At 41.5% G+C, this 255,417-nt stretch overlaps 5 protein-coding genes across 18 annotated transcripts; 1 reads left to right on the plus strand and 4 right to left on the minus strand.

The window, feature by feature from the left end:
* The first annotated feature begins 9,208 nt into the window (after positions 1 to 9,208).
* On the plus strand, positions 9,209 to 49,451 carry EVA1C (eva-1 homolog C). Of its 2 annotated transcripts, none has more exons than XM_049835134.1 (8): positions 9,209 to 9,632; positions 24,855 to 25,051; positions 28,470 to 28,593; positions 31,634 to 31,786; positions 42,268 to 42,411; positions 46,726 to 46,797; positions 47,574 to 47,663; positions 48,986 to 49,451. In XM_049835134.1, exons 1-8 carry the CDS (start codon positions 9,506 to 9,508, stop codon positions 49,372 to 49,374), a joined length of 1,296 nt encoding a protein of 431 aa, XP_049691091.1. In that variant the 5' UTR covers positions 9,209 to 9,505; the 3' UTR covers positions 49,375 to 49,451. The 2 variants fall into 2 exon arrangements, with proteins under 2 accessions (XP_049691091.1, XP_049691092.1); XM_049835135.1 differs by lacking the exon at positions 9,209 to 9,632 and adding an exon at positions 10,249 to 10,678.
* Positions 49,452 to 61,002: 11,551 nt separating this feature from the next.
* On the minus strand, positions 61,003 to 71,150 carry CFAP298 (cilia and flagella associated protein 298). Its single transcript, XM_049835143.1, has 7 exons — positions 70,747 to 71,150; positions 68,223 to 68,390; positions 66,328 to 66,395; positions 64,023 to 64,181; positions 63,426 to 63,557; positions 61,638 to 61,733; positions 61,003 to 61,537 (listed from the first exon to the last, which is right to left on the minus strand). Exons 1-7 carry the CDS (start codon positions 70,883 to 70,885, stop codon positions 61,427 to 61,429), a joined length of 873 nt encoding a protein of 290 aa, XP_049691100.1. The 5' UTR covers positions 70,886 to 71,150; the 3' UTR covers positions 61,003 to 61,426.
* Positions 71,151 to 71,331: 181 nt separating this feature from the next.
* SYNJ1 (synaptojanin 1) lies at positions 71,332 to 140,052 on the minus strand. Of its 11 annotated transcripts, none has more exons than XM_049835096.1 (33): positions 139,952 to 140,052; positions 138,472 to 138,617; positions 126,186 to 126,272; positions 125,516 to 125,783; positions 123,062 to 123,287; positions 121,740 to 121,823; positions 120,873 to 120,934; positions 120,247 to 120,343; positions 118,784 to 118,953; positions 116,628 to 116,709; positions 113,723 to 113,875; positions 110,443 to 110,599; positions 108,689 to 108,712; positions 104,174 to 104,365; positions 103,953 to 104,037; positions 102,526 to 102,666; positions 101,948 to 102,140; positions 100,481 to 100,639; positions 98,070 to 98,226; positions 97,604 to 97,721; positions 97,276 to 97,491; positions 96,407 to 96,485; positions 95,184 to 95,346; positions 92,949 to 93,155; positions 91,829 to 91,957; positions 91,173 to 91,211; positions 85,989 to 86,036; positions 84,288 to 84,326; positions 84,123 to 84,193; positions 79,856 to 79,964; positions 78,953 to 79,173; positions 76,592 to 76,615; positions 74,414 to 74,526 (listed from the first exon to the last, which is right to left on the minus strand). In XM_049835096.1, the coding sequence occupies exons 2-32, from the start codon at positions 138,593 to 138,595 to the stop codon at positions 76,595 to 76,597; spliced, it is 3,921 nt and encodes a 1,306-aa protein (XP_049691053.1). In that variant the 5' UTR covers positions 138,596 to 138,617; positions 139,952 to 140,052; the 3' UTR covers positions 74,414 to 74,526; positions 76,592 to 76,594. The 11 variants fall into 11 exon arrangements, with proteins under 11 accessions (XP_049691045.1, XP_049691044.1, XP_049691051.1 ...); XM_049835092.1 differs by having other exon boundaries at positions 76,592 to 76,612; positions 110,443 to 110,608; XM_049835091.1 differs by having other exon boundaries at positions 110,443 to 110,608.
* Positions 140,053 to 147,918: 7,866 nt separating this feature from the next.
* Positions 147,919 to 177,074, minus strand: PAXBP1 (PAX3 and PAX7 binding protein 1). 2 transcript variants are annotated; one of them, XM_049834770.1, is made up of 18 exons: positions 176,528 to 177,074; positions 174,660 to 174,788; positions 172,868 to 173,044; positions 171,428 to 171,523; positions 170,581 to 170,684; positions 169,514 to 169,734; positions 168,371 to 168,560; positions 163,451 to 163,574; positions 161,099 to 161,198; positions 160,507 to 160,622; positions 157,915 to 158,114; positions 155,941 to 156,085; positions 155,069 to 155,190; positions 154,246 to 154,322; positions 153,916 to 153,982; positions 152,181 to 152,327; positions 151,582 to 151,736; positions 147,919 to 149,439 (listed from the first exon to the last, which is right to left on the minus strand). In XM_049834770.1, exons 1-18 carry the CDS (start codon positions 176,991 to 176,993, stop codon positions 149,322 to 149,324), a joined length of 2,754 nt encoding a protein of 917 aa, XP_049690727.1. In that variant the 5' UTR covers positions 176,994 to 177,074; the 3' UTR covers positions 147,919 to 149,321. The 2 variants fall into 2 exon arrangements, with proteins under 2 accessions (XP_049690727.1, XP_049690726.1); XM_049834769.1 differs by having other exon boundaries at positions 171,302 to 171,523.
* A 2,371-nt stretch (positions 177,075 to 179,445) lies between these two features.
* C32H21orf62 (chromosome 32 C21orf62 homolog) lies at positions 179,446 to 194,050 on the minus strand. 2 transcript variants are annotated; one of them, XM_049835299.1, is made up of 2 exons: positions 193,960 to 194,050; positions 179,446 to 182,053 (listed from the first exon to the last, which is right to left on the minus strand). In XM_049835299.1, exon 2 carries the CDS (start codon positions 181,981 to 181,983, stop codon positions 181,309 to 181,311), a length of 675 nt encoding a protein of 224 aa, XP_049691256.1. In that variant the 5' UTR covers positions 181,984 to 182,053; positions 193,960 to 194,050; the 3' UTR covers positions 179,446 to 181,308. The 2 variants fall into 2 exon arrangements, with proteins under 2 accessions (XP_049691256.1, XP_049691255.1); XM_049835298.1 differs by having other exon boundaries at positions 179,446 to 182,050; positions 193,960 to 194,033.
* Positions 194,051 to 255,417: the final 61,367 nt, after the last annotated feature.

Below are 255,417 nucleotides of genomic sequence, written 5' to 3' on the forward strand. Positions count from 1 at the left end.
TTTTCTTTCCTCCCACCTCGCTCTCAGGATGCTTCAGTCGCCTCCTTTGACGTGCAGCCACACAGTCGGGACTGGCACCACCGAGGGGTCAAAGCTCCTGGAAGTAGCGGGACTGCAAAAGCAGATCTCCAGCACCCTGCAACAGGCTCTCATCCGTTGCTGCTTGCAAGGCCAAGCAGGTTTTTGTCTCCCCTGGCATCACAGTTTCACAGGACTGCAGTCCCTTGCAGTCCTGAACCAAGGAGACACAAACTTCGGAGTGGAAGGGGAAAGCAGAGGGTGCCAGGAAGCAGGGAGAGGAGAGAACTTCAGATATTAGAGAAAAGGTAAAATGATTGTCATTTGCAAAAGCAATAGACATAGACTGCTTTCCAGTTAACAGGCCGTGTTTCCATTACATTTTTAAATCTGCCTGGTTAAAATGTCTTTTATAAACACTAACCATTACAAACAAATAGTGAGATGCTATACAAGGGTACTGGTTGCCTGTCAGCCTATTAAGCACACTACTCAAGGTGACCAAATATATATTGTTCTTCAGACTTAAATTGAAACCAGAGATTTTGCTTTCAGCAAGAGTTATTCCAGGAGAAGCATGGTGATAAGGAGGAATGGAAAAAGTCTAATTCCGATAAACTTAGATATGAAATGCCAACAGTTGAAACAGTAGTGGAAGATACAGAAGATTGTTATATTATATCAGTAAGAGAAAATTAAAATCAAGTTAGAGAAGTATGCAAAGTGAATTATTTCTCCTACTTACAAGTAATAATTAAAAGCAATATTAATATTTTCCTGGTTTTCCTGACATGAGGTTTTGTTAAAACTGTTTTTTTAACAAAATACTGTTAAAAAAAAGTGATCCAGAAGAGGGCAACATTAGCAGCCATTCTAAGATTTAGGATGGACACATTTTTTTAAAGTTCGTGGGATATGCTGCGGTATTTTGAGAACAGATGGTGGAGTAAAATAAAATAAGGTGAAGTTAGAAGGCACAAAAGGGTGAAAAAAAAAGGAGTACATGAGACTGGGGGGGTGGAGAAATGTGAAAATACAAATTGCTAGATACTAGGTACAAGGGCTTTTTAAAAGTAACTAAGAAGGAGGCTAAAAAGCATCTTAATGCTGCTAGTTACATCACACTCCAAACTCTGCTAATTATTCATATTTCCAGAAATACTTAAATTTTAACTCAGTACATTTCAACTATGTTTTCTGCTTGTTTTCATAGCAGTTTCATTTGGAATTTACCGTAGTATAGCAAATTCTATGCAAAGGCACACACTGTTCAATTCTTCCATAAAGACAGTATTGATTGGTTGTTCTGGATGATGGGAATCCTTTGTTTCAACCTTACAGTTTTCTTGACAGTTAATTGAAGCTATGCATATATACAACAAATACAGTTGCAATTCCAGAAATTGGGGGGCACATAATATGGAAAGTAAATAACATTCTCAAGAGGGAGTTGTTTTGTTTCTAAGGGCATGAAAAGGAAGGCTAGAGCTAGCAGAACTGGAAAAAAAGAAAATTAACACAGCTTTTAAAAGGCTCAAAGCACCCATACTGGTATCTTCCAGGTAAAAGTCATAGTTGTCAGACTTACAAGCCTGATCACTATCATCACACCATATTTCATAGAATATCTAGTATAAAAATATTACTGCAAAATGCTAGTGAAAATTATTTTAATTTCAACTTTAAATTCAATTACTCTCTCTCCTTGCTGCTTGAGTAGGTGTCATAGGCTTTAATGAGGATGGTGAGGAAGACTGTTAGTTTCACTTCAAGCCAGATTACTTCCACGTTCTTGCCATAGTGTATGTTGAAGCCTGTGTCCTTTTCTTTCTCTATTATACCTATGACAGTTTTCCTCCCCCAAGTCTGTTTTTTGGCAAGCTCCATTCATGGAGGCCCAATCAAAGAATGAGACACCAAGCTCAGACAAAGTTCATCTGCTCTGTTGTGCCTACATGTTTAACAGATGTAAGCAGTGAATGAGTCAAGTATTAATTTCTGAGCTGCCCAGTTTTTGGTAAACTGAAATATACTTCTGTGATTCTTGCCAGAAGAACATACAATCATATCCAAGATACACATTGCCCCTTTGGCATTTGCAAGTCTGAAGAATAATTCCCAGTCCCTCACATGAACCTTAGCTCTTGCCCTTGTTCAACAAACAGTTCCAGATACAAAACTAATCCAGCCAAGTGACCCTTTCCTGCATCAGCCATAATCTGACCTCTGAAGCCTTTACTGGCTTGAACAGTATCTAAAGTAACAAGCCCCTGCCCTGCAGTCCTGCCTAATTTGCTTTTGCCTCCCAAACTTGAACGTTATTCCTCACTCTAGGATCCTCACTCATGCAATCCTGAAGACAAAATCTGTTTTGGCAGATTAGGCCACTTCTTACCCAATAGCTTCATCAAGGTCTATCTTCTGATTTCAGCCATAAACACTCCTGTCCTGCTTACCCGGCCCATATCTCTAGCCTTTAGCTATAGCTCAGCAATACTTGCTATGCCAGCTCTCAAGCTTAAGTCTGTTGATAGAAATTTACATCATTCCCGAACCCCGCCCTGGTGACCCTTACCAAACTCAGCCTGGTCTCCTGGCCTGCAACATCACACTACAGATGAGCAACTATGCCTATGAGTAGGGCTGCTGATAGACCCGTACCTAAACGGATCCATACAGCCCATGCTAATCCCAGACTAGACTTGACCTTTAAAACCACTGATGTTTGGTTTAGTGGAGCCCCTGCCAGTTACAGTACCACTGCACCACTACTGCTCTCAGTGCTGGTAATCGCTTAATGGCTGTAGGTGATCTCTGATCCCCTACTCCACACTAACTGTGGTCTGGAGCATGTAGGGAATGCATTACTTTCTTATCATAATTGTTTCCTTTGATGTATAAATTAATTATAGAAAGCATTCAGAAGGACTGAATTTCATGAAAAATCACATCTTTAAATCACTGTTCTCAATGTTCTTTCATGGTTTACAGAATTATTTCACAGAAAAGCGTCCTTCAGTTTTTCCCCAAAGTTGAAGTTTCTGTGTAAGATACACCTGTTTATCAGATCTTTCCACTTTCCAGCCTTTGACACCTGAGGTATGGGATCACAGAGGGAGAGAGGATAGATGCTGCCAAGAGATGGGCTAAGTGTCAGGACTGCTTCCTCAACACAGCCTCGCAAGAAGGTAGTATTCCCAACACAGCCCGACACTATCATTTATTCGGCATCACATGTCCAAATGCTCTCTGCCCCATATTCCCACCATCCTCGCTCCAATCCGCCCAGAGCCAGCTCAGACACTTGGAGATACGGACATGCAGAGCTTGAATTCCAGAAGTTTAGAAACAAGGGGTCTGGGTGATGCACAAGAATGGTGTATGGACTCAGGAACTGAGTGGGTAGGCTGGGCTGAGGCAATAACCCTAGTGAAACTGCCCTGCAATGCCAATGCCGCTCTGGCATGAGGAGTTACAGCAATTTAGTAAAACCACAACTTTTTTTTGCTCTTGATGCTGAAAAACAAAATCATCCCTCCTCCTCCTCCAGTCTCGAGTTATTTCAGCTGGAGCAGCACTTCTCTGAATAGCTAAAGGAGTGCATTTTAAAACCTGACTAATGACAGTTTATCTTCCCCACCATTACACCAGAGCCCTATCGATATCGAAGGACCTAACTCGCCTGCGGCGTCAGCAGTACGAACGTGCATTAGCACCAGGGTTTTGAGCCAGAGCATGGTATGAGTTGGGAATCAGGCTGCTTGCCCAGATGCTGAAGATGGATGGAAAGATAGAAAAGAAGGGAAGAGGACAGAAGAACAGGAAGGTCAGTGAGCAGACTGGCAAGAGCTAGAGGATGTACGAGCTGAAAGCAGCTATGGTACCTACTTGAGATAAACTGAATAAACCCTTTAGCTCAATGTACAGAACAGGACCTTTGGCACTATGGGATAGTTACATCCAGAGGGGGAAAACGGGTATATTTCATGTGTACTGAAATCCTTCCCACTTTCTATTCATGGAATAATCTTCAACCACCATCAAGCCTCAGTTAGTTTAACATAGTCACTGAGCATCTCTTCAGAATTTGTCATGGAACCCTTATGGTCCTGAAAGGAAAAGCAAGCACTTAGAAACAATACAATATTATTTTCAAATTTTGTTACTTGCTTCTAATTTTGGGGTGCTCGGGTTGAATTAATATGAGGTCTGGATATCAAAACTATTAACTCTCACTGATTAGATATTGATACAGTCTACTCTTTTCTGAAACACTACCAGTTTTGCATGCCTTTGCATACCTAACTTGAGAGATCTTGAGGCCCGATTTTCCAAGGCTTTTGGAAAAGCCACTGCTTTTTCAGTGTTTTGACATTGATTCTGTGGCTTTAAAAAGCTGCTGTCTTGAATTTCAAGTGCACAAAATCATTAGTCATTTTGGAAAATCTTAGCCTAAATACATATTAAAGGAGAAACGGTGACAACAACCAGCCACAAGGCAGGCTCATAGACCCATAATAATGCACTTTCACAAGTAAACAGGCTGATTTCCAAGACTGTGGTCCACCCAGCAGCTCTGTCCTAATGTCCTTCGTAAACTGAGAGGCAAGACACATAATCTTTTCCAGTCCGTCTTTGAAGAGTCATGTCAGGAAGAGACCAGGGATGACTTAAGTGCTTTAAGAAAGCAAGAACAACGAAGCCAGGACCTTTCTCTTAGTGCGTTTGTTCTTCCGCCACCTTAGGTCTTTTTTCCTTTTGTTTCCAGGAGTAAGCTCTGTGAGACAGGGCATGCCTCTTACTGCATGTCTATACAAGTGCCCAGGTGTACTGCTAGAAAAAATAATCTGTATACAGGAGAGGTGCCAGTAAGACTGGCAGCATTCAGGAGAATGAGGAGCGGTGACCTTTCTGCTGCATGTGGTGAGGAAGCTGGAATGACATTTCATTCAGATGGAATGAAACAGGAGGAGATTGGTTTTACAAACTTCATGTGTTACACCTTACTTCTTTTTCTGAAGTGGTCAGGGTCTTTATGAAGTTATGATTACTTCGGCCAAGAGCTGACTGTGCAGGAAGCAGTTTATGACCACAAAACTTGTTACCTAACTTTGCTCTCTCTGAAGTGAGTAAAAAAATGGCAGAAAATGGCAAATATTGCTCGTCCTTCTAAACCTACTGGGTGAAGTACTGTACTCTGTATTCATTCAAACTTCTGCTTACATGCACGGGAATATTTCCTAACTATGGCTTTCAGAATTGGTCCTCTCAAGTTCAAATTACTGCACACTTGAAGATCTTGTTAGAACTGAAAAACTGTAGCACTCCATGAGAACTTATACCATCCAAAACACATTTAGAATTGAAAAAAATACAAGAGAGGCTTCTCTACCACTATTTTCAGTTGTGTATCCATAGAAATAGAGGTTGAATCGGTAAAAATGTGCTATGTTATTTTAAATAATTGCCATATAGTGATTACTGTAAAGCATGTGCTTTGTTTTAACTGGTCTGACACTCATTTCCATAGAAACAGAGAGAGGATAGCAGCCCACTTGTTTGAACTGTCTTGTAGATTTCATCTGTGTCAGAATGCAGGAATATAAAGCATTTAAAAATGTGGGAAAAGCCTGGCGTTTTGTACTTAGATTTTTTTTTTTTTTACCCCCAAAAGCCAAAGAGAGTGTTACTGAACTTCTTGTAAACTTTATTCTGGGAGAAGAAAATGATAATGACATATATCAGCTCCCAATAAATTTATTGGGGAGAAAAGAGGAAGAAAAAGCAGTAGGAGGGATAGTGGGGAGATGTGTGTATATATATGTGAAAAAGTATTTCTGAGATTATATATTTATGATAATTTTTGTTACTGTACTATAGATCTTGTGATTTTTTTACTAATAGAAAATTTTAGGCCATCTAACTCAACTGTCTTCTATTTTTTCACATTATTTGTTTATTTCCTGAGAGCACTAATTTTATTTGAATTTCCATACACTAAGCCACTATATGAGTTTCAAATTGGCAGTTTGGCTGAAGTTCACAGAAAAATTAATAATACGGACAAAAAAAGAAATTAAGAGCTCAGATTTTGGCTTTGCTCTTGCAAAGCTTCCATGCAACAACACAGTTTCTGCATTTTTGATGCTGTGAAATGATTTCTTTTCTCCCCAAGCTCAAAATAGAGAAACTGTTTGAAGCAGACATGATACCTAGCCTGGATTCTATCTTACAGGCTTTATTTTTCTTTGGGGAAAAAATGAATCTCACTCCTGTCGCTCATAAGAAAAGGCCAAGGCTGAGGGATTCTGTAATTCTACATGCTGAACATGTCTGGATTAGTTATATTGTTTCCCAACTACTGAACTTTGCCAGCTTGTAGAAGCTGCTTTCAAGGCTATGGCAAAGAAACACATTCTGCACATCAGGATAAATAATACTTTCTCCCTTCCTACCTTTGTGTTTTACACTGCTGTCTCTAAGATTACTATTTAAGCACTACCCATAGCAGGGATTACCAAAAATATTACAAATTTTAGGTTAGGAAAGTAGCCCTCATTCGGGGGGGGGGGGAGGAGAAAAAATAGCCAATGCTGTTTTACTGAAAGCATGTCTTCAGTTCCTGTTAGCTGCAATGTCCATAAGTTGTTCTCCTCCATAGGAAGGCTTCCCTAAAAGTCAGATATCTACACATAGGAGCACCCAGCTGTCTCTTGTGTTGTTATTCAACCATTGCTGCTTCACCTCCCTGGGGGTTACCCACAACATTTTGAACCTCTCCCAGTTCAGTCATTCTACCTGAAAACTGCCTTTGCCTTTGGGTTATACCTGCACAGTGCCAAAAGCATACCAGGCTCCTTCCTGCATCACTGGATGGTCTTTTTCTTACAGCACCACAGGGCTAGAAAAAGCAATGTTGTCTTGTTGGAAAGAGAAGATTCGCAAGTTCTCATGAGGTGAACAGCCGTGCAGGATCTTCTGATTCAAAGTCTTTCAAGCATGAGTACAGGATATTTCTCAGTGGTTTTTGACATTTTATGTATACTTCTGCGTTGATTGTGTACTTGTCACAGATCCATTGTCTATTCAGTCACACACAGCAGACTGAGTTGCCATCATTGACATCTATGTTCCAGGGATTAATGAGCAATTCAGGGTGGAGGAGGTGAAACACTTCCTGTTAGAGCTATAGCAGGTGGCCTGAATATGAGATATCTCTTAATTGACTGTGGATTGGCCATGACTGCACTCATTTGAAGTTACAGTAGCTATGCAGTTATGGTAGACACACAAGTTCACCATAGTCATCTAAGCACCTTTCCAGAAGTCCAAGTATGGCCCCCAAAATGCTTTCTTTTATGGAGAGGTGAAACTCTGTGCTACTTATAACATTCTCCTGGCATTCATTTCTGCCTTCAGTGGAACTGACCTGTGACGGCAAGTGCAGGAAGTGTCAGATTAAATGACCAGGTAATGGCAAGATGAAGGGAAAAAATAAGGAGTAAGCAGGAGACTCCTACAAGTCTCCTTCCAGTACCACAGTTGGAAGGCACAGGGTAGCTGGTTCAGTTCAGTGGTAAACAGTGTCCTTATCTGAAGCAGCCAGAAGGAAGAGCTTCACACACCTGGCAGAGCTACTGTTCTTTCTTCCCACCCGTGTTTGCAGCTGCAGATGCTTCAGAGCTACTCCATTTTATCCTGTTATTTCGGCATCTTTGATCCCATTTATCTGAGTTCAGTAAAACTTGATTGAATGTCCCTGACCTTAGGCAGGGTCGTTTGAAACCCAGTTCTTATCTGCCCAAGACTAAAGCAGCATGACTATAATGTATGTGTTACCCAGTTGTTGTTCTGTGTGTAAAGAGGGAGAGGGTGAGGAAAGAAAGTGGATTCAGATTCAAACATTTAAGTTCAAGCTGGTCAAAGTTCAGTGTAACCTCCAGAAAGAGCTGCCAAAGTTTGGAAGTTCAAATCTGGACGTGATCCAACTTCAGTTGGAGCAGGAGGAGAGGAACGGATTTAACAGAATGAGTTTAGCTCCATCTTCTCTCACCTACTCACTCATGTTTTTTCAGGAGAAAGGACATCAGTGTGAACATGCATGCCAGGATGTAAACAGCTAGATGTTCTTGCCTACCCACTTTATACCCAAGCACAACCCCAGGGCAGAAAGAAGATGCTTTCGTGCCCCATTTCGTGCCCCAGTGTTGCTTCTGGGCTCTCTTTCTCAAGGGCAGCTCTTACAGGAACTAGGAAATGAGTGTCCCGATTTCTTCTCTTTAGTCCCTCATACCTTAAAAGGACCTCCAAATTATATCTGAAGGTGGCATAGCAGGTTGTAACGACAATTTGTTTGAACTTCCCACTGGTTTACTTTTCAGTCTTACAAAAGATTTCAGGGAACAACCTGAACTCAAAGTAACTTCAAGATGTTTTCTCACTTTGCAGTGAACCTTTAAGCAAGCCTACACACTTCAAACTCAGCTATGCTGAACTACCTGAGCCTTAAAGCTAAGGGCTGCGATAAGGTGTTGTCAGGCAACAACATGAGGAGAGGAAACACAGAAAGGGAAAGTATATTTTGCAACATGGAAGAGTCAGGGCCATTTCTTAACACAGCTCTTTGCCCACTGAAATCCCTCATCCAGAGATCCTGCTGGACACAGCTGTCTGCTGGGTTTCCCCCAGAGACCTGTGAGCCAATGTATAAGGACAGGAGCCGGGCTGGAGGGGCAGACTTGTCAAGGTCTGGCATGCGTGGCAAGGAGGTCTGAAGGAGGGAAAGCAGGCAAGTTGCGCTGCGGGGGACAGGGAGTGATGGGGAGCATCTCGCATCTGTCTCGGGAAAAACACAAGCAGGGAAATGTTGTCACATGAGTCAGGGCGTGCGTGGAAGCCCGTGACGGTCCTCCGACCATTGCCAAGCAGGAATGAGGGGGAAAGTGAGTTAAAAATAAAGCCCTTCGCACGGGGTGCGAAGGCGAAATCGTGCCTCTTGGCTAGGAGGGAGGTGCCGGGACCTCGAACTGCCCGGAGAGGGGTGGAGAGACCCGGGGAGGGCGGGCGAGGTGCAGCCGGGTCTGAGTCAGCCCGGCCCGCACGATGTGCGTTGAGGGCAGTGCCAGGCACGGCGCCGCCGAGAAGCCTCTTCCCTTCCCCACCGCCCTCGCGGGCTCCCCCGCGGCGGCGGCGGCAGCAGCGACGCGCCTCCCGGGGCCCCGCGCCGGCCGGGACCCCCCCCCTCCCGCCGCGGCGGGGGGGCGGCTGCGCTGCGGCCTCGGCCTCGGGCAGGGCTGCTCCGCCCTTGCCCTCCTCCTCCTCCTCCTCCTCCTCCTCCTCCTCCTCCCGCGGTCCCGGGGCAGCCGGCGCTGCCCCGCGGCGGAGGGCGCCCGGCGGGCTGGGGGTGGCCGTGCCGCCGGCCGGGGCCCGCTCCATCATGTGAGGCGGCGGGTCTGCCCCCCCGCCCCGAGCTGCCCTCTCCCGCACCATGAGGGAAGGGGATGCGGGGCAGCACCCACGCCGGAGACAGGTAGAGCCCGGGCGGCTCCTCCGCCTCCTCTCCTGCGTGATCCTCGTGTGCAGCGCGGAGGTCGCGGCGCTCGCCGACTTCTCAGGTACGGGGCGGGCCCGCCGGCGGCGGCGGCGAGGGCCGGGGCCGACTAACGGTCACCCGGGACGCGGTGCCCGGCGCGGGGGGCTGAAGGGCGCGGCGGCTGGCGGGGAGGCTCGGCGGCGGCCGCCGCCGGGGCAGGAGGAGGGCACCTGCGGCCCGCCCGCCGGGCAGGGGTCTGGCGGCGCTGCCGGCTGCCAGCCCTCCGTAACGCCTCAGGCGGGGAGCCGCCGTACCCCGGCACCCCCGGGCGGGCGCGGGCGCGGGCGCGGGCGCGGGCGCGGGCGTGAGGTGCCGGCGCTCTCCGCCGCGGGAGGGAGGGCCGGGGCTGCCTGCCTCCTGCGCTCCCCGGCCCGGTGGCGGACCCCGCCCGAAACCGCTCGGAAGGCTGCGTACTGACCGGCGAGCTGCAGGCACGTCGCGTCCCGGGGCCGGGACGCGGGCCTGTACCCAGGGGAGCACGGGCGCGTGATTCAGATGTGCCGTAGCTGCGGCGCCGTGCGAAGGAGGGGAGGAAGGAAGAGAGGGTTAAGGGCTTCAGAGGGGTCAGGTGGGAAGGGACGTGAGGGCTCGAACTGTCGGTTTCTTGTCAGCTGCGCGGTGGGAAAGCTATGCGTGAATCGGCCAGGGCCTGACCAAAAGTGCGTGGAAGTCCTTGGAAAGATTCCCACTTTCTCCTGGAGACTTGGAGTCGGGCCCTGGGTGAGCCGTCCTTAACTCCGGTAGCGAGCGAATGCTGCACTTCTCCCTGCTGGGAGAGCGTTTCGCCTCGTAGCGCCGGGATGCTGAGAGTCACTTCAAAGTGAGCAGGGGCACTAGTTGGCATTCGAAAATCACATACGTGACCACTGCGAGCGTGCTGTGTCAGTGCAAAATGAAATGACTGCAGAGACCGGAAAGATGTCCTTGTTTCCAGCAGAACGAAGAAGTAATCTTTCTTTTCTGTTTGAGAAAACTGCACTCTTGTAATGTTTCTTGTGCTCCAGGACACCTCACTGCTGTTAGAAAGTTTATTTGGAAGAGCGGTTTCTCTCCTTGCTGTATTTCACAGTAAGCACTGCATATTCCTGGCAGTTGCAAGCTTACGGAACTGCCTCTAGGGCAGAAAGCAAACCTTACCCTTAATGAACAGAGCAGAACTTTCCAAAAGCTAGTCGAGTGCACTGGAACAAAGTTAGTATATAATTAATAGTCCAAATGTGGTGTTATGTATATTAATATAGTTTGTGTTAATACAGTTCAAAATGCTGGTGATGGTTCTGCAGAAATTGTTTTCTCAGCAATAGGAAAATATGGTTTGTGATTTTATTATTGTGTCCAACTGTGTAAGCCTGAGCATTTCTAAGCAAGCAGCCACCAAATATAAAGACCAGAATTATATACTTGGATAAACTATGTTTCTCCTATTAGATTCCTTTTACATGTAAAAGGCTTTTAAATGCTTGCTGTCTCATTCTTTGGTGGTTTTTTGGCTTAACCGCTGGCTTGTAGATGTTAGTTTGGGGATCACATGGTAGTTCTCCACAAGAAAATAAAATAAGTGTTCAAATTTTCCCTTTCAAATAGCCGCTGAGTTAAAAAATATGCCTCTAGTTTATCTAGGAAAGTTTCTCTCACAAAAGTCCATTCACTTTTCAAATGATGTTATTTAGATAAGGTTATCCAAGATACATTTCAGAAGTACAGCTGTATTCAGTATTCATTGTGCATTGAACTTTTTGAATAGGTAGAATGACCAATGAAGAATCTCTGTGTCACTCCAGAGATCGGTATTAAAAATGTTCAGTAAATAAGACATAGGATTCCAAAATTCTTGCCAGGCTGGGAAGTTTCCAGGCCTGAACAAATCCTGCTCACATTTTCTTTTTTACTTTTAACATGGAGATCTAATCCAGAATGACAGAAAAGACCAAAATGTTACTGAGCCTTTAAAAAAAAGGTATCCACAGCACATGGAGAAGTTTTTAGATACTCCAAAAGTAGGTGCGGTGGGCAAGGAAATGTCAGACGTGAGGTGACACCCTGCAGTGCCATCCCCAGTCTGTTTAATACCTGTTAAAGAATTACAAGCTTTGTAACAGCAGCTTCAAGCTGAGCTTCTAGAGTTGCTGAATTGCCTTATTTGCTCCCTCCCTCAGCAGGAATAGCGACTTGATTTTCAGAAGGTCTGTTGAATTTACATGAAAACGTACCTTCCCTGTTTAAAGGGGCAGCACCCTGCAGCTGCCAAGGTGCAGGCAGCTCCTGCGGGATTATCCTGAGGGATGAGGAGTGGGGAGCTGGCTCCCCCTGCTTTACCCACCACCTGCACTTTCAGTCTTCTGGAAAGGGTCAGGTCTAACCCTGCCCTTCTGAGGGTAAAACTTCCAGGCAGCAGGTCACAGGTTTCCATGTGCAGCCCATGTCATAGCAAAAGGAACAGAGATCTGCACCTTGAATGTGTTCTGCATGATTTGATCTGGTACTGACAATTTAGGAGTGCACAGAGAATTGGAAGGCCAGTTGCTTAAACTTGTCCTCCTTTTCACAGATTTCAGGCTTTTATACTCAGATTATCAGGTGCATACTTTTCCGCTCTGTGGGTTTCCAGCATCGCATCTCTGCCTCAGTGCTCTGTTCATCAGAGACAAACTGTTTGTCTCTCCTCACCCTTATTCTGGCAACATTCCGTAATCACTTCCCAGACTGCTGTGAGATTGCAACAACTGCACATGTAACCTTTGTTGTTCTCTTTATGTATGTATTAAATTGTCTAGCAATTCTAACCTGCCCAGAGTCCCTTTGTTAATAACAAGACCTAGCTGCTTACTTGTAACAACACAAAGATGACCCCTCTTGGGATCCATTTGATATTTTGGAAGGGGGCACAGGGAACAGCATATGTGGATAGTGAAGGGTGGGGGTTTTGTGGGGTCTGGGGGGGTGTGGGGTGTTTATGTTTGACTTGTATTTATTTCCCCATTTAGAAAACTGTGGTCATTTTTTATGGATCACTTCACAGAATAGGAGCAGTGAAACTAGTATGGTATTTATCCCTCCCCTTTCGTAAGAGAGAGGTTGGCAGCTCTGGCTGTGAGTAGAATCTCTTGGTTTGGTTATTGCAAGTCAGTTACTATTGTGGTCTTGTTACTACTCTTGCCTTTACACGATGTAGAGCTGCAGGTTCTTGTTCTCCTATGTTTCTCAGTCCAGCTTTTAACTATGAAAAAAATTTTCTGTTGGTGTTTTTTGGTTCTTTTTTGGAGGCATTTTTTTCACTGTGCAATGACATTTTATGAATTGGTATGTGAATTGGTATTTTCTAGGGACAAAAATGTTCTGAAACAAAACTCCAGCAGCAGTTCTAAATCAAACTCTGTGAGGAGGACTCAGTGTCAGTAAGCGAAATCAGTTTCTCCTTTTAATAACAGGAGATATTGGAGGTAAAGCAATGTTCTTACACACAATACTTAAAGATCTGCATAATCTATTCTTCTGTAGCAGCTTGGTGGCAACAAAGAACATATTTATTAACTGCATTGGTTGAAAGTGGAGGTCTGCAGTACTCTGTGTGATTAATTTTTAAAAGTGGGATCTTGCATTTATGCCCAAGTTTGAAACAGAAAGCTGAACGTTTGGAAGAAGAGAGAGATTTAATCCACATTTCTTTCCTTAGATCTTCATGCATACTGGTTTAATCCTACAGCTAGACAATTTTTCTCCCCTCACACTTACTCTTCAAAACAGATCTGAAATACCTTTTCATCAAAATATTTATTCATGTCTGCAGTTTCATTCCTACTTGACAAAGCTCTGTCCTCACGTCATTTTTCTCAGTGATCACTTGCAGCTTTCACATTTCAGATCAGGTCCCAGTCCAGGAGGCTGAAGACTGCTGTGAATTTTGCTAATTGTCCAGTCTCTGGGAGCCAAAATCCTAAATACTCTGGGCTCCCAGGAGACTTGTCAGAAGTGGAGGGACCCATTTTTCAAGAAATCAAGGCCACATGACAGCCGTTTCCTCACAGCTCCTCTATGTTCAAGGTCTGGTTCCCAAAGCAGGCAAAATAAGGAGCTGGCAAAACCAGCAAACTTATATACTATACTTAACTTACATACCTATGCTGGTGCTGTACAAAGCCCAACTGTCTGCTACCACTGTGGCATTTGCTCAGGAGCATGTACCTTCCCAACAGCAGGAGTCACTGCTCCCTCGTCTCAACCCCCTGCCCTCCTTGCTGGCCATGGGAAAAGCGCTCGGCTCTCCCCTTGGCTCTATCCTAGCCTGCTGCTTCTCCCACCTTTTCCCTGTCTGCCGCAGAAGTGAACTGACCTCTTATCCATCTGGGAACGAATTCCTTCTCTCTGGCAACACCGAGGAACACCCATTCTCCTTTTTTATACCCCTTTCTTTCTCTTCTTTTCACCATGCTACTTTGAGCTTAGACTTTCTGCTTGAACTGGCCTCCTTTTGCTCACTTTATCAGTCAGTCTCCCTTTCTTTACCTTAGTCCCAGCCAGGTTTTTTGGGCAGCTTTCAAGAAATGTGGCTGTAACCGAAGATCAAAAATGAAGTAACTGTGTGATTGCATAACTGGGCTGAAGAATGACTTTCTGGATGTGAACAGAAAAAGCAGTCACTGCTTAGGTAGAACCTTTTAATCTTTGTCTGCTGGTGTCAACTTTTCTTTCTTTTTCCAGAACAGTTCAGACAGAACTAGCCATTGCTTTAACTCCATACACTTGATCTTCTGACCCAACAATAGAAAACAAATGGATCTAATGAAAAAGCAAACCAGTTCACCCAAGAAATATAATCTGATCCTGTGGCCTTTCTGCATTAAAAGTTTCCATTAAGTTCTGTGGCATTCACCCATCCCAGATTCCCCCAGGCAAAAGGAAAGCAAACAAACGCTTTGAGCAAATGCTTTGTTTGTAATAACGTGGCAGGATCAATCATGACCAACCACAATGATGCAGAGGTTTTTTTTTTGGTTTTGTGTTGGTCAGATAAAATCCTGTATAAATTTTCTTAAGTCAGTTCTGTTGACTCACCCTGACAAGTGGAGCTTGTCCTTCGACCAGGATATTTAAAGAGGTGCTAAAAGGAGTGATGTCAATGATGCATCTTCTTGATGCTGTCTTGTGAAAGTCAAATGAAGGTTTTGGTTGCTTTGTTTAAAGAGAAGTATTTCATTTTAGAAACATGTTCCAGTAATATGGGAGTTAATCCTCAAAGTCTGGTTTAAAGTTTTGTACAGTGGAGTGGGTTTGGATCTGGGATTTGTTCTGTGGAACAGAGTTGTGTGTCAGAAGTGAGATTTTAGCTTAGATCATGGTGCTGAGATGCAAGGTTTTGTTTCAGGCCTGTCTCTGCAGCTCTCGCTGCTTTCCTGAGGAAGTGTAGCTTATGAAATCCCATTTTAGGTGTGGATTTTGCCTAATATTTTTTGTTAAATACACTGATCAGATTGAATCATCCTTGTTAGAGAAGTAAAAGTCCTTTTAGGTTCCTACACATTTTGTGAGCAAAAGCAGCTAGGCCCTACTAGCATCCCCAAGAAAGGATGCTGCTCCAAAAGCTCTCCTCAAGTGAGTTAAAGTGTAGTGTGATGCTCCCACCCCTACAACAGATGTTGGGAAATTCAGGCACGAGACATAAACCTATAGGAAGCCTGACTTCCTGAGCTCCGCTGCTCAGAGACCAACATGTTTGAGGCTGTCTTTCAGATTCTTACATCTTTGTGGCAGGAACTCTCTCTGTTCTCACTGTGCAGATTGTTGACATCTGACACATCATATGTTATTTTTATTCAAAATAAATAGCAGGGATTAGCTCCCCCCTGCCTTCCTATTCCATCTGCTGATGATACCTTTCTTAGTAAGACAGAGCTTCCAGACAGTCTTACCTTTATTAAAGGGGTTACAGACCTGTTCCAAATAAGTACTCAGATTTTGATGGAAGTGTCCCCAGACAGAGAAAGCACTGTCTGACCAGTTACCAGTTATGAGAATTCTGTCATCTGCCAACCATAATCTACAATTAAAATGGAAATACTTTGATATATTACCAAACACAGAGAAAATACTGTCTTAAAGGGAGCTGAAGAGCAGAAGGAGGCGTGGTTGTGCCTTATTTGTTCAGCATTGGTGAGTCATTTCATCTGAATTTCTATGCATTTTAAGAGTTTTGTTTCAAAGGTCTATTGTGTGGCTTCTGGCAACAAATTAAATACCAGTGATGTTTGGCTCTTAATTTAGAATTAATTTTAAAACATCACTCATAATATAGGACCTGATTGAAAGCCTGTGGTCACTGGAAGGATTCCCAAGGATTTCGCTGGGCTTTGTATGAGGGTCTCAACCACAAATACTTGTTTATTTTTCTTCATTGTATTTATTCGTGGATGGGAACTCAAGCACTGATTTTTCAGAATTATTTTGCGATTTTGGACTTTTAATTTCCTCAGGCTAAAACTGAGTTGGGGATGATGAAATGTTGTAAAGAAAATAATCAGGCTATGAGCGTAAGGGTTTTCTGGTTTTTGGTTTTTGTTTGTTTGTGGGTTTTTTTTTTTCTGTTCTCACTTGGACTTGTGGTACTATAAGCCATCACACCACTGCAGATCTATGAGCTGCCAGAGGATGGACTTCGTGATTCAATAGGCAAATTTCCTGATGCCTAATTTATCTGATTTTTTGAGTGTCAAATATAAATGGGAATACAAAACCAGCAGAGTTTGAATCAGAGTTCTATTTGCAAAATGAAACCTGTATGTTGTTTTCTGAGGACCTGGTAATGAACAGCCCCCCCCCCCGCCCCGCCTCAAGTTTGCATGGAAGTTCAAGTTCATAAATCCAAGTGTTCAAACATATTTTCCTCTAATCCCTGAGGTTCTCCTGCTTGCAGTCTTTGGGAAGATTATAACTTTGCTGTCTCTTGAGCATAATGATTCACTCATTCTGTCTCCAGAAGCAGTTGCTGCCTGCTGAGCCTTTCTCTTGTTACTTCTTGTTAATGGCACTGGAAGAGGCTGCTCTGTCTCCAGTCAAAAGGAGGATTTTTTGGCAAGAGCAGAAAAGACCCTCACAGTCTCCCTTAACAGTGTCATACCTCTTGTCAGCATCTTAGGATAGGACAGAGAAAATCTTCCTTTTCTGCAGTAATAGTTCCATATTAAGTCCTAGGACAAGTGTTTGCCCCTATGGCTTCACGGAATAGCTGAGAGAAGTGTAACCGACCATAGCATGGAGTTTACTATAGACCAGAATCTTTGGAGATCAGTAATAATTTGCCTCTTCCTAACACAAGAAGGGAAGAAGGAAATAAAAAGAGAAAATGAGTGAGAAAAAGGAAGTGCATAGGGGTATCTCTGATTTCCTCAGAAAGCCATTGGGACACAACGACATAAGCACCACTCCAAGGAAACAGCACAAGGGAATATGAAACCGTAGGTCTGAAGGAAACAGAGAACAGCTGTGGGAGGATATGAGAGAAAGAATAGGCATCTGGTCTGAGAGTGCAGGATTCATGGATTTTCCCACTCTGCAAAAATTTAATTCACATAACTGCAAGTCTGAGCTGAGTGGCATGGATATGAAAAGGTTATGTGGTTCCTGGAGAAATAAAGCCCATTTGGCATAACCAAAAAGTTACAGGAGGTCTATACTTTCTTCATGATGTCTTGGTTTTGTTTTTCCAAAAAGATCTCATGGCTTGGCTTCTTGCATGTGCTGCTATTCACTGAATAAACTGCTCACATACCAGAGTTTTGAATGTGTTTTTATGCTGAATTATCTGCTGCTTACCTGGGTCCTTTCTCTGGTTTAAGTGGAATGAAGCTCTTGCTTAATTTGACCCTCAGATTTAGCAGACAGTGATCAGTAGGTTCAATAAGATGGTTATGATCCATGAGGTATGACTATGAGGGAAATAATTAAAGAGAATTTCCTTAGGAAAGCACCCGTGTTGATAAAGCAGTTCGTGGAAAACCTGACTGATGTCTTCATCACTGATGCCTCCTTTGATTGCCATGCTATGCCGAAAGCATTTTCACTTTTAACTTAAGCATTTTCATATTGAAGGCTTAATCCTTCATCTGTCATTAAGGCCAGTGAAAACAAATTAGCAGCAGGCTGATTAGCTCTCCAGTGTAAATATGTAGTCTCTTCAGCAGCCAGTTGACTTTTAGTCAATTAGATTGAGTTGGAAGTGACAGTTCTTACTTTGACCTGTCAGCTCAGGCTTCAATTTTCATGAAATTTGTAGGAACTTTATTTCTTTAAGCCATGTACCCCTCAGGTTTGAAACTGGCCATTGAGCTTAAATGTTGTTGAGTAAGCGAATGGCAGATGGACAGAGATCATGATCTCATAAACTTCATCTCCTTTAGAAATGGTCAACTGAAAACTCTTCATGGACTGGTTCTGAGAAAACCAGTAGCTTTGGATGCTCTGAAACCAAACCAGACATTTGGAAATGGAAAGTTTTTTTATGGTCACTAGCTTATCAGTGAAGCTAGGTTACCACTAGTTTTGCCAAGTGAACATCTATCCCCATATCAAGAAGGTTTAGATAATATAAAAAATACAGTGACTATACAAAAATTATTATTCTTGCATGGCAAACCAGCTTTTCATGCCATCTCCCACAGTACAAGCAAAAGGATGAAGTTAGTAGGATAGTGCTCACTTGTAAAAGTATGTGTGTTGAGAGGAATAGTGGAAAAAGACATGCTGAAAAAATAAGCAATGGAGGGAAATTAACTGAAATTAGCGACTATGCAAGAAAGCATATATTAAGCAAGTATGGATATTTATGTGTATCTGCTGAGTGGAGCTGTTATGTTCATTTCTGAACAGTGAGTAGAATAAGCAATGCTTCTTCTTAAGGGTATTTCTTACAATACAAGATACAAGACTGTAAGACCAAGTCTGGCTAGAATGACAGTATGCTTACAAGGCACTTGGATGAAAAAGAATAAAATGATGGGGCAAGAAACAGTGTGTTGTGAATTTTAGAAACAGTGTCTTTCCTGGATAACATTTTGCCCTCTGTCACGATTACCAATTCTAAAAAAGAGCTACCACAGAAAGAACTTGCAGACAACTGAGGTAAGAGACTAAAGAGAATTACAAGAGGCAGATCCTTGCTTCTGTGAATGGAGCCAAATAGGCATTGTCATACCCACACACACAGCACACACAGCCTGCTCTGAAAGTGGTGATTATGCAGTAACCCTGAACAGCATGGTCTGTGGCGTAGCTGCCTCTAAAGACCAGTGGAGGGTATGGCAGAGGGGATGGGGCAGGAAACTTAGGGGTTAATTTCTCTTCAGTGCTTCCTTCACAAACGAATGGAGAAAACATTGCTGGAGAAATACTGCAGCTGGATCCCAAATACCAATAAATATCAGATTGATGCTTTTAATGGTGTTTGTAGTGGAGTTTATCAACAATTCTGCTATCACCGCATGAGATCTCTTCCTTTAAACTTGCCAATCTTGCTAGTGTATTTTTAATGACTGTTGGCACAATTCTTACAACTGCGGGAGCTGATGTAGGTTTACGGAATGGATTAGCCTTCTGGGACTCCCACAACAATATGTGTGCTATTTCAATCTATTTTGATCTAAAATGGATTTGTATGTCTTTAAAACAAGCTAGCAAACTGCTGTGCTAATTAAGCTAGATTGAACGATGCACAGGAACTAATACTACTAAATCTGTATATGAAGGCCCGATTCTGAGAATCCTCACAGACTGTGTGTTACTCAGCTTCAGGCTCTAAAAATATTAAATTGTAAAGCTGCTCTCTTGCCAAAAAGACATTACATCAGTCAACGCTGAGATTGCATCTAATTTGTGCTAGGCATTAGACACACAGCTTGAAATGCTGTTCTCCTTGATGCTTCTATATGGTGAGGTTCATGCCAGTGCAGTGAAGCTGGACAGAATATACACATTTCTTCTTTTTTGCTCTAATGCTGAAACTGAAAAAGGGCCTTAACACCTTGTGTTAGAGTCTTCCACCATGAGGAATGAATCCAGCAAATCTGAGTAACCTGTACTTTCCTGTGCCATACGCAGGAGACGTAACCCATCTCTTAGCTGATCGCTTCCAGGCTTTTTGGTACTCATGTTTTTTTAAACTGAAACTTTCTAAGTTCCCAGCTTTTCAGTGTTTTTAAGAGAAAAAAAAAATTCTTTCTGGATTTTCATACCTTTGGGTTCATTACTACCATTATTGTTGCTATTCAGAGCAATAATGCCAGGAGCAAATGTTGAGTATAAAAACTATAACTTTTTAAGAGCTCTATTTCATAGAAAGAGGTTATCTATTTACAGTGTTTACTCTCTTAGGCCAGTTATTTTTGTCTGTCATTGTTAATGCAGTTTATCAGTCCTCCTTTGCAACAAGAAGTGATCAGTAAGGCTTAAAGCTTTTTTTCAGCTGCTCAGCCTCAGTGTTTTGTGTGTTTTTCTGGTGCTATGTTTTTTTAGTTGAAGTTCTTTGTCAACACAGTGGATGCTGTGACTAATTTGGCTAATTCTGGAAGAAAGGATTACGCTTGGATTCTGCATTGGTGTTTTGAGTCACAGTAAAAAGTTACAATGAGTGAGTAGTCTGGGTTATGCAGGCAGCTGGGTGGGATGATACCTTCTGGCCTTCATATCAATGGGACCTGTTTATTGCAATATGATTCAGGCTTAACTTCTGAGCCAGTCTGTAATGTCTTGTACATGATTTTGTATGCAGAGCACCCCATACATTGTTTATGAATGTGTGTCTTGGGTAAATGGGAAAGCTCCTAGTGGGGCTTTCACACAGAGGCATAGAGATGTTATTGGGACACTGCAGTATTGCCAAGTTTTTATAATTTCGACAATTCTCACAGTAGTTGACTTTTTTTTTTAAATAAAGTTTCATATTATTTTAAAGAAGAGTGACATTTATTAATTTTGAAAAAAGAAAGAGGACATCTATAGTCCTCCTCATTGCAGAATAATGCTTGAAAAAGTGACTGCTGTAGCTGAACACCACTTCCCCCTCCGACACCCAACAACCCAGAAAACAAAGAGAAGAAAAACAACATTAGGTTTAAAACATTAAGTCATGTAAGGTTTTTTGTAGGGTCTGCTTAAGATTCTGTTTGCTCATGGTAAGAAACCTGGTAACTCACAGGTTTTGTAGCTTCCCAGCCCAGGCACACACGCAGCCATGACCTCACTCCATCCATGCGGGGATGAGCCGTAGTTGTGCTCCAGCCCTTCCTGTGCCCTGCTTCCCAGTGGAAGGGAACCTCCTCGTGTGCTGGCCGGAGAGGAGCTAGCGAGTACTTCCCTAACATGCAGGGGACCAGGACTTAGAGGTGTGTTGTAGTCCAAGCACAGCCTCTAGCTCCCATATTAGATATTTTTTTAAAAAAGTTCTCTCAGAATTCACAACTAGCAGATATTGATTAATTAAACAAATACAAAATGAGAGATTCTGAACAACAAATAGTGCCCTGAAGTGCCTGTAGCCCAGGCAATGTGCTGGGCTGGTGCCTGAAAGTGACACAATCCTGCTGTCTGATTTGGACGGTGACACAACCCTGCTGTCTTATTTTGGATGACCTGATTTAATTGTGCCAGTTGAGAGAAATGCAGAAAAGGAAGCATGCCTCAGAAAGAGTGACAGACCCATTCAACTGTTACAATGCCCTCTCTCCTGATAATCACGGCTGTTATTAATTGTAGAGATAAGAACATATTTTTCCCCTAACTTTACATTGTTGTTTGGCTAAATTTGCTGCCTCGGGGGAAATGTGTTTCTGTACAGAATTAGATAAACAATATAGGGATACTCATGGTCTCCAGAAGATGAAGCTTTCTACCAGGGTGACTACAAGGCCACGCTGCCTGGGAAAGGAGGGAAAGCAACTGGAAACTGTTCCCTCCTGCACAAGACCACTTCGGGACTGGGCTGAGAGGCGGCAGCTGCTGAGAAAATTTTATTCCCTTGCCGAGCGCAGAGCAGGTGTTATGTGAAGAGGGCCAGCATAAGGAGTGCAAAGAAGCTGGAGTTTTTCAGGGTAGAGCAAGAGGAAGTTGTGACTTTTCGAGTGGGAGCTCTTTCTCAGCGTGGGCTGTGAGCTGCCCAGTTGGCACCGCTCTTCGCAAAGGGCTGACCGCTCCACCTGTGTCTACATGGTCTGTGTGTATAGTAATAAAAAATGCAGGTTTACGTGGTCTGCCATCTGAGACGAGCAATTAGATACTAGTACGTCATGACTTCTCTTATCAGAGAACATTAGGTTTCAGCCGATTTCCATTACTATTTTTATCCTTTATTGTGTGCAAATACACAAGGATTTTAATAACAGCAGAGTCACTTTAAATGCCACTTGGAAGGCCAGAGAGCATGATGTCTTATTTTCACCAGCCCATCTAATGCTATTTTTACAAGTGAACCATATTGCTTATACAGAATCAGAGCAAGTTTTTTTAAAAAACATTTTTTTAAAGGATTGAATAGTTGCAATTGTTGGAGAAAGGTGCTTAGATACTGGATTAGGAATTTGCAGGATCAAAGTAGCAGTTAAGATGCCAGGGAACTCATCCAAATCACAACATAGCTGATATTCTTTAGGGAATACTGGGCTGTTTTGTATACAGCACTCTTGGCTCCAAGTAACTTAAAACCTGAAGAATTGAAATGATTACAAATGTCAGGCTAAATCTGTCAAGGTGTTGAGTGCCCACAGCTCGCATTGGGCTCAATACTCTTTTACACTGTGGCCCTTTATGCTATGATGGCAATGTCAAAGGCATTCAGCAGCAGTAAATGCCACTGGAGGCCCCTTTACAGTATCGGACCGTAGCAAAGTCGCTTGGGTGCAATTGGGCATTCGGCCCATTTTCCTGGCAATACTCAGCACCTTTCAGGAGCAGGTTGACAGAGGAGTGGCTCTGGCAGGAAAGCTCAATTATTTGTGATCTCAATTACACAGAAAATGTAGGGGATGGATTTGTTGTTGTTTTTTTGGTTTGTTGGGTTTGGGGTTTTTTTAGCCTGTGAGAAGCCATGGGGATTTCTGCTGGGCTGGTCTCCCTGAGATCTAAACTTCAAATACAGGGCATGAAATTCTCTTCATCCTGATGTTAGTGCCAGTGCTCAGAGTGAGTTCAATGAGGCAAGGAACTCACCTACAGCTTTGCTGCAGTGGAAGGTGCATCTAGCTGACTCCTGTCCTCTCGTGGGCTCTAGATGAGGAACAGCAAAGACATCAGCAGAGCAGGCTTCTCCTTTCTCCAGACTTAGTAACTGATAGAGGAGCTGAATTTTCCTATCCAGTTGCACAACTGGAGCTGGAAAAGATGCCAGAGAACTGAAATATTTTACTTGCATATCATTTACTTGAAATACTTAAATTTCTGTTTAAAAACCCTTTTTTAAATTGCTCATCCTTGGTGAAAGGTTTAAAAAGGGCAAAAAGTGTGAAAATTAAATGGCATGAGCAAACTCTTTTTCAATATTTTCTTTGAGAAAATTAATTTTTCTTTTAATGATACAAAAATCTTGCCATTATAGTTCTAATTCAGGCACCAAAACAAGAAAATATGGTTTGGTTTTTTTTCTCTGTTATACTTAACAGTAATAACTTTGCTGTCACCACAATGTGGTAAGCAAGGCTTCTGGGGAGAAGATGCTAGCTTTTTTCTTTAATTAGACCAGTTACATGTTTGGAAAAGAGGCAAAGATAGGAAAATTATAAATTTTGAAATTTAAAACATACATATGTAATCATCATCTCAGTTTTAGAACTTATACAAATCTTTTCTCAGATAAATTGGTGGAAGCTCTTAAGTGCTCTCTCATTACTTAATATGTTGGATTTGGAGAATTTTGTCAGGCTTTTTGATGTGAATGTGGATGAACTTGGTGTTCTGGAAGTTGGGAATTGACTTTAGAGAGAATTATGCAGAATTTAATGCATGCATAAGAATAAGGAAACTATTCAAATATAGTTATTGTATGCACATTAATAAAAAGTTTGGCTAATAGTGGAAGAATTAGAAAACAGATTTGCTTTGACTGTAGTATATTAGGTTGTCACAGAACTTACGGGGAAGAAAGTGGTTTGGGGTCTAACTTCCATGTGTTTTTGGATGAGGGATGAGGAAGGATATTGCTTCATTTGTAGACTGGTATTTTGTATCCTTTCTCTCTCCTGTCTGTCACACCTTTTCTTCCCCTTCACCCACAACCCTTTTCCACTTAAAGATAGATTTCAATCAAGTGTGACAGAGTGTTACAGGTATCAAAGCTTCATAAATATAGGTGATGAAAGTCTTTGAATTAAATTACCCCTAATAGTTTCCCATCACAATAGCTAATTTGTAATGGTTAAAGGTAGCCTGCGTGTTTCCCGTAAAGTATTCTGCAGAGCAGAGAGAAGGGCAGTAGGAGGTTAAATCTATAAATATTTGTGGTGATAACAGAAATCTTGGCTAAAGACAATACATGGTGAAATACAAATCAGAAAAACAGCTGTCATTAGCTCTGCTGCTCATGAGCTTACTTATTAGAAGATGAAAATGAATGGTACAGGTGGACAGCTGCATACAGATCCTATCTCTCCCTCCCCTGGTAACACTGACAAACTCTCTAGCAAATACAAAATTCTGTGTATCTTACTTCTGGGTTTCTGTCCAGCACCTAGGGTGTCCAGGACTTACGCACCACCTTTCCTCTGTTACCCTGGCATCTGACTCAGTGATACAGGGGGAATCACTTTTATTATCACTTGCGTGAAACACAACCCCCTAGGAGCCCAAAAGTGCAAAGCATCATTTAAGATGAGGTGTAAGGAATACCTTAGCCAGCTGGAATGCAGGAGTCTAGCCTGCAAAACCAGGTAATAGCCCTTCCGACTTCTGTGAACACACCCTGGCATTGTTAGCAGCCATGACTGGCAAGAGCCTGAGCCCATTTATTGTCTGAAAGGACATCTCCGACCTAGTGCCGCTGCTGGAGTGCTGGGAGGGCTCTGACTCACTGCCACGCGACCTCTTGTTTTCCAGACTTGAGCATTACTAGCATGTAAAGGTTGACCCATTCACAGAACCATGTGGTGTGGCAGCGGGCCATACGTATAACCTTGACTACAATGCCCTTTCCAGAGACTGATTGTGGTTTTCTTATTATCTAATGAGCTTGTCATTTCCTGTACTAGTTGTAACAGAGCTGAATATTTTCTAGGTTACCTAACCAAACTTCTGCAAAATCATACTGCCTATGCCTGCGATGGGGAACATTTGAGTCTACGGTGTCCTCGGCATTCAACAATAAGTGTTCAGTCAGCATTTTACGGGCAAGACTACCACATGTGTAGTACTCAGGAGCCTGAAACCAGGATGACAGAACCCGTGAACTGTGTGGCACCCACCTCCTTGCAGGTATCGCATGTTGTAAAGGTTCTTGATGCACAGAATGTTTTTGATGGTTTCCATGAGGTGAGTGATGCTGTGTGAAAACAGCAAGTGTTCACAACATTGAATGAAATGACATCATGTCTATGTCAGTTTACCGTCAAAAGTATTACAACTGAAAGGATTTGTCTGGCCAGCAGGATATTACTATAGGATTGTGAAAGCTTTGTAGATTGCTTTCTGTTTTGATAAGCCTTGCTTTGGAAACCCCATTCTCAAAGTTCCCTAAAATAATCAATTTCCTTCTAATCAAGGGCTGGTCATGACTGAGCAGACCAGTCTTAATCCATCACACAGGTGCTTCTTGTCCCCAGGAGAGGATACAAACATTGGACAGAGCTGGGTTACAAATCCACTGAATAAGATGGCATTCTGGTTGGCATTTGGCTTGCTCCATGCCTATCTTCACTCACTGAAAAGGCATCATGACAGCTAAACAGCAGATCCTAAGCACTGCTGCAGATAACTTCATTTCTATGAATAAATTATTTGTATCAGTAATATCCTATGGTTTGTTTGCTGGGCCCGCTTAAGTATAGCTTAAAATGATTTATACTTCATAAATTACTACTTTCTGCTGTGGAGGCTTTTCTAACAAGGCTCAGAAGGTCTGACTTACACTGCTGTCAAAGGCTTGTTTCATCATGGTGAAAAAGCCCACTAAATCATTGCAAAAATGAGTAGTCAGTGGAATCTGAACATGTTCTGTTGGTAAGGCTGTTGTAAATGCTCTACAGAAGCTTTGGTGAAGTTTGCAACATTTGTGCTTGCAGCTGACACATTGCTTCTTGACAACAGGGAATGTCTGTTCCCACCAGTAGTGAGCTGAAGAGTTTTATAGAGTGGTTTGGCAGTAATACCCTCTCTCCAGAAACAGTATTAGGGCAGTTTTATAAGTGTGGCTTGCCTGTGCCGTACTGCAACTTCTAAAGACATTCCAGACATGACCTATGGGCCATGTGAAAGTACGTCTCTCCACCAAAAACAGTAGGCCAGATGCATCCTTGATATCATTTTACTGACTACAGCAAAGTAACACCAATGATTATTTTGGGCTTGTGTGTGCCTTTGTGAGGTCTCCACGGGCATTTTTTTCCCTGAATGTAGTAAGCACAGCATGGGATAACTGTTGTATAAACTACCATCATCATTCAGGCACTGTCACTGATCAAAGGCATGAAAGCATTTTGAGGAGGCCACGAATGTGAGAGATAGGAATGCTCTGCATCTCAGGGAGTTCCTGTTCTGTCAAGGAGAAGAGACACATCCTGTAAACTGATTTCTTAGAAAAGAACACCAGTGATCTCATCCCTCCTCCCCTTCACTTTGGAACCGCATCTGCAGTCTGCATAATCGGGCATGATGCTACCCTGCAGCCGGGAGGAAGCATAACAGGCATTTTTTACAGGTACCTCCTATTAAAAGGATCGCTGCAAAGTTAGATCTGTCTCGAGATATTAACAGCCCAGTGCTATCTCATTTTGAGTATCATTGTTTGCTTTTGTGGTTGTGTGTTTTTGCACAGCAATATGACAGAAAATGCGACTGCTGTTTGCATTAAGAAGGAGGAAATACAAACATGCACAGGAGGTGATTCAGCTTAGGTGCAAATAGGTGACTTAGTAGGGGACAGCTATCTGCACTTACTAAAGATGTAACTCTCTTTCACTGGCCTGTTCCAGAACCATCCCAATTAAGGAGGAATTATTTGTTTGACTTGCAACTCTGTAAAAGAAGAATTGACTGATAAAATTAAGTCTGCTGTGCTTTTCCTCCCCTTTTAAACTCTTTAGAGTGCACTTAATGTTCAAAAAGTGTTGGATGCAAGTCCTCTTCTACCAACGGGAACAAAAAGGCAAGAGGGTTATAGGTTCACTGCAATGTGCTGCCAATGTGTATCATTTCTGCTTGGGAGGGATGGCTTCCAGGGATGACAGGAGAGATTCAGCCACTGCCAACTCTCTCAGCCTGGAAACAAGAGTGCAGCTTGTGCTATCATAGTGGTAAATTTGTGATTTGGCCTCTTGGTATGACTGAGACCCCTTCTATTGAGAAACAAGGCAAAATTTCCCATAGATTTTACAGGAGTACCTAAAACTATCAGAGAATGGTATCTTACAGTTACTTGTGTTAAGAGTGGGTGACCTGGAAACAACGTCTTCCTTATTGCAGCCTGCTGTGATTTTAAACATCAAGAATCATGGGCACAACAACAGAGACTATCCAAAACTAGTGTATAAAAAGCCCTCTCTAAACTGGGCTTTGAAGGTGAATAAGAATTTCATAAGTACACTGCTGCATTTAAACTGGGGTTTTTTAGGTACTTTGGCTTGTGATAAAAACTGGACTCAGACTCATCTTGCACAATGTCTTCATATTTTCTATAGCTCACCTCCGAAACCACTGGTGAAGTGGGAACACTAATGTGAGCACTAGGAGTACGTAGTCGTTTTGCTGGACTCGGAGAGGACCCACATGACCCTTTGCATATGACACTGCTGACCTTTTTATTGTCCTCCTCAGTTGCTACTCCCAGTGAAGCAGCACAGTATGAACCATGGTATACTGATGGGCCAAAAAATCTGGGGTACATACGGCCTTAGAACAGCATTTAAAAAAAAAAAAAAAGACAAGCAGGCTTAGGATAGACAGGCACATCTGTGGTGTCCAATCCAACCAGTTCTGAAATTTGTTCAAGTGGCAAGTCAAGTAAATATCTGATAATGTGTGTAACTGCAAGCAAGAAGTAAGTGCCCCTTAAGCAGGAGGTCCTACATATGGCTTAAGGCTAGGTTGGTGCTTCAGTGTCACTGAGCACACCAAGTCATTATTTAGAACTCTTTCAAGTGAAGATATTACAGAGCATGATCAGGTAAACTTAAGTAGACCGAGATGAAGTGGTTAAAAAGACATCTTTTTGAGTTACCATGCTTCACCTGGACATTGCACTCCCATAAATGCTGTCAGGAGTGTGTGAGTACCTCAGGCACATCAGTGAAGAGGCTGGGGGCTGAGCGTGTTCCCACTTGCTCTGGGCTCTGCATGGTGTCCCAAGCACCACTGAGGCTGTGGTGGCACACGGCGACATCTGGCCGACTGGCTCAGGGCAGAGGGAAAGGTGACAAACAGCAGCAAACTGGTAGCATCCTAAGTTGCCACGGGCATTGCTGTGATGAATGTGTTCCCATAAACTTGGCCATGACTCAAAGTCCAGTAGAGATGTGGCCTAAATCCAATGATACAGATGTTTCTTACATGTTTATAGCCAAAAAGTTGTGAAAGAATGATTTCTGTCCTGTATAGAACAAAGTACAACTAAGTGTTCTTATTGCTGTATAGCTTCATACCTTGTTTTCAAGCCTATCCTTTTTGCCCGTTGTTCTAGAAAGTACTGGATGAATGCCAAAACCTGAGATCCTGCCAACTCCTTGTCAATAGTCGGGTTTTTGGACCTGATCTGTGTCCAGGGACCACTAAATTCCTCCTTGTCTCCTTTAAATGCAAACCTAGTAAGTAATCCACATCAGGCAAATGTGTTTTTGTGTGTGTTTTGTTGTTTGTTTTGGTTAAAATGCCACTGCACAAGGCTTTGCATAAATCCATGTGAAGTTTCGAGGCTCTTAGATTAATAGCAAATTGTTTTTTTCTAATTTACCTTGGCTCTCCATTGTGTTTGCAACTTCAGTGTGCTTGCTGCCAACTGAATGACCAGTGTGGTTTGATAGTCAGATGCCAGACATCAGACTAGAAAGGAAAAATGTTTTGGAAATTATTTTTAAAGAGATGGCAATGATAATGTCATATTAGAAAGATAGAGCTGAAGAGCAAAACCAGATGCTTGGGCTGAGGATCCAAATGATGAAGAAGATATCATAATAAGGAATATGCAAAAACGCTTAAGGAGGTAGGAACAAAGCTTTCAAAGATTCTCTGTTACTATGTCCCATTTATAGAACAATAGCTGGAGGATACACATGCATGGCTAGCTTTATTACAGAATTTCATTGTATAATCACCTGTATTCTATGCAGGTAATTGATGTTGATAGGTGAAGGGGCAAATCCTGCCTCAAAGAGAATGCCTTCTGTAAACATGAGAAAAGTGTAAGAAAGATTAAGACAATCATCATGAGGTTTCATCTATGGGTGTTTTTTAATTTTTTTTCTTGTTGCTATTGTATATGAGAACAAGCCCCAGTAGCCTGGGGACTCAGCTTTTTTTGGCAGCTAATCCCCAGTGTGGCTGAAATGGGTCCCAAAGACAATAGTTGAATGATGATTTATGGATAGGTTCACCAGCCAACTCAGAAATACCATCCCACAACTAAAGGAGAAAGCACAAAAGGGATTTTCTTTAATCAGAGCATTAAGATAGACATCATTGGTGGAATAGGAACAGGGGTGGCAAGCAAACTGAAGGGTCAATTTATGCAGAGTATTGAAGTCAGAGCAGAGATACAGGAATGGCGTAGGAAGATGTTACCTTTGGCAAAGCACTGACACAAGAATTCCCAGAAAGATTTACTGGGCTAGTCATCAGGGGAAAATTATGTCTGAAATTAAAATTTTAATATCTGTTTTATTATCTTAATAGTTTAACTTTTATTTTTTACATATTACAATTACCACATTATTAATAGTAGATGGATTTGAATATCATAGCTGTGTCTGTGTCATTAGAGATCTCTTTTTACTATCAAAAGTGGATTAGGATCCTGTTTGTTACTTTTATAAGCTGCTTAATATTTTTCCCACTGGAAATGAGCTACCTTGAATATATAATATTCTCTGTGATCTGAATTTTACAAAAGCTGGTTTAAAGTGTATTTAACAGCAAATGCTGCCTTCAAAATTGAGGAATAGTCCAGTTCCAGTGCAAATTACATGATTTCACATGACAGGGAATTTATATCTGTAGGTAAGATACCAATATTGTTAGGCTTGGCTGTGGAAAACATCCTCACTCAGGAAATCACTTGAGTATAACTTTAAGTATATTTTATAGTCTCCTTGCCTTCAAGTGGGCACTTAAGCAATTGCCTGAATCCCTTAGTTTTTCATCTGTTTAGAAATATTGTTGCTGTATCTCTGCAGAGGTCTCTGTTGGATTGTTACCCTTGTCTTGCACCACTTGCAGGTTTGTTTCTGTTGTCTGTATTTCCATAGCCTCTCCGGCAACCACGAGCACATCTGTACAGATACAAAGCCCAGCTTTAGGCTATCAGCCCTTGGGTCAGAGCCTCTGTTTTCTTGGCATGATCCTCATGGGTGTATAGTATGGCAGGTGCTTCTGCAGAAGTAACAATCTGCAGCAGGTCAAGTATTTTTTAAAATTCTTTTTTAGACTTAAACTTGTGACTGCTGATGAGCTCGAATGGAAGAAAACTGGACTATTACCAAGAACATTAACCCATTTTTTTAATCTGTTCTATTCTAAATGAAACAATAATGTTTTCTTTATTGAATAGACAGGAGGGTTTTCTCTCTCCAGGTCCCCTAGCACCACCACCCACACTCCACTCGCAGGGATACCACTCAGTAACAATAAGGTTTCCCTTTTCTCCTGCTCAGCTCAGGAACCTCCTTTTCCTGTTTTCACATTTTTGAAGGACAAAAAAATGGAGCAGAACAAACTTCTCCCTGGCCTTATCTGCAGTAAAAAGGTTTGCTACCATACCTAGACTGGGAAGACTTGAGCAGTAAAATGCTGCAAGCAGACCAGCTGCTTAGGCCAGCAAGAGACCTCCTTGGCCAGATGGCAGATTTTAACCAGTTCCCTAGGAGGGATAAACCATGCTGTCTGGAAGATGATCTCACTGGCTTCCCCACCTCTGTGCTGAGAGCGCTGCCAGTGTGCCTGTGCCAGCTGAGAAAGGGAGGGGGTGTATTTTTCTCAGGCTCCTGATTCACATTGCTTTGTCAGCAAAACTTTCAAATGAGCCCATGCTGGATAGTCTCACCCAGGGAAACCCACTGACCTTGGGGGAGCCGTGCAAATATAGCTGAGAGCACTGTCTGGCTCAGGATACATGGCGTGTCCCTATGCCTTTGTGCCTCCCATTCTTCGGCGCTTGCTCAGTGCTGTATGCAGTGGCACTGGGTGATGCCAGCCATCCCCATGATTGATGAACGGTTGGAGGCTCTCAGCACTCAGGCAGGCATCTGAAGTAGGCGTAGAATGCAACATTGTCCCAGAGAGAGACAAAAGGAAGGGACGAGGCTTTTCCTACTGAGCAGTGGTGGAAAGCAAGCCAGGAAATCAGGCAGGAAGAGGGGAGGCTGTTCCACTGGGGGAGGAGATTGGCACAAGTTAACTTTTTAATTCCTTTCAAAAAGGGGCCGGAGGCTTTAGATAGTCATACGGGAGCAATTCAGTTGGAGGAAACACTCCGCTTTGCTATTGGCTTTGTCTCTGATTGTAGTAGTGCCACATATCACTCGCAACAGAACTTGCAGAAATGCTGTTTTCTGTCATGCTGCTATTTGCTATTAACAGTCCAGCCGAGTAAATTGCCTCATGCTACCATATTGTTATTTGCTTCTATTTTAGCTGAATACAAAACCAAATCAGCATGTGAAAACCAGGAACTGAAACTCCACTGTCAGGAATCCAAGTTCCTTATCATCTACTCTGCCACCTATGGCAGATGGGCACATGAGGAGAACGTCTGCTCGACAGAAATGGAGCGCATCCCCCCCTTTGGTATGTTCTTACAGTTGATAGACCTTCTGCAAGCAGGTGGACAGAGGAGCAGGGGAACAGACGGAGAGAAAACTTCAGGTGCAAGAGCAATGGCATTTTGAAAGCACCAGTGATTGAAATATGAGAAAGATTATTTCTGAAACTTAAGTGAATTGCCCAGTATAAGGGAAAAATGTAGAGTAAGAAATGCAGCAAAGTAATAAACTTCCATATAGTTAATCAGTCCTTAGTATGGTTAACATCAAAAACTCTAGTTCTGTTGGCTGTCTTGAACTTAGGTGATGTATACTAAATATCAGCTGTTTGCCTCTCTTCTTCCAACTTCTGACAATGATTAGGCAATCTGAGTGTCATGACACCTTGTCTTACTGTTATCTTCTCTGATCTCTGTTTCTTTCTTGCTTTAAATGCAGACTGTAAGGATAGGGCCCATAGGTCGGGTCCATTGCTTTAGATGCTGTTGTATGACCAGACTCCAAGACTGTGGTAGTATACTAGAAAATTAAATGTGCCTGGGACTTCTCTCTGGCACCAACTCCAGCAGGCAGGAATGTCCTATGTATGTAGTACTAAACTCTCACCCTCCAAAGCAGGATGACTGCATGCAGACAGCTTCTTGGGGCTACTCCCTGGCCTGTGCTAGCTCCTCAGCTGTGATGGGGAGTTGTTGAGAGGATGCTGTTGGTCTGGGCCAAATGGGTGCAGGGACCGTACTTACCAGAGTAGAGCACTGCATTGCAGTGTCAAGAACATGCCCTCTCACTGCTGATTTACTAGTACAGGTGCATCCCAGTAGGTATATTAATGTATAATATTAATGTCACTATATTAGTAGTTAATATATAAATAATATATTAATGTTGCTATAATATTAATATTACTTTGGTCGGATTGTGAACACTTTCAGGCACAGACCATTCCCTTTTGAATAGGTAAAAGAATCCAAACTATCATAAGTGGTTGTATGGTCTACATTGAAAACCAATCATTGGCTTCACTGTATGGTCTTGGCTCGTGTATGATTAATGACTTTTGACTCGGTTTTTATCACTAAATATCTAAATTTATAGTAGCATGTGGTTTTGAGGGTGCTTGATGCTTGTATGAATAATACGTTCAGTGGTTAACACTGAAGGTATGAAGGTAAATTTTCATGCCATGGAGAAGGCCAACGCAAGATATGTGAACTCTTCAAATCCCTTAATATCACACTGGGAAGGACTTACATATGAGTGATGCCAGCCGTGTGCAAAAGCTGAAGTTTACTCCTAAGAAACATGCTACAAGTGAAATCTATAAGAAGCATCTCTGAACATCAAGAAGAGATCAATAATTAGTCTTAAAAGCCATTTGTCTGCAAGCCAATATTTCTATTTAGTTACATAGATATTATTAAAAATGTATTGGCTGAAAATTGTAATCTGTTCTTAGACAAGAATCTATTTAAATTGCCAGGTCCATGTTTCACACTGGCCATCTTGTGTGGTCCTTCATGCAGACTTTAGGTCTGACTATCTTTTCTGTGGAGGAAACATTTTAGCAGGCTTGTAACAGACCCATACATCCTTCGTGATGGTGGCATTAGTGTATGACTCAAGGCAGAGCAGAGGTAGCTCAGTTGATAGAGAAAGGCTGCCATCATACTTACTTGTTGCACTTCATTCATCTCTGGAAATCACTCACTTGCCTCTAATGTCAGCATTTACAGTTCACAGATCAGAATACTGCAAACCCTTCTTACTGGATAAAGTTTCCCAGTATAAATGAGAAAGAATTTGCAATAGTAACAAACTCTCTGCTGTGGCCCCCTGCATACAAGCAGCTCTTGAGTAACACCCTAGCTGTTGCTGGGTTTGTGTTCTATAAAGCAACCTAAAACTGTGGTAATAGGAGAGACCGTAAAACCGGAGACAGACACAAGGTAGATCTATAGATGGAAGATCCTTGTATAGCTTTCCCATTACTTAATGAAAGTGCTTTGCCTCTTCCTGCATGGTGCCAGTAACCCTCTGCAGGGAGTATAATTTCCAAAAGCACCTATGTGACTTGGGAGTACACACATTCAGTTATCACAGAAGATGTAGCACTTAGGAGCCAAATCCAACTGACTCCAGATCTATCCATCTCGGGCTTAAATCTTATTTATGTGGTTATTTAAGCACATGCAGATGTGAGTGGGTACATGAATAGACTTTTTAAATATCTGTGTACCTTTCTGTCAGGGAAAGCAATGGCAATTTGAATGTCAACGTGATTTTAACAATTTGAGACAATTTAGAAAACTTACTTCAGCTGCTCTTCATTCCTAAATCAGAGCCCAGATACTTGTATATGTTTGTGCCAAAAGCTAAATCTGCTCTAACACACATCCTGTTGTTGTTTCTACCCACGTTTATGCATCTCAGCCTAAAGGCAGTGCTTGCGCCTTTCTGTTTCTTTCACTGCATCACAGGAAAACCGTGAGGTATTTTTTTAGTACTATGCAGAAGAGAAGTTGTCGGTGGGTCCTAGTGACAAGTATAGGAGGTCTCTGTTGAGCTCAAGAGTTTTGCATCTATTCATACTTGATGTGGTCCTCCTAGGAGTACTGGGTATTGAATTAATTAGATACTTCTCTAGATTTTAGTGACCTCATGTTACATGTAATATAGCTGATAAGCAATTAATGACAAACAGCAGCTTTGGACTGAGACAGATATATTCTGAACTATCACTTTTCTATGAACAGTCTGTCAAATCAGCTGAGAGATTTTTGGAGCTTTGCTTCAAAGGGAACACAGGAAAACATAAAATTTCTTTAACATAAAGGCTGTTCTCCATATAGGAAATAGAGTATATAAATCCATCTCTGGTATTGGTGATATCCGTGTGGCCTTGGAGCACTTGGAAGATCTTGAGCCTCAGCTCAACATTTAGCATGAGTGCCTCCTCTTGGAACTAGTTTTCTGAGCCACTTTTAATAATGTAAATTAGGTGCCATTTTCAATACAGAGGAGAAAGAAGAGCAGTGGCATCATGGTGTTATCCCTGCTGAACAAAGCCTTACAGTAGAGTTGTTCTCTGATCTGGTTAAGTCTTCCTTACCCCAGGCAATGGAACACCTTTAGCATGAGATAAAGCCAACTGAAAAGGCCACACAGGATGGGTTATTGGAAACATATAAACAAGTCCCTGTTCTGATTCAGATAAAGAGAAGATTTTAATCTGGGTAAAGATTTGAACTACTGAGTACAAGAAACTCTCCAACATGTACCATAGCTGATAAGACAGCACTACTTCAGTCCCAAGACTTGATACTTAATTATATGTGTAACTTGCACCTTTCATTTCAAAACATCACTTGGTTTTGTTAAAAATTAGCAGAAACAAAAAGCTGCACTTAGAACAACTCATCTTGCTCGATGCAGTTTGGGGGAGAGGGAGGATTTGTCAAAGAACGTGAAATTTCCATATAAGATCACTATAAAACATTTTTCCTGTTTTTTATCACTTTCACCACCAAACTGAAATATGGTATTTTTGCATGTCTCTGGTCTTGCTCTCTGACTTGTCATCAGGGCCATGCATTCCAATGAGTAGTCACCATTGCCCACTTCAAAGAACAGTGCGTAAAATCTTGTCTCCAGGCATTTTAGGATATTTTAGCTTCAGGAAAAGTTTCTTCTGCAAAGTAAGCTCCTACCATGAGTAATAGAGTTCACTGAAGCACAGGGAAATACTTCCATTATAAGATCTCTGGATCGCTGCAGGAAAAGTACAAAACTCCAAGCAGTGTCCTGCTTCTGCAGCTGTTCAAATGACTGGCACTGTTAAGACTGTACAGAATTTACAGAAAGTAACTTCCCTGTTTTACTAAGATTATCAAAAACTTCACAAGAAAACTGACATTCTTTTGGGTGCAGTTTTGTAGCAGATGGTTCTGCTTAGAGGAATCTGTTGTGCCCAGCACCAAAGCAGGAACCCATAGCAGTTTGTTCCTGTGTAAGCTGCTACCTTTTCTGACGCATTATCTCTTTTATGTTTGTACTAACATGTGCGTGAGGAAAGAGAAAATTTATTGGCCAAAAGAAGTTAAAGAGTTGTGCCAGAACAGGTTAGCATAGAGAGTATGAGGAAGATTCAGGTCAACAAACACTTCTCACATCATAAACTACTCTTGTTAATACATGAAAGTACTTGAAAGAAGGATTGGTAGTGGGTTGCCTCTAGCTGCAGCTTGCAAGCTAGAACACTAAAATGTCCTTCCCAGAAATTTCACCTGGATGTGCATTGGCTGATCGGATGTGCATTCCCTCAAGCACTAATGACCAGTAGAGCCCTGAATTACCTATCTTCATTGCTGGGAGGTAGGGTCCTTTCCAGCACAGCACTCTCTTTTACCTGTTCCCACTTTTGGCAGGTTGAGAGGGGAGGTGGAGAATTCAGGCACTCTCCATCATGGCTTGCACCATGGCAAGCACCTAGGGCTGGGTTTTGTCCTTATTCCCTCTTCCCAGTGAAATGGCACTCAGCTAAGAAGGGGTGTTAGCAGAGCAAGAGAGAGAGATTTCCAAAATCCTGTAGGTTCCTTCCAGCCCAACAATGCCTCATGATTTTGTTAGATAACCGTATTTTGTGATACTGTGATTCCTTTTTTTTCTCTTTTTTATTTTTAATCAGTATTGTGGACAATTCAAAGGGCCTACATCTCTTATTCACTAACAGTGATTGAAAAGCTTTTGCTTTCTTTCTCTTACTAAGACATGTATACTCCTCCTAGTGTGAGCCAGTCCCTTGTATAAGTCTCTTGAGAGCAGATGTAAGTGAAGTAAAGGTACAGATGGCTATAGGCAGACCTGGAAGTGCTTACCCACTGAAGTTACTGGGTTCATGCTAGCTATAGACTTCTAGGTGCCATAAAACACAAACGATGTAAGTAAGTTGGCCAAAATTTGAGAAATGCTGGGTATTGAAGTACAGACACTTCAAGGAGCACTTAGTCAATTGACAGAAACAGTGAGCCCAGTCCTCTGCTGGAGGAAGAAGCAAGAGCTTGTAGCTGAGAGCTGCTACAGAGAAGGAGACTAAGTCCTTTCTAGACTGCAAGTATCACCGGTTCAAGGCCTGGGTATGCCCTTCCATTCCTGAGCATCATCTGCTTAGCATATATTTACTAGCTAACTATGGGGCTGATTTCAAACACAAGCCCTGTGGGCAGTCATGCAGGTTGCAGTCTCCTGAATGGAAGAAACCTGAGGCTGTAGAGCAGTTATTTTAGTAACACAGCATAGGACCTCTTACAGGGACACTGTGAAAGAGCAAATATGCTCCAGCTGTGAAGGCAGAGGGATGATGTGAGTGGGGTAGATGCAGAGGCACTGTTCTGTAGCAGGACTAGGGCTCAGGGATGTGCGGTAGGTTCACATCTCCCTTTGCAGCTTCTGCCACTAGTGCCTTGCCACTTTGGGTGTGGGACACAACAGTCAACTGAATTTTACGGGTGCAAAAGTACAGATGAAATTGGTCAATTTTACTTCCACCACAAAAATCCTTAACTCCCTCTGTGTGCAGATATCAGAGATGGAAAGTACCTTGTCCATGTCAGCCTGAGCAAACTGTGAAGCTCAGTAGGTGTTTTGGGCCCCAGAAGGTGCCAATAGGAGCCATTGCACCCCTTAGCCCCAAGAGATCTTGTCAAGACAAAGCTCACCAAAAAGAAAAGATGTTCAAAGCAGTGGCAGGATGAGAAGCGATTTTTTGAAGGAAAGAAGAGAGCAGCCACCATTTTTGGAGTCCAGTTAACTTTCTGCTGAGATAAACAGGGGAGGTCACATTTGGCTGAGCAGCTGTTTGAAGTTGCTTGAAACATGCTCAGACGCACATCACTTTGTCTGTTAATGTTTTCTTTACTAGCAATTCAGGGGTTTTCTTGTGTATAGATTTTTCTAGCTTAGATTTTTTGAACTGTTTGGAAAAGTACACTTGGCACCTGAGTCTAAAATAAGCCAAGGAACTCCTGCCTGTGTGCGTACAGACCCAAATAGTGCAAAACAAAGCAACGAGCATTTGGGCAGAGGGAGTCTGGTTCCTGCTGCCACCAGTGAGTGTGGAGTTCCACTTGCCTCTTGCCCTTGGCGTTTGTGCTGGCAGATGGATCCCCCACTCTGTGCATACGCACATGCAAGAAGGAGAGAAAGACCAGGGGAAGGTTGCGTGGAAAATACTTACAGACTGAATTCTGAACTCAGAGCAGCTTGTAAGTAAAACCAAGCAATGGGCTAATCTCATGCAGGCTTACAAGGGCCTCACAACAGGCACTGCAGTGAGAGGGAGAGAGACGGTGCAGCTTTTCAGAAAGCCTTGGTGCTGTATTCACTTCTAAGGAATGGTCCGTGCTGGCACTAAGTAGTATTTTTAGCGTATCATTCTGCCTCATTTACTGACAACACTTGGACCTGGAATATAAAGGTATCAGCAACACTTTTCCTAAGTGCTGCTGATCATATTGTGTGTTTTCGCTAGAATCAGCTGACCAAATGGCACTTTTCTGATGCATAGGCAGGACCTGGTATGCCATGCTCTCGCATAAATTACCATATTACTATGGTAACTTTCTTTAGGAGTCTGCAGTCTTTGCTTGCTCCGAACTCCATAGTTTCCCCTTGTCAATTCTTATCCCCAGAGCTGATATTCGGGCTCCACAAAGCACAAGCCATCCTGATTTGGTAGTGTGAAATCTTTGCTTTCAGTTGATTTTAAAAGCAAGCTCCTTATTCTTTTGTGGGTAGGCACAGCCCAGAAAGCATAAAGCAGCACAAGGCAGCAGTTTGGGATGAAAGCAAGAAGCAGCTGGGCTCCAGTATTGGAGTGACACATAGTGGAGAGGGTTCTTTTTTGGGTGTCCTGGTCCTTCACCAGCATGTTACTTTTTATGTCATGTGGATGTACATTTGAGACACATCCTCTACCCACCATGTCTTGAGGCTCACCCTGTGCATAGTGATGTGGGAGAAGACGGCAATTAGTAACATTTGTAGAGGGTGTGATAGGGTGCTGTTGCCAGAGCTTGGCACAAGATGCTCAGGCCAGCTCTGGCTGCTCCATCACCTGCAGGTCTTGTGTGGCAGGGTGGAAAGAAAAGGAGGGAAAGCTCCTTCTGTCTGAATTGAGAGCAGCTTTAAGAAAGCAGAAGACAAATTGCTCCTCATTAAAGCCTGCATGATTTATGGCATGTCATTTGCATGCCAAAACTTCCCTAAACAAAGCTAATTAGGGAGCTGAAAGAGCCTTTCCTCCAGGAACAAGGCTTTTTGCTCTAACTGTTAAATAGCTGCAGTCAGATTTGATGGTTTATTACTGCATTAAGAACCTCTTCTTGACACCCGTATCTCCATGCCATCCATATAATTGTCTCTTTCAAAAGATCCACCAACAGTCTTGGTGTGTAGCAGGCAACTTTGGGAGAAAAGCGTGAAGAATGGTGTGTTTTCCCAGCCATGCATCGCTGCCTTTTCCGCCGCTGTTGGTGGATGCCACCAGCTTTCTAGCACGCCAGGAACATGGCTTTCAAGAGGCAGTTTATTTTAAGCGTATGGTACCAATTTAGCAAGCCCCATAAACGTATGTGTAGCTCAAACATTACTTAGATATTCAGAAAGAAGACACACTGCATATTTTTGTTCATCTCCTGATTGGTGATTTCTTCAGGACCATTCAGTAGGACTGTTCACTGATTACTCAAAATGCAGCACTGACTGAATCCTCTCCTCATTCAGACACTGCAATAAGGTGTTTGACCAGAAGAAGTGTAAGTTATTCTTAGCGCGACCTCTCCTTTGCTGCATCTGGATTGCTGTTAGACCCTGAGCAAGTTTGGTTGAAACTAGTTTGAACATCCCTTCAGCACATACTGATTTCTCTGACTTTGGTGCAGATACACTCCTGTAACGTCCGCTTGTGGGAGATTGTACAGATGAAGCTGCAGACGTTGAAAAAGTGGCCTGTGGTACCAAATACACAGAATTCCTCTGAGCTGAAATCATTGCTCAGCTGGCATCATAGCTGCTGGGAGAGCTAGTGGGGAGATATAGCAAGGACGCACATAAACCAGAGAGAAAAAAATTGAAATTTTTTGACTTAATCACTAAAAGCCAAAATCTTGTCAGACCACAGCAAGCTGTTAAATAGAGGGGTTTTGTTATAGGTCTTTCCAGTTAACATCTGTGGTGTCCTGCAAAAGCAAGCCAGCCTTAGTTTGCATTTGCTCACTTGTGACACTAGGCAAGCCTTGGGAAGTTCTCCAAAAACTGGCCTGCCAAGAGCCTGCAGGCATATGATGACTGGCTCCTCAGGTAGAGGAGCCAAATCCAACATGAATAGAGACGATAAGGAGCTATCAACTCCCACAGAAACATGAGCAAACATCTACCAAAGGCAAAATGAAACACGTACTCACTATGTCACTGAATTTGTAAAAAACCATCAGCACAACAGCCTCCTGTTTTTTAAGACACTGTGAGTAGCTCCCAGGGCATGAAATTTTGTAGAAAACATAATTCAGTTTGCCAGGTTGGTGTTGTGTTCCAAATTCATTCATGAATCATCTGATAATTCCTCCTGATATTCTTCAGTTGTTTTTGTACTTGCCAAAATAAGCTACTTGGCTGCCTAAAATGTCCACCCAAATATACCCTTACTCATCTAAAATCGCCAGGGAGGGAAACTAAAACAGCTGAGTTAATCAGAACTACCCAATGTTTTAGGTCAGCCTTCCCTGCCTGCCCAGCAGCCTCCCGGAACACATGGGCATTAGAATTTTAGGTCTCTGAGAAGACAAAGGAAGAGTTAGTCTCCCAAAAATCCATGTCCAAAGGTAACCCACGAGCCCTTTGCCAAACAAACAGATCAGCCCAGTATCTCCCAATTGCTCCGTTCCAAGTATATGACTTATTTACTGCTGATGTTAGGGGATTAACTCTAAAAATCACAATCATTTTCACATATTAAATGTCAGTCATCTTTGTCAAGAACTCCAGTCTCAAACCTCCTCCTCCTGTTCAAAACAAAATTGATTTGGGGAACCTTTGGAGTGTGTCTCCAAGCACTGTTTCTCCTTCCTCTAAAGAGGCACAAATGAGCCTCAGCAGTTGGAAGGTGACAAGATGCTGTCCTTGTCTGAGTTTTATTATAGGAAGAAGGGCTGTTTTAATGCCCAGAGAAATATGCTTTCAGACCTCTAGAGTGTCCCTGCCTGAGAAGACTAGAGTGGGAAATATCTATCAGTCATCCACAGAAGGAAAATGCGTGAGGTTACGCTGACTGGAGGCAGACAGCTTCAGAAAAGTATTACTTACTCCAGACTTCTCATTTCTGCATACTTTCTGTTTAGAAACCAAAACTAGGGGGTGTTTTTGCTTTGTGGCTTGGAGTTTAGCACATGTGGATACCGGGAATTTAATCACACCAGACTTTCTTTTTTTTAAAAGCAGAATGTTTAAAGTTTGTCTGACACACACACTTTCCTACTCAAATAATTTATGCTTCAGTGCAAAATCCTGCTAGTCAAGTTTTATTCTTTTATAAATTGTGGTAGAAGGCATAAGTCTTGAATAAAGAAAACTCAACTCCAAGTGTGGATGTTAGCAAGGCAGGTTTTCACACACGGCACATGCTTCTTGCTCAGTCCACAGGGAGAGGTTCAGCAATCCGGACTCTTTGTCTGCACAAAGTCAGGGGTAGTTTAGGCTGTTTTGAAAATGATGTGGGTTACCTCATGTAATTAGGGCATGAAGGCAGTGCAGTGTAGATGCCGTTGAAGTTGCTTTAGGCATGCAAACTTGGCTTGTGGTGGCAGCCTTACTAGGACAGCCTGGAATTTGGTATAGGAGGAAGATGCCAAATGTTTCCCTGGTTAAATATTGAGCCCATTTTGACCTCTCTGCCACGGCAGAATGGCTCCTACCAGCGGCAGGTATAATAAATCAAAATCTACCTTTAATACACCAGACTTCACTGTAGCCCTAGCTGTTGCAACACACAAAAACTGACCTCACCTGACTTGAACTGAAATTAGGCATCCAGTCAAATCATCTCAATAACCCAGGGACCAAGAGAAAGACCTGCAAACAGCATTGCCTCTCCCTTTATTTTCAGATGGAATAGATGGAGAGCTATTTGGATATGCTTATTTTTTTCCAAGTCATCATGAAGTGAACATAGAGGTCTTATACTGGGCACCTCGTTTGGAGTTTGACATGAATCTTACTGCAACCTTAGTATGCACTTGGAAGTCAGCATGAGGTAGTTAACTTGCTCCAAGTTCATATTTTCTTTGCAGCTGACTTCCTTGCATTGACAGATCTTAATATTTAGTTCTGAAATCCTGCTGAGGCAAACATATGCCTGAAATCAATACCAGATTTGTATCTCTAGTCATGCATGTAGCAGCTGTCATTTCTAATAACACCAGTGTTGTATATTTATTGTATGTATTTTTCTTTCAGACTGTTTGTCTTACACGGCACTAGAAGTTTTATCAAAAAGGTGTTACGGGAAACAGAGATGCAAAATCATTGTCACTAGCCAGGATTTTGGAAGTCCGTGCCTACCTGGAGTGACAAAATACCTTAACGTCAGCTACGCATGTGGTAAGAGCAAATGCACGATCATTTTAAAGCCGTCATTCTGCTTGCAAAGGAAGACGATGCCAAATGGTGCACACGTATGGAGACACACACACACATGCACACAGAGGCTTCCTGAATGTCCTCTTCCTTCTAACATAGGAAGTTTGTGACATAGCCATACAAGAACAACCAAAATACATGAACAGTCCCATAGGCAGAGCTGCACCTATTGTAAATTCAGGCATTAAGGGTTTTTTTTACTATTAAAAATGCAGTTGACAATAAAATATAAAGTATGTGTTCTAATATTTTGAAAAATACTATCAAAATAAGAGTATGTTTTACAGAATTCAGCTGCAAGAGAGCTAGGAAAAATAACCTGGCATTGCCTGCCATCAGTGCAGGTAAAGCAGTCCAGCATAAATGAAGCACTGTGTACATGCCCAGTTCTGAAATCTGATTCACATGAGCACACCTACAGCCTTCAGCCTTGCAGAGGGATTTCCTTTCTCATGGGCAAAGTCTCACTAAAAGTAAAGGTTTGAGATTATACATCCCTTGCAGGACTGAAGCTTGAAGAGGGAACAGTTATCCATATTCTTTACCGTAGACTAATATATTTACATTGGTGGAAAGCAGAATTCCCTACAGTTCTTTTCCTCAAAAGCAAAGGCCACAGGACAGCAAAGTGTAATATCAATAAAAGCGAGAGAAAAGTGGTAGCAGAACTTCAATGTACTGCCTTATTTTGGTATTGCACATTTTTAGGAATGGCTGCGCATTTCTTAAGCCTCAGATCTGCTCAGGGTCTGCTTTCTGCTGCTGGCTAGCTGTGGGCTGGAAGTGTGAGGGTCAGGGGTGATTGTCTCTCGCACGCCTCTGCTTCAACCAGAGAACACGTAAAAGCTTTTTCACCAAGTTACCGCTCTGCTCACTGTGCACTGCTTGGAAAGCTGCCAGCCCTGCTCCTTTCTGGCTCTTTGCTGCATCTCTAGTGAGTAGTGGTCAAAGGGCACAGGTTATCTGAGACGTGCTTTTGGGAACAGCAATGTAGGATTGATTACCAGATCACCGTGTACCTGAAGATCAGAGGAGAATGAGCCCCGACTGCTTCCTTGCTGGCATGAGAGATTTTCAGTCTCCCCCTGAGTTAGTTGTCAGGTGAGAGGCATTGCAATAATTCAGCTTTATATTGTTGAAGAGAGCTGGAAATCTGCCTTTGCACTAATATGTTATATTACTGTACAGTTGCCTTCATGTGGTAGTAACATTATGAATGAGTTAATGGAATTCTCTTCAATTAGAGTAAGGATAATTATAACAGATCATTCTTTCTTGCACATCTGTGTACTAGAAAACCAGCATAAGTTTGTTTGCAGTGAGATTATGCATTCTGTTATTTAGTGAAGTGGTTTTGCAAAAACACATGGGTAATAAGTAGTGTTCTTGTGTGTTGCTGGCACATCTTGAAGACTTTTTCTTCTGCCAAATCCTACTGAGCTGTGCAATCTAAAGCATTAGCCAATGATTTGCAGGTCTAATTATTTTACAGATCATCTAGTGAACATGGGAAGAGTTTGGGTGTATTCCAGAATGACATTTTACATTCCTGCCCCTCACTAGAAGATCCCTGCTAACCTGGTGCTTCCCAAGATTAGGTAAATAGGCCTCTCTCTGAAGTGACAGAAGCACAACAGAGCAGACCACGTTCTCTGAGGGCTATGCCACACTTGAAAGTATTTCCATCATGGTCAGGAATGTGAAAAAAATCATACTCCCCACCTCAGTTGGTCAGCAACCATTTAGGGCTAGTGTGTCTGGCTGCATTTTTATTTTTGCAGTTAATTCCTGTTAGTAAAAACTTAGCAGGAACCAGGAGGTGCTGGTTTCTCGCAGTCTCAGTGCCCCCACTGACCTGCTCAGCATCATCTTGTGTCTGCACGCGGTGACATCTCCTGGCTCTTGCTGAGGCTGGACTTAGGAGCCTCTCTCAGGAAACACAGCTCCTGACGCCCTGCATTGTATCTGCCCTCCCTGGATGCCATTCAAAGTCCATCTGTGGGTTGCCTTTGGCAGCTTGTGGTAAGTGAATGACTCCTACCCTACTTGACAAAGTAGTGCTGGCACAAGTTGTAGTATAAATGTGATTATCTTGATAAAAATTCCTCATGCTAGTACCAGTTATTCTGTTCAGCGACCTGGTGCAGCCTATCCTGGCTAAAGTCCTCGTGTCTGAAATAAAGCCATAACAAAAATTAACAATGCAAGCAGTCAGGAGCTTTTTTTGTGCATGCCATTTTGAATTAAGCATCCCCCTACAACTAATATTTGAATGGCATATTAAATAGCTGTTCAAACCTGATGGGAAGACATGGGGAAAGGATTTAGTCCTGCAGCAAGCAAAGCCCTGGGAAGTTCCCCCCGGGGAGGGGAGCAGGAGGAACATTAGCACAGGTGAAGGAGCCCCCACCTGGGCATCAGGCCATGCAACAGGAGCTTCAGATCACACAAGGGCCCTGGGGATGGTGCATCCTCCCAGGATGTTGTTCATAACACATGCACTTTGTTCATAACAGCCAGGCCTGCAAATTCAGAGTGCAGTCTGAAAACAAACCAACCTGCTCACTGTCTGCCTCATGCACCAACAAAACCACTTTGCCACTGGAAAAGAGTTCAGAATTATGATGAGGTACTAGCCAAAATAGAAATGAGCTCATTCTCCCCTATCTCTGTTGGCCTTTTATTGCAAACGGGAGCTAAGAGTCCCCAAAAAATTCTTTCATCAGGAAAGGAAACAACTATGACTTTGAGCCCACACACAAGGAAAAGTTCTGCTCAGAAAGAAGTGCTATTTTAAGTTGTTTTTCAAACGAAAACTATGCTAAGCCCCAAACTGCTGTTCCATTTAACTTTCCTTAACATTATTTGTTGGCAAGCATTTCTGTGTGGGATAGAGATGAGCTTCATACCTGAAATTTCTTTCTCCCCCCCCCCCCCCCCATCAGTCTGAATATCAATCAATCTGCCTTCACATAGTACAGGGAACAGGTGCCAAGATCTGGGTATCTGAAGGGCCCATTCATCTAACACATAATATATGAACTCTCAATGTCTGCATGATGCACCTACTTTTAGCTGTTTTAATTATTTTAAGAAGGGTGTGAAAACTTATCAAGGGAAAAAATTAATGAAATGAGAAGGCTGCAGCTCACTCCCACCCAGCACATCCTGCACACCTTCCTCCTCTGTGACCATTCGTCTCAGAGGCTTTGCAGAGGACGTCACACAAGACTTAAGACATTTCTCTGAGAATTACAGTGAATTATTCTCATCCAAAAACAATATCTAGATGCACTTTAGCATCTGACTGTAGCCCAGTTTATCCTGAATTTATAGGCCAGTTTTGTCTCCTGTCCACTGGTTGGCACTCCCCTTGTGGGGTGGAAAACCAGGGGGCAGAAAACAAGGGGTCAGGTCCTCGTGCTGTATGCATCTGCGCTGATGTTCCGGAGCTCCACGCGGGCTGGTGTGTGAACCCGGTTGCTGGTCCAGAGCTGCCCTTACTAGTCTCTAGTAAGAAATTGCAGCACTGTCTGTCTTCTTTGGTGTTTCACCAATCTTCAGGTGAAAATTATTGGCTCTCTACCTGCGTGTCCCATCCCTCAGGCTCACTCTGCCTGCCACATTTGCCCTTGTTTCCCTTCCCTGCCCACCACACCTTCCTTTCAGTCTTCTTCCCAGTTGCTTTATTCCCTTCCCTGCCTCCTTTTCCTCCCTGCCAGTGCTAATCCTGTAAGCAGCGTGCTCTTCGCTGCCGTACCATGCCACAGCATCCCGGTGCCGTGCCTCCTGGTGCGCCAGGTCTGTGGGTGGTGGTGGAGAGAGGAGGACGTGTCCCTGGGCACAGCCTCTCTCCCGGGGCATTTGCCAGCCGTCAGGGTTGGAGCGTAACTAGATGAGTACAAGTCAAGGCAATGCAGCAGGCAGTGGCAGCAGCCCTGGCTGGGGCTGGTAGGCTGGGGATAAGCAGCACAGCTCTGCCTGGGACTGCACCACGCACCACCTCTGGAAACGCTCCCAGCATTCGGGATTGAGGCAGCATCTCTGGGCCACCAAGGAAGCTCAGGCTGGCTGCAGCACCGGAGCCAGGCTTGCACACTGGCAGGGCTGGCACGTGCCCACACTGGCTCCAGACGCAGCCGCCTACTCTGATCCTTTCGATAACTGCCATCAGAAACCCAGTTAATAAACCCAGGGTTAGCAGTGGGATTGGTAATTAACTGGGGATCTGGTTCCTAAAACTAACAGTACACAATTTGTCTTTCGTCTTTTCAGTTCCTAAGTTTATCCTCACAGCTGTCAACCCCCTGGTCACTGATAGCAAGTCTTCCGTCAAACAGAATGATGGTACGTACTATCAAAAAAATATGGTTTGCTGCTCTCCTTTGTCTTTGAAATAGGATGTTTTCCCACTGCACAGCTTGGTCTGAGGGAGGTGGGACGAGGTAATGGAAACCCGGCTGAAACAGCTACTCTTCCCCTCGGAGGGCAGCGTGACAGGCTGGGAGCAGGATGGGATCCACATGAGCATGGTCCTGCTGTCACAGCAACGCTGTGAAATGAGTGACCCATCCAGACCTACCCATAGCCAGTGCGCTGTCTTGTAACTTTGATTGAACCATGGAAAAAGTAAAAGTGAAACTGCAGTTGTTTCAGGGTGAAGAGTCTTTTAAGAGTTATGGCATCACCTGCTCTTCTTAAAGGCAACAAAATTAATGATGTGCCTAATGCGTATTCATTGTCATCAGTAACAGGAGTGTACTGCAGTGATGGGGCTGGGAAGTCCATTTGAGTGCTGTGAAGTTTAATGAAGTGAAGTTATATCAGAAACCTTAATGGGAATTGGCAAGGGATTTCATGTGGTAATAGATTCTTTTAAATAAATTTGCCATTTTCTAGATACTCAATATTTTAAATACTTCATTATTTATACTTTATTTCAATATTTATTTTATTTATCAACCATTGTTTGGTCTAATGTTCTGCAAGGTTCCTACAGCACAGCGCTGGCCTGCCTGTGTTTTAGGTGGACTTGTTAGCTTAGAAGTTATTGGGTGAATATCGGTTTAGTAGCTTCATCATCTATGGTGTGATTGAATTTGCTTTACCTCTTTGTGTTACAGGTGTTGACCTTGATCCAAAGGAATCGAGACTTCCAAAGAAAGATGCAATTAGTGTTAGCAACATCTTGGCTACATTTGCATACATTAGAGGTAGGAAAATGAGGCTGAGATTGTTTGGTTCATTAGATCATGGCATTTCGGGAAAAGGGAGGATCACCTTAGAAGGTCACAACTGGTAATCCCATGTTTATAGTAACGATATTATTCCAATATAATCACAGCCTTAATGGATGGGACAATCACAGCACAATTGATATTTATAGAACGTTTTCCATCTCGAAGAATCCAAACTTTTTTAGAGACCACAGCCAAGATGTTTTTTAATGAATATTTTCAATGGGGACTGTTGGTTGTTCAGTATTTTTGAAAACCTGGTCCTGATCTGGGAGCAGTGCTGGAGACATCCATTTTTGGAAATGCTTGTTTGCATACATATAAGGATCATCGAGGAGCAGTTAAAAAAAAAACAACAACCCAAACCCAGCCATCTCTGGTATGGGATATGGCAGGTTTTGTAACTTAGCAACACTAAGGCAAATTTTGTTTAGACAAATAAATTTGTGATCACCAGATCTCTTAACACCACAGGAGAAGTCATGAACTTTGGAAGTGAGCAAAGGCTAATGTTAAGAAGCGATTCTGGTGCCAAGATTGCTGCTCTTCTAGAAAATGCCAAGAACCATGCAGCTGTCGAGCATCATCCCACAGCCTTTGCAAGGGCTTGCCCTGCCAGCACAACGGGTGGCTGCAGCCTGCTGGCACGGCAGGGCAGACTGTCCCTGCTGGTGGCACCTGGCTGCCCACAGCAGCTCTCCCCAAACTCCACCACCCTTGAGACTGCCTAGGACACCCCAAGCAGCCAGGGTTGGATTTTACAACCCATCGGGAAAGGCCGTTTCCACATCTGTCTCACTTGTTGCTCTACTGGGAAGTGATCTCGGACTATGGCAAGGAAGGAACATGCTCCCTTCCCAGCCTGGCCTGGAGGTGCTGCCGGGGCTCCGCAGAGCCCAGAGTTGCTCTTCCCATGCCCCCTCTTCATGAGGGTAAGGCCCCTTTTGGCAAGGTGGCTGGAAAAAAAAAAAGGTATGCTTCTGGTAGCTGGTCGAGAATGCTAGTAAGCTGCTAATAAAAGGATGGGGTAATGTTGTTGTTTTATACTGTTATTAAGAGGCTGGGATTTTTGCACAGTAATTTGAAGAGGCAGAAATGGCAGCATTCAGACTGCAAGTGCAGGATGGTTTCCTTCTGTGCATGACAGAAGAAGCCTCACTCCACACCCCGTCCCCCCCAAGCACCCCCCATTGTTATAGCTATGTAATGCAGGGACGCTTCACAAATGGCAGCTGACTTTTGTAGCTAGACTTTGGCAGAGTTTGTAAAGTGTTTAAGCACTGGTTTTCTGATTTCAGATCACTCTGAAAGAGCCGCTCTCCTGTTTGTGTCCAGCATTTGCGTGGGATTAATCTTCACACTGTGTGCTTTGGTGATCCGTGGGTCGTGCTCGAATGACTTCCAGAAATTGCACAGAAAGAAGGATCACTTGGTGCCAGAAACTGATGGAGCATACGAGAACAGTGAAAATGAGGAGGAAGAGGAGGATTCCTCCGATTCGGATATACAGGATGAGATAGCAGGACTGTACAGACCTTCTTACTCAGGTTATAATTCAACAGAGGCAGCGGAACTGGCCGAAAGGATAGAGCGCAGGGAGCAGATCATACAAGAAATTTGGATGAACAGTGGTTTGGATATGACACCTCCTAGAAATATGAATACATTTTATATTAATGAACAATAAATGGCTTATTTTGGATGATGCCCTAGCCCTTTTTTTTTAAAAAAAGAAATGTACCTTCTGTGAAGGAACATTTGTATCAGCGCATATAATTATTTGTAAAGTAAGAAGAAATATATACAATAAAAGGAGAGTTTCAAACCCTTGACTGTCTAAATCATTCTGTGAAAAACACCTTTACAAGCTTTCCTGCTTTTAAGTTACATTATGTTATGGATTCCTTTTCACTGTAATTTGGGATCAACTGCTATATGCAGGTTAAGAAATATTAAAGAAGGAGAAAAATATTTAAGCAGCTTGACATGGAGAAACACCTTCTGCATTAGGATATGGCACTTGCAAACAGTGTATTGCAACTCATAAATTACATGAGAACATGTTCTGTTGATGAGAAGTATGAGTATTAATAGCATGAGTAGGACAAAGCAAAATTAAACACAGGTTCTTGAAGCTTTTCTGCTGTTTCCTTAACTCAACCTTTCCCTAATAAATCCTGTTTCTCTGGTAACAGTGATCCTGATTACAAGGTGGTTTAAGTTCTGCTTGCTGGAGTCCAGTTGATGGAGTTACTTTGAAGAGAGACGTGAAAGAAGGGTCTCTCTCTGGGCTAGGAGGTCTGGAAACTAATCTGCAACGTGCCCGGTATTTCAGTGAAAATTTCCATGGTTTGAGAATTAGTTTCCTTAGTAGCAGTCCTCTTGGTTGTAATGCAACAGCACCTGAAGTCAGGCATGCTTCGGTGTGGAGAGATTTTGCAGTACCTCTCCAAGTCTGCCCCTTCTTTTTTTAAAGCACATAGCTGCCAGATAAGGCTAGTCCTCAGAAGAAAAGCACTGCCGAAGCATGGACATAAGGGCAAAAATCAATTTGCATTCAAGACTTTCAATGCCCTGTTAAGGAAAAGGTCACCAGTCAACCCTCAGAAGATACCTGCCTGAGATATAATTCTGCTGCTACCCATGCTGGCAAATGTGTGAAGCACAAGCTCAAAAATGGCTGCTTTCATAAAAGACTCTTAAAAGTTGACATATCCTAAGAACACTTATTCCTAAGTGAAATGCTGTATTAATTTTTCTGATATTAAAGCATGGTTTAGAGCCAGCCCTTGCTTGAAGGTTATATTCTCAGGATTTTTTTATAAGTTCGCAATCTTTGCTTGAAAATTGTTCAGACTAGTCAGATTTCTTTTCAGTCAGACAGAAAATTAAATCAGAAATGTAGCTAAGTTGAAAACACAACCTTCCTGTCTTTAACTAAAATGTCTCCAATATTTTAACTGCAGTCCATGGGGAATTTACTGAACAAAAGGAGGAAAAATGTCACTTCCTATTGGTAATACTTAGAGTTCATTGTGCTTTCCCACTCAGAATCTGTGCGTCTAGGCAGCGTGAAGTAGTATGAAACACTTGGAAAGAAAAAAAATGACATGACTTGTCATTTCCTACTGCTACAAAGTCGAATTAAGCATGGGAAAACTTTAAAGGGAGGAAGGGGGCTTGCTCAGATGACTGAGGCGCAATCCCGTGCTCAACTGGAAAAAGCTCAGCAGCAATTAGCATCCTATCGGCGGAAGGAAGAGAGGCTGAGGAGATGGACGGAGAGCTGAGGTCACCGTGGCATTGGGAAACTGCATGAAACGCTCGGCGCAGCCCAGGAGCCTGGCTGAACGCCCGCTGGGACTGGACTCTCTCCCTTTCCAATAGAAAGTAAGTCATCATAGCTTGTGCCACTGCACAGTATTGATGAATAGGGTTTGGTCCGGAAAACCCCATGCCTTTGTCCTGAGGGTGGAAGAAGGCAGGTTTTCCTTTGACCGGCCCTGTTGGGTAGGTGTGGGACAGCTCTGGTCAGGAGCTGCCTCCTTCCTCCTGACTCATGGGGGCAAGTGCCACCCATTTCCCAGACAGAAAGAAAGAGGACCGAGCTACATCCCAGCAATTCCCCCTGCTGACAGACCATACTAGTAAAAAAAAATGGATCCTCTTCTTGCTGACCCTCAGAAGAGGCCATCGTTTGATCTCGGAGAGCGGGCTGGGCTCCAACGTGCGGCGAGCAGGGCTGAGGGCAAGGGCTCCTCGGGGCTGCCCCTTTCCCAGTGCAGGGCACTGCTCCAGCTGTCTCCCCAAAATGCTGGGTCCCAGTGAAACTCCCTCCTGAAAAGCCTGGGGCCAGCTGATCTCCCGCTGATTTATTTTTGGAAGTTATTTGTCAGCAGTTGATGTTTTTGCTCACTAAAATTTGCATATTTTCTTTCCTCATTCTTTATCTGTAAGCCTCTGTGGGGTTTTAGTCCTGAAGCTGATATCATAACAAAACCTGGGAGTTAGTTTTTCCACCAGACTTTCACTTTGCTCAAGCCTAGGTAAAATTAGCGTGTCCTGGGGCAGCCACAGTACCACAGCACGGCTGAGGTTGGAAGGCACCGCTGGAGGGCATCTGGTCCAACCCCCTTGCTCAAGCAGGGCCACCCAGAGCCAGTTGCCCAGCACTGCGTCCAGACAGTTTTTGAATTATCTCCAAGGATGGAGACTCCGACAACCTCCCTGGGCAGCTTGTGCCAGTGCTCGGTCACCGTCACAGTGAAAAAGTGTTTCCTGATGTTCGGAGGGAACCTCCTGTGCTTCAGTGCGTGCCCATTGCCTCTGGTCCTGTCACTGGGCACCACAGGTCCTTTCCCTATTGTTTTGTTGACTTCATCCATGCACATCTTCCGTCTGATAGCCCTGCTTTGGGATTCCCTGCTGAAAACAGGGGGGTTCATTCCTGGTGATGAAGCAACCAAAGTGGCAGCAGATCAACAGAAGCCAGTCTGTAATTTAGAGGTTAGTCCCTTCCTTGGAGCAAAACTGCAAAATACTTCACTTTTCTCAACTCCCAGTTCTCGCATCTACTTTTACAGCCCTGGAGGAAAGAAATATTTGGTATTAAAGTGAAGATTAGCAATTTATTTTTCTGTTACCTTTGCATAGTTACCTGTAAAGAACTTACCAGACCTGACTCCCTCCTGATTTTCCTCCCTGCCTGCTGCCACAGTCAGCAGGCAGGCAGTAAAAGATTTCCACAGGTGCCGGAGAAGAGCCTGCTTCCCAATATGGAACATTTCACAGCCTCTGGGAATGTGTTTTGAGAAAAAAAAATGTGCTTAATAATGCATGCCTTTTTAAATGTATCCTCAAACACGGTGATAAAGCCCTATCATGAACCCCAGCACCAGGAGTAACCCGGCAGGACAGGGAAAGCAGCTTTTGCTCCAGACTGGGAGGTTGAGCTTCACTCAGGAGCTGTTCCCTTGACTGAATTAATAATAGTCTGAGTTTGGGTGGCTATTTTATTCTTTTTTGCATAAATTTTCCAAGTCTTATTGGGGAAAGCTATCAATTTGTGGTTCACCTCATTCCTAAATATTCACTGTTCACAGCAGTGTGAAAGTTAGAGTGACAGCAAACAAGGAAAAACCCAAGAAACAGACATTGAATTATTTTGATCTTTCTGAAACAACACCCTCTGCAGAAAAAGCATCCAGTATAGAAACTAGAAAATTAATGGAGAACATACTTACCTGACCCAAGCCCACACAATTCATGATTTTATGGGAAAACACAACGTATGCCCATTAAGAAGAAACAGTGTGTACAGTGAGCCAGGCCCAGTTCAATGGCAGTTCTGCTTTACTGGGACAGGAACAATGGTGAGAAGCAGTTGGATTTGGCTGGTTATTAGTGGGATGTGTAAACTGGAAAAGGACAAGAAGCAGAAATGCTGTAGCCGGTATCTACTTCATTTCCAGGCTAAGGGCAGAAATATCATTGAGAAGGGTGCCATAGGGCAGCAGCAACACTACGGGGGCTAGCAGCAGGATGAAGTTTCAGCAGTAAAATCCCTGCAACTACCCAGAAGAGCAGCATAAGAAGACAATATGACAAAGGAGAGCTTGCAAGTTGTTTGGCTGTAACTATTAGGTTCATGCTACGTGCGTGGCTGGGGGAATGACGTGCATTTGAAAATTAGATGACCCAGCATTAATACCTAAACTTGCTGGGAGGCAGTGGGCAGTGCTGGTGTGGCTAACTCCCCACTCCTGCCGTTAAAATAACCCGGAGCTTACCACCGGGAATCCCTAGGTGAGGTTCCAGGAAGCAGTAAATAAATCCTTCCAAAACTCACACCTTTTATCGGCAGCCACTCAGGTGTGGCCCCCAATGCTTGTGTGACACTGCAGCCAAAAAAAACCCCTGGTGTCACACCGGTGATTTTGCAGGAGGTGCCTGTGATCGGTGGGGCAGCGCGCTGGTGCCTGGGGTGGCAGGGAAGGAAGAAGGTGCGGGCAGGGAAGGAAGAAGATGTGGGCAGGGAAAGAAGATGTGGGCAGGGCTGGGGGCGAGCTGGGGTGAGGGCAGAGCCTGGAGCAACCTGGGAAAGCAAAACCGTACCGTGTGCCAGCAAGGAGCAAAGGAGCAAAACTAGGTGTGGGAACCGCCCAGTTGGCTTCAACTGCACGCTGGGAAACTGAGGGATAAATACCCACAAATGGCCTTTTTTGCAAGGTGTGTGGCTGAGCGATGCAGCATTCAAGCATGGGCCAAGGCAGAGGGTTTCATGTCACCCGTGACGTCATCTGCGGTGGGTTTTCCTGGGCTCCCGCAGCCCACCCAGACCCTGTGAAGCAAATGGCGGTCACTCTCCAGTGAGCTTTGGAGCGAGCCCTGCAAAGCACCACCGAGGCGCCAGCGCTCTTGTCCTCAGAGGAGACGCGGGCTTGGGTGCCAGAGAGCCGAATTCCAGCTCGGGAGCATGAAAGCAACACAGCGACCCCACCGAGGAGCACGGCTCGGCCCCGCTGTGTTTGCAGCGTGCAAAGCCCTACGCCAGCACGCCGTGCTGCCCAGGCCTGGGCCCAAAATACCCCATCTGCTGGCGCCTCACCCCACGGTTTCAGCAGTGCTGAGGGTGCTCCCCGTTCTGCTGCCAAGTGTCACTTTCAGAGGTGAAGAGAAAGTGGGGCTCCTGCCAGCCCCCGAGCACAGCCGCCCCAACAGACCCCCATGGCTGGCTGCCCCACAGTGGTCACCCTTGGTCCAGGTGCTCTGAGATGCCCCTGGCAAACCAAGTCCTCCAGGGATCTCCTTCAGCATTAGGGGACTGATATGTTTTCTCATGTTCTTATTTCTGGAAGAAAAAAAACCAAAACAGCCCCAACATGTAGTTGGCCCACTCGCTGTAGTAAAAAAACTCCTTTTCCAGCACTGTAGAAAATGGCAGGACTTGTGGCTTCTCATGGAGAAAGATACAAATCCCAGCTTGATGTTACAAAGAGCTCTGGTGACATCCTGGTTACATTTTGGGCAGGAATTGGACACCAGGAATGTGCCTTCAGACGCACAGGGCACCTGAGAAAGATGGACTGTGGGGGGGTGTGTGTGTGTGTGTGTGTGCGCAATAGGGACTATGCATTAACAATCCAGTTAATGCAGAGTAATTACAGCTGTAGAGGATCACCAGCGTGCCGGGCATGGGGTGAGCACTGCTCCAGCCCTATAAAACTACCCAGACTATTTTTTAAGGCCGTTGAATTTTTAAGACCATGTATTTTGGGGACTCAAAGACATGATGGTAATGCTCAGTCGCTCTTCTCCTGGGGTCGTGAGAGCTTGAAAGCATCAGCCAGAGCTCGCATCTTCTTCACGCAGTAGAGTCAACCAGCTGGGAGATAAAAATCTGTAGGAAACCTTGGTAGGTCCAGTGCTGCCTGTTACTTGTTTTTCTTGTGAAAAATCAAGACCCTGAGCAACATGATCTAGTTTTGAAGATGGATCTAGTTCAGAACCAGACTGTGATCCAAGTGTGTGGTAGGACCGGCAGCCCTCAAGAGGTCCTCCCAACCTAAATTGTTTTACAAGCCTGTGACCAGCTCTAACCACACCTGGAAGCCAGCCTTCAGAGCTGCAACAATGCCATTCTCCAGCCTTTTGGTTCCATTGCAATTCCACCACCCTGCCAATGTATCCGCAGCAAAAATTTAAAATGGTGTTTCCAAAAAAGTCCCTCATCAGGAAAGAGGTGAAACGTCCTTTTCCGAATGAGGCCGCGAGGCATTGCTGAGGGAGGGAGAGGCAGGAAGAAACAGGGCTGCAAACTCGCAACTGACCACTGCGCTGGGGACAATCAGGGGCTGAATCCTTAAACTGCAGGAGCTGTCGCTTGGGTGAGAGGCAAAGCAGAGGTGGTATGCCATACCACACCGCTTATACAGCCGTGCCCCCAGACCCTTAGAGGGTAACATGCGCGGCAGCTGTGCGCAGATTATCAGGGCAAAAAAATCCCCACACAACAATTTTTAACTGCGACATCGTAAGTACTTGGCGGTATTACGCAGCCTTTGCTGAGATCTGCTCTCACAAACACAACCCTTGGCGTGAAACGGTAATTACCTTTTCTTTTTCCTTGAGGAAGAGCCAGAGTTCCTATTTTTGCTATAAACTTCCTCATTCTCGACACAACCCCACTGTAGCTGCTGTACGGCCCGTACTCACTGCGGCACGGGACGGGGACACGCACAGCCCTCCACACAGGCGGGTGGGTGGGTTCGGGTGAGGCACGGCCGTGCCCCCAGCACACACCAGCAGCTGGGGCTGGGTGGCAAGGAGGGGGCAGCCCGCGGGTGCCCTGGGCCACTGCCGCCCCATCACCCAGCGCCCTGAGATGGGAAGAGCTGGAGGAAAGGCCGGAGCTCGTGCTCTTGGTGACTCCTGACTCGCACACCGACAACAGCCAGGCGGGGGGGATGCAATTTGTTTCATCTTCCTCCAACGCTGGCGTGCCAGACCGCAGGGGCTCGGGAGGTCCCGGGCAGCTGGGAAATCCTCCCGTCTGCTGGCGGGGAGACTTTGCCAAAGGCGGTGGCGGGTGTCCTCCGCTTTCTGGCCTCATCGTGCCAGACCTTTGCGGGCTCCCGTGGTCGTCGGTGCTGAGCAGGAGCAAGAGCTGCACCCCGGTGGGATGTGGGTGCTGCCGAAAGTGGCGGCTCCAGCTCCCTGCCCCCACTGGGCCCCCACCTCGGGCATGGAGTCGGGGACCGGGTGTTCACCGTCCCACCGGGGTCACCTCTGTGGCAATGGCAGCCCACCACAGACGCCCCATCCCGCAGCCCCATGCAGGCAGCGGTCCCTTCCCGTCATCCGGAAAACCCGCAACAGAGCACAAGGGTTTGTGGGCAGAGGACGGGGGACAGAGAGGGAAAATAATCAGGAAATGTCACCAGAGTTTTTTAAAACACGTTGTGTATATTAGGCTCACCCTGCTGTAAAACCTTCCAGTACGACGGCCAGATTCCAGTTCCCCAGTGGCTTTTGCCCATGACCTTCACGTGGTAAAACGATACAGGACAACACATTTGCGGATTCAGAAGAACCCACCGGTGGGCGGGAGGCAGCGTCCCAGGGCAGAGCAGCACCCTGCAGAGCAGCACCCTCCCCGCACCCCGGGGAGCACGGCCGACCTCCTGGGGCGGGGGGAAAGCGGCGCAGGAGCCACATCCACACCAAGCGCTCGTGCCTTGCTTCCCCTCGCGCTCCTGTCCAAGGAAACCTCAATAGCACGTTAAGGGCTGTAACGGCATTAGCAGCTCTCACAACACGTAATATACATTTCCATTAATCGGGATGGTGATATGGCCACAAAACAAACATTCTAGCAACGTTCTGCTGTGCGTGTCCTTTGACAAGAGAACGGATTTTCCCTCCGGAAGGGCACAGCTGCTATCAAACTTCCAGAAATAAACAGTTTAGAAGAAAGATAAAACACTTTTGCAAGTGTGCAAACCTGTGTGCGGTGTTCCTATCTCATAACTCTCAAATTCTTTAGATATTTAAATATCTAGAGGCTTTACTTTGTTCCTGTATTCTTTCATCTTTTTCCAGTAAGTTCATTCAATTTCAGCCATGATAAATGAATCCAGCAGATCCACAGATGCTGTTATGAGAACTCAAAAAGCATTTATCCTATGGACAGTTTTCTCAGCTAAAAAAGAAAACAGGGCCAATTACAGCAGAGAACAGGAGTCAGAGAATGCAGAATAAAATGGAGTGTCTTCTGTGGTAATTATTTCCTACGCCTGCTTTTCCCTCACTTTTAGAGAGGAAATGACAATATTAGAAGCATCATAATCAAAGGCCCTGTTCAAAAAATCCCCTCAGAATCCTCTGTATAACGGTAATTTAAAAGCCTCTTTTTCACTGAAACAATGACTCTCAACAAATCTTGGAAAGATAATAAAACTTCCTGTCCTCCTTTGACATGTACACCAGTTGCAGAGAACTCTGCTGGGAGGAAGGTGCTAGCAACATATTAGGGTTTTGTCATGCAAAACCAGTTAATTGTGGTCATGGATGTGCAGCGGGGTTTGATGAGCAAGATCTGGGGAGTATAGATACTTTATCGCTTATGTTATTTCAATTTTGCCTTCTCTGCTATTGAATACTTTCCTCGTATCAAGGACATTAAATCAAATGGCCAAAAGCCAATGATGACTTCAGTTATTTACAGGACTGGGAGCCCACAGAACAAACTCCTCGCAATAATACTAATCTAAGATGAAAGCTCTATTTGTAAGAAGGATTCAGTTGCATTATTTTCAAGCATTCATTATAACTGATCCAAAACATCTGGGGAGCTTCCTGCCAAGGCCACTAAGCTCAGTGCAGTTATGACGAAGTAACTAAAAAAAAGCTACTTTCAAATGAGGAGGAGCAGGCAAATAAGTTGTCCTACTAAGAAATTGTTCCAGGATGCATAAATGCCAATAAACAAGTGCCACTAGGTGAGGACACGATGCAACCCCTGACCCTGGAGTGGACCTCCACCTCGGGTAGCTTATGGGAAGTCCGTCCTTCAGGAGTCTCCCTCCCAGGTCGGCAGGACAAAAACCAGATGGCAGGGCTGACCGTCCTCAGCTGGCTTGTTAAACAGAAAAGAAGAGATTTGGGGCGGGGGGGAGCGTTGTCACAAGCAGCAGAGGAAACAGCGATCCCTGGGGGAACTAAGTTTGGAACTGCCAGGTTTTAACCCCCTGGACAGAAAATGTGCCAGGCTGCCGCAGAACTTGCATCAAAAGCTTATAAACAGGGCTACATTTTCGCTGGCTGCCAAAAGGACGCATATAATTTAGAACATTGCTGGAAAAGAGGAAAACAAATGTGCAACAACCCCAAGTCATTAATCTATAAATAGTAATTTGATTTCCTTGGAAGCATACATACGTTATTGCCCAAACAAAATCATTACTTTCAAGGCAGAACCTGTTTTGAAATTTGGGCCCTTACACAGCATTCATATACATCCCTGTGAAAGCACTCAGGAGAGCAATCATTGCAGGGGAGAGGGGAGAGGTTCTGTATCTGTAGAAGCCGCCTTAAAAGCAGCAGCAATATCTCCAGCAACCCGGGCCTCTTACAACCGTTAGGGCTGATCAGGAGCTGGAGTTAGGTGACTAACAACCTTTATAATAAATCAATGACTTTTATGATTGTAGAATGATTTCACTGAGTGCTCCCAATCCCAGTTACGGATCAAGAACATTAACCACTGTTGGTTCCAATGCCAGTGATATTAAGAAATTAAGTACTTCCATATTATCTTTGCTCCACCTTTTGATGATGGCAAAGGAGCACATTAGGAAAAAAGCCTTCAGTGATGGGAATGGTTAAAAATCTCCAGAGTTGTACAGGACACCGACTTTCATCTGACGAAGCGGCAGACCAAAGTGTTCTGTTAAACACACTCAATTTTCTTGCCACATAGAAATAATTCCAAGTAGTTTTAAAACGTAAAATATTTCAAGTTTTGCAACTTGGAAAAATCCCATGTACTGATTCTTTTTTTGTAAAAAAAAAAAGTTACTGTAAAGTTGTCAAGAAACACTACCAGACACCAAACTTTCCTAAAAGAAACAGTGATTGAAGTAAAACCACCATTAATAGTTCACTGAATGGCATTAATTTTCTTTTCTGTATCCTACCTTCCAGCTGTGCATTCAGCAAACACTTCACTTTGACTCGATCAGTGTCTCTTCAACCATACTAACACAGAAAATGATGATTTTTTTCATCATCAAAAAATGACTAGCAAAACATTTTCTCTTTGTTACTTTAAAATGACTCAAACAAGCAGAGAGATTTAAGCCAGAAGTATTGACCTTTGTGAATCTGGAAAGCCACAGCCAGGTATTTTTAGGGGAAAGGCAACAACCACAAAATTTACTTCTATCTTGCTGCACTGGCAGGTTTGTCGAGGCAGGAAGCTTCTGGTTGATAATATCTCAGATGTTCGTGTTTTCAAGTGTCTCTGCCCCTAAGCCCTCCTGACATAAGGGTTAGCGCATGAATAAGACAAAAAACTATCGGTGAAAAATGACAAATGTGGGTGTAAGTTCAGACAGCAAACGTAACCCATATGACTTCCAGAGTTGCTGAGCAGCCCTAGCACCACCACACCATAAAGTGGCACCTGCAAAAAATATTTCACATTAAAATTTGTCTTAAATTATGTGCTGATGAGCAATGGCCTGTTCTCAAGACTGATGTAGTTTGTGAACATGATCTAGTTAGGCTCAAGTTGAAAGGAAGCAGTTGTGTGCAGGGGCAACCTGGTATCCTGAAGTCTATTGCATACTACAAAACTGCCATCCTTAGCTGACTTGCCTTTCCGTGCTGTAGAACTGAAAAGGTGGGCGTTCTCAGCTCCCTGCTGCCCTAGGGACAACTGCTTTGCAGTGTGAATGAAGACACCATTTTACTTGTTGGCTGCAAGCACTCACATTGGTTCACCTCTTTAAAACGCTCAGTTGGTCCTCACACAGAATTTTCAGGGCACCCTGGCTTTCCACTGCTCAGTGACCTGACAAGGATGCACTTCTGCCTCCACAGAAAAGCATCTCCTTTAAGGACACAGAAGTCTAACATGTAAAACTTGAGCAACTTGTTTATAAACCTTAAATTATCTACATAGATAATTCTAGATATTTAATTATGTCATACATTTTAATTAAGTCATACATTATCCCAAATCAGAATCCTCCTTTCAAAAAGAGACACCGCATTTGCTTCAAGTCTGCTAGCATTTCCTTTGTTAGTCTGGAACCCAGAACTCACTGATCATGTATTTTAGAAACAGTAACAGGATCCTAAATGTCAACATATAGTGGAAACACTGTCTGATAAATGTCATGATTTCTGATTTTAAAATGCTGATTTGTTAGAAACTAAACACTTCTAATCCAGCAGAAATACTTCCATGTTGGAGATCTTGCCCTATTAAACTTGGTTTTATTGTATGCAATCTATTTGCAAATGATACTTACTTTTGTAAACAGATTTCTGCCAATTTAATATAAAAGCATCATGGCTAACAGCTTGTTAAACTGAATGAGATCAATAGGTTGGCTTTCAATGCCAATGAAAACTAAACCAAAATAATGAAAATTAAGCATTCCACAAGGATTTTCATGTTATTTGTGTTTATATAAAAATACTTCCTTTAAACAATTGTTAAGAGGTCAACTCATTTACAGTGATAGTTTGGAATTAGCTGTGTTGAAATGCAAACAAGCACAAAAAAAATCATTAACGTTCACTGAAATAGCATGGGAAAACTGATTTCTTATAAAACAAATTACCTTCTACAGATCATACCATCTAAAAGAAATGCAAGAATCAGGATGAAAGTATAAAGACCACTCAAAACAATACCAAACATTCTAGTACATATTTACTAGATATATTATCTATTAAATAGTTTAATATTTCAATATTCAAATTACAAGTTTCTAATAAAATAACAAACTTCAACAGGATTGATTCCATTCTTTGCAGAGACAAGTGCTGCTACAGTTACACAGAAATGTGAGCATTAATTGAAAACCTAAGGCTGAAACAGGCATCTGCTACGGAAGTGACAATTTCAGCTTTTGTCAGAAGAATCTACCACACACAACACAACTCCTTGTTGCAAACAACTGTATCAACCAAACAGCTTAAAGAGGCAAAAAGGTGTTTGCAGAGCTTCATCTTGGCCTCCATTTGATATCTTTTACACCATGAAATTGCCTTTTCAAAGCATGGTTGTCTGCCCACTCAGCATTTAGAAATGAGTCATCGTCATCCTCTTCTAGTTTCTGTGAATAGAACAGACAGGTTAAGAAGGCAGTAACGAATGTAAACTGCGGTTAGTGTCTACAACAGCACAGCTCACATATAGTAAAAAGACACTGTTACCTTAAGTTCCTCCTGCTTTCTGTAGTAATACAGCATCATCTGTTTTTGCTCTTCATGACTAATCAGAGGTTCGCGCCCTGGAGCTCCTTGTCCTTTCTGAAAGGGAAATCATAAATTTTATTTATGATGGCACTCACGATACAAAAGAGAAGCTGCTATGCAAAGATAGCAAAATCTTTCTTCAGACAATAGGATTTCTCAAATTTAATAAGGTCCCTTAGGATAGGAGAATAATTGTTGAGAAACTTCTGCTGCATTCAAGTGAGAATTCTTTTTTCATCTCAGCATCTGAATCTTGCTGTCAATTTTGTGGACGTCAATGGAAGCTGCAAACAGGACTGAGTTTATTTTGCTTAAACTTCCACTCTAAAAGACATAATAAATATCTCTCTTTTAAGATCGTTCTAGGTGTCTCAGAATGGGCCCATCCATCTTTAGCTCCTCTGCTAATACAGACTCAAGATGGCATATGACTTAGTAAAGCAGGGAAGGAAGGCAGTTACAAAACACTACATATAAAAGAAATTTGATTTGTTACTACAAATAGAAGAAAAATTTTTTTTTCAGGCAACTGTCCTCATGGAAGAAATGATGCACACAGCAGAAAATAGCTGATGACAGCTATTGTCAACAATAGCAAACAAAACAGTTTAAATGGAGATGGTGAATCCTCTCTAGAACAAAAAGGGTCTGAGGAGGTTTAATTTAGCTCTCCAACCCAAGAATGCAGGCGTGTCTTGTCAGAAAGCCACCGTACTACTTTGCATTCTCTGAAGAGGTCCATCAACTAATTAAACAGTAAGAAAACTTTCCTGGGAGCCTACACTTCCATGGCTGTTGAGATGTCACAGAATTTTTCTTATAAGAAAGAGAAAGCAATTCTGGTCTTCTGAATGACAAACACATAAATCACTTGACTTATCTTTGAGGAATTCTATTACAGACACCTGCAGATAGTAAGATCTGCCATAAACATTAATGCTTTCTGTGGCAGAGAAGCTCTCACTGACATGGAAATGAAATGCAGCTCCAGAATAATTCTGAGCTACGGGTAAGTATTCCGAGACACCTGACATTCACAAAAGCACCCTCTGAATGTGATTTTATATAGAGAGATACATACACACACAAATAGGGTGAGCACCTTCTGACAAAGCTCTGAAAATGAATTGAAACACCATTCTTCCCTTGAGTATGGCATTCTCACCAGAGAAGAACACAACTGCACAGTTAGTACAAAATCATTTTGTCCAAAAAATAATGAACAGCCCCATTAGCTTGGCACTAATTTTGATATTGCAACACGACCACTGCGTCACGTACCAGTATACACTTAATGACTGGCCTTTGCTGAAGCATCAGGTCTACAAACTGAGGAGCAGCAGGAGATCTTTGCCTCAGTTTAGCTCACTACTCCAGCTGGGAAGACTGAATGACTGGGTCTGTTCAGTGATCTGCACTGAGATGGAACTGAGAGCCAGTTGAGGTTTTTTAAACCTCCCAGTTTGTATTTCATCTATTTTTAAATACCTCTTTGTTGTGCTTCAGAAAAGCGCTGTTGAGCCAGTAATAGCAACTACAGTATTTAACTGACAGGCAAAGGAATTACTAAAGAAAAACTTAGAATAATATAATAAATTAAGACCTTTAAAATAGATGTACAGTTTTAAGACACTCAAGCTGGAACTAATCTAATCCATTTTATACACCTACCGACAATTCTGTTCCACAGATAATTAGACAGCCAAAGGTGAATAACTTGTAAAGAAATCTCCCAGTGATACTTACTTTCTGTATCTTGACAATGATGGTTGTTTTCTCATTTTTGCCTATATAGTCAGAGAGCAACTTTGTTTCTTTCAACTCCTTTCCTGCCCACCATAATTGCGCTTCTGATTCTTCTATAACTTCAAGTCCAGCCTGTGACAAACAAACAAGGTGAAGTGTTGGGAGGTGTTGGTTTTTGCTTTTTTTCAAAACCAGAAAAATTTTCTGGGAAAACCTACCAGAAAGGCCAGTTTAATTTTACACTATACTTCTGCTACATCTTCCTCCTCATACTAATCTACAGCATTTTCGTTCATATTCCATTCAATCTTGATCTAACATAAACACTTTGGGCAATAAATTCTCAATACTGGCATTAGAAAGAAATGACAACCTATTTAAAATGAGTCCCGGACTTACCTGAACTTTGTATATAACATTTGAAATAAACTTCATTCATCTTATTTCTAGTTAAGCTATTGGTGTGCTTTTACATAAACTAAATATTAAACAAAATCTGTCACGCAAATGAAAACAACCTTGACTGATAAAATGAAGAACAGCATTGCACATATTTAACCCAGGCACTACATATAATCCAAATACATTACTGCATACATGAGTTCCTGACAAGTCTTCTTTATCTTCAAACTCCATCCTAACTGGATCATGTGGAGGCAATCCCATCGGATACACAATCATCACAGCCCCTCGGAGCTGGTCCAATGCATCTTTCACCATCTCCATGTTAACACACACACCAGCCTGAACTTGTTTCTGAAATACAGGCAGGGATCATTGGTAATTTAAAAAAATATGCAGAAAGACTTTGCTTTGTAGTCAGTTCAAAGGTTCAACAGTGGGATATATGAGCAAAACTAACTGGCTGCACAAGGATATTAGGACCACAAATTTTCTTATTTGAATATTGACTTCTGAATACATTGCTACACTTTTGACCCCTCCATTCAGCTTGCTTACACTGGGGGGGAGGGAGCGGTGGGGAAGGTAAAAAAAAAAAAAAGAAAAAAGAAAAAAGAAGTAAAAGAGATCTTTACTAAATTGCGCAGGAGGCATTTAGTAACAAATGTCTGTGTGATACAGGCATTCAAACAAGTACGTATATGAACACAGAAACTGGATGGACAGTCTTTTGTTCCAAGCACTTGTGATTCAGGAACAAGACTCAAAAAGGTAGAATTCAAGTGAGGGCTAGAGAAGGTGCCTAAACCTTGAGGAAAAAAACAGAGCACATGTGAGCAGAAGGGTAAAGCTTGGCATATTGCATGGCTTATGCAGAGATCTGTAAGATCAAATACTTGAGATCATTCCAAACCCTACTGCAACGGATAGAGGAAAACCAAGATACATCTGGAAGAGAAGAAATAAAGTTTTTGCTTATGGATTTAACAGTTCCAATATTTTCAGTAACAAAGTTTATAAAAAAGCAAGTAAGAGAATGTTGCCTCCTTGTGGACATTCTTAAAATAGTTAACCGGCAAGTACAATTAGTTTCTAAACCTCAGATGATCAACTTTTTTTTTTTTTTTTCAAATACACAGGCGTATTTCTTCATTTTCATCATTATAAAGTGATGAACCTAACAAACCACTTCCCAAACTATCCTCAACTTCATTCACCGATGAATGGCAGTGATTTTGGAAATAAGTCAGCATGCGGTGCGGCAATTTTGCAACTTTTTATTGTAACTGACATGGTATATAGTTTGACATTTTACCCAGGAAGACTGCAAAGTGGAGAACAGATCTGCAGATATTTTTGACTCAAGAAGTAAAACTACATGTTATTAATTTCCTCCCTGTTAAGAAATAGAGCTGATGAGATGCAATCCAACGGAAAAAAAAGTCCATCTGGAGAAAATCTTTATAGTCCAGAAGCTTCAATCTGAAACATCTCTCATTTTGCATAGATGTTGCTACGACTCAGAACAGTTTGGCTTAAATCTTGCCTCAGTTCAGGAAAGGTTTGCTGCAACTCAGCGCACTGGAAGTGCTGCCAGGAAACAGGGCAGCTCCTCTGCTTGCCTCCATGAGGCCTTTGGAAACACTAAGCTGCTCACTCTAAATGACTGATATGACACTGTTATCAGCAACAAAACAGCCAAGAAGGCCAATTTAAGTGCACAGGCAACACTAAAATTTCAGTAACATTATCTATTTGCATAACTGGTTTAAAGCTGTTTTAAAGTTCCACACATACCAATTCCCAGAACTGTAAGGGTGGGGAGAAGAAAATTACTTGCAGATGTTTACAAAAGAGAAATCGGATAATAAATATTACTTAATTTGTGTTTCAAAGTCATACAAAAGCTGAGACACAGAGTATCTACAGATTTGGTGAAGTGAAGCTGAATAATTGAGACCATCAGGGCATACCCTCATGCTTATTTTAAAACACACAAACTTATTGGGACTGAGCATGAGTTCAAGTGCTTCTAAAACCAAGGCCTAATCTAAGAGATTAGAACACATTTTTCTATTAATTATACATAAAACTCAAAAGACTATGTGAACGAGCAAAAGGCATTTTATTCCAGGAACATCACAGAACGCAGTTAATTTTTCACCAGAAAACACGACAAGCATTTGCCTAAAGAATGCATCAACAGCAAATTAAGACCGTGTGGATAAAATTAAATGCGATTTAATCATTCAATGTGGTCTCGGCTGCCAGCATTCACTTGGAGTTTAATATCTGATTCCTTAACTTGTTGAACCAGCTTGCCAAAAACCATTAAGAAAATCATTAACAGAAATGTCAGTTTTTATTAGACTATTCACATCACTTCATGATATTACTCAAAAATTATACTGAAAAAAGTCTCTTTTTTTCTTAAGCTGCTCAACTACATAGCACCTATTAAGAAAGTCCCACATAACACATGCCACTTCAGGAAACTTACCCTAGAGATTAACGCCTTGGCCTCCTCTATTGTCTTCTTTATAACTTGCTGCATTTTTTCATTTGGAGCTAAAAATGAGAGGTACATGTTTAATAGTCTACACTTACTATAAAGAAACCAAGCAAATGACCTGCCCAGGTTATTCTCTATTGTAAGCAAACGAAACATTGTTAAATCACAAAGCAAGAGCGACACTACTAAGTTGCAGTCCATTTACCAGTTTGGTAGTTCATTGCCATATTTCTTACTAACTTAAGAAACAAAACAATATTTCTCATGGGAGAGCCAAACTTACTCTTCCACGAAGACATGTGACTGGTATTTGGAACTTCAGGTGGGACAAAAGTATGGAGTAGAAAGCAACAGCCATAATCTCATACTCCCCACAACCGAAAACAAGACTCTCTTTCCCATGCCATACATAAGACTATTGTGGGCTGTACTGGCAGATGTGCATTAATCAGGGACAACAGCTTGGAGTTTCCTGACTTTTTTCTTATTAAAATCTCAACATAACACCAAATGCAGTTTTGCAAAGACAACGTGCATTTCATGTCATAGTTATCTATTTTAATTGTTATAAAAAGCCTCTCCTCAAATACAAAAATCCAATTAAATCATACTCATTCACAGCTGAACATTTAAACACATCATTTGATGGTATTTAGTTTGGCCTATGTTTACACACTGTTCAATATTATAACTTTGTTAATATTACAAAGCTGTCCTCCCACTAACAAATAAATGCCAGAGTACAGCTACAAGTAAAAATGGTATTGTCCTTACGTTAAAGTTGCTTGCAAACTTTTACTGTAAGGCCCGACACTGCTAACAACCATGCCAAACAAGACAGCCTTTGTCTGCATGCCTACATACGAGACACTCAGCTATTTCTGAGGACACAGTTAGGAGGGAAAACATTTAGCTGTAATATAAGCTCTTAAACAAGTTCAACAAAGGCTTAAATTTGATTTGGTAATATGTTGTGTTAGAAGAATTATTTTCCCCAAAATAAGACACTTAAGCTGGAGTAAGGTGTTTGCGTATGACAGATTAAGGCTAAGTTATTCAAAGATTCCTCCTTAAGTGAGCTGCCCTGCAATCAACATCTAAAGGGCTGCTGACCCAGACAAGGGCTGTTGTGGTGTCGGGAGTACAGGGACAGACAGCAAGAAGACAATCACGGTCTCTTCTGTGCAATCAGTCCTCATGCTCTCGACTGTGAAGTGGTGCTCGATACACATACCAAGTGCTAAGGCAAAACCACTTGGCAGGAGTTGCAGAAAGAAAAAGTGACAGGAGTGAGTTCAGTAGGTCTCAGTTACCATAAATGAGAAAAAAGGAGAAATATTAGAAAAACAACCTGTTAATGTATCTTGGAACCTCTGGAGAAAAACAGTACTCAACTATACATTTACAAATAGGGAGAATAAATTAAAGAGTCAAACTTGTTTCTGATAATTGTTATCTTTGGAGTTTACTTCCAAGTGCTACAGTTGCAAAGTTAAACAGCATATGTGCTGAAGAGATATACTACTATTTAGGCTTTTAAATCAACGTTACACCTGGTCCTAATTCAAGACAGAAGACTTATGTAACTCATAGTTTAGCTAATCTACTGTGAAAACAGGCTCCTGAAATAGCTACTACTTAACAAATCTATGACTGCCTTTAATATAATTTATTTATAGGATGATTTTTATAATTAGCAAATAAATATGAGCCGGCTAACATGCTGGCCTGAAATCAAATATATACTTAGTATCTATTCTTTTTTTTTCTTCTTCCAGGACAGCGAGGTAAAAGCGAAAGAATGATGGGGTTTATGTTCCTCATTGTATTATAGATTATCTGTGTCTGCAGGGAAATAAACAAAACATTTACATCTGATTTACCGTGCCCATTTCTTCGCCCAATTTCATCCTTTTTGAAGACACTTCCACCGCTTGGTACACACTTTTCTGCCCACTCATCTTTCAACTTCAGTTCTTCGATTTGCTCATCTGTCAGTCCTTGCATATTATAAGGCAAGAAAACACCATGCTCTGCCAGCTCCTGCATCTCTTTAAAGTGTTTAGAGAACAAGATTAAAAATCTGTGTTATTGAGAACATACCATTTACAAAAGTCTTTCACATTATGTACAAGCAGGCAAACCTTACTCCTAGCCTTCAGTTTTTAAAGAGCTACGTATATGAAATAAATAATAAGGTATATGTCCTGGTTTCTGCTGGGATAGAGTTAATTTTCTTTCTAGTAGCTGGTACTGTGTTATGTCTTGGGTTCAGTATGAGAAGAATGTTGATGACACACTGATGTTTTCAGTTGTTGTTGAGCAGTGTTTAGACTAAGTCAAGGATTTTTCAGCTTCTCATGCCCAGCCAGCAAGAAGGCTGGAGGGGCACAAGAAGATGGGAGGGGACACAGCCAGCACAGCTGACCCAAACTGGCCAAAGGAATATTCCATACTATGTGACATCATGCCTAGTATAGAAACTGGGGGGAGTGGGGCTGGGAGGGATCGCTGCTCAGGAACTAACTGGGCATCAGTCAGCGAGTGGTGAGCAATTGCATTGTGCATCACTTGTTTGGTATATTCCAATCCTTTTTATTATTACTGTAATTTTTATTATTTTTATTATCATTATTGTTTTCTTCCTTTCTGTTCTGTTAAACTGTTATCTCAACCCATGAGTTTTACTTTTTTTTCCCCGATTCTCTCCCCCATCCCACTGGGTGGGCGGGGAGTGAGTGAGCAAGCAGCTGTGTGGTGCTTAGTTACCAGCTGGGGTTAAACCATGACAGTATGTAAATACATATATATAGATATATATGCTGTAATTACATTACAATTCATACGTTTCACATATATATGAAACAATGTAACAAATGACACAGTACAGGTGTGCAAACCTAGGCGATACTTACGGGCCCTAAACTTTTTCTTTTTGGTATTTCCTTAGTCAGCTTTAGCTGACTGCATATTCCTTTTGGGAAAGCAACTTTTTTTCAAAATGGGAAAACATTTTATTGTTATACAGTAATTAATTTCTTCGCAGTTAAGAAAATGTTTAACTGGGCTACCTATCACTTTGTCCATACTATATCCAATCCAAAGAGTCAGATTCACACCCAGCATGACATAAAAAATAAACAAAAGTCTTTATAGTAATCTATGTCTAGTCAAGAAGCAACGGTCCAGGATAATTCTAGCTAAGACAACAAATGCTGGTTACAAATGCACAGTCTCGTGCCGTGAGAACAGACAGTGTTTGGATGCAGTTTCCTAACAGTGTTATCTAGCCTACAGCATCTGACCCAGAGCCTGCAAGCTACACTCACTACTTTCCCCCAGAACAACTTATCCAGCTGTCAGCCCACTTCCTTGAAGGTCCTCCAGCCTCTTTACCGCCATCATATTAATTAAAGCATATCCATGTCACAACAGACACATCAGATGCACCCCAAGACACGGCAATTCTGTTCCCGTGGCGGGGAATATAGGCACCCACCTGAAAACATAAAGGCTAAGACTAAATTAGCAAGTACTGCGGAGCAACAGCAGATCTGTTGAAAGAGTAAGTGCTGAAAGCATGGTAACCACTGTGTCTGCGTTTTGGAATTTTTAAATTTTAGATGAGCCTCAGTACGGCCTCCTACGCTATGTATGTATTTGCGGCTGGAGCACATCAGGTGTAGAGGGGCCGCACCCTTCAGGTCAGTCTCATCTGAAGGGAATCTCAGCTCACGCGTTCCCAGGCGGACCCGCAAGGCAAACCAAAGTGGGACAAAGAGCAGAAGTTTTTCAAAAGCCGCCTCCCGATTTGAACTAAAGCACTGATTTAGATACATCCGGCGACTCTCCATCACACGGCCAGCGGACGCCTTGCACCAAGCATGCGCTAGGCAACAGGAGAGAACGTCGTTCGCCTGTCGGGTACGCGGCCGGTCACAAAGGATTTATGCAGCCACGGCGGGACAGGACACGCTGAATTTCGAGCCACGTACAGCGGGAAGCCGAGAGCCGCGCGGTCCCCCCAAAATAAGGACTACTAAAATACCCGAAGGTGGGAATTTGCACGTGGACTGGCGTTTTCGGTGGGTATTCACAGTTCTCTTAAATTTAGGGGAGGACGGCTCGTCTGCGGCTGCTAAGCCGGGGTTTGAGAGGCGTTTCTTCGCTCCTGCCAGCAAGAGAGCTCCTGCGAGGCCTCAGCCGAGCCGCCTCCCGGTGCCGCCACGCAGCTCCCGGCCTGCGCGCCGGCGGGGCGCGAATGCGCCGGAGACCGAGCAGCCGCTCCGGCCCGAGGCAGCCCGTCCCCCCGCCTCGGAGCCCCGCACCCGCCGCAGCTGCGGCCAGCCGCGGGCAGGCGGCCGGCCCGCTCCGGCTGCCGGGGGGAGGAGGGCGGCGGGCCGGTACCTGAGCAGAGGCGCTGCACCTTCAGCCTCCCGTTGTAGATGCGGGCGACGAGGGGCGCCAGGTCGGCGAGGCGGGCGCTGCCGGCCGCCTCCAGCAGGAACTGGCTCTCGTCGCCCCGCTTCACGTGCAGCCGCACCATGGCGAGGCCGGGACCGGGGCCGGGGCCGCTCTGCGCCTGCTCGGGGCGAGGAGGCAGCCGTTAGCGCCGCTGCCCGCCTCCCCTCCCCCCACAGCAACCGACCCGCGTCCCTGGATACCGGCGGCGGGAAGGGAGCGCGGGGGGGAAGGCCGCGCCCGGCGCTTCCTGGCCACCCTGAGGGCGCGGCGCCACCCGCCCGCCCCCTCTTCCTCTTCCTCTTCCTCTTCCTCTTCCTCCCGCCCCCGCCCGGGCGCCCGCCGGAGCCCCGAGCAACCGCAACTCCCACCCGGCGGCGGCCCTGCCCCTCCGGCCCGCGGGCGCTTCCGCTTCCGGCCCTCCCGCTGTCGTCATCAGGGGCGCTTAAAGGGCCCGCGCCCTGCCCCCTGTGGTAAAAGAGGGTGCCGGGGAAGCGCCTGAGACACAAAGAGAGAAAAAGCTAACGTTGCTCAAGGGCAGGTATGTTTATTTCATGAATACACCACCGCCTTCCACAGGGTAGAGAGGGAATGTTGTACGCCACTGAGTTTCAATACTGCAGCTCCGGAAAGGGTACAGCCATAAATAGTTGTGTGCCACAAGCAAGAAAATCGTTACATTTAACAGAGCAATTTACCACAGGGAACACAGAATTCATGAAAATGTGTTGAGCGCTTCTAATTTTAATTCTTAGTATTTTCAGAACTCCCGCTAGTAATTATTCTCGTTAATACACGTTACGGCAGTTAGCTATATATATATATACACACACACTCTTATTTTTGGAGCATTTCTTGTGATCCTTGCAGTGCTTTGCTGTCAGTCTCCGTAATCCTGTAAAGTGTGGAGGTGCTGTATACCAGGTACAGTTTAGACAGTAGTTTTTAATCACTGTAATTAAATATTCAACAAAGAACATATTTATCACATAACTCCCACTGGCAAAAAGTTTCCCCCCAAAATTGTTTTGCTAATGTAAGAATATACCAAAACACCAATCACACGGATGTTTATAGCAACAGTTTAAAACAAGGTAATCCACATACCAAAGCACAAAGAGTATAGTACCACTGCTGTTAAAAATGTACAAGGTCTGTTTAATGACCTGAACGGAAAAAAGCACAAGATAAAACTCACTATCGTCACTCCTCTATCCAACTGCAGCTCATGGCTAACCATATACTCTTTAAAGGAAGAGTGGATTGATTATTTTAGAAATAATGTTTGGATAGCATTTGAGAATTAAAAAAAAGTACTGTCACTGTGTATTTTGCTACTATAAATATAATGCTAGTATGTTGTGTTTCAGTCCCTGGTTTTGCAGAACCAGTACAGTTTGTTCGCAAGTAAGCCAATGCGTGTAGGCGTGTATTTGCAGTCCCCCAAGAGATGACAACATTGTGACACATTCAGCTTTGGATGAAAGTACGCAGCTGCGTATACAAGTTACGTCCTAAGACGCTGCAGACTGTAAGGAGAACTGCAGGGTTTTACAGCATACCTAAATGGAATTAAGGAAATCAGTTATTTTAAATTGCCTCAAGATAACAACATGTCGTATTTTGTATATTCTCATGTGAGCTTTAGAAAATCATAAAAGCACAAAGGGTTGCATTTTTATAGCATAATATGTAGAAACGTGACTTGGCCTTCACTAGCCTCAAAGCAGCAGCCCCGCACAGAGGCTGGTCCCTGCCTCTGGGCAAGGAAGAGTCACTCATTTAGTTTTAACTGCAAAAGTGACAGAATGATATCGTTCAGCTCAGAGAATTACTGTTCTCCTGTTGTCTTTGAAAGTAAGATTTAAAAAATACAGCAGTAAGTCTAGGAGATGGGGAGGATGCTGAGCCCAATCACATAAGATGACTTTCTCCTTCTCTGACGTTGTAACATGGCTGCCGACTCCCTCACTCTGGTCTTTCTATAAAACAAGAAAGCCCTTCTAATGTGCAAAAGAGGGAAGTGCGACAAGCCGACTCCAATGTGTTGTCTGCAACTGGTAAAGACTGCTTTGTATCTCAAAACCCAAGGGGAATTTTTTTCCAGAGGTTGAGGGAAAACTTCTTGTAGTGGTTCCCAATTTGTGGAAAAAAGTATCTTTTAAATAGTGATGAATAAATGGATGATACTGAACAATTATTCTGAAGTAATGCTAATGAGTATATGTCACAATAAGATTTAATAGCTGAAATGTACTGACACAGAAAATTAAAGTCAAATATTGAATATATTAATAGGCAAAGTTTTGTTTGTATTTTGAAATTAAACTATTTTTGTTGTGCCTCAAATTCAAATAAAAGCCTGACAAATATCCATAGCCTCTCTTATAAATTAAACAACTTCTAAACAATACCTGTCAACATTCAAATCTCAATAAACTTTGGCAGATCTTTGGTAAATACTTATAAATATCAATTAACAAAACAGTACAAAGCGAGAGGGGAGGCTACCAGCAGGGACCCTCTTTTTTTGAAATTCCACAAAGGAGAACAGGAACGAGAGAGCTCCCTAAACAAAATCTATTTCCAAGATTGGTATATTTTAATGAGATTAAGTAGCTCATCCTTCTTTTCTCTGTCTATTCAAATACTATTACATTGGGATTTTAATAAATTTCAGACAATTTTTTGTGCTCTACCATATATACATATTCAAAATTTATACACAAACAATAGTGGCTGTTTATGAGTAGAGTTAAGTTTCAGTGCATTTAATAATTAATTATTGCACACAGAATAATCTCAAATGCCCAATTATTCTACGGGATAAATGTAGCAAGAAATATAACCTCTTATATTTTTGAACATCTATCTTTCTGTAAAATCTTGTGTTGGTGACACCTTAGGTGCCAAAGAAGTGAAAGGATCTGCGGGGGATCTGTTGCTGGTTATTCTTGATGGTATAGGAGGTGCAGGTGGTCTTCTTGCTGGCATTGTGTAGAAGCAATCAGTAGAACTTTTATTCCAGTCATTATCAAAGTTAAAGTCTGAACCAAGAAAAGTATTTTGTCCAGTGCCTGGCAAATCTGGAGATCCAGCTGACTTCCTGGAACCGATTCGCTTAAAATCTGGAACACTTTTAGATGGCTTTAGCTTTATGCTGAAATTCTCATCATCATCATCATCAAATGTTACCCATCCTTTCGGCTGTACATTTTTTACCATGAGAGATTTACTTCGCAAGCAAAAAGTGTTTTCAGATGCATCAACAGAAAATACAGGCTTGCTTGTATTAGAACTGGGGGGATTCAGAGAAGGAAAAGGATTGCGAGCGGCACGTCCTTCTAGTAAATGTGAAGTTATTTCAGACTCTTGCATTTCTGTTCTAAATGGGTTTCCAGCATTAGGAGTTCTTTCAGTGAATGGATTTGTGCAGTTCAGTCCAGTGATAAATGGATTTGGAGAGCTGCGCTTATGTTCCTGGGATGTGTTAAAGGTTGGAATAGGAGGCATTGCTGGCATGCAATTTACAGTGTTCAAAATATCAGCATTTCTTTGTGTTGCTGAAGGCAACTGTATCAACTCCTTTTGGTTTAAAGTCGGAACAGGTGATGTTCGAACAGACGTCTGCATCTTTGACACAAGCAGCTTAAATGACAAATCTTCAAAAGGGTCACTGTTTAACTGTGTTTCAAGTTTAGTGCCATATGTTCCATTTGTTTTAATCTGGAAAGAAAACAAGGTGCTTAATAACCACATGGCTGGCTGTTTTAAGATTACTATTAACTACCCATTTCTCACTCTGCTATGACAAGAAAAGAAGCTCTTGGGCTTAAACTGAAAATTCAACACAATTTGGTTGTAACTTGAACAACGCACTTGTTGTAGAATGATTGCTTCTTTTCTGGAAAACAATAACCCTTAACCCCTTCTCTGAAGAAAAGCCTACTAGTCGTTAAACACAATTTTCCCCCTTGTTGGTTGATGCAGCTTGAATCTACATGCAGGTCAGAATCCTAGCCAAAAGCACTAGTGGACATTGCGTAAGAAAATCTTTAAGAAACTTGGCAAATGATGCTGTATTCTAAACAAGTGATAACCCAGCACAGATATGAAATAAAAAGCTCTAGGTTTCATTGTTTGAGAGTTTATAACACTGATGTTACAGGCAATATTTAAGCATCACAATGAAAGGAAAAATTAGTGTTATTAGTATATGCACTTCAGACACTTCTATGTAGACATATGCATCTGTAGGCATCTCCAGTGCTTCTTGACATGTGAAGGTACAATCATCAGTTTGTAGTATTTTAAAATGGCAAGTTATCATTGTTTAGAATAATACCAAATGGAGAAGACAGAGTTTTCTCCACAGAACTACTCATCTTTTAAGAACAAAATATTTCTGTTTTTATAAATTTCTTCAAACAACAATGCAACTTTTATACCTTGTAACAACTGTACAAAAAGGTAGAATATCTACCTTTGTTCAAGTCATCACACTGACAGAACAGAGTTTGGAGCTTCCCCTTAGTAAACGAATGCAAAGAATTAAGCTTCAGTTAAAACAGCTTCTGAGAATTCAAATTTCACAAACAAATTTGTCATATTTACACATCACCTTAATATACCGAAATACTTTGGATATTTAGCATGAAAATTCTGCTAACTAATGTTTTGTTGAACTAGGATGCTAGCTAAAACTATCAACTAAAATACAGTATTATTGTAGCCTAACCTCCATCTTTAAACATCTTGTTTTTACTGCATTTATTGTGAATAGTTTGAAGCATGTCTCCACATATCCACTGCCTGAGCAGCTATGCAAAATTAGTCTACAGGCTCTAGAGACTCTCAGGAATAATAAGAATAATGTACGTTTTTCCCAATGTATCCAGCATAACAATTTCTTTTAAAAAAACTGCAGCTGTAGCTTGAATTGGTTGGCAGGAGAAACAAAGTATGCTGGCAACAATGCATGTGCTTGTGGTGTTTCTTTTGAAACAACTATGTCAGTTACATGCATCCCTGGTACTACTACATCAGAGAGTTTCTAAAATAGGTCAGGCCTAATGTTACCAAACCATAAATACAGTAGTTCAATATTGGTATTTTTATATGTATGTAATAAGTGTTTTGGAAAAAAATATTAAAACAAAGGCATCAAGTAACTGAGGGGGAAAATGTGAAAAATGGAACTGTAAGAAAGAATATAAAGCAAATGCAGCTTGGCACCAGCTGGTTAAGTCCTCTGCTCATTAACCAGGTAATCAAAAAGTACAAGAGCTCAAAGAAACTATGAATCCCAATTGCTCTTTATTGTAAGTAAAAATTTCCTCTGAATAATTCTGGAACCAAATACTTTTAAAATTGTAACTAACAGTATATTTTACTTTGGATAATAGTTAAGTTCTCTGTTCTTTGAGAAATGTGAAATATGGGTTTTATTTAGAAAAAACTTTAGCAGTGCAATTGCATCAGAATTTATTTCCAAACAGACTGAGAACAGGAGATTCAGCAGTGACTAAGCAACATATGTGAGGTTTCAATTCTTTCATAAAAGATGATGAAGCAAAGTATTTGCTATGGCTCTAATAAATACAGTTAACAGTATCAATTTTAATTGCATTATGAAAGGAATAAGCAAACTATGGTATGACGTCAAGTCATTAATGCGGACAGGTGATTTTTAATGTGGATGAGACTGCAGATGTATGAAAACAAGATTCATACATCTTTTCTGCTTAAATAGATGGGAGACCACATACAAGATTGGTAAATAGTCAGATACCTGTTACCCTGATGGTTGCTCCTGCTTGTGAAAGAGAAACAGACATCAAAGGAAAGAAAATTAGGAAGAAAATCCAAGTAAAAAAGCAACCTCATGTTAGAAATACTTTCTTCATAAAGCCGTTTTTGGAGATACAAATACAATCCAAAAATATTATGCAGTATACTAGATTTTAAATTTCTGTTGTATTCTATTGTAAGACTTACAAGCTCTACCATTGAGTCAAAAACCCCAGCTTAAGCCAATTCTAATATTATTTCCATACAGACATTCATTGTGTAGCTGATTGCACTATTTTTTGAAGACTGATTATAAGCATTGGACTATTGATGGTCTAATTCTAACCATCTATTAACATGAAAAGTACTGTAGCCCTCATTCTGGGAACTCTGTTGATATACTCACTCACCTATAGCAATTGTTTTTCAAGATGAAAAAAACCATAAGACTTCTCATTCAATCAAAAACCAAAATCTCCTTCATTTACAATAAATAAAATCTATTTACAATAACTACTTCTTTTTTTTAATGTATTTCTTGGTAATCTGTAGAGTCCAGAATATTAACACTATATACAAGCAATTATTTTTGTAAGGAGAGATTTGGGTTCTTAAATAGCACAATCAAGCTTTGCATCAAAGGATGGGCTTGGAATCCACTACCTCTCAAAAGACTGTATTTATGTAAAGACCTTTTCTCAGAAAACTTCATATTTACAAATGATAATCAAGAAATGAAATTAAAAAAAAACAGAAATAAAAAAAAACTAAGCTGAAGACAATAAATAAAGCTCAAAGTCGGCCTTCCTTGTGATTGCACCACCTGCATTAATCAAAGGAATCTGACTGCAGAGAAAATTATAGCTCCCTGAACTAGTCTTAAACTATCTAGTCTGGATATTGTTAACAATACAGCCACAGCATTACACAGCTCAAAAACCTGTTTACAGCATTCTTAAACATGTTTTTGATTGCTGTGTATATACATAGATAAATGTAATTTTCATAATAATTTTGAAAGAACTGCTTGCACCTCTTTCACAAAATGATCGGTGGTAAAACTACATTTAGAAGGTGTGAGGCTTTCAAAAGTGACACAATGCAATCTGTTTATTCACAAAATTTGTATGTTCTCAAGTACCTTATGCCGCCATGTATATTCCCTGCTGGCGTACTTTCTAACAAACTACAAAAAGTCCTGATATTCTACCAGTATGTTCAAAAATATCCTTTGTTTTTAGGCCTAAGTTCCAAAAATTAAAAAAAAGTTAACAGAGAGAGAGAGATGTTCAGCAGAAAGAAAGGAAGAGCATTTAAAGATTTTTCAATTAGAATTCAAAATCAGCTCACTGAGGACTGAATTTGGCTTCCTCATTGTGGTACAAAATAGGTATTAACTAACTGCTTTAGTGAAAATGGCCTTCAGATGTAGAGATAAGGTAAAATCTAAATACTGATGAAAACTTAGATAGTCATAAATGTCCACAGCTGCGTTTATGTTTTTAAAAAAATGAACACCAGAAAACAAACCCACAAATTTACTCTTGGTAAGAAGTGGGCAGAAATCCATCATCTTCAATAAATTTGTGCTTTTATTCAAGTACTGTATTATCTGGCCTAGCACCTGATACTGTAAAAACTAACAGCACTGGCCTTTAGTGAAGAAATTTAGCCTTATGTATATACATAAACAACACTGAAAACCTGTTTCTGCATTTTCTAAACAGTAGTAGGAAACTGGCTTTTCCTAGGAAAAGGTTGGGGTTTTTTAAATAACACTCTAAATGGTCCCACAGAACAGAATACTGATGTTACTGTATTAAATTTTCAGATTATTTTGGTATGTTGCTATATTTTAATTGACACTGGGGAATAGGGAGAAATGTATTTCTGTTAAGTATCTATCAGCATTATCTTCCTGTAATGAATTATCATCAACATAAAGCACCACATCATGCAATCTATAAAGCTTACTTTATAATCAACGCTTGTGTTAGCTAGCTACTATACAGTTTGTCATGCATGTGTCATTATAAAATTATATTTGTTAGACTAAGTATTTTTCCATATAAAGTTGTCAAATGAAAACATAAGTTTACGAACAAGCTGTCCATAAGTTATAAGTCTGTCATAAGAGGTGTTAAGTTAAATGTTTAGTATTTAAGATATTAATTATTCATAGACAATACATAAGCAATTAAGTATTATCCTACTAAAGCCTGATGATCTTTGAATCCAATCTTTTGACATTTCTGTTTGTTTGTTTGCTTGCTTTTGGAGTTCCTCACAAATCTACAGCATTCAGTACAAGCTGTGTTAATTTACATAAGGAAAAAAACATATACAAGTTTTTTTAACTTACTTGCTGCTGTGAAGGAGCAGATTCAGAAGGCAAACTGTGAGATGATCGGCTACGAGGAGGTGGTTGTGGGGGTTCCAGACTTTGTGGAGCACTTGTCTGAGATGGATGTGATGCCACAGGTATCAGAGGCTCCTGCATCCTCAGCACAGGTGGTGGCTGAGTGGTGGACTGAGCAGGTCCAGCAGCCTGAGGCTTTAGTGGTTCAGGAAGCAACGGTGAGCCTGCAAGTATATTTGCAGTGTTTTTCATTGTAAAGAATTGTAATAGAAATCTTAAGAATGGCATGAATGAGAACATGTGGCTGTGGAAGCACCAGACAGAACTGCAGAAGAAGGGGCTGTAGTAACAGCAGGTGTTGATGGCAACTAGATTAGAGGTCATCAAAAGCTCAGCATTACTATAGATACAAAATAGAGAACCAGAAACCATGTCATTCTTAAACGTACTTCAGTTGTATTTAAAATTATTTTGAAAGTCACTATTATAAAATGCGTATTTTTATATTAATAAAATTTTAAAAATGCTTTAAGTTTAGGAAGTGGCTTTGGGAGTCAAACATAAACACTATTTCAAATGTTATGATTACAGAGCAACCAGTGCAGAGAATGGTCCAGTGATCAATACATGATAGGACACACCAATGTGTGCAGACCAGAACACAGCAATCTGATCAAAGTTTCTCTTGACAGCATGAAATCTATGGGTCATCTGACTGTTGCCTATTATCTGATGAGGGTTTACAATACTTGTGGATGATTAACAGAAACTGCCAAATGTTACTATGTTTGAGAATCTTAATTTCTGGTGAAAAATGAAGACATCTGCTGAAAACAAAGCATTCAAACCAGAGACAGTACCTCTTGACTGAATAGTGGCACCTACATTTAACTTCTAAAGACTTACCTCTTGGTGGTTCAGCTGGTTTGGTCTGAGTTTCAGGTGCTGGTCTTCCCCCAGAGGGACGGACATGGCTTTGTGGTGCACTAATAACTCCAGCTCGAGGTGGAACAGTCTGACATAATAATTGGTAAGAAGAGAGTATTTTAGTTCTACTTTGGATCTGTAGTCATCTTCTGCTAAATGATTCAGGATAATTAGGACTCTGTGAAGAATAAATTCTTTGGTAACAGTTGCTGAACTAATTTTTTATGGACATATAAAAGCAAAGAATATACTCTCAAAACATTATGAGGGTTCAATTCATAGTGAAGGATTTTTACAACAGTCTTCAACTTTATATAAATATTTACCTGTGCAACAACGTTGGAAACACCTACTGTTTTGTTAGTATTAATAAGTTAATTCTACCGAAGTCCGTGAATTGTTGTACGCAACAAAAACAACAACAGCAACTACTTTATTTAGAGCTCTCGTAAGGATTCATTGATAACCCACCATCAACGCAGACTGTAGACACCATCTGCCTTTTAGGCTATAAAAACAGCCTGCCATTTGCAAACAACAGTGTCCTGGTTTTGGCTGGGATAGAGTTAGTTTTCTTTCTAGTAGCTGGTATAGTGTTATGTTTTGGATTCAGTATGAGAAGAATATTGATAACACACTGATGTTTTCAGTTGTTGCTAAGTAGTACTTATAACAAGTCAAGTATTTTTCAGCTTCTCATGCCCAGCCAGCAAGAAGGCTGGGGGGGCACAAGAAGGGAGGGGACACAGCCAGGACAGCTGACCCAAACTGGCCAAAGGAATATTCCATACCATGTGACATCATGCCTAGTATAGAAACTGGGGGGAGTGGGGCTGGGAGGGATCACTGCTCAGGAACTAACTGGGCATCGGTCAGCGAGTGGTGAGCAATTGCATTGTGCATCACTTGTTTTGCATATTCCAATCCTTTTATAGTTATTGTCATTTAATTATTGTTGTTATTATTATCATTATTCCTTTCTTCCTTTCTGTTCTATTAAACTGTTCTTATCTCAACCCACAAGTTTAACCTTTTTCCTTCCGATTCTCTCCCCCATCCCACTGGGTGGGAGGGAAGTGAGTGAGCAGCTGCGTGGTGCTTAGTTACCAGCTGGGGTTAAACCACGACAAGCAGCTACAACCAATTTTATATAGTGAAAGTCCAAGCTACGCATAAAAGACCATGGTTAGTTCTTTTCTCTGAAACTTATGTTTACTAACTGTAAGGCAGTTACTCCTGTTCCTCAGCAAACAGTATTAATGAAACATATATTCTGCCTCATCTGAAGGCCGGAGTCTTCCCAAACTTGTTGGAATAGAAGTTAATAGGCTGGAAACAGAATTGCTCTCATAAAATAAAATTTAAAAGTCTACATCAGTATTTAAAAGAAATGGGAAACTATTCCAGATTACAACTGAAGCAGAGTGAATTACAAACACCACTCTTGAAAGCTGAATGTAAAGCATTATAATAAAAATGCCAGATTTCAGGGGGAAAAAAAAAAAAAAGATCACAAGGCAAGATAGTTTGTAAGATTTGTTTCTTCTAAAACTTTGTGTACTTGGTATATTCTGACAAAATCTTAGTAACAGTGGATGTTCTAGAAATGGTTTTCAGAGCAAACCCTATTACACAACTCTCTACATAAACAAGCAAAGAAACTTCACCACTACAACAAAAGTATCATCCTTGATCTTTCTTTTACTAGGTGTATGTACTCTACTTCAAAGACTTCGTGTAACATCTGATTCATTATGCTTGGCTGAGTCCATTTAACATCTTTCTAAATGCTTTAAACCACCTAACCTCTGAAATATCTGTCTTCCCTTTAATTGCCAAGATGCGTTTTGTCATTTCTTTGAATAGTCTGAAAGTAGCCAGAAGGATGATTGGATTGAATGCCAAAATGTATTACCGGGGGTGGGGGGGTGGGGGGGGTGGTTGGAAGACAAAAGATACAGAAAGGACCACTCAGTGAGAAGCAGCGCCCACTGTGGCTACTGTCCCTGGTCCTGAAATCCATGAAATGAAATGCTGCCCCAAAAAACAACCTGAGAAAAAGGAAAGAAACAATGTCGGTTAGGAAATCCAAATAAGGGTTGAGCTAAGGCTTGAAAATCCAAGCACATCTTAGGAGATGTTTTTCCAAACCTTCTATTACATTTTTTGTTTGTTTTGTTGGCAGGGGGTGGAGGTAGGGGGGTAGGGGGTGTTTGTTTTGGTTTGCTTGGGGTTTTTTAAAAGAAAATCTCAATGTCTGCAAAGGAAGAGATGCAGTCAGCTTTGCCTTATCAAATTATGGTGGCAATTGCAGCACTGTGGCTCTTTCTGGACGCTGGCAAGCAGCTCTAACTAGTCCAGCCTGGGTTTTGAAAAGCACAGCACAAGAGAACAGTACTACATTTTTTTCTGTCTTAATAATATGAACAAAAATTCTTGCACTTATGCCTATTCCAAGATACTGGTGGAGTTTCTTCTGTACACCAGATTTTTTAATTGAACTATTTTGATTTAGAAATGACAAATCCTGTGCTAGCTCCAGATTACAAAAAACAAAAAACAAAACCAGTGAGGCACATGGTGATAAATGAATACATTCTTTCCAGTGTACACCAGGTTTTCTTTATCCAAATTTCAGAAGAGAGCATTTTATATTTCTAGGAAAATAATAAAAAAGTGCAAAGATCAAGAACTCTTCACTGTGAGAATGAATCTCTTTGAGAAAAGTGAATCTGCAAAAAAGTGATTTCAATGGTGGCCTTCAACAGTAGTTTTCCATGGTTTCAATACTGTACAAGAGTACAACAGAAATGGCAATACCAGTAAGGTACAACTCCTTTAAGCTCTACAAGAACTCTTATATCTCTGCACAGCTGGCAGCGTTCTTGTTTCTTTCTCATTTAAAAGCTGGAAAGGACTCTACAACCTTTTATAAAACAAATGTATATTAAGTTAACTTAAACTCTTGTGGTTAGCTGCATCTTTATTTTAATGGCTTCTTCACACTCACTGTCTCCCTCATTCGCAACAACTGGTCTATCACTTTACTTGAAAGAAAGATAAGGAATTAAAGAAGAGGTGCTGTATTTGTAGATAGGTCAAAAACCTCATCAGTATCTATCCCACTGACATTTATGCAAGCGGAATGCTTTTTAGCCTTACTAAAGACTCATATGCGTAATCTCCATCCTGTCAGTGTCGTTGTGAACATTATCCCAATGAGAAGAGCAAAATGCCTTAGAGAGGGAAAACAAAGTTCTCTAATGACCAAGAAACTGGTAAGAAAGAGTCAGCTTTTGCTGCTTTTTAGTCTATAAAACATCCAGGTATAAAGAGGTGTGATCTAAGTCAAAGAGCCTGGAACAGCCACAACAGAGGGAACAAAGTAAGCACAAATACTGTGGTTGATGTAGACATAGAAGGAAAAGCCCTTCATGCTGCTGCAATAATTCTCTCTGAAATATGCTGCAAAGTCTAAAGAATTATCAACAAACAATACCGTTTCTTAGTAATTCTTTAAGAAGACCTATAGCTATTAAAACACCTTCTCCTTCCCTAATGCAAGGCTCCTACTTGGTGCTGTTAAGAGAAATAAGGCAGATGTCTTCCATCTCTTGATTTCTTGTTTGTAGTGAAGCATTGAAATGCCCACATCCTTCATTAACTTCCTTCAGTTCAGTTCCACAAATAAAAAAATGAAATGCAGAACTAACGTTTGTTGAATGTTTTGTAAATGTAGTTGAATGTTTCATTTTTACATGAAGATTTTTATCAAAATTAAGTTTTAAAACAAGGTACAAAATTCCATTACACATCAAGTAATCAGCAATATAATACATCAACTGCCTATATAATACATTAACTCCCTGCAAACAATTAACTGCCACCAGGATACATGTCAGCACAGAAGAGAATGCATTTTATCATACCAAATCAGCAACGTAGTCAACAGGAACATACAATACAAAGAATAACTTTGTACTTTGCAGTTATTTGAAAGTGGATGTAAAATGTGGTATTATTTGGGAGCCTATGAAGTGAATGCATAGAGTGCAAAACAATATATATTCTGGAGTATTTTTAGTCAACAGAAAAGAATTGCTGAGGGAATTAACTCATATAAGCTGTAAAATGACTAGTCAATTTTGCAGTTTTCTTACATCTGTTATGATTTACAAAACCCCACCACCAGCATAATAAACTGTAGAAACTTAGGAAGAAAATTATTTTAAGACAGAATACCTACTGGTCTGGTTGTACCATATCCAGCAGTTCCTGTGCTTGGAATTCCAGTTGCAGGTGGAGGCTGATTACGAACTGGAACAGATATTAGAGATCGCTGACTTAGAACATATTTCAAACCCAACTTCTTTCTGTATTATAATTAGTACAATGCATGTATCTGTATTACCTAAGTTATCTTTTCTTTGTGTTCCAGGACTTTTTTGTGCTTTGAAGCATGGAAAAAAAATCAGATTATCTTTGTTAGATAAGCTACAAATGAGTATCATATGGCAACGGTACATTACCACTAATGGAAATGGGAGCAAAAAAACATTAGTGATTTTTTTAAAAAAGTTGTTACATACTAAAGTCAGCTAAGCTGTTACTCTAGCACACTTTTATCCCATGTCACGTGTGAAGTAATTTGACCCTTCTAATTACAAATTAAGTCAAATCACCTCCTATTTGTTGCGAGCTAAAGATGCCCACTTGTACAGGTACCCTGTGTTCTCAATTGTGCTAGAAGAAGTTGTTTTCTTTAGTTGTTTTCTTTCTTAGCACATTCTGCAAATGTTCTAACAGCAGTCTTTAAAAAAAAAAGAACTTACGTAACATGCTGATTCAAAAAATCATGCGATCAGAAGAGGACATCTGTAATTATACAGGATTCAGCAATCTACAGGGTCTACACCAAAGTTCCTGAACCTACTCTCTTTGTTTATGGGATAAATATATTACAGCACCAACCTCAACATTTACATGCTGATGCTAATGACAACCTTGTATGCAACATTCAAGTTGTGAAGTGCAAGATATGAAAAAATTACCTTTACCTCAGACAAGTGCACAATTTCTAACAGGCAAAGAGGTTTAGGATTCTGGCTTGTGTTTCTGTTGCCTATTTCCCAGGAAGGTAAAATCACCATGTCAGTTACAGTAACTGGAAGGAATACTCTGTGGTACACAAGACAGTTTATCAAATCGGCTTCCAGTTGTCAGACAATCCTGCTTTCTTAGAACTGGTTAGAATGGGTTTCTGGGTACAGTTCTCAGTAATGCAACTCATACCCTGAGCAACCTGGCACCAGTTTGCCCTACTTTGAGCAAGAGGTTGGACTAGATAACCACCAGAGGTGCCTTCTAACCTGAACTATTCTATGCATATAGTGATTTTGCCAATTTAGAAAAATGAACCAGCAATATAGACAAAATTAATTGTAGGATACAGGAGGACATCTTGACTGTGACTATATTAGGACTTTTATTGCCATACCTATATTTGCTACAAAAGGACACATTCCTGAGGGGATAGGAAGAAACCCAAAAACATGTCTCTGCTCTCATGGCTAAACCAGGACCCATGCAGCACTATACACACATACTCCAACTAGAATAATGCAAAAGAAATGCTTCTTGTAAATGTGTATCACATACATTTAGGTATCAGAATCAAAATACCTACACTGTGCTCTTTAGAAAGAGAAAAATATTACATTATAGGCTAAATTATTTAAATGGAAGTTTCTCTCCCTGAGATATATGAACATACGCAGTTCTTTAAGAAAAATTAGGCTTCCTAGATTCCTGATTTAGTTACACGTTCAGTCAGCTTCCTCTGAGAGTCAGGCTTGAAAGCATTCTTCTTGATTAGTGCACTCTAAATTTTCACTTTATTTTTCATAAATGAAGATTGCCTTCTATAACAATTCATACCATCACTGAAAAACAGGAAGCAACTTGGCTGTCTGGAAATGATGTTAAATAAAAGAAGAAAGATCCCACACAATAAACACCTTCATGAAACCACCTTTAGTGTCACAAGGGCAATAATATTACTCTGGTATTAAATTAGAAATCCATTTCTAGAATACAAAAATTGTTATGTTACCTTCTACTTCTCTCCTAGCTACCCCAGGACTGGGAGGAGCTCCAAGACCTTTTCAGAGAAAGAAGAGAAGCTGTACATTGCATAAGAAAAGCAGTAGATTGAGAAAGTAAAACCAGAAAGAACACTGCCACAAGACAGCTTTACATAATTTAAAAATGGCCTAGCTAGATTATAGTTACTTGTAGGAGATAACTGTTTGTAGCAGCACGGGGAAACCAGACTGATATGAATTAGAGATCAGCAAGTACGATCATGTTTAGAAACATGTATGATTTCAATTTTACATTACAGCTGGAAATGAATTTCATTTCTTCAGTATTCATTCTCCACAAACTTTTGTAAATTCAGAATGATATTAAATGTCAGTCTTGAAACTCTTCTAAAGCAGAGCACATACCTATACTCAAAAACTTGAAAATAAACAGGTACATCAGTTATACCCTGCAACATTAAGTCTGCTTCCTGTCATGTAGGAGAATACTATGTAGTATGTTTCTGCCAAGACTACAATTGAATAAGCAATTTTATGGAAGAAATAAGTTTCCCACTTTATATAATGTACTGTATCCTACAGAATTGTATTATTAAGTTATCTCCGAGCAGCACTCTGTACTTGGGAAAGCTGTATCAACTGGTGCACAGCAGATGTTACAGTTCAGATTGAGAGAAAGAAGATTTTCAATCATGCATAACCATGCTGAATTATTTCTGCAATATGATCAAGCATATACTGGGTCCATAAAATTGTATGCTAAAAACATGGCAGGACATAAATAACACTAGACGGTATGCAAGGAGAAATCCTTAAGGCATGCGCATAGGAAAAAGTAACAGCGATATCTGGCAACTCTGGAGTGGCTCAAGTATAGAGGAAGGAAAGGGAGCCAGTGTTCAAGAAGCCTACCTTAAAAGCAACTTTTGCCTTAGCGATGACACAGCCTCATGCTTTCTCATCATGTGCCAATGTGTGGTATCTGCTCAGGAGCTCTCTATGATCTGGAAAGAGTGCTGTGAATTTTGTCAGATATGGGTGGAGGTGTCACTCAAGAGTAGGAAGAGTGAAGGTTGCAGATGAGGCTGGTACGTGATTATCTCTAGAGATGTCAGATCTCTGGTTTTGCTGAACATCTGGTTCAAAGATGTTAAATACTAGCATATGTTATATATTCTGGGTGAGTTCCAGGCTCTGCCAATTAACATTAGATTTCCATTGCAAAAGTTTCTGACAGCGAACTTCTCTGTGAGAGAAGCAGTACTGAGGAGAGGTGAACAGAGCGCGTTTGTAAGGAAGGTGCACACGAGGAGTGCACTGCCTGAGAACATTTCATTGCTTTCAGGTACTAGCTTTGCCCTTCTCCTGTGCAACCCAGAGGAACCCTGGGGGAGAAAAGAAAGTGGTAACCCATAGGCTATGAGAAGCCTACCTGCTAACCGGAGGAAAATAAATGGAGGTGGAGAGCAGCCCAGAAGAGTACAGGACACTCCTCTGAACTCTCTGTGGTTACAGAGACACAAAGCTAACTGTTCATCTCAGAGTATTAATGGAAATGGACACAACAAAACTTCTCCAAGAGCAAGGAACTAGCCTATTCATTTCACAGATCTTCTGCACCTTCCCCTCCCAAAGCTCAACTCAGCCCATACTTTGAATAGGTATTTTCAGGATGCTCTTGTTAAGCAAATCTTATTTTATGCAATATGATTAATAAAGTCAACTCCTTTCAGGAGAAGGAAGGTGGAGAGCCTCTTTGACCACAGCACATAGACATGTTCCTATGTTGGGGCACCATACAGAGGAAGACTTCTGTGCACAAGGATTTAAAAAAGTTTTGCAAATTTAAAAATATTCATTATATGGGAGAGAAAGGGCATAAAGGTCAAATACCCTGAATTTCACTTAATAATCTTCAACAGTGATAAAGCAAAATTATGGTGCTGAGGTAATGCTATCACAATTGGCATTATAGGAAGATTTTAATCTTAAGGACATGAAAAATGTACATCTGAACCTGAAACATATTTTGGGGTATAATTTTAAACTTTTACTGTAGTCTGTATATAGCTTGAAATCTCTATTGCAGTTTGAAACAGTATTTTGCAAGTAAAGATATCACATACTTGTTTTAAATAGTATTTTAAGGAAAGGGATTGGATTTACACAGAAACAACCTGTAACTTATGCCCTGACATCTTTTAGACAGAACTGCATGTTTTGCAGAGATTACATTTGCACATTAGCTTAATTGAAAATAAAGCAACCTCAACTTCTCATAATGTAAAATGTGCGTATATGCGCACATGTGTGCACGTGTGTATATATATACACGAAATCTAGGCCGTCTGCCTACATTTGAACAATGCATTTACTGCCTTAGCATTCAGGCTTCTTGTTTCCTCCACTACTGAACATTCCTTCTTCAGCAAGAAAAGAAGAAAGGTGCTCTTCCCCATATTTAAAAAAAACCAAACAACCAAGACAAAAAAAAAGCTTTTTCAAAATGACAGCCATATCCTAATGCACCCAAACAACCTGAACTCTGCTCTGAAGAAGAAAAACAAAACAAACAAACAAACAAAAAAAAGGGGTAAAAAAAAAAAAAAAAAAAGCTACAGGGGAAAAATAAAGATGTTGAATGGTTCTCACAAGGCTAAGTTTAATGTGTGACTGTAAGTATCAGTGTACACTAATAAGCACTTGCTGCTTGGGTGCATGTATTTTCATAGTTTAACATACTAGCATTTCTTTTAATGTCAACTTTACTACTGTATTTTCTAGGTTTATTTTATTTATTTGGAGGATAATCACAGTGGAAGTGTAATGCATTTTACCCAAGTTATTGCATACACTGAAAATACTGTGCATTCTCTCAATCTTAACCCCATTTTAAAAGTCTAAAACAATGGTAAAAGATAACTATAAGCCTTTCCTGCATTAGTCTGGAAAAGTCTGACTAATATTATTAAAGGGAAAAAAAACCCAACTCAAATGTTATTTTTTAACTTCAAGTAATTGACAATTAGCAGCCTTTATAATTTTTAATCTTCTATAAGAATTTACTCTGTAACGTATTAAAAAAAAATCTTGGGTGAACAAGTGCAATATGTTAATTTTTAGCTGTAAACAACTGAGAGCTTATAAAATCCTCAGTGGAAATCTTTCATATTAGCAAGTGAAAAGTCTACACTTTGTAAACCCCTGCAATGAGTACATAGGCTTGTATCCTTGAATTCTGAGTTACTACTGATGTAAAATACGACCAAACTCTAAAAAAGCTTAGATGCCCAAATCCTGCTGCCATCTTCAAAGCATACTGAACCATTAGAAGAAATGTTATGGGCACTGAAGGGAGTGAAGCACTCAAAAAAAAAAAAAGGTTAAAAAACATGAGGAAAAAAAAAAGAAGTAACATTTAAAATGCACAATTTAAAGACATGATCAATGTCACTTTGCATATGCTACAGAAGTCTAAAAACAAAGTTTGATGCACTTATACAGTACACAGGGATATCTTCACAGTGCTTTAGGAGCCATCACTCTAGGCAAGAGAAACAGATGCCATTTCCCCGAGCACAGTAACACACTATGACATTTATACTGTTTCCAGTCCTGTGCTAGCTTGCTCAGAGGTGAGCTTAGGTACCACTGAAAAGCAAAGCATTATGCCTTACAAATGTATGCCATGAACAGAAAATGAAGAGGATAGAAAAAATGGGATGAGTTTTAGGTCAGAATAATACATGAAAAAAATATACTACAATCTCTTTTAAAAGATTGCATAAAAAGCAAGTTTTATCTAAGTTACAATTCTTTATGGAAAGCTATGTTGGGAAAGAGGGTCAAAAAAGAAGGCTTGTCTTTGCACAATTGAGACAAACTAGGCAAACGGGATTGTGTCAGTGCACATAAAGCTATATAGGACTGAAGTAGTACAATGAATTCAATCTCATGTATGTTGCACCTTATGTATAAACTGGCTATTTTCTAAAACTTCAGCATTTTAACTAATTCGAAATACTATGCCTTTGGCATAATAACCTCCTCCCCTCAGCTGTATCTAAGAGCCATGCACATCTCCACCTGACATCAGAATAAGTTAGCCGATATTTATATACTATGTAAAACAGTTTACTTATTTTCTCAGATTGCTCAAAACTTTTGACTTGTTTTCTCAAAAACCCCTCTTTCCTACCAACTGAGTGGCAGTGTCTGAAAAGCCATTAAGAAAGTATTTCAGAGCCACTAACTATTCTCACTCTATCCCACATATTAATGAGCTGATTTAAGTCCAAGCAGGACAGCTCAACTATGAAGCCTGTGACAAAGGACAAAGATTAGTTTCTAGAAGAAGCACTTCTGAGAACGTGTGAGTCATTATTACGTGCAAAACCAGATCAGGCTGGAAAAAAACAAAACTAGCCTGAAGGGTTGATAAAGCCTTCAGCATTATCAAAAGGGAAGGAATTAGGGCAGAATTATTTCAGGATTTTGTTACTTTGTAAAGACCTGTAGCTCTCCAGTGCCTTCAAAGTAGCTGAATAAACTCCTTTGCTAAGTTTGTGTTTCTGAAGTACATGCTAGTTCCAAGAACTACGGAGGATGTTTCATGTCTCTAGGAAAGGCTTAGGAGCACATGTCAGACTTGGAAACAGAAAATAAACTACCCATATGTCAGTGTTCAGCTTAGAAACAAATATGGCTCAGTGATTTGGAGCGCTCTGTTAACTGGTGATCATCCAAGGGAAACTGGGCCAGATTAGCAGTAGTTTCAACTTGAACAATTAATTAATGGATAATCGCTGCAAGTAGCTACAATCACAATCCATTTTACAATGCTCCTTGTCACGGACTGTGAGGAAAAAAGCTAGCCTTTTCACAACTAAAGACAAGTTTCTGCTTTCACAGAAAAGTTAGCTGGGTATATTTTTACCAAGACAAAGTAGTAAAAACCCAGAACAACTTCAATCTCTCCGACTCGAATGTACCAACTTCTGAAGAAATATTTTTTCACTAAAAAGTCAAATGTAATTCAGAGGGGGATACAAACCCTGAGAAAGAAATTACATTGACATTCAAGAATTACCCATTTTTATACCTTTGGACATCATCATATTAAGTATTGTCACAACAGACCACCATAGTAGTTTTGCTACGTAGTCATATTTGAAAACAATTAAAATCATTACCTCCAAATTCTTTTCTAGCAGGTGCAGGACTCCTACCGCCTTAAAGTATTTAAGAAATGAATGCAGCAATAATGAAAAATATCAGTACAGTAAGAGGGAAGAAAAAGAATGAGAAAGTTAAAAATGACAGGGGTCAGTTTGTTATTAACTATGTTGCCCATATGCTTCTGAACATCCAGTTTCTCTTAGTGCTCAATTGTTTACATTTTCAGATGATCCAGATGAACTCAACATTAAAAACTTGGACATGAAAAAATGCATATATACTGATGCCAAAATTAAAGGAATATAAATCAATGAATGCATAAGATTATTTATCTTTTATTTTAAAAATGAAGATACTATAAAAATGGAATGTTGAGCAAACACTGCTGTAGGAGGCCCACATTTTTAAACTGTGAAAATAAAGTTATAAAAATTTTAAAACTTATTCACTAAGAAAAGACAATAATATTTAAATGGTACTGAATAATGCTGTTATTTCCCATGCTGTTATTGCTATTAAATGTACCAACTAAAAATTTTAGTGAAAAAATGATATGTTCCATTGAGCCTCAAACCAACAATGTAACACAGTTTGGCTGTGGACTTCAAAGTTCATCTCACAGACTTGAAACAGAATAATCCTGACTACCTGATATACATCACTGCATTACCTGATGGTGGAGGTGGCCTCTGTGGTGGAGCAGGGCGTGCAGGAGGAGCAACGGGGCGAGGTGGTGGAGGACGCTTAGGCTCCAAGCTCTGAGAAGACTCTTTCTGCTGGGTACCAAGCTGAAATTCAGCTGAAGAACATGACAGAAAACAACGCAAAAATTATCACTTGCACATTTCAATCACAGTAAAGCTTTTCTAATAGCAAGTTATTTTCATAGAGAGGACAGTCAGTTCCCAGCCCTGGAAACAATGATACATAAGTTTTTGATAGAGGGAAAACATGAGGAATAAACCAATTGTGAAAAGAAGCAGATTTCCTAAGCACAGATTTTTGTCTTATATGCTTTAATCAGTATATGCTTTTCATGGAATCCTGAACACTCTTACACATTGCAGAGTTCCAAATTTTTATTTTGGCCCTTATCTGTGAACTAAGTGCTCTGGAAAAAAAGTTACAGGGGGAATTCCGAAGGCATTCTAGCAGTCTTTGTAAAGTTACTCCAAATTACATTGAAATAAACTGTTCTAGAAGCCATTCCAAACACTGTATTTCTAAATGTCCACTCTGTCACTAAAATAAAGTTGTGTTTAAACAGAAGCTTTCATATTATACACCCATTTACAAATCTGCTGATTACAATTTACATACTACAGCTGACAGGAGCATTAATTGAAATGGGCTGTATTTGAACAGTATGAGTAAAGTGAACTAGGATTATACCGACACACTGCAACAGAATTTTTGAACAGAGGTTACAAACTAATCAACTTAGCCTATTAATCACATAACTTTTTGAGATGTCTCTTTCATCATGAAATGCTAAAGAACTACAGCAAGTTAGGTAGTTTGCAGCAGCGTAGATCAGTGGACACTGTTCCAAATAAGACTCGGGAAACAAAGCTCTTCTGCTGCCCATTAGGAAAACCAAGATGCAAAGAATGAGGTGATTCGCCCAAGGCCACTTATGCATAAAAAGCTAGATAATGACAAGAACAGCCTTTTATACTAATCTAAAAGCTCTATCAAACATCATCTATAAACTAGTACTCTACCACTGAGCCATAGAGCTGCCAGATTGTATAGTAGTAACAGAGGCAGTTGAGCAATGTAATACACACTGTGTGTGGAAACAGGTGGTCCAGGAGTTTTTGTTGGTGCTCGGCTTGGTCTCACTGGGAGCATAGGTCCATCTGACAGCGTAGGTGATTGACAGGGACTGGAACGCGGTGAAGAGCTTGGGGAGGTTCCAAGACCAGAGCCTGAAGCTGGCTGTAGATGCTGAGGAAGGATTTCTTCTACTTCAGCACTATAGTCATCAATGTCTCCTAAATAACAAACCCCACCCCAAAAAAGAAAAAGCATGTAAAATAAAGGGAACAATAGTTACTTATTTTAAAAAGTGGGGGAATTATAAACTGATTCTGGGCATGGAATTTTCTGCAAAAAGCCCTCAAGTTCCAAGGAATTAGCTCAACAACCAAAATATGATTCTTGCATCATGAAATTACACATGAAGAACGCATATGTATTCAACCCAGTTGAAAATACTCCAAATGCACAATATGTATTATAGATATATACTATAGGTAATTATAGTGTGGCAACTGCAATGTTGCTTAGTCTAAGAAACAATTAGCTTTACAAAGAAGACGTCTGCAAAAATTATTTCCTTGGTTTGCAAGCTTCACTTATTCTTCTGAAGGCTGGGCACGGGATTTCAAGATATCTGCTATTTTTAATACCTTCTGTTTGAAAAGGTGGAATGATGTTTAAAAAAAAAGGTTCAATGTGGACGTGCCTTTGAAAATTAAACTGTCAATTTAGAATATTTTTATGTTGATATTCAAAATGCCTAAAATAGACAATTATCCCATCACACTCCAATAAGACCATAGTAATCCTTTCTTCCATAACTTCTAGGCTTCCCTCTCCTCAGGTACATGAACGACACACAATCTACAGAAGTTCCAGTTTCAACTGTGCACTGCTCAGCAGTAACAGAGTAAACAGGCTGCAAATTAGATTTTAGCTCTTGATTTAAGAGTCTTGTGGGATTTGAGATGTCACATTTTAAGGGGATCATACTATTTCATGTAAGACTATTAATAATATCAACCAATCATACAGGCGTCTAAACTACTGAAGTCCTGTTTCCTACGTGCATTGGAAAACAAACGAAGTATCTTATGACACTAAGACTAATGCAAATTCCAACTTTTCGTACAGGTTTCCTGTATCTGTACCCTTACCAATACATAATTTCCTTTATGAAATACCTGTACAAAAATCCCTTAGTCTACTCTTTCCAGTATATATAGCTGCCATCTCTTTTCTTGAAACTTTCGCAATATAATGTTTGCCACTAAGGAGCTTGGATAGAAATTCAAAGCAAATGAGCTACTCAGAATAAATCAACACAGACACAATGACTACACCTAGAAAGTACATCTGTTCAAGAACTGACAAAAAACCAACCATGTAAAATACATCTGGAAATGCAATACACACAGAAAATGTCAGCGGGTAAGGTGTGCATGTTTTTTTTGCTGCTGTTTGAAAAACAGCTGTTTTACTTGCCAATGATATAAGAAGAATATATTTTATTGTAGAGAAGAGATTGAAGCAGACCTTTCATAAAAATTAATTAATAGATTAAAAAATAAGCTGTGACAGAGGACATAGATTAGAAACATGCAAGTAAAGACAAACAAAAAAGCAGAGGCACAATTGCTGCAACAGTGATATTCAGCAACTTAAGGATTCTGCTATAAAAGTATGACATGAAAAGATGCAAAAACCCTTCAGGGAAAAACCAAAACTGATAAAAACCAGGGAACCTGAAAACAGCAACTTATCAATGGCAAAGATTAGAGGTTGAAGGTTTCCTTGCCCAACACATATTTGCCTGCCTGTCAAAGGCTCACCAGGTGTCTTCTTGGGAGTGGTAAGCATATCAGTGGTCAGCATGGAGGCTCATTAGTCCTATTAATCTATTATGTGTATTGGCAAAAAAATAATTGCTCTGCACTCTGAAGTTGAGTATATCCTGCTTATAGGGTGTCTTCATGAACATTAAAAGTTGCCTGAATTAAGTGACCTTCAGAGGGTAGGTCACAGGATAAAGTGAGAAGAATAAAGAGAATGTCAGCAAATTAGCGAAACCTAGAGATACAATGGAAACTGACACTGTTCAACAAGTTGTCAAGACACTGTTGGAAATAATGGGATTTCTAATTTATCTGTTCTAGATGGGCATAACTTGTTAAATTAAAGTCCTGATATGTGCATTAAATTAACCACATTATTTAGGACTGTAAGCATTTCAAAATGAGGAATACTTTATTTCAACAAACCTTCCATATCATAGTCTGCAGTAACCTCAGCATCTTCACAAAGCAAAGTGGAGCTTGTCGATGAAGGCAGCCCAATATTAATCTTCTCTAGATTCATTTCATCTTCCAAACTTCTGATCCAATCTGGATTTTTCAAGCTTATATTTATAATCCTTCCTAGTAGCTGAATTGCCAAAAAGATATGCACAAACCAGAAATTGTTAAAAGTAGGTACATTAAAATTCAGCATTCTAGATTTAAAAAGAAAAAAGAAAAAAAAATTACTGAAAATATCACAAATAAAGTTATCAGAATTTCTGGGACTAAACAATGACAGTGACACATCACAAAAATAAATATGCTTTTCACTTCATTTTGGTAATTAAGTACATTTATGTAGTTTAAGCTGTTAATTACAACTACTTAATATTTTTCTAAAGAAAAACTAACAACTTGTCTCGTAAGATTTTTCCTTTTCAGTTAATAGGAATGCTTCTGGTTTCTTTATTCTGACAGAAACACTGATCTGAAAAAAACAGACTTGCTTATAAACTGCATGAATAAAGTAATTTTTAGAGACTGACAAAACAGCAGGCCTTCATTCTGCAAACTGACACATGACACTGAGCCCCTATCCTGCACCGACTGTTAGTGAAGCTCGCAGCAGATGAAAGGATCCACCAGCAAACATCACATTACAGGATCTAAGTCTTAACAGGAACATAGATCAGTAAAAATTTGAACACGAAAATTAAAATTTTTACAAAGATTAAATACTGACCCTACAGAAATCAATGAGAGCTGGAATTCTGACACTTTAAAGTGACTGCAGTACAGGAGTGCTGAATTTTGAATAATTGCAGGCTGTAAATATGATACCTTGAGTTTGTATTATGAACCAGTTTAAAACCTCTGCTTTTTAACTCATTAAAAAAAAATATTAAAAATCACTCATTTGATGAAGATGCCCCTCAATATGGGATCTTCATTTCTCTAACAGTCCTCCTCCTAAAAATAAATTAAGTTTGGTAGTTCTCTCTGCTGGCTTTTGAAACTCAGCATAATGCTACACGGCTATCAAAAGTAAAAATAAAAAAGATTAGATGCAACAGTCTAGTATGGAATATGAAAAACTTTTACGAATTAAAAACATACAAACAAACAAAACACCCAACCCACCCAAGTATTCTTTAAAAATTTGGATTTTATCTTGCTATACAAAAGTTCAGTAATTTTTACATTACCTCAGTACCATTCAAATTCATAACATTCAAAGCAGAGCTTCCTTCCAAAAATGTTACCCACATCTTGTCTTCCACAAACCTGCAAAGTCCATTGGAAACAATAATTAAATTACCTACTAACTTTTGAAGGCTCTTATCTTAAAGGTTTTTCCATGTTTTACTTGGTGGAGAAGAATTGGGGTTTTAGGTTCCTTAAAATATATCTAATTGGCTAATAAGTTTTAACTGAATGTATACTTCCAACAGAAAAACAAAGCAAAAGAGAACTAGGTAAGTATCACGCAGTGAAAGCACTGTCCTCTTAAAAATCATGTGACTACAGTTACATGTACAATAGTAATTGTGTGTTAGATATTTGTATTAGGTGTTCCACATTACATCACACTATGAATTTGGGACTACGCTCTCAGTCTTCTGAAAAGAAAGCCAAACAAAACAAAACAAACCCCCAAAGCCCCCAAGCAAAATACCACAACACTTATAGTTCAATAAATAGCTTAGTGAAAATGCAACATCCACAGGGATCCTCTCATCTTCAGTTCATTTAAAACTACTAACCTAATTTTAGAATACAAAATTTGTATAAAATTACATAAATGACAAATTTTAACTCTGATGAATTTCTGACAAAGTCAGTATGATACTCTATCTCAAAAATAAAGAGTATCTGGGAAAATGAAGTCTGAAAACTGAAACTCATACAGGTATGCAAAATTGATTTTCAACTGTAAAGACATGAAAAGTGAAATCTAAATGTTAAAAATGAAGCAGATCATAACTGAAATGCCCACTAAGAAAGTAACTTTATTCAGGAAATAGGTGGGAACAATGAAGAGGAATAGAGATTAAAAGTAAAAAGTCTTTTTAACCTTATAAGTATAACTTCACCATAGCTTGCAAATTTTTGAAGAAGTTCATCAATCAAGTTATCATCAAAATAGTTTTCTTCTGCTGAAGAACTTCTGATGGAGACCATTACAGTACCATCAGGTGGTCCTTGCATCGCGATCACCTCCTTATAAACTTTTTGTCTCTCTTCTGCTTCAATTTCAAATATGTCAATGTCAATCAATGCAACCACAGGCCTTAGAAAAAAATACAAAAGAAAAACCTGTAAGCAGAGTATCTGAGCAACAAAATATGTAACAATAACAAACTTCAGTGATTAGGAAGTAATGTATAAAATAAAACTGAAACCTATGATCAGATGTTTTCAGCTCTGCTCTTCCGTAGTGCAACAAAGTACCAGGATTCCATGTATAAGTGACATTACTGTCATCGTGAAAACTAGCATTCAGAAGATCCAGGTCTTCAGCTACATTCAGTATTAGTAAAAGAAAAAAAGGAAAAACACCATGATTGCAAGAATATGCTTAAAAAAATAAGCTATTTGTAAAAAGAGAAAAAAGAAAGTAAACCAAACCCAAGTGTTTTACAGAAAAAACCAGAAGTTACTTTTGAACTACCAAAATGTCACTAACTGATATCTGATTCTTGATCCTATTCAGTGTTACTGTATTTATTGCAGATGCTATTATAAGCTTTGTGTCTCATACAAAGTCAGGGACAGATGCTCAAAATCACTGGCACTGTGAATGTCACTAAATGGATTCTATAAGCCAGTTAAAACAATATTTTAAACAATTCAAGGAAGCACCCAAACCTGATCGGTCAAAAGGCCATTTTCTTCTTCTCCAAAGAATACGATCTGTCCATGCCGGTGTGCGACATTTTTCACTGGTGTCATAGTCATCAGAAAACAGATCATATTTGTATGTAGGAGCAAAATTTATTTTCCCTTCCAAAAATCCCCTAAAAATCTGTAAGATACAAAGCAGTTATGTGTCATGCTAGCAGACACAAACAGATGGGAAACAGCTTGAAACTAATCAGAATTCTCTTTTTTAACAGTTAAAACCTGTATACACATCTCAAAAAAAAAAAAAAGCAAAAAAAAGCAAAAAAAAAGTAATTTGGTAATATGAATCCTTCTCCAAATTTTATCTGCTGAAAACATTCTACATTTGCCACTAAGACTAAATAGTGACCCAGACAGATCATCATTAAACAGAACTATGCCAACATTTGCATCTTTAAACCCAGGCTCATGAGCAACCTACTGTTCCTCCAATGTCGTTCAGAACTTGAGGTCATCAAGAACACAGATGCTGTCCACAGTACTGCAATTAGTTGATTAGATACTCATGTGTCAGCAGCAGAAGTTGGGAATTAAGGTTTATATTTTATGTACTGATCTGAACATGCAAAGCATTCTCCCAAATCGACACAAGATGCCTCATCAATAAATAGGAGTTATGGAGGGAGGGTGAAGGGGGGGGGGGGGGGAGGGAAAGAGTCCTCGATACATTCAATATGAACTGAAAGATTAGAGAGATAATATCATCATTTCTTCTCAAGCAAATAGAAAACAGAATAAAAAGAGATAGATATTATGTGAAATTATCCGCCAAGACTATGTACAGTATTTAGATATACAGAGCCAATTGAAAGGAATCAAAAAATCCCTTGGGTACTTTGCAACATAAACACATACAGCCAGAAGACCCTAGAAGGCCAGGAGATTTGCTAACTCCTTAAGTGTTTAAACTAGTCATAAGCTAAAACCCTTTATTAACTTAACCAGCTCTAGTCCTGAGTTTAATCTTATATGGGCAGTTTTACCTTCACATCAGAAATCTGTAAAATATAACTCTAACTTAGGTCTAATAGTCAAGTCTGCATCAAATGACAGGCTAGCCTGCTTTTCTTGGAAATATAAATTGAAATCCAGTCAATTTTAAAATCAGTGTCAGATGATCAATGTCAGAATGTCAGAAGATCTGCAACTTCTGAGACAATTTATTAATTTCTTTGTCTTTTGTAATTATTTATTAACCTGCTTTTACGAAGAAAGTTGCTATGTAAACACCTTTACTGGACAGCAGATACACCTGTTAACAGCTACAACCAACTACCACAACAGCTACAACGCAACAACCATGGAGGTACCCTCGCTAGCCAGCTGATAGCCCCTGCTGCCCAGCCAGCCACTTCCAAATAATGGAGTATTACCCCAACAGTGCAATACTACACCTTCTTCTTCCCAGTCAGGAGACTATTTTGAGTCTTTTTCATATTCCAGTAGTTTCCATAGATCTTTCCAGCTTTATAACTGCTGTAAGTGTCCCCAAGACCTCTACACCTCTCTTGTTTTGGTCAAATTAACAGACAATCATGCTGTCTGCCCATTTGAACGTACATCTCTGTCTCTCTCTAGGAACTGGGCTATATAAAAAACCAAAAATTATCAAGTGTTTTTCCTCCTGTTCTGGTGCACAAGACACCAGTACAAATGGAAGAGAACTCTAATTCAGAAAAAACACTGCTTATGATCAAAGTGCTGGCAAGCAGACAAAACTAACAACAGAGGATTGTCTCTCATTGTACCATCTACAGCATTCCCACATAAAGCTGGAAAGGAAGAATACACACTTTCACACAAAATTTGATTCATTACCAATATTCCTTTATTTGCTACATGCTGCCTCCCAAGAAACCCTAAAAATCTAAAATCTGAAGCTTTGTCAGACTTTGTTATTCCATGCTCTTTTTCTTTGTAAGTAAAAAAGCTACTGTTTGGACTATTCCATTTTCCAACAGAACGACAGTAACAGTGTTAGACCTGCAGGAATTTAAAGTAAACAGTAACGTTACCAAAAGAACTTCTATAAATATTTTTTAAGTAGTTGCACTGATAAAAAGAAAAATATTAGAATTGGTAAACTCCAACACAAAGTTCTAAAAAGATGATAGAGTTACCTTTTTTTTTCAGAAGAGAAAGAAAAAACCTCACTCCTGCAGCTAGTCACTGTATTTGTATCACTGCCTCTTCAGGTCAGTTACTACGAATACGTTACTAAAGGTTGCTATGTCCCACCCTTCCATACCACTACCTGGACAAAAGTGGCAAGTAAAACATGCTGAGGATACAGATTTACAGAAGCACCAAAGAAAACTGCTAAAGCCAAAAAGAAAAATAAAGTATTCTTAAGTGTGGTAATATTTTTAAGATACCTGTCCAGAATTTTTCTGATTGATAAGTTGGTCTCCTGCTATAAGGGGATCCCAGTTCTGTTGTCGTATTAGGTCCTTAACCTCCTCATTTGGAATATCTATTCGATAATTAAAGTCACCACACCAAAAGATATAGTCATGGGAAAAGAGCATCCTTCCCTGTGAAACAGAAGCACACAATGAAGTTACAAACAACCAAGTGACAAATTTACTACTTCCAGATGCAGAAGTTCAGTTTTTATCTCTAAAATATGCACCATTTCTAGCTGATGACCACAACTGAAATACATGCTAGTATTTAGTGTTCATATGGTTAGAACAACATAGCCAACTGTATGGTTTTCACACATATAGAATATGAAAGAAGAAGTAACATTTCTTATGTAGTTTGCATTTCTAAAGAAACATGAATCATCTGAATTGGATTCTAAAATTCTTCATCTTTCTACTCCCGTTTTAGAAGTCTGCTCTAAGATGATGACTGTTAGCTGTGTCACAAAGAGGTTACAAAGGAGAAGAAAACACTACCCTGGGATCTTGTGGCACAATATCCTGACAAACTGCAAATCGAGGGCTTTCTTATTCAGATTTAATTGAAGACTTTTCAGTTACAAACAATTTTCATGGTTAGGGAGAGCCAACTAACTATGTTAGTTTAAACAAAACCTAGGGTTTAAAGCGAGAACTTTTATTTCCCTCTTTGTTTTGATTTTTCCATTGCCCTTAAGTAAATCAAAGCAGATGCACTGACATATTAAAAAAGCATTTAGGAGACTGTTTCTGGGGACCATAAGAATACAGTACTTTCAAGAAAAATTGAAACATGACCATGGGGACAAATTTAGAAATCAAAAAACCCTGTAAAATAAGATGTCAGACTCCTGCACAATGCCATAGAAACTAACAAAGGACAGTTTGACTACAAAATTTAAAACAGCTCTAAGTCTCGAGGAAGCATTTTGTAGCACTGATAAAATTATTAAGTATTTACTTGGTGTTTGATAATCCTTTATGAGACTATGCTACAGAACTGTAAAATCCAACTAGACAAAAATGAGTAAAAAAGAAGTTAAAATGAGTTAGCAAAAATCATTCTTGTGTACTGAAAATTGTGCTGTTTCCCATTAATTTTTTTCTCATAATTGATTAACTCCGGTGCCTACAAAAGTTCTACTACATGTCAGGAATCTATAAAGTCTCTTTCCTAGGCTAAATCTTTGATGCCTAATGCAAGTGAATTCATGCTTCATCATCTCTTATCAGTCATTGCACTGAAAAGGTCTATTCTTTCTGCAGTCATCTATTCTAATAAAAATTGTGGGAACTGAGACCTCTAACCCAAGGAAATTTTATTTCCACAGGAATCCGGGGAACGGAAAAAAAATAAACAGAGCTTTTGGATGACACTGCTGGAGCTCAAAGGGTTTAACTTCTCATTCGTTATGGAATTTGAACACTGTTGCTTACCATTGGAAAACTGAGCTTGCGAGCTATTTCTACGAAGTCTTCATTTCTCTCTTTAACTTGTGATTGCCCTGCAGCAAAATGACTGCAGACAAAGCAAAGACTGGATGTATGAAACAACATCCGAATTGCTACTGCACCTTTATTTCCAGTGGCTCCTCCCATGCCAGTCTTTACAGTATCAACAGCAACATCCCTAAAAGAGTTAAACATCTATTAAACCTTCAAATAAAATGGCACAGAAGTTAATAGCTTTAAGTACATCTGAGTATGACATTATGTTGATAAGAGAACATTTTCACATTGTTCTTTCAGCAGTAAGGCCACTGGGCTATTTTTAAAAAGTGCCAACAGCTATTGAACAGGTAACAATATAACCCTTCAGCTTTTCAAGCTTTCTTGGCAACAGATGAGGCATTTAAAAACTAAGATAAAAGAATTTAAGCAACTAGTACCCCAGAAGATGCAACAGCTCTTTTAGAGCCCCGTATGCTTCTTAGCATACTTGTACATTAGCTTGCAATACAAAGCAAAGTGAAGGTGACCCAACCCAACTTGGGCACAGCTGTGTTTTCACTGACCTGATAAAAGGAGCATGCTGCGGCCTGATGAACACAAAAAGGCAGACACCCACCAATTGCTCAGAAGCCAGCAGCACATACTTGTAATCTCTCGATATAGTCTTCTGCAGTTCAGCAGCCCAGAGCTTCTGATTGGTTGTGCTAGCAGTGAGATTAAAAATGCCAGTTTTAAAATAAATCAAATTCAGCAGGTATCTAAACTGTTGATCTAGGCGAATAAACTTCATACAATAATGTTAACTAAACCTTGGGGTAGTAAGCCAAAGCCAAGTTACGAATGGTGCTCAAATGCCTCCTAGCAGAGACACAGGCTATACACTGTCATGACATCACCATTTCAAATTCAGCCTCATAAAATGCTGCCTCACTTTTCTCAACACCACAGACAGTGTTAGGAGCCAGGGCTATCTTTCCTGTATTTCCGAGGCTAGACTAGAGGAGCAAAACCTAAGAATTTTTCTAGCGACTTACTTCTTTGCCTAGAGCTCAGTCTATATTGGAAAACAAAGATGTCCATGGTCTTACATCAAGAAGAAACTTACTTGGAGACCTAACAGACTATGGTTTTCAGAGCTAGCATTGGATATAAATGAAAAATATCAGACCTGGAAACAGCATTAACTAGACATAGTGTGAAATTAGGGGATGACAAACTGCCACTTTGTCCTCAGGACAAAAGCCTGTGCAAAGGCTAAACAGTGTTATAAGGCTTTAGACACTTCTACCAATGAGTTAGAGCTTGCTAGCACCAGAAAACAAGCAAAACAGGCAGACAAAACAATGGACAAAAATGAATATGATCTTAGGACTACAGATAAAGACTTCATCTCTATATCACCCTCCACTGGTAAAAATATATCATCATAACCTACTCAGCTAGGGGTGAAAAATCCAAACTCCATGGTAATATATACATGTAATACATGGAATGACAGTGAAAACTAACAGTATGGAAGGAAGCCTTTCTTTATACAGATCAAAACCTGATGCAAGACACTATATAAAGGCATACCAACAATACATGCTTTTGGAAGGAATTTCACAGGACTTGCTGTTCCCAGCAGTAGGAAGGCACAGAGACTGCAAAACACTATGAGCATTGGAGGTAAATTCCTTCAAAGTGTTAAATGAAGGGAAAAGTTGAGGGGCTGCTGAAGGCGCGATCCAAAATATGGTCAAGTACTGACTGTTTGGATCCTTGAGATTACATTATACATGATCTAAATGATCACAGCTTTGCTAGGGAAAGCTGAGATGACGTCTGCAAACCTGGCACAGAAACTGGCAGAGAACTGGGATACAGTCAAAAATTAATCCAGGCTAATCCCAACCATTACAAAACAGAAAAAAAAAAAAGTTAAATAACATTTTACTCAAAAAAACGTGATTATCAACTAAACCAGTGCTGTATAGATTGTACCACCTACCTGGCATTCACAATGTTTCCTGCATTTAACTCCACCATTTCTTCAAATCCAATGGCAAATATGTCTACAGGCTTGCTTTTGCGATCTGCATTTAAATATTAAAAAAGCTGTTTGTTGTTTATAATTAAGAACCAAGACCCCATATATCTATTTTAATGATTATGATCTGATTATGAAACTCAAGAGTTTTCAAGAAAAAATTGACAGAATACAAATCCTACCTTGGAATTCATGAATACCAGCTAACTTTGGTGCATCTAGAAGCCAGTCAGTGAGGGTCTGATTTCTAAAGGCAATACTTCGAAACTGCTTCCCCCCGTTGACGTTCCACGTCCCAACACAGACTCTAATTTTTTTCGGTTTTGCATACTTATAAAAGTTTTCACACATACTCTTTAGCACTTTTACAGATGCTGCAAAAACATTTGAAAAGACATTATTTTTATACAGAATGTTTCTTCAGAAAACTTGGCAATGAGATATTTCCCTTAAAAAAATGGCAACAAATCCATGCACAGACATATAGAAAGTTAAACTGTGAAAGCAAAATGAATGCAGCTTTTCACAAGGGAAAATACATTTGCAGACATATTATTTATCTGGGTAGGATACAGACTGAATGAAAGACAGTAGTAATTTGTTCAAAGTAATATATATAAAAATAATATATAAAAGAAACATAATTTCAATGTTTTATAAATATCTCTCATTCTTTCACTCTATCAGTGATTCTCTATGGAAACCATTATTTTTCATACATGTCAACAGATATCTACCTTGTTTTCATGGATTACATTTATGAAATTCAGACTCCATTACAAAAACAACTTAGATATGTTAATTTCTAGAAATGTAAAAACGACTGATATACTACCTTTACTCAAATAGATAAGGTACATTATTTTATCATATTAGAGTACGTCTATTTAAGCCACAAATTTGAATTATTTTTTAGGTCAATTGAATTCCTAGAATTCTACTTTAGTGAGGAAAGTAGGCTAGGATTCAAAACAATTAAACTAATTTCTCTGTCACACCAGCCTTTCTCTGCGCCTTGTTTCTATCTGCCAGATGGGACAGAGAGTAATGACCCGTCTGTAAAGGGCATTGTGAGAAGCAAAAAAAACCAAAAAAGATTATTCAATGGTCAGACACTAGAGTTACAGAGATTTTAAAAGTCCCTTTACAAATCGGCTGCATAATATACTCATACAGATATATTTCCTAACACAAAAAAAAGACCTGAATATTTTTTAAAATTACGCTCCTTTTTTTCTTTAATCTCAGTGGAATGAAAATTGCATCACATGTAAACAGTATTGATTGCATTGTACTTTACCTAAATGATATTAATTTACCTATTTTGAATACTCTCATGTTTATAAGACTCGGTGAGAATCATATAAACATTACTAGATGGAATGCTTCCCTTCACTGTGTGCTGTCTTGCAAACTGGTCATCTACGGGGCACAATATTTTCATTCAAATCCCCAAAATAGGGTGATTAGTGAGCTGTTGTTGCCTTTTTAGTTATTCTTTTTAAGTTTACCACCTTTACATTTGCTACAGAATCTTAGCTACCCAATTAAAACAAAAACCAGGGATTCTCTAGCCCTCATGGTTTTGAAACAAACTAGAAACAATAGAAGAAAATAATATATTGCATTCGTTGTTTGTGAACTCTTTCACTGCTGAACCAATCATATATCCATATATGAGCCAATCACATATAAAAGACAATGAACTGACCGGTGTCTCCTTGGGGTACTACAAGCAGATCATGCTTGGGATCATGCTTTCCTTATCATAATCCAGGTGAATGAAGTCAAGAAAACAGCAAGGAGCCAACAGAATACTTTATGCCTTCAGGTGAGGGCGAAATACTGAGTCTACTTCTGAATGTATCTACACACTAGGTAACAGTCAAGTCAAGAAGTCCACCAAATGCCCAAAAAGCCTTTAAGGGTCAAGGACAGAAGCTACCCAAGCACCTGACCACTGAACAGAAACCAATCCAAAAAATGTTGTAGCCATGATATGTACAAGTACCCCAATCATCCAAAGGATTAGCTGAACCCGAGGAACCCAAAATAGCATTACAGACAGCTTTGAAGATATGCACAGATTAGTCTTCATAGTACTCTGAGCAAGTTTAAGAGCACGGTTTGGACTTTTATTCTCTCCACTTCAGTTCCTTCTTTTCCTTTTGCAAATCTAGCAATTTTCAGCTTAATTTTAAATAGTTACTCCAAATAGTTCATATTTGCTACCAAGCAGCCTTTAAGAAAAGCTGCAAAATTGAATTATTGCCTATTTAACTCCTGACGTTGTCATGAATGCCTAATGTGAAAAATCTTACCAGGATAGATTCTAACTTTAGAAGTAAACTGACAACATGCTTATTACAAGCATGAAATTCATACCTTTAAACTAACAAGCTTTCTAAATTGTAGAATCACTCTTTTTCTAAATTAGAATAAAGAACAAAGAAATGTTCGTGTTTTCCAAAATACTGAGTCAATTGTTTTTCAGAGCTCCTGAGCCTCCTGCATACTTTATTTTCCTACACATTTCTAGCTATTTATCTTTTCAACAAAATCATGTCTCACTCTACAATGTTAAAGAACCCATCAGTTACATTTTCTGTTATTTTGCAGCAAAAATACTTTAACTGCTGTTCATACTAGGCAGGCACACATTTGGAAATCAGTTCTACAAAGGGAGTATCAATTTAGAATTCTTGGTGGGATATTCTGTGTAACTGAACTTGATTGAACTATTTTACTACAACATCCAAATTACTGTAGATACATTTCAATATATGCAATTTGTATTTAGATGAAACCCACAGTGAAATGCTACATCAAGAAGTTAAAAAATAGTTGACATGTATGACTCTTCATGAGTTATAAACTAGGCTGATATAGTCTAGACAGTTACGCCATAAATGACAATGTGACTGTTTATTCCAATAAACAGTTTTTAACACTGACAAAATGCCAGTGAATCAGTTAATTTCAGGTGTATATTACCTGTGACTCAGATTCCATTATTTAAGAACTCAGTAAGGGTTAAGTAGATACACTAAAACACTAATAGAAAAAGCAAAGCTGAGATGAACGTAAAGGGAAAAAACATTTAAAGTTCAAAAATACAGATTATGGTTGAAGTGGTTTTCCAAGGATGGGGCGGAGGGGGGGAAGGCTTTAAACACTTCAGATGTATTTGAAAAACAATCTAGCCAACAACAAATCCTCATGCTTTCTTCTGAGGATCCTCCCCTGTCAATCTTCAATACCTGGGCCTAGTAGCTACTACGCAAGTGCACAGGTTGAGGGGATACTGTGCACAGCTTTGCTATTCTTTTAAAAAAGTAGGCTTGTCTGAACAATTATTAAGAGCTTCCTTGTTTCTTTCCCTCCTCCTCTCCCTTCAACTTCCCAGGTATTAAGAACATACTTTTTTCCTCTCACCCAGAAACTAAGCACCTGATCTGGTTTCACTGAACCTACTTCCAAGAGGTAGTACAACGAACCCTATTAAGTCAATAGGTCAGAAACGGCCATTTAAATTTTCTCAACACATGGTAAAATCTGAACATAACAGCATTAGAAATGTTTTATTTTAAATACTGGTTTCTGTGAACAAGGAGATGATGAAGTGTTGCACGGCTGACGAGTACTCGCAGCTCTCCCTTAAAAATATGCAATTTGTGTATATCACATCTCCCCAAATGGAGCAGCTTCATGTAAACAGCTTAAGTTACCACAAAAAAGGAGGATTTCCACTAAGAATCAGAAAATTTTGAAAACAAACTTCAAAGACATTATGTTGCTTATGTTGCTAACTTACAACCATAATAACTAAGAGTTTTCAGAAGCTTCTTAAATTGAAGAGATCTTTCAGGTAATTTTCCTCTATCTGGCTCATCCTTACACATTCTTATTATTATGTATCACTTCTTCATGTTCACAGTATTGCTGAATCCTCCAAAGCCAACTTCTCATATTTTAAGCCCAATATCACAGACATTGGTGAAGATATTACTGCCATGTCTTGAAGTAGAAGATTAGGAGCTAACTATAAAGTTCCTTCTTCAGGCCTCTTCAACAAGAGTTTTACCTAAATAGATGCTCTAATACTTTCATTTTGTGTCATATGCAGAGGTAAACATATCTCAGTGGTTTTGACTGTACTTTTGCTCTACAAAACACAAGTGTCAGCATGTTATTTCAGATCATTCCAGTACAACATTAACCTTTGCTCGGAGATATTACAAAATCAGTCCGTCTCATGCAAGAACACAGGCAGGTAGAGCCTTCTAACAGCAGACAAGATGAAGTTACAAATTGTACTGAAGAATTTTACCTCTTATCCTAAACAAAACATTTAGACAAAACAAAAATACAAAAGCTCCCAAACCAGATAAAAAAGCAAAATCCTCTACAGCTAGAATACAGCATTTGCAAAACTAAAACCCCAAGAATTGGTTGCCTTTTTTCATAACTCACACCCAAGAAAAACTGCAACATTTTTCACCCCTTACATTTTCACTTTTCTTGTATTAAAGAGCTTTTCTTGGATTAAGGGATTTGGGGGCACAGGAATGCCAGATCCAAACACTACTAGGAAAATGTGAGCCCGCAACCAAATATTATGCAAACAGGCACAAGCAAAAAGCCAGAGAAGAACAATAGCTGCTCAGATATTTACAGCTTAATTTACTATACTATACCTGATTGTAATGATTGCTCTGAAACTACGGATGCAGTAAGAAGGAAACAAGAAAAAAAATTAGTCAAATAAGTAATTATTTTTTTAAAATTTTCCAGCAATATGTGAGAGAACATGCTGTAATACACAACTTATTACACGTAACCATTTGCATCAGTTAAAGCACATCTTTTATGCTGCAAAATCTAAAAAGTTCCACAACAGTATTAACAAATTCTCTTTTCTTGCTTTATTAATAATGGATTTATGTATGATGAAGTACCTCTCTAGTTAATTCACCACCTAGCAGACAATGCAAAGACATTATGTTCAGTGAAGAGGGATTAATGTTCCTCAGCTGACAGGAGCTGCAAATATGGAAAGGACAGCTTGTATTCACAGAGAAAGTGAGAAGAAAAGAAAACAACTTTCAAATAATTTTGAGGTGAGGCTGGTTTAGCAGGTTTCAGATACAGGAAAAGTTACAGTAACATGAAACCTTGTGGTAGAGAAATTAGAGGAAAACAGTCTTTCAGGCTCCACATAGGAAATATATAAATACCCACAAGATGAAGACTACAATTGGGCAATAATTTTTTCTTGTGCCACAGACTGCACTGAAGCTTTGAAACATTTTTCTCATTCTAGGCTGAGAAGTGTCCAGGAGAAAGGGGACAAAAAAAGAAAAGGGAAAATTTAAGAATGTTATTAATCCCTAAAATGGCAACAACCCACCATTTAGGACACTCTTACTTGGGATTTTGGCAAGACGACTCAAATTTAAGTTCCTTCTTGGTCCAAGAATTAGGTCCTCTATTTTTTATATCCCAGCCAAGTACTTTAAACACAGCCCTACACCTGGCCCACTTACTATTTCCCTGCCCATCGGACCTGCAGAAGGATGGGACATGACTGTAGTCCTGGCGACCATGTAGGCTACACCTCTGGGGATGCAGAATGCTGTGGTTCAGCTCCCTATTTTGATTCGGTGAATCATCTTCCTGTAACCAGACCACCCAAGTCCCACATTGCTACTCTGCCTAAGCAGAGTTTCTTATTGAAATCTCTCCGATTTTGATGTAGAATTTCACCCACAGCCTGACAAGCTTTTGCGGTGCACACGTTCCTGGGAAAGACTTCTTCTCATAAGAAAACATTTTGTGATGGAAAATCATTCATCAGGAATTTTCTGATAGCTCTTGTTATCTTAAATTTTATTCCACTACCAAACCCCCCTTTGTTCCTCAGTACCTTAGAAACCAAAATGAAGATAAATACCAGCATTCCTAAGCTTGAGAAAAGAATAAATGCTTTCTATCTAGTTTAACACCATGGTGAGAATTTCTTCACTGACATGACAGATCAAATTAAGGAAGACATTTAGCAAACAATAAAAAACCCTAATATTTTAATAAATCAGGATTTTTTTCCCAATTTCAGCATGTAATGGTCATGATTAACACTTGCTATAAATGGATTTGAAGAACTGAACAGAATATAACTAACACGCATCTACAGTAAAGTTCTGACAAATTTGCTCCACAGATATTTACCTATTACAGCACCAGACATCAAAAAATTATAAACAGTAAAGAAATTACTGCAGCATGTTAGTTTGGTAATATTAGTAAAGCAGAAGAAACTTTCATCTTTTAATAAGCCAACAGAACATAAAATAGCATTTATACTTTCCAATACTGCCTTGCAAACAGACTCCATACAGCTTTCTTACACCAAATAGTTATCAGAGATATTAAAATCCTGAAAGACACATACCGCGTAAACTGCTGGTGGTTAAGAGAGCCCGTGCTTTATCTGCTAAATCACTATTTAGGGTATTTCCCAATAACAAAACATCAATGGCCTCCTGCTTGGAGCTATCAAAAAAGTTATTTTGAATCGTTCTGGTCACAGAACGAGCACCATCCTTCAGCTTTCCAGCCTGTTAGGGAGGAACATGTATAAAATATTTTATGTAGGACACTGCTCACAATAACATTGGCAATATTCAGTAACATATTTGTAAACTGCATTAATGATTTTAAAACCTAAGGCAATTTCCTTCTTTAAGTGTTAAATAAAGTCTTCTGAGTCTACTGTACTATGCGTGCTTCCCAACTCCCAAATGCTAAACAACACAGTATTACCATCAAGGCGTATCTAACAATCAGATTATTCCAGTTTAAATTATGTAAATTGAACAAAATATTGCAGGGAAGGGAATAGGGTTTTTTTTTCCCCTAAACCCTTTATCTTCAAAAATTAAATTGATATAGTGCCTTGTTTAGACCATGATATGGGATTTTTGGCTTTTCCCCAAATAGTGAGAGATGAGCAAGCACTTGAGTCCAAATGTCATGATACATGAATATGTATGTATATGCACATATGAGCATATTAGTTCAGAATTCACATTCTGAAATATCCATGTTAAAAAAAGAGATAGCTTCAACTTACTAAGACCCCTTAACTTTTTAAAACAACATGCAAATCTCATGCAGTATCCCAGAAGGAACATATACACTAATACATATATATGAAGACACTGTCATTGCACACACTGCACACAAGTGGCACGACTGAACAGTGCTCCAAAAGAACCGTGCCCGACTACCTGAACTAAACAAGAATCTCCAAGAGATGTACTGCTACTACAGATATTCCCTGTGGGTCAGACACCTAGAGGATAATGTAATCAACATATCATGCAGTCTCATACTTGATTCAAAAACCAGCAGTGTTAATCTGTGTACACAGCACTGACAATGACAGGCAGGAAGACATTTTCTTGATTACATGGTTTATTATGTCTTATGCACGTAAGTGTATTTTGCCTGTGAGGTGTACATAAACACATGCTATTGCATGTATATGAAATATAGACCATAATCCATCAGGGATGCTGCATGGTAATGTATTATTATAAAAAAATATTCCAAGTTTACAGCTTGCATTGTTCATGAAAGTCTCTTAAATGCATAAGAAAAAAAGACAAAAGCTTAAGAAAACTACAAAACATCATTTAGTTCTACGAACTGTACTAGTCAACAAGAAAGAAACTACTCTTTTGTCAAGGATAAGTAGCAATAAATTGGCACCATGATTTTTGGACGACAATGTGGATGAGGTGTTGGGGAGCGTACTATTGCAATAGGATTTTAATAGGATACTGCTCCCTTCCTGTCAGACAATGTATATATAACTTATGACATGATCCAAAAAACACACTCACCATTCACATATCAGGCAATTAATTGAAACGAACCCAGAGAAAGCAAAAGAAAGAGTAGGTAAGGAGTTAGATGTAATGAGTATTATAATACTTTAAAAAGGACTGTTTTTCAGTATAGAAATGTACATTAATGCATTTAAGGTTAAAATCTTTTTTCTCCTATCCTAGATTTCCATATTTTTACTGCTAAGTACTCTTGGACTTTGAAGAATCAAACTGACAAGCAAGAAATGGAAGAATTTCAACCATCAAACTTTTCATTTGAGAAATGAGAATACAACCAACAACTTAAAAACTACATTTTAAAGTATGTTATCAGAGTACTCAGGAAGATACTGAGTAGTGACCTGGTCAGGTTTCATTGAAACAATGGCAAGTATTGTATGGCTTTGCAAGTATTAAAGATCTGCTTCGAATAGATGGACTTTTGTCAGGGACGCTGTGTTTGATTTATGAGATGTGGTACTCATTAACAGTTGTACCAGGGCAGGGATCCTGTGTTATTACAAAGACAGCAGAGTAAATGCACTCTGTGTTTTAAACATTAAAAATTAAAGTGTAAATACAGTAAATGCATTTTACAAAGTAAAAAATTTAAGCAGCCAAATGAATGGCAGAAAACTATTAATTTAGGAAAAGAAACAAGAAAGGTTGAATGAGAAAGTCAGGAGAAGGGGAGACACCCCATAAAATACTTACTGTAGTTTTCCTGACGATCTGGGTGACATTTTTGTAAGAAAATAAAACTAAACATCTTTAACCAAATTCCACTCTACACTAAAACACAAGCAATTCCCAAAAGATAAAGTCTTGTATGCACCAATTAAGGGTAGAATAAGCAACAAGTCTATTTTTCTTTTTATGTAGCTTACTGCAATGCCTTGTACATGTGCAGAGAAGGACCCTTATATGGTTTGAATGAACAAGTGATGGAAAAACAAAACAGTCAACTATGAGTACATAGTATATAATACATAATGAGAAGCAGCACATTCTTGAATAAAAAGAACAGTATGAAAAGAAATTCTTGAGGGAATGAAGGGCAAAAATTGCTATGATTCAACATTTGTTTGTCTTGACAGGTATCACCTGATAAGAGAGAGAATTATGGAAACAAAAAAAGCAACATTGTTAGAAGAAAAATAAAAGACAGCATTAGAATATCTGAATAGCTCAGCCATCAACAAAGACAAAACAAGTTGACGAGAAACAGAGCATTACACTGTCATGTAGTACGGAATTGTTATCACAACATTAGAGAGCAAGGTAGAAACAATATTTGGGTTTTTTTCAGTAATTGCAAAACTAAAAACAAATAGCTGGAGGAACATGCAAATAAAAAACACCCAGCTGCAACCTGTTTAATTTTAACACTGTTAAAAAACACTAAAAGCATGAACAACAACGACCAGTGAAACACATTTTAAAAGAAAGGAGATATAGTGAATAAAATTGAAACAATAGGAGGCAGAGGTACAAAGAGAAAAATGAAAATATTCAAAGAAACTAAAGCTGATTTGAATATACATTTTTCTGAACTATGATCTAAAGAAATAAAAGTTTTGAGCCTCATCCTTTCCTACACAATGATGTTATCTGGGAAGCATGGGCATGGCTGAGAAAGGATGTACTGAAACAAGATCTGGTTATCAACATAACCAAGCTTTTTATGTTAATTTTTTTTACTTTGTTTGGTTGGGTTTTTTTAGGATTACAACAAAAGCACATTTTAAAAAAGAAAATCTCATAGTAGTTATATTAACGGCAGAATTTTTTAACACCCATACTGAATACTGCTAAAGTTTTTATTAAAATGTACTTTACCTTAGCTTTTCCTTCAAGGGCTCCAGTTCCAGCATAAATTTTACTGACAGAATCACCATTCACAGACCACATGGATCGGAAAACTTCCTGAAAGCGAGTAACCAGCTGAGGCTTCTCAGCTAATCCTAATACCTCCAGTTGTTTTGTTAGCATCTGCAACAGTTGAAGACAACATTTACAAAAGAAAAATCTTTAAATTTATTTACTAACAGGTATATCATATTTTTTAAACATATGTGCACAAAAAAAATATATTTGGTTTATATGTATTATTCTGAACAAACTGACACCATGCCACGTTTGATAGACTGCATCATACCTGTAACTTTAGCACCAGCATTTAATTTTCTTTTAAAGATAGGCAGTAATATAGGAAAAGAATTATGTAGTTGATTTGTAAATATTTTCAACTAAAAATTCACTAGTTACAAGGTAAGCTATTTTTGGTTCTCAAGTCTTTCTACTTACATAATTTAGAATTAGAGTAATTAATGTTCTTCCCCAAAAAGTGCAACACCAAAGACACTGACCTCTATTATCAAATGCAGCAGCAACAGAGCTCTGTGACCAGTGAAATACCAATGCCTTCTGTCATTCACTGTTTTCATGTGTAACACACTGCAAACTTTACCCTTACAATCAATATACCTGAATTAATTTTCCATGATGCACAGTCTACATTAAATGCTTTTAAATTGTGTACATATAATACATATAAATGTATTATTTTACGATTAAATACATTACTTAAATGTAGCATTATGCTTATGGATGTAGAATGGGACATGGTACCTTGGTTTGAAATCCTGGTTTGTGGAATCATGATTATTTAAAAAAAGTCAAGTAAGTTTCCAGTGTTTGTGGCTATCAATATAATACTGAAAATAGATGTAAAAAAAATTAAAACTAAATAAAAAAACTATTTTCAAGAGCTTTTAAAAATCTTTAAAACCTTGAGGTGTCCAACAGCAAGAAGGAGGAGTCTAAAATGATGAACATAAAATGACACAAAGGCAAAATTCTGAAGGTTGGGCAGGAATTAACAAAAGTTATAAAAGGAAACTTGCAGACAAAATTAAGTAGAAATAAACAAGAAAAGAAGCTTCAGAAATTGGGTGCTTCATCTTGTAATTTTAGGTGGCCATACAGAGCTCAGTTGTTGTTACATGAAGTATCTATCATGTTAAAAAAAGTAAGAATTCAAGTATCTCATTTAAATAGAATTCTAAAATTAAGTAAGCATCTCATGAGGGTTTACCATTTTCCTTCTTATTTATTAGTTTTATACCTTTAGCTCTCATATTTTAGCTGAAATCATAATTTAGCTCTCACGGAGGAAAAATTTGGCACACCTGGTCTAAAAAAAATAATTACAATACTTAATCCATTTCTTAAAAGTTTAAGAAAAGAAAAAATAGAGCTGCAAAACTAAGTTTGCCATATAAGTACTATACACATTAAGAATGTATAAAGATTTGTTTTTCTGCCATAGAAAACCACATTTTACTACCAGCAAAATACAAGAGGCAGTGTTTCTCATGGCTCATTTAAGGTAACCTAACTGCTTACTTCAAGCTTGCATTTCTATCTACAGTGAACTGTTAAACTCCAGGAAACAGATTTAGGATGAGAAAAACTTCAAGGTAATCATTTGTCTCGCCCATGGCAAAGTCAAAACAGGATGGACAGATATAAAAACTACATAATGCAATACAGTGCTGTGAGATTTTCAAAGCGTGCCACTACTCTTTTCAACACAGTGAAGTAAAGAAAAGAATAAGAATTATTTTTCTTAATTTTAGTAATTAAAAGGTGTGACCCCCTATGGTATATCCAGAGCTGAAACAACAGAGAAAAAAGGCATTGACATTGACTGTTAAGAGAAAAATTTTCAGAGTATTTGCATGAGGGTAAACAGTTCAGTATTCCATTTGACTAAAACACCAATGAACTGGCAACAGTGTTCACTTGGTAAACACAGCAGCAGAGCACTACATATTCCACAATCAGAAATGTTTGTTCTACAGCCAATAGATTTTGCAGTTCTCACAGAAATTCCTCCTACAGACACTAAACCAAGAGCATTTCAATTAAATAAAATTTAGAAAACAAAAGAATAATCCTTTTACTTAGTTTGATGTTACACAGCACCCATAATTTTTCATTATTAAACATGCTAAGTATTTTATCTTTAGGAGTCAAACTTAGTTTACTGAGATGAGTGGAGCTGTCAGAAGTTTTTCAGAGGTACTCTTTTAGCCCAATCAGCACTATTTTACTCCATCAATTCCTGTCAGGTTCATGTGTTCAAGCTCTACTGTATAAGCCTGGGCTAGAACCTTTGTTTCAATAGCAAGCCAATATGCTGAAGCACTACCCTGCAGGAGGACTGAATCCCACGGTTAATATCCAACTACTCAATTTGAGTGTGGTCAAAGCCTCAACCATGGTATTGTCCCATGAAGAATTCAAAGCACAGTGATGTGAAAATATGAACACACAGCACTGGCAGATGCTAAGAACAGTAATCCTATATGCTGAAGAAGTTCATCTAATAGAGTAACTGTGAATGCAAGTGGTTTTGTGAAGGACTACAACACTACTACTTCTCCTAGAATTGCAAGCCTGAACTTTAACAGACATAATAAACTGACACCTAAAAAAGAATGAACATTTTTCATAATGCTGCATAACTACTGTTCACTTACATTACTACACAACCACTGCTTCTGTAACTACTAAGATCTGGTTGCCCCAGTACAAGAAAAGTATCATGCTATAAATCAAACTACCATCTACAAAACGTTTTCATTCATCATTCATAGGGAAGGTAATGCTACTTTTGCAGCCTAGTTGCTACAGAAGCATCAGGAGCAGTTGTGTATCTGGACACCATTTTTCCTACCTCTAAGCCAAAGAAAGCCTGCACGCTGTTTGTTCTATCCAGACAGTCCAAGCAGTTTGTTCTGACAGTACCGCTTTGAGATCTGTGCCAAGGACAACGAGAGACAGAGAGAGAAAACAACTGAAATAACTCATTTAACACACATATCATCAACAAAGACAGGGACATCAAGATCTGAACCAGAATAGTAAATCAGGGTATTGTCAGGGCAATGCTACTGTCATTGCAAGTACATTTATAAATGCGTCAGCAATAGAGGGTTAGCTCCAGTAACAGCAGTGAATTTTGCAGCAGTGTTCACTATACAAAACTAATTAATTTTCTGCAAAAAACATGCGTCTTTCTTCTTCAGTTTTTCTCAATTCTCCTCACTTGCTTGGTTAAAGTGTTATGCAGGATTAAGTCTTCTTTTCAAACAATCCAAGTAACACATTTCCCAAAAATCTCAGAGGGAAATAATAACTCTTAGTTAAAACAAAAATTGGAAAAAAAATTACTAGAAAATAGTAGTTCTTGGATTTGCTTAACTAAACTAAAAGTAACAAGAATTTGTGATAAAAGTAAAGCCAATTTCAACCCCTCATTACCTTTTCTTTCCTCCCCAAATAAAAATGAAAAATAAGCGTCTCCCCCTTAGCTCAACAGATGCTTAAGGCCCTCAGGCACTGTGAATTGCTCCCCTTCCTTTGAGAGAAGACCATTAACTCATGCTATAAAGCTCTCAGAAGGATCATATTAGGCAACATCCATGTTGTTCTTGCCTGGCTATGAGTACAAAATTCTGATGGCTCTCCCAAAGATACACACTTATTCCTTACTTTCATCATTCCCACTACACACTTTGTCCAATTAAGTCAGTAAGGCTTCATCACATTTACTTGGAGATCTAACCATAAATTGTAGAAAGTTTTGAAGAACTTTCTCCAAGGTTATTTTTTTCATTACTATCTCTGTATTTGATTTGAAATACAAAGCAACTTGCTATCTGTGTTAGAAAAAAGCCTGACATTCTCCAAAGAAGATGGTCCATGAACTTATAAAAATCATCACTATCTTTTATTAATGCAATTCTTCAAGTTATCACAAGCCATAGCCTGTTTTGCTTTTGTTCTGTTGTCAGTCTTTTTGATTGGTGATAATTTTGTTTGAATCTCCACCAAGACCAAACAATGCTCTCCCAACACAAAGTGTCACACCACTTTTAAAGCTGTTTGGAGAATGGTCAGTGACATTTTGAGGTGAAGATGGGACCTAAGCATCCTCCCACGAAATCTAGTTTTATTAAGGCCTACTAAAACCTGCCCCTGGGGGATTTAATCCCACAGCCAGGTTAGAGCACAGAGTGGCACTGGAACCCTCTTCCCCTCTCCTACTGCACTAGAAGATGAAACCCCCACTGCATGTGGCACAATCCCCTCACTCAACAATTCTCCTTCTCATGGAGAACCTCACTCAGCAGTTTGCTCTGGTATTAATTAAAAGGAGGAATGGTGCGGAAGGCAGAAGAGCAGAAATGTTGCCTATTTCTAGCCCGGATTCTCTTTTCCTGCTGAGATAAGCACAGCCTTTGCTCTAGGAAGAGGGGTGGCAAAATAGGGGCAGAAGTACAAATGCAGCAGGACTGGGAAATACAGAGCAGGGCAGAAAATATGCACTCCATCCATACTTTGTGGAGAACTGCATCTCTTAAATGGGGGATCCAGGTGCAAACAGATTTAGAAAAAGACTGCACTGAACATCAGCATTTACAACAAACAGAAAATGGTATGCTCCATTGCTGAGGAAAATATGAATAACATTATACAGGAAGATGGAAAAACAGTCATTCTTTAATCCCATGTGGGTGGACCCAAGAAAAAGGACAACTGCCCATTTTCACCAAAATCATGAGATCAAAGGCCTGAAATTAAGTCATGCCCCATCGAAGTCTCAAAGATATTTTCCATTAAGATTTTTAGAGCATATTCAGAATGAGACAAAATTTTAATAGAGTAAAATAAGTGATTCATATTTCAGTTGTTGAGCATCATCTTGGATACAATAAAAACACAATAACAGAACTAACACTTTTTCTCTTATCTTCTCACTAAGGGGTGGAAAGCATCCCAGAACCATAATTTAATTTGAAGAAATTTACAGGAGTTATACACACAAACCTTTTCACTTCCTTTCCATCAAAATAAAAAAATCCACACTCTAAGAATTTCTGGACTTGAGGTTTAAGCACACTGTGTAGTTTTTCTGCCTTTCCACCTTTAACCATTTGATGATAGTCGAAGTTCACCATTTTGATATCAGCTGAATGTTCAGATGCTTTCAAATGGCTCTGACATTGTGAAAAGAGAAGAAAAAAGTATATCTGAACATATAGTAGTATAAGCTAAACGAGAACCTACAAATATTTTTAAAGCTGTTTTATTACATGCTTTCTCTTAAGTAAAATGAAAACATTTTTATCACTATTGTTCAACAAATCACTCAGAACAGATTAATATTTTACCTGTGTTTTTTTCTTTTTCTTGTCACAATCAAAGTCAGTTTTTTCCTTACTATACTAGGGGTCACCAAGACAGTCCACAGCCTCTTCTACTGTTAAAATGCTTTGATTTGCAAAGAGCTGTTTCAGTGGAAACCCTTTTTACCAACAGTCACCATTTTAGACATACCTGCCAGCAATGGAGACTAAGTAAACACTCCATAAGCTACTACTGAAAAAAACAGGCAAATTATTTAGGTTGCTGTGGAGGGTAGCTTGAGCAAAACTTTCTCTATTATTCCCTGAAAAATCCTGAAGTGCTCAATCTTTGTTGGCAAAGCTATGATCTGCAGTGGGCATTGATATGCATCTGGGAGCACTAATGTCTCCTACCAGGATAGCTGGATACAGAAAAGATACTAGTAAATGGCCTAAGATACTCAATCATTATAATACAAAGGGAAAAGGAAAAAGGGAATGGGAAATAACAGATGGCTATTGACATGTTCTCTGGCTTCAGACAGAACTTCTCAAATTGTCTGTATTTATGGACTACAATATGACAGTTATTTTTAACCTAACTAGTGGGAATTCATGAAAATGGCCACTTATAGTTACCATTTTCTGAACAAACATTTCTATTTAATCATGAAGCTGCTTTTATGTTTAAATTGATAAATTAATTTGTGATTTTTTTCTTTAAATATTAAGGAATAGATCCAGGAATTCCAAGGGAAAGATTTTTAAAAGAAACATCACAGTATTAAATACCACAAAGTATAATTTATTTATTCACCAATTTTATAGTGCAAAAAAAGATTTATTTTTTAAATAAGCCACTACTAAGCATGAAATACAAAAATAACTGAAAATCCATAAACATTGTCTATGTTGCTGTTATAATTTTTCAGTAAAGTAACCAATCTGAACATAATCAAACACTAACTGTATGTAAAGCTTTTAAAAATTCACTTCACATTATGTATCTTAAGCAGTGCTTTTATGATAAAAATACAATTTTAACCACAAATGGTAGTTGCTCCAGAGCATAGCATACCTGTTTCATTTTTCGAAAGCTATATAAAAGCTTCATCCCAAACAGGCAAATTCCAAGACACACAGTGAGAGAATTGTCCTACTCACCTGAAAAGCTTTGCTGAGCATGTGTTCCCCTTCTTTTGCCCCAAGTAAATTTACAATAATTTGCTTGCCATATAAATTTTTAAGAGTTTGGAAATGCCTGTTAACAGAAGAAAAATTCCACGCTCATCTTCTGGCATGCAGAAAATTAACACGAACACCTGCAACATTGAGTTGCTGCAGAAATGTACTGGATACTCGAATAACTGCCACAAGCCTTTTATTATGTCATGTCCAAACAAATCAATATAACAACATACATTTAGTTAAAACAATAAGGCTGTGAAGCTCAAGTGTCATGACAGGAATAAAATCAAAATATAAATTTTATTTTTATACAGCAGCTGACAAATATAGATTATTCAATGTAAACATGCTATAATTTTTGGTTTCAATTTAACAAAGTATTTCACTATTTCAAATTTTCTTCAAACCTTTCAACAAAGCACTCAAAGGCACTAGCAAGGCTGTAGAAGTTTGAAAAAGCTGCCCAGGCAGTTCACTGCTTTGCTGAATCACACATTTGTATAGACAAAGCCTCCCGTTTGGAATAACATATCCCACCCCTCTGATGCATGACTTATCAGAGGTTTGTAGTTCATTACCAAAAATTTAAGACATTCTTTCACCTGTCAAAAGCTGGTGCATTCGCCTCAAAACCTCTTGACATTCTGACACGATGGGATCCCACCTATGACATGAAGATTACATTAAATTATTTGTCTTTACACATTTGATTAATTGTTCTTCAAAGACCTCGTTTGATCCTAAATATGGCCTAAAAATTCATTTCTATTTCTAAATGAGATCTCCCAAATTTATTCTGCTTGCTATGGTGTGCATTCTTTTTATAGGCTTTTCCTAAATTCCTCTTTTTTTTCTAAAACCCACTTTTTTATTTAATATACTTAGTCATAGAATCTAATTACTTCTTGTTTTCAGTAAAAGGCATGTAAATGTTTCAGCAGTTCTACTGCAAAATGCTTATATGTCTAGTTTAAAGAGCCTAGAGTCACCATGAGGCATGAACTTTTTTTAACCTTCCCTGTAAAAATTGTAACCCAGTAGTAGTTGTTGATACAATCCCTCTTTCAAGAAAACTGGGATGAAATTATATTACAGTAACTCTTGATCCATACTGACTTCTTGAAAAAACTTATCCTCAAGAACAAATCAGAAGAAAACAGTCTCTTTGGGTGCCCGTACATAACCTGCTTTAAAATAGCAATTTAAATTAAAACAGAAAAACTCAGAACTTCAAAGAGAAAGGATCTAAAAAGCAATGGACATTCAAATCTTGTGCAAAACAGCATTCAGAAACTCGACAGTGGCAGGCTTGGTGAATTAAACAATAGCAGCAACTTGCTCCCAAAGAATAACCTCATCTTGACAGGATTCATCCTGTAACTGTGCAGAAGAGCCTAAACACTACTGTAAGATGTTTTAAAAAACATGAATAAAAATTATCTGTATAATTAAATCTATCTCCTGCTTACCTGCAGGCCTGGCTGTTCCCAAAATAATGGAACAGATCCTCGAATCTGTATGAAAGATGACACAGAGTCATCTAAAAATATCACCTGTTAAGAAAAAAAAAAGCATAGTATTAATAGGTGTAACAGAGTGTAAGGTTTTAGGTTTTGCTAAACATAGAGGAAATAAAATATATTTACATATTACATATTCCACAATACAAGCTAAAATATTAATTGTGTTCCCTAGGCTTTTCTCTCTATCCCCTATGAACAATTCATAAAAGAAGTTCTGGCATGCTCATGCTTCCTTGCAGAATCATGATTCACAATGTTTAAGAAAATACAGCAAGCTTTTATTATTTGGGCCTGAATTACTTCTGTGCTAACAGTAACTTGTAAGACCTTCCTGTAGGAACAGTTAAAATGTACACGAATGCGCAGAAAATAACAATGCAGCCTACTCAGAACACTTGCACAGATTTTGTGTATCAGAATCCAAAATACAATGGTCTATTAAGTATACAGGGAAGGAAACTTTAAGTGGAATGATATGCCACAGTCATCTAGTGACATTAGCTTGCCAGGAAACTTGGACCGAGAAACTGTAACGACAGGGTTCTGACTAAACTCCTGAAATTGGATCTGTACAAGCAGAGCCCTTTCTGGATAAAATCCTACTGAAGTCACCTAGGCTTTGCAAAGTGTCAGTGAGTCAACCAAAGATACCTACTCCCATGAATACAGTTGCAGGAACAACATCTTGATAACTAGGTTATCATAAGAAGTGAGCAAAGAAGGGCCAGCAAAGAATGATTTAATAGCTTCTTGCATTTCTGTATAATAAGGGCAAAGATATGCAATCAAATGCAGTGGAATTACAGTGGCTTTAAAAACTACCTTTCAGATGAGCTGTGCTAAGTAACCATAGGAATGCTTTAATCTTTCCTGAACCACAAGGTACTATGTATTTGCCAAAAATCTCTTTTGCTTGTTTCTAAGGTCTTTTACTTTACTATTAGCTCAGGCCAAAAGAAGTACACACTCACCTACAGCTCAGGAGGCTAAAAGGAAGTACAGCCACCTACAAGAGTTCAGCTGACGGATAACAGCTTCTTAAGCTATTGAAACTCAGACCCATGCAAGTCCTTACCCTAAGCTACACTAAAAACCAAGATCATCAAATTATGTAACCTACTTAGATTCCTTATTTAGCAGCAAAGGAACTATTCCAATATCTGTTGGTTACAGACTTGACTTGTGATCTGTTGATTTAGGGCAAAAAACTATCCACACGTTTATCTTGAGTTCATTAGCCAAGCAATGTGCACTGTAGCGTAACATACCTGCTCTGTTTCAACAAAATTAGCAACATGACCATCATCGTTTGTTCCCCGGACGTTAAATCTGGTGCCAGCCCGTTCACAGCTTAGTCGTGAAATGAGACAAGCCTTTGCTTGCTTGTGAGCTGCATAAATTGTCCTTATCTCCACTCCTCCACACATGAGACGTAACAACCAGTCATCACAGTTCACACCATAGTGCTTCAGATGTAAATGCAGTGACTGGTTCCTATCGAGAAAAAAAATAAATAACTGGCAGGAAGTAAAATACAGCTCAAATTGTTAAGCCAGCTACTGTCTTCTTATATTTTATGCCCACTACTACAAATAAGAAAAGGAAAATATGCATGTTATAGTTTTATGATATAACTCTTATTTAAACACTTGAAATAGCAAAGTTTACAAGAGAATAGCTTAAACATTTGCACAGTAAGAATATGGGGTGAAGCCATGAATTTTAATGACCTTAAAAAAATAACCCTTATAGCCTTTGCTCTTCACCCAGCAAAAAACAACACGCCAAGCTTGCTTATATTTCTCCACTCAGACTTGCTTTGAAAAGCCAAAGATTACAGACTCTGGGAACAGCAAGCCAGAATTCCAATTATGGGGTTACTTTTTGTGATGGGTAAAGCACCATTCAATTTCAGCTAGAAAAAAATTCTTGTCAACGTACCTTGATTATTTCTATTATATGTCACCATAACGCATCACTTGCCCAGACAAGCTTCCAGGAATACATTCTTAGTCAACTGACTTTCAAATTTTTGTAAATGTCAATTTCAGGGTTAAGTGTTGGTACATGATATACTGCAAATACAGTTCTCTAATACCAATTACTGCTCAAAGGAAAGAAAGATCCACAGTTTGGATATACTCGTGCATCAACACTGTAGTAAGTAAATAAGACTAAAGTTTGGGGTTTGTGAGGTTTTTTGTTTTACCTCACTCTAGTGGGGCTTAGCTTTTGATCTTCTTTGGAAACACTCACTTGTATAAAAAGGAAGTAAAGTTTTCTGCATAGCAAAGAAAAGTAAACTCCAGTAAGATGACTGGTTTTGTCACCACCCAGAAAATTCTACCATAATTGCATATAACATATTTGGTATAAAGGTTGAAGCTATTCACTTTAATTTTAGCCTTTTCATTCTAAACTTCCAATTTAAAAAAAAAATAAAAATCTGCAACTTATCAAACACCTCAGTTCAATCATTAATGAAGATTCAAATCCCATGAATCAAGTATGCATTCACTTTACAGAAAAGTATACAGATGCATTACGATAGAAGACTGAGAAAGCAAATAATCTTTCCCTGGGCAATCTGAGACTGGGACTTCTGAATAGAAAAAGCCCAAGAAAGCTTACTGAAGTGCATAAGCAGAATACTTTCTGTTATTGACTTTTACTTTTTATATTTCTAGATCTTGGAATCTGGGACATTCCATCTACTTCCTGCAAGGACTGATTCTTACTGAAAAAGAGCCAGGTAACTTAAGAAGTTTTACGAAAGGGGTCAAAATCAGCCAAGTTGTTTTGGACAGGGTCAACAGGCATCATCATTTCTCAAGCCTTGAAATACTGACTTTTCAAGAGAGAGCCCAGTCTTTTTCAAGCTGCAGAGAGAGACAAACAGCCAGGTTCCTATAACTCCTGTAAACCTACATCAAGGTAGATGTGTTTCTGAAGACTAGAGCTTATTTTCTGTCTTAATACACATATTTTGTCTTAAATAGCAATCTGATCATATTCCTCTATCCGACAAAAACAGTGGCAGAGTAGAGTAGCGCTAGCACATAAGCCAGAGCTGGTTTGTTGTCTTGTATGTTAGACAGAATCGGGGGGAAGATGTAGATTTTCACCTGTTCTAACAGAGTACTGCCAAGTCTTTGGGCCCCTTCCAAGGTTCATGGACACATACACCATTTTTTAACAAAGGCTGAAAATATGGGAGCTGAATTTCTTACATGCCAGTATGCATCACTGGCATTAAGCTGCTTATTGGCAGAAACAGCAGTATTCCTTTTACCACGAATTCTCTCCGTGAAAACCTATACTTTATTCAAAAATATTCTGTAAAAAGATAGTGAGTTAAGCAGTCAAGCAATGTGCACTGTAGACACTCATTTTAAAAAACTGACACACTTGATAAAGAATTAAGAGACACCAAAGCTGAAACACAACATCACAACAACTGTTCAGATCAAAGTATAACATCATAAGCAGTGAAAATCTGTGTCTTCCTATTAAGAAACTCCAAGTGGCCATGGAAACGTATCATTAATAACATACTTATGTCCTTAGAGTTAAAATAATGCTATTCTATCTCATCAACATTTGTGGGACAAAGGTGTACATTAAAGATCTGATAAAGACAAGGATAAAGACTTGCCACAGAGTAGTTTGTACAGGCATGCATTATTCTATATAATGTCTGACAAAACGCATTATGAACTCACCAGAAAAACCTATTGTCAGTAGTGTGCTCCTGCATGCTGCGGTGAGCATTAAGGCTAAGATCTAAACTGACACCAGTTGCAGACCATGCAAAATAAAAATTTCCCGAGTTCAAAACTTTGCGCACTTCTGCAATACGATCCTCATCTGTTGAATCAATTCGTAATGATACAAATTCAGTGGAAGTAACTCGAAAAACTTCAGAGTCTTGAATCTTTCCCACAGACATGCATCCTGTTACTAGAACCAGATAATGTAACAATGTGTCTCCTGTAAAACAAGAAAAGGCACAGGTAACAATGAATCTTAGTGGAGTGTGAGGTTGATGTATTTATATGCTTAAATGCCGACAATCTGAAAGTTTGCCTGAAAAAAGTATAGAAAGAACCACCATCAAGAACTCATTCTCAAGTTCTACAGAAGAAAAGGAAATGCAAACAGGAGAAACTATGCTGCAAATAACAGGGATTGTGAAAACGGAAGTTATTTTTGTCCACTCCCTTATTTCTGGGAGTGCTCCAAATTTTCAAGTTACTCTACAAATGTAGACCAAAAATAAAAAGAAAAAAAGAGCCCAGTTCCTGATGCGAAGATCCTGTGCTGTACAGCTTTACAGAAGCAGCACAATTTTCTTCCCAAATGAAAAATTAAGGTTTTACATATTTTACTCACCAAGGTTTAATCTTAATACACCCAAGAGCCCATATGCATCCATTACTTTGGAGTAGGTATTCTTGATTGTGTCTTTCTCTGCAGAAGCTATGGAGAGAAAATATATGATTTTATGATGAAAAAGACCATACACTATGGCAGGCAGAATGAGTCCACTCTAAACTGAAAAGCCAAGAGATTACAAAAGTAGCATTTACGTGAAACTTCTGTAAAGAAATCAGTATGTATGAGCATATGGCATTTTATAATGGAAAATGAGTATTTGATTTTATGACAAAGTATGATCATGCTATGTTTTTAGGCAACAAAAAAAGGACTTGCAAAAACTCCAAGTGATATTAAAGGAGAACGTTGGCATTTTTAACATCATCTCCTAATATGAAAAGCATCTAAAACCCAGGCAAATGAGTTCCATGAGAATGCTCTCCTGTGATTAGTTAAAATTAGAGTAGTGCTAAATGCTGCTTTTTTTTATGAAAAAAAAAAATCTTTTTTCTCCAAGAATAAAACCATGATGCGGCAATATTATTTCCAGATAAGTAAACAAGATTATCACAAGTGGATTTTAACTAGTTTTAGATATATTCAAAGCAAAACTCTGGTAGGTCCACAAGATAATGGTATTTAAATGCAATGTCTTAGATTCGGAAAACACAATTTTCATAGACATTTTGGAAAAAAATTTGTAATGTTTTAGAAGAAATTAAAGTATATCTACCAATATTCACCTGGGAGTTAATGTTAGTGTACATTTTAGAACTTCAATCAGCACTCGAAAAACCAGGCCCACAAGCTTGACTGTAGAGCCAGGTGACAGAGATGCTGCAGAGCAGAAACTGGATCCCACCTATCCTGAGCTTTTGCTCATGACTGAGACTGCACCTGAAGCACAAAGACCAACAATTCCAGCTGTGCCACTGGACCCACAGGGATCAAAATTTCTGGGTCACCAAGGATCAGCACCTTCTCCCGCCTCAGAAATGATCTGCTAATTAATTTTCACTTTGACACTAAAAAAAAAGTATCAGAATTTGACATAAAGCAAAGCGTAAATGGAAATGCTTATTGCCCTGGCATTCTGCTATGCTCCCTCTTACACTAGCTATATTTTCTTTAGAATTGCAGTTGTGAATATTTTTAATGAGTATTCCCTAAGCTTAGCATAGCCCTTCTGTTCAAATGTCCGCCTGCTCTATTATTATAGTGGATCAGAAACTCCAATACAGATGAAACAATTATTTAACCTCAGCCTGAAATCTAAGCTCATTCAATGTTTTATTAAGTGCATTTCAAAAAAGCTTCTTTAACTGTTTGCACTGATACGCTGTATTCCTGTAATCCAGATTCTAAAGATAAGAGAGTTATAGCAGCATGATTATTTCCAAAATCCTCACCCATAATAAGTGTTAAGACTTGCAGCCAATCTAAACACATTGTTTAGGGACACTGATTTTGTCAGCATCACCAAACCATGTTTTTCTCAACCATATCACCATCAGGCTGGAAAGAACAACTTCTAAACTTCAAAACCTAGTTCTTTCAATCTATTTTTCCAGCAAATATTTAATGATGTCAGCTTACTCTTCTAAACTCAACTTTTGTTAACCAGAGAACTGCCACGTTCTTATTTCACATTTCAAATTACTAATGATATATGAGGTTTAGTTTCAGACTTTTTGCAGGATTTTTCTTAAAGGTGCCTGCCAGCATTTAATGACATTTCAGAACAATGGCTTTTCTGTCTTCTATGGATTTATTCTCTTTTTCCATTGCATAGAATGCCCGTTATCCTTGCTAAGCTTTAATAAGTAAATGCCCGAAGTAAATTAAGTAACATGGGCTTTGCAAATTCAGATCAACAAAAAATAAAGCTAATAGAGCAGCAAAGAGTTGCAAAAACAAACAAAAAAATGGAAATAGAAAAACCTCCTGTGGCTAGTCAATTATTATTTTCCTAACAAAGCACCCAAGCACCAACCAAAAGCATTTCATGCCACATTTTTCAGTTACATTAGATCTAATACAGCATGAACTCTGAGTAAAGCTTTTCCACAGTGAGCTTATAAGTATTTCTCTTGCACTGCCTGCACTTTTCCCAGCTTTTTTTGTTGTTAAGGCCAAAATTCACATGGGAAAATGGCAAACATCACACACCTCAGAAGGTTCACTTCATCCATGCTGCCCTGGCCCATCCTCACCTACCACCAGGTTTCAGCTACTGCCTCCGCAGAACCCGACAGCGCAAGGTACATTTAACAGGCGCCACAGCAGGCAGCTGGGATGCGGAAGAGGTTACCTGCAACATGCTCCTACCACTCTCCCATAAGGCACATCATGCCTACTATGAGTTACAACTTTATGACATAAATTCTTAAGGCAGATTCCCCTTCATTGAGGGCACCCATTTGAACCTCTAGCCATCAGTGTTCATGAAACCTGAAAAAATTATGAGATTTGGTGATGACTGATATCAGCCAATACAGAGGGATAAAAAATTGTTTTCACATTATCCTCCTTTTTCTTAAGAAACCAAGCTAAAAAGAAAGCAGTCACAAAAGTAGCACTGACAGCAGAAAAGGGAGCAACTCCACAGCACCACACTGCTGCCTCTTCCCTACTGCAGCACCACCAACGCAGGCAGCGCAGGTAGATTTAGGTTGGTTTAGGTTGGAAGGGATGTTGAAGATCATCTAGTTCCAGCCCCCCTGCCATAGGCAGGGACACCTTCCACTAGACCAGGTGGTTCAAAGCTCCATCCAACCTGGCCATCAACACTTCCAGGAATGGACCCTGTTCCAGTGCCTCACCACCCTCACAGTGAAGAACTTCTTCCTCACCTTTAATCTAAATCTACCCTCTTTCAGTTTAAAGCCATTACCCCCTGTCCAATCACTAAACGCCCTTGTAAATAATCCCTCTCCAGCTTTCTTGTAGGCTCCCTTTAGGTACTGGAAGGCTGCTGTAAGGAGTCCCTGGAGCCTTCCCTTCTCCAGGCAGAACAACTCCAACTCTCTCAGCCTGTGCTCCAGCCCTCTGACCTTCTTTGTGGCCCTCCTCTGGACTCGCTCCAACAGGTCCATGTCCTTCTTATGTTGGGGGCCCCAGAGCTGAATGCAGTACTCCAGGTGGGGTCTCATGAGAGCAGAGTGGAGGGGGAGAATCACCTCCCTCAACCTGCTGGTCACGCTTCTTTTGATGCAGCCCAGGATATGCTTGGTTTTCTGGGCTGCAAGAGCACATTGACGGGTCATGTTGAGCTTCTCACCAACCAACACCCCCAAGTCCTTCTCCACAGGGCTGCTCTCAATCCACTCATCACCCAGCCTGTATTTGTGCTTGGGATTGGCCTGGCCCACATGCAGGACCTTGTACTTGGCCTTTTAGAACTTATTGAGGTTCGCATGGGCCCACCTCTCAAGCCTGTCAAGGTCCCTTTGGACAGCATCCCTTCCCTCCAGCGTTTTGGATGGTTGACTACAGCAGTGCTCAGGCTGCTTTTGGGGTAATGCACAATAAGGGACTTCCCATGATCAGGAATGCTACAATATTAAGGAAAGACACTTGAGGTTTCTGAAAACTAAGACGAAATCGGGAACAAGACACAGCTACATCACACTGCCTTCCATTTTCTTCCGTTGGGACACCATGGGGACCAGCATCTCCCTGGGGGCCAGGGCACTGGTAGCCATGGGGGCTCCCCCATGAAGGCAGGACAGGCTCAGGGCAGACCCAGCCCAAGACATCAGGCACCTCCGTGGGATGGGCTTGAGGGCAGGCCAGGATGTCAGTCTGTGAGCAAGGACCAGGCCTGGTGAGGGTAACTGGGACCAGATACAGTCCCAGGATGGCCAGGCAGGCCATGGGGACAGGGACAGACCAAGGCTGGACTGGGACATCAGCCCAGCTCAGCAGGCCCCATGTGCAGGTTGGGCAGGGCTGCGGAGAGCTAGAGACCAGCACTTCGCTGCAGCGTTGCTGGGGCAGGGACTGACAGCTCTGAGGGGACTGAATTGGGGTCCTGGGCTGTGGGCAGGGTGGGGGAAGCCCCAGGGGGGCTGGGCAGGGACAGTCAGGGCTGGTGGTATCCTCAGGGTCCCAGTAGGAACAAGCAGTAATGCTATGAAAACATGCAAATGGTTTTACAGCTGGTTTAGACCAAAAGTCCTTGTAGCCTCCAAACACGTACAAGAATTTCCTGAACCAGTGCCTCCAACAGTGCTAGCCACTAAGATGCCTTTCATTTATGGATGCTAAAAGAAAAAAAAACCAAATGCCCAGGCCAGAATGTAATCTATTACTGACTGCCACTGCACATGGCATTTCCCATTTCTGAAGATACCAAAATTAAATTTGCAGGTTTTCCTATCACTCCATACCAAAGAGTGTGAATAGCAATGTAAGTGCTCTGAAACCATTCAGATTCTCCCCATAAGTATCATATTTAACTCCTCCTTCTTTACCAAAGCAGTAAGCTTCATGAATATTTATGCTCTCACTTCATTCAGCATGCAAAGTCATCAGGTACACCTGGATATGCAAGAGTCACTGAAGTTACAAAAATGGCTAAGACCCCATCACTATAATATGCAGTGTATGCAAAGCCAACTTTCAGTTTCCTCTATGAATAGCTGAAATTACTAACTGGGTGAACTGCAGCTTAGAAGTTAAACCACAGGAAGGCTAAAGTAATCCTGACAGAAGGAGAGAGCATTTCCAAGAGCATTTCCTCATTTCCTCTGTAACATTCTTAATGAATGAGAACATCTCTTCCCAGAATGGTAGGTTGGCCTGCAGCCACAAGAACCCTTTTGACTTTGATTTATGAGCTCCCTATCTTGAAAAAAAAGTGCAGCTAATATAAATATGCACTTGGAAAAACATAAAGTCCTACAAACTAATGAACCTACTTCTCCCTGAGAAATTGACTTTTCTATTTATTCATCTTTAAATAGCTGGAAGTAAGCAAAAACACAGTTAAGGCTGTCTGAAAAAAATATAAAACACTATCACTCACAAAGAAGAATCAATTAAGACATGCAACTTGTAAAGCCAGAAATTACCAGCTGGAATGACAACTTTCATCCATAACACTGGACTTAACAGATTTCAAATTATACTGTAAAGGAGCACTAAACAGTAGACAATGCAAGCATACATGTCCGCATATGAAGATGGACACAAACATTACGAGGCAGTATTTATTTTATTACTTTGTGTCAGTTCAGATTTAAGCAGAAAGGAAATTAAAAGCAGGTTCTGCTTAACCCACTGCATTAATTAGATTCAAGTTGATTAATTTCCAAAACAAAAATAATGACTCGCTATTTAGCAGTACAAAAAAAAAAAGGAAACCCCAAAAAACCAAACCACAACACTTTTAATGTGGTTTTCAGGTCAAGTTGTAAGAGATTATTGTAGAAAGCCAGCAAGCCTCATCTGCAGTGTCAAGAGAAAAAGAATAAAATAATTTTAAGTCGATCTTTATTAAAAATTAATAGGTTATAGTATTTTTAAATGTTAACACCTCATTTGTTCCAAGTTAAATCACAAGTGTGCACCTGTAATAATCATACCTTATCAATCACTGACTCATTTAAGAAAGGTGACTGATTAAATTATTTTAAAGGGATTATGTCAGCCCTCTTACTGTTATGCAAATGGAACCCCATCAGAAATCCTGTCTTCAGGACAATTTGGTTAAACACATATTCTGCTTAATTCCAGACTAGAAATTAGTTTTGCAATTCTAACAATTGAAAAGTTAAGATCACATTAAAAGTTATTATTTAGGCTTTCTACAGTTATGTTCTCTTCTTGGTGGGTTCACAAGGCGCCACGATGACACATTATAAGTTAGTGGCTACAATTCCTAGCTAGAACATGGGACACTGAGCTGGGAACAAAGACACACTCCTGAAATTATGTGCAATTCCTTCAGAAACAAGACATCTCATTTAAGTTAGACAAGAAAAAGCTCATGTTACTGTCACCTTAAAAAGTTTAAAATCTGAAAAATTTATGAACTGTTCTTACACAGTTGTTTTTTGAGCTTTTAATATTGAGGTTTTCAAGCTTTTTGTCAAACTAGGTCAGTTAAACTTCTGGTATTTAAATTAAAGCTAACACTTTAATATTACCACATAGGTGACATTAAAATCAGAGTGGAGTCACCACTTCAATTTATAGATCAACCAACAGAGGAATCATTTTATTACTTTTGATACTTTGCTGACATGAATAGATGCATAGAAAACTGGATGGCAGTTGATATTTAAATCTGCCATAATTCATACAATACTTGCTTTGAATTAATAGGATGATTTTTTTTTCCACTCTATTTGCTAGTTCAAATTATAAGGTACCATTATTCACTTCACAAAGACATTAACGTTACCATAATCAACATGTATCTTAAGACTATGGGGAGGAACCTCCAAATAATAAATCACCGCTACACAGCAATGAAAAAACCCCCAGACATCTCTAGATGTTAGCAATTATATTTAAATACTACACACCAGAAAAAAAAACACTGTTCAGAACAACAAAAAAAATTGTAACAGATGAGCAAAAAGAAGGCTTGGTTGCTTTAACATTATTTTTCAATACTATGTAAATTTACTTCACAAAATTTATAGTTTCAGCTAATACCACTGACAAGGGGCAAAAAAACAAACTGAAAAATAAAAGTGTGAAAACAAAGCTGACCTATGTAACAGCCTACAAGCACCTCCTTTCCATCAGCTTTGGGCTTTCTGACCCAGCTACACATTCTCCACTGAATGCAAAACTTCATAGCACCAATAATCTACAAAGATTTTCTTCTGATACTGAATACTTTGCCTAAAATCTAGTTATTTTACATGAAAGCCAACTGTCGCAATTTTTGCCTGTACAAGTCAATTCAAAAAAATTACAAAGTTTTCAATCTGAATATGTGCTACCACGCAAAAAAGCTACCAAATTATCTGAAATGTAGGAATGCTAATTAGTTTTTCTAAATTATGTCTGAGTAACTCCAGAAGTATGCAAACTAGGCTTCTTAACATGACATTTAATTAGCAAGAGCTATTATTGACTGGATGTCCAGTAGGGCAAAACCAAGACTTTTACTATAACATGCGCTACTATAGAAATGAAAATTTACTGAATTGAAAAGAGAACATTCATAAAGAGAATTATTTGTTGCCAGTGAAATCCCTTGTTAAATTAATGCAAAGGCCTGTGGTGCACATACAGAATAGTCTTTACTATTGGTGTAAAGCTAGTCTACCTTAAGAAGCAAATAGCCTTCAGATTCTGCTGTAACTAACTTCTTTTTAATATTTCCAGAACTGTGGACCAAATTCCTACAGATCGGCCATTCAAAGTGGTCACAGTCCTCCCAGGCAAGAGTCACTGCCTCCATCAACCTCCTGGGAAAATTCTTACTGTACTTCTTGTACTTTTCAAAGTGTGCTAGACTAGCATATGTGGTCTTTGTTAAACCATACAATTTTCTTGGAAATGCCTGGAAAGCAATGAGCAGAACATCTTCCCAGTAGATTCAAAAGTATAGTGAATTCTGGCAGAATCCTAGGAAAGGCACCTGATGACAGGAGGACAGGTTACAGCCTCCTCCACCAGCATGGCTGCCCTTGGCATCTACTGTAGCTGTTGCTTCCCTGCAGCTTCTTAAGTGTTTTAAGATACTGTTTAATGGGAAGGAGCAGTCCAGAAGATGACACTCAGTCAAAATAGTAACAAAGACAGGAAGGTGAAATTGCTGTTTGCCTTTGCATCCTAGTCCCTTCACATTGGCTTCAGATTAATATATTACATCAAAATACATTCAAAAATTGATTCTACCATAGCCTGTATTTGTCCTTTTCTCTCTAACACAAAGACACTCTTTCCAGAGGATAAATAACTGCTTGAAGAATTTTAATTCTTCTTATTATTGTTCCTTTACATATGTACATGAAACAGGAAAATATATTAAGCTTATTTTATAGGATCCCATCATGAAAAACAGAATGTAGTAATTTATTTTGAAATATTCTCCTTTCCTAGTTAAGGGGATGTGGTTCCACTCAAAACTCTATATAAATATTATTGGCGGGGTGGGGAGAATCACACAGTAGCAGTTTATTACTGGTGGCAGCAAACACCGAAGAAAAAAACCCTCTGGTTTTGAGCATACAGAATGTTATGCTCCTTAATAATTATGTACATATAGCAGGTGCTCATCAACTATATCTGTCAGTATGTTTCTTTTTTGTGTGTCTGTTTCCTCAAGCACCACGTCAACTTTAAATCTCTTGCAAAATAATATCCCATCTGCTACCGTGGATAGATAATAGCATATCTGCTTCCCCCCCTCCCCGCCCCACCTGAAGAATGCAGTGTGGAAGAATTTTCTTTTTAAAAAGAAGTGGAATGTGAATGGGTGATAGAGTAGCTTTGCTAAACATGACTATGAGTACCAGGATGCCTGCTGCACACATGTTATTACAGCTCTTTCTTTGTCTAGCTCTACAAAAAACTCAGGGTGGGCAAAGTGCGTCTTCCTGTTCACACCTGCTATCTTCTCAGCTTTATCATAAAATTGAAGTCAAAGGATGTGCATGAAGCTCCTGCTCTCTCCACTCAGCGCTCAGTATTTTCCCAGACAACAGAATATTCTCCTTTACTCATCGCAGGCGACAGGAGTAGACAGCTTCCCACTCGTTTTGTTATGACTCACCAGAGAGGAACAGGGAGAGAGAACACCCTCCTGCTCAGTCAATAAAATCTTTACAGGTAAGATATCTCATTAAAGAGTCCTATTTAAAAAAATAAATATACTGTCTATTTTATATGTCAAATAAGAAAAAATAAATCTATGTCATCTTCCCACTAAATTCTAAACAAATCAGCAGTGAAGCTGCTGACATTTAAAACTCAGTGCTCTTACAATGCCTTGAGAAGCAAGTTGGCAGGATCCCCTCAGACTTCAATATCTTGGGCTAACCCAATACTAGGAGTGAGTCAATAAAAGAGGTATTAAATATATTAAGACAAGCAAAGTATCTCTCAGATGTTTTGGTCACAGTAACATTAGCTAATCCGTGTTACAAGCAGTACACAGAACGCTTCCAGCAGAAGCGTGGCTTGGGCTGCTTCCATGTTAAGACCGAATGATTATGCAACAGCCACTTCTGTGAACCATCGCTTTGACCCTCTTCCTTTCTTCCATCTTATTTTGTTGACTTGAATAACAGATTCAGTGCACATATAACACACACTGAAAATCACACAACATACAAGTTGTATAGCATTTCATACAGAGGCCTGACTAAACCCTCTGAATCATCTTGCAATGCTTTATTGAGTGTAAAGCGGATGAAGGTTAATACTGTTATCTTTCCCTCAGCAAAATGACAGATGTACTTCCTTTAAGATGACATTTAAAGGATCAGTAAGCTTTCATTCCTTTCTCTTAGCCCATTTCAAATCCAAATTTCTATACATGGATACCACAGAAGATGCAGTTCAGTAAGGCTCTCAGAACCAAATCACATGAATCACTTTTAATGGTAAAGTGTGTTTCACCAGGTTATGCCTTTATTATACATTCTACATACAGGTAAGAACTGTGATTGGGTATAAGGCTGAACACCTTTTATTTATCTTCAGTATTTATTAAAATTTTTTGAAAAATGTCTAACAGTTTGAGATCAGTATTGTCAATTTTTGTTGAGTCTAAAAAGTGTTACTACCACCTGCAAAAAAATATTGAGTTTTTAACAGTTTAAAGTGATGCTGTTCTGGATTTAAATTGATATATACTTGATTTGACCATTTTTCTATCTATTCACACAGATTTTACAAATATCTGGGGAATCTCCCCCGACAGCCAGTCTTTCATTAACTTTGGCTTTTAGATTTGTACCAACATCCAGAAGTTTGTATAGCTACAGACTAGAATCTTCTGACTGGTTTCTGTGGCATGACTAGACAGATGGAGAAGTAGTACTTTACAAATCTCCCCCAAGCACTAATAATTGTACTCCTTTAAATATGTATTAAAAAGAATAGATACCAGAAGAGAACAGCAAGCAGAAAAGGAGAAAACAAAATCCTGAGCTAGGGAACTCGGCGCTTTTTCTGCTGTCAGTTCAAGGGTATGATTGTGATCTTTCAACCATTAACAAAAGAATCATGTTTCAGTACCTAAAGAATTGAGGTGCAAAAAGGGAATTAAAGCAAAATACCACAGCTAAATATGCATCAGGAAAATATGCCCATTTACCAGATAGAAAAAGAGTAAGCAGTTTACTGGTTAAGGTTACTGAAAACAATATTCAGAGTAACTACTTCTAGCTAAGTATGAATGTTTACTATGTTGTAACCTACCAATTAGAATACCAAAGACAAACCTTTATAGATTAATAACATGCTATTACTAAGTACAGAACCCAAGAGGAGAGAGGCTTTTGAACTTCCTTCAGGTTCTAATTCCTCTGTTTGGTAACAACGTGAGGCATAGAAGAGGGCAGAAACTTTGATATGGTTTTTAAATTTTAGACAACATTTATCCAGGTGCCTGCAGTGTATCACAGCACAAAAACCAACAAACCTACTGTCCTTTTTGAGCATAACTTTCAGGAATAAATTATTTTTAATACATTGCTCCTTAAGTAGCTTAAGCACGTTCACCAATTACTAAATACATGATAAAATAAAGTTTTCCACAAATCTTCAAAGCATTTTTCCCCGTTTTATGGATTTCACTAAACCTGTTCACTAGTTTTATGACTGGACACTTATTCCCAACCCAATCCACACTACACAATGCCTTTCAAATACTGCTGGCAAAGTCAATGAAATTACTTAAATATATAGTAAGAAGAAACTGTATCAGAAAAAAAACAATTCTCAAAAGTAGAAAAGCACTCATTGTTTCTCACCTGGATCATCATATAATTGCAGCTATAATGTCAATCATGCTGGCATGTCCCATTGCTAGGCCTCTAACAGTTAATGGCAGCTTGTTCTAATCACACATTAAAGATGCAGATTAAGCTGTATGCTAGACAGTACTTATTCATACAGCCTGTCCAGTACTGATGACTCTATGGTCCAACTTCTAATTACCTTACACAGGGGCAGTTAGGTGCCTCAGAAGGACACCATGCCACTCCCAAGGAACACACTCAAGTATAGAAGAGCCAATTGCAAATATGGAAGAAAGGAAACATATCTCAAGACCCACTCTTCTTTGGAAATCGCATTTTTAACTCTTGAGTCTTGTTAGAGAACACATTCCCCATTCAGCCTACTCCACAGTCTCAAAGCCAGAGCATCCTCCTGAAAGGTAGGGTTTTGAGTCCACTCAGACTTCAGGCAGTGAATAAAATCTCCCATTTTTTGATTGGGTGCTCAGAATAGCTAGGCTAGAAAACCACAAACAGGCATCAGAATGAATTCATTAAAACATTATAGACTTTAAAAAAAAATACTTCCATGGTATGAAAGTTTTCTACAAAAGAGTCAAAAACAAGCTTAGAAACTCTGTGCAACAAGGTGCTCAGACTTTCTGAAGACTACAAACAGAACTACATTTTAAAACCCTATCTATAGGCTTCACAGATCTCTTCTGCACTTCTCATTTTAGTGTCCTCCTTCAACTATGACTTTAAAAAAGGGGGGGGGGGGGGGCAAAAAGAATTTAAGGGAAACATTTAATACATTTATCACTGAAAACATGTAAAAATAACTTTGCAATGCAAGACACCTTGCTCCAAATATTACTCATTTTATTACACGACAAATCAATACAGAGTCTCAAGATAGGTCAAAAATACAGGGACAAAATAAAGCTAAAAATCAAAAAGCCATCAAAAATCATGATACAAAATGAGATAAAAAAACAAATTAAGATGATATACCATTTAAGAACATAGAATTTTTTATTATGAAATACAACACAGAATTAGCTTTTCAATAAGTTATCACGTGTTCAAAACGAGAAGGTTGTTCAGAACCAAAAAAATAAGCAGATGTTGTTAGAAGCTACTCAAAGAAAATTTAGTGTACATGAAAATATACATGCATGATGAAATGTAATTAAATGTGTAAAATTCTCTCTCAACAGATGAAGATATGAAAATGTCTTCCCCCCCCCCTCATTTAAATAAGAAGCCTCTCCATCAGCAAATAAGAAAACAGAATAGTGCTTCTTTATATTCCATAAACAAATTGTTTATACAATGTCAAGTCTGCCAACTTTTTACATTGTAGTTATCAAAACATATTGACTTACAGAGGACAGCCACAGCTCCGGATTCAAACATGAGACATTCTTCTCTGTTTCTGGTTTCCACTATCACACTGAATGGAAGTGGATCCAGCTTGTGATAGACACGGTATCCTTTACTGAAAGCCATTTTGCCTTTATCAGAGGCAGTCCTGTCCAACACAAAATGATGTTAGTGAAACCTTCTCGTGCTTCCAGATACCTTCTGCAAAGCAGGTCTGACTTGCATCCTTTCCTAGGGATTTTACATGTTTAACAAACAACAAAAAAAGACCTGCTTACTCTTTCCATCTCACAAGACTTATTTCATCTCATGTTCCAAAACAAATATAAGGACTATCTAAAGACAACATAACAATGTTTCAAAAACACAACTACCCAGAGAAACACCTTTCAAAATAAAGGATTTATTTAAGTTTCTCAGAGATGAGAATTTCTTTCACCACACTTAATAGGATTTCTTCTTAGAAAAAAAAAAAAGGAATTAAAATGAGGTTCTGTAGGCTCCACAAATACATAAGAGTGGTGACAATCGTAAATTAATGTCAAATGCAGAGGACCAGAAGCCTGGGTAGGCTTCAATTTTCAGATCTATTTTACCGATTCTGACCTTGTACAAAAGGACAGCATATTTTAAACACTAAAGCTGTTAAGGCGTTTTAAAAGATCATACAAAAACATTAACCTATTTTGGTTTTCTTTTTTAAATGAAAGCAGGTTTCTGTTTGGATTTAAACCCTCCCCTGCAGTGGCTGACGACCGAAACATTGCAGTATCGCACTAGTGAAACAGCCTGTAAACCACAGAGGTAAGATCTTCCTTTAAAACAATAAAAAAGCCCAAACAATAAGAAACTATAAGCAAAGGCGACAGTAGCCAGATTTTGAGGGCTTAAGCCCAGGAAACAGACAGCGAGGGAAGGCTCTTCTTGAAAGCCAGGAGCGGGGCTCCCTGCCCTCTCCCCCCTCCCTTCGGCTCAGTGTCCGTAGCCTCCAGGGCGGACGCGAACTCGACGCCGCCGGTACGGAACCTGCCGGCCCCCACCCTCCAGCGCAGCCCCTGCGGGCGCAGCACCGCCCGGGGAGCAGCGGCGCCGGTCCGGCCCTTCGCCCGAAGCCCCTCTCCCTTGCCGGGCAGGAGGAAGGGGGCCACCGGACAGCCGCGAGTTTCCCACCGCCCGGCCGAGAGGGGCAGCCCCGGAGCCGGCACCGGGCCGGCAGCTCCCCGCCCCGCTACCACCTGCCGCCCAGGGCAGGCGCGCACCGCCGCCCGCCACAGCCCGGTGCCGCCGGTACCCACGACGCTGACAGAGCCTCCATCTTGTCTGGCGCCAGCGGCGCCCCCGCGGCCCGAGCCCCGCGACGGCGACAGCCGGCCCGGCTCCGCCGCGCGCTGACAGGCGCCGAGCGCCCCCCCCCCCCCGGTGCTGCCGTCCCGTCCCCGCCCCCCAGCCCCCCAGCCGCAGCGGTACCAGCGCCTCCCTCACCGGCCGCGCCACCTGCCACCAGCGGCCGCCCGCTCCGCTCCGCTCCGCTCCCTGCCGCGGGAGCCGGCGGGACCTCACTTCCGCTCCGGCCCCGCCGTCCCTTCCGCATTGCGCCTCCCGCCACCGGAAGTCGGTAGCGGACGGGGGGGGGGGGGGGGCGGGGGGGGAGGGGGAGAAGCGGCAGCGGCGGGGGGAGAAGCGGGGCGGTGGGGCCGGCGTGAGGCGGGGCGCGAGGGCGGCCGTTAAGCGGCTGCCGGCCGGCCGGCCGACCGGCCGCCCCCCGGGGGAGAAGGGAGGATCGGCGGGACGCGCTGCGGCGGGGAGTGCGGGCGGGGAGGCGTTGGCCCGCGGGAGCGGCGACGCCGGACTGGGTGGAGGCTTTGCCGGGCCCGCGTTCCTGTCAGCGGCATCCCTCGTGTGGGCCCTGTCAGGGGCACCTTGAACCAGAGCGCTGGGCAAGCCCTGCTGTCGGGGTGGAGTCCAGCCTGAGGAGACCTGGCCCCCTAGGGAAGAGTAGGAAGAGAGCCCTGAGAAGAAGTCCTCCCTTCGCCTTGTCTTGCGGCAGTGCTGGGTCGCAGGCTTCGAAGATGAAAAACGTGCTGTGGGCGCACGGTGAGGCTACGTTAAAGCACAGCCGGCCCCAGTCCCGGCTGTGTATTTATTACAGGTGCAGCAGGGAGACAGATCTTAGGGACAGGCTCACGAATAGCACCGCAAACTGAAAAACCTCGCTGCGCAAAATGTGCGATGGGCATAGAAGCTGTCGGTGCAGATGCTCACCGAGTGCCTCGGGTCGGGTGGGAGCACTGAATCACGGCTGAAGCCTGCCTCTTCCTGACAGGCTCCAAAAGTTTTAGGGACAGACCGTCCCTAAGCATCTATTTGGAAATTTCCATTCAGCCTGTGCAGGCTGTAAGTGGAGGAGGAGTACCGCTTCACCGGAGCTTTACAGTATTGTGTTGGTGATACATTGCAAGCTGCTGAGGAGACTCCAGAAGGCAGGTTTGAGAGCTACATGCTAAAATCAGGAGAGAAGTGGGCTTTGCTGCGCTTTGGATAACGCCGGGGCCAGGGTGGCAGTTTGAGTGGAGAGTAGAAAAAAGCTGAAAAACTGTGGAGAAAATCTTTTCGCAGAGACTGTAATTTGAACTATGCACTTGAATATGCATAAGGGCAACCGTGAGAAGTATAGCTACCTCCTGAGACAAGAGCTGGGCCATGTTTAATTTTAGATTGTAGAACCTCTTCCCACTACCTTCTCATCCAAGGTCAATTCCCATTGCAAAGGGTAAAAATTAGAAAGACCTTTTTTGTTTCATATAAACTTCATACTGAAACACAAAAAGTTATGTTTGATACATATTCCCTGCATAGCTCTGGCCTAGTTTAGGAAATAATAGATTGCATACATAATCTTTCGATATTTAAATATGGTCTTATCCCACATACCTACCCTAGGCTAAGTTCCAGTTGAGTGGGGTACACTGGTGGGAGAGAACACAGAGCAAATATTTGTGATGTAAAATACAGAGTAAGTAATCTCTGTGCATTTTTAGCTGGGCAGCTTCCTACACACACTATGACGATCCCAATTAAATGTTCTATAGATAAATAAAAGTGTGATATTTTAAAAGACTATTTTAAAATGTTTCATGGGTTTTGAAATTACTAGACTACATAATTGCTAACAGCTTATTACAGCTTATGCTATTTCTCATTTGTTCATGGTAGACACCTACATGTAATTGAACTATCACTAGCATAGCATCAAAAAAGAAACTCATGAAGCTTTTTTTACTATTGAGAATGTAAAAATAAAACAATGACAATGTAGCTGCTGTGGAAGCAAAGCAAGTGTGTCCAGGTTTTATCCATGCATAAAGATCACTAACAGGGACAGCAATTTAAAGGTTGTTTTATAGGATACACCTAAGGCTGAAATCATACATACTTGCAGTGTAAAACAATTGATGTATCAAGTTTATTCACACTTTTTTTTTTCAGCAGATAAAATAGATTCAGATGGCATGTGTGGTTGTTTTCTTATGAACACATATATTTTGCCTCAGGGTAATATAATTTTTTTCTGTTAGCTAATTATTATTGTGCAGTTGACTTTTTCAAAACATCAGAGAAATGCATCACTTGAAAATATAATCATAGAATCATCAAATCGTAGAATGATTTGGATTGGAAGGCACTTTCACAGATCATCTAGTCCAACCCCCCTGCCGTGGGCAGGGACACCTTCCACTCGACCAGGTTGCTCAAAGCCCCATCCAGCCTGGCCCTGAACACTTCCAGGGATGGAGCAACTACAGCTTCTTTGAGCAACCTGTTCCAGTGCCTCACCACCCTCACAGTGAAGAACTTCTTCCTTACATCTAACCTAAATCTACCCTCTTTCAGTTTAAAACTGTTGCCTCTTGTCGTGTCACTACAGGCCTTGGTAAAAAGTCTTTCTCCATCTTATAAGCCCCTTTTATATGTTGAAAGGCCACAACAAGGTCTCCTGTCCTGGTTTCAGCTGGGATAGCTTTAATTTTCTTCTTAGTAGCTGGTACCTTGTGTTTTGGATTTAGTGTGAGACACTGATGTTTTAGTTGTTGCTAAGTAGAGCTTATCCTAAATTAAGGATTTTTCAGTTTCCCATGGTCTGCCAGCAAACAGGTGTACAAGAAGCTGGGAGGGAGCACGGCCAGGACAGCTGACCTGAACAAGCCAAAGGGATATTCCATACCATAGGACGTCATGCGCAGTATATAAACTGGGGGGAGTTGGCTGGGAGGGGTCTATCGCTGCTCAGGTATCGGTCAGTGGGTGGTGAGCAATTGCATTGTGCATCACTTGTCTTTTCTTGGGTTGTATTTCTTTTTTTTTTATATTCCTTTCAATTACTATTATTATTATTACATTTATTATTATTGTTAGTATTACATTTTATTTTACTTTAGTTATTAAATTGTTCTTATCTCAACACACGAGTCACTTTTTTTTCAATTCTCCCCATCCCACTGGGACAGGGGGCAGTGAGTGATCGACTGCGTGGTGCCTAGTTGCTGACTGGGGTTAAACCATGACGTCTCCCCAGAGCCTTCTCTTCTCCAGGCTGAACAACCCCAACTTTCTCAGCCTGTCTTTGTAGGAGAGGTGCTCCAGCCTTCCCAAATGGGAGGCACCCATTTTTGTGGCCCTCCTCTGGACCCACTCTAACAGGTCTGTGTCTTTCTTGTGCTGGGCACCCTAGAGCTGGACACGGTACTCCAGGTGGGGTCTCATGGAGTGGAGCAGAGCGGGAGAATCGCGTCCCTTGACCTGCTGGCCACACTTCTTGTTATGTGACTCCGGATACAACTGGCTTTCTGTCTGCAAGCGCACATCGCCGGCTCATGTCCAATTTTTCATCCACCAGTATCAGTTTACATCAGCTGAGAATGTAAAAAATGTATTGCTATCCAATAGTGGGAGCTTTCATAAAGCTATTATTAACTTCAGAAAATACTGCTGTTTATAAGTTAATGGAAAATGAGAATGAGTATTTCATTCTAACTAATTGCCAATGTAACATACTGCATAATATAGCAAAGCATATTACAAACAAAGTTTAATTTGTTCTCCAGTTTTGTGTAATAAAAGGTGTTGGTCATTTTTCCCCACCTGCCAACTGAATTTTGGAATCTCACCAACCTTGAATGTATGGAAATGTTGAGACATAGCTCTGTCGCTGGAGCTCAGGGAGCAGGGAGGAGGTAGAGGAGTCAGGAATGAAGAAGTGAAGTTGAGCCTGGGATAAATGGGCAGGAGGGGGAAGGTGTATTAATTGTCTTTGTCTCTCGGTATCCAAATCTATTTTAGTTGGTGATAAATTAATTCCCCAAGACAAGTGTGTTTCTCCCCTGATGGTAATTGTTAAGTGATCCATGAGCTTTTTCATCCTGTTTTCTCACCCTGTCCTGTTGAGGGGGGAGTGAGAGAGCATCTGGGTGGGTGTCTGGCTGCTGTCCAAAGTTAACCCACCACGGCTTCACTGGGTTTCAGAGCAGAGCCTATTTAAAACTTCTTTGCTGTTTGAGAGCGGGGGTGCCTCAAGGCTTCTCAGCCACGTAGGTAAAATTTACCTTTGGTATCAAAAAGGTGAGGAAGCTCAGGGCAATGCTGCGCCTGTCTCGGGGAAGACAGATGTAAAGGCAGAATTAGGATGCCTGAAAGGGGAAGAGGAAGGTTTCTGGGTCTGCACATCCTGCTGCAAAATTGGGAGGAGGAGTGCAAAAAAGAGCAATGGCAAAAAATGGGGAAAGAGCGAGCCTCAGCCTCAGCAGTATCAGCAGCTTGACACCCCCCACGTCTCCCCTTGGCAGCAGCAGCAGCAGCTCAGGGCTGCCAGGCTGTGGCACAGGCACTGCTGGCAGCGAGGCCACCCGTTCCACATTTTAGCCATTCCACTAAGTGTTCAAACCACCATTTTCTCAGGGACATCTGTGGTGCTCTACATCACTAAATTGGCACATCAACAGCAAATAAATTAAAGTTTTGACATCACATTTAGGTTGCATATCCTTTGTAGTACTTACCATAGGTCTTACTCCTCCAAACTCCTACCGCTCATTAATATTTAAAGCTGAGTTTGTTCTATCCACCACTTGTTTGCAGATGCAGGTTCTCTGAACTGCTAGCTCCTTGAGGTAGTAACCATGTGTGTACTTTATAATTTTAGTACCATTAGTTCAATGAATTTCTTATTCTGATGGGAGCTTTTGGGTAAAATGGCAATATGTAATCTAAGTGCAATACAATGATTTTCAGCCACATGTCCCCAGGGTGTGTGAGGCCCATAGTCATACAACCTACATCCCACTTAATTTTTCTGTTAGCTAGGTATCACAAAAGTCTCAGGACAGTAAATAGACAATACTGAAGAACTTGTATGAAACCTAGGCTATGAAAATCTGGGCTTAAGCATGTAAGAAAAATACTACACCAAATCTTGGAGATACATCTGTGCTTCACTCCAGGTCCCTGCTCTATGAAAACATTTAACTATGCACATAAAGTACAAAAGTAATGTAAGTGGAGACAATGGGACAGTTCACATATTTGAAGAAAACCATATGCTTAAGTCACTGTTTGGAGCAGAGCCTTAAATTGCAGGCACCTTGTGTTACTAAGTTTGTCTTAATGCAATTATTTTATCCCCATTCATTTATTTCTGCATATTTATGGCAAGAGTTTTAGTTACATACAGAAATTAAGTACTCTCGGACAAAAAATCCTGCATTCTTTCATGGTGCAGACAGACTAATTCAACTAACAATCGTAAGGCTACCGAAGTTTTATGTTTGGAGTACCACATGCAGGGCAAAACCACTCAACTCTGATCAATCCTGTTGGTTGTGTGCAAGTTTCTCAAAAAACCACAACCTTGCAACAACCATTTTTGAAGCCTCCTCCGAGTTCTCTCTTCTGTACACACCACTACTAACTCTTGCAGGAATGGTTTGCTTGTGACTTCACAGGTAAAGCCTAATGGTCAGATCGCAAGTACTGTTATCTCCTTTTAGACTACTGATGACAAGACATTGAATTTTCACTGGGCAACTAATAAACCTAAGATGACAGGGACACCGCTTTTAAGCACCACCACACATAAGAGGGCAGTTCAGCCTGTTAAAACAGACGTCACCAAGTCATCCTACCAAAGCTGCACACTACATCAAAATTGGAGGCACATATCCCCTCCCCCAGTATATATATTTAGAGTTCTTTCTAAAAAAATGCCTTTTTTGTAGAGTAACTTAGGGAGAACTGAAAGAAGAACCACTGATTAGCAAACTTTTGCGGAAAATGAGAAGTTGTCTGAAAGGAGGAGAAAGAAGAATCACATGGCTCCCTGTATCTGCACAATTTTTCCTCAAACTTCTCTATTTCATATTTCATTTTGTTTTCCTTTGTAGTAAAGGACAAGGTTTTCCTTTTGCTATTGGTGACCTTTAGGGTAAAGGTAACTTTGTAGTAACTGTAATAATACATAACTGTATAATAAAATAATAACAACTAATAATTCTGTAATATATTATCCTGTTCACAAAAATGCTAGTGACTGACAATTTTACATGCAATTTTTTCTTACGTATTCTACATCTTTCCTAAACAATGCTAAGCACTAAAGAGGTTATTAGACTTTCTCAAAAGTCCCTGTAGAGTTCTGTGCAGAAATAAGATTGCTGTGTCACTTAAAGTGTTAGTACCTTCTCACATGGGATTTCATCATCATCTAGGACATCAGTCTCTTAACATGTTATAATTATTTGTTAATTTTGTTAGCAAACAGTGAGATACACATGCTAAACTGTGGGAGAATAACGTTAAAGCCATTGTCCTTGGATTATACTTCAACGAAGCAGCCATTGTGTGACATTGTTTAAAGATCATTACATAAAGTATAACCACTTTGCTACTAGCATTTAATTTGCATCAATAGACAAGATACAGATGAAGTGGTAGAAGTGAAAGTGGTTATTTTAAGTAAAATTCGGTAACATTACTTACATAAAGTCTTTAAGTGCCTATACAATTTCAACCATTTATACATAGGAACGGCACCCAAAATGAGAAGTTAGATTACTTATCACCCGTAAGTATACTTTGCTGCAAGTTTCTTCATGTTGTTATTGTTCTCCAAACGTGGCATTCCTTGGGGATGGGAAGGAGAAACCCCTCAAGTGTGCAAGTGCCTAGACACCACAGCCGCGTGGTGTCATTGTAGTAGAGGGAGGCCAGGCTAAGTGTAATACGAGTAGCTGGTCTTCCACAGCAATTAATTAGGAAAATGACTACAGGCTGTCTCGAAAAAAGGTTCTCTGGAGCTATAATTTATAATGAGGTTACAAGGAAGACATTCTCTTAATTCCCTCCCTTACAGTCCTAGTCACAATCTGAATTGGAGCAAATGCCTGTATTTTTAATAATAAATGCCTTGAGCTTTGCTGCTCCGCTAGTCTGGAGCTCTGTTAGTAGCATGCACACCTACTGAAACTGCAGTTACAAACCTGCATTTCAGTTCTGTAGTGTTGTATATATGTAAACTATTAGAAGAAAAGCAGTTTGAGATGATAGCTGATGGCTTGAACCTATAAGCTTTTTTCCTCCCTGAACGACAGCCAGGGAGACAGCGAGGGGATGACTGACTCATTACAAATATTCTTCCCCAAGACGCAGTAGAAAGTGTGAATAAACATGATTTCCAAACCAAACCCAGTTACTGTTGGTTTTTTAGCCCAGCCCAGCACACCACCATCACAGGGAGGCCGAGTGGACAGCAGAGCAAGGCTGAAGACGGCTTTCAGAGCAGATGGATTACTGGTGACCACGTTTTGCGAACGGGCCACCTTCACCAGGCACCAGAGGAGAATAGTTGACTCCAACCCTTTTCCTGCACTCTGTATAGCTTTATTACCCCCAGTGTTTGAAAAATATCATAATTGAAAAACCAAACTCTTGACACCTCCTGGTCAAGTACTTTCCTTATTTTCTAGCGTTGAAATCTTTGCATTTGCTATCTTGCGGCTTCAGGATTAGATGGCAGTCAAAATTCTGGATGTAGAAAAACCAGTGAAGAGCTTTGGCATCTGAGGTTGTTCCTCAGTGATTCTGAATGAATTTGACAGTACACAACACACGCTTATGTTAATATATTCAGAGAGGCCAGGCTTCTAAAGTTCTGCAACTGTTTCAGTGACTTCAGTTGAAGGAATTCCATTGTCTAAAATACCCAAATGGAAATAAAATACCCTTTCATGCCTGCAGTAGTATTAGCTGTTTACATTCATTTGCAAACAGTAACACCAACTCCAGTTAGATAACCAGTCTAACTTAGGAGCACAGGTCTGACATACTGAAATAGCATCAGCCAGCACACATATTTCCTTTACCCCCTTCCTAAAGGAATAAAGCTTACCAAGTTGCACTACTCCTTGATAGACGAGTTTATTGAAACAGTTTTTAAAAGCAGGTATTTCTGAATGTACTCCATCAATCCCAACAGTTCAGAAAAACAGTTGTTCAGTGTCCAAATGAAGTGTGCATGTTACAAATTGTACATTTTTAATATACTCATTTATACCACATGACATGAGCATAAGATACAATGATTTCTTATGTTATTCAGTATGCCAATTTATTGCTACAGTTCCCCCCCAAAAAAGTAGGGCACACCTGGAAATAGCTCTTAATCCAAGGCTATTACAGCTGTTCCCATGCCTTGGACCCCAAGGTCAAGTCACTAGCGTTCCTATGTAAATCACCAGATTTTTAAAGTGTTTTCTTTTTAATTTACACTTAAATGCTTTTTTTTTGCAAGACTATTCTTAGATGCTCTTTAGCAGGAAGTGTAACATTTGAATATTTACTACAATATAAGTATTTCAAATCATAGGACGTAAAATTTTCTTCACCTTCATTTTGCTTGACATCTTTAGCCATACCAATCAGAAGAAACAAGGTTTCATGTATGAAGTTACAACCGCCCCCACCCCATCCCAAACAACCCACAAACAGTGAATTTAACCAACTTGCACAAGGAATGAGGGTCCAGAGTTCATGGATAAACTATTATTCCTACAAAATGAAAGGTGCTTGGGCCTTACGAAGTGCTGTCATGTATACTTGTGCAATAATCACAAGTTCTCATTGTATGCCTGTATTAAGAAAAAAATAATTAAGCATTGATTTGGGGTTTCCTTTCTGTTTTGTTTCTAAGAACAGTCTTAAGAGTTCCATATTCGAATGCAGATAATTTTTTAACTATTCCAATTTGAGTGCAGCACAGCTGCTTTTTAAAGGTCAGGCTCCATTCGAAAGTGTCTCTACTCTTTAGCTCAAATGATTTTCAGATATATGAATGTTTTGCCAGCCCTTTTGACCAATAATATGATCATTTTATTGTCAAAATAAGAATTTTCTAGCAAATGAAAAGCTTATTCCAACAGTACAAGATCCCTATATCCAGTGTGAAAGCAACATGGTGGTATAAATATACGCATACATTGTATTACACATAATATATTATACACATTCCAGTTAACCATGGAACAATTAACAGGAGTAGATGACTACTAATCATGGGTACAAAGTATTTTTGTAAACAAGATTGAGAAACCTTAAGGAAAATCTGATTTCTGGAAAGATGACAATCTTGGGATTCCATTTTTGTTTTCAAAGAAGTCAATTTTTTTTTTTTAAAGGATGCTGTATATAAGAATGCACTTTGTATTAAAACAAAGATCAATACTTTACAGTTTAAGAAACTTTACATATGTACATAAATTACACATCAGGAATGGTTTTAAAGCTCAAAATGAGTTGCCAGAAAAGTCTATTTTCCTTCTATTAAAATCTTTAACTCTTTGACGTTGTGATCATTTGCAACTGTCACAGCATGATCCAGTGCTCGGATACTTGCCAGAAGCTTTATGATCTGCTTTATGTGCTCCCTAAAAAAGACAAAGAAGTCAATACAGGAATGGAACAATCGTGAAAGTATTAATATTTCAAGAAACACTATATTAGGAATCCGTATAGCATATCAGTTTTAAGTAACTTCACATCATCTTCTTCTCCACTTGCTTAGTCTGATAAAATAAGTTGGTTATCAGCTTTGTACTGAAATTGAAAAATTTATTTTGGGAGTAGGAATTAATCATACAATATGGTTTAATACTAGATGCAGCATAATCTCAAGAAAAAGTCTTGGATTACTTACAGTACTGTGCAATCAGTCACAGCTCTCTTGGTAACTAATGTTTAAGCCAAAAAAAAAAAAAAAAAAAGCAAATATGCTTTAATGCATGCCTTAAAAAAAGGTATGAAGCTTGCCACCAATGAACTGCATTACAATTCAGGTCAATCTAGAAAGCTTAGAATGAACAAACTGCTAGGAGGACTGTACTTCTTTGGCTGTCAAGAACAATTCTAGTATCTTGGTAGGAGGCTGGACATGGAATTTAGGTCAGTCTTACAAAAAATACTAGAAGTTCAAAATTAATCTTAAAAAGTAAATAGCTGATCTGTGAAAAAGCATCCAACATTTGGAAAACTAGCACCAACAGAAATAGGTAAAGATACACTTCCCTCTCAGCAGAAATTAATGCATTTTTGTTTCAAACAACTGTACTAGGTTTTATATGAAAAGACATAACATTCTTCAGTTAAAAGTAGTAGCATTTCTGCTGCAGACTTATTTTATCTGCTTCATGGGGGCAATGGCAACAGATTTGTTAAATGCTGGGGAAAAAAAGGACAGAAGATAGAAATTACATTAGAACTCTCTATTAAAAAAATGATTAATTGGATGTTTCTCTTCCAATACAAAGTTTTACCAAGTTATCATTTCAGCTGATAAAGAAAGTTCTTTCAAATTTAGAAACAGGCTACCAAAAGAGGGAAAGTTTAATCTCTACTGGACCCTCTCTCAACTCCATTTCAATTCCAGTATCATGCTCATGCTAGGCTAGACATTTTGGTTTTAGAAAGGAAGGAGTAACAAGTCTATTTTGAATTTGAATCATGGGGAAATTTAAATTGGTATGCGACTCTACTATTATACTTTGGACACAAAGTTCTGAGGCATAACCTGAGAGCAGATAAAAAGTTGTTTGAGCACAATCCAGTGTGGCACAAAGCTCAGTGTTATCTGAAAACAAGATGATTCATACGCCACAGCCAAAAGTGATTCTAAAGACAGAACAGTATCTACTAACCAACATGGTAACTGGAAAAAAAATTGATACCGAAAAACCCCAACTTCTTAACCAAGATTTTTCTGCTACGGTTTAAGGGAAATTTCTGTGTCTATGTTTCAGTGCTATGCATAAGATCAAAAAGGGACAAGGATCTAATCCCCCAGAGAGCCTCAATAATTGAAAAGTAACTCAACAATGGCTCAAGCAAGTTCAACTATCAAGAATGACTAATGCAGGTAGCAAGGGGGTTCATCTTTCCAAGTTTCAGGTTTGCTGGAACATCAGAACTATTGATCTTGAAACCTCTCCCTCTCATACAACAGCTTGTTATATTCCTGTGTATCAGTACAACAATTTGGTTTTTAAGTTTATCATTGCTTAAAATGATACACCCACAGCATTTCAGGTTACTTGGCCAGCAGTAACATTTACGCATCTATCTGAACTTTTAATTATGTTGGTTATCAGATACAAGTAAAATGACTCCTTGATCTAGGGGAAAACAGGTTCATCTAGTTGGTTCTGTAAATAAAGTCAGAACTTTTCTACTGTATACAAAAGCACAGTTTATAATTTAGAAGCCATTATGTAGGAATAGGCAACAGGCTCACAAGGTGTAACAGTCCAAACCCAGTAGCTACAAAATTTGCCAGAATCAATGACACTAAGAAGTAGTGCAAAATATATTATGAATGTTTAAAGATTTCCAGCAGGTGCTGTTTTCAGACACCTTAAAAATCTCCATTTACCATACTGTTAACATTTTTAAAGTTTGAATTCAAAGAAGTTTCAAAAGAGGTGCAGCAGTATGGAGGTATTTACCCACGTTTGCATGCTTCAGCAAAATAACACAAAGCACAAGAATTGCAACTGTGTTAACTCAAGATAAGTTACCTCGCATTTCTTTTCTCTACATCAGAGCAACCAATGCTGTTTCTATAAATTGTATCAGCCAGATGAACAAGGTATCTGCAGAAGTTTTCTAGCTGAGAAATAGTCTTGTCTCCTTTTAGATTAGCAAACCACTGTTTAGGAAAGCAAGCAATTACCTAGACATAACAGGAAAAAGAAAGTTAAACACAACACAAAAAGATTTTAAAAGCTGTCTAACATGATTTGTGAAGTCTGCCAGGCACAATTGCAGTGACAAGGCCCAACTGAGTGAAACAGTGAGGAACCTACCAAAAAGAAAAAATTTTAAAAATCCAAAATTCAAGCAGTAAACCACTGAAACTTACACTATACTTAAGCTGCCTACAGGTATGAGCCAGAGAAGGTTCTTTCTTTAGTTAGGGGTATGAGCCAGGGAAGGTTGTTTCTTTAGTTTGTGTATTAAAAAAAAAAAAAAAAAAAAGTCTATTTTTCACTGACATCACAACTTTGAGATATCAAAGCCAAGATTTCATAGGTAACATCAGTTTTTAACTATATTTTTCCTTCAGCTGAAGTCTGTGATTTACAAGTGATTTTAAACATTGTTTGATTTTACTTACACTTTGAGCTTTCTTAATGCTGTCCTCTCCATACTCAGAGTTTTGAAAAGCCATAAGAATGTATCTATTTAGCAGACCATCTATTGACAGTTCCTGGAGAGTTTTGTTTGAAAGGATTCCATACCACTGGAGAAAGTTTCCTAATAACTGAAAATACAACACAGGGAAAATAAGCATTTAAAAATGTACTGAAACCAGGAGGCTGATCAAACACTCTAAAGCCTCTTCAAATGCAACAGCATGGCCAAGGCAAGCAGTGGAAATATGCCTTCTGTTAGCTTCAAAACTATTCAGAATCCATAAAGGTCCAGCCTGGAGTGTTACGAATTCTCATACAACCACCACCACTACCTCCTCAACTTTGCTCATATTTTGCACAAGAAATCAGAAAAAAAGAATTAAAGTTTTAGGCCATCTTGTTCTCAAAATTTGATGTCAATGTCAAGCCAAGTGAGGCCTAGCATATGCCATACGGGCACAAATTCACAGCCCCCTTATCAATGAAATCCCCAGCTATGCTGTCTGCGTACCCTTATTTCCAAGGCACAGTGACACAAGAAACACAGAAAGTGTCACGGGGGAGTGCCAGCTAAGCCAACTCTGCAGCTGTTTATTCCCCACCGGCATGTGGCCTGCAGAGAAATTGCTGCCAGTCTTGTACAAATCAATACAGCCAGCAGTTTACTGTTGGGGCAGATCATCATGAAACAGTAAACGAACGCATGCCTCCCAGCTTCTACTTCTGCTTGTCTGTGATCCTATAACTGACTCGCTAGCACAAGAGATTGTATTTTTAATGCTTCCCTAAAATAAAACTGTGGTAACAGCATGCATACTTCTAAACAGGCTCTGACAGGGCACTCAAAAGAGACACAAGCCCTAAATAAGCGATCTGTTTCACTTTTAACAACAGCATTTTAATAAATGAGCTTTGTGCATTTTTTGCTCTAGACAGCATTTAGGAAGTTGACTTTTATTTCAAAGTGAAAGAATTCAGTGCCAAATATTTTAAGTAAATGAAGTGATTGCCAACCTATTCAGAATACAGTCTCTGCCACTGCTGCAATTTAAATAGAAAATTCCAGATAAGAGTTCTGTTTGCCTGATCATGGAGATCAGCAGTCCAATCAACATGGATCTCACACTTCACTTTCCTGTTTTGTTGGGAGTTAATTTTCTTCACAGCCTTTTACTGGAAATAAACTACAACAGTCATAGATTCTTACAGACCTTTGCAAACTATATTGCACATTCCACACACAGAGACTTTTTCTTTCACACTCTTTATAGTTTCAATTAAACTAAGATTACAAATGCTCTTATACTTCACAAATAGCAGTGAGCTTTCCAAAAGGGACCATGTAATTTTCATGAAGATTCTCATGCTATATATATATATATATATATATAAAAAAAAAATAGAAACCAAGCTCTCTCATTCCCACATAAGTGAAATAAAAGCAGCATGTTTTATTCTGACAAGCACAATTACATTAAAAAAACTGGGTTGAGTATGGTAAGTAAACCCACAACATACAAGTTAAAATGATGGTGCTTTCACTTGGCAGTCTTTTGAAGAGGGCACAGTGCATTACCAGAGACTAAGAATCATAATTTAGAGTTCTTTCAAATAAAGTTAAAGCAATTTCTATCTACAATTTTCCACAAATTTGAAGAGGATTTTATTGCTACACTGTCTAGACTAAAGATTTACAGGATGTATTTACTGACTTACCTTAACAGAGGACCAAAACTGACGTTGGAAAAACAAATACGGACCAGAGTTCTTGTTTTCTAAGATGCTGGAAAGTAAGAAATTTCTTTAATGAGCAACCAAGACCACCTCTGTCTGGAGTTTGCCGGCTTCCTCCTTCCCACACACAGTTCAGTTCTATAAATATTCCCTTCCATCCTGCTTGTCTTTGCTAAATCCTCACAGCATGATAATGAAAGATCTCCTCTATCCAGCCAGTGAACCATACTGAGGAAAAAACCCTGTTAACTACAGACAGAAGACACCAACTTGCCAACAACGGTCTAACACCACAGTTGAAAGAAAACTTACTTTTTTGGATATAAGGGCATGAATACATCATCATCTAGTGTTCTCCTCATTCTTAGCAACAATGCCTTTAAAAGCATCTGAAACAGATAAATTTAAGTGTCCAAAGCATGACTTAGTAGTTAACCACTCAGAAATTGATTTTCAAAGCAATAAAGACCATTTGTGACCCTAACAGTAAAAAGGTATACATACTTAAGCACACATATAAATAAAGTCTTAGAGAAGCCTATAATTAACAGAGCTGAAATCTGACACTTTCAAAAAAACCTGAAGGCAATGGAATTACTTTGTGGTTAAGCTTGGCTACACAATTAGCTTCTGTGAAGTCAGGGCTTTTGCCATTTTTAATTTTCTGCTAACTTCCCCATACACATGCACTTTGGCCTATCTCCCATTATTCTAAAGGCAATGCATACATTGCATTAGCTATGGCACCTGAACTCATGACATCGGTTCTTGTATTCATAGAAGATAAGTAAAACAATCAAATTTCCAGGCAATACATTTGAAAGGGTTACAAAGATCTAAAAAAGAAAAGCCTGACTATTTGTAGCTAACCCTTAAAGCAAAACTGCAGACCAACAAGTCTTAGTACATTTGGTATCTCTTTTTATCTCTAGCATCTATTTTGGGGAGACTTCACTGAGCTCCTCCTAATTTATCACCATACTTGACTCTCTATAACAAGGCTGCAGAGCATCAAATAATTGCAAAATTCTCTTTCTTGCTCCTCACTAAGCATGCTGTGTTCTCCAATATAGCATATTAAGAATACACTCAAATTCCTTAACTTATGAAAGATACTTAAGAGAAAACAACTTACTTGTGTATTTTTGTTTTCTGCATTCACCACTGAAGGATATCCATCTACTAGTTTCTGTACAATTGCTACCATTCTAGATGTTTGTGTTGTAGAAAAAGGATCCCATATATTTTCAGAAATCACTATAAGAGATCAAAGAATTACTCCACTTTGCAAATACTCAAATACAGGTAATAAGACAGCGTCATGGTTTAACCCCAGTCAACAACTAAGCACCATGCAGCCGCCCACTCACTCCCCCCCCCACCCTGTGGGATGGGGGAGAAAATTGGGAAAAGAAGTAAAACTCGTGGGTTGAGATAAGAATGGTTTAATAGAACAGAAAAGAAGAAACTAATAATGATAACACTAACAAAATGACAACAGTAATAATAAAAGGATTGGAATGTACAAATTATGTGCAGGGCAATTGCTCACCACCTGCCAATCGACAGCCAGCTAGTCCCCCAGCAGCGATCCCCTGCCCCCACTCCCCCCCAGTTCCTATACTGGACGTGACATCACATGGTATGGAATACCCTGTTGGCCAGTTTGGGTCAGCTGCCCTGGCTCTGTCCTGTGCCAACTTCTTGTGCCCCTCCAGCTTTCTTGCTGGCTGGGCATGAGAAGCTGAAAAATCCTTGAGTTTAGACTAAATACTACTTAGCAACAACTGAAAACATCAGTGTTATCAACATTCTTCGCCTACTGAACCCAAAACATAACACTATACCAGCTACTAGGAAGACAATTAACTCTATCCCAGATGAAATCAGTACAGATAGTCAGGCAATAATTTACAAAACAGTAAAATCTGAAAGCACAAACAAGCATCAACTTTCACACCTCCCTCTCTACCCCCATTTTCATTCTAAGTCTTTCTAAGACTGTACCTGTTAATTTAGGAAGAACAACTCTTTCTACAATGGTAGGCAATAGTGAAATATCAGCATCATCTTTCACTTGCTCCTGTTCTTCACAGCCATAAAACAGCAATGATTCAAACCACAACATAGTCTCAAAATCTCGACACTTGCCCTAATAAAAACAGAATTGAGGTTAGATTCTTAAACAGAGATTTAAAGTCAATATGTTAAAAAAAAAATTAAAACATTATCTGTGCAAGTATGATACCTTCACAAAACAGAACAAAACTACTTTAAAACAGTCCACCAAGTGTGCTAAGCAGGCAGTGTACGTAGCAACTGAGCGCAGTAACAACTCAAAAATCTAGTCCTCTGTCTACATGTCTGGTACTCATCTGCACTGGAAATAATAAAAATAAAAAAAGATATAGAGCCTCAAGACCAAACAGTCTCTTAATCTGGCACAAGGCTGGGCAAATTACTTCACCTGCTTTGGCCCCCCCTACTTTTGAAGCAGTGATACTACTTTCTTCAGAAATGTAGGCAAGCCTGATTCCTGGAAGTGAAGAAAATGTTCTACCTCTTTGCCTGAACACTACTATACATGCCATCACAGGTCATTGTAGTGTATATGGATAACCCAACCCAACTAAAAGCTGAGAGAGGATGGGGAGCAAGGTCAATTTCCCACAAATCAGCCAAATGAACCAATTCATTCTACAACCACGCAATCACTAGCTCTAATGAAAGTGAAAATGGTAGAAGTAAGACTGCTTTTTTTGGCAGCTGTTGCCCTACAGATTTTAACTTCTAATTACACCTGAGCCAAATAAAAGCCCACAGATTAGGGCAAAAGTGAGAAGTATAGTTCATTTGTGCTGCATTATAAAATTATGCCTTCTGGATTAAACCCCTCTTTTTATGGATGCATTATAATTTTTCTAACTTAACAAAATGCTTAACAGGACCAGTAACACAAAGTAGTGAAAACAGTTAGATTTGAGAATTCTGTACCATGTCTCCAACTAACTTGAGCTTTGTTTTGCCAGCCTGAGAACTCACATAGAAATAGAATGGGGGAAGGGAGAATGTACAAAAACAGTTTAAAATTTCATGAGGACACCTTTCATAGATTTTTCTCTTGTTACTCAAATTAAATACTGTGAATGCTTTCTGAAGAAGACTTGTGCCTCCCTTCCCTGCAATCAGAGCAGAGGCAACAGAAGATCCCCTTCTACAAATATTCTCTTAGTAGTTAAGAAAAAAACACCTCTAAAAAAAGTAGAGATTCAGTCATTTGTGAGATAGACTGACACATCTGCAGACAGTGCTGTAGATGAGCTAAGTTTTGAAAGGGAAGAAGACAAATCTGCCTTATTAGCCTAGTCTTCTAAAAAACCCCACAAACCCAAAATCAAACCAAGCTTATGCAATCGCACTCACTCCGTGCCTTGACCCACTCCCATTCTCCAGTAAAAGCCAATATGGCAGAAAAAAGTAAGTTCCTACCAGTAGTGTGAAAATAAGCACCTGACTGCAGCAGAAATACCTTATAAGAGCTTTCACTGGTAGGAAGAACAGAGTGGGAGTCAAAAGCTACCTGAGCTGTTTGTCCTGATGGCTATTCATGTCAGCACACACATGCAGGCTGGACAATGAACATGTGCCAGGGATACCGGGCTGCAACAATGCTGTCCCACTTTTCTCATGTTCCCTACCTAATAACTGGGCAATAAGTACTACGAGGAAGACTTAGAAATTGCCAGCCAGAGTTCTACAGGGTATGAAGGTATAGGCGCGAGAAAGAAAGATATATAGTGTAGAGACATAGGACTCCCCAGAAAAGCTTTACCCCAAGAGAGGCGCCCATTTTAAACTTCATGCCTAGAACATGCATTTATGAGAAGCACACATCAAAGGTGCAATTTACTTTGCTCTGCAGAGGTGTGAAAGAGCTGCTATATAGAAGCTTACATAGAAGTTCCTTGCAGAGGACCTTACCTCCAAAGGAGTCCAGATAAGCAGCTGAAGTCTGATTAAAGGGTTAAACAGCTTTGGTAAACAGAGGCCAATATAAGCATCCTTATAAGAAGCAAAATACTTTGAGCGCCAAGCTTCAAACTGTGACTTAATACAATCAATTGAGTAAAAGCTTTCCAAAACATCTTCGAAAACTTTGCTGGATTCTTTCAATATACGATCTGGTGGGGGAGAAAGAGAGTAATAAGTTAATCACCTATTCCCTGTAATATCTCTTTCAAGATGGACTTTGATGCTCACTGGCATAAGCTAACTCCTATAAACAAAACCAAAAAACCATCACCTTTAAAAGTTCTGTTACTTCTGCCTCAAATATACAAAGCAATAAAAAAAAAAAAAAAAAAAGTACTCTCTGATATACTGTTTTATCACAAGTCTTGCTTTAAACATTTAATACAATGATTTTCAGTTACCAGACACTGGACTGGTGATATATTGGGCTCTATTCAGTGTGGATCTAACTTCAAAGCTGGCCTTCCTCTACACGGGAGTTTAGAACAGCTGATCTCCAGGACCCTTCCAACCCAAATTATTCTACAACTTTGCTCATCTAAGTGCAAGTACGGGAGGGCATCTCAGATAAGCCAACTGAATCAGCACTTCAGACAGAGCAGGTCCTAGCAGACACCATGCTGAACATAACATGGCTGTTAGCACTGGGTAACCATTACAATCCCTTAGCACCTTCCTTACAATTTTTTTATATTTACAGTAACAGTATTCTACACAGTCCAAAACTTTTTCTCTATATATTATTTTCCCTTCATCTTTTCTACTTCCCAGGGTTAGTTTCATTTTAATCACTCATTTTTGCTGCAGCCACAGTTTTAAATATTCAGTTACAGTAGTAACCTGTACACAACTAACATAAATAGTACACACAGCAGGTAGAGACAGGGCTGAGGGACATGAAATTATGTCACGTAAACACACTTTTTTACAGTAGGATCAAGAAGAGATGCTACAAATAAAGTCAGCAGGTCCAAAGTGCATTCCTCTGTTCCATATAGCTCACTGCTGATTCTGGACTAATGTGAGAGCTATGTATGATAAAAAAAAAAAAAAGCTTTAGAAATGCTAAGCTTACTCAGAAACTGATGAAACTCCTACAGAAGGCTCTTGTACACATACAAGTGCCAAATTACAAAGAGCAATTGAGCCACACTGAATTTTTAATCTAGATCATTTAACTTAGCAAAGTTAATTATAGTACCTAAAAACCCTGAATAGTTGCTTTGTTTATCAGAGCGCTCTCTGCATCCACAATTTTGGTAAATCAGCCAGTGACTAAAGGTGTGGAAACTGCACTTCTGAAGGATCCAACTACTAGACAGTTCATCTAACTGCCTTTTTAATCTATTCACACTTTGGGTCTCCACAATCACCTACAGCAATGACTGGCATTTTTATTACACTCTGTGGGAAGTGACTTGTTTACTTTAAACCTATCATATCACTTCATTTCATGCCCACTAGCTCTGATACTGTGAAAAGTCAACATAGTTCTCCTAGCTGAAGAGTCCAAAACTGTTTAATCCGTCCTCACATACAACATAAGCAATTCTATATATGTGATCCTTGCTGCTCCCCTTCTCCACATTTCTTCTAATATGATTAAATTCTCCTTCATCAGAGAGAATAATTGTACTCAGGTTCAAAATGAAAAGGTAACAGGATTACTACAGTGTTGTTCTACTTTCTTCACTACTGGTTTCACAGTAATCACTGGAATTGTCTCCTTTTAACTGCTACTATAAAAGATGATCATTCCATCAAACTAACCATACTTCCCCAAATGTCAGGCTTCTTGCATTTCTCCCAGTTAGAGGCATTAGCTTAACTTACAACCCCATTTATTGCATAATCAGGGTTATGCATAATAATGGTTACTTTGACCAAACCATCATAAAACTGCAGATGAATTTCAAATCAGGTCAGTACCACAAGATCTTTCTGCAATGTTTGCACTCAACATTGCTTCCTGTCATCTGCAAAGTTTGCCAGGCTGTAACAAGAGTCTACAAAACCTTTGTCATTGCATTTCTAGATGCTTATGTAAAACTCCAGAAAATACTTCCTATCAAGCAAAAAAAAAATAATAAATTTCTAAAGCACTCACTGAGGTTTTCAGAATTTCACATGTAAAACAAACAGTAGTAACCTGTACACAACTAACTAGTACACACAGCAGGTAGAGACAGGGCTGAGGATTGTTACTACTAACAATTTGGAGAATGATAAACCACGTTACAAATTAGGAGGAAGACTTAGTATCCACTGAAGGTACAAAAGCTTATTGCTAGCCAGCAAAAGAATGTTTGAATTAAATAAAAAGAATCTCACTGATGATTGGGTATTTAGTTAGCTGCAAGCTGCACAACAGGTTGGTGAAAGGGACAGTTTCGGTCACACTGATGATCCAGCAAGGAACAGTTCCTAAACTTTCTCAAAAGTATGGTGAAACATATAGACAGGGCTGCATTTGGATAATTTTCTTTTTTTCTGCCAAATTTTCTGTATTTTATTACATAAAGCTTCAGTAGCTTTTCTAACCTCGCTCCATGTTGAAGTTTGTAATATCCGTTGAAGTTTCCTCATCATCGCTGGAAAGGCCTTCAAGGTGATCTGCCATCTTCCCAGTTTGCTCTCTCGCTTGTCTACGACGAGCTCTGAAAAGGATCATTAGTATAAACCAGCTATTACTTTCTTTTGCGTGTGCATCCGTGTCACACACACCCCTCCCCCGCAATGAACAGACCTGCCTAAGCTTGTCATAACTTTTAATGCAAGGAAATCCAGGTTGGAAAAAACTTTCACTATGTCACCACCTCAAACGTTCCACTACGTTGCTGCCTCAAACAACGGAAGGGAGAGAAACCAGCAGAGACTATACAGATACAGAATGACTCTACTATGCTCTCTTTTAGAGATTTTACATCAGTATCATGTAATGATCCCTCATTTTGTACACCTGTATGATAAGTTGGGATATATAAGGCTACCCCTGCCCAGCATACCAGCTTAAGTGTTTTCTTCCCTTTGCAGGAAAGGAGCAAACATTGCTACTTATGTGAGTATGTTACACAGGACACTAACATACAAGCAGGCAAAGACTCCTAATGCACAAGAAATCTCAGTACTCTACCTTCTAGCCTCTCTTTCTGCAGTCCGACGCTTTACTTGTTCTTGATAGATCACTCTGTCTCGTCCAAAAGATTCAAGATTTGGTGCCATCAGTGCTTTATCTGTAAAATTACATTGACGAAAATTAAAATGCTTATCTACAATTATATAAATGTGTTGTAGGCAGTTTCATAAGAGCCTTTTACCTACTTTAAACTAAGTGTAATTTGAAGTAGAAAGTTGAAGTTTTCAAAAAGATGCACCCAGAAGCCTGAATTCACAAGTGTAGAGGTTAAAAGAGGAAGTAGTGGAGTTTGGAAAAATCTCCACTTAAACGTCAAGTAGTTTTCACCATACTTCACTCTTGTCCCTCTCACAACAGTGCCCAACTATATAGAAGTCAACAGTTTTAACAGAAATTGCTTAAATTGAATGTTCCAAGACAAAAAGTGTTCCTTAAACAAACATGTTCCCTGTGTATCTTTTGAAAAGAAAATGAACAAAAAGAAAGACAGAGAAAAGTGACTGGAGCAGGAATATATGATATTTCAGAGTTCTAGTTATAGTGTTTTCTAAGTTCATATACTTCAGATTGCCTAAAGCTTAAAACACATCAAAACCTACGTGAATATAAACCATATTCCCTCCTCTTTTTAAGCTGCAATTCATTATAGATGTTTCTGGTTATAGAAAACTACACAGCTTAACAGTGAAGCTGATCAGCAACCAGCAGGCAGACCCAAGAGTGCTTCCAGTTCATCCTTTTGAGGTAAATTTTTAAAATTGGACTGAATGTTAGCCAGTGCTCAAGTCCACCCACTAAAATATAAACATCAAAATTTAAACAAAAGCCTACCCAAATTTCAAGAGTAAATTTACTTGTTCTAATTAAATCTATTTACAAATCCATCATTAAGAATATTAACGATGAACTATTTCAGTATCCAAAATCTACACCAGAAGAGCCTTAACATACAGATGAAGCCATCATTTGTCCAATTTTTTAAAATGTTACCGAAGCTGAGCTACCTGTCTTTACACAGAAGTAAAGCAAAAGTTGGCAGACAAACTTAAATTCACTTCTAGGCCTTTTGTGTTCTGACACTGTATGAAGAAAAACAGATCGTCTGTGACTGCAACACACATCAAATCAAAGGCTGGCATCAATTCCTAGTTTCTGTGATAATTTGAGAGACAGAACTGGACTATTTCTAGACACAGTGAAATTCATTCTCAAGACTTCCAGATACTAAATAAGATCTCTCTTTAAAACCCAGCCCTGACAATGACAGCTCTTCCCATCTGTCCTGGTTTTGGCTAGGATAGTTAATTTTCTTCCTAGTAGCTGGTATAGTGTTATCGGTTGCTGCTAAGCAGGGTTCCAAATAAAAGTCGTAAAGGGAATATGTACGCTAACCACTCCATAAAAGGATGACCAACTCCGATGCCCTAATACTATATCACCTTCAGTAAGTTCCATCTAGTGGTATTAACAAAATTTCATCTCTGGACACGCTGTGACAGAATAGTAAATCGCTTTTATTATAAGATTTTAGGTCAGCAATAGGACGGACAAGAAAGCCATTTTTAAAAATGGGAAGCTCTCCAAAGCACGAAGACGATTACTATTAGTACGATATTTTACCTGTCATTTAACATGCTGAATAAAATCTTCTCCAAGGAACATGTATTTCCACCCAAGTTAACATCTATACTTTATTTATAGATTTTTACGTCTTGAAGAGTAACCACCACAAGAAAATTCCTCAGTAAGAATCCCCCATCCACGCAGTAAGCAGGTATTTTAACTGGCTAATTTTAAGCTGCATTTCATATAGGTTCACTGTATTAGCCTAATTTTTAACAACAGCACCAATCTCTTCCAGTTCTTTAGCTTTACCAGTTAAGTGTCTGAAATGAAATATTTACGCTGCCTACAAAATAGAGCATTAGACAGAAGTCAACTCTAGCCCAGTGCTTCATGGCTTTGTACAGAGTTAACTGTAAGCATTACAGGGAATTTATAGATTCAAGGAGGTTAAAAAAAAAAAAAGAAAAAAGTCCTGACATAAGAGAAAAATCAGGAGTCACATGCTACCACTACTACCACTGCCACCATGCATACATTTTCAATGCTAGGAAAGAGAAAATATAGTTAAGAGCAATGGAAAGGAGAGATGAAGTCAGAGTTAGAGTGGCTTTGAGTTTAAAACAAAACAGATTAGAGAACTTTTATCTAAACTTGCTTCTACCTATCTCAAGAGTAAGGATAAACTTTAAGACAGTCATACTTTAAACATTTACATTTAAATTAAGCCATACTAAGTAAACAAGGTTGTTTAATGAATAATAAAAACCTTCAAGATGGACTGACTTGAATGGCTTGAAAACTCCGAAGATTCATCTTTAATATCATCTTGTCGTCTTTGGACAAGGCGGGAAGCTCGCTGTTTGTACAGCTGGTGCATTGCGGATTCAAGTTCATTAATCAGAGGCACCTGTAAAAATACAACACACTACGTAATATCAAATTCTTCAGGTGCTTGGTTTCTGGGGTACCATACTATTCCGAAGCATAATGCTGTCACTGTACTTATAGCAGCACAAACTGTTTCCTTTTACTCATCTGTATCATTTGGACCAGTAAATATTTCAACGTGACGAAAATGCATGCATTTAACAATGTTGACGGCTTTCAACCGCAGCAATAGCATTCTGAAAGTAACTTCTGTTGATTGAATGAGCCTACACAGCAAGACAACCATATTAGAGTGTGAAATGTTATTTCAAGTACTTGTTTTCTCTACCAAGTGCATTACATATTGTGTTACAGTGCTTACAATTCTCAGACCTCATTGCTTCCACTCTCTCTTTAAACAAGAATGTAGTTGTATTCTACACTTTAAGGAGAAAATAACCTGACTTTATACAGTGAAAAAACAAAGCATGACTTTAACTTCCTGAAGCCAGCAGGTATCGTTTCGCTGTAACTCTTATTAGCATATGCTGAAATATTATTACTGAAATGCAATAAAACACTGCATATGCATGTTATGCCAACAGATACTTCAAATCAGTAAAATGTCACCCTAGCCAATCACTAAGATTGTACAATTTTTGAGTTATGCATTAAGTATAACCTTTGAATGATACAGACTTAAGTTGGCTCAGACCTGCCACTTTTTTTTTCTTTTTTTTTTTTTTTTAAGTGGACTAAATTTCAGTAGCAGCTGTAACAAAAATAGATGATGTTATAACAACTAGGAATTTCCTGACATTAAATAGCAGATTCACTGCTCACTTTTGCAAAAATTCATTTCCAGGGACAAGTTAAAATTAGATTATTATAAATATTCAAATGCAAACCAGAAGTTTTCTCGATCTCTTAATTTGGAAAGGCAAGTCCTTTTGGTATGAACACTTTAGCTATGTCCTCCTTACCTCCGAGACTTATGCTTAGTCCACAGTCTTCCAGCCTTTTAGCTCAAATATTTCACTGCTGCCTACTATCCAGGATTAAGTTTTTTTCAAAACAAAAGATAAAAATCAGAAATTGTTTCCTGATGTAATTTAGAACGTGACTCAGCAGCTATTAAAGAACCTCCTCCAGTAAAATATAGGATTATGAGATTATAGCTACAGGGCCATTTCAGCTATCTGAAAATTACATCAGAGGAGATATTAAGCGGAAAGAAGTATTAGCTCTTTGTGGTATAAACTGGGCTACAGGGATTCAAATGAAAGCAACTCTGCACCAACTCAAGATACGTACAACTTTCTTTTGGAGAAAGCAGAGTAGAGAGAAATAGGAGAAGGGTATATCCCAGTGTTGGAAGTGCATATCTGGAATTTAAGACAACTTTGAGAAATAATAATTTAAAAAAATACTAGTTTTCCTGCAGTTTACCATAGAAAATATAGCTTTTTCTCTTAAGTGTGTAAAGGGAATTCTAAAATGAAAAGTTAAATGAAAATTTTTCAAAGCATCCCTAGAGGTTCTTTCTGTAATTGCCTCAGGATTAAAAAAAACACAGCTATGTATCCAGATGTATGAATCCACTCAAAATATTTCCCATTTAAATCCAAGAAACTTAGAAGCCATTATTCTTCTATAATCAATAGCATGGTTGAATGACAATTTCACTAACTACTAGAAAGTTACAGCCCTCATTCATTGTGTTTTGTGTAGTCAATACCTTAAATTCAGTGTTTTGGGGTTTTTTTTTCTTCACTTTCATTGTAAACAGTGTAAGGGGAAAAGTGGAAAGCTTTCTGAACATTTACATGACAAGGATCATTTTAACCTACAGTCCCTCTCTCTGACACACAGTGCGTTTTGGTAATTTGCTTTTGCAGATAAAATAACAGTTCATCTAACTGTGCTGTCAAAGATACGCTTGGAACAATTTATTCTTTCTGTATCCTTTGCATATTCCTACATTCAAAATGTAAAGACACTGTTACCATTTTCTAGCCTTCTCAGAAAGCATAATTTTGACAGTAATTACTTGTGAAGGAAGTCATGCAAGCATCTTCTGCTTCACTGGTTTTATCATTTATGGGGGAAAAAAAAAATCCTAGAGGATTTGACATTTCTATTGCTCGTTTCTAAAATTTGCATAATAGCTGCCTCATTATACTCTCCACTGCACCTTATCAATGATCAAAGTGTTTCTAACATTCAGAATCTCTTCAAAACAGAATACAAACAAAATGGTTTTGCTTGGTTGGGGGTCACAAAGGGTTGAGCATGGTGAATGGGTGCAGAAATAAGATGGTAGGGGGAAAAAAGTTAACTTATGATGATGTTTTTTGTTCTCCAAAACTAAGTCAATAGACGCACGAGAAAACTCTACAGGAATGGACTCTTTTGGAGTGGACAAGTATATTGTGAACCCATTAGTGCTTCTTCAGCAAACCACTTTCTCATTCAGATCAGTACCAATGTGAATTTGGCTAATAACCATGACTAATCCTAATAAAATAAAGAATCAAAGCATCATATTTGGAAGGATAGGGAGGGACCTAGCTTTATACATATTTACGATATGTGTTCACATATGTATGTGTATATATATACACACATACATACACACACAATATTGTTATTACACATATAGATACACATTTTATATGCTTAAGTATATTATAATCATAACAACTATGTACATTATATATTATGAACACACACACACTTTAAACATAAAGTAGTCGGGGCCACAGGTTCTACAAAAAAGCTGAAGGTAATTTATCTCAACACTTATAAGAAGAATTTACTGTCCTGCTGCATTTCATTATTTCATTTAAATAAAAACTGATACTGATTTTATTACTTTATTTTGTCCCCTCCCCCCACCTCCGTTTTAGAAAACCTTGTGGTGTCCTGTGGGCTACTGTTTTTGAATTTGATAGTACTTTTGTCATGCTGAAAGCATTGAATTCCAAAACAGATTATCTGGCCAAAGAACCGAGGAATATATAGGACATCATAATAAATTAAATGCTCCTCTTAAACTGACCACATCACTTCCTAATTTTGCAAGTCATTGTACATACAGGTACTGCAGCAGCCTCCAACTGAAAACAGCAAAACTCTGTGCATGTCCCTAAGAAGCATGAGATGATAAAAAACACATCTTAAAAGTTCAATGGGCTGGCATGGCAGATGGGATATGGGGAGGGTTGTAAGGGAGAGGAAGGTATCCAGGTGTAGAATTCTCAAAAGACCAACTACCAGGAAAGCAAAGGTATATTGTAAGAATGCAACTTTAACAAGCCTGTCTGTTAAATTATCAGCAGCTAATTTGCTGTATAATGGCTGGAATTGATTATTTACTAGTATAGTTAGATAGGTCAATAACCTTCCTATAAACTGAACTGGAATGGTTACTCAACAGTAAGATAGAAAATCTGGGAGACTAAAGGCTTGGTTTATACTCAGAATTATGCATTCTAAAACAATTTGTTTAAAGAAAATATTTGAACAAGACAGCATGGACTATCAGAGAGAACCTCCAGATATGGCTTACAGTAATCGCAAAATAAATTTAACAGGAGGTCTTTAGAAAGCAGATGCTGAATAGAGAAACAGGTATTTAACTTGCCTTCTGAAATACAAATTTATTTCAGAGAAAGAATATAAAAAGTTATCCTGAAGTAGGAGTTTAGGCATCTGGGCAACCAGCACTGACAGCTGCAAAGGAAAGTACCTTTACTACACCTCAACAGCTAATGCCAATACAGACTCAGGAATACTGTTTTTTCAGTATCTATTGTAACTGATCAATTAGCTGGGTGACTTAACTGGTCCACATTTCCTGAGTTTGTTCGTGACATAGATATTCTTCAACTTACTGGATTGAAGATGGGACTCTCCCAATACCACTAGTGCTGGACAATTAATGTCTAACTGATTAGCAGCCAGAATGCTTTTGTATTCCTCTCCCACACCTAACAAGCTAGGTAAGCAGTAGCTTCAACTACTCAAGTAATTCTGATAGCTAACTTATTAAGAAGATACTCTCCTATTGTATTCAAGTCAGAAGACAATTAAGAAATAGCCTATATCCTGCTAACTGAATTTTACAGCTCCTCTGTGTATTTTACATATATATAAAAATATATATATATATTCCAGAGCCCCTGTTATATTTACAGCAAAGTAATTAAAGCATAATGAATAACATAGGAAAGAAAGGCTAAGTTTTCAAGTTAGACATATACAAAAGTATCACACTACATGAAAAAAGTATATTTGTAACTTTGGGTGTCTTCAGACAGCTACACTAGTTTTAAAACTTTTCTCCTTCAGACACTAGAGCAATACCAAGTATGTGAAATTGCCTGGCAGGAGGAAGTTCAATAACACACAAAATACAAGTCTTCGTTACGGTGTTCATAAAGCATTCCAGAAACCAGCAATGTTGTAATTCAGCCCTTATTTTTGTTAACCTGATAGCCAACACAAGTAAAAAGCAGCATCTGAGTAAAGTTGAAATGCCGGAATATCTACCAAAATCCTAAAGACATATAATCTAAAAGTTTTTAGGCAATCTAAAGTCAGTGATCTCTTACACTGTGAAAGAGAGGTTTCTGATAACCAACTTAGCATGATGAAAAGTTATCTTTTCAACCCTCGAATAACCAAACCTTTAGAAGAATATGTTCTCAGGGGACTTTTTTCGAAAACAGAGAGAGCTGTGGAGCTGTGGTGTTTGGCATGTGCTAAAAGTCCTTTTTTTTTTTTTTTTTTTTTTTTTTTTTTTTAAAAAGATGAATGTTTTTGCATCCTTACCTTTTCACTGAAACACTCAAGCAAGTCTTGGACATACCCTCGCATTTCTTGCAAAAACTTATACTGTTCACCAATACCCCCAGAAGACCCTTCTAATCTTTCAATTGCCTTGGTAGAATCCTCTCGGCTTTGCTGATGTTTCTCATATTGCTGCCGATTAGCTTTGTGCAATTCTTTCATAGAGTCCAACCTGAAGGGCAATGGATAAATAGCAAATTTACATCCAAAAGTCTGTATATTTCAGACCATTGAGATATTAAACAGACAGTGCAAGTACCAAGTCTATATATGGGAAATACTGCAAAGACATATTCTTTAACTTTCATTTGTCACTTTCTTCCCCTCTCTACATAAATAGCAAGGCTACAGGTTTAAATTAATTGCTAGACTATGCGGAGTGCATTGCACTGCCCACTCCCACAATTTTTACAGGAGTTGATAGCACTTAGAATAGTGCAAGGCTGGCCCTGAAGGAAAACTGGAAGGAAAGGTTTTGGCAGGGGGATGGTGATGGTGAGAACTATAGCTTATACAAAGCAGTCTTACTACTCTAGTAACTTGATTCACTGTCAAAGGCTGTAACACTACAAGGAGCATACAAACCAATTTTGAGGACATGAAAAGTGCAAGTTATTAATTACAAATGATTTCTCACTGCAATTGGGTTGTTCATTCAATAGGACCTTTTGTGTACCTGACAAGCAGATTATAGTGTTTAAACCAAAAAAACCCCTGTATACACCAAAATTTAAATTCTTTATCTACTGAAGGGGAAAAATCTGATTCACAGTTTAAAAGAATGCAACTTGACAAGCTAAACACCCCGCTGGCCTTTCAATTCTTGACTACAAGACTGTGCAGTGTCCAGAAGATGCAACTCAGACCTGTCTTCAACAAGATCAATGGCCTCATATTTAAAGCTTCACTTCCAGAGAAGCAATCCAAGGAGATTTTCGAACAAAGTGTCAATGTCATCTTCACTTTGAGCTTTTTTTGTTTGCCTTTTTTTTTTTTTTTAAATGGATGTGCCAGTCAGTACTTTTCCAGCGATGAAACTCTGTTTGCTCACCGAGACTAAAAGACGCCTGAGGAACAGAAAGCTAGGGGACAGGTCTTTAAGTCTAAAAAGATGGTCTGTCCTACCTGTCTTTAAGCTGTTTCTTTACCAAATCAATAGTAACAGGAGTCATCTCATTACTGGGAGTTTTGAAAGGAACTGTATTATCTGTTTTTTGAGACTTGGTTTCCGATGATCCATATGCAGCGTAAGTGTATGGAATGCCATATGATGAACCATAAGACAGTGTCTGGTAAGTGTTCTGGTAGTACAGATTATTCACTTCAGCAGGCTGACTTGGTTGAACCTAATGGCAGAGGAAATGCAATTGTACTATATTAGACTTTCAAGAAAGGAAAAATTTCTTTTCTTTCACATCTCAAATGTTATAAGTGAAAAATGTAAGCAGGTACATTTGCAAAATGTACTTATCAACTGGGTTTAAGTGTAGAACTTCCAACACCTAAGGTGGAAGAAACAAATTCCCTCAGAAGCACCTTCTTAAAAGGACAAACTCTTAGTATCATTATAATTCTAAATATTTATACTTATAACAAGTTATTACGTGACAATTTTAACCAGCCTATAACTCCTACAATAACCAAGTGTTTGCGACTATATTAAATTTTGCTAAGACTATTTAACAGAATGACATAGGTTCTTAGAGACAGTGTGTTTGGTTGTGATTTTGCTGAAATGTGTTTAAAAAAACAACTACTCTCTTCAGCCCAGCAGCAACTTCATTATGAATGCACAGGTAACAGATGGTACAACCTGCTACAAATTCCAACTCTACACTGCAACAGAAGATACAGAAACAACAAAGAAACACACACCTCACATAGACTATACAAACCTAATGATAAAGAAGAGCAGAGGTCTCTTCAAAGTGTCATTATCCTAGCTCTGTTTTAAGTTGCAAATAAATGCTGGTTAACAGCACCATAATCAGTATTTACCCAGAACAGAAACTAATGAAACCGATATCACTGGATACTTAAAATCTGACCTCTCATTTCTCTTTAAAGAATATCAGAAGTTGCATACTAAATTTCTCAGATGAAACAGCCTTCTGTAAACTACTCAAGTTTGTAATGGATTTAGCCAATATAAGCAGAAACAAACCAAAAAGAGTTCACAACTAAATACATGCCTGAGGTATGTTGATTCCTTTCCGTATCTGTTCTTGCTCCCATCTACTGAGTTCTTCATCTTGCTCCCCTGCCACCAGTGCTTCATCATCACTTCCCTCAATACCTTAATACAAGTAAAACAGATAGGTAACAAAAAGGAGAAGATAATGTATTCAAAGTAAGGGCCATGAGTTCAAAAACCTGAGACACCATGCTTCAGTGGGAACATCTCAGTGCATCCTCCTTTCCTCTTCATAAGGAATTAAGGATGCTAGCCTGTGTATTATTATTACAGAGGTTCCACTTAAAAAATCCAATGGGTAAATTTGCAATTCATTGCTGGTAAAACCCTGTAATGTTAAAATTCTATATATCTTACTAATTCTCCAAGAGGTTATTTTACCTGCTTATCAGCAAGAAGAATGCTAAATCAAAGAACTAATGTTTTTCCTTTTCACAACTCTATACTTCCTAAAAAACAAAGTACAAGAACAACACTAATTGAACCTTAGTGTAAGTCTCTACCAGATTCAGTAGAGTTGTGTGCTTCTAAGCACAGGAACATAGTTGGTGGTCAAAATTTTACACAGATTCCATTATGCAGTACTTTTCCTTCAAAATGGAATACAAGTCCAGATTCACGCCTGTTTGAAAAACATGTTATTTAAAAATGTTGAATGGGAGCACTTGCAGTGAAAACAGTGCGAACGTTTATCAGCTGTCCTTCTAAAAAGGTTTTACCTATTTCCTCAGCAATCTTTTGCCTTTGGGATTTTTCCTTCACTGTAAAAACTATTCTCCTCTTCTCGTCATCATCTTCATCATCACTGGCATCATTTTCATCTTCTCGAACAAGGCGGCCTTTACCTGGTTCACTGTCAACGGGGGTAAAGTCTCCAAGTTCACGAGCCATTTGACGCTTTTTCCTAGCGGCATGAATAAAAGCAGCATCTGGAATTTCTCCTAGAGATAGATATTTGCACCGTTAAACAACCACTGCAACTAAATAGGTATTACGACTTCTTATTACTCATCTCTGCCACCCTACCAAATCATCTTTGTGAACAGAAAAAAATGTGAGAGGAAAAAAATCCAGAAACAGAAACATTTGCAAGCAACTTATAAGCTGCACATGCAAACTTTCTGACCAGAAACCCTCAAGGCTGGGATCTTTCCCAAAAAGTCTGGCTCTGCTTCCAGCAGCTCATGTACTGTAAGCGGAGGAGCCTGATGTTCCTATGGGAAATATTCCTAAAGAAACAGCAGCCCTTTACAGGAGCTGACTATTGCAAAAGGAGGAAGAAAGCAAGGTTCTTGACTGTATCACTTCCTGTCCTGATATTGCTCACAACTCTTCTTATTTTGGGGGAACAAAAAACATCGGCCATTTCAAAAGATGACGACAGCTCAGAGATTAAGAGGACACCAAACTGGACAAAGCTAATATGAGAAGACTGTACAATCGAGGGGAAACACGAAAAGCAGACCTAATGAAAAAATCTAAAATTCCTAACACAAAATTAATGCAACTTACAAAACTCATATAAAGAATGGTCCCCCAAAATAAATTTTTTGAAACATGAACAATTTTTACCACTACTTTGATTAGGCATGCACAAAAGGTTAAATTTCAGATTCTCTTCATACTTGACATGAGATACTCTATTCAAGCCAGCAATATCTTTACAGATGCAATAACATACATATTGCAATACTTTGCAAATACCCCTAAAAGGAAAAATGATTTGGGAGTCAACTCGGAAATTCTTTTTCCCTTGAAATATGGCCAAGTCTGCGGACCCAGGACATCTGATTTCTACTTGGGGAGCAGGCAATCAAGTGTTAGCTAACAATTAGTAAATTAGTTTCAAAAATACTTTCTCAGACTGATTTCTTTGGCCTCAGGGCCTGACTAGAACCTCATTAGACAAAATGAGATAGGAAAACATTTGAGACACCTTGCACACCAGTAACTGAGACATTCAAACCAAAGACAGAATTTTAAGTGAAAGCAGTTAAAGTTCATGTTAAGTCACCTATTCCAAATCTAGATTTTCTTACAGTTTGTCATCACTTTGAGAGACAAATTCCTGCTTTTGACTGATATCAAGATGTTAGCATTCTGTAGTAAAGCATTGTCTCTCATAAGGCTTGTAAAATTGAACAGCTTTGGAAAATAGCAGTTTCCTGAATTCTCAGATGCCGGATATATTGCTGGAAAATATTTCCTAATCTCTCAAATGCATTACTCTGCTGTAAATGCTAGCTAAACCATTTGTTAACATATCAGACATTACAATAACGAACCTGGGCGGAGAACATTCAGTGATGACAGAGCACTTGAAAAAGCCCCACCAGCTTTTGGTTTTTCTTCTTCCTTCTCACTTTCAACTTCCATTTCTTCTTCACCATGCTCACTGTTTGCAGTCCCATCTTCTTGACCTATATCCTTAAGCTGTCCTGTCTTTTCTAGCGGTGGATCGACTGGTAAGACAACAAAGCCCATGTTTTACTCTTTTTATAAAGATCACTTGGATGTATTTTTTTAAGGTCTAAAAACCAAAAGTAAAAATCAAATGAAAATGTTAAATGATAATTTTATTCTGATATCTAGTGAAATACACCTTCTTAATTGTGATTAAGTCACTGACATCCTCTCAAAATAAAATTTGACAAAGCAGACAGCCCAACAACCACTAAAAATTCTACACATGGCCAAGTATTAAAGAAGTGAGGGAACTCGGTAATTAAGATCATGTGCGCAATCTTCACATAGCCTCTTACGTATGTAATTAAAAAGCACTACCTGTCTTACACCAAATCTTTCCACAATAACAGACTCATTTCAAAAGAACCCCTTCACTTTCCTCTTGGGCTGGGTGCAACATTATCCTACATTAGGTGGGTAACATACAGATACAGGCAGTGGGTACAAGTATTATGTCAGAAAATGCATGTTAAATCCAGTTACCCAAGCCAAGCTGCACGTATCTGAGTTTTTAGACTTTAACATTTGTTTAAAGAATCCAGACTACTGACTCAGTAGCAGCCATGAACTCTTTGCACTGTAACCAAACCAACTACAGAGACTGAAAAACAGACAAACAGAAAATGAGCACACACTAGCCATGTGCAAAATGCAATTTTTTAAGGATCTTTGTGACAAAACCAAGAATTAAGATCCAGGTTTCCACAGATTCCCTGAACATTAGCCACAAAAATGATAACTTCTGGTTTTGCTCATGCCCCATACCACTGCATAGGCAACTTAAAAGATTCTACTAAGAAAGAATCTTTAAGATTTTTAAAAGACTAATTTAATTAACTTAAAAAAGGGTAATCTTCTGCATGGGACCATGTTCAACTCTCATACACTCCAGCTATACCATTGCAATCTTTAGATCATAAGCCTCTCGGCTTGTATCCATAGGATTGTAGCTTATTACTCCACATAAAAACTTAAGTGGAAAAGGAATCATTATGCTTTACCAGTGAGCTTCCCAAAAGCCAATAGCAGAAGCACAATGAAATTGAAATCCCAGGCTCTATTCTAAGCTCTGGAGGACCATACATTGCTAAAAGATCCTTCTGCTCCAACACTTTCATCCTGTCATCTTAATCATCAAGTCTACTCTAAGGTCCAAGTCCTGAAACAGGCAGCTGTTGAATAATTTACTTAATAACAAACACCACCACTCTGCTCACCCCACAGTCTTCCTTTTCGAAAAGATGCATCTTGTCATATAGGCACCAGACACCCTTCTAATTTAATTCCTTCCTAATTCAATAGGAAGAAACTCATCTGACATTAACAGGGCTGAAATACAGAAACTACTGAGGTCTACTGACAACTGTATACATAGCTGAGAAATTTCATCCTTCTACATTCATTTCCACATGAGAGAGAATCAAAGAACTCTCTACCAGCTTCAGAACAGCATTTGTAAGGTTCACATGAACACATTTAATGTGTGCTTTAGTTCAGTTCTAAATGCTAAATTCTCTAAAAAGAGTAGCAATTCATCGTGAAAACAAGTAATTTGTATTTACAATACTTAATCTTTTCCATTACAAAAGTTACTGTTAGTTTTGCAGTTACCATCTGTTGGAGAATTGACCTCTGTTCTGACTTTTGATTTTTCAAGATCTTCTTTGTATTCTTTCTTCAGTTGTTTTACAATCTTTTTGCTGTAGCTTGATTTCTTCACTTTAAAAACCTCTTCAGTTTCTTTAAAAGAAAAGTTGGAAAACATTACATTAGACCTGCCAAGAAGTATACTTACCTATTAAACCTCTTAATTTTGTACCTAGAAATTAATAAATGCCACTAACAACGTAATTTAATGTGACTTTACATTTGCACTATTGCAACAAAACCAGTCCCATATCCTTTCCTTTCATGTGGAGTCATGTCTACCTCCTCTTTTTGCGGTCATTTTCAAGGGCATTCATCCCGTTCACAGCACAGTCACAGAAAAGCAAGGCAGAAGTTACACAGAAGTGTACACACATGGCCTGCTTCTATCTGACTGTAGTAATCTTTTTCTAAACAAACAAACAAACAAAAAAATCCAGCTGATCCTTCACTGTGACCGTGAATTTGGAAGAAAACAACACGAAGCCCCAACATTTTGGGTCAACAGACTTTTCACAGCCACGTATATACACAACTCGTGAGTAAGGGAACGGCTGGTTTCGGTTGTACTACTAGTTCAAATGCCTGCAGCACTACAACCTACCAAAAGGTATGCAATAAGTTAAAGAACTAAACTGCACAGAAAAAATGGAAGCTTGATGTAGGAAATCCACAAGTGATTGGTCGGGTTTTTTTAAGTCTATATTGTAATTCCATGTTTCCGGTGTTTCTGTCAAGATTTCAAATCACTAGTCTTAGAATCCAAGTTCCAGGGATTACAAGAGAACTCCTTCTAAGAAAATTCAAAATGCATACTAAGTCTCCTGCTGACAAAAGGTATCATAAAAATAAGCTCCCCATTTTATTCATCCTGAACTTGTGGGATGCAACAAACTCTGGAGTTTGAGGAGTGTTTTTTGATAGTTTTTTGAACATTTTAAATACGTAATAACTATTATCCATAATCAGATTATCCGAGTGTTAATGGACCGACTCATGAGTGCAACACCTGCTGGAATCCAGCAGAATTATTAGCTGAAGCACTGTACAAACACAATTATGCTATTTCTCCAAAAGCTGAAAAGCATCCAGAAACCGCTCAACTACTTTTCCCACTATTTGTGAAGGTTAATCTAATAAACCTTGTGGGTGGCTAGATGAACTAACTCTGCAACAGAGCACCAGTGGCTTCACATGGGAGTTTGCTAGGACAGCAGGCAGTCCGACGTGAGCTGTGAACACCAGCCACATCGGATGAAAACAAACTCAACACAAAGCCACGGGAAAGACGCCCCTCAACCTGCTGGGCCTAGTACCCGCTACTACTGCACAAACTCGGGTCAGGCTAAAGCCCGCACCCTGACCGGCAAGCCACCCACCTGCAGCGAGCGCAACAGCCAGGCACCAGCAACACAGAAGCAGGGGCAATCAACCCCCCCAAACCGGAATTAAACCCGCGGGACATCACCCCGGTGCTGGGAGCACGCTGGCCCCGCAGGAGCCGGGTCGGGCCCGGGAAGGGAGCGGGGCCGAAGCGGCTGCCGATGGGACGCTGCCCGCCCGTGCACCCCTGGCCCCCCCGCCCCGCGCCCCCAGCGCTCTCCCCCTCTCGTACGACCCCTCGTCAGCCCCACGTCACGCGGGGCAACCCGACCGCCTTCACGAACACACAGAACAAGGGTCCCGGCTCTCCTGGGGGACGAGGGGTGCGCAGACGACGGGCGGAGGCCCGGTGCGGGCTGACCCGGCTCCGGCTCCCTTCCACCCCCGCAGGCAGCGAGCCAAAGGCCGCGCGGCCCCGGTGCCCGCCGGCGGGCAGTCCCCCGCCTCACCCTCCTCCTCGTCCTGGAAGCTGAGCAGGCTGGCCCTCGGCACTTCTTTGTTCTCCCGCGGCCGCTTCTTCTCTTTGGGGCGCCCGGCGCCCGGCAGCCCGTTGCCCTGCTGCTGCTGCTGCGGCGGCGGCGGCGGCGGGGGGGGCAGGAGAGAGGGCGCCGGCAGAGCCCCCAGGCCTGCCCTGTCGCCTCCCACCAAGCCCAGCCCCAAGCCGAGAGCCGCGCCGTAGCCCGCGGCGCAGGCGAAGGCCGCGGGGCTGCCGGGCAGGGCGAGGGGCACGCAGCCGGCGGGCAGCGGCAGGAGCCCGGGGCCCGCCGCCAGCGCCATGGAGGCCTCGCCGGGCCCTTCCCCCCCCGCCCCGGCCGCCGGCGCCGGCTCCTGAGGCGGCTCCTCGTCGCGCTCCTCGTCCTCCTCCTCCGAGTCGTTCCGCTTCCGCACGTTCACCCTCCGCGCCTTGCGGAACATCCCGCCGGGCACCGACCCCCCGCGCCGCGCCGCTCCGGTACCGCCCGCTCCCGCCACCCCGCGCCGCGGCCCAGGCCCGGCTCCCCGAGCATGATAGCCGCCGCGCCGGCGGTCACAGCGCCCCCTGCCGCCCACCGCCCGCTGCCGCCCGCCTGCCAACGGCGAGCGGCCGCCAGACCATAGAGAGGCGGCGGGGACGGAGGATAGAGTGTGCGCGGCGGGAAGCGTAGAGAGCGGAGGCTAGAGCGGCCGGCCTCGCCGCCCGCCCCCCCCTTCCTTTCCAGCGGCCGCCGCTGCCGCCATCTTGTGTCGAGAAAGCAGCGCGAGGCCGTGCCGCGCGTCACGTGGCCGCGCAGCGCGCGAGCGGGGAGGGTGAGGGGCCGCGGCGGCCCCTGTGGAAGCGCGCCATTGCGGGGGGAGGGGGGTGGTGTCCCCCCGGGGTAAGGGGGGGCGCCCGGCCTCGTCCCCACCACCCCCATCCCCGCCCGGTGGGCTTGTTCTCCACAGCCAGCTGGGGGACGGCGGCAGCCGGGGTCCGGAGAGGGTGCAAACACCTGCCCGGCGCCCGTCATCCCCTCGGCGGCCAGCGTGCTCCGCTGGCTGCCCGACTCTGCGCGGCCTCTGCCGGAAAGCCCCTGCCCTCCCTGAGGGAATCTGGGCCTCTGGCTTGAAGGGGGCAGATAACGTGGTGGCCCTCTTCGCTAGTGCTCCATGGTAGCGTCTTCATGCGCAGGGCCCTTTGGGGTTCGGCTTCATCTAGGCTGGGGGCATCCCCAGAAGTCAGTTGGGCCGGCCTCGGCGGCTGCTGCGTTGACTAGAAGAAAACCCACGAGTTTGGTGGCAGATGCCAAAAGGTCGCTGGCCTTTTTAAAGACAGTCTCTCCAAGCATGAGTGCTGGGCACTGGAGGGACCTCTTCTCAGCCTTCCCGCCATACCAGGAAGGCCAGACTCCCCTGCAGCCCGTCTTTGCCAGCCACCTTGGGAGTCCGCCCAGGAGGAGATGCAGGAGCCTGGCTGGCCGCCTGCAGCCTCTCGCTGCAGCTGCACAGCAAGATCTCCCATAGAACGCACTGCGTTACCTTCGTGCTGTTCTCGATCTGTACTGCCTTCCCAAAGTTGCACCAGAATTGCTAATAGGAAGGAAAACTGTAAATTTACAGCTCCTATCTCCATTTTTTTCTGATAGAAAAAAAAGCGCCTCAGTTTCCATTGATTGGCATATCCAATAATCACACATCAGGGTTAAAGACTGGCAAATACAGGTTGAACCTGATACAAGGAGAATTAAACCATTGTGTATACAGATATTAATTGCTATAAATATATGACCACACAACATAGGGTGTTGAGTGTGGCTAAGTGTGAGTCTTGCGCTAGGTTTTAAAACACATTCACAAAATCACGTAATTATTTCTGCAGAGTGATGCTTAATGTACTGCTGTGTGTAGTTTACATGCAGATAAAAGAAACCTCCACCAACAGGATTAATAAAACTCACAACATATGTGGTATGTGTTTTTTATGCATTGCTCTGAAAAAATTCTGCAAGCTTCTAATGCAGTACTTTCATATGGCAAAGACATATAAAATTGAAATTGGGAAGATGAGGTTCTTGGTATCTGCTGGAGAAGAGCAGGGGAGTTGAAGAGATCACTGCAATATTGGTGCTGGGTATTTCTGCTGTGCATGTAATTGAGGTTTTTTTCCTGATTCCAGGAAAATCTCTGCAGTGCTTACTTCGGCACAGAAATAAAAGGTCTTTTACGTCAGCCTTATTAAGAACACTACAGTGGCAAAAGTAATTGGAACTGTAACTTGCAGTGTTAGAAAGCCCATGGATTTATTAATCTCATGGCTCTTCTCAACGAGGCCAGAATACATACATTCTCAGTTACTGCTGCAGGTGTGAATTTTGAACAGTAACAGCAGCCAACCACTGCTGTCATGGCAATGTGGAAGTACTCTGTTATTCAGCACATTTTTTACTAGAGGGCAGCAGAGCCTCAGTGAATTCGCTGAAGATCACTTGGGTTTGATTTTCCCAGATTTTAAAGAGGGTTGGTAACTTTTAGAAACCAATATATTTGTGTGTGCCAGCTCTTTTTTTTTTTTTTTTTTTTTTTATTTTTAAACAACACTATTCTGTGCAGGATTAGTGACTAGCCAGTTTGTGAAGGCAAGGTTAGTACTCTTGCACAGACAGTTGGAGCATGGGATTCCTGGGCAGACAATATGAATTATTTGCCTGTGTCTGTAATACATTCCAGGCATGTAATGTGCTCAGAACATTCCCCCACCCTCCCACCCCACTGCCAATCTCTGTCAGCCCAGCTCCAGCTCCTAACCATTTTGTAACCTGTGACACAACCGTGAGAGGTATCACTAGAAATATTTGTGATTTGGGGAGAAGGTTTATGGTTTATTGCCAAAGTGCTGACAAAGGAAACGATGTCTTTACAACAGCTGATTTAATAGTTCTCTGGTTGAGTTAAATCCAGTTCAATCCCCAGCCTTCAAACACCTGTGTGCTTAAATCTGTTAATTTGCAATTGCAAATAGATTCCATTAATTCAATAGTTACCACATTGTTGATTTCAGTGGGAAGCTCACAGTAATGGAAGTATGGATTTAAGTGTTCTGAAAAATTAAGTTTTGCTTCGTAGCAAAACTGCTCCATCATTGATTACAGTTACAGAAAAAGTCTTTCTTTAAAGTTGTTGAAGTAAATTCATTGGTTCCTTAGAATCCTGATAGCCATTCCCCTCAGCACACATATTTTATCCCAGTTTCATGTAATCCTCCGCTGGCAATGCAAGACTGTTAGGAGCTGCTATTCCAAAGCCTTTATTGTACTATGTGGATGGATCCTGAGCTGAATCATATCTCATAGAATGCAAATCCTGCAGACACGAGCAAGGAGCAGACTCTGGGCTATATAAATAGTCTTGACATATGTTTTCCAGGGGATAACAATCTTTCTCCTGCAACATGTCTGAAAATTGTTTGCTACATGTCTGCCAGAAGCCTAGCCTCCCTTATGAGACAAGAGTCGTTGGATGGGGTCTTTCTTCTTTCTCACAGGGGAGAACATGAGCAGAGCTTGCCATTATCACAAAAGATTAAGTCAAGTTCCTGGCATTTGGGGAAATTGCAGGCATTGGCACACCCAACATGCAAGAGACAGGCCTTTCCCTGGGAAAAACGCCTTTGTGAGCGTGGTGTCTCACTTGTCAGGTGGCCTCTTGGCCGGTACTTTCCCATGATGTGTGCCGTGGCTTGGCAGAGAACACAGCTTCCTGGTCATCTCCCAAACACACCTTCAGTTGCACGCTGAGATTGGAGGCTGCCTGCATAGCCTGTGCCTGCTTTCGTAAGAGGCTGTGTCACCCAGCCCGAGCAGAGGGTTCCCAGCTCTGACCGAGTGCCAAGGGCAAGGACAACTCAGCACTTCCAGCTTGAGTAACCTGTAAACACCTTGCACCTCTCGAACCTGACAGCAATGGGCTGTACCGACAGGGGCACAGCCAGTAGATGGAGGGAAGGGATTATTCCCCTTGTCCTGGCACTTACTAGATGGCATACAGAGTACTGCATGCAGTTTTGCCCCCCCGCAGTGCAAGAAGTACATGGATCAGCTGAAGTGGTCCAGTGGAGAACCACCAAGATGGTCAGGGGCTGGGGCATGTGAGGGTGAGAAAAGTGTGATGGAACTGGGCTTGCTCAGCCTGGAGAAGGGAAGACTGGGGTTAATACATGGAAAAATACATGAGGACAAGCAGGCAGTGGAGCAGGTTGCCCAGTGAGGTTGTGCAGGCTCTGTGCTTGAGGGTTTTCACCACCTGACCACAGAAAACCCTGAGGGGCCTGGTCTGATCCCAGAGGTGGCCCTGCTTGGGCAGGGGGTTGGACTGGAGACTTCCCGAGCTCCCATCTAACCTGAGTGATTCTCTGGGAGGCTCAGACTCCTCTACAGCTGGACATACATGGTTATGTCTTCTTCTGTCTGAGGCACAACCTTAAAATAAAATTTATCTGCAGATCTCAATTCTCTATCTTACAATATATAAAAAGAATTTGTACCTATGCTTTCTAAAACAGTCATTTCACATTTTCTTTGTTCTTTAAGAAAGCATTTACTGAATTAGTGTGATGAGTCTGTCTTACTTTAAACACCTCCTTATAGAGTGCTATCACAGTCAGAACTGTCCATCCCGTAACAGCTCCTCCTGGCCAAACCAAACAAACTTAAAGAAATCCCGTCTCTCTCTCAGCAGTTTGCTGTGCCTCTGACTACTTTACTGACTATTAAATAACTCAGTAAATGAATGTTACAACATAGCTCTTGTTATCTGATGTTGAGAAAACATCAGAGTACAGCAGGCTGGGGAAATGCTCCATGATACTAGAGACGTTTTCCACACTGTACGACTTCAGCAAAGAATATCCATTGAAAAGCGAGGTATCCAGAAAAGAAATATATACAAGCATTTGCCTGTCTTTGTTGTGCACAACAAGTGAGTTTTCTTTTTCATTGCTGCTGCTGCTGTAGATGGTTACACTCTGCTCTGGAAATCGTCCCTTGACTTTTTTTACCCGGAGCTTTCGAAGTCCCCAAATAGCCAAGTATTCTGTTGGGAGAGGAGCGGTGCCACAGAAGGACAGCTTCAGATCCCACACCCTTGTGAAGTTGAGAAGCATCTCTAGCACGGAGGTGTCTGTGAACCAAATGGTCAGGTGGCTATTGTAGGTAGTTTTTTCCATGGTAGAAGGCAGCACGGTTTTGCAATTGCACATCAAGTTTGCCAGGCAGTAATCACAATCACGGATATCTGCTGAGCAGCTGCAGTTGCGAATTGTGTTTTCCTTGGTGAAAATTAGCGTATGGTTCTTCTGACTTCTCACAAAACTGCCAGTGATGTGCATGCCAAGGAAGCCAGCCAAAATGAGAGCTGGCCAAAAGGAGAGAGCAGGGAAGGCTATTGGCTTCATTAGTGCTGGTGCCAAGCTGCCAAGCGTCTCCTCCTTTTACTCAGCGAATTATATCACTCGGCTTTACCTACTGAGGAAAAACAATTTATTATACTAAAGACCACTCAACAGTTAATATTACTTTGGTTCTCCCACTCATTATCTGTCTCATCTCTTTAGAACCATATTGCAGTTTTGCAGGTTGCTCTGCATTAGAGGGGAAGCACAGCTACACTGATTCAGAAAAATGAACTGTGACACATGTGTCTTTTTTCATGATTCTTCTTTCACTCCTCTTTTGCTCTAAATGGTTTCATCTGCTTATGGGACAGCTTGGATACCCTCTTCTCTATCCAGGCAGCTCCTTTGCCTGCCCTGTGTGAAGGTAAGGGCAGGACTCCTCCTAGTCCTTTCTCATTTCTGCTTTCTCTTTGCTTCCCAACAGATAGAGGTGAGAAATGACCCTGCTCCCCACTTCTCTGAGTGAGGCAGTCTGAGAAGGGCTAAAGACGAGCATTTTGTTTTACACCTGAATTGCTAAGTAAGGGTTGTGATAACCTTCCCTTTAAACTGAGTGTGGGATATACTGGGCAAAGGGAGAAATGAAAAGGTGGTTAAAGGCAGAAGCACTGCTGGCTGCAGCACATACCCTTCTGAGCTATGTGGCATGCTGATAAAACCTGCTTTTGATCCATGTGAAGCTACATCTGCTCCAGCCTTAACCTGTAAGTTTTGGGGACCAAGGACCATGTCTGACCATGCTCTGCACAGCAACTAGCATAGGATAGATCCTGGCTTTGTTGGTTGCTCTACCCCACTTCATTTACACCAGCAAAGCAAAGTAGCAACTCCACACATGCTCATGACAATGGAGCAAATTTCCATCCCAGCCATGCTCCACTTCAAATGGTCGGGAGCATGTTTGGTGGGGACTCTTGGATTATCAGCTATCAGCCCTTTAGTTTTCAGCACAGCATTGGTTCTTACCAGGAGCATCTGGGTTCTCCTGGCATATTATTAGATGATGGTACGAGCAACGATGCAGAATGTAATTTCTCAAAACAAATTACTTGTAATTTAATGTTGGAAAGTTTGTCTGATTTGACTGTAATTGTTTTGAAGCAGCAAGAGACATTAGAGCCAAATTTTGACCAAAGGTGAAGGCAGCAGTAGGGCATGCACTGGGCAGAATTTGGTCCTTAGCATATGAAAAGATTGATCCATGTCCAGAATGCATGTCTCCAGCACCTCAGAAAACATGGCAATACACCTACAGTTTTGGAGAAACATACCAAATAAACAGGAAAATAATGGTACTTATAATAAAAACACAAATTGTTTTTGTCTGTTATTCATCTTCCATCATTAGACAGTGGAATCTTCTGCTATAAACTTCATGGTCATTTAACAGACAATTAAAGGAAAGTGTTTTTAGGAGCACACTAAAGTTCTCTTAGTCACTAGCACTATGATATGCACGGTAGTTTACCAGGTATGTGATTTAGATCTAAATGTTTTAAGCTCAATTCCTGCTGAAAATTCAATTGAGAGTGTTCTTTGACTAATACTAAATTCTAAAAAACCCACAAAACTGCATCTTGACAAAGTAGTTTGTGTCCTACTTTCCACATTTCTCACTTACAGAGGATATACTCCTCTAGTCCACCTTTTTTTCTTCAAAGTTTGTTCTCCTGTCAGTGAATCTGTAGAAACTGTGATGGTTCATAAGTGACCAGGACTTTGCCATTCATGGGAAAAGGAAGAAAAGCAAAAGTCACGTGCACATGGGAGAAAAATCTGCACATAACAGCAGTTGAAAAGTAATTAAATCCTTAAGATTTAATAGGAAAATGATGTAAAAAGAGAGACAGTGCTGTTGAGCTACTGCATACATCACTTGCTTACTGGCACTTGCCTGTTGTGTGCAGTACAGATCCCACCATTTTGGGAAGGATGCCACAGGACTGGACTTCAGAGAAGAGCAACATGAGTGAAAAGATGTGGAAGGGCTTCCCTTTAAGTAAGATGGGACTAGGTAAGGTAGGAGTCTAGGTGGGAAAAGAGATGGAAAAGAGATGGTTGAGCAGGATATGGTGGTGACCTATAACAGCACAAATGACATGGAGATGGTGGGTAGAGATCAGTTTTTCACTGCTTCTTCCAAGAACAAGAGCAAGACATCTCAAATAAACCCACTAGCGTCACAGCTGACTTGTTGATCCTTAGCAAAGGATGTTGGGGGTGCAAAATTTTTCACAAACTCAAGGCAGGACTGGATAAGTTCAGTGAGGAGAAGTCCACTGCGGTTATCATGTACAGGTGGGAGTTAGAAATGCAGAAATGCCGAGTGTTCAATTAAAATCTCTTTTACTTAGTTCAAACTCATATTGTTAACATTGTCTAGGAATTCTTCTTACCTCCAAAACAGATAAACTCAAACTGAGTTGTGAAACAGTGGTGATATTACAGATTTCTCATTTATCACAACTGTTACCCATGGTTAAGGGCTGAGAAAATAAGCACAGTATGGAGGTCTAGTAATAGGATTTTCATTGTGATGCATGATTAGATGCTTAGATACTACAGACCAAATTAATCTAGCAGTAATGATACCAAAACAGCTACAGCTTGGATGAGCCTGACCTTTGAAGTTAAACATTAGCTAACAACTGGACTGGTATTTCTGGTATGTTCCGCAACATGGATTAAATATTTGATTTAAACATTAAAATGACTGAATCCTTCATTTAAGAAAACATCATACTAAATTCAGGGAGTACATACAGAATTAAATCATGTTTGAGTCAGTTTGCGTACATTTACACTATATAGGTCTTGTATAAGAATGGCCATAATCTTATCAGACCAAAGATCCATCTAGGCAAGTAGCCATGTCCATGTGCAGCTGTAAGAGGGTGTGTACGAGAGATTTCGAATAGGACAAGAACATGTGATACTTACTGCTGTAACTTTCTTTGCCCCCAACTATTTTCAGCACAGGGCCTTCTGTAGCCAGGTGTGGTGCATCAAAAGGGGTGATACTGCTTTTACTACATAACATGTGAGGACTTATTAGTCATAAACCATTAGAATAAAATACTTTGATGCAGCCTTATTAGTTTTACCTCTTGATTCCTTTTCATATTTTTTTTCACTACCTGAAGAGTGGAGAACCTTTAGTTCTCTACTGTCTTGCAGCCAACCGAAGAAAATTCTTGGTTTAGCTTAGCTGATAGCATTTGGACTCAGTCCATCAAAATCCAAACACAATTCTAAATCTTGACATTCCAGGAGATGTTATCTCCCTAAATACTTGCTATCCTCCTCTGCTCCCTGCAACACAGAAACATTCCTATCAAATCAGTTCTCAGCATTTAGTTTTTGTGTGGCTTTGTTGAGTGATATGCAAGCAGTGAAATATATGTTGCAGGTTGTCTGTCTGTGAAGTGTCAAAGTCACCTGCAATGCACCTTTACCTAAGCTACCAATTATCTACAGGAAAATGTGCATTATATGGCTCTTAATCAAATTAATTTGCTGTCTGCACTGGTTAAGACTTGGAAAAAAGTTGGCTTTAATTTTTAGGGGTGGGGGGAACTGCCCCTCGCAAGGAAGAAGCAAGCTAAAGCATAGATAAAACTTAACGGCACTAGCTTGATGACTCTGAGTTGTATCTTTTTGATTATTACTGCTGTCAAGGCACTGTTAGAAGGGACGGGGTCACAACTTAGCAAGGGGTTCTTTTCACTAAAAGTCTGGGGAGGGGTCTTTAGCTTGTCTTCCCCAGGAGTAGCTCAAGAGTCTGAGTTTCAGTAAGGAAGATGAAGAAGAATGTGAAGCAAAATTCACAGACGTGGCAGTTGAGGGACAAGACTTTGCCAGAGTAGAAGATGTGGGGAAAAGAGAGAGGCTCAAAAAAGAGCATGTGTCTGAAAAACATGGCCAGGGCCTGAATGTATGCACCTGCAGGATGGCGCCTTGTTATTATGAAGTAAAATAGTTGAGGTGATCGAAGTTTAATCACTGAAAGGACTGAAACACAGAATTGTTAATGTTTGGGTTTTTTGTTTTTTTTTGGTTGTAATTTGGTTTGTAGATGTCTTGGTGAGCTACACAAAGAATAAACCCTCTGCCTCTCAGGAAGTACTTTTGAAGTTGCAAAAGCTAACAGTTATTTTCAAAAATCTTCCTCTTTGCAGAAATTCCTTATATTTTGGATTGCTTGTAATGCAAAGATGCCTTCAGTAGGGCTCTTGGAGACACACAAAAGCTCTTTGTTGTAATATTACCATTAAGCTGAAAGAAAATATGGGGTGATTATCTTGCCTATTGTGGATCTGTGTTCTCTATCATCTCCAAATTTACAAAGAAGGATGGAGTATCTTCAGAAAACTAGAAGATTTGGGCTGTGGGATGCATCTTTACACCATGATCTCTCTCTAAGCGTTACCCGCTCCCCTTAACAGAGATAATTTATCCTTTGAGCTCACTGAATTATTTTTAGATCTAACCTATAGAAACCCAAAGAATGCATCAGATTGTGCTAAGTGTCAAGAATTTCCATACAATTTTCTAGGGAAGCTTGGTGAGTATGCCTTCTTCTCTTCCCTAATTTTCAAATCAAGCTTAGCTAGACTTCTAGTATAATCAGTACATATTCAGAGACTAAGCAGCAGTCTCATCATATGCATTTAATATGCATGTCTTCAGCTAGTTCTGCAGCCTTCTTCCTTGATTATGGCTAGGAGACAGAATTTCAGTGATAAAACAACCCAAAAGTCTCGGTCTATGTCTTATTCTTCTGCTATGCTACCAACTTTGGCAAAAGGAGGCTTATCATACAGTTATGGAAAAAACATCTATGAGTGTTGTTTCTACTTTAAAAATCTGTAGCTATTTAAACACTCATCCACCTGACACAATGGATTTTACAACTTGTTTCCATAAGCCATTTGACATTTCCTTGCATAATATAGCATAGCAGGTATAACAGTCCTGTAAAAATCATATAAGCATTTTTCAGCTTTCCAGTTTATACTAGCAGATTGCTGAAATCAAGAAATGAGAATGGTATTTCAAATCTGCACTTGGGAAATTATCTGAATGCTCTTCCCTCACAGATGGTTAACCAAAACCTACCTGCTTTTATGTATCTGTTCTGGTGCAAAGAATAACTCCCTTGTCTACAGAAACTCAAGCTAAGAAGGAGCTTCTGCATTTTATTTCCTTATAATTGTTCAATTCAGCTGTTTTAGACAGTCATTCTTGTCCAACCTTATACCCAATGTTCATCAGTCCTTGAAAGGGGCTGGAGTAATAAAAACGGTAACATATTTTCATACCAGAAGTGATTGAACTTTTTCATTAACCAGTTGCAGTGAGCTGATTGATAAATACATTTGGATTAAAATACAGAATGGTTCTGTAGCCTAAACGTGGTATGCACTGGAGGAGTCTTGTGCTGTTGCTGAAGGTTTGGTTTAAACTTTTGAGTAAAAGAATCTAGAGCTCTACGAGGCAGCAAGATGACCTCCAGCAGAATTAACACCACCTTGGGTTCATCTCTTTGTCCAATGCAGCAAAGAAATAATTTGTCCAAAGGGATGGTGGTTTATTCTAACAACATGGTTTCTTCATGGTGTTATTATTTCTAACAATGTCCCAAACAACCATGTTTCAAATGAGTGGCATAGGTGGGATGTAATAACATGCCCTTCACCCAACTGCACTGATACTTTTTCTAAGTTGTTCTTATACAGTCAGCTAACAATTACACAGTGTTTTGAAATTATGTGCTGTGATCGCAACGTTTCCTTTTATCAGTTACTGGTCAGTTTTTGTTACAGCTGCAACCTTCAACAAATCCACACCCTGCATAGGTAAATTGGAGGTAAAGCCTACTTTCCTTCCCTTTCCATCTTTACATAGTCCAGTTTTGGAAATATAATTAGGAGATGAAAAACCAGCAGGCGAGTAAAACTAGTAGATAAATAGCTGCTGAGTCATACACCCCACACCACCTTGCTGTCCAGAGTCACAATGTGGGAAACATTTAGTGTTTGAGAATGAAGAGAAAAATTAAATCAGTATATGGGAATGACACAGTGTCTTGAATAATAATTCGAATGTATCGCCCCAGAGGTCTTTTATTATGTCTGCTTTTACTTACGCCTGGGTAAGCAGTCACCCAACTTCACTGAGCAGATGTAGAGTACCACTACCCCATGGGAATTACTGATGGTTGATCCAGATCTTCTCCAAACAGCTGAGAGTGTTTCCCCAGTGGTTATCTGCCAGTTACAGCATTAAAACACTTCAGAAAGGTTTTGAAGTGTGGATTTCGGTTTCTATGAATTGAAGAGGTACCTCAGTTCAGTTATCAGAAGGCAAAGATTCAGCAATTACAAAAAGAGTACCGATAGAAACTCTGGCACTGCAAGGGCTTTCTGGGAAATGGGGAGGTGGAAGTGGGTATGTTCAAGACCAAGAGATTCTTAGTTGGCCTGAAGATGTTAATCATCAAGAAGGCTTTGGTGATGGGTATAATCGTCTTGATTTTCATTTGGCATTTAAGCTTCCTGAATTCCAAAGCCAGCATCCAGTTTTCCTCGTAGGCTCCATTAGAAAAGTCTTCCTCGACATTGAGGGGAAGCTCTTGCATCACACCAAGTTGGAGGACTTTTTGTTATGGCCAGATCCGTTTAGCTGAATACTTGGAGAACAGGGAAGAAAGGTCAGCTCTAAGCACCAAAAGCAACTCCGTAACAACTAAATAAGTCTCTAGTAAAGCATGTCTAGGAGTACCTGGATACAGTACTTAAACCCCAGAGCACAGACTCCGCAGACGCAGGTGGACAAGGAGGAATCCACAGCAGCCTGTATGGTGGAACAAGGAGGTAGTTGTAGGTGAAAGAGGCAGCTGTAGAGAGAAGAAGGGGGAAAGGTGGTGATAAGGGCCTGGGTGGAGGAGAGGCAAGCGCAGCCCAGAGATGGGATGGAGAAGTGAAGGAGAAGGAAGGAGTAGGAAGCCTTCCTCAGCAAATCAGGAAGCTCTTTAACAGGGCAGAACATACAGAAAGAGTACAAAACTGATGTCCTGGGGCAGTTTTTTTTGCTAACTTTACAAGCGTGTCTTGATAGAAAGTAAAAGAAAACGAACAACATTTCTCTGGAAGAGCCACCCATTCTGTTTCTGCTTTGGCTCCTGATTTGTGTGGTTTCTATCCAATCCAATATTTGTTGTTCAGTATTGAGTTGTTCCTTCTATGCAAAAACTGGGGAAAAACTAGATCCCAGCAGCTGCCTCGGAGTCCCTCCAGCCAGCAGTGCTGGCCTGGGGAGGGGTAAGGCAGCCACCGCTTTGGAGCTGGGATCTCTGTGACAGAGAGGGGAGAGAAGCTGCATTCTTTGCTTAGCAGCAAACAAAAATCCTAATGATTTTGAGGGAATTTTACTTGCTTCCAGTAGCAATACCCTGCTTCTGAAAAAACAATTCTGAGTGATCTAAATCTAGCAAATCACTTGTTCATTTTTGTCCTGTGGGGGGGGCCTTTCAAGTGAAAATCGGACTAGACATAGATCCCACAAGAAAATGATTCCGGTTTGATTGCTTCAACCATGCGTATTTTCAGATGTGTGTCCTCTTTCCAGCATTGAAATCCCTGTTTTATTACATGTTATCCCAAAAGTTTTCTAGCACAAAATTCCATCCCTGCTCCTTTTTCTTTGCAGATTTTGATAGCTAGAGGAGATTTTCAATGCTTATTTAGTAATAGTGTCATTTCACGTTTCTGAATTTGCTTTGATCATTCCACTTTTTTTTTTTTTTTTTTTTGCTAATTGCAGATCTGTGTATTAAGAAAACTGCAAAAAAGCAATAAAAAGCCTTTGACTGTTGTGTGAGAATGCTACTGTCTCAAGCAAAGTTAATCCTATTCAATGGAAGTCCCAAGCCTATACAATTAATTTCTTCACAGGGTGCTTTCTTCCATTCTCTATTCAGAAAAAAACCTAATTAAAACCCCTCATTGATCACTTGTGTTAACATGTGCCTATGTGAAAATGCTGTATTAAGCAAAGAGGAGCTTAAATCCATATAATCTTGTGCAGCTTGAGTAATGTACACAGGATGAATACCAAAACCCGCGATTTAGATCAAAATAGCGTGAAAGGCTGGACAACACCAAAAGCATTTAGAAGAACGATGAAGACTGCCTCTTTCTTTTCCTGTTTGCATGCAGGTATGGGAGGGATGTTTAAAAAGATACACTGCATTTCAGAGAGAAGGTGGCAGCAAGGAGGTGGGTACAGCAGCCTAACTGGGCTGATCTCACTGGGGCAGAGGCATTACTCACCTGCCATGCAGAAACCTCAAAAGGGAGGCAGGGGGAACAGGAGCGCAGACAAGCTCCCGTTACTCTAAGGAGCATAGTATGCCCCAGGCTTGCCTTCATCTGTGTGCCCTTTCGGTGATATTTAATACTGGTCTAACCTGTAAAATGTTTGTTGAAAAAGTGTTTTTTAAAGACTGCACAGGGCTACCATTGGGTGGCTGTGCTGTGTTCACATCATGACTAATTGGAGGTTTTTGAAATGCAATTTCTTTGGCATTTGAAAGAGTAAACTGAACTCTTTTTTTTCTTTTTCTCAAAGATAATGCTAATAAATTTGCTTGAAAGCCTGTCAGATCTTCTGGAAAAAAACTTCTATTGTTAAATCATAACTGAAAAGAATAACATCTCTGGTTTGCAGAAAGGTATGCACATGAGAAAGGGTAAGGTTAGTTTTTAACATCTACTGAACTACACAAGTGTTAAAAGGCAAGATTACAAGAAAATGTAAAGAGTTATGTAAAATGCAAAGAGTCAGTCCCTTAATAAGTCTAGTCTGAGTCTTCACTGCAGAGTAGCTACATTATTTGACCAGAAAGCCCTAGGGAGGCTCAGGCCTTGAGAGAAACAAAGTGCTGGATTTGACCTTTTCACTCCATGGGAGTTTTAGGAGTTCCCAAAGAGGGCTGATGGCAGAGAGAGAGGTATTTTGTTTTCTGTCTTTTTGTTTAAACAATTACCTTATTTATTTAGCTATTCCACAGATAAGTGTAGAAAAATAACTTTGTGATAAAAGCTGACGTTCTACAGACTTCCAGGATGCAGTGTGATCTGTGCTTGTTGTCAATAACTTGAAAATTGTATTTGCATTTGCTTGTGCCACAAAAGCCTGGGCTGCTGTCATTAGGCTGAGCAGCCAGTGCTGTAGCAGTGGTGCTGTCAAGTGCAGTGGAACAGATTCCTTCCCAGCAATGACAAAAATGCAAGATAAAATAGGCGATTCTGTTGCGTTGAATTTGAACAACACACAGACCCTTGAAAACATTTGCGTATGGGTATTTTGGTATTCAGTGTACACAGACTCTGGGACAGACAATTCGTCTTAAAACAACTCTGCAAAATCGTCAAGCCTGTCCATCCCATGCAAAGCTTCTGACCATACTGGAGGCAGAAGTTACAGCAGGGGAGGTTGTGACATGTAACTGCAGGGAGGCAGATTAATAGGAGAAGACTCAAGGGAAAGGAGGAAGCCTTGTCCTCCCAAAGAATTGGGAGTGGTGATACCTCCCTTTTTCCCTGGATGAAGGTCACCCTCGGCAGATCACAGCTTGATTATTCTCAGCCCTGAGAGAGTAGAAAGGATGCATGTGTAAGGCCTTCATTTTCATGCCCCGCTTCACATGTGCGGTCTGCACTTTTCCTAATAAAGAGCTTTGGACCAAGATGAGTGGCAGGATTTGCTTTGCTAACCTGGAGGTGTGCACACAGTACATGCTGTCCAGGAAGGCTGACACACACCTATCTGGGTATTCACCTTTGAATTGCACCAGAATAAGCATTTACATAAATGAAAAGTGAGAAGAAAGTGGTATAAAGCTTTACCAGCTTGGGAGGAGAGCACTGTTCTGCACAGCTTTACAAAGCAGCGGCCCATCAAACATACCTTACACACTCAAGCACCATAGGCAGGATTTGTCATTGCACCTGTGTAACCGGATTGAAATCAGGGATATAAATCTGATCTAACGAAATGGAAAATCGGAATTTCATTTCTAGCAGTGCCATTATGGCAGTGTGTCTCCATCCTTCCTGTTAGTACAGCCTATGACTACAAGTCCCAGTTTTCTGTTCAGTGGTTATGAAGTGCTTTAAGAGTCTCAAAGGGAAGGCATTACAGAAAAATAAGTTTCCTCCTGTTACTATCTAACCAGGCAGCTATTCCAGCCTGTTGACTGATATTTCTCTGCAGTGCCTTCCGTAGCTTTCAAATAACAGAAGCACTAGTAGCTTGAACTCTTGTCCTGATGCTTATGAGAGAGCCCTGTACCAAAAACGGGTCAGAAATACAAAATTGTGCCCTGGCTTTGTATTTAAGAGAAACCTGAGAGTACACAGTTATATGTTACACTGTGAAGAGATCTTATTTCTACTCTAAATTATAGATTAGTACTTTTCAATAACTTCCTTGTTCACTTCTTGAATGATCTAGCCTCTTGCCTTCCAATAGGCTAATTTTATTTATTTTTGTAGAAGAGAAGCCTTAGCAAATACAATTTCCTTCAGTACCGGTGCTGACTCTGAATGCACTGAATGTATGTAAGCTACAATGTTTGGGGGGTTGTGCTTGTTGTGATTTAAAGTCTGAGTATTCAAAAAAAAAAAAAAAAGAAAAGAAAGTGTATAAGTGTCTGCATATGCATAAAGCATGAATTTTTATGTTCACGAATGCAAAAGTGCACCACGTTTTCATACAACAAGTACTTTTGTAATTGTAAGGTATGCACAATCAAATCCCTGTTTATTCATTTGTCCTCAGAAAGGGACATCTTCTGCAAAATCAGGTGTCCAAAGGATGGGTGGTCAGCACTGCCTGAAAATCAAAGTTATTCTTGGTGGCTCAAGCTGAGTTCTTGAACACTGGGGTACTAAAATTAAATTCAAAACTATTTTTTAAAATTCTCATTTTTTTATGTCAAACCAACTGCTCCCTGGAGCAAGGGTACTTACACTGAGTGAGCTTTAGGAAAGAAAGCTTGACTGCATTTTTTTTTTTATTATTTCCCAGTGCCCTTTCTAACCTGACCTGGACAAAAGTTCAAGTTAAGCATTACACTAAATTAAAGATTTGCCAAGCCCAAAAGATAATGCTTACTTCATGCATGAAAATGTATAAAAAGTGTACTTTAACACTTAGTTTTCTATTGTTCAAATCCTAAATTAAGAAAAAAAGATGTGAGAGGAGAAAGCTACATGATAGAAAGCTGTTAAGAAATGTTAATGGTCACTAAGCGGGTGGAGACTGAAACTCTGGAGCAGGGCTTCCTGGTGTCAGGTATCTCGGCTCCCGTTCCCTCGCTCAGGTAGTGGATGTCGTCATTGCTATTGAGACTCCAAAGCTATACAGAGATGGTGTATTTACCTTGTTTTGCCCTTACTGTATCAGTGGCTTGATTTACAAATTAAATGGCAGAATAAAACCCAGGTCCTAGCTGCTCTTTCCCTGATCCTCCTCTTCCAGTGTTCTTCTCAAGGCAGTTTTAACTGAATAAAATAACTCAATTCCTGTCAGCTGGAATAATTCCCACGGACACTTCCACCACCTTTAAAGACTTGCCTAAAGAAGTATTTGCAAAATGGAGCAAAATCATTCCACCATTCTTTGTGGTTATTATTCATGGAGCTATTAATTATTACCTAAGGCATACAGAAACAGCGTATAAACAATTGCAACACACGAAAGACAAACTTCGCAGAATCTGTTATTTTACCGTGATTACAAAACAACAAATCTGAAAAAAACCCCCTAAACCTGCCAGGAACAGAGTTACGGGCAAGGAAATAATTGTGCTGGAAGAGAAACAGCCTCATTCATAAAAATATAAGCTATTAAAAGTTCCTCTGCTATTTATCCCCGCCTTTTAGAGCCAAAACAAAGACAGCGACTTACTCTTTCTCCAAATGCCAGCGGATGGGTTCGTCACTGCCCGGCTTCCCGCTTGGCCGAGCCTGCCGAGGCAGGGATGCTCGGCTGCGGCTGGGAGCGGGGTCAGCCTGCGGGGCAGGCGACAGTGCCTGCTCTCCCACTCGCTGCTGCTCTTTTATGTTTTCGTGGGCCGGCAACCCATACCGTTCCCCTGACAACCGGGAGAGCCGTCCAAGTTCTACCCCTATCATTAACTGCGGCAGGAATCCCTACCTGTCTTTGTTACGTCAGCTCGCACGTCATGTCATCGGGTGTGCCGTCGTACACGAAGGTCTCGCCTGGAATTGCTTAGAGGTGATCGATGGCCTCCCCGCTTGCTCTAGGAGGGGAGCTGGGGTGTAGCCAAGCGGTGGGAGCCGGTGACCCGTGTTGGCGGGGGATGGCCAGCCTGGTGCGCAAGGGAGGGAGAGGGGACCTCCGGCGTGCTGTGCTCCCCTCCCAGCACTGCGCTGGCCCTCCGCCTGGGGAGCACCCATGGCCATCCCCATGGGACAGATTCTGCTCTGCCGGCTTTCTGCGGACTTGGTGTGTAGGTTAAAACAGAAAAAAACCAGGTCCGGTTTGAAAGCCTGCTTGCCCAACTGGAAGGACTAACTGGAAATTTTCAGTCACAACTTAGCAGAGCCACAGCGTGGCTGTCAACCGTGGCTCAAGTGCTGCAGATGCTTCTCCATGATCCAGCATGGAAAACAACATCTTTGTGGCATGTTTTACAACGCTGTTACCGCAGGAGAGTACCTACCAAAAGCTAGAATCTCTACAGCTATCCTCATTCTAACTAGCCTGAATAACCAGTGGGATTATTCGTAAGGACAGGCCAGTCATAAGCACCTTCACAAGGAAATGCAGTAGGAACATCCTAAAAAAAACATGAGGCACCATGCTGCGGGGCAAAGGTACTCTAGCAGGGCACCTGTGGGGCATGAAGAATAAGAATTGCTGTAATTCAAATGAAAAGATATTTGCTGCTTTTTCAGAAACAACATCTGGCCTTTACATGCCCAACAGCCCTCTAGGAACGGCAGATGCTGTTACCTCAGTAAGGGCATTTGGCCAAAGCCGGGAGATAGAGTGTCATTTAGGTGCAATTCAGAGAATCATTTGGGCATTTTATCGTCACTGAAACCAATGGAAGTCAGACACTAAAATGCTGCTGTGATTCAAGGCCTACCTACTAATTTATGAGACATATTGCATGTGCAAATGTAAAGGAAAAAATCCAACCAATTATACTATAAATATTTCAGGCAAGCTGTCTGATTTTTTAATTTGGGATTTGTGACTGTACTTTTTTTCCTGGAAGAGCTGGTGCATGAGAGAATTCAGTCCCCTCTTGCCCTTATTCAGACTTGAAGGAGCAGTATTTCGCACTCTGCCCATCAGAAGTCTATGAGATGCTTGAATTCCCAAGATACCCCTTCAGCTCCTGAAGGAGAGGTGCTCTGGGGAACCCTGTTTTGTAATAAATGCATGGGCTGTGCATCAGGCAAATATGAGGAGCACATAGGATCTGTTAGCTAGAGTTATTAATGTTACACAATAAGAGACACTTTCCCTTACTTACATCACGTAGTGGCAAATTTGATTCTGTATACACTTATCAGAAATTCTACTGTATTTCAGGATAAACTCCACTTTTTTACATTTTGCCTTTCTTGGATGTGTCTAATAGGAGAAGACCTTCATTCCCTCTTTGCTCCAAACCATCCTTAGCTTTATGTTTTCCTTTAGGGCTAACACCAAGTGCCTTTATTTCTGGTAATTTCAGTCTTCCTTTGGGTCTATTGGGTGTTGTCAAATAATTTAAGAAAGGGTCAGGCTGGCAGCCAGCTCAATAGCCAAGCTATGGAAACTGAGTGAACTTGGGTTTGACATCTGTATGCACCTTCACTCTAAGGGTCTGTTACCAACAGGTTTGGAGCAACTCTGAATGAACATCCTCAAAAGAGAGCATTATTTGTCCTTCTCATTCAACAGCACAAAACATGAAAGAAGGGTAAAGAGTCTTTTCTTAACCAGACTGTAATCTTTTCTTGCAAAATATCATCTGGCACAAGCAATATAGAAGAAAATGATAGGTTGTTAAGGCTGGCTCATCCTATTTTTTTTTTTTTTTTTGTGCAGGGCTGAGCTGTTCCTGGGGCAAATGGAGAGTTTGAAGTTGAGTTACTGCCAGCTTCTTGCTCTTCCACCTTGACACACCACATTGCTTGCTTATGTTGCTACTGCCATGTTGTGGCACAAGGAAAGAAAGGTCCTTCTGCTGATGTGCCTCACTGTGAAAATATAAGATGCTGTCAATTGTAAAAACATGGTTTATTAAAGGTTATTAGATTTTTCCTTATGCTTATGGTTTATTGCTTTGTTATACAGTACAAAATGTGCATGCCATTCATGCTAACTGTGAAATACAGGAAGGGGGAGGAGGGGGTGATTAGTGATTTAGTGATTTCTAAAAAAGTTTTGTATTGCAATGCCCAAGAGTTTGATGTTCAAGAAAAACAGGATGAGACCCACAGTCTTACAAGTGATTTCCTCTTGCTGCTGAGAACTTGCGGGCAATGTGTTTATTAGACATCACTTGCATAGAGGCTGATGTTGCAACTTCACATTATAGGTGGGAGCAATGGGAAGCCCTGGTCAGGACTCATTTGTCTCTCACACATTTATGTCTGCACACATGATTTTTGACATTTTGAAAAAGCTTGCTCATCTTCTTCACACACAGCTATGCGGGCGATGAGGTACAGAGCCAGCTTTTGCATCCCCAGCTCTTCAGCCGTTAGCACTCAGGAGGGTACTGTCAGGTAGGCAGTTTCACAGAATCCCAGAGTCAGCCAGCTGGAAGGGCCGTCAGGAGATCTCTGGTCCAACCTCTTGCCCAGAGCAGGGCCTGCTCTGGCATCAGACCAAGCTCCTCAAGGGTTTCTCCAGTTAGGTCTTGAAAACCTCCAAGGATGGAGCCTGCACAACCCCTCTGGGGGGCCTGTTGCAGTGTTTGAGAATTTTTTTCCCTTATATCAAGTTGGATCCTCCTGTATTTCCCACTGTCTCTTCTTCACCCATTGTGCACTTCACTAACAAGCCCAGCTCTATCTTGTTGATGACTTCCTGATAGATATGGGGAGGTGGCTATTAGGTGTCCCCCAACCTTCTTTTCTCAAGGCTGAACAAGCCCCATTCCCTCTGCCTCTCCTCATAGGACAAGTGCTCCAGCCTTGACCATCCTAGTGGCCCTCTCCTGACCTTGCTCCAGTTTATTGATGTCTTTCTTGTACAGCAAATCCCAAAACTACAAGCATTACTCCAAATGCAGTCTAACAAGTGCTGAGTAAATGGGGAAAATCCCTTCCTTTGACCTGCTGGCTGTGCTCCTGTTCAAACAGCCCAGGATGCTGCTGGCCCTCTCTGCTGCTGGGGCAGGCTGCTGGCCCACGCTCAGCTTGCTGTCAGCACAGACCTCCACGGCCTTTTCTGCAGAGCTGTCCCCAACCAGTCAGTCCCCAGCCCTTACCATTGCAAGGGGCTATTCCTTCCCAGTGCGGGATTTAGTAAATTGTCCTTGTTGAATTTCTTGAGGTTCCCGTCTGTCCTTCCTGCAGCCTGCTGAGGTTCCTCTGAGTGACAGCCCTGCCCTTGAGCATATCGACTCATCTGCTGAGTTTGGTTTGTTTGGTACTGAACTATTCACCCCAGTCTTTGAGCTCAGCACAGTGTTTGTTTGCCTCAGGTTGCTGTATAGGTTCAGCTCTGGAAATGTTAATTGTCAAACCCAAGCATCTGGACGACACGGTGAAACAAACTGCTGGTAGCTTCAGGTCTATGTTAAAAACGCTGAGAATTTCTGTGAGGTGAGACTTCAGTACCTGGCTATAGCTACACAGGGGAGGCAGGTTTCAAAGTCTGTGGTTTCCCTCAAGAGACCCTTTTTACCAGCTGCTTATCTGGCAGGGGGAGAGGGAGGTGGAGAGATGGTGTCTGCAAGATGGCTCGGTGCGAGGTGCACGGCTGCCATCCTGTGGCACGCAGCCTGCCCGTGGGCTGGGTCCCCAACATCTGTTAGTACCAGTTGTTAATATCTGAATTGGAGTAACATCTTCTGAGCCCAACTAACATCATACTGCTGTTTATACAAGCTGCTGTACACACCGAGAGGAGGCCCCTGCCCTGAAGGGTCCAGAAAGAAACAGGGACGCAGGAGCAGAGCTCCTGAAGTCACGCAGTGGGGTGGAGGGGAAACTGGGGGGCTCTGCCGTTTAAATGACAGCACCTTTTCCTTCAAGTCTCCCTGGAGCACAATCCTTGTTGTCAAGCCTTTCCTGCCCACACAGTCTCACTATTCCAACTAAGTCTCTGAACTATTTGAAAACTAAAAAAACCCACCCAAACGGTCAAGAGTTCATTCTTTTAGTTGTAACTTCCTGCTCCACTGAGACTGCCCACATTGCTGTCCTCTAGCTGTGGATGGGTTAGCTGACTCTCCTGGACACAGTAAAACTAATCACAGAAACCCAAAAAGGCAGCGCTTGATGAGTTCTGAAAACATTGCATACTCTGTTCCCTAGGCTGTAAAGCTAGATCATCTTTTTAAAATCTCCACTTAAAGAGATTCCAATGCCTTCTTGTTTAACTTGTTTCAATATTTAATCAAACTTAGCATTAGAAAGTTTTCCTGACTATATAATCTGCAAATAAAGTAGGTGGGTTTTTTCCCCTCACTCTCGGTGGACCGCATATTTTAAAATGGTCATTTTGAGTCTTGCCTTTTCTGAAACAAACAGCTCTGTTGCCTTGTGCTCCTAAGCCAAGTTTCTAGACTTGACTTTGTCAAGATGGTGGCTGAAATCCAGCCCAACCTTTAGCTTTCCTTAAGCCTTTTCCCTCTGACTCCCAGCACCTAGTAGGGTAACCACAGCAGGAGCGTGCCCGCTTTTCTACTTGTGGGTAGCTCTCTGCTTAGCCAAGGGGCTACCACAAGCAACCACCAATCTCAGTATTACCATAGTCCATTAGACAGCAATTTCTTCTTCTCTTAATTGGTAAGTTACTTCCCTGAGGACCAGATTCTGCAGTATGCACTCCCATCTCTCTCATTTCAGCTCTCACAACACTGCAGGATCAGACTCTAAACCTCTAATGGGTTCAGAGCCAGGCTGAAGGATGGATATCAGCCTTGCCTGGGTTCAGTTCTGTTTTGGGGACTCGTGAGCCAAGTGGCTTTTGTCCAGCAGTGCTCCAGCTTATGTCCAGCTTCTCTCACTATGTCATCACATGTTCCCATCTGTGTGCAAACTGGACTGCTACCAAAGTGCTTGCATAAGATGACTGATACCTTTTGTCATTTGTCTTTGCAGGAAAAGAAATAAACCTGTTAGCTGTTCTGTGTATGTGTGTGTGTATGTGTGTATATATATATATATATATATCTATATCTTCTTGAATTGGGAAACTATTCTGAGTTTCAGTGCTCCTCCAGAGGGAATGTGAAACTTGAGGTTGGGGTTCTTTTACCCCTTGTCCTGTGCATTCTTCTCCTGTGAATGTGATGAGAAATCCTATAATGCATCAGGAATGCTACAGCCTTAGATCAATAAAAATAAACAGCAATTCTGCAAAAGGCTAAGTAGCAGAGAGGTTTTATGGAACAAAACATACATCCCACAGTATGGAATAGTATAATATCCTATATGCTGACATAGAGTAATAATAAACATAAATGTTACATATATACATATTAGAGCAGTGTTAAAACCATGTGAATTGAATGATGATTGGACGTGATAAATCAATGCTTGCTTCTGAGTTGATTAGGGTTAACCATTAGGGTTGGTAGTCACTGTTCAGTATCATCCATAAAGTAAACTGGATGTTTTGTCCTGTTGTCAAGGGATAAACATTTCTAAACAAACACCAAAACCTCACTTTGGATAAACATTTCATAGCAAACACCAGACCCCCACTTTCACACTTGGCAGCAGTCAGTGCTCATCTGAAGCCACAGGCCAAGGACAGTGTACACATAAGAGAGATCGACTCTCCAGCTAAGGCTTGAGAAACCTGGTGAAAAACAAGGAAAGAAGCTAGCTGCACTGATAGCCAGATTATTTCAGAGGACTTTGGTTTCTTATCAGAAGGAAGCCAAAATAGTGTGCCTAGCCCAAAATGTGGAGCCTACCTGACATAATGTTCTTTCTCAAGCATAGCCATGCTTGCTCCTACTGCTCTACATACAGTACAAGCACTTGTACAGCACAAAAAATCTCAACTAAAATAAATCTACTCCTGTTAAAAACACTTGTTTTGAAGACCTCATACTGGCTTCATCCAATCCAACAGGTGATTTTGAGGAGTATAATTCTGCAGGGCACTTAACCGTATTTTCTCATTGCACACCATAGAAAAAATATATTATTTTAATGCTGTTTGAATAAGCTGAGCAGCATGGGCCTCACCCATGATGAACAATCATTATTCTGCTGGCACTAACGTGGGGTATCTAGGTATGGGCTTACATTACACAGGGTGACTGCAATATTGTTTGTTTTAGGAGCTATATGTCATGACTTTCTTGTTGGCTTGGAGTTGGTCACGTTCAACAGTCCCCAGAGGAACTGGGGCATCAGTTATGGCTGTAGTTTTTGTTGTAGGGACAGTAATCCGCTAACAGCTGGACTAAAACGTCCAGCTGATTTCATGTATGGCACCATTCAGGTTGGTGGTTATGCCTAGATTTTGGCTGACGTGTGGCTCTACTGATCTTGGCTTTGTGAACATCATTGCAGCTGCGTACAGATTCCCAGTAAAGCTCAGCTCTCCCCGTCTCCCACTGAATGCAGCCTCTTAGAGATTGTTAAGCAAATCAGACTGCTGGTATTCAGTGATGTGCCAGGCCAGCCGTGCCATTTCTCCATGTCCTCGGACAGCAAGGAGCTCTCATCTGCCAGCCGGAGCCGCTGATCTCTGAGGGGAGGGACCGGGCCCCTCTGTTCCTCAGAGAGGTGCAGCCTGTAGCAGGGCCATGAAACCGAGCCAGTGTGCAGTTGAGGTACAGGCTGAATTTCCCATCCCATCAACCTTTCCTTTTTATTCCTCTTCTTGTAGCACATGAACTACCCCCTCCAGCAGACTCTAAGTCAATTCTACAACAATGAATATAGCTAATAACAAACCACGTCTAGTAATCAACAACCTGTTTGATCCTTAGGGAAGTAGGTCGCCAGCTTAGCTTGACAGTCCAAAAGCACCAGAGGGGCAGGAGAAGCTCAGGTGTTGCAGGCGCGTCTCCGCGGTCCTCCTCAGGCAACGGAGGTTGCCCTGCTGCGGTGCCAAGCTGCGGTAGGGGCCGTGAGGTGGAAAGGGGAAGGACAGAAAGCATACTGCCAAATTTCAGTTTGCAGCTGGCTTTTCTTTAGCTGCCTGAGGGTGAGGGCAGAGGGAGCTTGTACCTGCCTGCAAAATGCTGCGTGGACATACCTGTGGTTTGAAAAACCTGCTAAACCGACGTGGCAGACTTTGCAAAGATCTAAGCAGCAAATTAAGGAATTAGCGTCAATAGAGGGATTTCCAGTAGTGTAGGAGGGATTTATCTTTTATACAAACAAAACACAGATGTGAGAGCAAAGCCGAGGGGGGAAGCAGTCGAAAATTACGGTTTGCCAAAAGCCCCTAGCCAGGCTGCTGTTTCCAGAGTCCATTTATGCCGCTGTCTGCCTGCCTGCGTTCAGGGGTAACAAGCAGCAGCAGCAGCAAGTACTCCGTCCTGAATTCATCTGCCCACGGCGGGCAGCAAAACAAACCCCCGCGTGCTTTCTGTTCGTACGGGGGGTGGTGGGGTGGTGGGGTGTGGGGGGCTGCTCGTGGAGTGGGGGTGGGTGTGTGTGTGGGGGGTGACCCGGGCGGTGAAGTGGCGACCGAGCGCCACCAGGGGGCGGTGTTGCCTCTCCTGCCGGCCCCGCAGCGCCCGCCCGCCCGTTGCCGACAGGCGGCGCCCGCAGCCGCGCAGCCGCGGCAGAAGCAGGCGGGCAGAAGAGCGCTCCTGCCTGCCCGCCCGCTGCCCGCCCCGCCCCGCGGAGGGCGAGCGCCGCCTGGCGGCGTGGCGGGGCCGGGAGCGGGGGGTCCTCCGCGCCCCAGCCCCGGGAGCTGCAGCTGGAGCGGGAGCGGCGTGGCGTTGCCATAACGGCCTGCACACACACACAGAGGCACACGCACGGCGTTTTCTGTTGTAAAGGCAGCCTTCCTGGCCAGAAGGAAAGGCCGGCTCCCTGGCTCGTATTGATCGGGTTCTGTCACAGATTTCACCTCTCCAACTTGACGAGCACTTCGAGGCGGCGAGCCTTGGGCGGCAGCGTTGCTGGATCGTGCGCAATGCAGGAACTTCTTCTTCTGCTCGCACCGCAGGCTGCGGAGGACATGAGTTCGTGGCACGCCTGCCCCGTGCCGTGTAGCACGCCGGCCGAAGCAGCTCCCACGCAGGAGGCAGACCCCCCGCGACACAGGGCGAGCACCGCTGCCCTCCTCCAGCTCGGCCCCCTTGGCCAGGAGGGGACACAGATGGCTGGGGAGAAACCGGAGATGGCTTGAGTTTTCCTCGTTCTGGCTGTGCTTGGGATCTCCCGTGGCCCTCCCTGCTGTCCCCAGGCAGCTCCAGTTCCCTGCCGCAGGCGGCTCTGGGGCACAGCTCTTTGTCGTCACAAACTGGGAGGCACTTGGAGGGGCCTGGGGAGCCCAGGGCGACCGCTGGCCTTCCTCAGGGCAGAGCCTCCCTGGGCATGGAGGGAGCGGGATGTGGGCATGGGGGGAACAGGACAGGGGCACCGGGGTAACCGCTGCTGATGCATTCATTCCTGGGAGCTCTGGGCCCAGGCTACTGAGCCACTGGTGTCTGTGGCTGTCCCAGCACCGGCAGGGGTGCCCTGCCTGGGATTAGATGTGCCTATTTTGAGCTAAATGCTGCAAGGGATTCCAGAGCAATACTCCTCTCCAGGTGCCCAGCTGCCGTTCCCGCAGCCGAGGGCTGATCAGCTGGCAGGACCTTGGTACTCTGAGCGACTCCCTGTTTCAAACCGCCCGGTGTGTCCATCATGTTGGCCATTAGCCTGCACTGCTGATCACGTATCTTTTCCTTCCCTCCTCTCTCCTTTTTTTATTTCAAGGAACAGGGAGATTTGTGAAGCTGGGGAGAGCTTACATATTAGGTCTGGGCAAGGGTAGTTTTTATGGGGAGGATGGAGGGAAGGAATCCAGTTACCTGTCTCCCTGCCTGAGCCTTTGGAATTACTCTCCTAAGAGCCTGGTTCAGGGAAGATGCTGGCTTGGTTTGGATGCTTGAAAGTAACAGGGAATGAAAATAAAAGCAGGATTTATACTAAAGATGCAATGAAAGGATGTTATGTCTTGGTAAGGAAAACAAAGGTGCTTAAGAGTCAGCAGTTTCAGTGGGAGTTAAGAAGTTGGCTTAAGCAAGAGCAAGATATTCCTGGCTGCATTTGACCATACGCTCATGTGAAAATTCATGGCTGCTCATAGACAGTGGTGCTAGTAGAAAGCAAATAGTTTTCATTGCCATTAAAATCCCTTACAAAAAAATCTGATCAAAAACAGGCTTATAGACCAAAACTGTGTCACTCATCTGCCAGTGTTTTGAGGCCATCTCTGGTCATCCTTTCTCAGTTTTACTGAAGTGCCCCATGTTCACCTTAGAGTAGTAAATCTCATTACTGATGCTCTGAGTTTCCTTTTAGTACATTTCTGTGTTTGAAGTGGAACACTGGGAACAATCGTATTTTTACTGATGATCAGCGTCTAATCATTTTTAAATGTTGATGCAGTACACTTGCACCATATATCATGCAGGATTTCTACAATGTGTCCTTCCCTTTGTGTCACCCCTTTATCTCATGACCCAAGGTAGAAATGGCATTTAAATAAAGCACATTTATTTATTGCTGAGGAAAAGTGCCTCTTGTTTCCTATGTAAAATGTCTTTATTTAGGATCCTCCAGATTAATTGCTTTTCCCATATTCACTGATCATCACAAAACAAGGCACCATCCAGTGAAAAGGATAGCTCCTTACACAAAATGAAGGAAAGAAGCCTTACAGTAGAGCTTTTAATATCCCAGTCCTACTGAATCATTTGTTCAGACATCATTCAAGGCTCTGTATCAGATGAAGCAAGTGTGGCTGAATGAACTCAGTACCAGCAAACTTCCACTTAATCCTTATCCTTTTACAGAAGGCAAAAGGGCTTTCGTTACCTTTGTGTAATCAGGCTTTGAAAGAGCAGGCAGAGGAAAGAGGTGCGAAACATTCAGTGAAGCAGAGCCTCTGGCAAGCTTCATTTCCTCTGATCTCTGTCTGCTCCTACGACATATCCAGCAGCAAACACTGGAGGCAAAGGCTGGAAGCTTGTTCTTAGTTTAAGTGTCGTTTTTCTGGATGTGACCATTTTTACACACTTAGAGTAACTGACTCAGGTCTATTACTGTTTATTGGATCCCAAATGTGCTTCCAGCATTGATACCCAACTAAATAACAAATCCAGCCAGCAGGCTAGCTTTCCCCTCAGCACTCCTAATAACCCTCCTGCCTACCAGGCTTCTGGTACAAATCCACTTGGGACAAGAAATGAGGTGCTCAAATACGGACTGAGGATATGAAAACTAACATGTTTCATAAAGCAGGTGGATCTTCAGAGAGCAGGAGGCTTTCTAGCTAAAAGGGCCTCACCCCTGTGCTTTACTCCTGGAAGTCAGAGGGCAACAGCTGACTGATTCTGAAGAACAGTTAATTTTACAGAATTATGAAACCACAGTAAATGAATATAAACATTTTACAAACATGGGATTTTATTCACACAGTCTGTCAAGAGTAAAATCACTAAAAAGCCCTGAAAAAAATCTCAAGACTAAACATGCTACTGACTTTATTACAATTACTGGAGTCAAGTGTGGAGACACACATGAGTCCTAATGCTGTTGCTACTCTAAACCATATCAATTCTTTGAACTTCATACAGCCTTCATCAGCTCAGTTATTAATATGAAAATGACTTTTCCATTTCGTTCCTTCAGCTTACTTTCATGTTTTTTTGAGGACTTTCTTCCTTTTTAGGATGAAATCTCATCTTTTCCCCATTTACTTGGCAGGGATAGATCCCAACACAATAATAGAGATTGTCTCAAAAACATTGAATTGTGAGGATTTGGGAAGAAATGTGAGAAATTTTAGTTAGGATGCTGTTCAAATTTGTTAATTCTTTCAAATTATTTCCTAGAAAGTATATATGTAAGTGTATTCATATAAATCTCTTTAGGTTGGTTTGTATTATCTTAGATTGTTCTCTCTCTTGAGGCAACAGCCCCTTACATTTTTACTGGGAAAGCTGTCTCTTTAAAGATGACTCCTTTAGCTAAAGTTTACTATCCTGATAGTTATTTTGCTATGAGATGGTATACTGGCACTGAGCACACCTGAAATTACTTCTCTGAAATCATGAGAAATCTATATGACTTCATATTGTGATGCCTGCAGACTTTTTGTGATCCGTATGGTTTGAGATCATCACTGACCACATATTTCATTGTCTTATCCCTTTCTGGTTGAATCTTCCTGAGTGTCTGCCATGCCAAATCTTCCCTGGGGACTCTGCACTTTGATTTCCCTTCACCAGCACTTCTGGCCCCTCCAGCAAAACAATGCCTGGGCAATGGGACACCAATGGGGAGATTTCACAGGGGTATCAGGGACATTACAGAGAGTGAGGGTAGAGCTTGGGGAATGGGGGCCATCATCATAAGGAAAACAGCTACTTTCCTCTTAAGATGAAGTATATCTTATGGTCTAGTTTTAAGGCTAGTGAGGCATTGTGGTGGGTTGACGCTGGCTGGACACCAGGTGCCCACCAACGCTGTTCTATCACTCCCCCTGCCTCCTCAGCTGGACAGAGGAGAGAAAATATAACAAAGAGCTCACGGGCCGAGATAAGCACAGGGAGAGATCACTCACCAATTACTGTCATGGGCAAAACAGACTCAGCTTGTGGAAAATTAACTCAATTTACTACGAATCAACCAGAGTAGGGTAATGAGAAATAAAACCAAATCTCAGAACACCTCCCCTCCGCCCCTCCCTTCTTCCTGGGCACAACTTCACTCCCGGATTCTCTACCTACCCCTGCCAGTGGTGCAGGGAGATGGGGAATGGGGGTTACAGTCAGTTCACCACATGTTATCTCTGCTGCTTCATCCTCTTCAGGGGCAGGACTCACCACACTCTTCCCCTGCTCCAGCGTGGGGTCCCTCCCACGGGAGACAGTCCTCCATGAACTTCTCCAATGTGGGTCCTTCCCAGGGGCTGCAGTCCTTCAGGCACAGACTGCTCCAGCGTGTGTCCCCTGCGGGGTCACAAGTCCTGCCAGAAAACCTGCTCCAGCGTGGGATCCTCTCTCCATAGACCTACATGTCCTGCCAGGAACCTGCTCCAGCATGGGCTTTCCATGGGGTCACAGCTTCCTTCAGGAACCCACCTGCTCTGGCATGGGGTCCTCCATGGGCTGCAGGTGGAGATCTGCTCCACCGTGGACCTCCCTGGGCTGCAGGGGGACAGCCTGCCTCACCAGGGTCTTCCCCACGCGCTGCAGGGGAATCTCTTCTCCGGCACCTGGAGCATCTCCTCCCCCTCCTTCTTCACTGACCTGGGGGTCTGCAGGGCTGTTTCTCTTACGTGTTCTCACTCCTCTCTCCGGCTGCCGTTTCTGTGTGCCCTGCAACTTTTTTTCCTTCTTAAATATGTCGTCCCAGAGGTGCTACCACTATCGCTGATGGGCTCGGCCTTGGCCGGCAGCAGCTCCGTCTTGCAGCTGGCTGGTATTGGCTCTTTTGACATAGGGGAAGCTTCCAGCAGATTCTCACAGAAGCCATCCCTGTAACCCCCCCTGCACCCCCCCCAATACCAAAACCTTGCCACACAAACCCAGTACAGGCATCCTAGGCATTGCAGGAGCTCAAGGACAGCAAAAGAAAAAGAGAAAGGGGAGACAAGTAAGTATTTGAGGGGCCTATGGATAATATTTGACCCTCTGCAGATAGCAGAAGTGAGCCCCTTCTTTGGCAAGAAGGGCACTGTCTGCCTAACAGCCGCTGTGGCCTTGGCCAGTCGTGTCGGGAGGGAGTTGAAGGAGTCAATGTGGTTGAGTTGCCTTATATTGACAACACTGAAGGAAGGAGAACAGGAATAGTGTGGTCGGGGGTTTATGTGATACAATTAAGTTGGCCAACATGTAAATGCCAGGCCAGCCTATTTGGGCATGGTGCAAATGCATACGGGATTGCTCAAGACAAGTGCATGAAGCTTGTGTTTCAGACATACCTTTTCAGCACATGTTACTAGCTGACTTGGGCAGGTTGGCTGTGGTGAATTTCATCCCATCCCCAACCCAAACCTCCTTCAGCAGTTGGAAGCTTGGGTGCCTAGCTGAGCAGTGGGGATTTTATGTCAGGACCCAGGTGCCTAAGGGTTAGGTGTTGAGTTAATGGATGTCATAGCCCTGAAGGATTTGGCCTCTGGCACCTAGATGGATGGCGCTTCAGCATTCACTTGTGCTGGAAATAGTTACTAGAATAAACACTGCTTAGCTTGAGAACTGAGATCGCAAGCCATACTCGTGTAGCTGGAAGTGTGCACCGTACGATATTTCCATGCACCATTAGAATAAGGCTTAATAACTCTCAATGATGTATGCCAGTTGATGTGGCTTTTAATAATACCGTTTTCAAGAGAACTTGTTTTACCACTAGATATTCTTACAAGTGATAAAGTCACAGGATGAAACCCTGCTTTAGTTGAGCTGGTGAGGACTAAAACCACAGAGACTTAAAGCCAGTCCAATAATAGACCATTAGGTACATCATGACACAGAAAAGTGTGCTAGTGCTTCCAGCGAGTCACATCATTGATAGTTACCATGAAGCTCAACAATTATCTAAAATGCTACCCTGAAAAATGAACATTTGGAAAGGTGCCAGATTGTGAACTCCAATGTTTATGATCAGACAACACAGGCGATGCTTTCTTTTAGAAAGTGGGTACAAAGAGAAACAAATGACAAAAGCATTTGATTTTATGTGTGTGGTCTTCATCAAATTAGCAAAAACTCCTTGGAGGCCAGGATGAGAGTTTGCAGGCATCATTAAAGAAATTTATTTTTAAAGGGACCTTGAAAGAGGGCTGTATAGAATAGCTGGGGAAAAAAGTCTGATTGGATGGTATATAGACAAACTAGAGGAGTTATTACTAAGTTTTGGTTTCATCTTTGGTAAGCAGTCCTAAGACATTGTGATTTCCTGGAAACACTCATTACTGTGAAAACAAGATCTGTTTAAAAGAGTCCTAAGCGCACCATCCAAAGGTGGAGTCCCCACACATTGCTGTTTACATGTGGAAATTTGGGGCAGCACTAGGCCACTGCCGTTATAGTGTTTTGTTTTGGTTTTTTTTTTTTTTTTTTAATGTGAAAAGTAGATTGGATAAGAATATGCTATAATTCAAACTTTTTTTTTCCTGAAGTAGGAATAATCTCACACTGAGGCTGGCCACTGCTTTTTTTTTTTTTTTTTGGTGTTACTCTTTAAAGGTTTTTTGCATAAGTGATGAAGATAAATACTGGTGGACAAGTAAAAAAAAGATGCTAACAGGTGTTCTCTGTACAATGTGCGGCTCAGTGTTTTATACTTAGCCAACTATACATGTGCTAGGACTTTTCTTTTTCAAAACTAAACCTAATTAGTCCACTTGTTCTACATGCAGCAGGCATTTGAAGAAATATCTAATGAACATGTGATCAGCTCCGGTGCTGTAAATACAAATGAAAGGTCACAGGCAGAACAGCTTCTGCTTGTGAAGTCTTCTGAGTTAAAATGTGGCTCCCAGACTGATGATCACACTGATCTTTTACTCATCCTTTTGGATTGCAAATGCCTGCCCAAAACAGCAGCAGCCAGTCAGATCTAGCCACTGTTCAGGTGAAGTGTCAACCTCACCACTCAAAGAAAATAAAACCGAAATTTGAAAAATTTATTTCTTCCACAGTCTCCAGCCAAAAGCTCTTTTTGAAGAAAAACAGCTCTCCAGAAAAAAAGATGGCAGAAGAGAGGATGATTTTTCCAGTTTCAAAGTATATGGAAAATTGCAATGTTATACCCTTTTGTCATCTAATTATGAGAAATAAAGGTTTCCCCCTTTTCCAGTTTTACATTTGCATATATAACAGCATGTTGCCATGGTGAAATCTTATAATCCTTGACTTCTTTGATGGAAACACATCCTTATAGGAATATATGGGGGGGGGGGGGGGGGGGAAAGACCAACCCAAACCGGTGGCATCCAGGTTTTTTTGCTCTGCTGGCTAGAGCCCTGCCTGCTGGTAGGCAGCTTTGTGGGCAGCGATGGAGCTGGCAGCACGGGTCCGGAGGCAGAGGCTGCCCAGGGCCATTTCATCTCGGTGACACTCAGGGAGGGTGTCCCGTGCAGAGCACGCGGAGGTGGCGTGTCCTTGCCAGGGGGACAAAAGAGGGCTGGATATGTCAAACGGAATCAAGCTGCAAAAAGCTGGAGAAGCTGCCTATTGTCCCCAGCTCGTGCTATTAAATGTGGGATTAAGGAGGAAACAGCCCCCTGGCTCATTGGGCCCATTCAAGAGGAGCTTGTTCCAAAATTTTTTGACAGGGCTGGCTTCTATTCAGAGCCCCAGCTGATATCACCAGCCGCACAATGGGGCTTTAGGGGGTTAATTAAAACCAGGTAATGGAAAGAATTGAGTACTGACACTTCACAAATGCCACCGTGGATCCAAAGCAAGAGAAAAGACATATGGTAGGAAGAGCAACCTCCCTGCTGCCACCAGCTCTCTTATATTCAGTCAGTGATTGACACTTGATTATTTTTTGGGCGAAACTGAACATTAGCAGTTAGTTCCCATTCTTTTGCTATGAAACGTGAACAGGATTGGTTCACAGCCAGCATCGCAGGGATCAGCAGCCCCTACCAGCCTCTGAGAATCCCAGATGGTTCCCCCAAATACTCCTGTACAAACCTCGCTGCACCTCCCTTGCACTCATCTTCAGGTTATGAAATGCTACTGTCAGTGTTTCTCCCCTTGTCACTCTGGTGTGAAAGTATGCAAGATGCCATAAAACTAATGACGTGCTGGTTTCTGAACACTGCACTCGAAGCATATGCGGGACCCCGAGGTGTTTGCCGCAGACCTGTGTGGCAGCCAGGGTGCTGGGGCAAAGCAGCGATTCCGCATGGTGCTTGCAGGAGCTGCTGTTGGATTATATAAATGCAACAAATAATAATCTAGTTCTAGAACTTCCCAAAACGGAGTGAATGAAAAGAAAAAAGTGCACACTTAGGACATTCACTAAATGTCATAAGCTTATGCCAGGCTTACTCAGTTGTGAACTCTTTAGGAGAAACAACCAGAAGCGTTTATCGTTTATAATGGGAGATTGTGGATGTGTATTACTTAGGCATTTCTTTTATTAAATTTACTTCGATTTTAGTTTCTAAACACAAAGTGCCTAAAACCAGAACAAACCAGAACCTTCCATCTAGACCAAAGCAAAAGGTTTGGCTTTGAGGTTTGGTTTCTTTTTTCCTACCTTTTTAAAAATTATTGTTGTGGAAATCCCCTTTTTGGTCCTCTGCAAAGAACTGAGCTCTAGCTAGCACTAAATCAGCAGCCCCAAACTTTTCTGATAATGCCACTATTTATGGAGCGAGCACTTTTTGTGATTTAACTGCTGAATGACATTGTATTTCAAGTGTGGGTTCAGCTCCTAAATTCAGAAGTGCTGCGCTAACTAGACATGAATGTTACAGACTGGAGAGAGTGGTCTATTCTAGAGATACTGACAGATGGACAATTTGCTGTAAATCAACCTGGGCCACTAACGTGCAGTACAACAGCTACTTCATGGCAATTTGTTTGCAAGTGGGCTATTCCTCAGCAGTAAATGCGAAACAAATCTCCCTTCTCTGAGGGAGCAGAAAGCTTCCTTCCTTCTCCCATGGGTTACCAGGGTAAGAGCATAGCTGCAGGCAGTTAATGCAAAAATGCAGAGTTATAAACTGTCTTACCTCCATGGACCCTACTCCACAGGGGTGCAGTGGTATCACCAGTGGGATGAAGTTGACTTTGGTGGATTGGGGTGCACAAAGCATACCGCACACATCGAGGATGCTGTGGGGTGCACAAAGCATACCGCACACATCGAGGATGCTGTGTGGTAAATCTAACCCTTGCACATCTTGCTGTCTTCCCTGCCCTTCAGAATGCGTTTCATTTCAGCATTTCCCTGTTTCGCAGGTATGTTATAAGGATGAATCAGTTCATGCCTGGAAACTGTTCAAATATTAGAGCTGTGGGGGATGCTGGAGAAGAGGAGAGAGATGGGGCATATCATTCCCTAAGACAGATAACCTTCTTTCCACAAAAACATTTTATCTGCTTTATTTCTTAAATTTTGGGAAATTTTAACTGAAACTGAAATGTAAGTTGTAACAAATATTGACCTGTCCTTCACGAAATGGTAAGGAGCAAATGTTGCAGTTGCATAGTCCTGAAGCCAGAAATACGTCGTGAAAGTCTGCTTGCTACTGATCTCATACACCAAGCAGAAACTGAATCACCTTGTCAGTCTGGGCAGGGAACCGCTCTCAGCTTGAGGTGGAGGCTTCCTTCCTTCCCTGGAGGAAACACCCCAGTCCACCCCTGGGGCTTTTCCCTACCTTAGATCCCTCCTGCTGGTTCCCCCCATTCCTTTTTTAGAAGAGGCTGTACGACAGAGACCCAAACACTACGAGTGTCCCATTTGTCTCCTCTCCCATCCTTGCTTTCTCCTGTCTTTTTAGAAAAGCAGAAGGAAAAGAAATGCTTCGAGCCCAAACAAGGGTGAAGATGAGTCAAGTGGAGATCTCGGTCAGGTTTCATGTTGTCCCCAAAACTGCTCACCCCTAGGAGCAAGTCAATTTGTAATGAATCTTTGCATAAAAAGACAAAATATTCTGATTATTAATTTCTGTTATTGTTTAGTGCATGCCTTCACAGCACTGAGTGTTTGGAGTAGAGACTGGTTTTCACCCCACATCAAACTGCCAGGAAACGGCTCATGTGGGATTACTCGCCTTGCACAGGGTTTTTTATTCCCAGGTGTGTAAATCTGGCACATCCAGCAAGACATGTTTGTCAGAGGTACTGCAAAACAAGGTACATGCTGTGAGTATACTGGCTCTGGAGCCATCACCTTGAGATTTTTATGGTTAAGCAGTAACCAATTCCTGACCTCTTATTAATACTCTGGCCTCCACATAATATTAATAATAACACAATGGAAGCTAACTGGGGAACTCAAAAAATAGTTATATATATAGAGCTTTTATGTTGTTTTAGAGCTACTGTCAGATCCTGCCTAATGTACATTACTGCTGATTACTTAAACAGACTGGATAAGGGAGAACAGAAGGGACAGCGAAGAGATATCCAGCCCTATAAATAAAGCTGTGTAGTAGTAGCAATGATATCAAAATCTTAAAGAAAAAAAGATATTTTCTCTGTTGTAGGCTTTCTTATTTTTCTTATTGGTTGAACAAGTAAGTACCAAGGTGTTACCAGGCACTGTCTGGGACTGGAGTTTCACTGGTGGAAGATATATTTTCCTGGGGAAGTAGACTATGTGCTGCTTTAGTTCTGTGTATTTTTCTGGTGTAAGGAGAGGCTGTATCACAGTGAGGTTTGTAGTGAACACTTTAGCCAGGCTGAGAGAACTAGAGGTTGAACATCACACTGAAAAGCAGAGATCCAGAACTAATGTTTCTTTGGCCCAGCAGGTATAACTGTTGTGGGTGTCCTATGAGAGCACGTGAGGAACTCTAATCCTCAACTTTTTATAAAATTAACCTCTATACGGATGCCCCACTGTTGCAGAATTCAGTTGCAGCACAGTAACATTTTTCAATCTCTCAATACATAAATGCATATAAATTGGCATGCAGCACTTCGCGGGATGCACACATTGCTGCATATCCTCTCCCGGAATTGGTGCTGCAGGGGCTGCTGGCGTGGGAGAGAGGGGTTTGCAGGGTTTGACCTGCTGCTTTTGCCCTCCCACCTCGCCACCACCCTCCCCCTGGTCCCCCCCAGATGAAATGGAGGGAGGTCAGCTTCGGTAACTTGGACCTTGTCAGCCTGGGCATTTGCCTGCTGGGGAGCAGCATCCTGTGGCGGGGGGGGAAGGGGGGGGAACGTGAGGGCTGACCTGAAGCACCGGATCAGGCGCTCGCCAATAACACCTTTTCTTGCAACTTTTGCCAGCAGGTAACCGAAGGCAAAGAGGCAGCTGCTGTATGCTTGCAAGGGGTATCTAATCAAAGGCTTTGAAGTTGTTCAGCTAAAGAGGATTAGTCGTGGTCCAGCAGAGACAGGGTAAAGACTAACTAAATGAAACACAGTTCACATGGTTTCATGGGTCTGTTAACAGAAACACTGCCCTCTGGTAAAATGGGCATTCTGTGCATTGTTTCTCTCTGCATCAGTCCCTTCCAGCCCTTGGACTTTTGTCTGCAAGAAAGATGGTGCCTTATTACCCTGGTAGCAGCTCCAAGGTAGGGAGACCTGCTGCCCCAATGGGCAAAAGGACACATCACTTCCAAAAAGCCCCTGTTACAGATGGAGCTTGGGTGGATGGGCAGGGGCACAGGGGCGGTGTGAGAGGCTGGTGCTCAATCTGCTTGGGCAGAGAAGCTGCCCTTGGGAGGGAGAGAGGGACGTGACAGGACAAAGTGGGTTGGTGAGCCTTGAAGAGTGGCATTTGCTGAGCAGAAAAGCTGGGGAATATGATGAGAAGCTTAAGGACTGGTGCCCACTCGGAAGAAAAATGGGACTGTATAAATGACTCTATAAATAATACCCAAAGGAAATGTCCATTTCCATACTGTGTTTTTTCGTGTTGATGCTACTCAGATTAGTTTTGCATTATTTTCATGGCTTGGCAACAATAATGTTTAGTGTGATTTGTGTCCATTCATAATACAGTGAGGCCTGACATCATTTCATGGGATGATACAACGGGTAAAATACTTTACTTTTAAATTAAAACATTCAAGTACAGTTTCTACTAACATTCGCGATGGCAGCAAGTTGAGGAGTTGTGCTTTGAACATAAAATGAAAGATGAAATGCTCTAAGGAATATGGTACAAGTGGTTCAGATTGGTACCCAGATTAGCAAAATAGCTCTACCACAGAGCAAGTTCTGGCCCAAAAGGACTAATTAGCTGAGACTCCTTGGCAGCCCTGATGCCACCAGAGCTGACCGTGTGGCACTAATTCAGGTGCGTCCCCCTTGTGCTCCCCTCTTTGCCTGGCTGCAGGAATACAATGCCGATATCCAAGTTGTCTGGAAATCAGTAATCCCTGTTGGACCCTCATTAAAGCAGCATTAGCACTAGCTCAGGTCTCTGCATCAGTGGTATGGTTTATCCCCAAACTAGGAGTAAATCCATTATTATACCAGAGGCATTTTGCATTATCACTCAAAATATTAAAAAAGTATATTTCATCACCTGGCATAATTTTCCAGACTGCTGCCATTTGATTTCAAAAGTAGTCAAGCAAACAATATATTTATTGCAAGTAACATCAGCAGGCTCAGTGTTTTATCAAAAGCGTTGATTTTATGTGTAAGCTCTGGAGTAATGTTAGTCATAGGCTAATAGCCTTCATTTTTGATGTTGCAAACCTTTCATTCAAGTGTAGCCAGAGTTACCTTCAAAGTTTGTCATGAATTCAGTTAACATAGTAGTTGTTCAATACACTAATTCTATAATTCTAAAAAAAAAAAAAAAATAGTTACCTCATTTGAAAACAAATTTCAGTAGCTGACATACATATCCCAAATTGTGACATGTTTCTGTTAGTTTCACAAATACTAAGTATCAGCATATTTTGTGCTGAACCTTTTGACAAACATACAAGGTCTTGTATGTCCCAAGCAGCAGACAGTCACGGAGGACTCAGGAGCCAGAGGAATGAATTGGGAGAACGCCTCAAAAGCCCAGCCTGATCTAGCAGCAGTTGTCCCCATGCTTTCAGCAGCGGGTCTATGTTAACCAGATGACTGCACACATTTCCCACCACACTGTTTCCAACAGCCCTGGTAACCCTGGCTTTTGAAGCAATGTCTCCTTTTGCATCAACATACTTCTAATACGTAGCACAATTTTGTAATATCAGCTGAGGCAGTTGATCAGTCTCATTCATACTCCTAAAGGGAAGGCTGGATATGCATATCCCACAAAGACCACAGATGCTTCTGACCTGGCCTAACATTTTGCTTCCTTCCAGCATTGACACGCTCTTCCCATCTCCCACAGATCTGTAGACTGACTCGTGGCCTGAGGACTTTTCTCCCTGGACAGCATGCTTACCCCACCACAGTGGCTCCTAACACCCTTGCTTACCCACGTGGAGGTCCCGTGCCACCTCAGCGGCTGCTTCAGCTGCAGGTATTTCGTAGGAGTAAACTCCATTTCCATCAGTAGTTAAAAGCAGATCCTGCAAAAACCCCTGCTCTCAGCAATTTTCGTACAAAGTGTGACTTAAAACTGCAGGAAAACACAGTGCTAAAGAACATTAGAGTCTAAATAACAAGCTTTTTTAGTTCTTTACAGCTGTTGGAGGATGACCATCTATTCCAGATGCCAAGGGAGAGTGAGCCAGATTGCTCCCTTTGGAGGAGGAGGAGAGAAGGGAGCAGATAAATTTACTCCTTTTTCAACTTTTTTCCACATTTTTCTCTTGACATCTTTAGCCACCCTCTATCCCAGCACCACCCTCCTACCAGCACAGTGTGCTGCTCCCTCTCCAGTGGCCAGCCTGGAGAAGATTAAAGCTTCCTGCCCTATCTCGGCAGTTTTATTCAAGAAGCTTTGGAGTGTTTAAACACTTGTAAAAAGAACTGAAAGCTAAAAGCCAAATGCTTTCTAATCATGAATTTTAAGAAGAAGGAAAATACAGAAGACGTCTTCTGTCTTTCTGTTTGTTACGGGCACCAACACAGACTGGAGGTGGTGGAGAAATGCCTGCAAAAAGAAGTCAGTCCTGTATTTTTATTAGGCAGTTGCTGGTAGGAAACACAGTAATAACTAATGACGTAGTTTCCACTCTGATCCCCCTTTCCTGTTGAGTAGCTTTTCAGAGAAATTCCTTTGTGTTAAAGCTTCCTGTTTGATCTCAGCTGGAAGAGGCCATTTTGGGAAACCTTAAAGAAAGTCTGCTCAAGACTCTGAGTAACTCAAACAAGGGGAGAGTTTTCCTTTATGTTCGGATGGCAATGCTGCACACAGAATGTTATGATCAGCCTTGCTAATTTTTATTTCCCTTACTTGTGAAGCAATACAAGATCAAGGAAAAATTATTTCATACTTACAAATCTCCAGATCATTTAAACCAGAATGGAGAGATATGCACAGTTCGCAGTGGTATGTACGTGCTGATAGCTTAAAAATTCTCATAACAGTTTAACGATGTAAAGGCTGAAAGATATACCAAAGACAGACATGCTATGAAAGCTGTTTAATATCTTTTCCTCCCCAGCCTTTCTCCTATTTCTCTTCATCAATAAAATGAAAACAAGGGAATGAGACAATACCACCAATATCACAGACAAGGTTGGAAAATCAAGCCATAAAAGTGGGGAAATGCAAATGATTAGGGATTCTCATATAGGAGCAAGTTGGCCGTGTTGCATTTAAAACTCATCGTATTGTTGCTGTCCTAAATTTGTACATTTTTTGATGCTGTCCTAAACTTACCATTTTCTTTCTTCATTTAATATCTTTGTCTTCCCAACGGGCGCACTGAATGAAAAAAACAGCCGCTGATACTATGAATTCAGTATACTACCCTCCTCACAGTTACCCTTAGCAATACAAAGTTGCAGAGGGACCCAACTGATTTTGGAAGAGCTTTGAGCACTGAGGCTGCTCGTGTCCAGAGCAATCATCTGGTGGGACCAGCTGAGCAATCTCCTTCCTCACTGAGCTTGTTCCCAGATGGAGCTTAAGGTGGGGGGGGAGGAGGAGGAGATCTGACTGCCTCTGAGAGGAGGACGTGGAGGATGGAGAAAGCTACAGTCCTTTTTCACATTGTTTTGTCTGGTAGGGGTGGTGAGCGAGCTCCAAAATTGGTATTCTGGTGAAAATGAGGTTGGTGGCTGAACATTAACTCCCAGAGGTCAAGAAGTCATATTACAAAACCAGTCCCTAGTGGGACTGAGCATCATTGGTGATTCCAGGAGACTGATGAGGATGCCAAAACAGGGGGCTTTTTCCCTTTTGGAGGAATTCCCGCTGAGGTCCCGCACTGCCACCTACGCTTTACCCATTGCATGGGACGGTCAGATGGACCAGGCTGGGAAGCTGTCAGCAAGACCCTCTCCTCAAACTCTGCTTTCATGTAAAATGACTGAAATAATTTTTACACATGGCAATTTCCACAGCACTCCCTGTACCAACCAGAGTAGTCTCACTAATCTACAGTTTAGAAACTGCTCTCAATTAGCAGGTGCCCCTTTACCAGGCCAGCTGCATGAGAAATTAATTAAATTTAATGGATGCCATTTTTTATTTCAATCCACCTTTTATTTAAAGCTTCAGGAGGAAGCAATTAATTGCAGTGTATACCATGGCTTCAAAAAGAAATGAAAAATCACATAGGAGAATGTGATCCACTCTGATTTGCAAAACCAAGACAGGTCTAAGTTTCACATAGACAGGAGGAAAATACTTGCCTACTGTTTAAAGATTCTGGTTCCTATTCTGCTCGTGGGGATTCCATAAAGAAACATTTCTAGCACAGATAAATTCCTGGCTACTGGACATGCCTTGATTTTAAAAGAAAGAAGAAAAAAGAGAGAGAAAACAACCAGAGAATCTGCATTAGGGTCTGTTTTGTAATTAAACAACGAGGGCACAAAGCCACTGAATTGAAGTAGAGCTGGATGTATTGCAGCTCACCCAAACCTCACGAATTGGCACGAATTTAAACAATTTTTCAGTTCTGAACAAGAACAAAAAGTTGAAATGCTGACAATTCCATAAAGCAAAATCCAAAGAAATATCAGCTTAAATAAATATCAAATATCACATCACTACGGTTTGTTTCAAAAATTACAAAAGGCTTTATTTTAAGGGTGAAGTTTTTTACCTTTTTAGTATATGTCTGACTATACATTAACTTGACATGGAGTGTTATTTTCTGTCTACACTGCATTTACAGGGTGCTGGGTTCCAGATGGGTGACTGCAGCCCCAGAGCAGCCTGGCAATACACACTAAATCATCAGAACAGGAGAGGCAAATGCCAGCAAACAAACTGAGTTCTTGCTGTTATCTTCAGCTGGGTACAAACAAATAAGAAATGAAGCCTTTGTCCTAAAAACTGACAGTCAGAATGACTCTTCTCCTTTAGTTATATTGTTCCTTAGGAAGAATAACAGGTTATAATTTTACTGAAAATAGCAAACTATCACAAAAAGAAGGAAAGTGTTAGTATTTATCATTTGAAAACTACCTCTGACCCTAATAGTCTGAGATTAGAAAGCTGGGTAGGAGCCTCATCTCATATATTTTGGCACTGCCCCTTGGCTATATGGGTGGTTAAGGACCTGATCCAGCACCTGGTGAAGCCAGCAGGAATCTCCCCTTTCATGCGAACTGGCTGTGAGTGGTGTCCCCCAGATTACAAACCTATTCATGTGGACCTGCAAGAGGGAAGCTGTGGGCTCTCCTGAGCCAGTACAATTACCTCTTTTGACATAATTGCCGGACGCGCCGACTGTCCCACCACAGCAATCACACCAGCCACCCTCTCCACCAAGAAGCTGTTTGTGTGCTGCCATTTCCATCCCCTGCCTCCTCTTATAGCCACGAGGCCATTGCAGGTGGCAGCTCTGCACAACCCCTCCTGTCACCCAAAAGACCATCTTGCTACATCCCTCCACAGCCCTACAGACCCCTATAGCCAGCCCCCATCAAAAAAGTCAAAACCCCCATCTCTCTCCTTGACAAGTGTGTAAAGCCTCAATCCTGCTTGGCCGCAGTGCAATGGTTAAATTCAACCTTGTACCACGGAGTAAAGAAAAAGGAAAGCTGAGGTTTTGCCTTCAGTCCAGGGGGGGAAATCATCTGCCCTGGCCTTTTTTTTCCAGCGAGTGATGCAGGGAGGGAGGAGGAAAAGGGTCTTTTGGAGGCTCTCTCTTTCATCTGAGAGCGAGTCGGCAATTAAAGCTGACTCTGCTTATTCATTAGATCACACTAAAAAAAAAACACAGCAAAAGTGGAGGGGGAACTCTCTAAATAAATTTGGTGCACTCTTCCCTCGTTCATCAATAGTTATGACTAGTCAATGTGCTCAATTTGTAAGCTAACTGCTTCTGAAGTAGAACCATATGGTTGCTTTAAAACATCTTTTTCGTGCTTAATTTGAGGCAATGATGCACCCTAATCAGCCATGTGCGGATGAGACCCCTAATTGATGAATAATGAATCACGTGCTCTCCCTCTGATTGCAGCATCACCAAATTAATCCTTTTAATCACTTGAAGTTGAATTGTTTTGCAGGCCGAGGTTTGTTTTAATGGCCAAATCGTGGCGCTGCAGGTGGAGGGGATGCCTTGCGAGACGCCGTCCTCCACTTGCTCTGGAGATAAGGCTGCTCCTCTCCCACTTCTCCAGGGCACAGAAGGCACAGGGAGGTGGTCATGGCAAGAGCTGTGGCGTCAGGCTTTAACCGTGAGGAGAGAAAGGGCTTCGTTTCCCCCCCCCCCGTGTCATCACGTCACTGTGGTCACTGCCCCGGCTTGCTCCGTGATGGTTTGCACCTCCTTGGCTCTGGTGTTGGCAAGTGCCAGGGTGGCCACGAGGCAACTGATCACCCGCCTCTTCGGCAGTGGGGGGATGACAGCACAGGTGCGGACAGCAATGTTGCTTCGTGTCATTCATTAGCATCCTCCCAGGAGGCTTTCAGGACACGGGTTAGGCTGTGAAAGGATCCCCCCGCTGCGACAATGGCTTAATGGGGTGAGTACAAGCAAGTCACAACATTGAATGGTAAATACCAAGCCTGGGTGAAGGCTGACAGTGCTTCCAGTCCGCATTTCTGCCTTTACATGAGGGGTGTAAGGCCCTCTGCCTGGCATGCTGGCATCAAGCTCAGCCTGATTACACAGGAAAACCTAAGCACGAAAGAGATGTCACTGTCTATAGCCATAACCTTGTGGCTCCACGTTTCTTTCCCCCTGAATTTGTGATTGCTGATCTCTGCCCAGGGCTGCTCTGGAGTTCATTCTGTCTCCCGTGCCATGGATGTATGCACATGTGGGGCCAGATTTTAAAATTAATTTTTATGCACCCAAGTCTGGAAGCCTACAAAGGTGAGGAGAGCTCAGATGGTCTCTTTCCCCTCTGCAGCAAACCAGGATGGGACATCGTTGCTGACAATTTTCATGGTGGTTACCTGTGCAGACACTGAAACTGCAATGAGAAGACTTTGCTACATTTCTAAATTAATGTCCTTGCTTAGATCAGGACAGACACTGAACTTAAAGCAAAATTCTAAAGTTACATTTAATCAAAGAAGATACTTGTGCGCTAGCACTTAAAATAGGTTAAAAAAAAAAAAAGTCAATAATGATTTGTCTGGTGTTCATTATAACACTGAAACATTTGTGCTATGTTATTTTTCCATTGCTACCTCTGAGCCTTTCATACAGAGGCTGAATTGATTATCCCTATCTGTCAGAAGCATCCAGCTCTGGCATTATTGACCTCATACAGTTAATTGCACAATTATCTTTCAACTCTGCAATGAAGTGCCGCTTATTCTTATGTTTTGAATTTTAAAAATCTTACTCTTGAACTCCTGTGCATGGACCTTTAGCTGCAGCTGACTAAAAATTCCTATTTTCCCTTCTTGCTCACACTAATAAACATAACATAGCCACACTGGGCTGTATTGTCTTTCGATTTTTAATGGCAACACAGTTCACAACTCTTTTAGTAGTACAGTGCATAAACAGTACATATGCTGGTGGTGATGCCTAGTGATCTCAGGGAGCCTACAAATAAGAAGGTAATTTACATCAAGAGGATGTGAATGCTTTAAATTAAAAGATGAAAGACTCAGCAACACTGGCATGGAAAATTGTTCCAAAATGCTGCGGTGACTCTGTGTTACCAGGCTGCTTTGGTACTCCGTTCCTTCTCATACACAAAATGAACTTGACCTTATCTCGTTGATGTGATACTAGGCAAAAAAAACCAACCCTACACACAGTGCTATTTGCCCTTCAGTGTCTCCACAAAATCTGGGACATGCCTAAGTTCTACCCTCCACAGTATGTTAAAGGATGACCAGGTGTCTGAAGGCTGAGCTGTGTTCTTTCAGCTGGCAAGCCCCTCAGTCCTGTGTTTCCTGAAGGGCCTACAAGCTGGGGAAGGGGGGGCTCATTGTCAGGGAGGACAATTTTAGATGCTGTGCTCTGATTCTCAGAAAATCTGCGTAACTGCAACCTAAATCGCTAAAGATTTTAAAAAGTGGGGGGACAGAACTCATTTGCAATACTTTAACAAAGTGCATTCCTCTTCATTTTTCAATATATTGATAGTTGTCAATGACACTATCATTTTATTAAAATACTTTCATCCAAAATAGTTCTACAACTCAACTAAATCTGTAGTTCCCCTATCAGACAGACATGCAGATGCTGCCTCCTGTCCTTTCCAAAATGCAAAAGCTCCTTTCCTACCCCACTGCAAACTCCAGCAATCCCACACACCTTCAGTTTTTCACCAAAGGGCATCAGTAAACTTTTCCCCAGTCTTTTGTCTTTTTGCTGTTTTCATTTTGGACACTCCCATCTCCACCTCCTCTACCCTTCCGTCTTGGTCCCTGTGTCTCACCATGGCTGGTCCATGCTGGGATGTCTCTACCCTGCAATCACAGCTGTGCAGTCTGGATACACCCATGTCAGCTTTGGAATAAGGGATGGCTGGCAGTGAGCTGGCTCCAGGCTCAGGGACGTGGCCGGGCAGGCAAGACCCAGGAGAGCAGGGCTGCAGATGCCACCACAGGTACAGCTCTGTGTCCTTCTTCCTCCTGGTGCGGTGCTGGCTGGGAGCTGGGGAACTACCAGGTGCTTTCTCCATTTCAGGGAATTCAGACACAGACCTCCTTGTCTCTGTCCTCTGCTGGAGCAGCAGCAACAGCAGCTGTAACCCAGATCTTTGCAGTCACCTCAGGATACATCAGGACGTGAGATTTATCTCACCTCTCGTCACCCATCTGAGCTAGGTGCCCAGCCTGAAGGTGTTCTCCAAGGTCCCTCTAAGTCAGGGAAGAGGGAGACCAACTTCTCCAGAGGGTGAAGATTTTGCCCTGTAACAGACTCCAGAGATGCCCAGTTAGGTGCCATGTGGCTGAGCACGGCTTGTGAGCTCAGGCTTCAGCTGCAAGACTGTGGTAGCCTCAAGGCTTCAGGTTGGCCAGAAGCCTCAGCAGAGCAAGCTGGCATCTCCTCAACGGATGCAGTGGGAGATACACCACAGGAATCCAGACCCGGGCTGAAGGATGCCCGCTGTTATCTGCACCACTAGATTAGCATCCTCAAACTGACTTAAAAAAACAAACCAAAAATTCCTTGTCACCTGAAAAGGGGTTCTGGCTGACCCAGAGGCACATGGGCTTGCAGTATGTACTGAGTGTCCCCCTGCTTTATCACTCTCCCATAAAAGCAGAGGCCATTGTCTCAGCTGAAGAGATCCCTTTGCCATCTTCGATGCCCTGCAGAGTGAGGCAGTGGCTGCCCAACAGGATGAATGGCCCCGCGAGCAGGAGAGGGGAGAACCACATCCCTCCTGCCCCTGTTTCTAACAAGAGAAATCACATCCGCTGCAAATAAAACCCTTTTCAAAGGGGGAAATCTTGCCAATGGCCCTGAAATCCCCCACAAGTACAGGTCTTGTGAGAGCTGGGCTGAGCACTGCAGCCTCCAGCCTCAGCTCTTGGGGTGACGGGGATGTAGCAGAGGTTTTGTCCTGATGCCTCTATGGCTTTCACAGCAATTTCCCAGGGGTGTTGGAAAAAAGCTGTCCCTGTTGTCCCACATAGTCACAGGAACACCCCCACAACGTGATGTGAGGGGACCACACACCTGCGGGGCATCCCCAGGGGACATCCGATGGGGAGCAGACAAGACACCTGCTTGCCCCCGCGCATTGCCGGGGACACGGCTTTCAGTTCCTCCAAATTTTGAGGGAGTAAGGAGCCGTGTGGGGAATCCAAGCATAACTCCCAGCCCTGCCACTGCACTTCTGTGGCGAAGAAGGTTTTTTAACTCGCATCCTTGCAAGCGAAACCCATGACGGATGAGGCCACTGCTCACAAGTTATTTCAAACACGTCCTGAGATTATCCTTGTTTGTTACTTGAAAACCATATTCGGCTGGCTATTTTGGGGCTTTGCAGAATGATGATCATTATGTGATATTGCAGACAGCTATTATTCCTGCTCGAGCTTTAATAAACGCCTGGCAGATTTAATAAAACTGATCCAGATTTAAAGTGTCCCTCTGGTGATAAATCACCTGGTAAAAATTTTCCACAGTCTACTCTTACTCTGGGATTTCTGCTTAGTTCAATCCATTAGGCAAAATAAGTCACCCTACCTTATGAAAATCAAGCTGTTTGCATCTAGTTCATACATAGCTGCTGAACAAAAGACTTCATAAATCTAAATAATTATAGTTAATGATTAATGCAATTAAAAATGTAAAAAATGCTGCAAACAGTTTTAATCAGCAGGTATTAAAAATCATTGAAATGAATGCTGCAAATCCCCAAGATTTGAGAATTAATTCGATCAGGCTTTCTTTCTGCTTTGGAAAGAAGAAGGGGAGAAGCAGCTCAGGGGCTTCTGGCAAAACCAGGCTGCCCAAGTAGATTGGCCTTTTCCAAATGTAGGAGTAGATGCTTCCCCGATCCACCTTTTCTTTTTCTTTTTTTTCTAATGGTGGAGAGGGGAGGAAACAACTCCTAAAACAAACTAATTTTTGGTCATTTTCTTCCCTTTGCAAACAGTTTGAAGACTGAGCGATTTGTACTTACAAATCTGTGCCATTAAGAGAGCGGGGACCCTAAATCCACATGCACACAAGCAGTAACTGTTTGTATGCCAAGCTGTTTGTAAGCCTGATTTGACAGCATTGGGCTATTCATTCCTTTGTCAACCGTCCGTCGCAAAACGTTAACCTGCATGGGTCTTGGGGTATGGGAGAGCTAAATCTTCCTTCGACAACTGTATAATGACCAGACTGTTTCATTAGGAGGACAATTCACTCGACAAATCCAGCCCAAACAACTTATTTCACAATTTGTGAGTAGAATTAAATTTGGGGGGAGCGGTGTGGGGGGAGGCGGGAGGCGGGAGAAGGTGAGTGGCACACAATGTGCCGCGGGATCAGCGCATTAGGACAAGTGCTCCAGCCCATTGCAGCGGCAGTCATGGGCCTGAATCCTGCAAGGCTCGCCGCATGCAGATCAGCGGATTAGGGGGTCCCCGGCATCAGGTCAAGTGTCTAGAGGGTAGCTGATAAACACCCCAAACCTGACAACAGATTTTTCTTTCTTCCTGCTCCACTTGTTAAGTGCCGGAGCAAATCTTCTGAATGGCGGTGGAGTTTACTTAGGGGCCTTTTCTTCCAGAAGACACTCTATCCATTTTCTGAAGCCTATTTCAGGCGGTCTCTAGAATAAATTTGCTACGCATCCCGCACAAAAAAACCCAACCCTCTTCCCTCCCCCTTTGCCGTCTTAACTATAGCCTTTGTCTCAAGGTGTGTGAACAAGGGGGGAAGAAATCTGCACTGAGAAAAGCAAAATCAAGTCCCCTGCAGATTAAGTCGAGGACTTTGAAGATTGTCTGAACGACTGACTTTTCATCTTTAAAAAAAGTGGTTTTTTTCCTTGGTGATGGCTCTACTTTTGAATAAACATAACAAATTTTTTTTCCCAGTGTTTTCACAAAAAGTGGCAATTGTTAGGCTGAGACTCTGGCAGAGGGATTCCCTGAAGGAGGGATTCTTTGACAGAAAGTAACTTTATTTGCCACTGTCACCTGGCAATTACAGCTCTTGCTAAGGAGAAATGAAAGGGGGCTCCACCAAGATGGCATAAAATACATTTGAAATATTAAAAATCAAAGTCATCTTGTACTATAGAAGGGGAATGCCTCTTCAGCCTGACCCATGGATTCAGAGGTGGCGGTACCGGCAGTGGGCAGTCTGCACATTTCATGCTCTGTTAGCCACGGCAGGGTCTTAGCACTTCGCTGGCACTTGCTCCAGTGGTACTGTCATAGCCCTTCCCACTGTGCTTGCCTGCACCTCCTGCAAAACTGGTGTGCCTCAGGACCGCATAGTTTGTCCATTGAACGTGTCACCCGATCTGACCCCTCACATGCTATTCTCATGCTCAGCATCTTCCTTTTAAGATGCTTCCGTTTCTTTTAGATCAGATGCACTTCAGGTAGAGGAGAGGTAGGTCACAGGCTGTGCATTTGGTGATTAAACGTCCTGTGCCATCTGCAATGTCCTGCCGTCCTTACATGTGTATTGCTAAAAAAAGCGCCAGCCATCCTCAAAACTGCAAGCATGCAGCTTCCCTTGACTTCGAAAGCACTCCTGTTTCAGGCAATGGTCTATGGGAATTTCACTCATTGCCTTCTTCTGAGGGATAGAGTATTCAGGATGGCTTTGGGGCTGGAGGATCAGTAGTGGCAGATAGCACCCGTGATTCCAGTGAGCCAGGGCAAGACTCACACTACTGCTGTGATGATTCATTTAATGACGAAAATTAATGGCAAGGCTGGGACTTACTATTCTCTGTTTATCCAGGGACAAAGGGAAGCAGAAGCAGCCAGTTGTGCAATCGCTGCATAGGACCTGGTAAGTAACCTACAGCTTTATTGAAAGTTAACAGGGTTTCTACAGTGAGATGCAATTCCTTCTCCTCGTTAACTCAATACAACTTGTTTTCCCAAAGAGAGGATTACAAGCAGGTTGGTCTCGCCCCACTTCCCGTTTTGGTGCGATATGAGCATGGGTGTGCTTGGACAGCTGGACCCACCAAAATCCCTCAGCCAGGAAATCGGGATGGCCTTGACTCCCGTGCTCCAGATGAAAAGGCGGTGGTTTACCCGGAGGAGAGCTTGCCTGCTTTCCATGCGGTGGAAGGTGGGACCTCCTCTGAACTCACTCCCAGAAAGGACTGGGGGAAGAGTTTCTGCATCAGAAGCAGATTTCGTGCAGCTGAGTGGCCTAACCCTGCTGACTGCATTGAAGAAAAACCATTAGAAGAAATCAGCTTTTGATGGGAAGTGTGAGATGCATACAGGTCAGAGCACATAATGAGATAAACTTTAACTTGAAACTAATTCTTGAGCTTATTATACTGTAATAGCTTTGGGAAAATCACTTCACATGGATATATTACATTCTCTGAGATAGAGCTTCTACTAGTGCTAAGCCAAAGAGATTATTTTCCTCTTTACTTCTAAATGTACCAGCTTTAAAGGATGCTTTCATGGATTAGAAAAACGTGTTTTGGTTAAATCGTGCTACCCATGTAGATGTTGCATGTAATTAAATTCTATCATTGAGATTACTAGTTATTAGATTATATATATGTATTTTTTAAAAAAGCAAGCATGTTTTTGCTTATGTGACAAGGGGTGGCACAAAGAAAAACAGTACTATGTGCAAAGAATCACTAAATAACTAATAAATAGGCTTAAGTTATTTAAACTGGCATCACAAGTAGCTTAAGCAGTATGTTTTGTATCATCTAAATTTCTAAATACCTGTAGTATATTTGTAAACATGGCAATCTAACATTTTGCTGAGCAGCACATTCACATTCAAATTAACATAAATGAGGATTTAACAGCTGATTGCACAGTGTGAATGATAGTAACTAATTGTCAGAGAGGGAGAGTTGTAAGATGATGGTCCTAATGCGATCAACGAGGAATACGATGCCTTGCGGGATGAATGTGGGAGTTTTTTAAGACGGCTGCCTGCGCCTGGGGAGGCGAACACGACTGAGGGGTGACGTGGGCAAAGCGGGCAGTCGGAGGAGGGAGGCTCAGAGAGCTGGTGCGAGGGGCGGCGTGAAACCTCGTTTCTGCGGGCCCCCACCTCCTTTATGGCGGGGATCAATGGGCTCCCTGGCTATTGAATGCTGGTCCTCCTGGAGGAAGCAATTGTTCAGAGGTGTGGCTCATTTCAGGCATTTAATCTCCGCTGAATGGGGGCTGTGTTACCCGTTTTGCTTTCGGTCGGGGGATCGCAGGCAGCTGGTCAGTGGGAAGCAACAATGACCGCTGGTGCCGAATGGGGGCAAGTGCCGGGCTGCAGGCGCCTGCGTCCCCACTGCTGACCCTGGTTGTCCCCCTTCTCGGGGGGCCGTGTTGCACCCAGCGGGAGCTGAGCTTTTCTCCACGCTGCCATTGTAGCCCAGGGAGAGACTTACCTGCAGGTTTTGTCCTTGCCTAATAACATTTAGACCTGATAGACACGTGCAGCAGGGCCTGGAGCCGGGACCCACGGGGCTGCTGGAAGCAAAACAGGAAAACACTCCCCCTCATTTTCCTAACAGGGGCTGGGGCACCCTCTCGACATGCACAGGGCAGGGCTTTCGCTGCTGCTCGGGTCTGGGGGTTTCGGCATGTGTTTGCTCAAGCCCACCCTCCCGGCTGCCCCGCAGCAGCTGGTTGAGAGCGGTTGCAAAGGGACTTTCTTGGGGCAGTGAGCAGGTCAGCAGCCATGCAGTGGGCTGGCTGGTAGGGTCTCGTTTTGGACGGGCTGGACTCACTCACAGTGGTGGAGAGGGTGATCCTGCTGGGAAGACATCACTGGGAGCTTGCAGTCACCGAGCCAGGGCGGTGGCCGTGCCTGCAGCCCCGCCACCCGTACAGCATGAGCTTCTGCTGCTTCCCGCTCCTCGGCTGGTGCCTGCCATAACCCGGTTTTCCATCCTCAGGGGTTGAGCCCTTGTTACCCGAGGGAGCCTCATTGCATCCAGGCACTAATTTAAGTGGAAAGAAGCAAGGCGCTAAAGGCAGTGGCTGTAGGGCAGTACCACCACCTCCGTCTCCAGCACGGACACCCAGGAGGAAGCCTGGCAGAAAGTAGCTGGGTTACCTGCAACAAGTGCCCCTCAGTCGGAGGGATCGTTTTCCCCTGAGGAGCTCTGAATAACTTCCCAAAGGATTCCTCCTCTCTCCACAAGCTGTGTGGGGAGCCAAGGTTAGACGTCCCGTGTTCAACAGTGAGAACGCCTCACATCCCGTCGTGTTTTAACGTCACCTTTCAGTTTGATGTGTTGATGTGTTCACCTTGCCGTTTGAAGCATTTGAAGAGCTATCCCCATCACTAGTCAGCGATAGACCCCTCCCCCTAGCCCCATCTCCATCTCTTTCTTACTCCCCACCCAGGGGGCAAGGGGAAACCTGAAGAAACCCCTCTCCTGTCCTGATTTGCACCAAGTCACTGTCTCTGCCCCTCCGACCCCCAGGGAAAGGGAGGGGAAACAACATTTAGTCTTGTGGAGTTGACCATGCTCAGACCACCTGCTCCGTGGGACAGGGACTCTGTCCTCCTCGGTACCTGCCACGATCAGGCACCATCCCTGGGGGTGAACGAGCAGCAATGAGGTAACACCAATGCTCCTGTTTGGGAGAAACTTTCTCAGTTAGACCTGGGTTAAATTTTGCCAAATAGTGACGACACCAGGAAGTACAAGTGGTTGTGGTAACCTAAGCTGCTTGTCTGGCCAGGCTTCACCTGTTTTTCCCAAGTTTAAAAACAAGTACGAAACCAGAAAGATCAGATTCATCGCAGGAGGAAGAGCTGCTTCCAGGTTTGCTCAGGAGCCACAGTGGCTGCAGCACTCACCCAGCTGAGACCAGCCCCGCACACACTCCAAGGAACTTTGAGATCATATTTTCACGCCTGAGGAGAGGAGTGTAGCCAGCAGGTTTCCCACACTTAGTTTGCTGGGAGCATTTTTTTGCTTGTTTGTTTTTGGTTTTGTTCGAACAAGAGAAAAATTCACCACCACTTCTCTGTTACTTGGCTTACTATCTCAAAAACCCCTGCTGGACTCCAGCTTTTGCCCACTCCTCCTGCATTTGCCGTCCAGTGGGTTTTTTGCTACTGAAGGTAATTTTAAAAGCCATTTATTTCTGCGGGTTGTCTGCCCTGTGATGTGCCTGGACAGTCCCATGAAAAGATCAGACAGCATCCATAAACACTTCCTATCCCTAAGCACAGAGACCTGCCTGCAGGAGGGTAGAGGAAAGGGAAGGAAGATCTCCTGAGAGACATCCTCGTACAGAGGTGTTGAGCAAAGGCTGGCCGTAGGGAGGGAAGAACAGGAGTGCAAAACCAAATTGTGAGGATGGTAACTCGGTCAGATGTGGGCACCAAATGGCAGCCACAAAGAAACTCAGATTCACTTTCTCTCCCACCACCCTCAAGGAAAAGAGGCTAACAATGCTCCCGAGCTGAGCTGGGCTGCGGCTGCAGGGCAGCGGGTGAGGTTTCAGCCGCTGGGAACACCTTCTGCACTCCCTCTCCCTTGAGCTGCTCCTAATAACTTGGCAGTTCTGCAAAGGATCTGTTGGAGGCAATCACTTGCCTTAACTGAGAAGCCTGGACAGCTGGAAATTGGAGAGCTGATTGTATCTGTGCTCCCCTTGGTGTCTCTGCCTTTGATGGTTTTATGCTCCGTTATAGCTCAGCATCCCAGCATAAGAGCCACTTGCCAGGCTGTCTCAGCAAGGGATGAAATTGCTGAACATATTGGAGGTTTCTTTTTTTCTTCTATCAAGAACTCCTTATAACATAACCCTATGATTAGCAGTATTAACCAGCCTGGCCACCGTGAGGGTGACTTTTATCAGAAACAATTACTTTGGGAGATCTACTAGACAAAAATAAAATAATTACCAGGGCCAAAAGCCTTAAGGAGATCTCCAGTTTCTAATAAAGACATTTTAACACATCAAAGATTTGAGCAAATGGCTGAAATACTTTCCACAAAATCAAATGTTTAATTCAAAGAAACATCAGAGTTAGTAAAAAAAATGACAAGAAAAAGGAACTTTAAAGCAGCCCTAGTTTCCAGTGTAACTAAACACCAGTAATGCCAACCTAGCCATCTGAAAACAAAGCACACGGGAATTTGACTTCTTTTGGGTCTTGAATCATCACATTAAAAATATGTACTCAGAGTCTGGCCACAGGCATATTCAGGGTTACTTGCAGCAACAAAGTACCGATCTGGTACATCGAGACTAGAAAAGCCAGAACTCAGCAATCAGATCTAGGTTTTTCTTGGCAATGTCCCAACACAGCATAACAGAAATTAATTGTTCTTGCATATAGCGGGGACTGAATCAGTGGTATCAAAACAAAATTTTCTTCCAAATGGTAGACCTTGAAGAGAAACTAGCATGCACTGCACACAAGCAGTTATGGATAAATAGTTCTGCTATGAAAACCATAGTATTTTACAATCAAATTGCACTTTTTTCCTTGGCATTTTATCTTCTCTGAAAGGACCTGTCAAAATAATTCACAAATCATACCTGTCAGACCCAACTGACATATGGGAGAGGAAACAGCAGTCAGCCAGGACCCAGGGGCATCACAGGCTGGAGCTGCACCAGAACTCAGCCTTGCAGTCAGCAGCCACAGCCCCTTTGATGCCAGTGCAGAACAGATGAGGTTCCTTTTAAGACCTCACTGGAGACACAAGAAAGCATCCTGGTCAAGCTCCATAACACGGCCTGCTTTTCAGCCCCGCTTGCTTGCTCTCCTTGATGCTCTCTCACCAAACACTGGCCTGTCATTATAGCCACTCGAGACTCTCCACTGGCTTTCTCCCATGCTAATCTTGCCGACACCACCCAGAAAAGGCCATGAGGAGGAGGCAGCATTGTCCTGCCAGCACAGCTGGGTGTCACTTCTGCTTCTGAGGGTCAAGACAGCATTTCTGCAGCTGCTTCACAGCATCTCACACACCGTCCAGCCAGTGCCGCTGGAACAAGTGTGAGCATGCCCAGCACAGCGCTATGTTATGCACACAGACTAGCCTCATTTTTTTTCTCCTCCAAGTGCTTCTGACATGCTTTCTGGGTTTGCCTGGATGAGAATTCTGAGGAGCCTTCACAAAGCATAGGGTTGGGTCCCCAGCTAGTGCATAGCCTTGGGGACCCTTAGGAGGACATGGGGCTCTTGTTGCTAACAGAGCGATGAGGGATTGAGCTTCCAGAGCGCTCTGGCCACTTGTCTAAACCCTGCGGACAGGTCTTCTAAAGAGCTGCTGTCCTCAGTGAAGAGCAGGTGGGAATTAAATCAGCACCATTCTCAAGCTGCACTGAAAAACTCCAATTCCTACTGCACAGGTAGCAATGAGGTAGAAGTTACAGTAGTCCTGTGAGCTGGTACCCTCAGCATCTACTGCAAGGCTTGTAAGGACAAGTTAGGGCATCCCCATGAGGGTGATTAGAGCAGGCATGGATTCACAATGCAAGGTATGGTCTGGACAGGTCACCTTACTCGTCCCATGTCCCTCCCTCCAACCGTCAGTCTCCAAAATCCATCGTATGCAAATGTTTGTGTAACCTGACCTTGAAGCCTCCCAAAGGGGAAGCTCCACTGTTTCTCCAGGTGACCCACTCAGGTACCTCATGGTAGGAAATAGGAGGCAGGACTGGACCCCAAACTAGGGGAAGGCAAGACCAAGGAGCAAGGACGGAGAAGCACAGCTTCTCCAAGCAGCACGGTGAGCAGCCAGAAAAAGGCAGTAAGATTGTGTTGTCTACTTACAAGTGGAGGGAGAGCTTTAATTGGGTTAAGTGGCCACCCTGTAACTCTCCCAGCCCTTTATTGCTCATGGGACAGGGCGCTGCTGGTTGCCATCTGCAGCCAGCGCAGGGTCCACGTGGAGGGCCGGAGCCACGGGGGTGAGGCTGACACCACTCTGGTAGCTTTCAATAGCAACAATGGCAGGCACTCAAAAGTGAGGAAGATGGCCTTGACATATTTAGCACCATAACCCCCCTTGAAAATAATGAGAGCTGGCTCCTTTGTGGGTCCGGGGCTGAATGGGTGTAGTAAATCTTGTCGCCTTTAACTTCTGTGTCCAGGGAGCTTGGTGCTCCTCATTCATTCGCTAGACCCTAAGCCATCTCATGGAGGGAAGGGCGTGTTAGTACCTTATAACATGCCCATGATAAATCACTTTATGCAGACTGGTTTTTGGTATGCTTACAATCTCCTCCCTATAAGTTTATAATGCCTAGCCTTATTAAGGGCTCATGGCCTTATCTTAATTTTCCCACAAGCTAGATGCATTAATGATATTAATTTATATTATTTTCCCAGCTGTACATTCTTTTGCTGGTTAATCTTCATTTCCATGTAGTTTAACAAGGGCTATGTGCATAGACTTCTCACTAACTCTTGAAAAAGAAAAAAAAAAAAGTCATGTTTCATATTTCCAGGCTTTTGTAAAATCACAGCAGCTAGCTGGCATCTGTACTAGCTAGATACTACCACTGTGACAGAATGAGGTCAGCCATCAGGACAACTCCACCCCTAGCCAGGGCAGGCTATAGGGGCACACTGGTTGAGAGGATCAGGCTCCAGTTTACACATCACTTGTTACCTGGACAGCAAAGACATTTAGATGAGCAAAGCTTAACTCAGAGCTTCAGTGATAATGTAGCAAATAACAGCAGGTGAAATGGCTTTCTGGCAAACGAGAAGCAGAGTTCTCTGAAGTTTTCAACCTGAGGCTACGTGAGCTCTCAGTGGGGAGGTCCTCAGAAGAGGGACATGTCCTCTGCTCTCCTGGTGCTGCCCAGAGTTAGTTTCAGAAGGACTGAGGCTCGGTCTGGTGTTGAAGCCTGCTCTCATCTTCTTCAGGGATGCCACTGGCTGAAACCTAACAAGTCTGGTTAAGCATATGCAAGCTATTCTTTTCTGAAAGGCTGTGATTTGACCGATGGGGTGTATTTTCACATTAATGAAAAGGCTAACCAGCTGCTAGGTTTAAGATATACTGCCTCCAAAAAAGGGAATCTGACAGCTTTTTAGAGAAAAGCCTCACAGATTTTGTTTTTAGATGGGAGCAAAACATCATGCTTTTTTCTGGCCTCATTGTCAGGAACTGTTCTGATAGGAAAGAAATTGTGAAGAAAAAATAACACCCAAGGTTTTCATGGTCTTTTAAATTTGCAACTGAAAATAAAACTGAAGAAGGAAATATTTGGGGAGCATTACTAATTGGAGGTGCTTCCTTTCTCTTCCCCTCTCCTGGTAGAATGAAGCAAGAATGCCAGTTTACTTTTTCCCGTTGGATTTAATATGTTTGGGAAATTTTTTTGTCTTCTGTATGTTATGATGTTATCATGACCCATATTTCAGTTCCTGGGCTTCACAGAATGCTGCCACTGCATCTCTTTTTCCAAATCAGATCCAAAGATAGTGGAGTTTGTCCATCCCTTCTCCCTAGGTACAGGAATTGGAAGAACAATTATCAGCTTGATAATTTTATTTTGTGCAAAAAAGAGAAACTGAAAGCACATTTGAACAAGAGTCCTTATACTTCACAACATCCAACTGGTGAGCAGGACAAGGCTCAAGGCCATCTGCCCTAGCTGCTCCTGACATCTGCTATCTTAACTGGCCAGCCTGAGGATCAGAACGAGTTACTATTAATTATTGAAGGCAGCATTTTCAGTACTGGCTTCTTTAGCAGGGGTCAGTGTAATGTCCATTCAGTTGCAGACACACTGAAAACTAAATGCGTGACCCCAGTCAAAGTTCATTGTAGAGACACAGATCTGGGCCATGACCTTAGAAATAGCTCAGCCTGTTTTGCAGGAACAAGAAGGCATAGAATTACCTATCAGAATAAAGTTACCATCTTCAAAATGCGTGTCCATGTAGATCAGCAACTGCTACCATAAATAAGTGGAAAGAGTTCTGAGGATGAGCGACAGCAGCACCTAATCATATAGATTTTTATTTTTTTTTTAATGATCTTTTCACCTGCAGTAAGCATCAGGTCAGAGGCTGGAGGCAGTGTCATCTCATGTGGCATGCTGACTGCGAGACTGCAACATCCAACGTCCCCAGGAAGGCAGAAAGGAGGAGGGACTGGGGAAAGTGATGCTGAGAATGTAACTGCCCCTGAGGTGGGACAAAGACTTTTTACATTGTTTGTTAAAACATTTCTCAGTTCAGGTAAGTGGAGATGACTGGGGTGATGCAGCCCGTACCTGGACACGGAGGTGTAGGAGAGGCACACGGGGTGTGCGGTGAGGGAACGGGGATCGCCACATGCTCTCTGCCTGTCAGGTGCAATACACTGCTGCAGAAAGAACAAATCACTGAAGCAAACATAGAAACTGGCTGATTTAGACTGGCATTTCCAGACGCTAATTTTGGCGTTGTTGTTAAAAAAACCCTAGGGAGCAAGAAACCTGGAAATGTCCATTTGAGACTGCAGCACTTTGGGACAGATTTTGCCATCCTGCCCAGAGGTATAAGAGAGTACAGTGGCCTAAAAGCATCCCCTTTCCCTGGCTGTTGTCTTGACAGTGCAGAAAGGGTCCCAGGTCACAGAGCTGTTGCCCCCCAGCATTGCTTGTCTCAACTCTGCCCAAAATGTGCCATGCAACAGGACAGAGCCACTTATGCCACTGACTGAATCCCTGGAGCTGCTGGCAAGCAGCGATGGTCTGCTCTGGCGTCACAGCAAAGTCCTTGGTGCCAATTCTTCTCTGGTTTTCCTCTACTTGGAGGTGAGAAAAGGCTCAGGAAGAATTTCCTCAGTCTTTCAGGTGCCCCTTGCAGGTGCTCCCAGCTGTTATCCATAGGCCACCATTAGTAACCAAGCTTGTGATGGCAGCTAGCATCCACCCACATATGCCCCCATCCAAGAAGCCCACATCTCCTCTCCAGTGGCAACATCTGGATGTCCAGGTCACATCTCCAGTCCCGAGCCAGTGCTGGACTGCACAATAAGGGTTATCTGTGCATGGTTTCTAGTCAAAACCATCTCTGAGGAAAACGGGTTTGCCAGAGCTGAGGAAAGAGGCATAGTATTTCAGTTGACTTGAGTATGAGTCTGCAAATCCCCATACTGTATTATCTGGCTAGTGTGAGCAGAGCCACAGCTCACATAAACACAGCCAAGAGAGTACATTTGCAATTCCTGGACATGCAACTACTGGGGTAATCATTCTCTTCCAGAAATTAGATATAGAACAGAGAAAATGGGGGTGAACAGTTCAGATGGATGAAAGTATATCTGGGTTTATCTAAATAGATCACAAACTGTGTTTCTAACAGTGCTTAAATCTCCTTTTTGTGTGTGTGTGTTGGCAGATGTTACAGAAGAGATGTGCAGGCTCTCCAGAAGTGCCTGACGCAGGTCCCTCATTATTGAGACCTTAAAGGTGACCTGGAAAAAACCCTTCCCTTGGACTCTGCAGAAACTCTTCACACTGAGCATAAATGAACACAAACTGCCTTATCTGGAGGAAAGAACAGTGATCCTTTAGGACACTGCAGGATTGATGGAAATGGCTCATAAACATGTTGAACCTCGGGGATAAACATGAAGGATAAATCAGAGGACACATGCTCCATTTACAAACCTTTGGTCATCCTTCCTGTTTCTGTAGGAGGGTGGATGTGGCTATTCAAAACCAGAACCACCATTTGAAAGAAGGATGTTGCTGAAGTCTATTTTTAGGAGAATTTCCAGATGTTCTGGTCTAGGAGATTGCTGTCTAGCATATTGTTTCAACAAACAGGTGAAAACCATCAAGCATTTCACAGTGTAAGGAAGAGGTGAAAAATTACCCAAGAGCTATGGGAGGTCCTTACAGAAGGACACAGTGAAGTGCCCCGTGGAACTGATCAGACTGAGCATTAGATCAATGGCGAAAGAAACAGTTAATGAAAAGACAAGACAAGAGACTGGCTGTATGTCAAACCCCTGAGGCAAAAAAAGGACAACAGAGCACAGATAACAGCTCAACTCGCAGAGTCCTGACCACGTTGTCCCCCCAGAGAAGGCAACAGGGCCTGTGCAGTTGAAAGAGGGCCTAGAGGGTCACAGGGTCACATCTGAGCTCCATACAGACTCGAGAAGACAGCAACATTAATCCAGTGTTGTCAACAGAAAGGGCAATAAAGAAAGAAGAAATTATACTAAAATTATGCAGGGGAAAATCCTGCCTCTGGTGAAAACTTCCGCTATCTTTTTCTGGGAGGAGGATTTTACCTTCAGTTCTGGATCATGAAAATAATCACTCTGAAAAACACCGTTTCCTGACTGCCCATAAACACATGTCTCTGAAGAACACGCTTCTCCCTGTGGAGGAATGTATGGACTAAGTTTCAGTCAACATTTCTCAGGGATTTTCTTGCTCTTATTGCTTCTTAGCCTGTGAATATAGCCCATTAACGAATGCTTGGGTGTTTTTTAAAGTATTATTATTTTGAAAATAACAGACACGTTTCTGGTTTAGCATAATCAGCACTTTCTAACTCCTGGTTTTTGTCCCTGAGAAAACCACATAGGCACTTCTTTCATTGCTGTTATTTTTACCAACTATGCTCCAAACTGACAGGATAACATCTCTGATTTTCATAGGTTCCTCCTTGGTAAACATGAAGAATAAAAATAATGTATCGCTTGGGAAAGAAACAGAAGCTAGCAGACACATTTACATTGTCAGCCTACCCCTGGCAATAATATACCCAGCTACAAAACACAGAAATGCAGCTATCCTGTAGACTCCAAGATCACCTGCAGGGTGACTGTGCAGCTCCTGCTACAAGGCTGGCTGGAGAGCCTGTGCAAGGATGAGCCTGTCGACACCTCTCAAAATTGGATCTGCTTCAGGCTAATGTAACAAGTGTTTGTCAGTGCACAATATGCATATACCAGTAAGCTATAGACCCTAATAAAACACATTATGTCCTTTGGTCTTGCAGGAGATCGTGAATTTGTACTTTACACCCTGAAGTTCTTACTAACGTCCTGAATCATGCATCTGATATGATAAAATGGCTGAACGGACAAATACTACTCTAGTGACAAAAATCAATCAGGATGATTGTGCTGCAGTTTTGCTTCAGGAGGAAAGATTCCAGTAGTGTTGGATGGACATTTTGGTCTTTTTGAAACTAAACGTTCTCATTTCTTGTTGGGTTCTTAACTACTCAGCATGGCTCTGTGTGTCAAATTACTTTGTTTTTTGTGTTATAGTAAACATTATAATACAAATGCAAGTAAATGTAGAGGAGACTGGAACAGCTTGATCGACCCAACAGATAATGTCGGAATTTTTATTATTTTATTTGTTTCTTTGTTTGTTTGTTTTTAAGTAGCTTCAAAATCAATTCTTTATTGGATCCTTAATTTTAAGAGAATTGGCATTGTCCACATAAGGACAATAATACAATCTCTGAATGGCCTATGGAGCTCCTCTGAGGCATCCTGGGTAGATCAAGTATGGTGCCAGACACAAGCATGCCCAAAGCAAAAGCTGGGGCATAAACCCTTCTCCCCAGGTCTCCATGCTGTATGGTTTGTACCAGTATATGACAGCCTATGGGAACCCTCCCAGAGCCTACATCCCTGAGCAGTTGTTTGGACAGCCCATGTCATCATACTTTGAAGAAATACAGGCTGTCCATAAAAGCTGCACATGATGGTGAGCTTTGGATGGCGATCCAAAAGCAGAAGTAAGTATGGTATACATCAACTCTGTATTGCAACACTTTATGATACACTGGGTGTGTTTGTTTGTTTATAAAATATAGAATGGACTTACCTTTATTGTCTCAGATTTCTGTGACTTCTTAAAAAAAATCTATTTTAAGTTTCTTTAGTTTTCAAACATTCGCAAATAGTTTCATCCAATGCAACTCTACTTCTCAGAACATAAAATACTTGACAAAAACTCTTTGCCCAGCTTTAATGCTAAGGAACCCTGTTTCTTCTGCCACCAGCACTACGATCTCTCTCTTTTATTAAATTTATCATCTGCTGTTCCTGCAACGGGCCTGTGACCCTGTCTCTTGCTTTCCTCCTCCATAGGTTGGAAAGAAGAGTTGCCTCATCAAAGTTTCCTGTAAGTCCTGCAGGATTTGATTCTTGAAAGCAACAACAATTTTTATTTTGCTGACCATAAGCCAGATGAAGTTAATTCTAAGTATGTGATCTGTCTCTTGCCTTGCAAAAGGCTGCACAGGCACTTTACTCTCTCTGCTAGACCAGGATCTGGAAGTGTGCAGCATCCTGCCTAGCATGTTGAATACTTATGGCCACCAATGTCAGGGAGGAAAAGGCAGATCCTGGTGGGAAACAGAATGTGTGGGATAAAGTGGGTTTTGAGCTCAGGTTTGCAAGTTGCTAAAACAGCTCTTCCATAGTTCCTGTGTCTGCTCCTGGCCAGGAATAGTATAGCTTTATTATAAGGTAGGTTGTGAGGAAATCCTCCTCCCTCTGCCATTTGTAGCTGACAACTCCATCTTTTGCCAAGCTGCAGGTATCTGGCAGTTTATAACTGTAGCTGCCTTTTTTCTGGTAAGCTAAACCTGGGACTGTTTTCTTTCCTAAGGCATACATCTATTTATTTCCCCCAATTCTCTTACCTTCTCTCTTATCACCTTTTCATTTATGCTCTTCCATGGGAGTGCGGGTCTGTGTTTTCAAGCACCCACCAGTGCATCCTGCTGAGGTGTTGCCCCTGGACTGTGCTTGGACTTTCAAACTAGTCTTGCAGTAAGTGGCTGTGCTTTTGGGGGCAAAGGCTTTGGTGTCTTTCTAATTCCAGTGAAAAATCAAGAGAATGGTAGTAAATTCATATACATGCTTTTTTTCCTTTCATAAAAATATTTTAAAATGTGTATTTTCAATGGTAGCAGAGCTAAATAGCTTTTTTGTCCAATTAAGCACTGAACAAGGACAAATCTGCAATATTCTGTACCTTCTCCCTTGCTTCAGTACTTTGCCCTTTATTTTCAAGAGCAAAAAGACACATCTCTGCAGCCTTGCCCTATGCTTACCTGAGCCAATTTGCCATCATTACCCATAACCTGCGCTGCCACAAAGTTTGGGCTCCTTGCTTTCTCTATTTCTTTTAATGAGGAGTGTATGCTTTGGCAAACAAATAGCCTTCAATACAAATATTGGCTGTTTTAAAATGACATGTTTAATTTTCTCATCAGCTGTGAGTTTGAGGAATGTATCTCTTCTGTTTTCAAATTTAAAAGTTTAGGGAAAAAAAAATTCAGATCCATTAGCAATATTTGCAAGGGAGGGGATGGGACCAGTTACAAAGGAAAAGCTCAATCGTTTATACAACTGAACTTGCAACTGTAAGAGATTACTTCAGACGTGGTGCAAAGGTATCCAGCTCAACCACTTTGGCTTCTGGCCTCAGCCTGAGTCCTGCTGGCATCCTGACCACAAAAGTGTCCTGTTGCTTTGCCAAGAAGGGCATGAGCTTGGCCTTTAATCCCCTTAAAGAGGCTGAACAAGCCTTAACAGAATTGGTGAAACCCATGTTGAAGGAGTGAGTACTGGTGTAACCCAGCCCTGCATTTGCAAAAGTAAGTTTCTTCCAGAGTCAGGAAAATTACTCTTCCACACACATACAAGAATTTTAAAGGCAAATTTGTGTCCTATTAGTATTCATCAAAAAGAGAAGCACGTTTATTAACAATGGTCTCAAAACCCTTCACGCAAGACGTGGTCAAGGCAATGCAATTGCCTTCATAGCTTTGTGCTTGTGGTCTATGGCAGATCTTCTGCCAAAGGCATGAGACAGTCAGCTGAGCAATGCTGAAAACCCAGCAGTACTGATAAAGCAGGAGGATTACATCCTTTTTCTGCGTACATTTGAAGAAGCTGAATGAATGTACATGTCACTTTGGAGAGGGATGGGAAGCACTTTGGAGTGAGAGAGTGTCATTTGAAAGAATTAAGGTATGCAGGAGATTTGTCTTTAACTTCTTATTTCCAGGCTTTTATTGTTTTCACCTAATGAGGTACATCTGGATACATCCTGAAGTGCCAGGAAATCAAGGCTTCTGCCTATTCCATTGTTTGTGTGAGAAGGTGTTCTGGGGTGTTTGCAGTCTTTGTAAGGCTAGAAGAGCTTTTTTTGTGTGTTTCCTAGTTGGTTATCTCTAACATATGGAGTACAATGGCTCAGCTGAAGCAAAATCCTTGCCTATTCTTTCAGTGAAAAAGACATTGTCTCTGTAGCTGCTGGACTAGGACCCACCATTTCCTAAAAGAAAGCACCCTGTGAAAAAGAGAAATATGCTCAGGTAGTGGTTTAACTTGAATGAGAAGAAGGTGACTCCCCATATTCCCTCAGTTTTAGATCCAAGGGAAACAGACATTTCTTTTCTACAAGAAATTCTGGGAGTTGTGAAATCATTTAATTGTTTTGGCCTGAAAATTTCCCATCAGCATTGGACCTGTGAGCCCTGGGTGTCAGCTTCTTGAGGCCTGGTAGTGGTTGCCAGGGTTTGTAGGCTCCCTGCTCCACGGCACAGGCAAGGAAGCCTTATGGATCCCCAAGGCTTTGGGCATTTTGTTCACCTGTTGATCTGTCAGGAGCTCAGACACTATGAGTTATGGACACCTTGATGCAGAAGGACACGGGTCATAAAACTTTGAGGGCTGCCAGATCCCTAATCCCATGTCAGGGAGCCTGGGAGGTGGTGGGTGCTTCATCTTGCAACGTAGCCCATTGGCCATGCCCAGAGCTGTGAGTAGTGGGAGTACTGATGTCTTTGACTTCAAAGAAGTGTGCTGAAAATAGCTTAAATACCCTGGGCAGAAATGAAAGAATCTAAACTTTTATAAAGGCATGGGGCATGTTTCTGTCTAATAAAATAGCCAACTTGGATAAGTCTCGACATGTCTGTTCAATGCTCTTCCAAATCAAGCTGGCAGCACATTTCTGTCATGTCATTATAGCTAGGAGTAGTTAACTCCTCAGTACCTCATGTATGTCCTTCTGTATGTATTTACACTACAGTATTTCTATCATATTATTTTATTAATTATCTATCATTTATCTTTAATATTATTTATTAATTTATCTATTAAATATCTATCATTTTATTAATAAATGATCCCCAGAAAGCAGTTCCCAAGTCGAGGTACTGAATCTGTTGTTAGGATCCTGGACAAGCACTGCAAAGAGCTGGATTCATGTCCATCTTCTACCCCTTGGTGACCTTCTGCAGTCCAGCTGTGACCTGCAAACATACTGGCTGAGTTCTCACAGCAGTTCTCAGTGAAGCAGAAAGAAAAGATATTTGATCAGGCTACTCACCTGAGCGGTGGTAAGCACTCTTTTCTGCAGCTCTAAATCCTTTAGCCTTAATCTTCTGACAGTGCAGAGTAGTTTTTGTTGTTCATGCACCCCGATGTAACAGCTAGAACCATTTTGGCAGTGTCCGCTACACACTAAGAGGGTACATGCAGCAACAAACTTCTGTTGTCATTGATGCTATGAAGTAGTCCTCAATACAGTATTGAAAGTATTATTTAAAACACTATGCTAAATATTCCCCCATGCCTATCAGCACACAGGGGATCTTGGAAGAGAGGAGAAGGAAGAAGGGAACGTGCAGTCTCATGGAAATTAAAGACAGACACTGCCTGCAAAAGCGCCTTGTTCAAACAATGAGCAGCTTTACAAAAACAGAACATTTGGAGCTTTGGAGGTGAGGCCTGAAGTTCTTTGCTAACTAATTGGAAACTAATAAGGAAATTCATTTGCCTTCCTCTTAAAACTCAGGCATTGCCAATGCATGCTGATTTTTCCTGCTTCTTCAGCAGCTGCTGAAATAAGTCAAGATGTGAGATTTTTCACTATCGGTCATACCAACCTGAGCGGAGTCACATCCGGCTGAATTTTGCTCTTTATCAGTGCAAAACCAAAGTCACAAGGACATAGTCTAACAGGTGTATTATTTTACCTCCCGTCTCATGGCATCTCTGATGAGCTTACCTGATTCATACTAACTTCAGAAAGTGTGATTTAGATCTATGAAAGGAAGGATACAAAAATAAGCATATGCAGAGGGATGGTCATGAAGCATTAAATTGCATGTAGATCTACCTCAGCATAATCCAGACACCCACCAGGCACTACCAGTGGTAAATAAAATAAATCTACAGATTTAGGCTGCTGTGACAGAGTTGTACAGAATTTGATGCTGTCAGAAGAGCCTGAACTAAGTTGCATGTAGACATGTCCATGGCCGGTGTTACAGCAATCAGATATGATGTAGGTGGGACTCCTGCCCAAACTGCATGAAACAAGGTAACCAGCAAATACTGTTCAGACCCAGGCTACATATGCTTAATTTAATTGAACTAATACAGTAAAAAATGCCAGCCATCTGGTCACATAGGGGCATGCTCCTCTTCTTAAGAAATGACTGTGCTTTTCAGCCTGTGTAACACACAACAGTCCTAAGTGCTCATAAATCCCATCTAAGTGAGGAGAATAGAGATATTTCAGATATTAGTGTTCCTTCTTGCTCATACATACAACAGACATGACAGAAACAAAAGCAAGCCTTTTCTTTTTTTCTGTCATTTTTCAAAGAAACTATTCGCACAAGCCTCTGTGCCATGAAGATACCCACCCAAAATGATGAATGCTGTAGCAGCCTTTTAAGTTCGATCTGATCTGGCTTCTTCCCACAATGTGAAGGAGCATCTATTCGGACCCAAGGCAGTCCCCAGAGGACAGCCCCACCGCAGCAGCTCCCCCTCTTCTGCTCATTGTCTCTGCTGTGGCACCACGAGGGCTGCAGGTGGTTTCCCAGGAGGAAGACCACAGGCTGTTTCAAGCTCTGAGAATCAAAACTTATTCCCTGTATTATAACTGAAGGCCCCAAAGCTCGTCTGCTTGGGAGGCAAGTGAGCCTCTGTGTTTTATTCTATCTTTGTTTTCTGCACTGGTTTTGCAGAATCTAATCTAGACAAGGCAAAAAGCGCAGACCACATCAGCAACATCCACACTCAGGAGGAAAGTGAGCAATTCTCTTTGCCAAAGACAGATGGAAAATAGCTGGTCTGGTCCCTGCTGTTGTTTGAAGTGACCTGGGACTCTGACCAAACTCCAGAAAGCAAACTTTGGCAGAAGTAACCAAAATTACCTTCTCCCCACCAGACGAGAAATGTAATTACTGTCAGCTGCTCTCCTAGACCACTTTAGGGCAGTTTCATTGTAGGTCAGTGCTAGCCAGTTCCCTCTCGTGGATGGTCCCCATGTCTCACTCAGATGATGAGAAACTCTTAGAGAGACACGCCTTGGCTCAGCCAGAAGTTACTGGCACACAGCAGAAATAAATCCATGGATGCAGTTCTACAAATGGTGCTTTATGGGCGACCGTGCCATATAATCACAAGGATGCCTTGGTCTTAAAATCTGTGACCATCCATAGTTTGAGAAATTGGAGAACTAGCCGCATGCTGGCCCACTAAGGCTGGAGAGCTCTAGGTGGTTGTTATTCAGTCAAACACACCAAAATAAGCCCATCACCCCTGGGTGATATTTCGTAAGATTCCTCCCACCGCCTAGCTCTGCTGTGTTGCCGGAAGTGTTGTTCTTTTGTCCTATTACACTTAAACGCAACTATCTGCTAGTCATCAAACTGCTCGGCGGGGGGGTGGGGTTGAGGTGGTTCACAGTGAATGGACAAGCCCCTCTGTATTGGCAGTGGGGACCCCTCTCGCCCCATGTGGCCTGTTTCTCCCTGCCCCATGTCCTGACTCATTTGTGGGCGCCCACAGGGACGGTGCTGGGCAGCTGTGGGACCAAACCCCCGTGTGTTTTCTCTGTGGCTGGTTGCCGATGGCTGCTCAGGCTCTTGGCTGAGTCCTGTGCAAGGTCGTGTCACCCACCAGCAAACAGCTGGCAGCCAAAACCACGGGCCTCAGGGTTCACCTTCAGACTGCATTTGCTTGTAGTGGGATTTCTTTTTCTTCTGAATGCTGGCAAGTACTGGTTGGACCTGAGCAAAGGCCTGGTGAGCCCCAGTCAGACCAAGCCTTTTCTACACAGAAGACAAAAACCCCACAACCCAAAAATATGGCCCCATGTCTGGGTGTGCAGCATGCATATGAGGTGGATTTACTGCAGTGCTGGACGTAAAGCCACCCCATCTGGATCTGTTATCTGCTTGGTAACCCGAGTTTTCTCGTGACAGAAGGTCTGCTTCTCCTCTGCTGGAGAAAAACACAACCAACAACAACAACAAAAAACAACCAAATCAAAACAAGTGTTTTTATTAAACTTGCATGCACTTAAGCCATTTCTTTGAACCTTTACAATTCAGCACAGTGTTCACTGGCGATGAATGTCTTCATCTGGCTTTAAAAGGTGGGAACAATGTCGTGCACTTAAATCCCTTAACTGGAAATTTCTTGCCTTTCATTTGTTTAGCCACAGTAGAGAAAAGACTAGTCACAAAACTTTCCTCTGTGCTTAAGAAGATTTCTCCTTTGAAGCAGCAACAACAATAATACTGTAATAGAAGTAAAGCCTGCTCTTCTTACACCAAGCATATTTTCTTCTGAAGAAACGTGCTGCAATTGCAATGACAAAGTCGAGCTTGCTAAGCAGGGCCGTTTCCCCCTGCTACTTTGTGTTGAACTTTTACAAGCAAGCCATAAATACATAGATACCAAAGAGTTAATTTGCGTTTTTAAACCTCCTTCCCAATATCCTCTCTCATTCCTGCATAAAATCCCCATGTCCAGACATCAAATCAGTAAACCCTGTTGCCTGTCAGAGAATACAATGTCAGGCCATTAGTATGTTAATAAGTCCGGAGGGTGACAGGTGGCCTAGTAGACAGCTCAATTAAGCTGCTCATTAAACACACGCTAACGAACAGCCAAGGCAGGGCCTGAACAGCACCATTCTGTAATGACATGATGTCAGAGCGAACAAATGAGGAAAAATAACAAAAACATTACAGCAGTGACAGACGCCACTAATAGGGACCCCTTGCACTACATCAGCCCTCAAATCAATGAGCAACAGGGATCAAAAAACTCGACCCAACATTCTCAGGGGACTGAATACAGCAAGATTTTTTTGCTCAGGTTTTTTCCTCTCTTTTTTTTTTTTCCCCCTTAACTAAAATTATCTCAGAATATCACAAATTAATAACAGGGGGAGAAGAAGGAGGAAGGAAATAAAGGGGTAGAATTTGTTTCCTGTAAGACATAACCATAAAATGTGAAAACCGTGAAAGATGAGGTGTGAATGAAAATCATTATTTAATGGGATCATCATTTAAATTTGATTGGCATTTTTTCCTTTATCTTGCCTTTTCCCCCCTTTCTCTGAAGCCTGCAGGTTCGAATGATTTGCCGTACCTGCTCTGCCTACTCATTCGCCATAGGTCACCCTACCATTTAAGGAGAGCAGAGAGAACTTTTAAAGTGCAGATTTGTAGCTATTATTTTTAAAAAGGGGACTTCTAGCAGCTGGTAGAAAAAATCCTATCATTTTCAAGTAAGGAGCTTTCTGGGTAATAAATTCAAGCATCCGACCAGTGCTGAAATGACATTTGAGTCCCGCATTGCTAAACTAATAGGCTGGTTGACCATTATAAGGTCACGACCTTAGCTCTCATCCTAGCTGCAGAGCTGTGTTAAGTTAACAACTGATACCTCGCTGTGTTTCCTTAAATGTCTAACTCAAGATTCGTGCTAATAACTGGGATAATCAAGTTGCGCTGCGAAGTGAATTTGCAGCAGCAACTTTCAGGGGAAAAAAAAGATTGTTTGGAGGCTATTAATAGACAGGTGTGGAAGCAGCTGCAGCAGCGAGCAGGCTTGCATCTGCAAGCCTACCATAATATTTGGGAAGCCAGCTAACTGATTCCTACAGTTTAACTCTAGGCCAAATTCAGCCTCATGCAAGCCAACGGGCAGCAGTGCTATTTCCTACCGCTTGCACCTCGTACAGCATCTTATACCTGCCCATGCAAGGTGGGTGCAAAGGGCTGTCGTATCAAATGATTGATTTTTTACAGCCCTTTTGGCCTCCCACAGATAAGGTACCAAGCACTGGAAAACGAGTACTAAAGGGTGCAAGTCCAGTGGGTGTTTCTGGGCTGAATCCAGCTGTGCCGGAGACAATGATGCAAGGCAGACATCAGATGTCAGATTAGTGTTGAGTAACAAAACAGCACGGCTTGCCCCAATATGGTTACAAAAAATGAACACAGCTGAGGGCTAGCTCAAATGCTGCGTTGGCACTGCTTGCGCAAGATTTACACATCTCTTGCTATTGGTCTGGCTTCTGAGGACGGATCATTTTAACCACTCTAATTCTAACCTGATGGTGTTAAATTAGTATGAAAACTTGAGTACAAATCAGTTCTCACAGGCCAGCGGCTGGATTAAATATGCATAGCTCCAGCTCCATGGCAGAGTGGTATCAGAGAAATAGGCAATGGAAAATGCAAGATAAACAGTCCTCCTCTTCTATGCTTAACAAAACGTAAAGCTCCAACGAAGTCAAAGGAGCTGTATCAGTGAAGAACATAGTGCTTCAGCACTTGTTACCTTCTTCTGGGAAAAATTCATCCACCTCCTGGTGTCTTTCACACTTATTTTGCATACACAAAGTATTGGCTAAATTCTTGCAAGTTATCTTACTTTGCCACTGAAGTGCGGAGGTACCTTTTGTTTGCCACCCACTCCTGTCACTGATTCTGTTGTGCTGGTTTGGGTCTCCTACCTCTTTTCTGCAGCTATGTCTAGGTTTAGGACTGGTCAAAAAGCAGTTTTGCCCTGGAGAAGGCAACTGAAGTTTCTGTGGCCGCTTCAGCCTCAAATATCTTCCTGGTGTAACACAGCAAGGAGCAACACTTAGAAATCTGGGAGTGCAAAGTGAACATGGCAAAAAATTGTGTATTGAGTGCCAGTCAAAGCACAAGCATTTCTTGAGTCTATAAAGCTTTGGAAAGTTGTAAAGTGAGATATATTGAACCACATGAATTTGATCAAATGTGATGGAGCATCATATCTACAGACTATGAGACTTGATGAAACACAAACCTATTTGTACTTGCAGCAGTGATGTTCAACATCAGCAGCTGAATTATAACTGCTACTTTAGAAGCAAACATAACCCTGAACAAGAAACCACTTTAAAATGATGAGGAACAGCACTAAGCTGAATATGCCACCAAACTCTCCAGCGTCAGCCCTCCTCTTCCTCCCAGTGCCCTCCCAGAACCAGGGCGGACAGGAGCTTTCCTGGACTGGGGACGAACACCACCAAGCACCACCACATCTGAGATTCAGTATGTTTGCCTTGGAGAAAACACAGGAACTTCAGGACACATCCTGTTTAGTAAAGACGTACTTATGTATTTTGGAAGATCTGGGCTCTGTGCCCTACTTGCATTGCTTCTGGCTTTCTGTGGGCTCCGTCATTCTGGCGGCTGCCACTGTACTGGTCCTACAGCGTCCATTTGAGCTGGAGAACAACTGGATTGCAACTGAAAGAAGGAAATGCCCTCTGCATTTGTACCATGCATCTTACCATATGCTGTGGGGTAGACAATGTGCTAAATGATTATTTTTAGAGACATTTGTAGCAGGGCTTGTAACAGCCAAGGGCAGAATGGGGTCTGAAAGGTGCTCTCAGAGCCAGCCATGCACCAAAGGAGGGATGGGCAATGGGAAGTCCCCCCCCAACAGTAGTGCAAAGGGCCAAGAAGGGTAAAAGAGCAGAGAGGTATCTGGTGATGCGCTCATGTTGTTCCCTGGCAGACTCACCTCGTCTAATGGCTCTGTAGCCCCATTCCAACCAAAAATGAAAAAATGCCACATGCAGATTTTACAAACTGTTTATGCAAGGCAGGGTAGTGCCAACATACCTGGAAATAAAGCTGAAGCTGAGAAATCAATGCTTACAAGTGAAAAGGTAGAAGGCAATGCAAGAAAGGGCACTTTCAGAAAGAAAATTATACTAAACACTCACTGAAGTTGCAGGCAAGTCCTCTCCACAGTGACTTCAGTTTCATTGAAGGACAGTTTCCCATGTATCTGGCAAGAGCTCACAAGAGCTGCCTGCTGGGATTAAAGTTTGCCCTGCCATAATTACTCCCGAAAATTTTCTTTCACAACCCCTGTCCCAGGGTTCGAAGCTGTTGGCTGTCATTGCTTCCCTGCCCTGACCTAAGCAGGCACTGGAAGGGACTTTCCTGCCTGAGGGGGAGGAGAACCATGCCTCAAGGCTGTCCCCAGGACCCCCACCACTGCCCCTCGGGGACCCTCCTTGTCTGGCAGAGATGGCAGGACACGAGGGAAGGTGCTCAGGCAACCCCATTTACTTTGAGGTGTGAGAGTTCCACACATTCTCAGGGACCATCTCCTCACTCAATGTTGATTACGCTGATTTAGAGAGCAGCTTTCAGTATTTAGCTTCTCATCACTGTTTGGTGTATAACCATACATCTTATTTACTAGACACTATTCCAGCTCTGCTCTGTGGAGAATTATCTGTGTCCTTGTGGGCTTTTCTGTGGGCACAGCAGTGTCAAAGTGCCCAGCAAATATTTATCTCCACCACTCCTGTGTAAATTGTGGCAGACAAAGAGAGAGACAAGATACTGCCATAGTGAGGTGAGGCACAGGTTCACAGTCAAAAGTAGTAACTAACCAGGGGGCTTTGTTGTTTTATAGTATTCAGGCAGTACCTGTATTTCATTAGTCTAAAGCACCCTCCCCTACCTATGCCAGCTGCAGCCGCGATGCTCTGCACCTCTGAGCACCGTCACATTTCTTGTTGAGGCAAATTCTTCACCCTGTTCAGCGGGACAGGCAGGACTCGTCCTGATCTGTCCCTATCCCCCACCCCTTCCCCAAATCCAGCCTCTTCTGAACCTCTGGCTTCATGTCCCTGTTTTTGCCCCACCATTGTCTCCTACCCCCATCTATGTTCTGTGTCCCAGCCCTGATCGTTTCTGGTCTCACCACACATGGCTCCCTGGGCCAGACCCCAGGTTTCTCAGCTCTGACTCCCAAACCCAGTTTCTCTTTCCTCTTTGCCTGTTTCCAAGTCTCCATCCCAGTTTCCTTGCATGCTTACGCTCCTTCCTCACCCCCAAGTGGCCAAATTCTCATCCCCTTGACATTAAGCCAGACAGACTCCCTCCCGTGGGTCACTGCTAGTGGAAGAGATGTTGTTCTCCTGCAGGCTGAATCCAAGTCAAAGAGTCCCCCATCAGCCAAAAGGAAATTGTAGCTGCAGAGATTTTTCTCTGCAAATGTATTAAAAGTCATAGTTGGCTCTGGAGTATACCCAAAGCCAACAGAGTTATCAGGGAATGAAATTGCGAAAATTGACAAAGGCTTTATTGAGCATGTGCAAAACTCTTATTGTTATAATTTTGTTATCATTTTTCCAGATTTGGCTGCATTTTTTGAAAGGCAGTAAAACACAAATCCCCAACAAACAGCCATTTTGCCAGATTCAGATCACTGAGATTCTCCTTTGAAAAGCCCTATGCCTCTGTGCTTGGGAAATGTCAAAAGATAATATTTGCACAGAAAAATTCTGTTTTGTTGTGCTTCTCCATGAGTTATATTTCTGTAAATGTCCTAACCACTTGGTTTGGTGTTTTCCAAGCACCCAGTTTGAGCAGACATCTATGCAAAAAGTACCTATTCAAACAGTAACATTTGTCAAAAGTAGGAACAAAAATAAATAGGGCCTTATAATGTCAGAAGGAGAAGGCAGTTGGTGAAATGGGTGTGAGTTGAGGGGTCTGGAAAGAGAACACAGGTGAAAGGACAGAGTACATCTCCTGAAGTCAAAGTGATACTTCAGAGGGTTTGATTTGTGTTAGGTTCTAAAGGCACAGAGACACCATTTTTTACTCAAGGACAATTCTTGCATCTATGTGTGTGTCTGTGCGAGGGCAGAATTCAAAACAACCAACTACTACATCTTTTCACAAGCCTTGTTTTTGGGGTAAAGGTGTATTTGTCTTGTCAACGTAAGAGTCCAGTTTTGTTAGTCCTGACCTATTAGAACTGAAGCCTTTCTGCAGGACTCAGAGGGTTTGCCCCCACAGAGAACCGTCCCTTCAGGGCGCATGGTAAGACCTAGTCACAACACCTTGGCCATGACTGTCACTGAACTTTACCTCTTTCTTGGATTCATCCTCTGCATTAGCAATGTAGCTCCCAAAGGACGTATCAGCAGTGATGCAGAAGACAGCCAGAGCCCAGGCAGCAGAGGCCTCAGCACATATCCCACCGGCTGATGTACGGGTGGTCTTTGCAAAGTGCACGCTGTACCTGTGTCGCTAGCAAAGGAGAGCTGGTATGGTGCCCTGGCATGGCTCCTGCTGCAGACCTGTGCTGGACAAACAAGTGGTTGGTCTGAAAAGCCTCCTGTGGGAAAACACACAGCTGTAGGGGCCAACTTGCCTGGCTATATATAATTTGTGTCCTGTGCCACAGTCTGTCTGCAGTCCTCACCCTACTGCTGAGGTTGCCTTTGTTTTACGGACGACTGCCATAAGAGGTAGGTGGCCTCTTCCTGCTGCTCCTGCTCGTGACTCCGAGCTGGGAGAAATGTGGAACTCCTCACTTCATCGTGCACCCCTTGGCCCCTGTACCTCCAGCTCGTGAAGGCCAGGAGGGAAGAGCCAGGGTTTTTGTGAGTGGAGGAGACGGGCTCTCTTCTTTCACAGACAGCAGCTTGACAAAACACAGACAGGCTCTAAAAAAAACCAACAAAAAAAAAGTGTCATAGGGTCTGAAATGGGACAGAAAGTCTCGAGTTTCTTCCTTTTAGGATACACTGTTGAGGGTAGATCTTGGCATGAGAGTACTTAAGATAAGTGGGTATAGTTTGGTTGTGAAGGCATCAGTGCTCCCATGACACAGCACTAGGACAGAGAAAGGAGGTTACCTGAAGGAAAGGCACATGGGAACCATCAGCCGCACCTCTGCTGCCTCATCCCATCTGATGGCACTTCATTAACACCTCCCGCACCAAAGCAGCTTCTCTGGTACACAAAGCCAGTCTGTATGGATCATGCTGACTCTCTTTCTGAGATTTAATATTGCGAAACAGACCAGGGGTAAAAGTATGTCAATTCTGCCCAAACCTTTCCTTTCAGATGTGTGGGGTGCTTGGCCCATATCCTAGGGCTTAGCCCATGCCACTGGACTCAGAGCATGCTGGCACCAGCCCTGGGTTCTTCCTCTCCCGGCTGGAGGTGCTCAGAAATACTGTGGGGTCCCCCAAGCTCTTCCCCACTGTGTGCTCTGCCCATCTTCTCCCAGGCAGAAAATAAACAACTTCCTTCTCGCGCATCCCCTACATTCTGCAACTGTGCAGGCAGGATGAGGGCACCAGGCTTTCCCAGACGTCCTTGCTTTCAGCCAGCTAGAAGCATTGTTCTCAACCTATGTGCTTTCCCATTTTTGTTTTGTGTTTTAGGTAAATGCTACTGGGTCATATATACAATAAAAAAGGCTTTAAGTACAGCACTGGGACATTCGGCTGCCTAGACTGGTTCTGTGAGCCAATCTTTGTTTGTCCCAGTGAGTGTTAGTCTGTGAGACAGAGGCATTAATGCGGAGGTGAAGAAACCTCATTTTGGAGTATTCTGTGTCAGCTCAAAAGATGACACATATCAAGTTTTCCAGATCTGCTGGGAATTGTCTGCCTGCTAAAATTAAATAAGCAAACCAAGGCTTTAAATCTTACTGCTACATAATGGCTAAAATATTCCTTGTGATTAAAGCCTGGAAAATCAATATCATCTTTGCAGCACTATTGAAAGGTGATCATCTCGTCAGTGCTGGGTGAGGCTCCTAGACACCAAGGACACAGGGTCATTTCTTCTACATGGGATGATCCCTGGAAGAGCAGCCAGTGTGGCCTGCCGCCCCCAGAGGGGTGCCCTGCCAGCAGCCCACGAGCTCGCCCCTGCCAGGGAGCTCCCTGTCTGCGGCATGGGTGCCCCCAGGGTGCTCTCCAAGCTTGTGGGGACACTTCCCCCTTCCTTCTTCCCAGTGGTGACCTTACCTCCTCTCACCTCCACCTCTGTCCTCCTAGGGCTGCTCATGCCCTGCAGCTGGGGCAATTGCTGGGTACCCAACCCAACCACCCCGACCGGTGACTGGTTTCCCTGATACGATGCTCCAGATGTTTCCCCTCCATTTAGTTAAACCAGCAGCCATCACAACAACTGGGTCCCAGGGCATGCAGACATCTGAGCAGGAGCACCCAAACTCTATTTCTTATGCCAGCAAGATCCTAACTGATGCAGGAGACAGCTCACCCACTTCTTGTGTACACCAAACTGGTGAACCTACCCATGTGTTGTTTATCCCTATAGCAGGGAAAAAGAAGCTTCTGCAGTGTGTTTGCAGTTCCCAGGCAAAACCAATTTGCCAAAAACATCTTCTCTGAGATATTTCACTTGAACTGCAAATGAGGCTTTCTCTCAGCTACCTGTGGTTTGTCCTTTACTAGCCACATCTTTGAAATCGGGTTGTGTACTGAACACTTCTCTTCAGGATAGCCAAGCCCTGAGCTTTCAGGACAGGCTTTATACTTTTGGCAGGGAATGCTCTGAAAACCCTTCATAGCCTTCATAAGATCTCCCTGTTTGACAGCTTGGTCTCTATAAACAAAGGAGACCAGAAATTCATTAACTTGGAGAACAATTGTGTTTCCCGGAAAAGGCAGATTAGAGTTTTGTCAGGCTTTCCCCCTACATGGGAAGCCTCTCAGCTGTCCCAGCCAGATGCTGAATTCAGGAATTGCTTCCTAAGGTTCAGGAATTGAGGTTTTGGGGTTTTTAGACTGATTCAACTTTTATAGGATGGCTTTCAACATAGACTTGTGCAGCTTTAAGGATCCAGCAATTTGGTGAGATTTCAGGGTGCCAGCAGGAGCGCAAGGGGAGAGGCTGAGTCTCCACAAATTCTCCTGCTTGGGGTAGTTAGCACCAGGTGCCAAAATGGCACCTTTCTGTCATCATCCTCTTAGTGAATCTACCTTGTCCATGTCAAGGAATGTGGACACCCCTCCTGCCTTTTAGGATCAAGAGATAAGGCAGTCCCCTTGGTGTCCATCACACTTATGTAGGGAAGGACACAAATTCAGGAAGACCTGAGCAGCCTTCCAAAAGCTTAATGTCAGGGACTCGTTTTTGGGAGGAAATAAGGCACTTCCCATTAAGGCTTTGTGACCATAAGGTTTCCTCTGGTACACGCTGTGTTTCTGGGGACAGGCTCCCCTGCTTTCTACCAGGCAGACATGACTTGTCAGTGTGCTTTGCCTTTTGTAGATGCTTGGGGTGCAGGAAATGGTGAAGTGGGTGGAAATGTTCTTATTCCCCATGGCAATGGCTGATGAAGAACGGGAGTTATTGAAAGGGTCCTTGGTGAGACTGAGGGCATCTAATGGCTTTTTGTCAGATGATAACTGTTGAAGCAGGTCCCCAACTCTCACTCTAGGAAATCTCTGGTTTACTTGAAGTGATGGTTTTCCTCTGTTTTGACGACACCTACACAGCTATGATCTGGTCAAATACAACTTGAAGGTCTCCACCTCACCAAGAATAAAAGCAAGTTTTGGGCCTTAGGAGGGTTGAGAATGCTCTGATAGAAGTGAAATACACACTTTGCACTTCAAGCTGGGCTTTGCCATTGATGTCACTGCTCTAAAAAACACCACTCAGGTTTTTGGAGGAACCGCAAACTTGCAGCCCTGGACTTCACAGGTATTTGTGGATGGGCCCCATCTCTGAAAAAGTCAGCTGCCTCCCTTGGGATGCCTATATACAAAATTTCAGAGCCCATGTTGAGCTCTCTTTCTTTTCACAAACAGCATTTTAGCCTTAGATTGGTCTCCAAAGTCTTCCCAAGAGGTGAGAGGTATGGGTGTGAATATGAGCACAGAACACATCTCCCGGTGCTTGAAAACATATGCTAATATTATCAGGAAAATTGCATGGCCCAGTAGAGTGAGTGTCAGACCAGGTTTTGTTCAGTTTTCTACACCAGGGCCAGCCGTGGGGGGACCACTGTCTGCTGCAGCGAGATAATCCCACTCTGCCTGCCCCTCTATCTGAACTGAGGAAGCTGAGAGTAAACAAAGACTGAAAGCCGGTGACTGGGAAGATGGTCAGGCAACTCCAGCCTCTTCTGCTGGACTTGCAGGCCTTCCTGGACCGAAGCCAGTAAACATTTCGTGATATCAAGACCCATCATACGGGTGGCAGATGGATATGACCGGCTCATTCCTGCCACTGCTACTGCCCTCCCCGCCCTCCTCGTTTTTTGCCCTCTTCATTTTTGTTGCACACATTAGCAGTTTTTGCTTGGGACCTGGTTCAAATCAGCCTGTAGAGTCTTCTCAATAGCTTCGGTGGACTCAGGGTAAAGCCCAGGAGGAGCAAGCTGAGGGCAAGCCCCTGGCTTTGTGGGTGGTACATGCAGTGTGTAAGCTGTACCTTGACTTTAGCGAAGAATCATGTAACGAATGGTCACTCAAACCGCGTCAACAACTGCAACAGCGACAAAATGCCCTAAAAAATTCAAGGTTAAAAAGTAGAAGAAACCCAAGTAAACCTGCGAAACTTTGAAAATTAACTCCAGGATCAAAATAACATAAATTAAATATTAGAAGCAGCCTGAACTGGATAGCCTGGAAATCGGCGGGAAGAACAGGGAGCTGCAGAAGCAACCCGGCTGCCCTTTTTACCCCTCGGGGTGTCCCCTCGGGGCTGTCGGGTGCTGCCGGCCAGAAGGGTCCTGCCCCTCAGGCGCTGCTGCTTCCCCGTTCCCTTGGAAGAGGAAGAGGAGCAGAAGTAAGTGTGGGATAATAGGCCACAGGCACGCAGCCCTCCCCTCTTAGGAAGAAGTTATTGCACCTCCGCATGTGAGTTTGTTTTTTGATTTTCCACGGTCCGGCCCTGTATTTAGCACAGAAAGACGCTGCAGAAGCTCCGACACCGATAATAACCCTCAATGCCCACGTACACAAAGCCCAGGGCATGGCTGGTTTGTCCCTGCACACAAATTATCATCGACGTATTGTGTGCACACCGGGATTTTGTTTGGTTTGTGGCAAAGCTGTAATTTCTTCTTAGGTTCTAAACATGCCATTAAGG

This window comes from Accipiter gentilis, chromosome 32, assembly GCF_929443795.1.
Source record: "Accipiter gentilis chromosome 32, bAccGen1.1, whole genome shotgun sequence".
NCBI classification, from domain to species: Eukaryota; Metazoa; Chordata; class Aves; order Accipitriformes; family Accipitridae; genus Astur; species Astur gentilis.

Bases quoted from the DNA above. Each gene is read 5' to 3' on its own strand.
- C32H21orf62 (XM_049835299.1), bottom strand. From the start codon at position 181,983: ATGAAGCCAATAGCCTTCCCTGCTCTCTCCTTTTGGCCAGCTCTCATT.
- SYNJ1 (XM_049835087.1), bottom strand. From the start codon at position 138,595: ATGGCTTTCAGTAAAGGATACCGTGTCTATCACAAGCTGGATCCACTT. The intron at 91,212-91,828 runs GTAATGCAGTGA...AAATACTTTAAG, and splicing joins GAGGCCACCTCCACCATCAG to GCGGTAGGAGTCCTGCACCT. The intron at 86,037-91,172 runs GTAATGATTTTA...TTCTCTGAAAAG, and splicing joins TGCTAGAAAAGAATTTGGAG to GTCTTGGAGCTCCTCCCAGT.
- PAXBP1 (XM_049834769.1), bottom strand. From the start codon at position 176,993: ATGTTCCGCAAGGCGCGGAGGGTGAACGTGCGGAAGCGGAACGACTCG. The intron at 174,789-176,527 runs GTGAGGCGGGGG...TTTCTTTTAAAG, and splicing joins CTTCCAGGACGAGGAGGAGG to AAACTGAAGAGGTTTTTAAA. The intron at 163,575-168,370 runs GTAAGGATGCAA...GTATTTTTACAG, and splicing joins TTGAGTGTTTCAGTGAAAAG to GTGCCTCTGATTAATGAACT.
- CFAP298 (XM_049835143.1), bottom strand. From the start codon at position 70,885: ATGGTGCGGCTGCACGTGAAGCGGGGCGACGAGAGCCAGTTCCTGCTG. The intron at 66,396-68,222 runs GTAAATCAGATG...TCTCATTTTTAG, and splicing joins TGGGCGAAGAAATGGGCACG to CTCCAAATGAAAAAATGCAG. The intron at 61,734-63,425 runs GTAAGTATCACT...TTTCCCTTTCAG, and splicing joins TCATTGTCAAGATACAGAAA to AAAGGACAAGGAGCTCCAGG.
- EVA1C (XM_049835134.1), top strand. From the start codon at position 9,506: ATGAGGGAAGGGGATGCGGGGCAGCACCCACGCCGGAGACAGGTAGAG. The intron at 46,798-47,573 runs GTACGTACTATC...TTTGTGTTACAG, and splicing joins TTCCGTCAAACAGAATGATG to GTGTTGACCTTGATCCAAAG. The intron at 47,664-48,985 runs GTAGGAAAATGA...TTCTGATTTCAG, and splicing joins TACATTTGCATACATTAGAG to ATCACTCTGAAAGAGCCGCT.